We start from the raw sequence: 271,019 nt of genomic DNA, 5'->3' as shown, positions 1-271,019 counted from the left end.
TAAGAAATATTTTAATAAAATGGAGAATGATCATGAGATACTATAAAGTGAAAAAAGGAGATGCAAAATTGTAAATATGTACTGGAAAACCCCAAATGTCCATCAAGAAATGAATGGATAAATAAAATGTGAAATACACACACACACAATGGAATAGTAGTCAGCCTTTAAAAGAAATGAAATTCTGATACATGCTACAACATGGATGAACATTGAAAATATTATGCTAAGTGAAACAAGTCAGGCACAGAGGGACAAATAGTGTATGATTCCGTTTATAGGGGGTACGTAGAATATGTAAATTCATAGGGACAGAAAGTAGAGCAGAGGTTATCAGGGGCTGGAGGAGGAATGAATGCGGAGAACTATTTAATGAATATAGAGTTTCAGTTTGGGATGATGAGAAGTTCTGAAATGGATAGTGGTGGTGGTTGTACAATCTTATGAATATATTTAATGCCACTGAATTGTATACTTTAAAACTGTTAAAATGATAAATTTTATGTTAGGTGTATTTTACCACAATAAAAACATGCCCAGGAAAAAAATACACAAGTTTACAAAAAATGCATGCTTTGAAATATGGGATGATGTGCAACTGATATTAAGATGTAATCTCTGGATACCGATTGATTCATTTTTAAAGTATGGATTGATTCGTACAGAAAAGATGTGGAATTAAACGCCTACTATGTGCCAGTTACTCTTCTAGGATCTGGGGGTAGAGCTTGGTAAACAAGACAGGTGGCCCCTTAGGGCAGGAGATAACAGATATTGAGATTATAAGAAATTCTTTCTTTTTTATCTCTTTCTATATTTTCTAAATCCTTCTCATTGAGTATGCTATTTTTATATTTGGGGAGAAAACATAAGTGAAAGAAGAGAAGCAATTGAGATGGACTTTCTCCCTTGGTGTAAACTCATACCCCATCCATATAGAGAGGAACAGGCCTGATGATGGGTGAGGGGCTGAGGGGGGATCAGAATTTACGGAACCAGAGAGACCTGTGGTTCCTGCTCAGTCTGCCATCCTGCTCTTCTCCCTGTTAGTTTTGGGTTTTCCAGCTTCCCGAAGCACCTGGACTACAGTTACTCTGTTAATCCTGCCCACTCCATCCCATTCCGATGGTTTACATCCGTGTCCAAAAGATTAAGAGCTTCGCTTTTCTAGCGCCAGGATTTTATTTCTTTGAAAATAGTCCACCACAACTTTTGAATCATTGTGTTGGCCCTCTCTCTACTTACAAAAGGCCATGAAGTGTCTTCTAGAGACTCACAAAGCCGATCTGCAAATATCAGGCAGAGGTCAGTAGACTTAGGGGTTCAACACCTCTCCACCGAGGAATGGTTGCTAATTTTTGGCTCCTCTTACGACAGAGCAAAACTGAGATAATTTCAAGGCTTTGCAATGTAAGAAGTCCCCAGTGGCCTCATTTCTACATCCTCTCTCTGCCCCCAAATAATTGACCCTAAGTTTGTTCTTTCTTGTCTGATATGGCTGGGATTAGGGGAGGGAGCTTGACCTGACTGAGTGGAATCTATTTGACTTTCTTCATGATAATGCAAGAACCTCCCCCCTCCCTCCCCCGACAGCTCTTGCAATTCTTCTGTAACTTTTGGCCTAGGTATCTATTTTAGGCAGCCATTTCCACACTCTGTTAGAAATCTCTCTTGTTGTTGAACTAGATTTTGGAGGTGTATGAACATCTGGTTTTTAGACTGTGAGTCCCCTAAAAGCTGATATCATGTTTAATTCTAGCTCTTCAGTGAATGTCTAATTTATAAGTCTATGATGCATGAATGAAACCGGCTTTGATGGCTTCATTTTCATCTTATTCTCAAGACAAATGTTATTCTCTGTATTTTCCCCACAAAAAACTAATGTTTTTTTCTTCTCCATTTCAATTCTTTTCATTTCTCTTTCCCCAAATCTACAGTTATCAGTTCTTAGCACTGAAAATTCCTTCTCTACTCTCTGTTCCTACTTGTTCGTGATCTAGCAGCTTTGCCTAGGAAAGACGCTATGGTTTGGTGGTTATAAAGCACAGGCTGCCTGAGTTCAAGTTCTGATTCCACCACTGGTTTGTAAGTTCTGCGTGCCTCAGTGACTTCATCTATAAATTGGGGCTAATTGACAAACTATGTGATAGGGTTGTTGGGGGAAGGGTCAGGAATGCAAGGCGTCTAGTGTGGAATCTGGCAACTGAAGAAGGATTCAATGACTGTTCACTGGTAGTGGTGTTGCCTGAATGGGTATAGGGAATAATGTTATTTAGGTAGGCAGTCCTTCCTTCATGGACTTTGTCCAACTCTAGACTTGATCCTATGAGGAGAAAATGGATCATTGACCAGTGAGGGAAAATCTGGAAGAATGGGTTTTGGCCCCAGGGGAGAGGTGACTGAGAAGGGTGACAGCTGCCACTTGTCCAGCGCCTTCCAGCTCTGGGAGCACTTCTGTGTGCCTCAGACCCCTTGATGCTCCAGCATCCCCGCCATCTTCACAAGCTCTCTAAGATTCGGTGCCCCTCCTCATCAGCTGTATTGTTCCTCCCTTAAAAGGAGGAAGCCACAACCTAGAGATACAAACCGTTTGCCTGGGGCACACAACCAATGAGTGGCAAAGCTGAGCTGAAGCTCCAGGTCTTCAGAGGACCAACCTAGGGCCTTTTGGAGACAGCAGAGCTGCTGGGTCTGTTCTTCATGTCCACTTGATCCACCACATTTCCATGTAATCGACCCTGCTTCTAGGGGCCTTGCCTTCCTAATCAACCCGCAGTTATATCCTCTCACCACCCCCAGCCCTGGAGTCAGTACTGGACGCCACAGATGCAAAACATGAGTGTCTCCACCCCTCCTCACATACCTAGGGGGCTTGAGGATAAGCCACCAGCCCAGACTGGGTCCTGTGGCCTGGCCACAATTGCTGGGCTTTAGGTGACTCTTGGAGGGACCTTGTGTGAGACCTGGCAGCTTCCAGAAGCATCCAGGGGGCTCACCTAGTCCCCAGCCTTCTCTCTCCCGGCGCCCATCTCTAGCTAAGCACTGCTTCCTTAAGTCTGATCTGTTGCCCTAGCTAGTCTCTAGGCCATGGGGAGGCCAGCCTTATTCTGAATCCCGGTTCAGCTGTCAGTGGACTTGGCACCCAGCCCGGCCCCGTCTCTGGGATTTGAATTGACCCATAGTGTCATTTCCTGCCATAAACAGATGTCAGTGAACAGTGCTTCATCCTCTTGGCTCCTGAGCACTTGAAGGCTGCCTGTGTCCCCCAGTCCCAGGCCTTGCCCACCTGATTATAGACACTTTCTTTACCTACAGCTTCAGAAACTAGGGCCTCCCATCCCTCTGTTCTTCCTTCCTACCACCCATTTTGTCAAAGGACCCATGATATTTTGCATACAAGTAGCCTCAATTTCAACACAACCATAGGATTGCTAATACCTCTTTATGGAGTAGAATTAGACTATTCACTCCAACTGTGACATTGGGCAAATTATTTTACTGCTTCAAGACTTTACTTCCTTTTAGTTTTATAGTGGGCATTAAATTAGGTGACATCTTTCTGCTATAAAACTCTGTATTTAGAGCTGAAACATCTTTTCTGTTACCCGAGAACTCTAAGAGAGAAAACACGGTTATTGGTCTAATGACTTTAAGTAAGTCTGTCTGTCTCCCGGGGGAAGATTCTGCACATTTTCTCTGCCATAGACAAAGAACTCTAGCCTTTATTCCCAACTCATATCCCTCATGCTATTGTTTGAGAATAATCTTTTCTGTCTGTATAACCTCTATCATACTGGTCATTTTTTTAAACTTTCAAATCTACCTTTGACACTTCTATAAAATACCCTCAACTTGCTACATTAAGGTACTTGCATGAAAAGCATGATAATTTCCTTCAATATGAAAGAGGTTTGGAGACCTAAAATAACCTTGGAAATGAAATATCACCCTGATGCAGAACTGAAACATTGAAGTTACTAGATTTCAGCTATTTCAAAGCTCCATACTTTTGTCTCTTGATAAATGCTGTAATTGTTGGCTGAATGATTAATTTTCATAATTCTCATTTCTGTTTCTTAGATATTTTTTTATTTCTTTGTTTCTTGGTGGGGAAGAATTAGCTCCCACTACATCCCTATAGAAGCTTCATTAATTTAGTAACTCATTGATTCAACAAATAATCTTCTACAATCTCCATTTACTCACATTCTTTTACCAAAAAGCACATGAGACCCATAGGCTTTTTGGGTCTTCACAACCCAAAACATCTGTTTGAAATGAAAAATTAAATAATTCCATGCTTATAGGCATGTTGATTGGCTGAAAAATTTGAAGCATTATTTGGATTTTTAAAAATCCAACCCAATAGCTGATTCACTGTTATAAAGCAGAAAGTAACACACCATTGTAAAGCAATTATACTCCAATAAAGATGTTTAAAAAAAAAAAATCCAACCCAATATTTTCCTCCACAGGGACTAACTCACCCCTCCTATTTCATACTCCTAGGAAGACAGTCAAATTAATTTCCCAGTTACCACTGCATCTAGGTGAGGCCTTACAACTGGTTCTCATCAATGGAATGTAGAGGAAGTGATCCTGCCACTTAGGGACTAAGGAAGTTCTCTTCCCGCTTCCCCCATTTGCTGATAGATGATTCCAGGATGATCTTGACATCTTGGGTTGAAGACAGCAGAACTTCACTGAAGGAGCTGCTTCCCTGAATTACTATGTGGAAGGCCACCTGCCTAACACCTGATAGGACATTAGAGTTCTGGGATTGTCTGATGTAGCAGTTTGCACACCTGGTGAATACATCCCTCTTATCCTTTAAGTCGAACAAGCTAGTGACTGCAGAGTCTTCGGAGTAAGTAGCCTTGCCTACTTGCCTTGGCCTGAGGCCAAAGAGGCTGCTCTGCAAGTGATTTACACCAAGCTGACTACTTACTCTGCCTTCACGTCATATAATATAACTTACATCCCCTCTGCAGAATAATACAGGGGTTCAAAGCATGAATACATGCTCTCCTTTCAATTCTCCTTGACTGCTCATCCATGGTGGCCAGTCCCACCGGCCAGAGTTCATCAGCTTGTCAAGATCTCTCCCTATTCTGGCATTTTATGAATACAGCAAATGGGCTCCCTGGTGTGACTCAGTCTCAGAAACCAAAACAAAGCACCTGTATCTAGCCTTTTTCACTTCTTCCGGGTCACTCAATAAACATAATCTGGTTTCTTTCAAAATAATATGGTTATCTGATTTCCTTCCTTAGTGGCTAGTAAAGCAATGAATCTGGCTTTCCACGAATTTACTGGGTCCTTGAGTTCATTTAAGGCTTTTCCTCTTACTCTTGCATCAGTCACAATATCACTTCTTTAATGTTGCCTGGGTTTTTCTGTTTAAATGTGCTTCCTGGTTTTTTCTGTGTGGTTTACAAACGTGAATGTCTTGGACCCTCTCTTCAGTATTTCCAGCTCAGGGCACCTTCACACCATTCTGTCTCTTTCACTGCCTGAAGATGTGTCTCACAGCATTTCCTCTTGGGTTTATCTCTTCTTTAAGAGAAAGAATTTAAAAGTAAAAGATGAATAATACAGAGATCTACCATTTCTCTGTCCCTATACAGCAGTTGGTACCAACTCTTTTTCCGTATCTCCCCTTCTGGTTCAGGCTTCTTACAGGATAATCTAAACACCAGTCATTGATTGCTAAATCAAATCAAACAAGAGAATATCCAATTTGCTCCTTTTTCCTCTCACATTTCTCCTAATGTTTAAATTTCCCCATCAATTAACAAATCACTTTGGTACACTTTGCCAAGAGCTTTGAGATGGGAACAGAAGAAATACAAACAAGTTCACAAGTAACTTATGAGGCTGATTTATGCAAAACCATTCAAGAATAAGATAGTATATGATACTAGTTGTCTAGTTATATAAAAAGTGCATTCAGAATTGTAGACGGGAGAGACTAATGTATGCTGGAGTAAAGGAAAACTTTAATAAAGATGGGATTTGGGATTAAGACATACAAACTACCAGTTATAAAATAAATAATCCACAGGGATGTAATGTACAGCACAGAGAATATAGTCAATATTTTATAATAACATTGTAATCTATAAAAATATCAAATCTAACCTAATATCTACTGTCTAATATAATATCTACTATTAATATCATAAGTCAACTATACTCAATTTTAAAAATAAATAAATAATAAAAAATAAAAATGGGATTTGGCCTTTAGGAACTGTTAGGCTAGAGCAATATGAAGGACAAGTATTTCCTATGTGGGGAATATCATGAACATAGGCACAGAGGCAGGAATAATAGTAACAGCCACAGTGGGTCCTGTTTATTATGCACCTATTATGTTCCTTGCACCATGCCAGGCCCTTTACATTCATTGTATCGAGTCCTCACAGCTATCCTGGGATTATGAGGTAGGTATTTTACAAATAAGAGAACTCAGATGTAGGGAAGCAGTAGATGTCAGATTCATGATTCAATGTCTGTGCTCCACCCATTACATAGGAAGGTGGGGCCATTAAGAAAGGTACCACTCTGGAGAGTAGAAGGCAGTAAACTAGACAGATTGGTGAGGCTAGATTATGGAGACACTGAATGCTGGATTTGACCTGAAAAGTAACAGGAGACTGTTGTAGATCTTTTAGTACATATGTAGCATGACAAGACAGAAGTTCAAGGCCATATTCCATGTTAGCTGTATGACTCTGGGAAACATGGTTAAACTTGCTGAGATTCAGTAAATGTAAAATGTGTTTAACAGTAGTATCAATTCATAGAGTTGAAAGGCTTAAATGAAGTAATGTATTTAAAGCTTCTACTAAAGTACTTGACATACAGTAAGTGTTTAGTTATGATACTACTATGATACTACTACCACTGCTACCAAAGCAGTGTTTAAGGAAGATAATTTAGAGAAAAACAACAAACATTCTATTCCCTGGAGAGATGTAACGAGATGGCTTGGGCTTCTTGGGATAAGAAGAGACAGGTATGAATTTACCAACATGGCAAAGATGAGTCCACAGGACTTGGTGACTGATGTAAGGGACAAAGGAACACAAAAGCCTAAAGACACAAATTTAGAAGAATTTGAGTGTGAAGTGTGATAACCTGGCCAGAAATTAGGAAGTGAGGGGAGGAGTTAGTTTTGGGAGATAGATGAGGAGGTAAGTTTTGGATGTTTTGAGCTTGAAATGATGATAATACATCAAGGAGTATGTACTACAAGCTTTGGCAAAAAGGATGACTGTGGAAATGCAGTTTTGGAGATTATTATAAATGTATTTATTTGCAAAGTGAAAATGAACAAGAGTCCAGTATAAAGAGAGCAGACCAGAGGACTAGGATTGACACCTGGGGGTGCCCACAGTTGAGGAGCATGATATGGGAAAGGAGTCACTGAACGATGAAAGGAAGGAGCAGAGAGAGAGAGATAAGACATTAATGTAGGTCACGGAAGTCACAAATCAGGGAAGAGAGTTTCCAAAAGGAGAGAGCCCTACTGTGCCCAGGGCTCCTGTGGGGAGAAAAGACTGAGGGGATTAGGAAAAGACTTCTACCATGACAGCATGGAACCCAGATGGGGAGGAACCCAGTTAGCAGGCACTGCCCATTGATTTAAGACATAAATATACAAAGAGAACTAGGCTGTAGCTAGAGGTAGTAGCAAGACAAACAGAGGAGGTTATTTCTTGTTCTTGGAGAGGCCAACACTGCCAATAATCCTCAGAGTGAGCTTCCGTTCATCTCCACCCCTTGCCACGGTCATCTCTTCACGGACATGCCGCCTTTTCCCATGGCTACTACAACCATCCTAGTCTGACCTCTATTAACTCTCATCTTCTCCTTTAGATCTCACTATTGCTACTGCACTCATCAACCTCATCCATTGGACCCCAAACCCACCATTTCTGATGATGTTGTGGACTCTATGATCTTTAACAAGCACAACTAAGATTGTTTCTCTTTCAAAGTCATCATCAGGAATGAAGATTATTTTACCTAATTTATTTTCTTCTGCTTAGACACAGGTATCTAAAAAACGATAGCAATTGTTATTCAGATCACTCCTCTCAAGCACACTCAAAGTTCCTTTACCTCTTACACTGTAATTGCATCATGAGATGTACCCAACTGTTATTTGGAGCATGCACTGGGAATAACCTCCCTGCCCAGCCAACTTTGTGATTCTTAGAATCCTATTTCCTCCACAAACCCTCTGCAGTTGGATTTCTCTGATTCCTGCCCTGTTTAAGCATAGGACTTCAATGATTATTTCCCATTTTTCTTCTTCCAAAACATGCTACCTGCATTCCATTTCAAGTAACAAATATTGTGTGCCAATGAACAACGTAGATACAGTTATTGCATCGTGTAAGTAATGTCTTATTTTCCTTCTGTTGTTGGTTTTACCCAATAAGCTAGCCTGAGTTAGCTTCATTTTACATTACCTTCCATCATACAGGTCAGAAACCATGTCTAATCCAGCATGTGTAACTAAAGGCCATCCTCTACACTCCAGTATCCCTGCACAGTGTAATGTGTGAAATGGTACTTTATTGGTGCTTTTTGTTGATGAGTTGATAATGATTGCGACCCCATTCCTATTCTCTACAAGTTCATCTTTCATGGTAACAACCAGAGAGCCTCATTTTTCTTCCACTTCCTGCAAACCCACTGCAGGCATCGTTAACTTTCTTGGTTGCCAGCAGCTTTGAGTTCCAGTTCTTCCTTTCAGAGAGTTTCTCTCTTAATACTCGTATCATAATGTTTACCTGCTTTCCTTGCATTGTATTCTGACTTTGGGCAGGTACAACAATTATTTTCTGATTGGAAGAATTCTCCACAGACTAGCTTCCGGTTATATACATTTCACACTTTGTTTCTCCTCCACCGCGCATATGTTTTCACTCTAAATCCAGATACCATAGGACACAGTCAGATCACAATACGAGCTCTGGGCTTGGACTTTAGTATCACATTCCTGGATGAGTTCCAGTAAGCCATAGGAGTATTTCTGGAAGTCATTTCTGCTTTGGGAAGCCCAGTAATAACAACTATATGTTGAAGTTACTGAAATCCACATCTATAAATCCCACTCCACCAAAACTAAATGTATCCGTAATTCACTTTCCCCTTAACAGGATCTCCAAAATGCTCATAATCATTCCAGTGACACCTGACGCAAGGAGAAATGTGATGGAGAGGAGGTCAAAGTGGAAAAGTACAATGGATTTAACCAATTGCAGTTAAGATATCTTACCTCTGAAAATTTACAAAACATATGACCCTGTGAACACAATTCTGGGACCCTCTTAGGGCCTTGGAAGAAGGTGTCAGTGCTAGTGAGGGGCTCTGAAACTAAAGCTTCATTAAATTCATGGCAAATCCACCTTTCTACTCTTGTCTCTCTCAGTTTTGTTTCCTCATCTGCAAAATAAGAATAATAATAGCTTTGCCTATTTGAAAGGTTGCCATGATATATATAATAAAATTATCTGTGTTTTTAAAAAGTGCTTTATATTACCATTTAATGCATCATTAGAGATGGTTCTCACATAAATTTTCTAAAATTGGCTATCACTTCTCCCTTCCCACCTTCTCTTCTTACAAAGAACTTTGCTGCTCCTCGCATTGGGAGGCGGAGTCTCTGTTCCCTCTCTTTGCATCTGGGCTCGTGCTCACAGCCAAAGTGATACTCTGACTCCCTGTACTAGGTCGTAAAGGTGACACGTCTTCCACCTGGCTCTCTGGGAATGCTTACTCATGCAACCCAACAGCTGTGGGGAAGCCCAAACTATAGAGGAGCCCACATAAAGAAGAAGAGACAGCCGTCTCCAACCCTCCAGCCATGGGAGGGGGTCCTCATGAAAGTGGATCCCCCAGCCCCAATTAAGCTGATGTTGAGTAGAACAAAGACAAGCTATAGATTCATGAGCAAAATAAATGGTTGTTGTTTTAAGCCTTTAGGTTTTGGAGTGGTTTGACTTGACAGGAACCATCCATCTTTCCAATGAAATCCCTCTCCACTCACTCCAGACTGAACTTCTCGGCATTCCCTGACCACACCTCACAATTCCCTACCCCTATGCCTTTCTCATACCATTTCCTCTATTGGAATGTCCTCCTCCCATTGAAATCTTATGTATCCTTGATGGGCTCACTCAGTTGCCACATGTTCTATGAAGCTCCCCTCGCTGCCTCAGTTGGTTGTGATATCTTCCTCCTCTCAAACCTTGAAGAACTTTGTTTCCACCAGTCATATAGTACTTATTGCCACGATTGATATTCAGCATATTTCACTACTGGCAAGGCCAAGTACCGACCAGTCAGAAGGGGGCCTCTTGCGTTATCTATCCTGTAATTTGGTGACCCTCCGCCTTGCAGCACAGTTGGTTCCACATAGTCTTAGCTCCTCCTGTGGCCTGTATGCACTTTCAAGGCAGAGCGCCTCATATATTTTTGTCAGTATTCCCATCCCCCATGCAAAACATAGGGTCTTGCATGTAATATACTATATACATTATGAATACTTTGTTGAGACTTAGAAAATAGATCCCTGACTAATAAAAGAGAAAGTCCAGAGAGTATATACAGGGAAAAAGAGCTTAAAACTTTAAAACTGTAAATAACTGAAAAATAAGATAAATTTTCTCAAATCAGGATCATGAAGGTTCTTGATCTGAGAGCTTAGTGATCATCTAATTGCGTCTCACACTCTTGTGTGCAAAAGAATGGCTTGGGGAAAACTAGTGTGTGTTGGTGGGGAGAGAATGCAGATTCTGGATTCCACTCCCAGACATTCTGAATAAGTAGGTCTGGGTGGGGCTGATGAAATCTCCTCCTTGGTGAGATCTGCAGGGGACTCTGATGCAGGTGGTCCATGGACCACACTTGCAGAAACCCTGGTTTAGTCAGACCCCCTCCATCGGTGTCTGGTTTATGCGCTCACGCTGTGTCCTGTGCCCTTTGAACTGGCTGTGGCTGCTGGCTGCCATGGACCGGAAGAGGTAGCGTGGCCAGAAGGAAAGAGAAGTTGGGAAAGCTATAACTTCAGGGCTGTCTTTGAAGGAGAAATCACTGCCTTTAATCTTTGGGCGGTGGCTAAATGAAACAAAACACTTCAGGAGATCAGCAGGGAAGCAAGTAGCCTGGTTGGGGAGTCTTCCGTCTGGGGGTGTCCTCGGGTGGGTTGACCTGTTTCCTCATAGTTGAGTAAATTGTTGATGGTGTGAATCACCTCGTGCAGTTCAGTCTCCACCCCTGGCTACCCGGTTGCTACCGGTCCAATGCCTAATTTCATTTATTCACAACCTCAGAGCTAACATTAGAAGCCTGGATTCTAACATCATATTATCTACTTCAATGCCTTTTTTCCGGAATAAAATCTATGCGGTTCTGAGTCCTTCAGCTATTTAGAAATAAACTCACAGGGTCTTTCCAGCTTTGTTCTTCCAGTTTCACTCGCACCATCTCCTAGAATCCTTTGCCCAGTGAGCGAGTCTGCCCTGGAATCTGAGTCTCTGGAAGAGGCCTCTGAGTCACTGCTTATTCCTGTGCTGTCACCCTGGGGTCTCTAAGAGGCAGGGCCCCAGCCTTTCAAATCTCAATATTGCCCTGGAATAGAAACTGCCAGACGACCTGTAACTCAAACAGCTTTTTGTTCCCAGCATCTTCCTCATCTTAGAAGGCAGAAGAGGAAAGCAGGGAAGCAGTAGGCAGCTACCACTGACTCACCACAAATTATCTTCCACCGTAAATTATTCAGGAGCTGCAGAATAGCCATCTTCTATAAAATTTTAGGCCTTTCTGAAAACACTCTTCATCTTCCCCAATCTTTGTGCATTTTAAAATTTTCATAAATATCTGCCTGGAGCATAGTCTAGAAACTGGCATCCACTAAGTGATAGAGACCCTGTGGAACTTGCACACTGGGCTAGCGTGCAGTGTTCCACAAATGTAACCACGAAGATGGGGAAAGTCCCTCTCGTTGCCACAGACTTTCCCTAGAGCAACATTCCAGACTTCCTGTTGTTGGTCTTTAATAACTGTGCTTTGTTGATTTTGTTCAACTCGGGCATTCAGCGTTTGTATCAACACTGTGCAATGCACTCTCTCCCACGTGAGCTCATTTCATTTTCCACAACACTGTGAGATGGGTATTGGTTTCAAATCAAGAAACCGAGGCTCTGAGAGGCTCGGTGACTCGTCTAAGGTCACAGAGCTAATAAGTGATGATCAGGAACTTGACCTAGGACCTCAGTGTCAATTCCAGGGCACAGCCCCCCCATGTCATGTGGCCCTTGCTCTGTGTATGAACCATGCAGGGCCCACACAGCTTGTTCGTGAGAGAAACTGGACATGGGCCTGAAAGCAGCCATGGCGGCGCACCTCCCAGACCTCCAGCTACCAGGGGCATCGCTGGTCCAGGGCACCAGCTGCTGCTCTGAAATCCATCTCTGCCTTGGCCAAGGTCTCGCTCCCCACAGGCAGCTCCCCACCGATGACTGAAGGTGGCAGGGGCGCTAGGAACGGCCCCTTCCTGGGGGACATGGAGCTCTTCTGGCTGGCTGGTGACTTTGTCTCAGGCTCCCTTTGGCTCTGCCCAACTTTCCTACGACTGCAAGGAAGAGTCCATCCCAGCTTCCTTCCTCTCCTTCCCTGAAGTCTGCTGGCAGGCTCGCCTTCCTGCAGCTCCCTGATCAGTCCTTGGCTGCTGCTTCTCGAAGGCCCCGGTTATCACAGCCTGTCTCATTCCTTCATTGCCAACGCCCCTGCAAGGCACATCTCTAGGCTCAGGAAGCCAGGGGAGGACCTAGTGTTCAGACTCTCGTGAAATAGCAGATGAACCAAAAAGGCAAAAGGTAGAAAGACTGGGCAATTTTCAACATGCATGCCCATGCTGAGCTGAATCTGTCCTTAGACATGGCATCTTCAGGGAAGAAGTTAAGCAGGGAAACTGCCACGGGCATGTCTGCACAGTCAGCCTTCTTGAAATGGTCGGGAAGAAGTACTTCTCCTAAGCAGCTTGCTCCTAATGAAGCCCCATCTCACTGTTGGAGCTTCTGCACCTCTCTTAGGTTTCAGAAGCCGCTGTCCTCAAGACCTCTTTTTACTGACCTTTGAACTTCACGTGATGGGGAAGAGGCAACCAGCTATGACGCATACTTGTTAAAGAAAGAAATACCCATGTTGATTCTTCCTGAGAGGAAGATGTCAGAGAAGGCATTAGTCTTTGTCTATATCTGTCATTTGAAGAAGGAACCAATTTCAGAAACATAATCGCACACACTTTCCTCCCCTGAGTCATGGAACAAGCATACCATTCCCGTGTTCACTTGCTGAACACATAGTGAGCCCTACCATGGCCAGGTGCTGGGGTTCAGAGGAGAAATACCACCAAATGGAGTCACCACCACATGTCAGGGACACATGACAAGGGAGGTTGTCCACAGAGACTGCAGGATTGAGACAGCTTGATTTACAGAAAGCCAACTTTTTCTTTTAACCTTGCCAGTAAACATGTTTACCATGGTGGCAACGCTGCCATTTTAAAAGCACACAGCAGTTATCCTTCAGTGGGTCACTAATTAATCTAGGCGTGGCTGGGGACAGCCGGATACTGATCTGTGGAAGGATAACACCGGTGTCATCAGGTTGCCACTGCTGGCCCTTCAGGCAGCATGAACTGATGGTTTTGCCCTGGGGCCGCGATCCTCAGAGGTTCCACCTCGCTATTGTACAGCATCCTGGAGCTCCAGATGGTCCCCGATGTCCTGAGATAATCAGTGGGCAGAGGGAGGGGTTTGCACATCAAGGAGCAAAGTTGTACAACACACTCTAGATCTGAGCTGTCCAATAGCCACGTATGACTGCTGAATGCTTGAAACGTGGTTAATCTGAACTGAGGTGTGCTGTATGTGTAAAATACACAATGGATTTTGAACACCTAATTTAAAAAAAGGTAAAAGATCTCATTAATAATTTTGATATTGATTACATGTTGAAATGATATTATTTGGGGACATATTGGGTTAAATAACATATATTATTAAAATTAATTTCATCTAATTCTTTTTAGCTTTTTAATGTGGCTACTAGAAAATTTAAATTTACATATGAAGCTCAGATTGTGTTGCACAGTGCTGCTCTAGGTGTCAAGGTCGATGAGGGCAGTGATTGTATCTATTTTTACTCATCTTATTACCATTGTAACCACAGAATTCAACACACCATCTAGCACTAAAAGCACTCAGTAAATATTTGAGGAACAAATGAAAATATAAATTGACAAATAGACATCAGTTCCTCATTTCTCTGAAGCCCAGAAGGATTTCTTCCCCCTCCTTACCTTAACCTAACACCTGAGAAGGAGGTTGGAGATTTGCAGCTCTGTCTCCCAGATCTGAATCTCCACGCCGGAACTCCCCTGAATGTACATCTGACAGCCTGCTCAGAAACTCTGCTTAGATGGGTAGTAGACCTCTCAAACTTAACATCTCCAAAGCAGAATTCTTTATTTTTTTCTCTCAAACTTGTTTCTGCCAAAGTCCTTCTAATCTCAATAAACGGAACCACGATCCACCAGTTTTTCAGGGCAAAAACCTAATCATTTTAAGTACTCTATTTCCCCCATTAATAACACCACCCAACCCCATCCAATCAAGAAACAAGTCTTGTTGGTGCTACTGTAAAATATATTCCAGATATATCCACTTTCTCCACCACTGCTACCACTTTGGTACAAGCCGCCTTGGTCTTTCACCGGCACTACTGTTCCTAATTGGCCCACATGTTGCTGCCACTGCCCCCAGAAACTCTGTGAACCATTATTATCCTTCTGACAAAGACAAAGAAATGGATGCCCAATAAACTTGACCATAAGAACATTTTTATCTGTATTTAACAAACGTGCTTCAATCAGGCACACAAACTGCGGGATGGAAACAGCTGGGGCAGTCATCTAAATATACGCTTGCCTTCACGCAAGTATTCAGTTAGGCTGGTCCAGACAGAAATTAACTCTATTTATAAAGCTCTCTGCAGATGTAGGCTCCAGAGGCAGGCGGGTCGAGGCTTTGACTCTCTGTTTATTAACCGTTTGACCCTGGCCTTCCCCCGGTGGTGGGTACAGTAGCCACAGCAACATCACTCTCCATCCCGGCGCTTTTGGGCGCGTCACCAACGAGGCTCCCTAGCTCAGAAGCAAGCAAAGCAGAGCCCTCGCCCCTCCACTTAGAACATACAGAACATACGAATAGCTTTCAACTGCTGGATCACAGATAAAATGAATGATCACAGATAAAAGAAATCAAACACTCATGGAACTAAATCACAGGCACATTTTGCTGACCGGGTTATTTAATGAGCTTGTACTGCTGCAGAATTGTAGGGAAAATTAGCTTAAGGGAAGAGGGACATGCTGAGCAGGAACCTTTCACAGGGACCTCAGCCTGTTCCCTTCCACGACAGGAGAGCAGGCATCTTCCCTGCTCATCTCTGCGATTAGACTAAGGCTCTACATCTCCATGGCCTCCCTCCCCCAGCCCCTAAATTTCACCCTCTCCTGGGACGACCCTCCTTAAACATCCTCTTCCCTTACAAACCACTGCCATCCTTCTAAGTCCCGCGTGTCACCCTTGGACTCTTCCTTCCATCCGGTCCCTCATAGCCATCGCCAGCTCTTGTGTAGTGCTTCAGATGTTTCTTAGACCTGTTGCCACTATCCAGAGCATCACGTTCTTCCCCGTGACTACACGTTTCCCTGGGGGTGGGCCTCTCTCCACTTTCCTCCCTACTCAGTCCTACTCATCACGTTCATTTATGCCAGGTGAATCTTCCAGAAGCACCATTTTTTCTAAGTCATTTTCCTGAATATGAATCTACGTAGCCCCCTATGGCTTATTCATTCATTTAAAAAAATCCATTCATCCCACAGATATTTATGTCAGGCCGTATGCTAGGTGCTGGGGATGATGATGAGTGAAAGAGTCTAGTGCTAAGTCCCCGAGTCTGAATGAACCCCACACTCTTCTGTATGATCTGTAATACTTCACCATTTCTCAGACAGGCCTTTGCTGTCTTTATTTCCCCAAATTGGAGTTCCACCTTTGCTCATTTTCATCCTGTGAATTTTGCTCATCATGAAAGGACCGATTCAAAGCCTCCCCACCCCCAATACTTCTCTGAATTTATATCGTTTACTGATTTGCTTCCTATCCTTCACTGTCTCATTTCTTAAATGCAGTTATCTTTTCGTATGTGTAGGTCTTATCCCCACAGTTAAATATAAATATAAACACCCTGAGGGGGATTCTCCCACAGTGTCTAGTTGGTAGAGTGTTTTGCAATATTTTTGGATTAATTGATTGACTTCTATAGAAATTTATTATTTGAGAGATCTACTCCATTATCAGTGAAAGTCATATATAGATATTTTCATCATCATACTCAATTATCCAATTGAATTTCTATTGTTTGAACTTTATATTAAATCTTCAATAAGCAGATATTTAATATCTACTCTCTACACTGAAAAATTGTTTAAAAATTCTATTCGTAAAGCAGGACACATGCTTAAAGTCAGGATTTCCTATTTTACTTTTTGTTACTTCTCATGTTTAATATGGCATTGAGCATACAGCAAGTGCCTGATTAAAAAAACGATTGATGGTAATATTTCCCCGTATTTCAATGATTGATTTCTTGTTGAACTTTGCCATTACATTCTGATGTTGTTAAAAGTAAGATTGTGTTTTGCCCACTGCTGCATCAGCAGTGCCCAGGACAGGCCTGCTACCTGTTAGAAAGAAAAAGAATCAATGAATGTGATGGATGGATGGATGGAGCAGCAGAGATTTCTTCAAGCCTAGGGTATTAGAAATTTCCTGAAGGAACTGGTATTTGAGCTGTGCCATAAAGGCTAAGGAAGCTTTACATGTGTGAGATGGTAATAAGGGCAAACCTGGACAAAGCAAACATCTTAAGCAAAAGCTTGATGGACCAGAAGAGTTCGACTGAAGTTGGCAAGATAGGAAGTGATGGAAAATAAGGTTGATGACTGAAAATGTGTTTGACATACTTGGGAGTCCATTGAAGGGACTTAAGCTCCTTGAGGGCAGGGCCAGTTCAGGGCTGTGTGCCCAGAGCTTAGCACAGTGCCTGCCACCCTGATATAATGGAATAATAAAAAACTTGTGGACGAAGGTTGACCCTTGGCCACTTCTCTGAAGTCATCCCTGTCTGTTTTCCTGGCTCACTCTTATACTCTGTTGGTAGCCTTGCCCTCTCTTCTTTTAAACTTTTTTTAAAAAATAAATTTATTTATTTATTTATTTATTTATTTATTTATTTTGGTTGCGTTGGGTCTTCGTTGCTGCATGTGGGCTTTCTTTAGTTGCGTCGAGCAGGAGCTACTCTTCGTTGAGGTGCGGTGGCTTCTCTTGTCGCGGAGCACAGGCTCTAGGTAGTTGTGGCACGTGGGCTCAGTAGTTGTGGCTCGTGGGCTCTAGAACACAGGCTCAGTAGTTGTGGCTCACAGGCTCAGTAGTTGTGGCTCGTGGGCTCTAGAGCACAGGCTCTGTAGTTGTGGCGCATGGACTTAGTTGCTCCGTGGCATGTGGGATCTTCCCTGACCAGGGCTCGAACCCGTGTCCCCTGCATTGGCAGGCGGATTCTTATCACTGCACCACCAGGGAAGCCCAGCCTTGTCCTTCTTAAACTTGACTCAGAGCTTTTGCATTTGCTTGTCCCATTTCCTGAAACATCTCTTATTCGGCTCTGTCCTCTCTGACCTTCCTGCTCTTCCTTAAACATACCACCCTGAGACCTTTGCACTCACCCTTTATTTGATCACTCTTCTTGGAAAATTCTCCCCACCTGTTTTCATGGGACTCAATCTCTTCCTTCATTTAAACCTCTGCTCAAAAAGCTCTTTCACTTCCTCTAGAAGCCTTCCCTACCAGCCTATGTAGGGAGTGCCTCTCTCCTTCTGTCACTCTCAATCCCAACTTTTATTTTTCAATTGTTTTAATTTTCTTAATAGCATGTATCGCCACCTTACATTGTTAGAGTTGTTTCTTTACTATTGGCCCCCTCCCTGTTAGAATATAAGCTCTCATACCGTGGTGAGGACTTTTCTTGTTCACTGCTATTTCCCTGAAGCCTACCTTGAGCAGTGCCTGACACATAGAAAACACTCAATAAATATCTGTTGAATAAATAAATAAGTAGTTTAAATACCTTTTTCCTAAAACAGAAGGCTTTTTTTTTTTTTAACTTTATTTTACAGTACTATACTCATTTGGCAGATAAGAAAGCTAGGGTCCAGAGGGTTTTTTGCCCTAGGTCTGCAACCGGTAAATTGTGGAATTTGAATTCAAGTGGTCTGACTCCAAAACTTTAGCTCTTAACCTGCAAGTAGTTCCATGCAGCTGGAGAGGGGAGTGGTCAGAGAGCTGGCTGGTGAGAAAAGCAACCAGCATCTTATGAAGGGCGTCTTAGAAATTCTGATAAAGAGTTTGAATTTTATTGGTTGACAATGAGAACCCAGTTGAATTGGAAGATTGGGGTACTTACAATTTCTATTTGATGGACTAAAAAAAATCGTCATCCCACCTCAAAAAACGAAAGTCTAGTGTTGTGGGAGTGCAGGATAGAGTCTGGAAGCCCTGTCCTCATCCAACAACTCTGTGTTGGGGCAGCCCTGAAAAGCCAGGAGAGGGCCTGGAGAGCGCCTCTAGGAGAGCTGGTGGACCCTCACCCAGGAGGAAGAGGGGCAAGCCCAGAGAAGTCACTGCCTGCGCAGCTGTGGACTAGCTCTCCCTCATAAAGTTAACAGAGTCGGTGGTTCAAGTGCATTTAAAAAATAAAAGGGATGTGGGAGATGGGAGGACTATGGCTTCATTAGGGCAACTAAAGACCATGTGATAATCATCAGTAGTTCCAGAACAGTGTCAGTTTGGAGAAATATCCTCCCTCCCTATTGCTGGAAGCACAAGAGAGCTGCAATAGCAAATCTGACCAGTAGCACAGTAGCTCTGCAAAAAGTCCTGCCAACTGTGAAGCTAACGTAGCTTAATTTTCAGGTCCCCTCCTTACAGGAGCCCCTTGTAAGACCTGGGAAGGGCTCTAGCAACATGTTCACATAGTTCAATGTTTCTGCAAAATTTGCAAAAGTAAGATAATTTAACTGCAATCAGTTAACACTGTTGCCACTCTCTACTCCAAGTCCCCTCTGTCACCACCCCTCCCTTGGCAGTGCTGAAGTGGTCAGGTCGTTTTTGGCACCCAGCTAAGGGGAACTGGAGTTGGGCATATATTACTGTGGGTTTGGGGAGATATATATGGGATGTTCAGTCACTTGCATGCATATTTATAATCTCAAACTGTAAGAAAGCCTTCAGGACTATTCTCTCTGCCAACTCACGCAGTATCCTGGCAGAAAAGCTCAGGGCCAGTGCTCATATTTCCTTATCAACCTGTCCTAAGGCATCTGGAATTATATGGGCAATGAAAGAGAAACATGGGGTGAAAGGTACATAGCCAGAAGCCATACTACTGAAAATTCTTCTGATCAGTGCTCGTTTAAAATGGAAAGCACTGGATCTGATTCTCATCAACAGCTAATCAAAGCTATCATTAAAAAATATTCCATCAACCATGTTGAAGGAAAAGAATGAACTTTCCTTCTACTCTCTCTATAGAAAATTATATAATAAAAATGTCATATGTGGTCTTCCTCCCCAAAATCCATACTTATTGTGAGAAAAACCCCAGACAAATCCCAATAGAAGGACATTTAACAAAATAAAATAACCAGTATTTCTCAAAACTGTCAAGGTCAAAAACAAGGATCGTCTGAGAAACTGTCACAGCCAAGAGGAGTCTAAGGAGATACAACCACAAAATGTAATATAGTGTCTGGTCAGGAACAGGAAAAGGACATTAGGTAAAAAATAAGGGAATCTGAATGACGTATAAACTTTAGTTATAAAAAAGTATCAATGGTGGCTCATTAATGTTAACAAATGTACCATACTGGGGACTTCCCTGGTGGTCCAGTGGTTAAGACTCCATGCTCGCAATGCAGGGGGCCCAGGTCCAATCCTTGGTTGGGGAGCTAGATCCCACATGCTGCAACTAAAAGATCCCGTGCGCCACAACTAAAGATCCTGCACCCCGCAACAAGGATCCTACGTGCTACAACTAAGACCTGGCATGGCCAAAAAAAAATTCATTAAAACAAATGTACCAGAGATTGGATCAAGATGGCAGAGTAGAAGGACATGCACTCACTCCCACTTGCGAGAGCACCGGAATCACAAGTAACTGCTGAACGATCATCAACAGGAAGACACTGGAACTCACCAAAAAAAGATACCCCATATCCAAAGACAAAGGAGAAGCCCCAATGAGAGGGTACGAGGGGCACAATCACAATAAAATCAAATCCCATAACCGCTGGGTGGGTCACTCACAAACTGGAGAACAGTTATACCACAGAAGTCCACCCGCTGGAGTGAAGGCTCTGAGTTCCACGTCAGGCTTCCCAACCTGGGGGTCCAGCAACGGGAGGAGGAATTCCCAGAGAATCAGACTTTGAAGGCAAGTGGGATTTGATTGCAGGACTTCGACAGGACTGGGGGAAACAGAGACTCTACTCTTGGAGGGCACACACAAAGTAGTGTGCGCATCAGGACCCAGGGGGAAGGAGCAGTGACCCCACAGGAGACTGAAACAAACCTACCTGCTAGTGTTGGAGGATCTCCTGGAGAGGCAGGGGCCAGCTGTGGCTTACCATGGGGACAAGGACACTGGCAGCAGAAGTTCTGGGAAGTACTCCTTGGCATGAGCCCTCCCAGAGTCCGCCTTGAGCCCCACCAAAGTGCCTGCAGGCTCCAGTGCTGGGTCACCTCAGGCCAAACAACGAACAGGGAGGGAACTCAGCCCTACCCATCAGCAGACAAGCGAATTAAAGTTTTACTAAGCTCTGCCCACCAGAGCTCTACCCACCAACAGTCCCTCCCATCAGGAAACTTACACAAGCCTCTTAGATAGCCTAATCCACCAGAGGGCAGACAGCAGAAGCAAGAAGAACTATAATCGGGCAGCCTGTGGAACAAAAACCACATTCACAGAAAGACAAAATGAAAAGGCAGAGGACTATGTACCAAATGAAGGAACAAGATAAAACCCCAGAAAAACAACTAAATGAAGTGGAGATAGGCAACCTTCCGGAAAAAGGATTCAGAATAATGATAGTGAAGATGATCCAGGACCTCGGGAAAAGAATGGAGGCAAAGATCGAGAAGATGCAAGAAGTGTTTAACAAAGACATAGAAGAATTAAAGAACAAACACCTAGAAGAATTAAAGAACAAACAAACAGAGATGAACCATGCAATAACTGAAATGAAAAATACACTAGAAGGAATCAATAGCAGAATAACTGAGGCAGAAGAACAGATAAGTGACCCGAAAGACAGAATGGTGGAAATCACTGCCAAGAAATAGAATAAAAAAAGAGAATGAAAACAAATGAAGACAGCCTAAGAGACCTCTGGGACAACATTAAATGCACTAACATTCACATTATAGGGGTCCCAGAAGGAGAAGAAAAAGAGAAAGAACCTGAGAAAATATTTGAAGAGATTATGGTCAAAAAATTCCCTAACATGGGAAAGGAAATAGCCACCCAAGTCCAGGAAGCACAGAGGGTCCCAACAGGATAAACCCAAGGAGAAACATGCCAAGACACATAGTAATCAAACTGACAAAAATTAAAGACAAAGAAAAATTATTAAAAGCAACAAGGGAATAATGACAAATAACATACAAGGGAACTCCCATAAGGTTAACAGCTGCTTTCGCAGCAGAAACTCTACAAGCCAGAAGGGAGTGGCACAATATATTTAAAGTGATGAAAGGGAAGAACCTATAACCAAGATTACCTGGCAAGGGTCTCATTCAGATTTGATGGAGAAATCAAAAGCTTTACAGACAAGCAAAAGCTAAGAGAATTCAGCACCACCAAACCAGCTCTACAACAAATGCTAAAGGAACTTCTCTAAGTGGGAAACACAAGAGGAGAAAAGGACCTACAAAAACAAACCCAAAACAATTCAGAAAATGGTAATTCAGAACACACATATGAATAATTACCTTAAATATCAATGGATTAACTGCTCCAACCAAAAGACACAGGCTCTCTGAATGGATACAAAAACAAGACCCAGCTATATGCTCTCTACAAGAGACCCACTTCAGACCTAGGGACACATACAGACTGAAAGTGAGGGGATGCAAAAAGATATTCCACGCAAATGGAAATCAAAAGAAAGCTGGAGTAGCAATACTCGTATCAGATAGAATAGACTTTAAAATAAAGGGTGTTACAAGAGACAAGGAAGGACACTACATAATGATCAAGGGATCAATCCAAGAAGAAGATATAACAATTATAAATATATATGCACCCAATAGAGGAGCACCTCAACACATAAGGCAAATGCTAACAGCTATAAAAGAGGAAATCGACAGTATCACAATAATAGTGGGGGATTTTAACACCTCATTTACACCAATGGACAGATCATCCAGACAGAAAATTAATAAGGAAACAAAAGCTTTAAATGACACAATAGACCAGATAGATTTAATTGATATTTATAGGACATTCCATCCCCAAACAGCAGATTACACTTTCTTCCCAAGTGCACATGGAACGTTCTCCAGGATAGATCACATCTTGCGGCACAAATCAAGCCTCAGTAAATTTAAGAAAATTGAAATCATTTCAAGCATCTTTTCCAACCACAACACTATGAGATTAGAAATAAATTACAGGGAAAAAAATGTAAAAAACACAAACACATGGAGGCTAAACAGTACATTACTAAATAACCAAGAGATCACTGAAGAAATCAAAGAGGAAATCAAAAACTACCTAGAGGCAAATGACAATGAAAACAGGACCATCCAAAACCTATGGGATGCAGCAAAAGCAGTTCTAAGAGAGAAGTTTATAGCAATACAATCCTACCTCAAGAAACAAGAAAAACCTCAAATAAACTATCTAACCTTACACCTAAAGGAACTAGAGAAAGAAAAACAAACAAAACCCAAAGTTAGTAGAAGGAAAGAAATCATAAAGATCAGAGCAGAAATAAATGAAATAGAAACAAATAAAACAATAGCAAAGATCAATAAAACTAAACGCTGGTTCTTTGAGAAGAGAAACAAAATTGATAAACCATTAGCCAGACTCATCAAGAAAAAGAGGGAGAGGACTCAAATCAATAAAATTAGAAATGAAAAAGGAGAAGTTGCAACAGACACAGCAGAAATACAAAGCATCCTAAGAGACTACTATAAGCAACACTATGCCAATAAAATTGACAACCTGCAAGAAATGAACAAATTCTTAGAAAAGTAAAACCTTCCAAGACTGAACCAGGAAGAAATAGAAAATATGAACAGACCAATCACAAGTGATAAAATTGAAACTGTAATTAAAAATCTTCCAACAAATTAAAATCCAGGACCAGATGGCTTCACAGGTGAATTCTGTCAAACATTTAGAGAAGAGCTAACACCCATCCTTCTCAAACTCTTCCAAAAAATTGCAGAGGAAGGAACACTCCCAAACTCATTCTATGAGGCCACCATCACCCTGATACCAAAACCAGACAAAGATACTACAAAAAAAGAAAATTACAGACCAATATCACTGATGAATATAGATGCAAAAATCCTCAACAAAATACTAGCAAACAGAATCCAACAACACATTAAAAGGATCACACACCGTGATCAAGTGGGACTTATCCAAGGGATGCAAGCGTTCTTCAATATACGCACCTATGGTCAACTAATCTATGACAAAGGAGCCAAGGATATACAATGGAGAAAAGACAGTCTCTTCAATAAGTGGTGCCGGGAAAACTGAACAGGTATATATAAAAGAATGAAATTAGAACACTCCCTAACACCGTACACAAAAATAAACTCAAAATGGATTCAAGACCGAAATGTAAGACTGGACACTATAAAACTCTTAGAGGAAAACAGGAAGAACACTCTTTGACATAAATCACAGCAAGATCTTTTTTGACCCACCTCCTAGAGTAATGGAAGTAAAAACAAAAATAAACAGATGGGACCTAATGATACTTAAAAGCTTTTGCAAAGCAAAGGAAACTATAAATAAGTCAAAAAGACAACCCTTAGAATGGGTGAAAATATTTGCAAATGAATCAACAGACAAAGGATTAATCTCCAAAATATGTAAACAGCTCACACAGCTCAATATTTAAAAAAACAAAAAATGGGCAGAAGACCTAAATAGACGTTTCTCCGAAGACATACAGATGGCCAAGAGGCACATGAAAAGCTGCTCAACATCACTAATTATTAGAGAAATGCAAATCAAAACTACAATGAGGTATCACCTCCTGCCAGTTAGAATGGGCATCATCAGAAAATCTACAAACAACAAATGCTGGAGAGGGTGTGGAGAAAAGGGAAGCCTCTTGCACTGTTGGTGGGAATGTAAATGGATACAGCCACTATTGAGAACAGCATGGAGGTTCCTTATAAAACTAAAAATAGAATTACCATATGACCCAGCAATCCCACTACTGGGCATATACCCAGAGAAAACCATACTTCAAAAAGACACCTGCACCCCAATGTTCATTGCAGCACTATTTACAATAGCCAGGTCATGGCAGCAACCTAAATGCCCATCAACAGATGAATGGATAAAGAAGATGTGGTACATATATACAATGGAATATTACTCAGCTATAAAAAGGAATGAAATTGGGTCATTTGTAGAGACGTGGATGGACCTAGAGACTGTCATACAGAGTGAAGTAAGTCAGAAAGAGAATAACAAATATCGTATATTAACGCATATATGTGGAATCTAGAAAAATGGTACAGATGAACCGGTTTGCAGGGCAGAAACAGAGACACATGTAGAGAACAAACATATGGACACCAAGGGGGGAAAGTGGCGGGGGGTGTGTGTGTGATGAATTGGGAGATTGGGATTGACATATATACACTAATATGTATAAAATGGATAACTAATAAGAACCTGCTGCATAAAAAGATAAATAAAATTCTAAAATTCAAAAAATAAATTAATAAATAATTTTTTTTTAAAAATGAAGAAAAAAGATAAAAACAGTAAAAAAAAAAAGAGATAACTAAGAAGAACTTGCTGTATAAAAAAATAAATTAAATTAAATTAAAAAAAAAAAAGACACATGCACCCCAATGTTCATTGCAGCAGTATTTACAATAGCCAGGTCATGGAAGCAACCTAAATGCCCATCAACAGATGAATGGATAAAGAAGATGTAGTACATATATACAATGGAATATTATGCAGCCATAAAAAGAACGAAATTGGGTCATTTGTAGAGAAGTGGATGGACCTAAAGACTGTCATACAGAGTAAAGTAAGTCAGAAGGAGAAAAACAAATATCGTATATTAACACATATATGTGGAATCTAGAAAAATGGTACAGATGAACTGATTTGCAAGGCAGAAACAGAGACACAGATGTAGAGAACAAACGTATGGACACCAAGGAGGAGAGCGGGGGGGGAGGGTGGGATGAATTGGGAGATTGGGATGGACATATATACACTAATATGTATGAAATAAATAACTAATAAGAACCTGCTGCATAAAAAAATAAAATTCATGAATAAAAAAATTTTTTTAAAAAAGCAAAAACTAAAAATATACTATACTAATGTTAGATATTAATAATAGCAGAAATTGGATATGGAGTTTATGGAAATTCTGCAATTTTTCTGTAAATCTAAAACTGTTCTAAAAAATAATTTTAGGACTTCCCCAGTGGCGCAGTGGTTAAGAATCCGCCTGCCAATGCAGGGGACACGGGTTCGAGCCCTGGTCCGCGGAGATCCCACATGCCACGGAGCAACTAAGCCCATGCGCCACAACTATTGAGCCTGTGCTCTAGAGCCCGCAAGCCACAACTACTGAGCCCATGTGCCACAACTACTGAAGTCCGTGTGCCTAGAGCCCGTGCTCTGCAACAAGGGAAGCCACCGCAACGAGAAGCCTGCGCGCCGCAACTAAGAGTAGCCCCCGCTCACCGCAACTAGAGAAAGCCCACGCACAGCAATGAAGACCAAATGGAGCTAAAAATAAATAAATAAATAATTTATTAATAAATAAGTATTTTTAAAAATAGAGATTATTTTAAATAAATAAACTTTTTTAAAATCTCATATAAAGAAGCAATTAATGAGTATGCAGCCAAAATGGTAGGGGTAAAAACTTATTATAGAGGTCGGAGAAAATTAATAAAATGTTTAGATTTCTCCTAGTTTTTGTGAAATGTATGGTGTTATAAAGTTTTAAGATTTGAAATTTATTGTTATTTCTTGTTTCAATCTATAGAAACGTTCTCTTTTGTATTCAACTTTGTAATTTTCTTAAGGAGGCCCTCTAAATTATATAAACTTCCAGTTCCACAAAACCTGGATCCACGCTTGTTTGATCATGTGTGAATAGTTAGAAAAGTATGTCCAGTTCAGCAACTGAGTACGTACTGTGTGTAAATAGTATGCTAGGACTTGCATAGGCGTGCAGGGTGGTGGTGGTTTATGAAGATTAATAGGATACGGTGCCTGCTCTCCAGACACTTACAGTTTCATGGGGGAGATGGTTATATGTCTAACATAGATGTAGCCTCCAAACAGACTGACTGACCAATGCCCAGCCACTGATGCCAACCCTTTCTTTAACCATCCACCTCCCAAGGTCTGGAAGTAAAAGCACATTGGCCATTATTAGTTAATTAATTTATTTATTTTAGCTGTGCCAGGTCTTAGTTGCATCACGCAGGATCTTCGTTGTGGCATGCGGGATCTTTTAGTTGCGGCATGCAAACTCTTAGTTGTGGTATGCATGCGAGATGTAGTTCCCTGACCAGGGATCAAACCTGGGCCCCCTGCATTGGGAGCGCATAGTCTTACCCACTGGACCACCAGGGAAGTCCCAGCCATTTTTTTTTTAATTGTTCATACATTAAAAAAAATTTTTTTATTGGAATATAGTTGCTTTACAATCCAGCCATTATTAACTGATGTGGCTTAGTTCAGAGGACCATGCTCAAAAGCAACAGATATAGACGATTAATAATCATCACAACTTCGCAGGGGGCAACTGCAAGTGAGGGCTTTGGAGACAAGGCCATTGTCAACCTGCCCCTCAGCTTGTCTCCAAAGGAGGACTTTGACTCACTTTAGCTTCTCTAGAAGATTGATGTAGATTTAGATCTAGCTGGAATTAGCCACAAAATTCTAATCAAGCCAAAATGTAATGGGGGTGAGAACAACTGAGAAGACTCAAGCTTCTGTTAGGAAATTCGTTGCACTGAAACCTCCAGTTGGCTCTTCGTCGCTCAGGTAGAGAGGCGTTTGGAAGAAATAAAGTAGAAAAGAGGTTTGAGATTGGATTCCTACTTGTACGCAAGTCACAAAATGGAACCCCCAACTGTGGAGTCTGGAACTTTCATTTTATGAGAAGACTGAGGCCAGAGGATGGCAATCCTTGTGACACCCTTCTAAGGTACGTACTCTTAATCTCGTGTTACAGAGGATGGAATGGGGCTTTATGCAGGTTGGCCCAACCCCAAAGCCTGTGTTCTCAACTTCTGTGCAATACTGCCACCCATCAAGTCTGTATCTGATGGTCACAGGACAACCCCATAAACTGTGAAAGTTTTTGAAATGATTACGGAGCAAAGGTTTTTTAAAAAGTCTTTGTGACCACCAGAAGGGTAGGATAGGGAGGGTGGGAGGGAGGCGCAAAAGGGAGGGGATATGGGGATATATGTATATGTATAGCTGATTCACTTTGTTATACAGCAGAAACTAATACAACATTGTAAAGCAATTATACTCCAATAAAGATGTTAAAAGAAAAAAAAGTGTTAGTGCCGAAAAGGACCTGAGAAATGATTTCATCTAGCCCCCTTAATTCCTGACGGGAAACCTGAACTTCTGGGGAGTGAAGTTGCTTCCCAGCGTCACACAGTAGTTTCTGCCAGCAGGCTAGGAATTGAGATGCAATCCCCAGTTGTGTGCCGGTCCCAGTCTAGAGCCTGAATTAAGGGCTAGAACCCAGGGACAGGCATGCTCATTAGGAGAAAAGTGTCCTTGGAGAGGGAAGGGATAAGAGGAGGCAGCCAATAACAACTGTGACATGTTATGGGTGGAATTGAGGGCCCCCCCCATTTATATGTTGAAGTATTAATCCCTAGGACCTCAGAATGTGACCTTATCTGGAGATAGAGTCTTTACAGAGGTAAGCATGTTAAAGTGAGGTCATTATTGTGGACCCTAATCCAGTTGGACTGGTGTCCTTATAAGGAGAAATCTGGACACAGGCACATATGGAGGGAAAGTCACACAAGGAGACATAGGGAGAGGACGGCTCTAGAGAGAGGCCCGGAACAGAGTCTCCCCACACAGCCCTCAGAGGGAAGCAACTCTGCTCTCACCTTGATTTTGAACATCTAGCCTCCAGAACTGTAAGACGATACTTTCCTGTTGCTTAAGCCACCCAGTTTGTGGCACTTAGTTATGGTTGCCCCAGCACACTAATGCACCACAGACCTTGGGAAGCATCTGAGGCGGCACCGGGGCTGAAGGACCGGCAGGAGAAGCCAGGGGGCAAAGGAGGAGCTGAAATGATGAAATCACGGGTGGGGAGAAGGAGACACAGGCAGAGATCTAAATCCAGGGTTAGCAAGTGGAAACCCATACAAACGAAAGTGGAGTCCATTTTTTTCTTTTAAATGGAGAGTCAAGATCTAGCAGATCTAGATGGAGAAGGGGGCCTAGGAGAAGTGAGCTGTTACAGAGGCTGCCGGGGTGTGGGCTGCCTCACCGTCAGTGGACCACCGTGCAGGAAGCAAGTACTGCTGCCACGTTCAGATGTTCTGGAGCAGTGAGAGAAGCCCAGGGGAAGTCCTTACGAGGTTATCATGGAGTCAGCTGCAGTCTGCTTTGAGGTCTCCGTGAGCACAAGTTCACCAGAATGTAGGCACAAGTACACTTGTACTGTACTGTACAGTGTACAAGTACACTTGCGCAGCCTATTATGGACGTACTTTGGAGGCCGACTGCCTGATTTCCCAGTGACTTGCCCTCACTAGCATTCAACCTCTCTGGGCCTCAGTTTCTGCATCTGTGAAAAGGGAATAATGACTGCACCCACCTCATAGGGTTATGATGAAGATTCAATAAGATAATGTGTGTGAAATGTTTCAGTAAAATTCATCTGTCATTATTAGAGGTGTTTATTATAACAATAATTCTTCTCCTGCCTCCAATTCCAAGCAGTACTAGACAAGAGCCCTCCACGCACCGCGGGGCACAAGCGCCACTGTAACTGGGACCACCGGTATTAGAGGTTAAGGATACCGGCAGGCCACAGGTGCTAAGAGGAAAAAGTAACATTTGGGCTACGAGCCTGAAAAATATTGTGTTGGCTTCTGAAAGCCCCAAATCGGCATCGCATACTCGCAGACAGAAGCCCTCAAAATCGCACAGCCAGGACTGAGCAGTGGACAGGCCACAAGAATTGTCAGGTGAATACTGCCCTTGAGCGATGTCGAGCCTGCGCTCTGCTCCACCTATACCCGGGCTCACCCGTCCGGGTTGCTTCATGTCCAGGGCTCTGCAGAAATCCAGACCCGAGCCTTCCCAGCCAGGGAGTGTGGCGAAACTCTATGTGGGGGCCGTAGTGAAACCAGGTTAAAAGGGGTTGCGCACGTCGCTGCCGAAGAAAATAGGAAAGGAAAATCCTCGGGCCCCCAGGGCCCCTCCCTGCAAAAGCCCCCGCCCCCCAAGGAGTCAGCGGGGCACGCGGTTGCGGGTGGAAGTCGCAAAAGGGCGTTTCCCGGCCGCCGCGGCACCACAGCCTTCCGGGCTGAGCGACCACAATTTACCCCTTGCCCTTCCTCGGACTCGTTATGAAATCCACGGCAGTTCGGACGACTAGAGATACGTGTGCCCCGGACCTCTCCGCGCCCTCCCGGCATGCGCGCGACCAGACGGGAAGGCGAGCGCTCGGCGGGCGGGGCGGGGCCTGCTGTGGGGGCGGGGCCTGAGGGCGGGGTGGGCGCGGTACGAGCACCCGCCGCAGCCTGGCTCCAAGGCGGCGGGGCCTGGGGCGTAGCCAGCGCACGCAGCGGCGGCGGCGCCCTTAAATAGGATCCGGAGGCGGCTAGGGGTCAGCAGTGGGCTGCGGTGACAGCCGGCGGTGGACGGGAGAGCCTTTGGAGGAGGTGAGTGCTCCTGCCGCGGGGAGCCGCATCCGTGCCCGCTGCGGCGCCGGCGTCTCGGCGGGGCGCGGGGCTGAGGCTGCCCTGCCGGCCGGAGCCCAGGAGGTAGCGGCCGCAGCGGAGGCACGCGAACAGGGCCTCGGCTCGCAGGGACGTTCCGCTTTTCCGGCCTCTGCCCCGAGGTTCCTCGGGTTCCCGCCGCAGCGGAGGCCTCCGGGCCGCCCTAGCCGCCGCCGCCGCTTCCTGTGCCGGAGCCGGGATGCCGGCACGCAGCTCCCCGCGGGCGCCGCGGGCTTGGGGCTGGTGCACGGCGTGGTGCGTGTGACGCGCGCCGCCGGACCGGGTCCTTGTTTGTGTGGCGGCGGGGATCGGCCCGGCGGGAAGCCGGACCCGGAGCTGCAGATACCAGGCGATGATCCCGCGGGGCCGTGACGGTGCTCTCTGGGCCGCGGCCTCCCTCCTGCCCCCGTGGCGGGGTTTCAGGCGCGCTCGGACCAAGCGTGGAAGCATCGGAGCAGGCGGTCTCCCAGCCTCGGCGTGACGGTGGCCCCTGCGCGCAGCGCCCGCGGGAGGGTCAAAGGCAGCATCAAAAGCCGGTTGCCACCGTGTGGAAATTCTCGCGGTGCCTGCAGAGGAGTGCCCATATCCGCTGCACATGGCCGTGATGGAGTCATTTAAAGAGCCTGGCATGTTTTGAAATTAGGAAGCAAAAATCATGTTATCTATTACCTTGTAGCCTAGGCGGTGACTTGAATGAACACGTGCACGAGAACCTAGAGACAGATGCTCCTGCTAATCAGTGTGTACGTTAGAATTGCAAACTCCTTCCCCACCCCACTCGCTTTCAAGGTTATGGAGCTTAACTAAGACCATTATAAAAGTGCCTTTGCCTTTGAAAGTTCAGACTTCTAAGCTTCTTGTTGGTGCAGGAATATACAGAGTGCCCTAACTGTTAATATCCTTACTTTTATTTTTGACCTTTGCTTAGCGTAAGAGAAACTGGTTAAATTTCACAGTTTCTGACACAAATTTCACCTGTGTTTATCTCAATTAAACAATTATTTGCTTAACACTTACAAACAAAAAGCCAGTCAGAACCTCTGGTTTGATTCAGCATTTTCAGATGGAGGTGGCAGGTTAGATTGGCTTAAAACTTAAGGTCTGAGTTGACAGTCTGGTTGGGTGGGCTTGAGAAGGTGGGACTTTCAAAGGAACCTTCGCTTGCCATCAGGGTAGAGCCAGTCCTGGGAGACTTTCTTATTCTGACTCAACTGGGAGAATCCCTTCCCAGTATGAAACTTGACTCCTCATTTGGAAAAGACTGCATTAGACCAAAGTCTTTCACAGCTAAAATTCTGTGACTAGAAAAAGCAAACCCTGAAGAGCAGCACACTTCTTACCTCCCTCCCTCACTTAAAATAAGATAGATGCATCATAGACCATGTGTTACAGATTTCTGTTTTCTGCATTTGCTGTAAAATGAAAAGACTTTTATTAAATCACCCTTCTCTCACAATTACAAGCATGTTGACCTATTTCCTTCCCGTCTCTGTTATGCATAGTTTGGCAGTATTTTTATTATTGTTGTGGGCAGCCTGACTAAAAAGAATCTCTGGGCTTTTAAATTTGGGGCATTTAAGAGATAGATACTTGTGACAAAGGCAGGTAGAGACAGGTGTCTATTTATATCACAAAGGTCAAGTGTTCATAACTGTCTCTGCTTCTGGTTGAGAATAGCTGACAGTGTACCGCATGCCACAGTGTCCTGCTTGATATCCAGGGCTGGCTACATCTTTGGTTTTTGATGTAGCTGTCCTTTGGAAGTTTGGAAGAGGGGCTGGGGAAAGATCATGTTGTTTTGTCATTACAGCTGGGGATTTCTCCTCTCTCTCTTGAAGTTTCACTTTTCTGGAAAGAGCGAGACTGTAGGAATAGTAGTAATTTCTAGATGTGATACTCAGTAACCTTGGGGGAATAGATAATTTTTTAAGGTCGGTTGCTGAATTTATTGTGCAAATTTGCCACCTATGTCCATTATTCTTTTGCATTTACTATCTGTTATAACCAAATTCTGTCAGTGTTGACAGAATTAATCACGTTTTGTGAACAGTATTGTTTGGATGATGCAATGCGTTAGACTCCTGTCTTAGAAAATACAAAAGAACATCCTTTAAGGCAGCTCAGAGCTGTAGTTATCCTAAGTCCTCTTCAAGCTCTGCCCTCTGACAGGCCGTGGCCAGTCAGGAGGGAGATCCAAGATGCCAGAGTTTCTATTGAAGGTTATCGGTCCAACTTGATGTCCAGACAAACACATTAGAGTCACTTTGCTTTGACGCTCAGGGAACAGAGAAGGTGCCAGGGGTTGAGTTTGAGTTTCAACGTTCTAGTACTTAAAGGAGCTTTGGAGAGCTTTTAAACAAGCACAGGCCCTGAAGTCATAGCTGGACGTGATGAACTAGAAGGTAGAGGCAAACTTACCAGTGCCTGTGTCCACAACTCCATGCCATTTCCTCGCCCGTTCCTCATCTAAAATGCTGAATGCCAGCTCTTAAGAAATCCTAGTTTGTGTAAGCTCGAGGTGATACATAATTTGTACCACAGTGACAAGAGAAAAGGGTCACATAATTTGAGTTCGGTTCATTTTTCTGCTTTCTCACATCCTAACATTTAGAATTTCTTAACTGTGTTGGAGGCGACACAGGTATTAGTCATAACTTTTGTGGAATCAAGAGGGAAGGGTGAAATATGACAGAGCCTGCCCTGAAATTTGGCCGGCTTGGAGGGATGGCACTTTCTTTGGCCAAAAACTTAGCTGGAGGTGAGGACTGTTTCGCTGCTGCAGAAGAATACATTTGGCTGGAGGCCAGCGTCGTGTCTCTAGAATCTAAGATTTCAGGACTGGTGGCTCCATGTAGTTTTCAAGTTTTAAATAAAAATTTGAAAGCTGTCTAATATCTAAGTCAAAACCATTTGCCTCAGAAATCTGTATGTATAAATAAAATTATATATTTATATAAATACAGTATACAATGACATCATTTTTATAATATATACATTTAATGTTGTAATAAAAATCTATGCTTGTTATAGAAAATTTGTGAACTATAAAAAATAAATCTGGGAGTTCCCTGGTGGCCTACTGGTTAGGATTCTGGGCTTTCACTGCTGTGGCCCGGGTTCAGTCCGTGGTCGGGGAACGGAGATCCTGCAAGCTACATGGTATGGCCAAAAAAAACCCCAAAAAACAAAGACCTCTCTTCAAGAGATTGAATATTATTAACATTTTCATGTATTTCCTTTTTGTGTTTTTCCAGATTTTTTTTTTTTAAGCTTAGGTGTATATTTTTAATCGAAGATAAAATTTTTGATAATTTAATTTTAATCACCTAAGTTATATCATGAACAGTTTTTTTCATGTTGTTACATACTTTTGAAAAAAATGAGTTTTGAAGGTGACTGCCTTATATGGTTTATGGGAGATGCCGTAATTTATTTACCTTTCCCCTATTGTTGGATATTTAGGAACAACTGTCTATTTCAGAACAGTTCACCAAGCTTCTTATATATTTCAATATATATATTTTTAAGTTTGGGCATGTTCTGCTTTAAAATTGTTGAAATTGACAATGATTTGGAAATTATTTTTATTAGTGTATGGTTTTAATGGACTTCTGGGTTCATGTGTTCTAGTCAAAAGCTGTTGAAATAAGGATTTCATGCTTTGGAAAGATAAGTGAAAAGAAGTTAGGGCATCACAGGAGGAAATGTGGCTGCCTTTTGCACCATTTCCTCATTCTGGAGGGACTTCTGTTAAATGTATTATCTGTCCATTTGCACACTTATTTGGCCGCTATAGAAGTTGGCACTTTTCCCACAGGTTTGTAGTGGGCAAAATGTCCATATACGGAAGGCCAAAATGCCCTGAGTACCATATATTCTTTTGTTAACCGGAGTAAAGAGAAAGTTCCTGCAGGAGCTCGTCTCTCCCTCCAGGCTCAGCTGTCAGCTGCAGAGCAGGGCAGTGTCAGCTGAGGGACAGGATAGGGGGTAACGACAGCTAACAGCGCCAGGCACTGTTCTTGGTGCTTCAGATCTGTTAACGCAGTTAATCCTCCCAACTACCCTGTAAGGTAGGTCCTCCTTTTATCCATATTTTACGAAAGGTAAAGGAACAGGTGCAGGGATTAAGTCTCCCAAACCAGGGTTTGAACCTAGGCAGTTTGGCTTCAGGGCCAGAGAGCCTAATGGCTTGGCTCTGCTTCTCTTTTTTTTTATAAATTTATTTTATTTATTTATTTATTTATTTTTGGCTGTGTTGGGTCTTCGTTTCTGTGCGAGGGCTTTCTCTAGTTGCGCCGAGTGGGGGCCACTCTTCATCGCGGTGCGCAGGCCTCTCACTGTCGCGGCCTCTCGTTGCGGAGCACAGGCTCCAGACGCGCAGGCTCAGTAGTTGTGGCTCACGGGCCTAGTTGCTCCGCGGCATGTGTGATCTTCCCGGACCAGGGCTCGAACCCGTGTCCCCTGCATCGGCAGGCAGACTCTCAACCACTGCGCCACCAGGGAAGCCCATTGGCTCTGCTTCTTGAACTTGAAGCGTTCTTAGTCCAGGGGGGCCTGGAAAGTTCTAGATTATCCAGCAAGACTGAGGACAGAGCTGGTTCTTCTTCCATATCATTGCTCCTTGGTCATCCCCTATCTCATTCACACGCTGTCTTTACTACCAGCGGGCTGAAACGATAACAGATTTTGATTCAGCTCCATTCGGCGAGTGATAAGATCACTTGCTACACAGCTGTGACTTTCTAGAAAATTAAAGAGTAAAAGGCTTTGCCTGCCCTGGAAGTTAGTCTTGTTCTAGACCGTGCTGGAAACGTTTAATAGACAAGAGAGTAGAATTGTGGATTTGCAGGGTTTGAAGGCACAGAGGTGTAGTCCAGTGGTTATGGCCTCCTTTCCTCAGGACAGTTTTAGGCAGAACCCCAATATATGAAATAAATAAAAGCAGGGCTGCCATGGTTTAAGGAGGGAGGGGTGGGAATCCCAGATCACAGAGGCTCGAGACGCAGTTGCTTCCTCACCTCTGAGACACTCCAGCGCACCCCAGGTTCCCCAGGTCCCTGAGCCTAACTCACTCATCGCCCGATGCAGTACCTGGTGCAGGAGAGGAGGTGACTTACCGAGGTTACACAAACTGTGTTCCCCTCGGGCCGTGGCACACAATGGAGTCTGTTCCCGGGCCCTATGCCTGTTCGAGGAACGGCTGGACCTCGGTGTCATGCTTGACTTGAGCCCCACCATCCTGCCGGTCAGCAGGTTCTGCGTATTCTGTCCATGCATTTCTTCCTTTCATTGTCCATGTCACTGCCCGAATCCAGAGTCTGCCGCCTCTCGTGTAGACAGCAAAAGTCCCTAGTTACAAAAAGAGGGGGGATGATGACTCTTCCTAACACAGAGTTCGGGTCGAATCCCTCCTCCTCCCAGAAGCCTTCCAGGGTCCCTCTGGAAGGCCCCAAGTCTTCACATAGCTTGGCTCTCGGGGGTTTCTGGGGTCTGGTTCCAACCTGCTGTTTCCCATGAGTCTCCCAAACCACTGTGAGCTGGGACTTTCGGAAAGAGACTCTGGTGGCACAGGGTTGAACCCAGGCCTCTGCACCCATGACTCTGTCTTCCACCCGACTTGCCGTCCCGTGCCCCAGCCGAGCCTCCCGGGCCTGTGTGCCGCCGTCCCCTGTCCGCAGTGACGTTCCTCGTCCCACCCTCGTTGCTCACCGCTCCGCTCTTCAGAGGCACTTTCCCCAGAGGGACCCTCGCCGTCCTCAGACTCCACGTCGCTCCCTGAAACCCTCGGCTGACAGCAACTGGTGGTTAAAATGATGAAACACTCCCATTCCGGTTAGCAGACAGCTGCTACCCCAAGAGCCCTCACCCCTAATTCAGAAACTGAAGGGTTAGCGCCTGTCCGGGGAGGCTCTCCTGAACCCTGTTCTGGGGGTTGGGCTCTTCTTTTCCAGTTGGTTGGTGCCTGGCTGTGCTGGTTACTCCGCGTTTTGAGTGACACCCCCCTGCCCTTCCTTTGCCTCTTCATACGCGCATAGCTCACTTCCCCACTAGGTCCCCCAGCCACGCACTGAGCTCTGTGCACTTAGGAGACCTAGTCACTGCCGTTTCTGTGTTTTCAGCAGCGTTTAACACAGGGCCTCGCTGCTAGTAAGTCCTTAGTATTATCTGATGATTGATTGAGACCAGGAGACATTCAGATGGACAGATGTCTCATAGACGGTGTCACTGACAAGAACGTACATTTCATCGTTCCAGGGTTGTATGTTATGATCCTCTGCAAGGCTTAGATCTTGTAGCTGAGATCAAGGTGTTGAAAATCTCCGGAGGCGCCCCAGACCGAGCAGCTGGCAGGGACCTTGCTGTCACACTGTCCAACCAACCCGCTCAGCGGGGAGGGACCCGCGATGCAGAGGGTACGTCCAGCAGCCCGAGCAGGCTAGATGCCGGCGGCGGTGCGGGGCTGTGTTTCCCCTCCTGGCATGAGTCAGAGGGCAGCACGTCAGACTCCAGGCCTCTCTGGAGGGCACGCAGGGACTCTAGCTGAGGTCCCGGGACAGACCGCCTCCGATGAGCCAGGCCCTTAGCCTGCCGGGCGCCCTTGCCTAGAGTCTCCTTCCTCCAGAGCAGCGCCCCCAGTCCGCTTGGCCTCGGCACTAGCCCGGGTGCCTGTGACCTGTGCTGTACTGTCCTCCCCGGCACGCTTCTTTCCATCACAGGGCGACGCGGAGTATTTTTGTCTCCCCCTGGATGGAAAGTCCGTGTGCAGCTTGGGCCGGCACTGTCACCCTGCGTCCTGGGCGCTGCGGGCTTCTGCAGGCGCTCCGGTTAGCAGCTGTATTTACTGCTGCCCGTAGTCGGGAACTGACAGAGACTCTAGCCAGGTAGGTGACAGAGAGGAGGTGGAGCGCTGGTCTCCAAGATGGGGTGCATGTGCCCCGGGTGGGGAGAGACCATCTATTAGGGTGCAGGTGGATGTATTAGAACTTCTGTAGATATTTATTTTTTAGCTTTCTTTTTAAATTCATAATTGTATGTTTCATAATGTTCAGAAAATATTTGCACATGTATACAGTTTATAAATAAGTACATCTACATATTAGGGATACATTTACTTACGATTTTTGATGCATCATCAAAAGTTTAGAGAGCCAGAAAATTAACTCCTTCTCTGCCACCAGTGTGGCAAGACCCCTCCAAATGCCATTTTTAAAAGAAAGGAATTTGTTAGTTAAGGGAGGATAGACACTGCTTTGTGACACTGGGTTGTGATTCATGTCAGATTGGCCTCTCACTTTAGGAGAGCCAGGTTAAATCTGGAAGATGTTTTGCCTTTGGCCAAAACTTGACAATGTAGAAAGAAGCATCCTTAGGACAAGGATTTCATTTTTTTCTGTTTTATTCACTCCTGTGCCTCAGGCAGTGCTGGATGTAGAGTGGGTGCTCCCTAAATAGTCTCAGTGTGTATATATGTACCTTCTTCTTGCATGACAATTAAATATCATGCTGGGTTGGACACTTCAAGTCAATATTTGAGTTGGCTTTCTTTGTTTAAACCTTTGGTCAGTGGCAGTTTACAGCATCTGTGCCCGTTTTACTCCTCTTAACTGAGTTCTCAAAGCTGTAGGATCGTAGAGCTAAAACGGGCCTCAGAAGTGTCACCTGAATGATGAGATGTTTGGGATTTTCTTTTAAGTTGTTTTTTAAGAATGAAACAATGCTGACAAGATGTTGATCATTATTGAAACTGAAGCTGGGGTTATTATGGGTACATGGTGGCTTCTTATACTACCCTGTATACTTTTGAATAGATTTGGAAATTTTCATAATAAAAATTTAAACAAAACATAAAGGAAAAATAAAGACCCAAAACTAGCGTCACCTGTTCCGAGGAGGTACGGCCAGATGGGACAATCTCTTTTTTTTCCCCTTCCTTCTTTTAAACGCTGGGTCATTATTCTATAATCCTCTGCAACTGGTTAGATTCGTTTTGTCTTTAGCTTCCCCAGGGCTAATCACCTCTTACAGTTACCTGAACTCTGGGTGTAACCCTCGCTCACCGAGGCCTCCCTCATCCCTTCTCATACAATGAGCCAAATCCTGCTTAAACCTTTTCTCTGTTTCTCCTGTCGCTTCCTGCTGCACCACTGAGGGTGTCCCCTGAGCTGAAATCCGTCAACGCTCAAAAGTGGATTTCTCCCAAGTTTGGCAGTAGCTGGCCTTGTTCTCTCTCTGGGTAGAAATCTGCCTTTTATTCTGTGTTCCCTCACCCCCGCCTTGTTAGCCATTTCTCTGGTTTATCTGTCCCTTTGGAACCTTGGTCTGTTTTCAGAAGTGTAAGTATCTCTACCCAACCTTGTGTCCCCTCAGCCTCCTTATCCAGGTCATTGACATTTGATCACTGCAACCTCTGGGAGCTGCAAGGGCTGGTCCTGCTTCCTCTCTGGCTCCTGCACCAGCTTTGCCCAGACTGCCGCCAGGCTGCTCTCCTGGGAGAGAGGAGTGTCGGGGCCTCTGGTTTATGTCACTGTTGTCCTTAACCTACCCGCCACCCCGAGTGCTGCCAGCACAGGCTGGGCCTTGGCGTTTCCCCACCCCCAGCTGCCTCTGCCTGTTCCTGTCTAGCTCTCGGCTCACTGGACCGCCCTTCCTCTGTGCTCCAGCCCATACACAGTGCTTTCTCCCCTCTGGCTCCTGGAGCCCAGGGCCCTGCATAGTTTGGTTAACTCCTGCAGGTGTGTTAACTCCTGCAGGTGCATTAACTACTGCAGGTGAGTTAACTCCTGCAGGTGTGTTAACTCTTACAGGTTAGGGCAGACGGTGAGAGCTTAGATATGTATTTTCTGGGAGGGGCTTTCACCCCATCTGTCACTTTGCTGGAAGGACAGGTTACCACCCGGGGCCCTTTCTGGAGCAGGTGGGAAATACATAAATACAGGAGGAAATGAACTGACCTGACCTAGTTATAGCTTGTTTATCTTGAGAAACTAAAAAAAAAAAAAAAAATACAGCAAAGTACAAACAGTAATAAAATCATAAAACAAATACCATTAGAATTGATGGTTTTTTTTAACAATGGGCTGTTTTCTTTTTATGTCCTGCCATCACCCGGAGTTTCTGGGTGGGTGGGATCCTGTTATTTAGTCCCAAATGCCAGGACTGCGTGGCCAGCTTTTGCCTCTTTGAGCATCACCTTGGAGATGCTCTGTGGTGCTGGTGACAGAAGGGGCGAAGCTTCCCTCTGTCCCCCTCCCTTCCTTGTCCCCCGGGGGCCTACGCAGGCAGCAGGGGGGCTGACTCATGTTTTGCAGCTCACGGGGCACAGCCAGTACCTGGACGGAGAGCTCCGTGCGTGTGGGCCTAACATTCTTTCATGATTCTGTTCTGCCTCCTCCCATGGCCACTACCGGAAGTTGCTAGCTTTGGACAGAGCATCTGAAGGGGCCCCAGGACTTCGGTGCCTTCTCTGTGTGCAGCTCCTCAAACAAATGGACCTCCTCCCGGTCCTGAGGCCCTTAGAGGAGGGCCCCTGCCAGCTGGGTCCAGCCCTGGTCGTTGTGAAAGACATGGGTCCTGTTTCCTGTTCGATTGTTGTCCCCTTCTCTCGGGGTGCCTTCTGCTTCAGGGTTTACTTTGTGGTTCATTGCATGCCCGGAAGGTAGAGAATCTTTTCTTCTGGATTGTTTAGTGGCCACAAGAATTTTATTTCTTCTCCAGCTATCACCATAACAGGCTCTCCTTGCGTTGCCTGAGTGCCCCATACCACGGTGTCATCCTCTGTGACATGCAGGCCCCCAGACGTAATCAGGACCCTCCCTGTGCCCAGATCAGCTGAAACAACATGCCTGTCAGACCCGCTGATGAGCGGGAAGCCTCGCCTGCAGGAGCCTCTTCTGTCTTGGTTCTCGCAGAAGCCTGGGGTCAGCCTAACAAACAGCCGCCTGGTCTCCAGCCGCTGAAGCAGAGCCGGCTGACTGTGGGTCTGCTCTGTCCAGGGCTGTTCCCTTCTCTGGCTCTTCCTGGGAAACGTCCCTGCCCCGTCATGACTCATATCTAGATACCACTTAACAGTAGTGTATCGCTGTTTGAAGACCAGTGGAAAACATCTTCCTTCTCTTAGGAATTTTTTTTTTGAATGGAAACATTTCCTCTTAAATCCATGGCACTAAAATTTCACCCTGACGGAGAGGCTTTTAGGTGACCTGCATATCTTCACCAGGCAGGGCGTGACTATAATTATCGTTTTCCCAAGTGGATGTACCTGGCAGGCCTCTGTATCTGCGTTGAAGAGAGAAGGGAGGAGAGCTGGGTGCTTGGTGGTTTTTTTCTCTCTGGGGAATGCTGGGCAGGTCCTGCTTCAAGCATTCCTTGCATCCCAGATGGCCACCCACCCATCCACGCTCTGGGCCTTTCTAAGGGCTCCTCACGCCAGCCCGCCATTGTGTTCCAGCCCCTGGGCAGTTTCTCTGGTTGGGAGGATTTGCTTTCCTTTCAGAGATAAAACTCACTTACAGAAGTTGGTGGCCAGCCCTGGGGTCAGGCTCTGGACTCAGCCCTTCCTCTGGCATTGGCTGTTCTATTTAAGAAAGGGGTTTGCTCTCTTGTCTTCCTCATGGGCAGCCTTGATTTGTTGTAAACTAACCCGCAATCACATGTCTGAATGGATTTCTACAAAGGAGAAGTGAGGACCCTTGCCCTTAGATGACCTTGGGGGTGACATCATACCTAAGTGAGACAGTTTGAGAAATAGGCAATGGGAAGAGGGGAAAGTGGATGTTCTGAGGTAGCCTCTCAGTCAGTGGCTTGCCATCCTGTCTGCTGGTTTGTTTCTTTCCCCTTCAGTTCCCCTGGAAGGTGCTGCTTCCTCCCAGCTCACTGTCTCATAGCAGCAGCGAGGGTGCCAAGGGAAGATGCTGAAGTTTGGAAATGGCCTGAATACCCCCTTTCTCTTTGGAGAATCACAGCTCTGTGTACGCATCTTGTGGAGGCTTGCAGTAGAGAACTGGGCAGAATCACAGGGGGTCGTTCATGACTCAGGAAATGTTTAGGAAGCACCTGTTCTGGGCAGGGCACCATGCTAAGCACTGAGGGCATCTTGAGACAGTTGGGCCAGGGCTCCGGCCCATGAGGAGGGGAGCATCTCCCCAGGGGAAGCGTACACTCACCATAAGCACAAAACAGGAGGCGCTAAGGACCACACGAGGGCTACAACTAAAGCATTCCTGGAGTTCAGAGGAAGGACTCCCCGCTTCTGACTGAGTGGGTCCTGTAAGAATTTATTCGGGAAAGCAGCCTCTGGCCTATTTGGGTAGGATTTGGACATCTTTTTTTTTTGGCTGCGTTGGGTCTTCGCTGCTGTGCGCCGGCTCTGTCTAGCTGCAGCGAGCGGGGGACACTCTCCGCTGCAGTGCGCAGGCCTCTCATTGTGGTGGCCTCTCCTGCTGCAGAGTGCAGGCTCTAGGCGCGCGGGTCCCAGTGGTTGTGGCTCGCAGGCTCAGTAGTTGTGGCTCGCGGGCTCTAGAGCGCAGGCTCAATAGTTGTGGCGCACAGGCCCAGCTGCTCCACGGCATGTGGGATCTTCCCGGACCAGGGCTCGAACCCGCGTCCCCTGCGCTGGCAGGTGGACCCTCAGCCACTGCGCCACCAGGGAAGCCCTGGACATCTTAAAGCAGGACCAGGGAGGAGAGCTGTAGGTGAGGGGGACTGCGGAGCGGGTTTGGAGGCACGGGGACCTTCTGCTGGGCTTTGGGGGGTTCGTGAGGTGCAGCAAGGGCAGGGGTGCTGAGGAGGAACGGAGGTGGCGTGCGCTGTGACACCTGCCTCCGTGGCGGCCCCAAGGCTGGGGTCGGCAGGGGAGCCCAGAGGAGCACGGGGAGAGGAGGGATCGCCCTTCCACTCGCCCCGGGACGAGGGCCTACAGATGCCTCAGAGCCGCCTCCGCACTTCACGGCCCCACCACCATTCTCCAGACTCAAAAACTCACCCTCCAATTCCTTCTCTTTTTTCCATTTGTACCCACTTAGTTACCGAATCCTGGTACGTATTTTTTTTAAGTGATTAAATTTTTTAAAATTCTGGTAAAATATGAGTAACATAAAATTTACCATTTTAACCATCGTTAAGTGTGCAATTCCGTGGCATTAAGTGTGAAATTCCGTGGCATTAAGTACATTCCCAGTGTTGTATAACCATAACCACACTCTAGTCCAGAATTTCTCATCATCCGAAGCAGGAACTGTACTGTGAAGCAGTAACCCCCACCGTGTGTCTTTTTCTGTCTCTATGAATTCGCCTATTTTAGGCCCCTGGTATAAGCAGAATTGTATGGTATGTGTCCTTTTGTGTCTGGCTTCTCTCACTTGGCATGACGTTTTCAAGGTTCACCCATGTCATGGCGTGTATCAGAATTTCCGTCTTTTGTAAAGGCTGAAGAATATTCCATCGTGTGCATGCACCGCATTCTGTTTTTCACCTGTGGGTGGACATTGGGGGTCACATCCCAGCTTTTTAAAGCCCCATGTGTCCTCGCTTTTTGTCATCCTCTGCGTTGTGTCCCACCTTTGTGTAGATTTGAATCACCGTGTGCCTGGGTCCCAGCACTTGCCTCTTAAGGTCCAGTGGCCTTGCCCTCAGCCCAGGCTCTAGTCCTGTTCTTGTGCGGAGCTGGGCAGGGACTTGAACTTCCCCGCACGGTTTCCTGGTCTTTGCATTGACGGTAGCAGCTCCGTGCAGTGAGGACTGTTACTACACGTGCTCTCACGGTGACTGCTCAGCGCCGGCCTGACGCGTGCTGCGTGCTTAGCTCACAGCGGCCTCACAGACATCGTAACCGCACGCTGATTTCCCCGCACGTCTTCCTTCCCACCTCCTGTGCAGCTTACCCTGTCCTGCGTTCCGGATTAACTTGCTCCAAATCCTTGAGCTGAGGTGGGGAGCTGCTTCTCATGCCCGGAGCCTGAAGTTACGCTCATTTGCTTAGGCCACGCTCACCTCCTGCGTCCACACACAGCTCCCCCGAGACGGTGTGATGGCGTCCTCAGTTTCTTTTGCACTTACTGGCACCTCGTTATTCTCTATTTTGTGTCTGTATTGTTGTTATGCAGTTTACTTCCAAGCCTCATGAATGGCGTCTGCAAGTTTTCGAAGTTTGTACCCCCAAGTGGATATTAAATCATGTACATGCCCAATAGAAGGTGAGGTTTTCCCAAACCCTCTTTCAGTCCTCACGTTAGAGTCTTACCAAGCCTTTCACCCTACGGAGTGCGCTCTCTCGGGCATTTTATTTTGAACAACATCAGTAGAGGGGGCACCCTGTCTTTTTTTTTCGTTTATTCATTTTATTTATTTATTTTTGGCTGCATTGGGTTTTCGTTGCTGCGCGCAGGCTTTCTCTAGTTGTGGCGAGCGGGGGCCACTCTTCATTGTGGTGCGCGGGCTTCTCACTGCGTTGGCTTCTCTTGTTGCGGAGCACGGGCTCTAGGCGCGTGGCTTTCAGTAGTTGTGGCTCACAGACTCTAGAGCGCAGGCTCAGTAGTTGTGGCTCATGGGCTTAGTTGCTCCACAGCATGTGGGATCTTCCCGGACCAGGGCTCGAATCCGTGTCCCCTGCATTGGCAGGCGGATTCTTAACCACTGCGCCACCAGGGAAGCCCGGGCACCCTGTCTTGAAGCCACCCCTGCTAATCCGAATCTTGGGTTCTTGTAAAAGTCTAAGGCAAAGAAATTGAATGCTGGCTGGGTAATTACTTCTGGGTAATTACTTTTGGACTTTACAAAGGCAAGCGTTGGATATTATTATAAAAACCTTTTAAACATCAGTTTAGAAAGCAGCGAAGTATGGGTTTAGTTATATGAATATGGACCCATAGGACAGATTTTTTTTAAACTGTCTTGACGTTATACAGATGTGTTCCTGTGACTTGGGAGAATTTTTGCAGTGGTAGCTGCAGATGGGAGTTCAAAAAATGCTTCCACTTAACCAGCTTAAATGGAAGAGAAAAATGTGAAGATATGCCACAGAAAACTGTTAATCCTCAAAATGTGGCTTTGGAGATTCTGAAGACCCTGTTGGAAGAAGCATGTTCAGAGACTTTGAATAAAATATTAATGAAATGTGAATAGAAAAGCAGTAAATATTTCTAAAGTAATGTATATTGTTGTGTGACTTAAATATATGTATAGCTTGGTGAATACAGAGACTGTAATAAGCAGGCATTTGACCAGTTTCATCTGATCCCTAAAAGTTTATCTGTTCCAGTTGGGCACATTATATTTGGAATGTCTTTATTTTGGGATGTATGTGGTAGTGGTGGCTGGTGGCCAGTGTGAACGGGTGAGGCCTGGCCCTAATCTTACTGGTAAAAATCAGTCTAGCCCTATACTTGCCTGTGAAAGCTTTGTGTCCCACTCTTGGACAGCTTTAAGGAGATGGGCAGGGAGTGGTTGAGTATAGAATTACTCAGCTTGCCTTGACTGTTTCAATAAAACAGTTTTCTAAAAACAAAGCATCTCCGCTCCCTTTCTCCTTTTAAAATCTTCTTGGAAATTGAATTGGGGATCCACACACAGAATCACTTTAATGAAAATTAAGCGGGCTTAAGGTTTACTATGCTTCCTTGGGGAGGAAAGCCCCAAAGCAGCGGGTGGGGATAATTCCCTGTGGAACTACTTGCTCCTTGTGCCTGGGATCCCTGAGTGACCCAAGTGGCCCTTCTCCTTCTCGTGCTCAGGATGAGGAGATGGTCCAGGGGCAGCGACCACGGTCAGGAATTCCCCCGTGGGATGAGGTTGGAACAGCAGACCTGGGCACCTCTGTGGAGCTTCTATGGCTCCCACTGTCTACAGAGAGCCTGACTGCCCTTTCGGTTCCAGAGGGGATGGTTTAAGCAAATCTAGCTTTAGGTACTTTGCCAGCCAGGGTTAAGGAGCAAGAATCCACCGGATTTGGAGAGGCCTGTTGAAAGAACAGCACACGGTCTGGCTGCTGCCCTCTTGTTGCTCTCGAGGCCGAGCTCTGCCCAGCTAGTGCCGGACAAAGAGGGCGCTTTCAGGCCTCTGTAAACAGCCTATTGTGCAGGGGAGGAGGTGTACAAGGAATGGCAGCATCTTGCCAGCTTGGCTTGCTGCTTTAAGGCGAGATGTCAGGACTTACTTCTTCATTTGCTGCTGCTGCTGGGGCAAGGGTGCTATTTATGTGGGTTTGTTTGAGGGCTGCATTCCTGGAGAAATAGTCCATCAAACCGCTGTTATTCAGCTGGATGAAAGCTTGAGGAACTTTAGAAGGAGAGAAACATCCAGCTCACCCATTTGGGGGATTTATAAATGACATGAAGACAATAAAATGCTAATGTAAGTATCCGTTTGCAGAATCGCAGGAGCTGTGCGTGCGTGTGTGTGTGTGTGTCCATAGAGAATGATGCCCTTGTGAGCCACCTCTGGCCCTGAGCCACTTTTTTCCTGGTGCAAACAGAATGGTAAGAGGTGACCCTTTGTGTACAGTGGGCCTTGAACCCACATGCTCCCAGGCCGAGGTAAAGGGGTGAATGCTAGCGGTTCTGTAGGACATGGAGAGTGAGATGGATTTCAGATGCCGAGCTCTCCTAATACTGTGGCGTGTGAGTACTGGAGGGACCTGTAGAGGCCGCCTGCTGTCGTGGTTCCTAACCTGGGGTGTGGGCTGCTGGGGGCTTGTGAGCCCCAGGTGCAGACAAGTACGTGCATGTTCTTAGTGGAGAGATTCAGCGGCCCAGCAGAGGGTAAGAATTGTTCCTGTAGAGGAAAAAGCATGTGTTTAGTTAGGTTGGTGTCCCGGTCTTGGGAGATACCTTCTGGAAGCCTTGTTAAGTGTCCAGCCTCCGTTTCCTCATCAGATTTTATATTTTGATGTTTAAATAAGACACACGATGTGAAAGCCTTCCCAAAACACAAAATTGATGCTAATTGTATCATTTAGCTCTTCTTTCCGAAGTTTGGGCAGTTGGGTGCCAGGATTTCTGTTTTCTGACGGTCATGCAGTCCAGTTTCTATTCCCCTGCCCGTACATCTATTTCTACCCAGGTCTATTTAAAGGCGTCCTCTGCTCTGGTTCTTTGCAGTGAGCTTGTGCCAGGTTTACCCCACCATTGGTACGCTCCCTGTCACCCTGTGGTTTTAGACTCCAGCTTTATAGGAATTACGAAAGACTCAACTGAGCGAGCTCACTTTCTGTAGGTGTGAGAGTAGCTATAGGGAAGGAGGAGCTGGCTGCCAGTAGCCTTGTGTGTGCAACAAATACTGGCCGCTTAAGCCGGCTTAAAAGCCGACTGAATCATGTTCTTAGCAAACAGCACCATGATTATATGCCTGGGCTATAAAAAACTTCCTGAGATGATGTGGAGATTAAGAATTAGGAAAAAGATTCCAACTAGAGCACTATTGGAACAAGAATAAAATCTGGGTTTTTAACCGCTTGTTGGCAAGTACATGAGTCTTGATACTTCTTAGAGACCTGCTGGGACTGTCTTAAGACGTGGCGTTTGTGTTCACCTGGAGCATTTAAAGGCTATTTATTGTGGCTAATTTTCTTTGAATGTAGATCTGCCTCCATTTCTAAATAGCCCAAGTGCCGTTTCCTTAACAGCAGTTAAATAGAAGGGAAAGGATTTATAATACTCCCCATTCACGTTTAAGAGTTCTCCCTTACGTGGATCTACATGAGGTATTGCCTTCGTTCTTCATTGTGTGGACTATAGTTTTCCCATGTATAGCATTAACCGATTTGTTCAGCAAAGTTGATTTGCAGCTTGTTACCTGGCTGCCAGCTAAAAGGCGTGAATTAAACTGCTATAGCTTGTCATCATAACCCACTAAAGATAAGAATTTAGCTGGATTTAAATCCTTAGTGTTACAGATTAGTACCTAATAAAATGTTCTTGCATGGGTGCTACTGAATCAGCACTTTTCTGTGTTTTTTTTTTTTAAAGTTTTCTTTCCTAAACTTATTTCTAGAAATAGACTTATTTTTTTCTTAGTATAATGCCACTGAATCAGCAATTTTCTGGGTTTTTTTTTTTTTTTTAAAGTTTTCTTTCCTAGACTTCTTTCTAGAAATAGACATTTCTTTCTTAGTATAATGCCATCTACTTGTAGCTTGGCTATTGCTGATGCTTAATATAATCTAAAAAAATTAATCACTTGTTTATGACTGTGTTTGTTTATGGGGGGATGATTTAATATTCTCACACAGGGATGTGAGTCTGTTGAACAACTCCTGTAAATTTGCACCATCTAGGTTTTACGGAAATGACTTCAGGGACTTTGGGGAGAGAGGAGGGAAGGGCAGGCATGTGTGTAATAAATCGGGTGGGTACCTCCCATTCAGACTCGAAGTGCTGTGAGGTGATGAAGACAGCCAGAGTGGTTGGAGGGAAAGGCAGGTGCGCACATTATATGCATAAGGTTTCTATGCGTCCGTGGAGTTGCAATACCGTGTATGAAATCTGACCAGTCGGGACCAGTAAGAGCTGGACTTGATTTGTCTGCTTATGCTCGAGGTCTCGGTGTAAACGTCCCCTCCTCAGAGGGGTCTTAACGGTGCTAAGACTTACTCCACCTTGCAGACAGATACTGCTTGTTTTATCTCCCCCACTAGCTGGTTAGCCCGTTGAGAGCCCAGACCAGGTCATCTGGCGCTGTCTTCCCAGCTCCTAGCCCACACAAGATGCTCAGAATTGTTGAATGGCTGGGATAGTTCAGTTCGAGTTATGAATTCATCTAGAAGAAACCTGCTGTCAGTGTACTGATAATCAGTTACTTTCTTGAGCTGTCTTATGTCCATTTGACATGACCACCCAACGTCTGATCGTTCATTTCAGTGGTTTTAAAAAAAAATATGCCCATTGTCTCTCCTTATTGGGCTGCTGAGCAGAAAGAAAACAGTGTCTGTCTTCAGAACTGGCACCGGCATTGACACTCACTGATCCTGTCCCTGCCCAGTGGGGTGACTGCTCCCAGCTTCTCATTGGCCTATCCTCAACTGTCTGTTCTCTTGGGAAGTCAAGTATGGATTTTGTCTGCTAGTTACCTTTAGCCCAGTGGGCAGCAGCACAGGACCAGGCATGTGACGGATGCCCTGAGAGAACTTGGCAGGCTGGGTAAGCGCCAGGTGAGCACGTCCATCCCCTCCTCCGCCCCTACCCCGCTGCCTAGTCTGTTTCTGCAGTGGTGTGTCACCCAGCAGCCAGCTGTTAGTGGCACAGATGGTGAGTGGTTTTGTAACTGCTGGTGCTTTCTCTGCACAGTTATGACCTGAAGAAAGGCACTTACCTGCTCCTTCTCTGTTGTCATGTTAAAGCTCGAAATTTTCTGTGTGTCTGTGTGTGTGTATGTATGCCTACACAGGACTATTGTAGCACAAGATTGCATAACATTGCCTCCTAGAGTATTGATGGCCAGTGAAAGCTCCTGATAGTCTGCAGCTCTGTAAAAATATATATACGATGATGTAGATTTAAATTTGAAGAGGATTTCTATATTTGGGGAAAAAAAAACGATTTTCAGTCTTGGGACCTAGCTATTTAAAAAACATATAATGAGCTCAAAAATACCATGTGAATTAATGATAAAGGTTAACACTTGTCGCATTGCCGGGCAGTTTTTGAGAAAAGTCTTTCAGATCGTTTACTAGGATTTCCTTCCCTGTACTGCCAAACATACTTTAGAGCAGTTATTCATCAATAATTTTCTAATTAGAATTATTCTTATTTGTTCTCTGTACTGCACATTTATTTTTACATTGAGATATATATATATTAATTGTTTATAATATTCAATTTGAGGCTTTACTATATATATGGGGTTGTTCATCTGATTTTCTTTGGTGTGTTTTGGCTTCTTAATTTTGTATGTAAGCTCCCTGTAGTTGTGTCGTCTTTTATTACCTCCGTCTCTTACTGTTCTCCATGCAGGACTAATCACAGAATGTCGGTAGAGGAAATAATAATAATGCCCAACATGGATTGAACACATTGTGGTGCCTCACACCATTCTGAACTCTTTATGTGACCCATTTAGTCCTTATAAAAGCCCTATGAGATAGGTGCTGTTTTTGTGGATGAGGAAACTGAGGCACAGAAAGGGCAGTGATTTGTCCCCAGTCATACAGCTGATGAGCTGGGGAGGTGGGATTTGACTCTAGAATCTGGGATCTTAAATACTATTTTATACTTTCTCTCAAATAGTATGCTATAATCTCTCTAGATATTTGCTAGATAAATATCTCTAGATATTTATGCACACCCTTTTATTATTTATTTTAGCTATAATAGCTTGAGGAATATAAATGACACTGTTTTGTCAGAATAGCCAACTCCAGTTTTCCGTGTGCTTATATGGCTGCTTTTGTGGTACAAAGAGCGTGGGGAAGGTGAGGGGCCCACTCAAAACCCAGCTTGGTCTCTTTCACCAGCTGGTGAGCTTGTGCTGAGCTTTGTCAGAAGAAATGGAAACTGATGGCCTTTGGGTGGTTGGAGCTAGTTTCTGCCTCTCTGTTCTTCTCCCCATCAGCTGTGATAATGAGAGTTGAGTGTATTTGATTAGGTGGAAGAGAACAAGAGAGAGAATATAAGGCAAGAAAATGGTAACTTATGCCCCTTGTGGGAACATTTTATGGCAGGAATTCTTGAGTGACTAAATCTTTTTAATGTGGTCAACAAAAACTTTACACACGATGATAGAAGTAAAACGAATTCCTAAACTGTTTTTAGAAAAGTGAGATTTGACAGCCAAGAAAAGACCTGGACCGTCAGCCTGTGGCTTTCGTGCCCCCGATTGGTCAGCCAGCGTCGAGCTGATGGTCGGCCCCGGGGAGCCTGGAGCAGCATCGCACCGCCCTGGAATGAACGTGACGTTTTTCTCTCTGGCAGATATCGGCGTAGTGTGCCACCAACCCAGGACGATGCAAGCCCACGAGCTGTCCCAGTACTTTCGGATGCCAGAGATGGTTGACTTCCGGCAGTACGTGCGCACACTTCCAACCAACACACTCATGGGCTTCGGTGCGTTCGCGGCGCTCACCACCTTCTGGTACGCCACGCGGCCGCGGGCCCTGAAGCCACCGTGCGACCTGGCCATGCAGTCGGTGCAGGTGGCGGTAAGTGGAGCCTGGCCGCCCCCGGGCCTCTGCATCTCTCTCCACAGGTTCCAGGCCCCATCGAAGGCGGCATCGAGCAAGATCATAATCACAAGCAAATATTGGTGGGGCACTTTGTGAACTGAAATGTGCTCCCCAAACAGAATTTCAGCAGTGATGAGAAGAGGAGGGCAAAAAATAGGACAGAGGGACACAGGCAGTGACGCTGCTTGGGTGTCTGGCCACGTCACACAGAGCAGAGGCTCGTCCCATAATCTCCTGGGGCTTCTGCCCTGCGCTGGGCTCTGAGCTGTGCCCGGAGGATCCTGAGAGGGGAAAGGACAGGCACAGGGTCCCTGCCCTCAGCGGAGAAGAGGGTTGTCAATTGTTAGAGGAAGAAGGATTTCACCTGTGGTTGTCTGATACCTGGAACACATTGCACAGGGGTTAAAAAGGACTCAGGGATTTCTTTTTTTTTATACAACAGCTTCTTATTAGTTATCTATTTTATACATATTAGTGTATACATGTCAATCCCAACCTCCCAATTCATCCCACCAACACACCCCCGCCGCTTTCCCCCCTTGGTGTCCATACGTTTGTTCTCTACATCTGTGTCTCTGTTTCTGCCTTGCAAACAGGTCCATCTGTACTATTTTTCTAGATTCCACATATATGCATTAATATATGATACTTGTTTTTCTCTTTCTGACTTACTTCACTCTATATGACAGTCTCTAGATCCATCCATGTCTCTACAAATGACCCAATTTCATTCCTTTTTATAGCTGAGTAATATTCCATTGTATATATGTACCACATCTTCTTTATCCATTCGTCTGTTGATGGGCATTTAGGTTGCTTCCATGACCTGGCTATTGTAAATAGTGCTGCAGTGAACATTGGGGTGCATGTGTCTTTTTGAATTATGGTTTTCTCTGGGTATATGCCCAGTAGTGGGGTTGCTGGGTCATATGATAATTCTATTTTTAGTTTTATAAGGAACCTCCATAGCGGCTGTATAAATTTACATTCCCACAAACAGTGCAAGAGGGTTCCCTTTTCTCCACACCCTCTCCAGCATTTGTTGTCTGTAGATTTTCTGATGATGCCCATTCAAACTGGTGTGAGGTGATACCTCATTGTAGTTTTGATTTGCATTCCTCTAATAATTAGTGATGTTGAGCAGCTTTTCATGTGCCTCTTGGCCATCTGTATGTCTTCTTTGGAGAAATGTCTATTTAGGTCTTCTGCCCGTTTTTGGATTGGGTTGTTTGTTTTTTAATATTGAGCTGGGTGAGCTGTTTATATATTTTGGAGATTAATCCTTTGTCCGTTGATTCATTTGCAAATATTTCTCCCATTCTGAGGGTTGTCTTTTCGACTTGTTTATGGTTTCCTTTGCTGTGCAAAAGCTTTTAAATTTCATTAGGTCCCATTTGTTTATATTTGTTTTTACTTCCATTACTCTAGGAGGTGGGTCAAAAAAGATCTTGCTGTGATTTATGTAAAAGAGTGTTCTTCCTGTTTTCACCTAAGAGTTTTATACTGTCCAGTCTTACATTTAGGTCTGGAATCCATTTTGAGTTTATTTTTGTGTATGGTGTTAGGGAGTGTTCTAATTTCATTCTTTTACATGTACCTGTCCAGTTTTCCTGGCCCCACTTATTGAAGAAGCTGTCTTTTCTTCATTGTATATCCTTGGCTCCTTTGTCATAGATTAGTTGACCATAGGTGCTTGGGTTTAACTCTGGGTTTTCTATCCTGCTCCATTGATCTATATTTCTGTTTTTGTGCCAGTACCATATTGTCTTGATTACTGTAGCTTTGTAATATAGTCTGAAGTCAGGGAGTCTGATTCCTCTAGCTCTGTTTTTTTCCCTCAAGATTGCTTTGGCTATGCAGGGTCTTTTTGTCTCCATACAAATTTTAAGATTTTTTGTTCTAATTCTGTAAAAAGTGCCGTTGTTAATTTGATAGGGATTGTGTTGAATCTGTAGATTGCTTTGGGTAGTATAGTCATTTTCACAATATTGATTCTTCCAGTCCAGGAACATGGTATATCTCTCCATCTGTTTTTGTCATCTTTGATTTCTTTCATCAGTGTCTTATAGTTTTCTGAGTACAGGACTTTTACCTCCTTAGGTAAACCTTAGGTAGGTTTATTCCTAGGTATTTTATTCTTTTTGTTGCAATGGTGAATGGGATTGTTTCCTTAACTTCTCTTTCTGGTCTTTTGTTGTTAGTGTATAGGAATGCAAGAGGTTTCTGTGCATTAATTTTGTATCCTGCAACTTTACCAAATTCATTGATTAGCTCTAGTAGTTTTCTGGTGGCGTCTTAAGGATTCTCTATGCATAGTATCATGTCATCCGCAAACAGTGTCAGTTTTACTTCTTCTTTTCCAATTTGTACACCTTTTATTTCTTTTTCTTCTCTGATTGCTGTGGCTAGGACTTACAAAACTATATTGAATAGGGGCTTCCCTGGTGGCGCAGTGGTTGAGAATCTGCCTGCCAATGCAGGGCACACGGGTTCGAGCCCTGGTCTGGGAAGATCCCACATGCCGCAGAGCGACTAAGCCCATGAGCCACAATTGCTGAGCCTGCGCGTCTGGAGCCTGTGCTCCGCAACGGGAGAGGCCACGATAGTGAGAGGCCCGCGCACCGCGATGAAGAGTGGTCCCCACTTGCCGCAACTAGAGAAAGCCCTCACACAGAAACAAAGACCCAACACAGCCATAAATAAATAAATAAAAAAATAAATAAAAATTAAAAAAAAAAAACTATGTTGAATAATAGTTGTGAGAGTGGACATCCTTGTCTTGTTCCTGATCTTAGAGGAAATGCTTTCAGTTTTTCACCATTGAGAATGATATTTGCCGTGGGTTTGTCATATATGGCCTTTATTATGTTGAGGTAGGTTCCCTCTATGCCCACTTTCTGGAGAGTTTTTATCATAAATGGGTGTTGAGTTTTGTCAAAAGCCTTTTCTGCATCTATTGAGATGATCATATGGTTTTTATTCTTCAATTTGTTAACATCACATTGATTGACTTGCATATATTGAAGAATCCTTGTATCCCTGGGATAAATCCCACTTGATCATGGTGTATGATCTTTTTAATGTGTTGTTGGATTCTGTTTACTAGTATTTTGTTTAGCATTTTTGCATCTATATTCATCAGTGATATTGGTCTGTAATTTTCTTTTTTTGTAGTATCTTCCTCTGGTTTTGGTATCAGGGTGATGGTGGCATCATAGAATGAGTTTGGGAGTGTTCCTTCCTCTGCAATTTTTCGGAAGAGTTTGAGAAGGATAGATGTTAACTCTTCTTTAAATGTTTGATAGAATTCGCCTGTGAGGCCATCTGGTCCTGGGCTTTTGTTTGTTGGACAACTTTTCATCACAGTTTCAATTTCAGTGCTTGTGATTGGTCTGTTTTTATTTTCTATTTCTTCCTGGTTCAGTCTCGGAAGGTTGTGCTTTTCTAAGAATTTGTCCATTTCTTCCAGGTTGTCCATTTTATTGGCATAGAGTTGCTTGTAGTAGTCTCTTAGGATGCTTTCTATTTCTGCGGTGTCTGTTGCAACTTCTCCTTTTTCATTTCTAATTTTATTGATTTGAGTCCTCTCCCTCTTTTTCTTGATGAGTCTGGCTAATGGTTTATCAATTTTGTTTATCTTCTCAAAGAACCAGCGTTTAGTTTTATTGATCTTTGCTATTGTTTTCTTTGTTTCTATTTCATTTATTTCTGCTCTGATATTTATGATTTCTTTCCATCTACTAACTTTGGGTTTGTTTGTTCTTCTTTCTCTAGTTCCTTTAGGTGTAAGGTTAGATAGTTTATTTGAGGTTTTTCTTGTTTCTTGAGGTAGGATTGTATTGCTATAAACTTGCCTCTTAGAACTGCTTTTGTTGCATCCCACATGTTTTGGATGGTCGTGTTTTCATTGTCATTTGCCTCTAGGTATTTTTTGATTTCCTCTTTGATTTCTTCAGTGATCTCTTGGTTATTTAGTAACGTAGTGTTTAGCCTCCATGTGTTTGTGTATTTTATGTTTTTTCCCCTGTAATTCATTTCTAATCTCATAGCGTTGTGGTCTGAAAAGATGCTTGATATGATTTCAATTTTCTTAAATTTACTGAGGCTTGATTTGTGACCCAAGATGTGATCTATCCTGGAGAATGTTCTGTGCGCACTTGAGAAGAAAGTGTAATCTGCTGTTTTTGGATGGAATGTCCTATAAATATCAATTAAATCTATCTGGTCTATTGTGTCATTTAAAGCTTCTGTTTCCTTATTTATTTTCATTTTGGATGATCTGTCCATTGGTGTAAGTGAGGTGTTAAAATCCCCCACTGTTGTTGTGTTACTGTCGATTTCCTCTTTTATAGCTGTTAGCATTTGCCTTATGTGTTGAGGTGCTCCTGTGTTGAGGTGCTCCTATGTTGGGTGCATATATATTTATAATTGTTATTATATCTTCTTCTTGGATTGATCCCTTGATCATTATGTAGTGTCCTTCCTTGTCTCTTGCAACATCCTTTATTTTAGAGTCTATTGTATCTGATATGAGTATTGCTACTCCAGCTTTCTTTTGATTTCCATTTGCATGGAATATCTTTTTCCATCCCCTCACTTTCAGTCTGTATGTGTCCCTAGGTCTGAAGTGGGTCTCTTGTAGACAGCATATATATGGGTCTTGTTTTTGTATCCATTCAGCGAGCCTGTGTCTTTTGGTTGGAGCATTTAATCCATTCACGTTTAAGGTAATTATCGATATGTATGTTCCTATGACCATTTTCTGAATTGTTTTGGGTTTGTTTTTGTAGGTCCTTTTCTTCTCTTGTGTTTCCCACTTAGAGAAGTTCCTTTAGCATTTGTTGTAGAGCTGGTTTGGTGGTGCTGAATTCTCTTAGTTTTTGCTTGTCTGTAAAGCTTTTGATTTCTCCATCGAATCTGAATGAGACCCTTGCCAGGTAATCTTGGTTATAGGTTCTTCCCTTTCATCACTTTAAATATATTGTGCCACTCCCTTCTGGCTTGTAGAATTTCTGCTGAGAAAGCAGCTGTTAACCTTATGGGGGTTCCTTTGTATGTTATTTGTCATTTTTCCCTTGTTGCTTTTAGTAATTTTTCTTTGTCTTTAATTTTTGTCAGTTTGATTACTATGTGTCTTGGCGTGTTTCTCCTTGGGTTTATCCTGTATGGGACTTGCTGTGCTTCCTGGACTTGGGTGGCTATTTTCTTTCCCATGTTAGGGAAGTTTTCGACTATAATCTCTGCAAATATTTTCTCTGGTCCTTTCTCTCTCTCTCTCTTCTCCTTCTGGGACCCCTATAATTCAAATGTTGTTGCATTTAATGTTGTCCCAGAGGTCTCTTAGGCTGTCTTCATTTCTTTTCATTCTTTTTTCTTTATTCTGTTCCGCAGCAGTGAATTCCACCATTCTGTCTTCCAGGTGACTTATCTGTTCTTCTGCCTCAGTTATTCTGCTATTGATTCCTTCTAGTGTAGTTTTCATTTCAGTTATTGTATTGTTCATCTCTGTTTGTTTGTTCTTTAATTCTTCTGGGTCTTTGTTAAACATTTCTTGCATCTTCTCGATCTTTGCCTCCATTCTTTTTCCGAGGTCCTGGATCATCTTCACTATCATTATTCTGAATTTTTTTTCTGGAAGGTTGTCTATCTCCACTTCATTTAGTTGTTTTTCTGGGGTTTTATCTTGTTCCTTCATCTGGTACATAGCCCTCTGCCTTTTCATCTTGTCTATCTTTCTGTGAATGTGGTTTTTGTCCACAGGCTGCAGGATTGTAGTTCTTCTTGCTTCTGCTGTCTGCCCTCTGGTGGATGAGGCTATCTAAGGGGCTTGTGCAAGCTTCCTGATGGGAGGGACTGGTGGTGGGTAGAGGTGGGTGCTGCTCTGGTGGGCAGAGCTCAGTAAAACTTTAATCTCCTTGCCTAGTGATGGGTGGGGCTGAGTTCCCTCCCTGTTAGTTGTTTGGCCTGAGGCAACCCAGCACTGGAGCCTGCAGTGTCCTTGTCCCCATGGTGAGCCACAGCCACCCCCTGCCTCTGCAGGAGACTCTCCAACACTAGCAGGTAGGTCTGGTTCAGTCTCCTATGGGGTCACTGCCCCTTCCCCCTGGGTCCTGATGTGCACACTACTTTGTGTGTGCCCTCCAAGAGTAGAGTCTCTGTTTCCCCCAGTCCTGTCGAAGTCCTGCAATCAAATCCCGCTAGCCTTCCACGTCTGATTCTCTGGGAATTCCTCCTCCTGTTGCCGGACCCGCAGGTTGGGAAGCCTGACGTGGGGCTCAGAACCTTCACTCCAGTGGGTGGACTTCTGTGGTATAATTGTTCTCCAGTTTGTGAGTCACCCACCCAGTGGTTATGGGATTTGATTTTATTGTGATTGCACCCCTCCTACCGTCTCACTGGGGCTTCTCGTTTGTCTTTGGATGTGGGGTTATCTTTTTTGGTGAGTTCCAGTGTCTTCCTGTTGATGATTGTTCAGCAGTTAGTTGTGATTCTGGTGCCTCTCACAAGAGGGAGTTGGGATTTGGGGACTTATAATAGGATGAGGCCAGACTGGGAGCCTGCAGGGTTAATGTGGCCACAGAATTTAGGATGGGCGTGAAGAATCAAGGACATTCAAGAGGTGTGTAAGGTAGAGTTGGGTGCCGAGGTTGTGTTTAACTTGGGCAAACAAAAGGTCAGGCTCTCATCGCTCTAAAAACCAAGCAGAGAGTGATGTTCCGTAATTAGGGCTTGCTGGGTGGGATGATAGGGACGTCCAAAGAGAGATCCTCAGTGCTCCTGCTCTGCCTTCCTTCCCTCGCACATCTCTTTTTAAGGTTAATAGAAAAGATGAAGCAGCCAGGTGTTCACTGGTGCTTTGACTCTTCACCTCCTCTCTGTAGTTTCCTGCTTTCCCCTACCCAGGTCAGAATTCATTTTCAGGATTTATGACTCGCAAAAGAAAAGCAATGGGAAACAGAGAATCGCCTCATTTACTTTTAGATGTAGCAGTGAATGGTCGCCCCCCACCCCCTCCCTGCCCTCCTCTGACCCGGACTGCTGGTCTCGAGCAGGAGAGTGTGTCCTTCCAAATGAAGCCCTGGCCTAATTAATACCTTTTTGGTATTTATAGGGTTTCAGTTCTTTGTTTCATTTCAGACAATTTCTTGGCTTCATTAATGTGGAACTCTTAAAATATATAAAAAGATATGTCAGTGTAATTCATGCCAAAATGTAAAAATAGAATGAACTACTGCTGAGGAAAGCTGGCTTTGTATTTTATTTCTAGTTAGAAGGTAAACTTAGTATTTCACAACAGCTAGTCATATACCAAGTATAAATAGAATTTAATTTTTTCTAATATGTGTGAAGTTTTTGGCATCCCTTCTCTTCTGGCAGAGGACTTGGTGTCTCACCGTAGCATTGCCATCACTCTGAAAAGAGTACTTGGCCAGTATAGATTTAAGATATTTTTAATTAAGCAGTAACTGTAAAAAATAAAAAATAAAAAAGTCAAATTCTTATTCTATGAGAAATTGGAGAGGCACTTACAATGTGGTTTTTAAGTTTCAGTTTAGCATAAAGTCATTGAGCCTTATTAAAATAATCATACATGTTCTCTGTAGAACAATTTAAAACTACAGATAAGCAGAAAGAAAATTAAAATCTCTAATTCCATTACCTGGTGTATGGGCTTCCTGATTTTTCTCCTTGTTTATAGGAATAGATTTAGCTCTGATTTTCAGAATTTGTAGGTCTTAGGAAGAGATACAAAATTTGCTTTGCATATCTAAAAAAGAACTTAAAATATTGAATTTGGGATTACGATACTTAGTAATATAGATGCTTTTATATAGCTAGCATCGTCATATGGACTTCCATGGCAGAAAGAGTAACTTAATTCATTAAGTATTAATCAGGAGCCTGTCTGGCTGGCACTGTTGAAGGGGCTGATCAGCCGAATAAAGTATTGTTGCTTTGTTCCTACTTTGAAGCCAAGTAAGCACCGTTTGCCCATCGCCACCTTCACACCCCCCTCCCATTTTGCATAGGCAGTTTTTTCACCCTCCTCTTCCCGTAAACTTTACATGCCTATGAGAATGAGAGGAATCTGCCCTTTGCGTTTGGCTGCATCTCATCACTACCCACACGGGCTGCTTCCCAGTCACACTTTTCTTTTAAAGCAGCAGCACAGAGGGGACTTCCCTGGCAGTCCAGTGGTTAGGACTCCACAATTCCACTGCAGGGAGCGTGGGTTCCATCCCTGGTCACGGCACTAAGATCCTGCATGCCGCACAGTGTGGCCAAAAAAAAAAAAAAGGAAGTAAATAAATAAAGCAGCAGCACAGAGGTTCTGGATAAGTTAAAGCTTCTGAAATTTCCTTTTACAAATCAGGGTAATAAAGAGGCCGTTAGCACCCGTGCAGGAAAGGTGATGCAGACACATGCTATAGAATAGGGCAGAGAAACTGGAGTTGGCAACAGAATCCCAAAAGTGTCTCATAAATTTTTGAGCCTGGTTTGATCAGGACCCTATTTAGAGAGCCGTTTCCCTCTGTCTGCAGGTACAGCCCCCAACCTGCAGCAGTGCGTGTCCGGGAAGAATTCTGTCTTCCACAGCGTTTCTCTACTGTTGCTCCATAACTTTGAGCAGGGGATGAAAGCACGTTTTTGTGTGTATATCTGGGTGTTTTTGTTTTTTGTTTTTTAAATCACATTCACAAGTGATGTGCAAGTTTTCCAGTTTTAGCTGGTCTCAACCTGTTCTCTGGAATTGAGATCTCATGTCCCACTCGTGAAGCTGATCTTTGCTGGAGTGACCAGAAACCCTTTGGGACTGATCAGGGCCCAGGCCGTGGTAGTTGCAGTTACGGGGTGTAGGGGAGCATTTTGGAGCCGGAAGGGACCAGAGGGACAGGGGCAGCTGTGGCCAAGGCTGGACCTGTCTGCTCTGCTTGGACCAGGCGGCCTTGGGCAGGCTCACCCAGCCTGACCTTCAGATGCCTCACCTGGAGAACGGAAGTGACGGGACCTTCCCTCCCGCAGTGTTAAGAGGCTGCATAGATGCAAGCAGCATCCACTCGGCCCAAGAGAAGCGTTCAGTAAATGTTAGTTTCTTCTTCCGTGAAGGTCTTCTCTTTGAACCCTCACATTTCATACACAAGAAAATAACTGAGCCCACAGAGGTGAAATTATACCATACAGTTAGAGGAAGTTCTGGAACTCTCTTATGCTGCCTCATTACGGTGGTTGAAAGTTATGTACTATAACTAGGACTCTGGTCGGGGGAAACGGATAAAGCAGGATAATAAGGAAACTTTGGATCCGTGTGGGTAAATTTGACAAGTCAGTGGCTAGAGTTTCTAAACCCATGAGCAGACTCTTCTGAAAACGGATTTGCAGGCAAATGAGTCCAAAGGTAGTAATGGAAATGGAAGGAGGAGAAGGTACAGGTAGGGTAAGAAGCAGAGTCTGGGGTCCCCCACACAGGTTGGATGTATTGATAGGATCAGAAACTGTCAAGGATGAGGTGGAGGTGGGGACCGGGGGAGGGGCAGAGCGCTGTCAGAACCTGGGCAGCAGCCCACGCGAGTTGTGGTGAGCTTCTGCCTTCCCTGAACCGGGTCGGACATAGGTGGGGCTAGAGCAGAACTCGGTGCTGATGGGGTCGTGGGCCTGGATTTAAGGGGTTTAGGCAACAAACCATTACAAAGTATAGATGAGAACCATTGCCATTGCGGAAAGAGGTGGCAGGACGAGTATGTGAATTCCTCCAATTGACGAAAGATGTCTTACAGGCATTGAGATGGCTATCTTTTCAAATTACGTTGGAAAGATTTTTGAGACCTACCACGAGATTATAACGCACTGAAACGAAAACTCAAGTTAACTGTTTTGTTCTGTTCTTAAAAATTAGAGAAGGGAAAAAAAAAAAATTAGAGAAGGGAATACATCGTAGCGAGTAAAAAATTTTTATACCTTCCAGTCCTTAGCGTTTTAAAGGCTTCATTTGAAGACTATCAGAACTTAGTTTAAAATGTACCTCTGGTAACTCAACCAGTTAGTCTATAACAGAGTCACTGTTTAGACTTGTTACCAGGCCTTGGCTTAGCGTGGGTTCATACCTTTTAATATGTAGAACCAGTTCTGTGGGTATAACTCATCCTGTCTCCGTGTTGGATGACTTACTTCCACCCCAGATAACCTCATGACATCCAGGTCACATGCTGGCTGGGTGACCCTTTTGCATGAAAGGTTGAGATTTAAACATTCATATGTTGGGATATATATATGGTGAGGAACTTGCCTTAGCATTTTAATCCCGTGCTGCTGAAAGTCAAATATAGAGGCTGGGACACTCTGGATTCGATCCTCCCTGAGTCACAGAGTAGGTATGAGGTGGGCATTCATTCAGCAAATACATGGTGTGCCCAGACCAGGCAGGAAGAGGTTGCCGCCCTTGTGGAGTGTATAGCCCGGCAGGAAGGACCACCAAGGACTCCCTGCAGCCCTGGCAGAGGACAAGGCCATCCTCAAACTACGAGTCACATGAGTGACTTGTTTTCATGCCACAAAACTAGAACCACGGTTCTTTATCAGGAAGAACTTGAAAGAAGCAAACTAAAGGTAGCACATCCAGCCTGTGGAAGACATGCTCAGTAAATAACAAGGCTTTCGAATTCAAAAGTCCCCTCCTCCAGGGAGGCCTTCTTGATGCCATTGCTTATCCGGACAAACCTTTGGCCTCCCAGCTCACGTGCCCGCTGTGACAGGGACTGGCATTCTTAGTCCATGTGTACAGGTGCCTATGGAGACTGCCACTGAGTAGGATTTCCCCCGTGGCTGGCAGAATCACGTTTGACACAGGGTATGGGTGTAAAGACCTACTTGCAAACTGGCAAAGCAATTTCCACACGAGAAGAGAGCAGGTCGTTGTTTTGAAAGCTTTTATGAAGTTCTCACCCTGGACTTGTGGAGACAAAGGGGTGATGATGGTGCCCCCCCCAAAAAAAGAGTTGAACTCCTAGAAACAGTGAGTAGAATGGTGGTTGCCAGGGGCTGGGTGGGTGGAGGAAACAGGGAGAGGTTGGTAAAGCGTCCAAACTTTCAGCTGTCAGAGGAATAAGGTCTGAGGATCTGATGTCTGACATGGTGACTGTAGTTGATAATGTTGTATCGTATAATTGAAATTTGCTGAGAGAGTAGAACTTAAGTGTCCAAAAAAGATTTAAAAGGGTAAATATGTGAGGTGATGGATGTGTTAATTAATTCGATGGGGGGATCCTTTCACAACGCATGTGTGTATCACGTAGATATGTTACAGTGTTGTCAATTACACATCAGCAAAGCTGGAAAAACACAGCAAGGGTGGCGATGCCCTTCGGGACCTGAGTGGAGGGGCTTAAGCGGCTGTTGAACTGGGCAGGATGAGAGGCAGCCGCGTGGGGACGAGCCCGAGGGGAAGCTGCAGGGGCAGAGCAAGAGGGAGGCTGTCCAGGAAGGGCAGGTGCGGCCAGACGGTGGGCTCACTCACTCCTCTGACGCAGCCCTGTGGGCGCGCGGAGGACTGACAGGGCAATCTGCGAGGGGCATTAGCCTCGGCAGGCGTTAGTCTGAGCCAGGTCCACACGAGGAGGAAGGGAGGGGCGGCCTCGTTCCTGCAGTCACGTGTAAATGTGAACTTAAACGTGAGCATCATTCTCATCTCTGGGAAGCCCGGGAACAGTCGACTAGGAGAGCGTGTGAGACTTTGGAAGAATCCCTTGGTTTGAGGCTCTGGCTTCATATCTGTCTGGAATCCTTGTGTAAATCTGTGATTAGGCATTAGCGCTCACTTACTTACCTTTTGTAATTGCAAGCTCCTGTCACTGTTCCCCACGGCCTGTTCTTCCCTGTGATATGATTATACATGTGGTCAGGTAAAGAGGTGGGCAGAGATGTGCCCTTGCAGCCCCACCACTGGCGACTTTGCTGCTGTGATATTCAGAGAATTTTCACACAAGTTTTCCAGAAACATCACAACTTCAGAGGGCATTTTCAGCCAGTTGTCCTAGCAGTTGGGGCACAGAGGGTGGGATGGAGGGGACACGGGTTCAAGCCCTGGTCCGGGAAGATGCCACATGCTGTGGAGCAGCTAAGCCCGTGCGCCACAACTACTGAGCCTGAGCTGTAGAGCCCATGAGCCACAACTACTGAGCCCACGTGCTGCAACTACTGAAGCCCACGTGCCTAGAGCCCGTGCTCCGCAACAAGAGAAGCCACCGCAGTGAGAAGGCCACGCACCACAACGAAGAGTAGCCCCCGCTCCCTGCAACTAGAGAAAGCCCACACGCAGCAACGAAGACCCAACGAAGCCCAATAAATAAATAAATAAGTAAATTAATTAATTAGCCTCGCCCCAAGCAAGGTCCACTCCTGTCGAATGAAACACGGCAGATGTAGGCCTTCTGAGCCTCTGGGCAAAAACCCCGCCTTCACAGCAGCCTCTAAAAGGCCGAACAAGGGTAAGGAACAGACGCGTTTCCTTCAGACTATGAGCTAGTGCCTCGCACGTTCTAAGTGGCCAGCACTCGGAGATGCTACAGGCAGGCTTGTTTTGCTGGACCAGTGTGTGTTTGTGGGAATTTGGATTTTGTGACTTTGAACTCTCTCCCCTTCCACGGAGTTGGGAGGGAGCTATTTTCCCTTGTGCAGTTGGCTAGTTTTCTCTGGTGACGAGATTGACCTGTGTTTGGCGGCACAGAACTGGTTTGCTAAGTACTGAGTCGGCCTCCCCCACCCCTTAGGCAGGTCCTCCCGTCGGTACAGGGGGCGCTCAGGAAGCTGAAAACTGGAGAGGAAGCTGGGGTGGGGGGACAGGAAAGCCTCCTGAGGATTAGAGGAGAGTGATAGAGAACCAGACCCCCCCAGCTGGCCACCAGGATCTGGGCTCGTCTCCTGCAAGGTGGAGATGAACCGTGTGTGGGCGCGTTTGAACCCGGATGTCCTACAGGCTGGTCTGAAGCTCGCTCTGCCGCATTTTAGACGTGGGACTGAGACAGGAAGGTCTCCCCACCGTCTGTTTGTCCGTTTTCTCATCTTCGAAGTGAATACTCACTTCCTTCCAAACCTCCTGTGCTCAGATGACAACACCCGGCACCGGTTGTGACAGATGCGCCTGCCCCTTCTTCACTCACTGGGGGAAAGGGTCTCAGGAGGCTGGCTGGTTAAGTGGTGAGCGCCAGTAGCGAACCTGAGGGTTCATGGCTGCGTGGTCACATTTATGTCAGCACAATGGAGGAGTCTAGGTATTTTTAAAATACCCTGTTCATTATCCTAAAAAATCTGGTTGGGAACACCACCTATTGGCTGGTCTTGAATAAAGGCCCTAGTTTGCTCTGTCAAAGATCTCGTGTTGCTGGATAGAACTGATGGCCAGAGAGCCTCTAGGTCCCCGGATGGAAAAGTCTCTTTGTGCCTGTTTATAAAAGGCTGTAGGTGATGGTGGCCTGAGCAGGTAAGATGCATGTGAAATCTACGTGCTGGGAGGAGTGTATTTTACATGGACGATATTGGAAAGAGCAAAAAAAAAGTCATTTTTACCCCCGAGAACTGTGGTTTCCACCTGCTGCTTTTCTCCCTAGAGATGGAGTAGATGAAATCCAGCCCAGTCTTCAGCAGCCTCTTTAGATGTTTCTGGGTTCTCCCCACTCCCTCTCTGCTGTCCCTTCCTTCCCCTCCTCCCTCCCTCCCTCCCTCCTACTTCCTGCCCTCCCCCAGTCCATCTCCTTAGAGGAAATAAACGGTAGTAACATAATAGGTGGTTGACTGTTGGGGCCATTTTCAAGATGGAGATAAATGGGACCACAATTTATAAAGCTCAGGCCTTTCTATCCCTGAGAAATCCTCAAGGATGTAATAATTTGCTTTTGCATTTATTCATTCATTCATTCATTCATTCATTTATTTATATTTAGTTTTGGCTGCGTTGGGTCTTCATTGCTGTGTGCGGGCTTTCTCTAGTTGCAGCCAGCAGGGGCTACTCTTCGTTGCGGTGCGCGGGCTTCTCACTGCGGTGGCTTCTCTTGTTGCGGAGCACGGGCTCTAGGCGCGCGGGCTTCAGTAGTTGTGGCTCATGGGTTCTAAAGCACAGGCTCAGTAGTTCCTTGACATGTGGAATCTTCCCGGACCAGGGCTCGAACCCTTGTCCCCTGCATTGGCAGGCAGATTCTTAACCACTGCGCCACCAGGGAAGTCCCTGCTTTTGCATTTAAATATGGGAGTGATGCAAAATGAGTCTCACCATCAGACGTTCCTTTTTCTCAAATATTGGCAAGAGCTCTAGTCCTGGGAACCATCAATTCACAGATGTTCACTGTCTTCCTGTCCTTACTGCCCCTGAGGGGAACTTGAACTTTTATTTCCTAACTCAGCCCACGTGGGGAGACTGACCTCTAGAGGAACCTTTGCTTGTATAGCCATTGCCGAATATCCTCGTGACCGCGATTTGACGGTAGTGTGGTCACTACCCACTGACTCACAATCTTTTTTTTTTTTTTAAACTGGGAAAACTGCATAAACCACATTAAAGAGGAAAGAAAAAACCCTTAATCCTCCCTGACTCAATCTTTATCGACCAATTTCCTGCACATTCCACTGGGGTTGTCTGCTTAGCTCTCCCTGTTTTTTGAGCACAACTGAAACCCGCACCTCCACCCCCGATCTGTAGGTTTTGTCAGAAGTCCAGAAAGGCCAGATTTAAAATATTTCTTCATTTAAGTAGGTGTTCCTAGAAATAGCTGCATGTACTTGAATTACCCGATAGTTAAATGCCCTGCCTTTGAAATGGCTCAATTCTGTAGCACATGTGGACATTTGAGCTTCCATTGCACCCAGCATGCAAGCCCTCACCTTGCAGGTGTAACTGAGGTTGCTAACACCCAGGGTTTATGGATAGCACTTTCGTTCAAGATGGATGGTAGCTCACATGCACATCAAAAATGATGAGCCCTTACGGGCATATTGTGATCATCATGGAGCAACAAAACACAGACCTTGTTGCTTGGTCTTCCCCACCCTCATTTCACTCAGCTCCTCTCCTGAAATTACAGAGTACGCCTTACAGTTAAGTGACAATGTGACCTGTCACCCAGTGTTTCACCTATACCTTAAATCGTACAGTTTTGGCATAGAATTCATTTACTGCTTCATCATCAAACTTTTGCTACTTATTCTAATTGCTAATTAGAGTAATAATAAATGTCTTGTCCTCGGGTTCCTTTGTCAAGATGATGGCTTTATTTGGGATGTGATTAACTTCTTTAACTTTGATTTGGCTGTTTTACCACCATGCTTCTCAAAGTCCTGAGGATCATATACCACCAAAACGGTAGCATAACCAAAGAATTATTTAGGCAAAAGTTTGTTATAAAACGATACTCCAGAGCAGTGATTCTCAAAGTAGGAACTGGGGAGTTGACCTGTTGTCTTGAAGAGGTAGGGTCTCCATATATCCAGAGCTAAACTTAATCTCTTTTTTCAAACCTACCCCCAATCCCTAGTTTCCTATTTTGGATAAATCGGAACTGCTGTTCTCTCAGGCCTCCGACTCTCCCCTCCCGCTTTCCTGCATCCCGTTACCTACCGATCCCATTCGTTCGTGCTTAGCGCCTCCAGCGTCACGGCCCTGCCCTAGTCCAGGCCCACGTCAGGTGGTCTCTGTCCATCTTGTTCTGTACACTGCTCAACCTCCTAGTAGATTTCCTTTTACAGCATTACCCGGATCTTCACCACTTCCCTGCTGGGGACCTTAATGCCTCCAGGCTGGCGCACCAGAGTCCCCCGAAGGGCCGGCTGAAACGCGGCTGCTGGATCACACCCCCAGAGTTTCTGACTTGGTAGATCTGGCAAAGGGCTCGCTAAATGCTTTCCCTACAAGGGCCAGGAGTTCCCCTGACCATCCTCTGAGGACCTCAGCTCTGGGGTGAGCCTGTGCTCTGTAGATTCTAGGCTTCTCCTCTCTATTCGTTCCAGCTCCCTCCACGCTCCTCTGCTCAGCCAGTACTCCTTGGAGTCCCTCTGGTCATGTAGGGATAAGATTTAGCCGCCTTCAGAACAAGCCCTGTATCTTACTTGCCTGGTTCCCGTCAGCTCTGTTGGCAGCCGTGGGCGCCGCTCAGCAGAACGCCCTGGGAAGGCAGTATTGCTTTTGCAGAGAAACAACTGAGTAGTGCCATGGATGAGCGGCTGTCCTGATGAGAGGTGTAGGTGGCACCGTGCTCGGCTGAGGTCATGAGGACCTCTCCGCGGGCCCCCAGGCTGCCTGCGCCTCCAGGCCATGTGGTGACACGCAGAGCAGGTTGGGCAGGTGGCCAGGAGACAGCTGTTTAATGGCGGTTGGCTCCTCCTTACCAGGCACACCTCTTACTTTTCTCAGCTTTTTTTCTCCTTCCCATTTTCGGTCTTTCAGTCTCCTGTCTCTCTCTTTCTATCTTAGCCTCGATGCCCTGGGTCTTTGGGGTAGCTTCCTGGGTTGAAGAGGCTTCTGATGTTTACTATAAAGCCACGAATTGCTCCTGAATTTTAATCTGAATATTTGTTGGTGAAATGGTATAGGCTAAGAAGGACTGGCTTTGTAGTTAGGACACGTTATCAGGTGTCTGAGTAATATTCTGCACATTAGTGTTTTACAGGAAAGTTCTTGTTTAACTAAAACTAACCCTGGACATGGGCACGTGATATCCCCACTTTACAGAAAAGAAAACAGACTCCGAGATTAAGTAATAATAATGCAGGATTCTCAAGTGAAGAGGTGTTTCCATCTTTATGTGCACGAAGAATAACTTCTTTGCTTTTATAAAGTAGCATGTTGTAGTTAATAATTGTATTTGGAATCATGGCTACAGGTCTTAGAAAGTTTCTGCCAAGATAAGACTGTGTGACGATTAGAAAATATGATTGGGTGATATTTACCCCAGAAGACTATTAACAGTTGTAGATCAAGAGTTAAACACACATATGTAGCACATAGTAGATATTAAAAGAACGTATGTAAATGTATAAGCAAAAAAAAAAAAGTCTGGAAGGAGCTCACCAAACTGATAACAGGGGCTAGTCATTTTTTTCCTCGGTATACTTCTATACTATTAAAAATTTTAATAAGTATATAAATGATAACTTTTTAAAAAATATTTATTTATTTATTTATTTGGTTGTGTCGAGTCTTAGTTGCGGCACGCGGGCTTCTCTCTAGTTGCGGAGAGCAGGCTCCAGAGCTCACGGGCTTAGCTGCCCCACAGCGTGGGGGATCTTAGTTCCCCGAGCAGGGATCGAACCCATGTCCCCTGCACTGGAAGGCAGATTCTTAACCACAGGACCACGAGGGAAGTCCCCTATAAATGATAACTTAATAGGGGAAGGAAAGAGCTAATGGGAGGAGGAGTGAAGAATCCTAACTTTTAAAAAACAACAACGATAAGGAAAAGAATCCACCAGCACCTGTCTGGCCATCTCTTTGCCTTATAAAGGGTCTCCACATTGGTCTGTCCCCTGGAGGGCATCCTGTTTTCCCATCAGCTCTGCCTCTTCAGACTGTTTCCTCTTTGAGACCTCACCTTTTGCCCCTTCCTGAAGCCTTTCCTAGTTTCTTCCTTCAAACCTCATGCTAGAAACAATGTCTCCCACTTTTGAACCGTGCTTTCTTGTGATACCAGAAGTCCTTGTATCGTAATCTAATTTCCCCAAAGAAATTTTTTTTGGTTTGTTTGTTTTTTTTCACACACACACACTGTATTTTATTTTTACAAGAGATAAATAGACTGACACCAAGCATTGTACATGGATGACCACAACAAAAGCAATAATGATTGCAATTACCAAACATGAAACACACTTATACTATGTCATAATATTGACATTCAGTCCAGTAATCCTCCACTGTAACAGCTCCTTTACTTTGCAGTGAAAATTGATTTGTATATTCTTTGCCTCTGAGTCCTTGTGGGATTTTTTTTTTTTTTTTAATTCAGACAGAAAGTCACAAAAATTATACTCATCCTCATCAGTTCACTCAGTCCCATGTAATTAATTTTTTTTTTCATCTTGATCTTTTGTTAGCACTTTTATGAGTTCATCAGTTTTTCATTAGAGTTCTGAAAATGCTTATTCATTCAGTTCAGCAGTACAGTCAGTTACCAGAAACCTGTACTTGTCAGAGTCTTTTCCATGAATTTCTTGAAGATGAAACCCTTTTATAGGAACATATTTGCAAAATCATCAGAGTACACCCAGAACTGTCTGTAAATGACAAAAGACTTAAAAATGACCACGGTTAAAGATTTGATGAAAGTTCATAATAATGCAGTTGACAAGAAAATTAGTTATTTCTGAGATATACATTTTAAAGTAATAACTAGGATTATTACTTATAACATTATACCAGAACATATAAGATTTTTAGAAATTTCATGTAATGTCTGAAACATTTATATTAACATATTTCCATACATATTTCCATACCAATACAAATACAAGATTTTTAGAAATTTCATGTAATGTCTGAAACATTTATATTAACATATTTCCATACAAATAACCCAATGAAAGTTTAGTATTAGTTGTTTTGTTTGGTTTTTTTTATACTGCAGGTTCTTATTAGGCATCAATTTTATACACATCAGTGTATACATGTCAATCCCAATCGCCCAATTCAGCACACCACCATCCCCACCTCACCGCAGTTTTCCCCCCTTGGTGTACATATGTCCATTCTCTACATCTGTGTCTCAACTTCTGCCCTGCAAACTGGCTCATCTGTACCATTTTTCTAGGTTCCACATACATGCATTAATATACGATATTTGTTTTTCTCTTTCTGACTTACTTCACTCTGTATGACAGTCTCTAGATCCATCCACGTCTCAACAAATGACTCGATTTCGTTCCTTTTTATGGCTGAGTAATATTCCATTGTATATATGTACCACATCTTCTTTATCCATTCGTCTGTTGATGGGCATTTAGGTTGCTTCCATGACCTGGCTATTGTAAATAGTGCTGCAATGAACATTCGGGTGCATGTGTCTTTTTGAATTACGGTTTTCTCTGGGTATATGCCCAGTAGTGGGATTGCTGGGTCATATGGTAATTCTATTTTTAGTTTTTTAAGGAACCTCCATATTGTTCTCCATAGTGGCTGTATCAATTTACATTCCCACCAACCGTGCAAGAGGGTTCCCTTTTCTCCACACCCTCTCCAGCATTTGTTGTTTGTAGATTTTCTGATGATGCCCATTCTAACAGGAGTGAGGTGATACCTCATTGTAGTTTTGATTTGCATTTCTCTAATAATTAGTGATGTTGAGCATCTTTTCATGTGCTTCGTGGCCGTCTGTATGTCTTCTTTGGAGAAATGTCTGTTTAGGTCTTCTGCCCATTTTTGGATTGGGGTGTTTGTTTCTTTGATATTGAGCTGAATGAGCTGTTTATATATTTTGGAGATTAATCCTTTGTCCGTTGATTCATTTGCAAATATTTTCTCCCATTCTGAGGGTTGTCTTTTCGTCTTGTTTATGGTTTCCTTTGCTGTGCAAAAGCTTTGAAGTTTCATTAGGTCCCACTTGTTTATTTTTGTTTTTATTTCCATTACTCTAGGAGGTGGATCAAAAAAGATCTTGCTGTGATTTATGTCAAAGAGTGTTCTTCCTATGTTTTCCTCTAAGAGTTTTATAGTGTCCAGTCTTATATTTAGGTCTCTAATCCATTTTGAGTTTATTTTTGTGTATGGTGTTAGGGAGTATTCTAATTTCATTCTTTTACATGTAGCTGTCCAGTTTTCCCAGCACCACTTATTGAAGAGACTGTCTTTTCTCCATTGTATATCTTTGCCTCCTTTGTCATAGATTAGTTGACCATAGGTGCGTGGGTTAATCTCTGGGCTTTCTATCTTGTTCCATTGATCTATGTTTCTGTTTTTGTGCCAGTACCGTATTGTCTTGATTACTGTAGCTTTGTAGTATAGTTTGAAGTCAGGGAGTCTGATTCCTCCAGCTCCATTTTTTTGCCTCAAGACTGCTTTGGCTATTCGGGGTCTTTTGTGTCTCCATACAAATTTTAAGATGATTTGTTCTAGCTCCGTAAAAAATGTCATTGGTAATTTGATAGGGATTGCATTGAATCTGTAGATTGCTTTGGGTAGTATAGTCATTTTCACAATGTTAATTCTTCCAATCCAAGAACATGGCATATCTCTCCATCTGTTGGTATCATCTTTAATTTCTTTCATCAGTGTCTTATAGTTTTCTGCATACAGGTCTTTTGTCTCCCTAGGTAGGTTTATTCCTAGGTATTTTATTCTTTTTGTTGCAATGGTAAATGGGAGTGTTTCCATAATTTCTCTTTCAGATTTTTCATCATTAGTGTATAGGAATGCAAGAGATTTCTGTGCATTAATTTTGTATCCTGCAACTTTACCATATTCATTAATTAGCTCTAGCAGTTTTCTGGTGGCAGTTTTAGGATTCTCTATGTATAGTATCATGTCATCCGCAAACAGTGACAGTTTTACTTCTTCTTTTCCAATTTGTATTCCTTTTATTTCTTTTTCTTCTCTGATTGCCGTGGCTAGGACTTCCAGAACTATGTTGAATAATAGTGGTGAGAGTGGACATCCTTGTCTCGTTCCTGATCTTAGAGGAAATGCTTTCAGTTTTTCACCATTGAGAATGATGTTTGCTGTGGGTTTGTCATATATGGCCTTTATTATGTTGAGGTAGGTTCCCTCTATGCCCACTTTCTGGAGAGTTTTTATCATAAATGGGTGTTGAATTTTGTCAAAAGCTTTTTCTGCATCTATTGAGATGATCATATGGTTTTTATTCTTCAATTTGTTAATATGGTGTATCACATTGATTGATTTGCGTATATTGAAGAATCCTTGCATCCCTGGGATAAATCCCACTTGATCGTGGTGTATGATCCTTTTAATGTGTTGTTGGATTCTGTTTGCTAGTATTTTGTTGAGGATTTTTGCATCTATATTCATCAGTGATATTGGTCTGTAATTTTCTTTTTTTGTAGTGTCTTTGTCTGGTTTTGGTATCAGGGTGATGGTGGCCTCATAGAATGAGTTTGGGAGTGTTCCTTCCTCTGCAATTTTTTGGAAGTGTTTGAGAAGGATGGGTGTTAGCTCTTCTCTAAATGTTTGATAGAATTCACCTGTGAAGCCATCTGGTCCTGGACTTTTGTTTGTTGGAAGATTTTTAATCACAGTTTCAATTTCATTACTTGTGATTGGTTTGTTCATATTTTGTGTTTCTTCCTGATTCAGTCTTGGAAGGTTATACCTTTCTAAGAATTTGTCCATTTCTTCCAGGTTGTCCATTTTATTGGCATAAAGTTGCTTGTAGTAGTCTCTTAGGATGCTTTGTATTTCTGCGGTGTCTGTTGTAACTTCTCCTTTTTCATTTCTGATTTTATTGATTTGAGTCCTCTCCCTCTTTTTCTTGATGAGTCTGGCTAATGGCTTATCAATTTTGTTTATCTTCTCAAAGAACCAACTTTTAGTTTTATTGATCTTTGCTATTGTTTTCTTTGTTTCTATTTCATTTATTTCTGCTCTGATCTTTATGATTTCTTTCCTTCTGCTAACTTTGGGTTTTGTTTGTTCTTCTTTCTCTAGTTTCTTTAGGTGTAAGGTTAGATTGTTTACTTGAGATTTTTCTTGTTTCTTTAGGTAGGCTTGTATAGCTATAAACTTCCCTCTTAGAACCGCTTTTTCTGCATCCCATAGGTTTTGGGTCGTCGTGTTTTCATTGTCATTTGTCTCTAGGTATTTTTTGATTTCCTCTTTGATTTCTTCAGTGATCTCTTGGTTATTTAGTAACGTATTGTTTAGCCTCCATGTGTTTGTCTTTTTTACGTTTTTTTCCCTGTAATTCATTTCTAATCTCATAGTGTTGTGGTCTGAAAAGATGCTTGATATGATTTCAATTTTCTTAAATTTACTGAGGCTTGATTTGTGACCCAAGATGTGATCTATCCTGGAGAATGTTCCGTGCGCACTTGAGAAGAACGTGTAATCTGCTGTTTTTGGATGGAATGTCCTATATATATCAATTAAATCTATCTGGTCTATTGTGTCATTTAAAGCTTCTGTTTCCTTATTTATTTTCATTTTGGATGATCTGTCCATTGGTGTAAGTGAGGTGTTAAAGTCCCCCACTATTATTGTGTTACTGTCGATTTCCTCTTTTATAGCTGTTAGCAGTTGCCTTATGTATTGAGGTGCTCCTATGTTGGGTGCATATATATTTATAATTGTTATATCTTCTTCTTGGATTGATCCCTGGATCATTATGTAGTGTCCTTCCTTGTCTCTTGTAACATTCTTTATTTTAAAGTCTATTTTATCTGATATGAGTATAGCTACTCCAGCTTTCTTTTGATTTCCATTTGCATGGAATATCTTTTTCCATCCCCTCACTTCAGTCTGTATGTGTCCCTAGGTCTAAAGTGGGTCTCTTGTAGACAGCATATATATGGGTCTTGTTTTTGTATCCATTCAGCCAGTCTATGCCTTTTGGTTGGGGCATTTAATCCATTCACGTTTAAGGTAATTATCGATATGTATGTTCCTATGACCATTTTCTTAATTGTTTTGGGTTTGTTTTTGTAGGTCCTTTTCTTTTCTTGTGTTTCCCACTTAGAGAAGTTCCTTTAGCATTTGTTGTAGAGCTGGTTTGGTGGTGCTGAATTCTCTGAGCTTTTGCTTGTCTGTAAAGCTATTGATTTCTCCATCAAATCTAAATGAGATCCTTGCTGGGTAGAGTAATCTTGGTTGTAGGTTCTTCCCTTTCATCACTTTAAGTATATCATGCCACTCCCTTCTGGCTTGCAGAGTTTCTGCTGAGAAATCAGCTGTTAACCTTATGGGAGTTCCCTTGTATGTTATTTGTCGTTTTTCCCTTGCTGCTTTCAATAATTTTTCTTTGTCTTTAATTTTTGCCACTTTGATTACTATGTGTCTCGGCGTGTTTCTCCTTGGGTTTATTCTGTATGGGACTCTCTGCGCTTCCTGGACTTGGGTGGCTATTTCCTTTCCCATGTTAGGGAAGTTTTCAACTATAATCTCTTCAAATATTTTCTCTGGTCCTTTCTCTCTCTCTTCTCCTTCTGGGACCCCTATAATGCGAATGTTGTTGCGTTTAATGTTGTCCCAGAGGTCTCTTAGGCTGTCTTCATTTCTTTTCATTCTTTTTTCTTTAGTCTGTTCCGCAGCAGTGAATTCCACCATTCTGTCTTCCAGGTCACTTATCCGTTCTTCTGCCTCAGTTATTCTGCTATTGATTCCTTCTAGTGTAGTTTTCATTTCAGTTATTGTATTGGTCATCTCTGTTTGTTTGTTCTTTAATTCTTCTAGGTCTTTGTTAATCATTTCTTGCATCTTCTCAATCTTTGCCTCCATTCTTATTCCAAGGTCCTGGATCATCTTCACTATCATTATTCTGAATTCTTTTTCTGGAAGATTGCCTATCTCCACTTCATTTAGTTGTTTTTCTGGGGTTTTTTCTTGTTCCTTCATCTGGTACATAGCCCTCTGCCTTTTCATCTTCTCTATCTTTCTGTAACTGTGGTTTTTGGTCCACAGGCTGCAGGATTGTAGTTTTTCTTGCTTCTGTTGTCTGCCCTCTGGTGGTTAAGGCTATCTAAGAGGCTTGATGGGAGGCTCTGTGGTGGGTAGAGCTGACTGTTGCTGTGGCGGTCAGAGCTCAGTAAAACCTTAATCCACTTGACTGTTGATGGGTGGGGCTGGGTTCCCTCCCTGTTGGTTGTTTTGCCTGAGGCAACCCAACACTGGAGCCTACCCGTGCTCTTTGGTGGGGTTAATGGCAGACTCTGGGAGGGCTCACGCCAAGGAGAACTTCCCAGAACCTCTGCTGCCAGTGTCCTTATCCCCACGGTGAAACAGAGCCACCACTCGCCTCTGCAGGAGACCCCCCAACACCAGCAGGTAGGTCTGGTTCAGTCTCCCCCAGGGTCACTGCTCCTTCCCCTGGGTCCCGATGCACACATTACTTTGTGTGTGCCCTCCAAGAGTGGGGTCTCTGTTTCCCCCAGTCCTGTCAAAGTCCTGCAATCAATTCCCACTAGGCTTCAAAGTCTGATTCTCTAGGAATTCCTCCTCCCGTTGCCGGACCCCCAGGTTGGGAAGCCTGACGTGGGGCTCAGAACCTTCACTCCAGTGGGTGGACTTCTGTGGTATAAGTGTTCGCCAGTCTGTGAGTCACCCACCCAGCAGTTATGGGATTTGATTTTACTCTGATTGCGCCCCTCCTACCGTCTCACTGTGGCTTCTCCTCTGTCCTTGGACGTGGGGTATCCTCCTTGGTGAAGTCCAGGGTCTTCCTGTCAATGATTGTCCAGCAGCCAGTTGTGATTCTGGTGCTCTCGCAAGAGGGAGTGAGAGCACGTCCTTCTACTCCGCCATCTTGGTTAATCCCCTCCCCAAAGAAATTTTAAACAGAAATACATCTGTACCCCTTGCAGTATCTCCGGGGCCCCAGCACGCTGAGCTGCTCGCTGGTTGAGAACTCCTGCCTCTTGAGATGACTTGCCCGTTAGGAGTTCTTGTCCATAACGGGTGTACTTTCTGAGCCGACAGATGGCAACTTAGAGGAGGGGGCACAGTGGTAGCAACTCTGCCTCCTTACAAGTGCTGCAGGTCAGTGTGTCCATGCACATCCTACATTTTATAGCTGATGATGGTAACGAGTAGATGCTGCCTGAGAAACTGAAGTTGGCAAAGAGAAAAAGCAGTAGACATAATCTCCAAAAGAACATAGATAACATGATGGAAGTAAAACTGAACGGTGTGTTCTTTCCACAAGACCTGACAAAAATCGGTCCTCTGTGCTGCCGGCCACGGTTTGAGAATCATCGCAGTGCATTTAGGGGGCTGGTGTCCAGTCCTCAGACTCTTCAGCCTTGTCTGTCAGGACCAGTGCTTATAGGTCTGTGAGCCTCTTTCCTTTTTCCCTCATTTGCTTCCTTTTCCCAGGGGTCCTGGATGGACATGGTCCCGGCCTTGCTTCTCTGAAGCCTGCACTTGTCTCCAGGTGGATGATTTATATCAGACGCCAGCACATCCCGCCCTGGAGTTCATCCAGCAAATGCTCACCGAGCAGCTGCTCCCAGGCCCTGGAGAGGATTGAAGGTGCACACGGTAGACTTTTTATTTTTGATGCTTTCTGCTGACGTGCTGTCTGTCTGTCTGTCTTTTCCCAGGGCAGCGATGGTGCCCGGAGATCTGTGCTCCTAGACAGTGACGAGCCCTTGGTGTATTTCTATGACGACGTCAGAACGTTATATGAAGGTTTCCAGAGGGGCATACAGCTGTCAAGTAAGCATTTGACTGAATCCGTGTGACTCATGCTTCATGTTTTTCCTTCAGAAAGAGGGGTCTTTCGTCAGAAAGCCATATTTGCTCCCAGCTTTCTCCCGCCCAGTCTGGCTCCCGGCTCCCTGTCTCCTCCCGTAACTTCCGCAGAGTGAGTCCCACTGCACACGGGTCCCACTGGGGGTGCCCCACAGCCAAGGGGCTTCCGTGGTCACATATGTGTTTCATGGGGGGTCACACGTCTCTTAGCTCAGAATAGGCTCTGACGTTTCTTGCAGTAAAGAGACCTGTTTAATTGCGCCTGATCCAACATTTCTCAAACTTGCTTGACCAGGAGACCCATACTTTGAGAAATAAACACTGACATCCAAGGAAGCGGGGTTCCATCGGAGACACTTGGGGGGTGTCGGCTCATGGGACTGCCCTTCATCCCTGAGGATGGCACGAAAGACCCCGGGTACCCAGAAGCTGCCCGGCCTTCCAGCCCCTCTCCCTCCTGCCCCATGTAAGGAACAAAACAGAAATAAAGAAACAAACAAAGTCTCAGACCAAAACCCAGGGAGAAAACATTTCCAATCTGAATTCATTGTTCCACATCTGAGGACCACAGTAGAGTCTACCTGATACTTTGTGGAATGAAAGATACAAACGAGAATCTAGGAATATTTATGTGTGTTAAAACGAGAACCTAGGAATATTTATGCATGTTAAGTCCATCCTTTTTTTAAAAATTTTTTTTCTCCTTTCAGATAACGGCCCATGTTTAGGCTCTCGGAAACCAGACCAACCCTATGAATGGCTTTCATACAAACAGGTGAGTTGTCTGGCTGTGTGGCCGCCTCACGCAAGCCACAGTGCTGCAACATGGCAGTTCTTGGAGCTGTTGAACATTGGGCAGGAAGGAGTAATGAGCTGTAGGTCCGGTGGGCAGAGGGATTTCTCAGTGCTTATTTTGCCTTACCAGAGCCAAATAATAGTTTTCAGATCCCTCATTTTCACAAGTGGTGTAAAAACAGTTCATGTGTGTTGGAATTTTCACATTGCACGATGGTCTTCAGGCCTCACAGAATCTTCAGGTGCTTCTGGGTTACATCATCTTCTTGTCATGTTACTGTTTTGTGCAGGTCTCAGCCTATCAATAATCAATATTGTGGCCAGGCCAGCTCTCGTGGTTCATATTATGATTGCAAGGCGCCTTTCAGCAATAACCATAAGGAAACGTGGAAAAAATAAAGCTTTCTTACTACAGGACATGGAAATGACACAACACACCTGGGCCACACAAGCGAGGTCTCGGGGAGGGGGAGAGAGAGCGTAGAGCACCTGGGGTTCTGCTTTATTGGGGTCAAAGATGGGGGCCTAGGGTTTCGAGGGCTCACCCTTATTGATGAATTTGAAGCAGAAGAGCAGGAACAAAGCACAGGAAGAGAGAAAACAAGTGGCTCAAATGGTCGGTTAACAACATCAACCAAGATCTGTAAAACAAAGGAGCCTCATGCGGGGAGGGGGCCTGGCTGCTTATCTAGCCTCTGGCTGGTGATGCGGCAGCCTTGGAAGTGGATGGTCCGCAATCAGAGCTTAAGGCAGGCACGTGCATTACAAAAAAAGAGAAAGCCCAGCCCTTGGCGTTTACACTACAGTTACCTATAGTGATCTGTTCCTCTATTGCTTCTGTTATATATTGGCTGGAGGAGAGAAAACAGGTCCATTGCAGGTGGGATGTTTGAAGGCAGATTGAAAATCACTGGGGTTTCAGAAGGTGTTTTGCACATTTCAGACAGAGGCTGGTGAAGATAAAAAAGTAGACTTAAGCTAACTTTGAATTTGTATATTTAAATCACTTTTTCCCCCTAGCCCAGTGATTCTTAGCTTTGGGGGCTAGGAACCCCTGTAAGGTTTTTTGAAGAAAAGTCTGGACCCTCTTTCTAGAGATACAAGTGCGTGCGTAGAATCCCAGTGAGCTCTGAAAACCATCTAGGTACTCGCAGGTTCCCAGCGCTTACACACAAGCGGGAGTTGTGAAACATTCCATGGGGTACGGAAGTAATAAGCATGTTAATGTCATTCTTGCTGTCGCCTGGCCATTGGTGTGGGGGGAGGGGCACTACGTGCCAGAACCTACAGGCTTCTGGGGCAGGAGTAGGTGTGGTTCTATTTTCTGTGGATTTAAAGTGCTCTTGAGAATTTACCAACTGAGAATAAAGAAAAGAGTTCCAAATTAAGATTTAAAAAAAATTTTTTTAGTTCATTTGGGGTAGGAACGAGGAGAGGATGAGGGATGGGGGCAGGGGTATAGCCCTGCCTAATTTTTGTGAATCTACCTATTTTTACATAGTTGTAATTAATAGTATGCGTTTTTGTATTCATTTATCTTACTTAAAATTGTTACAAATACTCTGTTTGAAATGGTTTTCATAACTGTGGTATTTACTAGCTGTAGAACATTTTCTTAGAGATTTACCATCATTTACTTAACCATCCAGCCATTGGTCGTTTTTCCCCTAGACTTTTGTGACTTTAGATAATTTTGAAATACGTATCTTTGTACCTAAAGTTTTTTCAGACCTCTGGTTAGGATTGGGTTATTTCCAAAGAATAAATTCTCAAGAATAGAATTGTGGAGCCTAATGATAAGAGCTTGTTCTTATTTTTTTTTTTTTTAAAGATCTCCCCCAAACTTGTTGTTTGTGTGTTTACATCAAAGGACAAGTTTTGGCTGCTTGGACACAAAATTCTGTGTCCCTGGATTGCTTTTATAATTTTATAAAACTGAAGTATAAAAGTATCGAAACTAAACAAGTATAGGAACTCTGACATGTATCACCTGTGACCTGCAGCTGCTGGGGTGAAGTTCATTTGCTCTGCAGAAGGAAATGTCATCAATCATCAGTTTTCTTACAGTGGGTTCTGGTGATTCAAACCTTGAACTTTACAAAAACGTGTAACTAAAGGAATACCTGTTTGCCCCTGTTCTTCCCCCACCCAGGCAGTGCTGCTTCTTGGCTAAGATATTAGGCTTGGCCATCACAGGAAGCTGTGTTCCCTGAGCTGGGCCTGATGCTCTTCCTGATTTTTTCTCCCCCGTTTTAGGTCGCAGAAATGTCAGAGTGTGTGGGCTCGGCGCTGCTCCACAAGGGCTTCAAGGCAGCCCCAGACCAGTTCATCGGCATCTTTTCTCAGAACAGACCTGAGGTATTAACCATTAGGCGCTGACCGTACATGGTTTGGAGAGGTCTCAGATGGAAGAACCAGTTAGGGTTCGCACCTACCTCTGCTTCAGACCAGACTCTTCGGTCTGATTACCTCTGAGAACATGACGTTGTGTTATGCCTTAGAGAGTTACATGTATGAAAACCCAAACCAGGCCCTTCTTAGCCTGTAGGTAGAAAAAAAAAATCACTTTTAAAGAAAATTACGGTTTTTTTTTTTTTTTTTTAAATCAGGTCCCCAAACAAAAACTAGTGAAGAAAGTCTTAGAGCAAATAACTAACAAAGAAGTCTTCCCGCTTTAAGGGCTTCCTCTGTGATTAGAAAAATGGCATTAATAAATGACAGAGAAACTTGGATACATTTTTGTCAGTAGCAAACTCTCATCTTTTCTCTCGAAAAGGTCTGGGCTCTCTCTGCCCAGGTTATCAAGTTTAAAATCCCAGGGGCCATGGGGAAGGGGCCTCATTGGGAGCTGGCCTTAATTTGGACAAGCAGACTGTTGTTTAGCCATCCGGGCCCATGCGTGGTGCTTCTGTAAACCACTGTATTAAATTACATTTAAATGAGAAGCCCCCTGGAGCTATTGCCTGTAGTGTGAGTAAACAAATAGTGGCATAGCTGGTGCAGAAAAATTCAAGCACTGGGCTTGAAGAAATTGAATTGATTCTTAGACCTACTTGGGTCCAAAAGGCATGTTGGTTCAATCCCTGTGCTACTATTTTATAAATTAGAGTGGTTTCTCAGCGGTTTTTTAAAAATAAATTTATTTATTTATTATTTTTGGCTGCGTTGGGTCTTCGTTGCTGTGCGCGGGCTTTCTCTAGTTGCAGCGACCTGGGGCTACTCTTCGTTGCAGTGCACGAGCTTCTCATTGCCGTGGCTTCTCTTGTTGCGGAGCACAGGCTCTAGGCACGTGGGCTTCAGTAGTTGCAGCACACGGGCTCAGTAGTTGTGGCACACAGGCTCTAGAGCGCAGGCTCAGTAGTTGTGGCGCACGGGCTTAGTTGCTCCGCGGCATGTGGGATCTTAGTTCCCCGACCAGAGATCGAACCTGCGACCCCTGCATTGGAAGGCAGATTCTTACCCACTGGACCACCCTCCCTGCTTTGATCTCACAGTCCCCGCTCCCAGAGTCCCCTTACCTTTCTCTCCACCTGTCCAAATCATGCTGCTCTCGCAAAGGGCAAGCTCTGTTACCTCCCCCACCAAGGAGGCCCACTGCCGGCTGTCTTGCCTCTGAGCCCATCACTCTCATGCTGTTCATTCTCTTTTCACATATTTGCCTCAAATTTTCAGGCAAATTGTAATTTCCTCTTTAGAAGTGGGCAAGTGTTTTGCTCTCATTAGGAATCCCTTTGGTGCCTGGCACATAGTAGTAGATACACAGATGTTAGTTTTGCTACATCTGGTGTTTCCACGTTGAATCTCTATAGAGTATTGTTCTCCCTGGAATGGTTCCACAATATCTCATTTTCTCACCCTGATCTTTACTTTTTTCTTTAGTGGGTGATCATTGAACAGGGATGCTTTGCTTATTCGATGGTGATCGTTCCCCTCTACGATACCCTCGGAACAGAAGCAATCACCTACATCATCAACAAAGGTACGTTTGCGGCCTTTGGGGGCACGTTGGCATAGTTATTGGTTAAATACAGAGACTACATTTGCTGATACATGATATGATAGGGATTTTTCCATTTAAATGTACATCTACCCTCCTATTCAAAAAATGTAGTACTTAACCTGGTGTCAGATGTTACAGTCAAGCTTTTAATATCCCAGAGCTGGTTCCTCACTGTGTCTCTTCACTTCCAGCTGAACTCTCTCTGGTTTTTGTGGACAAGCCAGGGAAGGCCAACCTCTTATTAGAAGGTATAGAAAATAAATTAACACCATCCCTTAAAACTATCGTTCTCATGGACTCCTATGGCAGTAATCTGTCGGAACGAGGCAAGAAGTGCGGGGTGGAGATCATCAGCATGAAGGCGATGGAGGTGAGTCACCCTGCCCTGCCCCCTCGCTGCAGGGTTTCCCTGAGGTCATTTTGGCTCAAATGTGGCATCCAGTGCGACCACAAAGTCCCAACTCTGGCTGGTCCTGTAAAAGATGGAGAGCAGAAATCTGCGTCTCATTACTGGAAAGAAGAATTCTACCCGCATGCCCAGTGTTAATCCATCACATTTTACAGAAAGTGCTCCCATCAGGCGCGTTGCAGTGCTCACGTGCTCATTCTAGAGCACTGACGAGCCACGCCAATAAATGCTGGGAATGGGAATTTCAGATTCAGGCAGAGATTTAAGTTTGTATGTCCTCTTTAGGCTTTAACACCTTTTACTTACTGATTTATCTCTAAAACGGAGCCAGACATAGAAATCTGCCTCATTATTCTTTTCCCCAGGTTGCTTTCATAGGGTCCTGGTGAATTTCTAGCATAGAGGCTTGATTTGGTTTATTTTCGTATTATATTTAAGTTTCACATTAATCACAACTTTAAAGGTAACCATTCTAGGGAAATGAGTGTGGTCCATATTTAAATTGATTGTTTGACATCGGATCGTATAAGAAGCTAGTCTCCCCAGTTGTTTTTGGATTAAACTTCAATCCAAAACAGTGGGCAAGAGGAGGCCCTTGTTATTATGTGCACGTCACGGGAAGCAATAGGTTCAATAGAATAAGTCATTCTCTTTCTGAAAATGTTATAAATATTTTCCTGGAACTGTTATAAATAGGGTTTTGAATTTTATTGACAGTTCTCCTTCTATCAAGAATTTGAGCTACGAGGAAGGATCTATAAAACCTTTCCTGGGGAACTTAGTCGTCACAGAGAATCTGTCATTTGTTCTGTCAGAGCTTCTGCCTCTCTCTCACTCACACACACACACACACACACACACACACACACACACACACACACGACAGCATACAACAGGAGTCCGTAAGAGCTAATGGGTGTGCTGAATTGCTAAATTGGGTTTTTAACTAGCTTTTCACCGAGCATTTCCCTATTTTTGTATTTTTTACTTGTAACCCCATTTCATAATAATATCTTTTCCCCCATTTTTCCTCTTCCTGCTGCCCCCACCACACACAGACACATACACAAACTTTTTTTTGTCTTTTTTGACTGCTCTGTATGATAAAGAAGTAATTTTAAGATTATAATTTAGATAAGTAAGTGACCAAAGATTATAATATAAAGTTTATATGAAAATATTTATAAAAGACATTGTTTTACACTTACCTGTATAATATGATTCATATTTGGTTTTTAAAATTTTTATAAGCAAAAGATTAAATTTTTAAGCAATGAATTTAAAACTTCTTGGTTGATCATGTGATCTAATTTTTATTAATGTATATTTTTATAGCATCAAAAATAGAAACATTGGTATTTTTGCATTTTTTCCAATATTTTGTTATGAAAATTTTCAAATATGCAAACAAGTTGAAAGAATTGTACAGTAGACCACTATATCCCACCAAGAGTCTACAATTACCATTTTAATATATCTGCTTTATCACAGATTAATCATTCTATCTCTTTATTCACTGATTTGTCTTTTTTTCATGCATTTTCAGTAGGGTACAAATTTTATCACCCCCAAATACTTCATTAAGTAGAATTCAGTTTTCCTTCTGTTTATGGTTCTTTTTTATTTTGGCATTTGGAACCTAAAGGTGACAACTTTAATCTTTATAATAGCTGTATTTTATCCTAAATAATGACATAAGTCAAGCTTCAGGCTATGAAACTTTCTTGGCAAATAATGGACTAATTTGGATAATTTTTTTCTAATAAATTAAAAGTCTAATTGCATATAACTTGCTTTATTTTACTTAACATCAATTTTTGAAGAATTAGAGATCTTAAGAAGTTAATGTAAAAATTTTTTAAAAATGAGTGGAAATTTGGATCTGACAAAGATTATTTTAGGAAAAAGATTGGTGGAATTATCGTTACTTTAACTCTTAGTTGACTTCTATTTGGATGTCAGTGTTCCTATTTTTAATCAGTGGTCTGTTATATATATATAATTTAAAGTGTGATTAGGATTAAAAACTGTTTAAGGGCTTCCCTGGTGGCGCAGTGGTTGAGAATCTGCCTGCTTATGCAGGGGACATGGGTTCGAGCCCTGGTCTGGGAAGATCCCACATGCCGCGGAGCAACTGGGCCTGTGAGCCACAACTACTGAGCCTGCGCGTCTGGAGCCTGTGCTCCGCAACAAGAGAGGCCACGATAGCGAGAGGCCCACGCACCGCGATGAAGAGTGGCCCCCGCTTGCCGCAACTAGAGGGCCCTCGCACAGAGGAGAAGACCCAACACAGCCAAAAATAAATTAATTAAAAAAAAAAAAAAAAACTGTTTAAAACTGTATGCTGGGTAGAAACTCACTGAGCCCTGAGCCCACCCATCTAATTTCCATTTAATTCTAGGCATGCTCATTCCATATGCTCACTCAAGCTGTTCAATTTTAATAGGAAAAGAATATAAATAGTTCATTAAAAAAAATTAATAGATATTAAAGTGGTCATGGAGACACCTTCATGAAATAACAATATCAGAATTAGCCCTTGGTAGTAACTGGGAGTCCGCCTTTGGGAAATGCCGTACCTCAGAAATGAATCTGTCGTTCTTAACCTTCATAGCCATTCGAGAGTGGTCTTAGAGCGTCTGTCGTGGCCTGTTTTGTAATCAGAGGTGCCCAGATCCTTCCTCTGCTCCACGTGGGGAGTACAGATAGTTGAGCCTCTCCAGAATGGCCACCAGTTAAATCTGGCAGAGACTGATTTTCTCTCTCCAGATTGAAGATGTCAGTTTTGCAGAATTGGGTGCTCACGTATCTGTGCTGAGCTCTGGTTTTGGAAGGGTACAGAGCAGCTGTGGTTCTCTGATTACGGTGAAGAGCCGGGCTTTGTTAAAGGCTGTGATAGGAAGGGGAGTGGAAACCAGAAGAACGTGTAAAAGACTTTGATTCCTGTCTTTTGAATAAATCCTATTTCAAAGGCCAGTCCTAATGCCATCGATATAGTTTTATATAAGAGAGAAAACAACCAGAAAATGGCTTCTTAGAACAATGGGTAAGTATTTGGGTTCAGGTTAATTAAAATTGCTGTAGTTTATTTAATTTGAAATCTGTGCTGTCTTTGAGTCAGCTGTGAGTGAATCCCACAGAAAAGTCAGCTTGAACTGACTTGATGTGACTTTTGTTCTTTACATTTAGAAAATGTTTCCATTTAAGATTTTTTTTCTCTCTTCTCTTTAAGGACCTGGGAAGAGCCAACAAACGGAAGCCCAAGGTGAGTGCACCATGTGCGACCCTGCCCCAGCCTCTGTGTAGCTTCCGTGTCTAGTCAGCTCAGAGCCTAGTAGAAATCTTGAGTGATATCTTATGACTTAAAGTTTTCTATTCTATTCTGATTTATACTGGCTTTTTTTTTTTTTTTTTTAACGTGCTATAGCCTCCAGCGCCTGAAGATATTGCAATAATTTGCTTCACAAGTGGCACTACAGGTCAGTTTTGAAAAGGAATTGTTTCTGAGTGGTACCTGGAAGTGTATATTCCCTGCCTTTTCTTGTGGATGACTTATTCGAGCTATAGATGGCCTAGAAGCAGAAGAGACCGAAGTGTTCAAGCCTGTCTTACGGTAGCTCTATAAGACGTTCCCAGAATCTGAGCATGTCCTCAAACATTTATGAAAGGTCACAGTAGGATCACCCATCTTCCTGGGACAAACTGTATCCATGGTTTCCAGAAATAAAATTCCTGGATTTTCTTTTCTTAACTGCTACACACACCCTCTAAAACTTGCCCATATTAGTAAAGATGGTTTAAGATAATAAGTTTCATTTTAAAGGATTGCAGATTGCTCAGGAATTTAATGTGACTAACTTTAGTCTTTCATGGGTGTACCTCACACTACAGGCATCAGAGGCTTTAATGATATGGGGTTTCTGGGCTTCTGTCATGTCCGTCATTCTTGGATGGAGTTTCTGTCCTCTAACTTTGTTCTGTTCCTGTGTGTTCACAGGCAACCCCAAAGGAGCACTGATCACCCATCGAAATGTAGTGAGCGATTGTTCAGCGTTTATAAAAATGACAGAGGTAAACTTCGGGGATATTGTCATCTTTCTTCATATCCATTGGTTGGCATCAGGCCTCAAGAATGAAGGTGGTAAAAGCCCCACTATTATGTTAGGCATGGACTGTATTTGAAACACTGTCTGAAATATAGATAAGGTCTGAGCTTTCGTACATTCACCTTCTCCCAAATAGTTTTCACTGTGGACCTAATCCCCAACTCCTGCTGTGACCGTTAAGCTGAATTGACAGATAGAATTTATTACGTCTTTTATGTAGTAAAACTTTATTTGGATACTGCTCTATAAATGTTTCCAGGAAAGGACAGAGAACTGACTCTCTTGTTTTTATCTCCTATTTTAGTATGGAAAAGAATAATTTCTTTAAGTTGACAAAGAAATGTTAAATGCTGCTGAAGGTTTTTTTGGATTATTATTGTTTTTATTATTTATTATGCTTGATTTGATTTGGCTTCCACTTTATAAGAAGGATTAAAGCCTCGAACTTTAGTTATTTCCTATAATCTTAAAGTTTGCTTTGTAAGTATCTTAGTCTGTGTGGGCTGCCGCAACAAAATAACACAGACTGGATAGCTTAAACAACAGACTTGTATTTTTCTCGCAGTTTTGGAGGGTAGAAGTCCGTGATCGAGGTGCCAGCAGGTTTGGTTCTGGTGAAGGCTCCCTTCTTGGCTTGTAGACCGCAGGCTCCTCACCACGCCTCCCCCGACCTCTCCTCTGTTTGCATATGGAGAACAAGAGAGAGGTTTCTGGTGTTTCTTTCTGTTCTTACAAGGACACCAGCCTTATTGGATCAGGGCCCCACCCTCATGACCTCATTTAACCTTAATGACCTTCCCTGTCTCCAAATACAGTCACTTTGGTGGCTAGGGCTTTAACATATGACTTTGAGGGGGGTGGTCACATTACAATCTGTAACACCAAAGGTCTATTTCAAACTTGCCTTTTAAAAAAGTACTTATTGAATAATATAATGTATGCCTTTCCCTCATATCCTTTGCACGCTTTTACATAATTTGCTTTTGCAAATTACATGTCTCTGGGAGGGCTCCATACGGTCTCCTTTTTTGTGGTAGGAGCCTGTGCTTAATGGTTTTGGGGAATGGGCACCTTTGGCGACTGCAGAAGCTCGATCTCACGTTCACTTATACTTACACTTTCTTAATCCTTTTGGTATATACTTTCTAAACAGAGTTCAACATTTAGTACCTTACCAAGTGAAATTTTAATTTCCTTATTGACCTTCAAAGAAAACTTAAAATTCATGAATCATTGAAGTAAATGTTTACAGTTAATGTTAATATTAAGATTAATAATTTGTAAGTTATAATAATAAAATGGAAAATTCCTGGAAATTCTAATGCTTTTCTGCCTGCCTGGTGTCTTTGCTTTCCAGGGTGCATTCATTGCTTCCTCAGATGATACTTTGATCTCTTTCTTGCCTCTCGCCCACATGTTTGAGAAAGTTGTAGAGGTAGGCACTGAGTTTTATTTTGTTTGTGCACATGTGTTTGGCTGTGTTCTGCTAAGTTGTTGTGTCTTACAGAAAGCACTTGTCTTGAATGCCAGTGACACAGACATTTCATTTTTACCATTGCACACATGCATGAGTGGTTCACGCAGATAAGTTTGAATGTGCAGACTGTCCTCTATGTAGAGAGTTCTTTGCTCAGCCCTATTTTAGAAATTGAGCTGATTATTTAAGAGTATAATTATTTTTCTGGGTCCAGATACTTGAACTTTAATACTCATTTTAAAATTGGAAGCTCAGACTTTTGAAGGACACGAATATGGACATGAATTCAGAAAGGTGAGCTGTGAATGTAGAATTTTTATGAATACCATCCCACAAAGGCTGGTGAGGCTTCAGTTCTGTAAGAAGTCTATTTTTTTTTTTTTTTGGCCACACCATGCGGCTTGTGGGATCTTAGTACCCCAACCAGGGATCGAACCCGTGCTCTCTGCAGTGGAAGGTGTGGAGTCCTAACCACTGGACCTCCAGGGAAGTCCCAGAAGTCTCTATTTTTGACTGTGCTTGTTTATAAGGCACAAGTTGACTTCAGATTCATTTTTTCAGCAATATTCCAAGTGCCTTTGGCAAAGCGGGATGATATTCAGCTGACCTCTGCCTGAGCTCCTCATACACGACTGTGTGACTAATTTAAAAACTGACCAAGAACCATCTTTTTTCCTTCTTGGACAGTTTTGGATTGTATGCTTATAGGAGAAACAGTGAGCACTGCTCACTCATTTTAATGAATGTTCACGGAGCACCAGCTGTGTTGCAGGTACTGGGCAGGTATTGGAGAGAGAGGGGTGGCTGATAAAGTCCCGGCCCTTTGACTAGCTGCCGCCCTGTAGGATTCACTTCCCCCAAAGGATCAAGGATCTTCCATCTGATACTTGTGTCTCCTGCACGCCTCAGGAGACCTTGTGAGTTTACAGAGTGATTGCAGACATGTTGACAGTGGACCGTAGGTGCCTAACTAGTTTTCAAAGTGTGCCCAGGAGGCAGGCCACACTGAACAGAAGCCTCCAAGCTGTATTTTTAAACAATGAACCTTTCTAGTTGTTTCTGCTTTCAAGCCTGAGACCGTTTGTACTTCCGTTGCATCATCTCTTGAATCTCTCTTTCTTTTTAAAATTTAAAACAGGCAGACTCTTTGTCAAGTGCCTGTGGCTTGCCAGTGCAGCTTTCATCAGACAGGAAAAAATTCAGGCACTAGGTTATAGCCGAATGCAAACCGCTGTGGTACAGATGGCCTAGTGCCTCAGCCGCAGCGTATTCTGACTACTCAGAATTTTTTAGTTAGATTCAAATAGAAGAAATGAGACTTTAAAAAGCTAAGGCAAGTAGCTAAGTTTTTTTGATGAGAATAAGTTAGACCTAAAGTCTCTGGAAGGCTAAAAATATTTGGATTATCGAATACCATGTCATTCATTCAGCAGATATTTATTATTGAAGCTAAAATAGCAGAACCTCTCTGATCATCCCTGAAAACCACATTCCCTGGTTTCTTACTCTAGTCCCTTTATCTTCAGGATAGTCAAGAGCAATGCCACATTCCCATGTTGTACAAGGACCCCAGAACACAAGAACGTTGCTTTAAAAGCTCCCTACATTTAGGAACTTTATGATTTCTGGAAGCTGGTCTGAAATGCTAAAACTGGAGCCTTGTGTGTCTGTGTGTGTTGTGTAATCCCTGCTGCAATGATGACATGTTGGATATTTCTCTTCACCTCTCTAGTGTATGATGCTGTGTCACGGAGCTAAGATAGGATTTTTCCAAGGAGATATCAGGCTCCTTATGGATGATCTCAAGACCCTTCAACCCACCATCTTCCCTGTGGTCCCCAGACTGCTGAACCGGATGTTTGACCGAGTAAGTGCCAAGCGAAGAGCTGGGGCAGAGCTCCGGACCTTGAATCCAAGACCGTGTGTGACCACGGCCGCTGCCCTTACTCTCTCGAGGGGCTGCAGTTTACCCCTCTGCTAATAAACCTGAGTGCGTTGACCTCCGAGAGCTGTGAGTGAGGGTTATAAGAGAAAGGCCTGTGGACGCACCTTATAAACTGGAAGGCACAATACAGGTGTGAGGTGGAGGTTGTTTTATTTTCACGATAAACTCTTTGAGCCTCTGTTTTCTCATCTTTACAGTGGGCTGTTACCTCCTCCATCTCATAAAGATGCTAATTACATCATAGGAAAATAATAACTATGAAATGGCTTTATAAATTGTAAAGCTCCACTGCATGGAAAATATTACCTACTTAGCCACCCTGAGAGACGTGACTCTCAAACCAAGCCAGGGACCGAGAGGAGGTGTGAGCCTTTGGAGCACGGACCCCACAGCTGGGGCAGGACCCCGTGTGGTGTGAGCAGTCTCCAGAATGAGTGTGGACTGGGCAGTTCTAATACTCTTTATTTTGAGACATGGCTTTCGTCATCTATGAGAACCTTCTCATTTTTTTTTTTAAATTTATTTATTTTTGGCTGCGTTGGGTCTTCGTTGCTGCGCGCAGGCTTTCTCTAGTTGCGACGAGCGGGGGCTACTCTTCGTTGCAGTGCGCGGGCTTCTCTTGTTGTGGAGCATGGGCTCTAGGCACGCGGGCTTCAGTAGCTGTGGCGTGCAGGCTCAGTAGTTGTGGCACGCGAGCTCTAGAGCGCAGGCTCAGTAGTTGTGGCGCATGGGCTTAGTTGCTCTGCGGCATGTGGAATCTTCCGGACCAGGGATCGAACCTGTGTCCCCTGCATTGTCAGGCAGATTCTTAACCACTGCGCCACCAGGGAAGTGCCAACCTTCTCATTTTTTTAATGGTTGTTTTTTAAAAAACTGTAAAACAGCTTTATTGAGATATAATTCACATTACATGCAATTCACCCATTAAGTGTACAATCAATTGTACAATTGTACAATTGATTGTACATTAATTGTACAATTCAAAGGTTTTTAGTACATTCACAGAGTTCTGCAACCATCATTACAGTCCATTTTAGAACATTTTTATCACCTCAGCAAGAATGTGGTATCATCCTCCACCCTGCTACCTCCCTCCACCCCCCAAAAAACTCATCTACTTTCTGAATCTATAGATTTCCCTATTCTGGATTTTCATGTGAATGGAATCATGCAATACTCTTTTGTTGCTGGCTTCTTTTGCTTAGTATGCTTTCAGGGTCCATCCATGTCATAGCATGCATCCGTACTTCATTCCTTTTAATGGCCAAATAATATTCCACCGCATGGATACAGCACGTTTTATTTATCCATCCATCCATTGATGGGCATTTGGGTTGTTTCCGCTTTTTGGCTATTATGAATAATGCTGCTGTGAACATTCACGGGCAAGAGGCTGTGTGGACATGTGTTTTCATTCTCTCGGGTATGTGCCTAGGAGCGGAATTGCTAATCATATGGTAGGTAACTCTGTGTTTAACTGAGGAACCGCTGGTCTGTTTTCTAAAGCAGCTGCACCATTTTACATGCCCACCAGCAGTGTATGAGGGTTCCAATTTCTCTACCTTTTCACCAACACTTGTTATTATCTGACTTCTTATTATCTCGCCATCCTACTTATTGTGAAACCTTCTTGCTTCTTGACTTATTAGATTTTTGCTCAGGCAAACACCACGCTGAAGCGATGGCTGTTGGACTTTGCCTCCAAGAGGAAAGAAGCCGAGCTTCGCAGTGGCATCATTAGAAACAACAGCCTGTGGGATAAGTTGATCTTCCACAAAATACAGGTAGCACATTGACTCACAACGGTTATTTGTCATGTAAACTCATTTGCATTTCAGACTTTCTGTGAGGGCTCTTTTTTTTTTTCAATTGAAGTATAGTTGATGTACAATATTATATAAGTTATAGGTGTACAATATAGCAATTCACAATTTTTAAAGATTATACTCCATTTATAGTTATTATAAAATATTGGCTATATTCCCCATGTTGTGCAATATATCCTTGCAGCTTATTTTATACCTAATAGTTTGTACCTCTTAACCCCCTACCCCTATATTGTGTGAGGGCTGTTTTTAAAAGAGAAGGTGAGAGAGAGAGAATTTCTGGCACATTTCTAAAAACTAAGGACAAAGCCATTAGCAAAACCTCAGTGTCCAAGATAAATCTGAACAGTGTTTAGCTATCCAGGGCAGAAAAGGAATCAGGTAGCACAGCCTTTCTGATTCTCCATTTTGTTTTACTGTTCTGGAACTCTTGAGGGATTTTTTTAGGCATGAGTGATAAAGAACATGGAATAATATTATGTCCCCCAGAAGGTGGTGGTTGCCATAAACCCACGACACTCTTGTTCTAATTCCTTAAAACACCTGCAGGTATAGAGGTGTTGCTTTATTTTCCACACCTGTTGAGAGCGAATGGAGTGGTTTCGGGTGGAACCAAACTCCAGTCAGGGGTCCCCCTTGGGGTGCCTGTGCGTCCTCGGGCACAGTGAGTTCTCTGCAGCCTGCAGACAAGAAGCTGGTGGGTTAGAGTACTGGGGTTCCAAGAAGGAATCTTTGAGAAGCCCGCCACCCTCCAGCCACTTGCCCCTCACCCTCTCCCCTCTCCCCTCTCCCCTCTCCCCTCTCCCTGCCTTGCAAGTCGAGCCTGGGAGGAAAAGTACGGCTGATGATCACAGGAGCAGCGCCCGTGTCCGCCACCGTGCTGACCTTCCTGAGAGCCGCGCTGGGCTGCCAGGTGAGGCGCCTCCCTCCACACCTCCCTCTGGTCTCGGACCGAGTCACGCCCAGGTGTCTGCTTTCCAAAAGGCACTCTTCTTCTCCTCTGTGTGTCGTATTTTTGTTTGGAAGATCATGTTATTCCCAGGTTGCTTGGAGAAAGGGGTATAGGCACACCTCGGAGATACCGCAGGTTCAGTTCCAGACCACTGCAATAAAGCCAATATTGCAACAAAGCCAATATCGCAGTAAAGCCAGTCACGTGAACTTTTTGGTTTCCTGGTGCATATAAAAGTAATGTTTACACTAGTCTGTAGTCTATTAAGTGTGCAATAGTATTATGTCTAAAAGGCAATGTGTATATCTTAATTTAAAAATACTTTACTGCTAACCGTCATCTGACAACGCAGCGTTGCCACAAACCTTCAATTTGTAAGAAAAGTAGTATCTGCAAAGCGAATAAAACGAGGTGTGGCTGTATATATCTTTTACCCCAGGCAGAATATGCGTTTGTGTCTACCACTGGGTAATTTTCTCTAGGGTAAGGCACAAAAGATGCCTTTAGATCAGGTGTGAGGGCATGGGGATTGGTAGTAAGTGATAAGCCGACCTGCAAACCATGCAGAGACCCTTCCTTAAAGGGGAGGGGGAGCCAGCTGAGACTGGGTGATAAGTAGCCGTGAGCCGACGGAGCGAGTGTGTCCCTGGGCAGGTTGTGCGCAGCGCGACCTGTTAATGACGTTGTCTCCTACGCGGGTGAATACGTTGGGTGCTGTAATAAAGCGTGTTGTAGTGTATGGGCTGAGGTTACCAAACGAGCTAGAGGAACTTAATTGCTGAGCACTTCCAGCAGAGGTGTGACTGTCCCCCTCTCTTCCTGTCCCATCTCTTGGTGACCCAGTTCTACGAAGGCTATGGACAGACCGAGTGCACTGCCGGGTGCTGCCTGACCGTGCCCGGGGACTGGACCGCAGGTATGATGGCAGGACCTTCCTTATTGGGATCTTCCTTTTGGCATCGGAATTATTGGAATTGGGTTAATAAACCAGCTTAAACAAGTGCTGTGTCTCTGATGATTAGGCCTCGGGGCCAACAATCTTGGAAACCAGGGGGCCCTGTGGCAGAGTGGGATGTGACTTTGAGGCTCTGACTGTCAACGTGGGTGGGTGGCAACAGAGACTTACGTAGATCCTGAAGGTCATATCTAAAGATGGTGTTCTTTATACCAGGTTCAGAATGTTTGGCCCAACAGAGCTTTCCAGGAATTTATTGGGGCCTAATTACTTGCTGGTAAATTTTAATTAAATTTCCAGAGACTCCAGACAGAAATAAACACAAGTCCTTTGTTCCAAAAGGAAAAAACAGGGGAGGACAAACTGTCCTGCATGAGGTTCTGCGTCAGGAGTTTATGATGCATATTATATGCATTTCATCCCAACATCCCTGTGAGAGAAGCCCTGTTACCTCTGAGAGGACATGATTGATTGTTGGCTAAAAAGCATGTCAGTAATGTATAAGAATTTACACAGCTTTATGTTTTAGAGCCAGGATTCCAACCCAGGTCTGACCACAAAACTTCTATGCTTTCCCCTGTCCCACACCGGCAGTGTATTCTTCACTGTGATAAATAAATTATGTGATTTGTTCACTGTTTTACACATATGAGCATCTAATGACATAGATTCTAGTATGAAGCACTTTCTAGTAGCATAATTCCGCTGCGATTGGCACTAACAGTCTGTGAACCTTTTTCATGGTGTTTGTTTAATTTTTTTTTTAATAAATTTATTTATTTATTTATTTTTGGCTGTGTTGGGTCTTCGTTGCTGCCTGTGGGCTTTCTCTAGTTGTGGCGAGCAGGGGCTACTCTTTGTTGCTGTGCGTGGGCTTCTCATTGCGGTGGCTTCTCTTGTTGTGGAGCACGGGCTCTAGGCACATGGGCTTCAGTAGTTGTGGCACATGGGCTCAGTAGTTGTGGCTCACGGGCTCTAGATCACAAGCTCAGTAGTTGTGGCTCACAGGCTTAGTTGCTCCGCGGCATGTGGAATCTTCCCAGACCAGGGATCGAACCCGTGTCCTCTGCATTGGCAGGTGGATTCTTAACCACTGCACCACCAGGGAAGTCCCTGTTTGTTTAATTTTTAACTCCTGGTGCCTTACCGGCTAGAGAATTTGAATAGTGACTTCTTTAAGCTAAAATTATCAAAACATAGGAAGAATGATTTGTGATACTCTTAAAACTTAATCTAATTTCTGTTATAAAGAACCCAGTCCTAGCACCCTTTGGCAAGAGAGTTAAGTGAGCTGTGAAAAGAATCCCTGTCCTGTCTTAATAAACTTACATGTAAAACATGTTCGTTTATAATCAAGGGAATAAGGCCGTATTGGTCGGAACCATCTGACCCGTCAAGGTTTGTTCTTATAGAGAACGGGGACATTACGTCTGTATGAGGGAGAGCAGGGCCGTCAGATCATAGGAACCAGGTAAAAGTTTCAGGAAACCTGCTTCCAGGTGTTCAAAGAAACCCTGAAAATGAGCAGCCAAATCATTTATACTTTGAAAAATAATTTGGAGCATCAGACTTGGGAAAGCTCCCTAAGAGACTTTTGAATGTTTTTGTCTCTTTTCTAGGAATAAACTCTGTAATTTACCAGGGGGAGACAGGCTGTGATTGCCGAAACCAGAGGTTTATACCCTCTGTTCTCATCATGAGTGGGCTTGTTTGTGATAAAAGTGATCTGTCCTAAGGCTATCGGTTGTCACATTAGGAGTGATCATCTTTTATTTGATATACAGGCCATGTTGGTGCCCCGATGCCTTGCAACATTATAAAGCTCGTCGATGTGGAAGAAATGAATTACGTGGCTGCCAAGGGCGAGGGCGAGGTGAGTGAAATCCCGCAGTCACCCCCTCACTGCGGGCTCCTCCAGTAACCAACCACCTCTCAGCACCACAGCACGTAAAGCCACTGAGCTTGGTGTTGCTGGTGACCCTGAGTCACACAGGCTTCTTTTTGACGGTACATTTATGCCTAACTCGCAGGGCGGGTAGGGAGGTGGGGGGCACTAATGCCTGCCTTCTGCCGCCAGCCACGATGGGGCCATGGGCCCAGGAGGGTACAGAGGCTCCAGGGCCTGAAGTCCTGGGCCATGGCTTCCTGTCCGCTAACTGCCCTCCATGCCTGTTAGTGAGCTACTGGCTAGAGGAAGGAAGGCCAGATTGCTTTGGGATTTCACCCCCTTTGGGGTTTTCCAGCAGCTCTGATCCAGAGCCTAGGGTGAGCGTGAGCCCTGGAACTTGACTGCAGCCAAGGCCATTATGGAAGGGAAGTGGGGGATTGGAGGTGCCGCCACGATGCCAGCAGGGCTCTGGTAGCTCCCTGTGCATCATGGCATTCAGGGTCTGGCTAAAGGCTGGGAGACACAGAGACACACGAGTTTTCTCTGGAGAAGGCCCAGTCAGTGCTCTTAACAGATCATCTTTCTCCCCCTCCAGTTTTGTTGAGATACAATTGACATCCAGCATGGTGTGAGCGTAAGGTGTACAGCATCATGATTTGACTCACATATATTGTGAAGTGATCACCGCAGCGAGTTTAGGAAACATCCATCATCTCATACAGATACAAAAAAAAGAAGAAATGTGGTTTTTTTCCTTGTGATGAGAACTCTTTAAGATCTGCTCTCTTAACAACTCTAAAACCTTCCATATGGCTGTGCTGACTGTAGTCGCCATGCTGTACATGACACCCCTGGTCCTTATGTATCTTACAACTGGATGTTTGTACCTTTCATCCACCTTCTTCCAACTCCCACGCCCACGCCTCCCTCCCGCTCTTTTTCCCTCAGGTGTGTGTGAAGGGGGCTAATGTATTTCAAGGCTACTTAAAGGACCCAGCAAACACAGCAGAAGCTCTGGATAAAGACGGCTGGTTGCACACAGGGGACATTGGAAAGTGGTTACCAGTAAGTGGTCCCCCTCCCCTGTTCACAGACACTTTTGTTCCACCGTAGGGAAGAAAAAAACCCCACATCGCAGTGGCACCCTAACCTTCCCTCCTCTTTCTCCTTACCGAGCGGTGGAGCGTAGACCCTTCCGTCTTCTGCAGGAAACAGGCTTATCCGTAGCATCCTCGTGTAGCATTTTCACTTCAACGGCAGCAAATGTGTTTTGTTTTGATGCTTGACGTCCTTTCCGGTTGCTGCTTCCGGCTTGAAATCCAGAGACACTGTGTCTGGCTTTTCACATTTCACTGCTGTGCCTTGACGTTGAGGCCTTAGTCAAGGTCTGGAGGGCGCTGCATAGGCCGTCAGGAATGTATGCCAGGCGAGACTTTGCAAACACACATGTTTCTTAGCATGGTCATCCCAGTAAACACAGGATAAGTGCTTAGAGGGTCAGGCCGTCCCCTTTGAACTTAGCCCCAGAACTGTTTACTATAGAGAGATACAGAGTCCGTCTTGGGAGTGAGATGCTTGTGCAAAAAGCTGACCTGTAGGTTTCATCACTTGTGCTTGTTGTGGTGACACCACTGCTTTTTAAAGTTGTTACTATGTTTAACTGCAGGCACTCAAATGGCTAGTGTAATTTTTATTATTGTGTATTGTTCTAGTCTTACAGATTTATGGTGCTTTATTTATTTATTTATTTGTTTGTTTATTTAATCACCTATGAGGAATGATTACATAGAATTTCCCCTTTATTTCTGCTGTTCTTGGACAATTTGAAAAAGGAGAAAAACATGATGTCCATTGGTTAAGGGAACATTAGTTTTAGAACTTTTTTTTTTTAATTTTTTAATTTTATTTATTTTTTTATACAGCAGGTTCTTATTAGTCATCAATTTTATACACATCAGTGTATACATGTCAATCCCAATCTCCCAATTCATCACACCACCATCCCCCCACCGTCACTTTCCCCCCTTGGTGTCCATACGTTTGTTCTCTACATCTGTCTCTCAATTTTTGCCCTGCAATCCGGTTCATCTGTACCATTTTTCTAGGTTCCACATATATGCGTTAATATGCGATATTTGTTTTTCTCTTTCTGACTTACTTCACTCTGTATGAGAGTCTCTAGATCCATCCACGTCTCCACAAATGACCCAATTTCGTTCCTTTCTATGGCTGAGTAATATTCCATTATATATATGTACCACATCTTCTTTATCCATTCATCTGTCGATGGGCATTTAGGTTGCTTCCATGACCTGGCTATTGTAAGTAGTGCTGCAATGAACATTGGGGTGCATGTGTCTTTTTGAATTATGGTTTTCTCTGGGTATATGCCCAGTAGTGGGATTGCTGGATCATATGGTAATTCTATTTTTAGTTTTTTAAGGAACCTCCATACTGTTCTCCATAGTGGCTGTGCCAGTTTACATTCCCACCAACAGTGCAAGAGGCTTCCCTTTTCTCCACACCCTCTCCAGCATTTGTTGTTTGTAGATTTTCTGATGATGCCCATTCTAACCAGCATGAAGTGATACCTCATTGTAGTTGTGATTTGCATTTCTCTAATAATTAGTGATGTTGCGCAGCTTTTCATGTGCTTCTTGGCCATCTGTATGTCTTCTTTGGAGAAATGTCTATTTAGGTCTTCTGCCCGTTTTTGGATTGGGTTGTTTGTTTTTTTAATATTGAGCTGCATGAGCTGTTTATATATTTGGAGATTAATCCTTTGTCCGTTGATTCGTTTGCAAATATTTTCTCCCATTCTGAGGGTTGTCTTTTCGTCTTGTTTATGGTTTCCTTTGCTGTGCAAAAGCTTTGAAGTTTCATTAGGTCCCACTTGTTTATTTTTGTTTTTATTTCCATTACTCTAGGAGGTGTTTCAAAAAAGATCTTGCTGTGGTTTATGTCAAAGAGTGTTCTTCCTATGTTTTCCTCTAAGAGTTTTATAGTGTCCGATCTTACATTTAGGTCTCTAATCCATTTTGAGTTTATTTTTGTGTATGGTGTTAGGGAGTGTTCTAATTTCATTCTTTTACATGTAGCTGTCCAGTTTTCCTGGCACCACTTATTGACAAGACTGTCTTTTCTCCATTGTATATCCTTGCCTCCTTTGTCATAGATTAGTTGACCATAGGTGCGTGGGTTAATCTCTGGGCTTTCTATCTTTTTCCATTGATCTATGTTTCTGTTTTTGTGCCAGTACCATATTGTCTTGATTACTGTAGCATTGTAGTGTAGTCTGAAGTCAGGGAGTCTGATTCCCAGCTCTGTTTTTTTCCCTCAAGACTGCTTTGGCTATTCGGGGTCTTTTGTGTCTCCATACAAATTTTAAGATTTTTTGTTTTAGTTCTGTAAAAAATGCCATTGGTAATTTGATAGGGATTGCATTGAATCTGTAGATTGCTTTGGGTAGTATAGTCATTTTCAAAATATTGATTCTTCCAATCCAAGAACATGGTATATCTCTCCATCTGTTGGTACCATCTTTAATTCCTTTCATCAGCGTCTTATAGTTTTCTGCATACAGGTCTTTTGTCTCCCTAAGTAGGTTTATTCTTAGGTATTTTATTCTTTTTGTTGCAGTGGTAAATGGGAGTGTTTCCTTAATTTCTCTTTCAGATTTTTCATCATTAGTGTATAGGAATGCAAGAGATTTCTGTGCATTAATTTTGTATCCTGCAACTTTACCAAATTCATTGATTAGCTCTAGTAGTTTTCTGGTGGCATCTTTAGGATTATCTATGTATAGTATCATGTCATCTGCAAACAGTGACAGTTTTACTGCTCCTTTTCCAATTTGTATTCCTTTTATTTCTTTTTCTTCTCTGATTGCCATGGCTAGGACTTCCAAAACTATGTTGAATAGTAGCGGTGAGAGTGGACATCCTTGTCTTATTCCTGATCTTAGAGGAAATGCTTTCAGTTTTTCACCATTGAGAATGATGTTTGCTGTGGGTTGGTCGTATATGGCCTTTATTATGTTGAGGTAGGTTCCCTCTATGCCCACTTTCTGGAGAGTTTTTATCATAAATGGGTGTTGAATTTCGTCAAAAGCTTTTTCTGCATCTATTGAGATGATCATATGGTTTTTCTTCTTCAATTTGTTAACATCACATTGATTGACTTGCATATATTGAAGAATCCTTGCATCCCTGGGATAAATCCCACTTGATCATGGTGTATGATCTTTTTAATGTGTTGTTGGATTCTGTTTACTAGTATTTTGTTTAGCATTTTTGCATCTATATTCATCAGTGATATTGGTCTGTACTTTTCTTTTTTTGTAGTATCTTCCTCTGGTTTTGGTATCAGGGTGATGGTGGCGTCGTAGAATGAGTTTGGGAGTATTCCTTCCTCTGCAATTTTTCGGAAGAGTTTGAGAAGGATAGATGTTAACTCTTCTTTAAATGTTTGATAGAATTCGCCTGTGAGGCCATCTGGTCCTGGGCTTTTGTTTGTTGGACAACTTTTCATCACAGTTTCAATTTCAGTGCTTGTGATTGGTCTGTTTTTATTTTCTATTTCTTCCTGGTTCAGTCTCGGAAGATTGTGCTTTTCTAAGAATTTGTCCATTTCTTCCAGGTTGTCCATTTTAATGGCATAGAGTTGCTTGTAGTAGTCTCTTAGGATGCTTTGTATTTCTGCGGTGTCTGTTGCAACTTCTCCTTTTTCATTTCTAATTTTATTGATTTGAGTCCTCTCCCTCTTTTTCTTGATGAGTCTGGCTAATGGTTTATCAATTTTGTTTATCTTCTCAAAGAACCAGCTTTTAGTTTTATTGATCTTTGCTATTGTTTTCTTTGTTCCTATTTCATTTATTTCTGCTCTGATCTTTATGATTTCTTTCCTTCTGCTAACTTTGGGTTTTGTTTGTTCTTCTTTCTCTAGTTCCTTTAGGTGTAAGGTTAGATTGTTTATTTGAGATTTTTCTTATTTCTTGAGGTAGGCTTGTATAGCTGTAAACTTCCCTCTTAGAACTGCTTTTGCTGCATCCCATAGGTTTTGGATGGTCGTATTTTCATTGTCATTTGTCTCTAGGTATTTTTTGATTTCCTCTTTGATTTCTTCAGTGATCTCTTGGTTATTTAGTAACGTAGTGTTTAGCCTCCATGTGTTTGTGTATTTTATGTTTTTTCCCCTGTAATTCATTTCTAATCTCATAGCGTTGTGGTCTGAAAAGATGCTTGATATGATTTCAATTTTCTTAAATTTACTGAGGCTTGATTTGTGACCCAAGATGTGATCTATCCTGGAGAATGTTCTGTGCGCACTTGAGAAGAAAGTGTAATCTGCTGTTTTTGGATGGAATGTCCTATAAATATCAATTAAATCTATCTGGTCTATTGTGTCATTTAAAGCTTCTGTTTCCTTATTTATTTTCATTTTGGATGATCTGTCCATTGGTGTAAGTGAGGTGTTAAAATCCCCCACTGTTGTTGTGTTACTGTCGATTTCCTCTTTTACAGCTGTTAGCAGTTGCCTTATGTATTGAGGTGCTCCTCTGTTGGGTGCATATATATTTATAATTGTTATATCTTCTTCTTGGATTGATCCCTTGATCATTATGTAGTGTCCTTCCTTGTCTCTTGTAGCATTCTTTATTTTAAAGTCTATTTTATCTGATAATGGGTATTGCTACTCCAGCTTTCTTTTGATTTCCATTTGCATGGAATATCTTTTTCCATCCCCTCACTTTCAGTCTGTATGTGTCCCTAGGTCGGAAGTGGGTCTCTTGTAGACAGCATATAGATGGGTCTTGTTTTTGTATCCATTCAGCGAGCCTGTGTCTTTTGGTTGGAGCAGTTAATCCATTGACATTTAAGGTAATTATCGATATGTGTGTTCTGAATTACCATTTTCTGAATTGTTTCGGGTTTGTTTTTGTAGGTCCTTTTCTTCTCTTGTGTTTCCCACTTAGAGAAGTTCCTTTAGCATTTGTTGTAGAGCTGGTTTGGTGGTGCTGAATTCTCTTAGCTTTTGCTTGTCTGTAAAGCTTTTGATTTCTCCATCGAATCTGAATGAGATCCTTGCCGGGTAGAGTAATCTTGGTTGTAGGTTCTTCCCTTTCATCACTTTAAATATATTGTGCCACTCCCTTCTGGCTTGTAGAATTTCTGCTGCGAAAGCAGCTGTTAACCTTATGGGAGTTCCCTTGTATGTTATTTGTCATTTTTCCCATGCTGCTTTCAAAAATTTTTGTCTTTAATTTTTGCCACTTTGATTACTATGTGTCTCGGCGTGTTTCTCCTTGAGTTTATCCTGTATGGGACTCGCTGCGCTTCCTGGACTTGTGTGGCTATTTTCTTTCCCATGTTAGGGAAGTTTTCGACTATAATCTCTGCAAATATTTTCTCTGGTCCTTTCTCTCTCTCTCTCTTCTCCTTCTGGGACCCCTATAATTCAAATGTTGTTGCATTTAATGTTGTCCCAGAGGTCCCTTAGGCTGTCTTCATTTCTTTTCATTCTTTTTTCTTTATTCTGTTCTGCAGCAGTGAATTCCACCATTCTGTCTTCCAGGTGACTTACCTGTTCTTCTGCCTCAGTTTTTCTGCTATTGATTCCTTCTAGTGTAGTTTTCATTTCAGTTATTGTATTGTTCATCTCTGTTTGTTTGTTCTTTAATTCTTCTAGGTCTTTGTTAAACATTTCTTGCATCTTCTCGATCTTTGCCTCCATTCTTTTTCCGAGGTCCTGGATCATCTTCACTATCATTATTCTGAATTCTTTTTCTGGAAGGTTGCCTATCTTCACTTCATTTAGTTGTTTTTGTGGGGTTTTATCTTGTTCCTTCATCTGATACATAGCCCTCTGCCTTTTCATCTTGTCTGTCTTTCTGTGAATGTGGTTTTTGTTCCACAGGTTGCAGGATTGTAGTTCTTCTTGCTTCTGCTGTCTGCCCTCTTTTATGGTGCTTTATACTCCGAAATTTTTATTGTTTTGAAAAATATCCCCCCCAATTAATTTAGATTTCAGAGTACCCAAGCTATTTATTTTTTTCATAGACATTATGGTACTTCACCGTGGTTCTTTTTTTTTCTTTTTCTTAATATTTATTGATTGACTGATTGATTGATTTTGGCTACGCTGGGTCTTAGTTGCAGCATGTGGGATCTTTAGTTGCAGCATGTGGACTCTCAGTTGCGGCATGCATGCAGGATTTAGTTCCCCAACCAGTGATTGAACCTGGACCGCCTACATAGGGAGCTTGGAATCTTACCCACTGGACCACCAGGGAAGTCCACCCAGGCTATTTAGAAATAAATTAAGTCCCTCTTTCCAGACTCAGGAGGGATGACGTATCCGTTCTGATTATGACTATGGCTCTAAGGAGCACATCTCATAATCTCCCTGGACCTCAGTTGGCTCCTTTTGGAAACGGAGGAAAACTGATGTGGGCCGAGAGAACTTTCCAGTGGGTGACTCTCCGAAGCGAGAGAGTGGCCTGGGGTGGGGATGGGGGTTTTGTTTACGGGAGTTGGGGAGGTGGGAGCTACTGGCATTTGGCGAGTCTGGTCTGGAGATTCTCGCATCCCCACAGTCATCATGGGGGGCAGCTGACAGCCCCCTCCTGCCCCCACCCTGGAACAGGGACAGAGGGAAGTGAGCTGCTGCCTCTGCAGCCCCTGCTCTGCGCAGAGCCCTGTGGGAGGATGAGCGCGTCTCTGCTCTCAAGGACCTTTACCCCATCGAGCGGCCGATTCAGATATGAGACAAAGTGAAGCTCGCTGAGCTGAAGAGAGCAAGCGGAGTGCTCTGGTTGGCTGGGAGTGAGGGGGGCTCCCAAGTCCCTTCTCTGTCTCTCTACTCTGCTCAGTGGCCTGGGGGAGGTTACATAATCTCTCTAAGCCTCAGTTTGCCTGTCTGCAAAATGGGTTAACAGCTGACCCTCGCCAGAGGTTATTAGGATTAAATGATAGTGTACAGGAAATGCCCGCTGCTGGGCGGAAAGCAGCTGCTGGACCTGCTCACAGGCCGCTCCCCGCCCTCCAAACAGAATGGCACCTTGAAGATCATCGACAGGAAAAAGCACATCTTTAAACTGGCACAGGGAGAGTACATAGCTCCGGAGAAGATTGAAAACATCTACCAGCGAAGTGAACCTATCGCTCAGGTGTTTGTCCATGGAGAGAGCTTGCAGGTACGCACTGCCCCAGCCATGAATTCTGTGGCCGGCGTGGCCCGGGCCTAGAAGTCCAGGGCCTTTCAGTGTGATGGGAAGTTTGCGATGGGTGTGAGTTGACTTTCATGTCTGATGTGCTGGAATATTATCAACACGTTACTGGTTTTTACTGCTTGGCATTTCTTTTTTTTTTTCATCTATTTTGTAAATGGAAATTTGTACCTCTTATTCTTGGCAATTCTTATCCAGAAAAGTTTTTTTCTCTTTAATTTCGTATTACCAAGGGAAGTTGGATAAGGATAACAAGGGAGTGGGTAAAATAAGCTTCTAATTTAATTATGAGGGGAAATATTGATATACAGGTTATAAGAAAGTTTAGAATTTTCAAACATACTAAACGCAACTTATTTATGATATGTCTCCTACGTCATTTTTGAGCAAATGGTGGTTGTGAGCCAACATATCTTAAAGTCGAAAACCAACATCAGTATTGCAATGAAACATCATTTGCTAAAATTTTGGACAGATGGTGGGAAGGAAGAGAAGGGTGTCTGGTTTCCTGAGGGTTAATATTTCTACAAATCTTGAAATTTTCAAATAATTTTGGAAGAATATTTTCTTATAAGAAAGTGCACCTATTTTTCTTTGACCTGGAATCATACCCATGCCTCTAATTTTTATTTAGTTTCGTTGTCACTAAATTGTAAAGAATGAGGTATTAGAGTTTTTTCTAAATGAATCTGCATACATTTTCTCTTTTTCTAAAGCAGTTATCTGATATCTATCCCCTTGTTTGCTTATTTGACCCTGTTTTATTTTTAAAAATATATATAAGAGTAAGTAAAAATTAGGGTTTTATTAGGTTTTGATTTCCAATGGTTCTTTTAAAACACTTATTGCAAAATCCCCAATGCTGTCTATATTTCAGAGGCAGGAGTTAACCTGGGCCCCGCGGACTCTGGGGCTGGTAACATGCTCTGAAAAGAGGATCTGTAACTCCCATCAGATTCTCCCAGGGGCCCAGGCTGCAGATAATAAAGAACCACAATTTTAGAGCATCTGGATCAAGCCCTTTAACAACTTACTTGTCTCTGTTAAAGGCATTTCTCATAGCAATTGTGATACCAGACGTTGAGACGCTAGGTCCCTGGGCCCGGAAGAGAGGCTTTGAAGGCTCCTTTGAAGAACTGTGCAGAAACAAGGTCGGTTCCGAAGCGTGCAGCCTACTCCTGACCCTCCCTTTGCATTAGGTGCAAAGTTCAGGGACTCCCGCCATGGGAGTAAGGATCTTACTTTTCTTGCCTTATTAGGGTGTCCAAAAAGCTATTCTGGAAGACATGGTGAGACTGGGGAAGGATTCTGGCCTAAAAGCATTTGAACAGGTAAGACTTGCATCCAAGTGTATGAATTCCTGCAAAACGGGTTTTTGACTGGAGGATGTTTTTTGTGAATATATTATAGAAGAGGATGAGGTGACGTAAAGACATCTGTGCGGAAGGGATAGTGGAGTGGTTTGGCAGGGGAGGGGATTTTTGTAACCAAGGGTATGAATTCTCTTCCTGGAGGTCAGGCTACAATCCTGATTCTGTACTGACAGCAGGCCACTGCCCTTTGTTGAGACAGTGCAGTGGGGCCTGGCCTGAGAGGCTGGCTTGAATCGCGCAGAAGGGTCTTTATCCCTTGGGAAGCTTAAGTGCTTTTTAGACTCAGGTGGCCTCCGTCCTCCTTTCCTCCTTTGACTGCCTGGTTTCTTTGCAGGTCAAAGGTATTAGTCTCCACTCTGAATTATTCTCTGTCGACAACGGCCTTCTGACCCCAACGATGAAGGCTAAAAGGCCAGAGCTTCGGAATTATTTCAGGTCACAGATCGATGAACTTTATTCCACCATCAAAATCTAATGCGAGGAAGGAAGCTGGGAAGAGGCCGCATGCCTCTGCGGTCTTCTCCCGCCCATGGCCTCAGTGGGTAGTTTTGACAACAGCAAGTAGGGAAGGAGCGTCTTTGTCTGCCTCGTGCGTTCAGATTCTCGTCATAGGAAGCTTAGAGGGAATGGAACACTGCCTTATGGTCACCTCGCATTGCAGACCATGTTCACGGTGATATACAATTTCCAAAATGAGCCTTAAAAAAATTGTAAAGGGGAAACTATAAATGTGCTAAGTTATTTACGACTTCCTCAGTTTAAAAAGAGGGTGAAAACTTGTCTCCCTGTTTTGCTAACCAAGTGGTTAGGACTTTGCTATTTCTGAGATGTCTGCTACTTGCTGCAAATTCTGCAGGTGTCTGCTGCTCTGAAGAGTACCGTGCACTGGAGGCAACCGTCCCTTATAAACAAGAACTGTCCCAGCTGCAGGAGGTCGCAAGTGGACCAGAGGTTTTCTTTTAATCCCTGCCACCGTCCCCTCCCCATCTCACGTGACCCTTCTGATTAACCCCTGTCACTCCTGTTGGAGCAGAGGATGGACCTAGCTCAGAACAGCGCAGGTATGGATGGATGGCCGCTCACCAGAGCGGGCGGATTCTGGCGCCCACAGAGCAGAATATTCGCTGACCCTCTTCTCCAGACCCGATTCCCTTCCTCCATCCCTTCCCAGGGGTTATTAAAAAATCTGCCTTAGACTCTGCAGTGAAGACAAGCATTTCAACAAGGAAACAATTACCTGGATCAGCCATGTTCAACTGTGACGCCTGAAGAACTGTCCACTTTATCTTCACTGAACCCGTCGCTCTGTCTGTGATGGTTTTTAATGTGGTTTTCATATCAAAAGAGTACGTTGTGATTAAGTGGCTTTTTTTCCCCAGAATAAGCTCTCAGGCAAGGCATGTCTTTAAAAATATTAAGGGAGTAGATACACTTGGGTACTTATTGAAATGGACGGTAATTAATAAATGCTCTTCTATCATAATGCTACCTGATTTCTATGAAATGTATTTGACAAGCCAAAATTCTAAGACATAGGAATCTGAAAAACTCATTTCCTGGGATTAACTTCTCAAGGGATTTTTTTTTTTAAGTTAATTTGGGAAATTAGCAGCATTTCACTTTACTGCAAGTCTTTGCCACATGTGACTGAATTTAGTTGTCATTTATATGTTGAAAGCAGTTGTTTGTGGATATGTGAGTACCTGTATTATACAAGCACAACAGGGTTTGCCCTAAAGAGTTGTCGTTGTAATAACGCTATTTGGTAGCCTAGCTTCATACGTGCATTCTTAATTGCACAAGAAGTCAATAATTTGTCACATTGGGGTTTTGAATGTTTGCTTTAAGTGTTGGCTATTTCTATGTTTTATAAACCAAAACAGAATTTCCAAAAACAATGAAGGAAACCAAAATAAATATTTCTGCATTTCAAGTGAGTGAAGCCTCCCTTTTTGCGTCAGGTGTCGCGTTCGGGGTGGCCTCTGGTGTGCACAAGCGGAGAGCAAGAATGACCTCAGCCTCCCAGTTCTTTCCTCCCTCCCAGGTCTGCTTCCTAGGACGCAGTCATCCCGGCACTTCCAGTTGCTGACCCCGGGCCCTGGCCAGCTCCCAGCAACGGCCCTGCTGTGTTGCAGAGAAGAAAGTCTTGGTGTGAATAACATGGATATTCTTGAAAGTGCAAATTCCCGGGGGGAAGGCGACAGTGCAGGAGGCATCGCTGCAGTTGGTGGTTCTGGCGTGGATTTCATTCGGCCTCATTGTAGTCATTGTCTTCTGTAGAACTGTCGGAGAAGACGTCCCATTGACAGCAGCCGACTGTTTCTTCTATCGCTGCCCTACGCTGTCATTTTAAAGATTTTCTTTTCCAGAGGTCTAGTTAATCACGCCCTAAGTTTTTCTGTAGCCTGTTTTCAGTCCTCTTTCCCTTCAGTCTTGGGTTTGGGGTGCTGATGTCTGCTTTCTTCCTCTAAAGCTCAAGCCCTGTGCACGCCTCTCTGGTGAGACTCCTCATCCAAGGGACTTCCCTGGCGGTCCCCCTTCCCGTGCAGGGGGTTTGGGTTCAAGCCCTGGTCGGGGAGCTGAGATCCTACATGCCTCAGGGCCAAAAAACCAAAACATAGAACAGAAGCAGGGCTTCCCTGGTGGCACAGTGGTTAAGAATCCGCCTGCCAACGCAGGGGACATGGGTTCGAGCCCTGGTCCGGGAAGATCCCACATGCCGCAGAGCAGCTAAGCCCGTGCGCCACAACTACTGAGCCTGTGCTCTAGAGCCCGCAAGCCACAATTACTGAGCCCGTGTGCCACAACTACTGAAGCCCGCACACCTAGAGCCCATGCTCCACAATGAGAAGCCACCGCAATGAGAAGCCTGCGCACCACAATGAAGAGCAGCCCCCACTCGCCGCAACTAGAGGAAGCCCGCGCGCAGCAACGAAGACCCAACACAGCCAAAAATAAATAAATTTTTTTTAAAAACTGGAAGCAATATTGTAACAAATTCAATAAAGACTTTTAAAAAAAATGGTCCACATCAAAAAAATCTTTAAAAAAAAAAAAAAAGCCTCCTCGTCCAGTCTGCCTTGTTAGTTAGGTTATTAAGTTCCTCGTGTCATCTTTTTCTGCCCTGCGCCCTCTTGCTCTCGTTCCCTCACGGGAACTGTGACCTTTCTGTCTCCTCCCTGGGCTCCCAGCACAGGATGTAGGAACTGGTGGGTGTTTGTTAAATTACTCTCATTTGAACAAATATTTGAAATTTTGAACCAAGCTTCTGTAATGAGGTTGATAGAAACACTGTTTTGTTTTCTTTTCTTTTTAAAAACAATTCTGGTAAAATACACATAAGATTTATCATCATCATTTTTAAGCATACAGTTCAGCGGCATTAAGTGCATTCACACTGTTGTGCAACCGTCACCGCCATCCATCTCCAGAACTTTTCACGTTGCAAAACTGAAACTCTGCCCATTAAGTAATAACTCCCGTTCCCTCCTCGCCCCAGCCCCTGGCCACCACCATTCTGCTGTCTCTGAATTTGACTACTTTAGGTGCCTCGTATGAGTGAATCATACAGTGTTTGTCCTTCTGTGTCTGGCTTATTTCACTTAGCATAATGCCCTCAAGGTCCATTTGCGTTGTCTCTCACTTTTTATAGCTGAATAATATTTGTACAATTACACCACATTTTGTTTATTCATTTGTTTTGCTTTTTGGGTTTTTTAATAAATTTATTTATCTTTTTATTTTTGGCTGTGTTGGGTCTTTGTTGCTGCACATGGGCTTTCTCTAGTTGCGGCGAGCAGGTGCTACTCTTCGTTGCGGTGCGCGGGCTTCTCATGGCGGTGGATTCTCTTGCTGCGGAGCATGGGCTCTAGGCACGCAGGCTTCAGTAGTTATGGCTCGTGGGCTCAGTAGTTGTGGCACATGGACTTAGTTGCTCCATGGCATGTGGGATCTTCCCAGACTAGGGCTGGAACCCGTGTCCCCTGCATTGGCAGGCGGATTCTTAACCACTGCGTCACCAGGGAAGACCCTGTTTTGTTTTTTTTAGATTTTTTTTTTTTTGATGCGGACCATTTTTAAAGTCTTTATTGAATTTGTTACAATAGTGCTTCTGTTTTTATGTTTTGGTTTTGGCCACAAGGCATGTGGGATCTTAGCTCCCCGACCAGGGATCGAACCCGCACCCCCTGCGTTGGAAAGTGAAGTCTTTTTTTTTTTTTTTTAATTAATTTGTTTATTTATTATTTATTTTTGGCTGCATTGGGTCTTTGTTGCTCCACATCCTCACTTTACTTTCTGTTTTCTTTTCTTTTTGATAACGCCCATCCTAATGGGGGTGAAGTGGTATCCCACTGTGGTTTTGATTTGCATTTCCCTAATGATGATAAGATCAAGCATCCTTTCGTGTGCTTATTGGTCACTTGTGTATCTTCCTTGGAGAAATGTCCTTTGCCCATTTTAAAAAATTGGTTTTTGTTATCGAGCAGTAGGAGTTCTTTATATATTCTGGATATTAACCTCTAAACACTGTTTCCAATTCTTAACTTTCATGGTGCACTATATACAATGGCGCTCCATCCCCCAAATCAAAACCACACCTCAAGCCCAGGGGTGTCTGTCTCAATCGGGCAGCAGTGACCCTGCTGCCCTGAGAGTTCACCTTGCCCCTCCCCGCAGGTCCAGCTCTGACACACCCTCACTCTGGGTCTAAACTCAGGAAAACAGTTTGTTTTTAAGTATATTTGGCGTTTGGTAGTTAAAGTATTTTTGCCTCGCTTCTGCTTTTTAGATTACTTGGAAGAAGAAGAAGAAGAAGAAGAAGAAGAAGAACTGGAATGTGTTGAGCGTTGCCACGTGCCAGGCACTCTTCTGAGCATCTTACACAGGTGACCTTTTCACGTTTGCAACCCTCTGAGCCAAATGCTCCTGGTGTCCCCATCATACAGTGAGGAAACTGAAGCACACGACTTGGGTCAGCATCATACACTGAACAGAGTTGGAGCTGGGCAGTCTGCCTCTGGACACTGAGCTTTCAACTTCACGCCGTGGAGGTTTCTTGTCTGCCTGCGTCAGTAACCTCCTGACAAAACGTGTCATGCCAGCAGTTATGCCTCTAAGCTTTGGTCCAAATGGTTTTGATTCCTACCTAATGATTGTTCTTTGTCATAGCAGAGGCCAGTACCACTTCCCAGTTTTATTCTGGTTCATGGGTCATCAAAAGTTAAATATGGTTGCTCTCTGTGATGTTGGAAACCCCAAATCCATCAAGGACGAAAAGTTAGGTAGAACCTGCCGCTCTGTTTCATGAGGAAAGTAGGTGTAGAGCTGGGTCACAGACCTGTGGCATGTTCATGAGGTCCCTCGGACGTCCTAGGAATCATCAGCTACGGAGGTAGTAACAGCTATAGGGGGCTGTGGGCTCGCTCTGGGTGGTGAGCTGTGCTGCGCTCTTAAATTCTCAGAGGGGTTACGTGGTGTGATGGTTAGCATTCTGGACTCTGACTTATGTTCTCATTTAATCCTCGCAAAACCCCTGTTAGGCGGGTGACCAACCCATAGTTCTGTGTCTAACATCAGCTAAGTGCCAGACACAGTTCTGTGCTATGGGGACGCAGCAATGAGCGCAGCAGACAAGATCCTTGCCCTGGGGCAGCTAACTTTCTAGCCGAGAGAGATGGACAGTAAACAGGAAAGCAAATGAACAACTTCGGATTGCAATGGGTGCCTTGAAAACAACGCATAGAGTCTTAGCGAGGGGCCACGAGGGCCTATTTTAAGTGTTGGGGTCAGAGAAGGTCTCTTTGAGGAGGTGACACTTGAGGTGATAACCTGAAGAATAAGGAGGAACCAGCCTTGCAGAGGTTTGGAGAAAGAGGTTTCAAATAGCAGAAGCAGTGAGTGCAAAGGCCCTGAGGTGAGAAAGAGCTCGCTCTAGTCCAGGCCCTGAAAGGAAGCCGGTGCGGCTGCGGCGTCATAAGCACGGGAAGGAGTGGAACAGAAAGCAGTTAGAGGAGAAGGAGGGCCGGTTACCAGGCCTTGCAGCCCAGAACGGAACCTGGATTTTTCTCGGGAGGAAACCAGTGAAGGGTTTTGAGACAAGGAGTTCATTCCCTGAATGAACCCCTCCTGGTGGCTGCAGAGCGATCAGAGGAGAAGCACGAAACCCGGTCAGGACAGGCTTACCTGCGTAAGGCAGCCTGAACCGGGTTGGCGGCAGTGGAGATAGAAGACAGGCGAAAGCAGCTGGAGGTGGGACCCGTCACGTGGGGAATCAGGAAAAGGGAGGGTTCGGGGGTGAGCACCGTTGGGTGGACGGTGGAGCCCTACTTACCGAGACAAGAAGACCCCGGGGCGTTGGTTTTGGGAAGGGAATCAAGAGGTTGGATTTGGGCAATTTCCATCTGAGGTTCCTGCTGGACAACCACGTAAAGATAGATATGAGTCTGCGCCTCGGAATAGGGGTCCCCAAGCCCCGGCACCAGTCCGCAGCCTGTCAGGAGCGGGGCCGCACAGCAGGAGGCGAGCGGCGGGCGGATGGCCGAGGAGTGGAGCTCCATCGGCCGCTCCCCGTTGCTCACGTTACCGCCTGAACCATCCCCCTCCCCTCCCCGGTCCGTGGAAGAATTGGCTTCCAGGACACCGGTCCCTGGTGCCAAAAAGGTTGGGAGCCACTGCCTCAGAAGACGAGTCAGGAGACAACAGATTGCAAAGTCCGCAGCACAGGAAAGGTATTTCAGGCTGAGGGGCTTTATCAGGCAACCTGGGGACCGGGAAACCTGGATAGGAAATCGAGGCGGCCCCAAACGGAGCCCTGGGGAGCTCCATAGTGGGGCGTTGATGAAAGAGCCAGCAACAGGGGTTGAAAGTCACCTGCCATGAGGAAGGTGGGCACCAAGCGTGTGGCATCCCTGAAGCCCAGAGGGAGAAGTGTTTCAGAAAGGGAGGGACGGGGTGGGCCGGTTATGTCGTGTGCTGCTGCAGCAGGGAATAAGGTGGGGAGGAGGAGCGTCTGCTGGATTGGCAATGGCGTCCACCTTGGCAATGAGAGTCCAGCAGAGTGGGGAGGGCAGCAGCCTGCTGGAGTGGGTTGAGGCCTGAACTCCTAGGGAGCCAGGAAGAAGGATGGACAGTTCCGTCTTGAAGTTTTGCCGTGAAGGAAGTCAGATGAGTGGATGGATGGTAACTGGAGAAGAAGGGGAGGTGGAGAGGTTTGCTTTTCTTTGCTGGTGGTGGTGGTTTTGAAGATGAGAGATACAGAGCGTCATGATGTGATGTGATGATGATGACCTATCCTCACAGAAAATGATGACGCAGCAACTAGGGGAGAACAAGGCTGTCCTGACAGCGGGAGGGGTTAGAGCCCACAGTCAAGCGCAGAGATCGGCCATCGATGGGATATTTCAATAGGCTGATTCTTGCATTGCAACAGGAAGGGGGCTAGGGAATGCGGGGGTAGATACAGGTAGATCCAAGGTGATTGATGCAGAACAACTAGGGAGCTCCTATCTGAGTATTTCCTCTTCTTTCTTTTTTTTTTTTTTGTTGTTGAAGTATCACCTCCTTGTTATGGGTGAGAAAACTGAGGCTTGGAGAGATCGGCTAACTTGTCCTAGTAAGCGGCTGAGCTGGATTTTCTGACTTCAGGGCCTCTCTGTGTCTGGGCCACCCCCCTCCTGCCCCCCCCCGCCAACTGCATGGCGTGGTGCCCGCTGCCCTGAACGTCTCAGGGGCCCAGTCGTCACGTTGGATGAGTTTTCTTAATTAGCGCATCGGGTGCAGTTGCAGTCTCCAGTGCACTTTGAGGCAGGCTATGAGGAGGCGCAGGGTAAATGCCAGGGACACTGGACTTGCCTTTTTGTGTTTCATCCATATTCCCAGCGATTGTTGCTTTTCACGGCAGCAGAAGAGAAGCTGCCCGTCTGTCCCCAACTGCTGGGCAGAGCAGGTGGACAGAGGGCAGAGGCTGTGGCAGCACCGTGAGAGGTGAGGCCGTGGGTCTGTTAGCCGATCAGGCCCCGAGCACCCCTGCCGGCCTCCAGCCTCCACCCCCTCCACGGTCATTACGGACGGCAGCCACGGCTGTGCGTGCGACTGAAGGGGACTCTCCTGTGGCTCACAGCACTGAGGGTGACCTTCTGTGTCTTCTCTGAGCAGAGCGAACCCCCTCACCCAGCCGCCTTTCACTCCTGTATCCTCCAGTGGGTGCTCAGACCTGTGCTCATCTTGATCTCACCCCTTCACCCAGCAAGAGGAATTGGAAGACTGACCCACCTTACTTATTATCCATACATTTGGCATAAAAAGAAATCTAGAATTTTCCTTTTGACTTTTAACTCCTTTGCTGTTGATTTGGTCAAATGGTGGAAGTCTTGCTGGGTGAATTCTGCTTCTGGGCACCGTTCTTCAGGTACAGAGAGATTCTGCTCTTGCCTGGAAGCAGGGGTTTTTTCCGCAAATACATTTTGCATGTAAGTTCTTAGCCACTTTCTTTTGTTGAGATTTTTAGGGAGGGGACGGTTTGGGCTGTCACATCTCTCTAACAGAAATCGTCCTTGCTAAATACGAAGGCTGCTGGATTTTCCCCCAAGAACCCTGAGCAGGCTTCCTGCTTTGCAGGGGGCTTGCTGAACTGGAGCGTGAATCACGGGGCGACAGCGGTGCTGCTCAGGGGCGCTGGAGCCCCCGCTCGGCTGCGACACTCCTGGCGCCGGTGCGGAACCAGCTGGCTCACGTGCTGCGTCGGGCCACGTGCGCAGACACAGAGGGACTCTTGTTTTCGAGTCTCTTGCTTCCCTGCACCCACGATACTGCTGCCCTTACCCTGTGGGCTCCTGCCGGCTGCCCGGCCCTGCCCGGGCGGAGCGGTCACCAGGCGCTGCGTTTGGGAGAAACTCCAGGGCTGCCCCAGGCAGCTCGGCCACCGCCCCTGCTGCTGCGTCCCCTGCTGTGCATCAAATTCACCCAGTTCCCTGCATCCCTTAGTCCTCCCACCCAAGCAGGGCGCCGCCGTCTCTTGCCAGGACAACCGCACCAGCCTCTTACTCCGCCTCCTTGCCTTCGATTTTGGTCTCTACTAACTCACCCACTTTCCCTCCACTTTGCAGCAAGAATGATTTCTCTGAGTCATGTGTCTTAATCACGTGATTCGCCTGCTTAATCATGCCGATGTTGCCTATGGCTCTCAAGCCTGAACCGCTGAATGTACTTAGAGGAAGGCTTGGCAAATGTGATTGCGCATCAGACCCCCTGGGGGAGAGTAAATCTGGAATCAGGCCTGAAATTCTGCATTTCTAATAAGCTCCCGGCTGAAGCCAGTGCTGCTGGCCTGTGCATTACACTTTGAGGGGCAAGGAACTGAGGGCCCCTGCCTGTCTCCCCAGCCTCATCTCTGGCCACCTCCCCGACTCGTCCAGCCATACGGGGCTTATTCTAGCTCCCAGAATGCATGATGCTCTCACTCGCCCCTGGGCCTTTGCACATGCACCCTGCCTCGAGCACTCTCTTACTCCCCCCATGGCTGGCTCCTGTCCTTTATTTCAGTGAGATTGTAGATGTCACTTCTTCTAGGAAGCCTACTCCGATTTTCCAAGCCCAGAAAACAAATTGTAGAGCATGTTTGTGGCCTGGCAGTGGTGTGAGGTGGAGGGGTAGGGTGATAAAGATCTTTTTATGCTAGGGCACAAGGTCAACGGGGTGAGTGAGCTGGATCATGAGGTACAGGGTGGCAGCCAGAGGGCGGGGAGAGCCATTTCCTCCTACAGAAATTTCTAGGAAGAAGATTTTTGTGTCACCTGGGGTTGGAGGGAAGCCTGTCTGACCTGAGCTTGTCTGAAGTGTCCCTGGCTCTTCCACTGCCCCCTCCTCCCTGCTCGCTGAGCAGAAAGGATCCCTGAGGAAAGGACCCTGCTTGCCCCGAACGTTCTGAACAAGGTCAGCCTCACAACTGTGTGTGTCCTCAGGCCACCCGAAAGTCACGTCCGAGTGAGCAAGGTCATCACAAGGATAAAAACTTTTTCCAGAAAGTTCTTTTTTGACCAGAGCTTGAAAGTGAATCATGGAGACAAGTTTCTACTGTAGAAATGTTATGTCCCTTTTTTCCTTAAGAAAATCTTTTTCTTTGACGTGTTCTTTCATTTTCTTTTCTCTTTCTCCGCTTATGTGCTCCTTTGATCCTTGTACAAGTTATAAAGTTACTCCCTTCACAGGTTGGAAGTCGGGTTTTTTTTGGCTAGTGAAATCCTGGATTTTGCTAGAATGTTCCTGCCAGGGTTGCTGCACCAGACTCTCTGAGTCCTGCAGGGAGCTGGGAACGGAATCTGAAACATGAGACACAGCACCGTCAGGACGTAGTGATCAGACCTACTTAGCCATGTGATCTCAACTTGGGTAGGAGAAGTGCCAATTAGGTCTGGAAAAAGTAGATCATTAGTTACAGAGCAAACAAGTTTAGTAACCGGGTATCAGAGCCAGGGCAGTGTTGGAAAGCACATGACCTGGGGAGGGAGCTAATGTCATTGCAGTTTGCCCCGATGGAAAAATCTTTCTGCCCTCCAACTTAAACGACACCGAATAGTACTTCCTTTCTGAATTTTTATTTCCTCTTTTCCTTAAAGGGGGGCATCCAAGGGAAGGTCTCTTTCCTCCTGGGCCCCCCCGGCTCGCCCTCCTGGGATGTTTCGAGTTTGTTTTGCAGTGTCGTAGTTGTAGATGTCGAGCCGTTGGTCTGTTTGAAACAGATAACGACTTTAGTTTCTTCCCAATGAGAACTGCCAAGTTTAGTGGGTTATAACTGTGTACCCAATAATTCGCAGGTGCTGTAAGAAGTTAAAAAAGAAAGTCAGAAAATTGAAGAAATAAATGATTTTCTTTCCCACAATAGAAAATTACACCCTTTGCCTTAAGGGAAACTTACAGGAATGGATTTGATAAATTATGGAAGAGGATCACGCACATGAAGGAGAAAATGAGTTGAGCAAAGGCAGTTAAGATGTCTAGTCTGATTAATCTTGAACCCACTTTGAACTGACGGTAAACATTATTGACAATGTCTGAACATGGGTAAGTAGCTCTGGTCTCTGGTTAAGTTTTCCAATCTCCAGCCCATTCTTCCTCTGCCCCCTAGTGGACACAGCGCTGAACAGAACATGTAACAGAAGGAGCTCGCTAGAAAAAAAAGCAAAGAGGCACAGAAAGAAATGATAAGCCCTTCTATCTGTCTAGGGACCTCCAGATTCTTTATCTCTTATCTTCACGGTAATCCTATAAGATAAATAATAATATTCTCATTTATATTTTCATTAAACATCAAGCTAATAATTCCAAAATATAGAACTAATATATAGATCAACCTACTCCACAGGGAAGATATATTTCTGCAGGGAAGTGTCCATACCCAACCACTCAGTTTACCCCAAGGATCCAGGATGTCTTGTAGCTCTTTATTTTCTGTATTTGTATGATAAAAGCAGTAGCTTTGTTTGTTTGTTTTTCATTTCCCAAACATGAAAGTACATTACATAACTTAACGACCCACCTCGTAGGTCCTGCAGTCCCTCTGAGCTTCCCCGCGCTGCTCCGGGTTCCCCAGGGGCTCCAGACCCTCTGGCTCCACTCCTGTGTTTTCTGCCCCCATCCACCCCGTCCTGAGCACCGTCCCTACTTCTTCACAACCCCAGTGGCACGTCCTATTAGTTCTAGCCCTCTGAGACCCTGACTAATACAGGTAGGCAGGTCACGAAAGCTGGTCCAGTTAGAGTAAGTCCCAGGCCTTTTGCTGGAGAAGGAGTGCTGGGGCATAGCTGCTCTCTTTCTCTGAAGGGTGGAATTCCGACGGGAGACTTGGAAGAGCCGCCAGGTGCAGGCTCTGGGCCGGAATCCTTAGATCCCGTGCAGCCACGGTCACTTACTTCCTGTGGGGCTGCTCCTTAGTTTCCCCATATGCGAAGTGGGATTCTGGCGCCTACCACAGAGGGTTATTGAGAGGGTTAAATGGTTTCATTATACTAAACACTTGGAACGATGCCTGGATCATAGTAAATGCTCAGTAAGTCCAGGCAATGATGATGATGATGGTGATGATGGCAGGACCCAGGCTGAGGAAAAAGCTGAGGTACAAGAAGAGCAAGGAAATGGATTCAGAGCCCTGATGTCTTCTCCAACCTCTAGATCCAATTGAGCTTGACAGCCATCCTACCGCTGGACTTTTCAGTGACACGAGCTCATAAATTCCATTATCATTTAAACCTACTTGGGTTGAGATTTTATTTCCATCCAGAGTGCTGAACCTCTTCTTGTCTTAACAGAAAGACAAGAAGCACAAGCACAAAAGGCTTGACTGTAACCCCTTTCCTGGGAAATGGAGCTATATTTCCACACTCTTACGGGTGACAAGTTTCAGTGATTCCAGGAACCCTATTTCTGTGCATCAGTGGGGAACTACCTTCAAATCCTCACAGGTGATTTACTCTTCTGTGGCAATTGCCCAAATGATTCCTGGATGGGGTGAACAGGTATTTCACTGAAGAGGAATCAGGAAGTACCTATAAACAAGGAAAAGATGATCAACTTAAGGGAAATGCAAATCAAAAACACAGTAGGATACCATTTTAACTTGCTACTCAGGGAACAATATTTAAGTCTTGAAAATTCTAAGTATTGACAAGTATGTGGAGCCAAGAGGACTTTTATATACTGCTGATGGGGCTATAAATTGTACAGTCTATAAAACGATGTGTAAACTTGGCATTGTCATATAAAGCTGAAAATGTCTTTATCCCATGAGGCAATAATAGCACTACTGAGTCTATCCTTGTCTCTTAGATATGTGCCCTGCAAGACACTTACAGGAATGTTTAGCATGGCATTGTTGGTAACAGCAAAATGACTGAAAGCAACTGATGTTTCCATACACGGGAGAATGGATTAATAAAATGTGGTGTATTTACTTAATGCATTCCAAAGACAGTGAAAATGAATGAATGACAGCTACATGCATCAATGTGGATAAAACCTAAAAATCATGGCTTTGAGTAAGAAATAGCACTTCCAAAATGCATACCAAATATCATTTATATAAAGTTTAAAAACATACAATAATTAATACATCATTTAGGGATATATCAAGGTAGAAAAACATGGGAATGAGAAACACAAAATCAGAAGAGTGGTTATCCGTGGAAGGAATGACCGTTATTACTTTCCTAACCCAGCGGTGAGCACACAGGTGCTTTTTATCTTTACGTTATATATGTTATATTCTTTAGTATGCATGAAGTATAATAATTTTTATTGTGGTAAACTGTACATGACAAAGTTCAGCATTTTAACCATTTTTAACTGTACAACTTAGTGTACAGTTACTTAGTAATTCACACTGCTGTGTAACCATCCACCATTAACCACCTAGAACTTTTTCATCATCCCAAACTGTGCTTTTGGCTGTCACATCCAAGAAATCATTGCCAAGTCCAGTGTCGTGAAGCTTTTGCCCTATGTTTTCTTCTAAGAGTTTTAGCTCTTGCAATTAGGTCTTTGATCCATTTTAAGTTCATTTTTATTTATGGTGTGATAAAGGTCCAACATCATTCTTTTGCAGGATAGTACATTTTTAAACACAAAGCAAAGAATCAGAGAATATTAAAAGGGGCCCTCTCCATTTACGAATGAAGAAACTGGGGTAGAAATAAAATAATAAGCCAAGCTCACACCACTGCTTCAGGGCAGCAGCGGGGTAAAAGTCAAGGCCTATTTCCAATGCATTACACTAGACAACTGCGCAGGCGCCTAAGCACCCAGCGCGCCCCGCCCCGGGTTTGGATCCGCCCCTCGCGGGAGAGCGCCCTCCGACTTTCCGGCACTGGCTCCTCCCCTTCCTGGCCCCCTGGGGCGGGCCCTGGCGGCTCAGGAGTGCGGAAAACGTGCGCGGCGGACGTGGGGTGAGGGAAAACCCGGGAAATCTTTGGCGTCTCGTGGACCCGTCAGGAACTGCTTGTAAGGCGTAAGCTCCAGCTCCGCTTTCGCGCTGTGCCAGGCCGGGTTTTCTCTCGCGCTCTAGGACGGGGAGGAGCCCTGGCCCTGTAGGAGGCAAGCTCGGGGGGGGGGCGTGCCCGCGTGCTCGGCCCGGATTGGCCTCTGGGGGCAGCGCGGGATTTGGCGGGAGCTTCGGGAGCTGCGTCGGCGCAGTGAGCGGTGGGCTGAGATGGCCCCGCCGCGGCGAGTGCGGCGCTCGGGGTAAGTGTTGCGGACTCTCGGAGCGCCGGGCCGGGGGTGCCGCTTTATCTTCCTTCTCCGCCGGGCTTCGGCCTCTCGGAGCTGTTCGTGCTCCCTGGCTCTGCAACTGTGCAACTTGTCCTAGTGACTAACCTCTCAGGGCCTTGGTTTCCCCGTCGGTAAAATGGGAATAATAATATTCCCACCTTGGAAGGATTACGGTGACGTTTAAAGGAGTCAGTTTAAAACCGTGGCCGGCGGGGAGGGGAGAACGTTGGCTAGTGTCAGCATTACTTTGTGTGGGTGAGTGTAGCCTAAAGTAGACTCCAAATATTTTGAAACAAACTATCCAACAAATAATGAGTGCCTACTGCTTGCCAGACATTACGTTCTAGTGACGCTTACACTCTGGCTGGTAGTCAGTATTCTTATTTTCAAGACCCTGCTTGTTTTTGTAACACAAACCACAGACTGTAAAGCTGAACTAAATCTCCCGCCGCGGGGGCCCAAGCTGCCGCTTGTTATTCTTAAAGAGGGCCTCCAGCCGGGATGGGTCAAGCATTTTTTTTTTTTTTTTAATCAAAAAGGGCATGCATTTTAAAATAGGTTTCAAAACTGCTCTCTGAAATGTTATTCTTCATGGACTCATGGGCACATGTCTCGCTGGCGGTGTCTGGAGTGCATCCAAGGCCCTGCGTGGTCCTGGCTGGAGGGGCCTCGGCGTGCTTCGCGCTCCGGCTGGTACTCAAGGCCGTAGGAGTTACACCTGGGCCGTGGGAAGGCGGTCTGGAGAAGGTGCATTTGTAGGTGCGGGTGAGGGTGCAGGCAGCCAAACAGCGTAGGGGACAGGCTGGAACAGGACGAAGCAGGGCGGTTGGGTAAAGCGAGACTAGGCTCCCGTGGCCAGTGGGGAGGAGGATTGGGAAAGAATAAGGGGCCTGAAACTCAGCCGACAAGAGTGAACTTTATCTGATAGGCCACTGGGGTTTTTTCTCTCTCCCTCCCTCCTCCCCCCACACACGTATATACGTACATATAACATTTTTGCCTTTGAGACTCCTGAAATCTGTTTATCCCTTCCCCTAAAACGCACTCATGCGCATACACCAAAATTTTTACGTATGTTATCACCGAGGTCTCCATCTTTTGGGAGCCTCACCTTGCTCCTAGCCTAAGGTGAGGAGGAAACTTGACCACTTTTTTGAGCACAGACAAGGCAAGAAAGGGTGGAAAGAGTGGGTTAAGAAGTTATGTGATCTGGTTTCTCGTCCTATCACTTGGCTGTGTGACCACTGATGTCACTTAACTTTTCTGGACCCCAGAATCATAAAGGCCGTAAAACTAGTATCTGCTCTACCTTCTTTTTTTGGGTCTGAGAATCAAATAGAGCAGTGGTTTTCAAATGCGGTTCCACCGGGAACTTGTTGGACATGCAGACTCTTAGCGGCCACCCCAGGTTTCCTGAATTACCAGCTCTGGAGTTGGGGCCAAGCAGTCTTGTTTTAACCAGCCCTCCAGGTGATTCTGATACCTGAGGATTGGGAACCACTGCTCTAACAGTTTTCCAACTTTTTTTTTTTTTTTTTTTTGCTGTAATTCACAGTAATGATGTTTTACATCACAGTGGGTACACGAACGTGCACGTACACACACACATAATAAAACCGAAGGTTTAAGAAATCTTATGTTTTATATTCTCATGTATTTATTTTTTTTAAATGCTGGGGGAAAACCTTAAAGGACATGATGGGGCAGTTGATGAAACCTGGATATGGACTGTAGATTAGATAATGGTGTCAGTGTTAAATTTCCTGATTCGGAAGTTGTCCTGTGACTACACAAGGTAACGCCCTCTTAGGAAAGACACACTGCAGTGTCCCCAGTTTACCATACACAGACACACAGGAAGCAGGTGAGACAAAATGTAAACAGTTGGTGAAGCAGGTAAAGGGTATACAGAAGGCTCTTAGAGTATTCTCAACTTTTCTCTAAGTTTGAAATTATATCAAATAAAGAAATACTTGTTCCACAAAGAAATACTCGTTCAGACACTAAACGGACTTTGCTGCCCGCTAACGGGTGTCTGCAGGGCACTTTTGAAAGTCAGGGCCTGTGCGTGGTGGTGTCGGGCATCCCCCCAGCCCTGGCACCATGCCTGGACCACAGAGGATACTCAAAGCATAGTCTTTGGCGGGATTATTTCCTGCCTCTCATATTTCCACTTTTTCTTCTGGTCACTGTTGTCATATCTTGTTTACTTTAAGCTCCGTTGAAGGTACGCAACTTTATCCTTTTATCCTAATGCCCACTGCGGGGAGCCTGAAGGGCGGAAAGAGGGCAGCTCTGGGTTTGAACTGATGCAGATGTTAACGCAGGCTTCCCTCCTTCCTGGCCGCGTGTGGCTTTGGGCAAATACACATCTGGAACATGGGATTCACTTCTACCTTGAGGACTGTTTCAGAGCTAAATGAGAAAATGTGTGTAAGAGAGCCAGGCACGGATGGAACGGGGGTCCAGCGCTTGAGAAAGAGACGTCTTGCTCTCTCTTGCTCATTTCTGCAGAACGCCAGCCGTTGCTGTTGATTGCGACTTCAGGGACAAGGATGACAGCAGGGTTAGGAGTTTTCTGTGTCCCTGAGGGCAGAGCTATGCTATTTATACGTAGGTGTTATGAGTTGACCTATAAAAAATTTAATTCAATGTGTGAGATATGGGTTCTGCTTTCTAAAAGGATTTTGCCATTACCTGAATTTCATCATGTGCACATTGTTAGTGCAACTAACAAGGAATGTAATTTGGAAAGAAAATGCTTGGATGAGGTGTAATTCTGGTGTTTCCCCCAGTTATTTTTAAGTATTTCCTTACTGTTGTGTGTGTTTTTGCTGTTTCCTAGTCCGAGATATTCAAAGAACACTGTAGGAAGAACACAGTCCACGAAAGATGTAAGTTATCTTTTTTATATTTTAATATAATTCTCTCGTAATTGACAATACAAAATAACGTTTTATAGGAGACTCAGTTTCGTAGACTTGGTGAGCTCAGTGTTTTCTTGTGAAAAAGCGCATTCCTTTTCCTCCTGCTCTTCCCAGTATGATGGAGAAAATGGCCATTGTTAACGTTTTGAATCTTTTTTTCTGGGCCTAGTCTGGTTTCATTTTCATTTGGATAATCGACATCGTTGAACAATTGTACAACGTTCTGTATTTTGCTTTTGTCACTTAGAGCCATTTCTCCATGTTGTTATAGTTTTCCACAGTTTATGATTTCATAATATTCCATTTAGTTTCACATTCACACGGTATTTTTACTTCAGGGTGGAGTCTTAGAAGTAAATGTCTGTGAAAGGCAGGTGCGTTTGTTTAACCCTCTGGCTAGCTCCCTTCAGAGTATTTTCCAGCGGCTTGTCCAATTGGCCTTGGAAATTCACATGAACCACCTCTGATAGTGCCTGCTTGGGGGTGCCCGGGCGTCGGGAGTTCCCCTGCTCTGTGCCCTGCCGCCGGTTCTCTCTTTTGCGGGGTCTCTCCCCTCTGCCCCCCTAACCCCCTCCCCGTTTGGAGGGGGCCCTTTTCCTCTCTGGAAGGCCTTCTTCAGCTTTCCGGCCCTCTTCCCTCCTCGGGAAGGCAGCTGCCTTACCCAGGCCCATTTGCTTGGGGAGGATGGAGGGTGTCAGCTCCTCTTGGGCGTTCGTTCTACCCACACACACTCCATGAATAATTCTTCCCTGAGGGTCTGTGAGTGGTAGTTTTTGTTTTGTGTCTCAGTTTTATTCCATCTCCTGTGTATCTTCCAGAATTTCTTCATATTTTCCTGTCTGTTAATGGCAGCCCTCCACATTTTCCAGAGCTACTGTGGACGTTTTTCTCGTTTTCTGTATGTTGTCTTTCATTGGGATTTGAGGAGCAGTCTTCCTGGGGCTTATTAGTATATTGCACTGCAAACCCTCGTCTCTGTCCTGCAATCAGGAGTTTTTAACCTCTGTGTTTAGGAACTTTCATGGGCATGTTTCTGGGGAGAGGGCCCACTCTGGCTCAGGAGTTGGCAGGCTGTGGCCTTTGGGCCGGATCTAGCCTGCCTGCTGGTTTTGTAAAGCCCTGCGAGCTAAGGGTGGTTTTTATATTTTTAAATGACTGAAGTAAAATCAAAAGAAGACTGTCTCATGCCGGGTGAAAATATGAAAGTCAAATTTCAGTATCCATACACAAAGCTTGATTGCAGCCCAGCCGTGCTTTTTCTTTCTGCGTTGCCACCGTCTGCTTTCACACTGCGACAGCTGCGCTGCCTAGTGGCACCAGAGTCCCCACGGCCCGCAAAGTCTAATATACAGGTGACCCTTGAAATGGGAGAGTCCACTTCTACCCGGATTATTTTCAGTAGTAGGTTCTACACTGTCTGCAGTTGAAACCGCAGACGTGGAACCCCGGATCGGGAGGGCCGACCGCGAAGTCACACGGGGGTTTTCGGCTGCGCGGAGGGTGGGCGCCGCTGAGCCCTGCGTTGTCCAGTGGTCAGCTGTGTTTACCCCCTGGTCCTTCATAGAAAAGCTTCCCAACCCCTGCCTTAGATGATCAGAAGAGCCTCTGCCCCCCAGGAGTGTGAAGGCTCACTTCTTAGGCAGTGGTGATGGGATCCTTGCCACGTAAATCAGCTTTGTGATGTTCTTTTTGGGAGGGCCAGTTCAATGACTTTGAACTTTATTCACTTTTAGGAAGCTGGCCAAAAGCACAAGCCTACCGATATATTTGATTTTCCTGATAATTCTGGGATCTCAAGCATCGGCAGGCTGGGTGAAAATGAGAAAGATGAAGAACCCTATGAAACCTTTGGTTAGTATTTTAAATCTTTATCCTAAAATCTTTAAAGTGGTTCAAGCAACAGCGTTTAGGCTAGTTACTAATAAAAATATAGAAATGCCTTCAAATACAAAAGTGAGGTTGTCTGCACATGAATACAATGTTCTGGGGAGTATTTGATAAGTTGAATTAATTTTTCTCACTTCTAGGTACGTTGGAACTAAGAACTCTGTTAAGTGTTGTCCAAGTGGAGCTCTCCTAGTAGCATTTGTCAACAAGCCAGCCACATTAGGACAGCTGCTGTAGACCTTTGTAACAAGAGGAATATAAAATGTATTTCTCACTTCACACCTCCAGTAGTCGTTCGGTAAGGGGCTTTAATTTAGGAAGGAGCGGAGGGATAATGCTTCCTTTTCTTAAACACACTGAGGCAGAGGATGCTTCAGGAGAGCTTCACCTGTGTTCCTGGGAGTGTTAGGAAGACAGGACTGGTACCTGGCTGACCAGGGGGATGTGAGTTGTCCAGATGGGACAGCTTCTGTCAGTGTGTCACTGGCCACTCTAGAGGCCAGAAATGATACAGAATGTGCCATGTGCGCCCACATCTAGAACAGCAGTAATCAGACATTTTTTGCCAGAATAAGTTTTAAGGGAATTTTGAAAACATATAACTTCTCACATATTTTTAATTTGGCATCTAATATTTCTAGTCTAATTTTTGTTAATAAAAGAAAATATTGTACATTTTATAAGGTGAAAAGTAATCCTTACCAGAATACCCCCTTTATTATGACTTGATAAAAATGTTTTAACTACTCATCTAAAAATCATAATTAAAAAAATTGAGATGTAACTCACTTGCCATAAAATTCACCCTTCTAAAGTGTACAATTCAATTCACTTTTAGTATAGTCACAAAATTGTACAACCATCACCATTTTCTATTCCAGAACGTTTTAATCACCCCAGAAAGAAACTGCGTGCCCAGGAGTAATCACTCCCTATTCTTCTTCTCAGCCCTTGGCAACCGTAAATCTACTTCCTGTCTCTGTGGATCTGCCTATCCTGGACATTTCATTTAAATAGAATCATACACTATGTATGTGGTCATTTGTGACTTCTTTCATTTAGTGTAGTATATGCAAGGTTCATCTATGTGGTAGTATCAGTACTTCATTCCTAAAAATTTTTATAGTTCCATAATCCATTGTGTGGATAGACCTCATTTTTTTATCCATTCATCAGTTGATGTACACTTGCATTGTTTCCACTTTGTGGCCATTATGAGTTATCCTGCTGTGAACATTCATGCACCAGTTTTTTGTATGGACATGTGTTTTCATTTCTCTTGGGAATATAGTTGTCCCTCAGTATCCATGTGGGGTTGGTTCCAGGACCCCCCTTGGATACCATAGTCCGAGGATGCTAAAGTTCCTTATATAAAATGGCATAGTGGGGACTTCCCTGGTGGTCCAGTGGTTAAGACTCCACACTTCCGAGGCAGGAGGTGTGGGTTTAATCCCTGGTCAGGGAACTAAGATCCCACATGGTGCGTGGTGTGGCCAGGAAAAAAACAAAAAACAAACAAACAATGGCATAGTGTTTGCATATAACCTATACACATCCTCCTGTTCGCTATCAATCATATCTGGGTTACTTGTAATACCTAATACAATAGAAATGCTATGTAAGTAGTTGCCTGTGTGCAGCAAATTCAAGTTTTGCTTTTTGGAACTCTGGAATTTTTTTTTCCCCAAATATTTTCAATCCATGGTTGGTTGAATCTGTGGATGCAGAACCCATGGATATGGAGGGCCAACTGTACACCTCAGTCACGTGGTGATTCTGCTTCAGCGTTTTGAGGAAATGTTTACATGGCAGCTGTACCACTTTGCATTCCCACCAGCTATGTATGAGGGTTCCAGTTTCTCCACATCTTCATCAACTCTTGTTATGATCTGACTTTTTGATTCTAGCCACCCTACTGGGTATAAAATGGTATCTCATTGTGTTTGTGTGGTAAAATATACATAACATAAAATGAACCATTTTAGTCATTTTGAAGTGTCTGCTTCTGTGGCGTTAAGTGTGCACATCGTTGTGCAGAGATCACCCCATCCATCCCCAGGGCTTTGTCCTGTCCCCTGAATGAAGCTCTCTGCCCATTAGCCGACGGCACCTCGCTCCCCTCTCCCTCTTCTAGCTTCCTGTTTCTATGAATTTGACCACTCATGTGAGAGGAATCGTACAGTATTTGTACTATTGTATCCTTTTTCTCATGTAGCATTATGTCTTTAAAGTTCATCCATGTTGTAGCATGTGTCAGAACTTCCTTTTTAACGGTGTGGTGTATACATTTTACATATAGACCACATTTTGTTTATCCAGTCACCTGTCAATGGACACTTGGGTTGCTTCTACCTTTTGACTATTTTGAATAATGCAGCTATGAACATAGGTGTACAGGTATCTGTCCCAGTCCTGCTTTCCCTTCTTTTGTGTATATGCCCAGAAGTGGAATTGCTGGATCATATGATAATTGTGGGTTTAATTTTTTTGAGGAACTGCAGTTGCACCATTAGCAATGCACAAGGATTCCAGTTTCTCCACATCCTCACCATTACTTGTTCTTTGTTTTTTTTGATAATAGCTATTCACATGGATGTGCGGTAGTATCTCAGTGTGGTTTTGAGTTGGATTCCCCTAATGACTAATGTTGAGCATCTTTTCAGTGCGTTTATCGGCCATTTGTATGCAGGCACACCTTGGAGATATTGCAGGTTCAGTTCCAGACCACTGCCATAAAGCAAATATTGCAATAGAGTGAGTCACGAATTCTTTGGTTTCCAGTGCGTATAAAGTTATGTTTACACTACACTGTAATCTATTAAGTGTGCAATAGCATTATGTGTAGCAAAACAATATACATTCCTTAATTAAAAAGTACTTTATTGCTAATCATCATCTGACAATGCAGGGTTGCCACAAGCCTTCAATTTGTAAAAAATGCAGTGTCTGCAAAGCGCAATAAAGCAAAGTGAGGAAAACGAGGTACGCCTGTATCTTCTTCGAAGAAGTGTCTGTTCACATCCTTTACTTGGGTTGAAATCAGGTTATTTATCTTTTTATTGTTGACTAGTAAGAGTACAGCTTGTGTGACTGGTTCCATATGGAGATTCAAAATTGGTCTAGTTTTCTTTTCTTTCCTTGTTATTCCCAGTAGTGAAGTAAATAAACCCCTTTGCCTCGTTGAGGCCAATACAAAGTATATTACTAACTTTAAAATTGTGCAGTTGCTATGTTCATTATATAAGCAGCTGAAACGTTTAAATCTGAGAACATTTAAATGTGTGCAGCGCGCTAAAGCCTGAGCGTGAAGAGGTGGGTGCTTGGTCTCACCAGGCGCGCCTGCAGCCGTTCGCCCCGCGCTGCTGGCCTCCTCCCTGCCCCGCCACAAGCCCAGGCCGGGGCGCCGAGGCCTCGCCTGTGACCCCCTTCCCTCCCCGCCACAAGCCCAGGCCGGGGCGCCGAGGCCTCGCCTGTGACCCCCTTCCTCAGCAGGTGGGAGCATCCTCCCACCAAGGCCACGTGGTCTCCCCTCCTTTATCTCCGTGTCTCCAGTATCTTCATTATCTCATTATCTCCTTTATCTTCATTCCAGTTAACCTTTTTTAGTTTTGGCTGTGTTGGGTCTTGTGCGCAGGCTTTCTCTAGTTGGGGCTACTCCTTATCGCGGAGCGCGGGCTTCTCATTGCAGTGGCTTCTCTTCTTGCGGAGCACGGGCTCTAGGCGCGCGGGCTTCAGTAGCTGTGGCTCGCGGGCTCTAGAGCGCAGGCTCAGTAGTTGTGGCGCACGGGCTTAGTTGCTCCGCAGCATGTGGGATCTCCCCGGACCAGGGCTCAAACCCGTGTCCCCTGTATTGGCAGGCGGATTCTTAACCACTGCGCCACCAGGGAAGTCCCCATTCCAGTTAACTTTTTATGCTTAGCTCAAGGCTCTAGAGTAAAGGAGAGAGGAGGGGAAGTGCGGAAGGACTGGGGTCCCTCCGCAAAGGGCTAGTCGTCCACAGATGTCGAGCGCCCACCCTGCGCCAGGCACTCCGTGGGGTAATGGAGCTGCAGGAGTGGGGCCGGCGCTCCAGACCTCTGAGTTTATTGTTCATGCTGTGTCTCCCGGGTAGATGTGTGATGTTCCATCAGGTGAGGAAGGAATGTCAGACCTCCTGTTTATCTTTTAGCTCATTTAAACGTTTCCATATAACATACAAGGACAGTAAGGTTATAGCTTAACTCTCCATGTATTTATTGGTGAAATGGTTTACGTTTTTTCTTGTTGAGGTGTGAGATCATAAGTAGCATATGTAATTGGCTTTGATTTTGTTAGCCATTTAAACACAGGTTGCTTTATACTCCAATGTAAAGGAACAAACTTGAATACTGCTCAGACAGCCAGATTTCTGAATGCCCTTTTTAAAAACATCTTTTGTAGACCCTCCTTTACACAGCACTGCTATATATGCTGACGAGGAAGAATTCTCCAAGCACTGCGGGTCATCTCTCCCCTCAACTCCTCAAGGAAAAGAAGCAAAAAGAAGGTATGGGTGGATCTCAAGCAACTGTTTACTCATGGTTAATGGGATTTCTGAGATGTTCTTTAAGATATAAGCGTATAAAACCAAAACTTTTTAAAGATCTTTTGAGCCAACTTACATTTTCCGTCAAGAAGACTGGGACTTGAAAAGGCAGTTTTTCAGTAATTGACATTACTTATAATAACTATAACTGACACCTGATTATCCTAGAAAACATACCAGTGAAGGTGGTTTAGCTCTGAGGTAAAACAAAGAAGGAGGGGAAAGGTTTTAGGAGCATAGAATTTTAGATGATTTTGAGAGGTCCCTTTAATTTACAGATATGCTTAATTGTCACAAAAGATATGTTTTCTAGTTCAGGGTGGGAATAGGGAAGAGAAGCTGATAATCCCAAAGGAAACGCAGTCTGTTGTAAATTTCAGCTGCATGGTCCCTAAGCTGCATTGGTTTGAGTTTTCAGATTTATGTGGAGGCCTGAGTCAGGAAAATCTGTAAAAATGACACCACAGAGGCAACTCGAGAGCACATATAATGAAGAACTCTTCAGTAGCTGTAGTACTAACTAAAAATTATTAGCTAGAGCAAATCCTTGACTTAAGGACCTCTGTTAGGTAATAGGTCAGTTCTAGTTACTGACTATATTTTGAAAGTAACAAAACTGTATTTTTAAAACAAATATCCCACTTGGGCAGAAATCTAGATGAGGACATCTTTCTGAGGTTCTCTGCACTGGGGAAACCTTATGGTACTTGGTTATTTGGGAGACTCCAGTTTTTCTATGAGATGTTATTGGAAATTGGTAACAAAAGCCAAATATTTGGAAAACCGCACAGTTCGTTTTAAATGGTGGTGAATGTAATTTTTCAAGAAGAATTTTTGAATAGGTGACATGTTCACATGGTTTAAAAATATAAAAAGGTTAATAATAGTCTTTATGTCCTCTCCACCATCACCCAGCTCCTGCATCCACTTCTTCCTTCTCCCCCACTATTAATTTCCTATATGTCTTTTCACAGTTTCTTTGTGCACATCAAAGTAAGAATACAGAGTTTTAACCTTTTCGAAAAGGCAGGATACCTTGCTGCCTGGCTTCTTCCGCTCTCTGTAGCTTGGAGATCTTTCCGTATCAGAGCGTATGGAGCTTCCTCGAGCTTCCGTTCACAGTCGCAGGCTTTCCATAGTTCGGATCTTCCATAGTTTATTTCCCCAGTCCTGGATCGACAGGCAGTTGGGTTGTTTCCAGTCTTCTGCTGTCACCAGCAGTGCTGTAGTCAGTCAGTAACCTGGCACATATGCCGTTTCACACACGTGCCTGGATTTTTCACATATGTGCCTATATTTCTGTGGGATGTATGCATAAGGGAAATCCTCAGTCAAGTGAAATATGTTAGCAATTTGCATAGTTACTGCCACGTTCCCACCAGCGTGGTATCAGACTTGGAGTTTTGCCAGTGTGATATGCTGTCTCAGTCTAGTTCTAGTTTGTATTTTTCTCATGACTGAGTTAAATAGCATCTCTTATATGTTTTATAAGTCCTTGAATTTCTTTTTGCACACTCTTTATATCCTTTTTCCAGTTTTCTAGTGTTGGTCATTTTCTTCTTGACGTCTGTGACTTCATTTAAACATGAGTGAAATTAATCCTATTTGTCATGGACAGCTCCTGGCTTTCTGTCGTGTAAGTGGATTGAGATTGTGCCATTGAGTAGGATAGGGCTACCTAGGAGATTGAGTACTCCTGTCATCGTGAGGCGATCATGAACTTGGTGTGGAGATGTCAGGGAGACTGCTGTGTACTTGGGTCTGGCGCTCCCAGGAGGGGCTGAGCTGGAGTTCAGACTGCAGTGGTTTGGTACAGGAGGTGTAGGCACAGGTGAGCACTCCCAGGGAGAGACGGTGGGCTGAGAGGAGGCGGGGACCTGGGACCACCCTGCAAGAAAACCTGGCATCTGTCCACGTGGAGGAGAAGGAGCTTGCAAAGCAGAGAGAAGACCAGTGGCCAGAGGGGGAAGAAGGAAGCCAGGAGAGGGTTTGTTCTCGGGAGAGGCGGGGGGAGTGAGTAAGTGTGTGTCCTCGGGAGGATCAAACGCCAGTCAGGGAAAGGCTGAACACATGGGTTGGTTTAACAGGGTGGGTGTCCTTGGTAATCTTGGTTTTGGTGGTGTGATACATCCAGACAAAAAACTTTATTTGGGTAAGTTAGACCGGGCTTATATATGGATACAGAAGGAAGTCTGGGCAGAAGGGATGCACGGGGAGGGGCGCGCGTGGGGAGAGAGGGAGCGAGAGGGAGCGCGCATCAGCAGTTCCCAGGACTCACGGTGGCATCAGCAGCCAGGCCCCGGGCCTGTCCAGGGCGGTCAAGTTGTTTGTTCCCAGATCTCCTCTCCTCTTTCTGTGTCGGCGAGTCTGCTTTCACCCTCTCCTCTCCACCCTCCCCCGTATTTGTCTCGTGGCTTTAACGGCCCATAAGCGCTGACCCCAGCTCTCCCTCTTGCCCAGCCTCTCCCGAGGCCCGGCTGTCCTGCACCTCGGCCACGTTTCCCTAGATGCCCATCGGCACCTCGGGCTCAGCAAAGCCAAAACCAAGCTCCATCATTCCTCCCTCGTCTGGTGTCAACGAGCTCCTTTGGTGTTTTCTAGCTTGATGGTCCTGCTGTCACCCAGTCACCCCACAAAGCTGTCTGGGAACTGTTCCTGGTACCTTCTGTTCTCTGACTGGTCTCCTTTGTTCTGGCCTGTGACTCCCTTGAGAATCTGCTTTTCTTCTCTCCATACACCCTCCGCCTCCCTGTGGGCACGGCTCAGGCACCTGCCGCTGGTCCCTTTGTCTGTGCGATCACCACCACCCACCCCACTTCCAGTGCGTGTGTCTAGCATGGAGGCCTTGGCCCCCTCACCCCCAACCTGTAGGCGTGGTATGGGGGCCCCTGTGTCTGTCTGGCTCCTCGGGTAAGTAGACCCTGAGGCAGAGTGAGAACTGAAGAGATTTATTAGCCACATCAGGGAAAGTTACAGGTGGAAGAATCCGGATTGAGCAGAGATGGCCTCAGGCCGCAGCGCAGCTCTCACAGCTCTGGCCGCCCCGAGGTGGTGGGCAGCTCTGAGGGGGAGGCCGGGCAGCAGTGGCCGCCACGCGAGGGTCGCCCTGGCGCGGCGGCCAAGCACAGGCTGGTCTGAGCAGGACGCCTCTGGCCGCCTCGGTGCCTCCCCTGTCCTAGCCTCTGGCTTCTTCCGTAGTGTTAGCTTCTCTTTAGCAAGACACTCGCTCTGTACTCTGATTCCCGTACGAACGGGCCAGGCTGTTTTACACCCCTGTGCTTTTATGTTTACTTTTCCCTCTTCCTTAAATCCCCTTCCCTTTGTTTCTTTGCCTGAAAAAGTGTTTTCAGAAGTCATCTCAAGTCTCATAAGCATGATGTGTTTCCTGATTCCCCAGCCATTCATCCACATCCTCTGCACTCACTGTCTTCGGCCTTCCTGCTAGTCAGTGAACCCATTAAAGGAAGGCTCCTCATTTTTCAAGTAATTTTATTCCTTGTACTTGCATTTTGAGGTTGGTGTTAAATAAATGTTTGTTGTATTGAATTGAATGAAAAAAATGAAAGAACTCTCATCAGAAATTGAGGGTTATTTTTTCCTTTTCAAAGGATGAAAGAAGGTATTCCCTTTTCTATCCCCTGAGCATGGGCCTAGTGTCTGTGGATTAGTACAGATGATGGCCCGTACACCTGGGAGTGGTGACGGGGAGGAAAGAGTGGTTCTCAGACAGGACCATGAGGTACTGCAGTTATGGGACACTTAACTTGCCTGCCAGCACTAAACTGATGTGGCCTGGGTGTGGGAAGGTGTGGAGATGATCAGTAAATCTGGGAAGGTGGCAGGCCCACCCGTGACAGGTGGGAAATCTCCTTATAAATCAAGCTTGTTTTTGTGTTGGAGGAGCAGCTTTTAGAAGACATATGTCAATAAAAATGAAATGTGTGCAAGATATTGATGGTTTGTTCTTTGGTACAGTTCGGACACTTCTGACGTTGAAGCAAGTGAAAATGAGTCTGTAAAAATTAGTGCAAAAAAGGTATGTAGGCGTGTTCTCCTATCTTAAATTGTAAGATATTTCATATCCATTTAGGTTGGATGCAAATAGAGAAAATGTTCTGTAGCAACATTTTTCATAAAGAGTATATAATGTTTTAGAAGATTTTTTAATAAAAAAATGAAATATTTTTATATCTGAAGTGTTTTTCATTACAGAGATCTCAAATCTCTGTGTACCTTGTCAGTTTTCATGGTGTTCATGTAATGTGTTTAGATGGTGGTTTACAAAGGCAGAGCGATTTGTTGGGAGTGTCTGCTTGGAGCCCTTTAGTCAAGGTCCTATCTGCTAATCGTGTTGCCATCTTCTATTATGTTCAGTCTTGAAGTTTAGAGATAAGAAATGTGGACTTTATGGTTATCTAATACAGCAGGAATGATAAGCATCTGTACTTTCAAAACAGTAATGCTGTTTTCTTGACATAGCCAGGAAGAAAACTCAAGCCCATTAGTGATGAATCTGAAAGCACTGAAGAAAGTGATGTAAGAAGAAAAGTTAAACCAGCAGACAACATAAGTACACAACGTGAAGCTGTTTCAGCTACAGCATCTTCAGAACTTTCAGAGAAACCAGCTGAATCAGTCATGCTTAAAAAGGTGGGACCCCTTGGTGCCAAGCCCTCTGTTGAAAAAGAGACCCTGGAAACAGAAAGTCAACTGGTAGGAGAGTGTCTGCTATCCCCTTGGAGAGAAAAAAAGTTGATAGAAAATGTCTAGGAGGAAAACAAAGCATTTTCGTTTTTTCCTTCACTTCTTTTAAAAGATAAGTTTTATACTTTTCTTATTATAAAAATAAGTTTGTTTTAGAACATTTGGAAGGTATGGAAAGGCAGATAAAATCACCTATAATTCCATCACCCCAAAAATAAAATAACCACCACATCTTTTGGTCTATACTCTTCAATTCTTTATTGAGCTTTTCTCACCCTAAGTGGAACCATATCCTTGTCATTAAGTATTCTACATACCATTTTAATAAATGCATGATATTTCATTCATGAACGTGCCATAGTTTAATCTCTTACTAATGAGCAATTGTAATTTTTAAAATGTAAGTGCTTTGATGATTTTCTTTTCTAGCTAAATCTTTGTGCACATCCTTGATCATTTCCTTAGAAGAAATTGCTATGATAAGATTTCTGGGTCATATGTATTCTATTTTAAGATTCTTGACATATCAATATATAATATCTTTTAATCAAGCTTTTAATATGTCATAATATGCCGGCACCTTCATTTTGGCCCATTGAAATGGATTTCAGGCTTCTGAACTCCAGAACTGTGGGAGAAGAAATTTCTGTTGTTTAAAGCCACGAAGCTGTGGTCGTTTATTACACCAGCCACAGGAAATAAAACATCACCCAGTGACTTTTCCTTTTTAGTAGCATGCTTTTGGGTTCTAGAATTTCTAGAATTTCTTTTTTTTTCCCATAGTTTCTATTTCTTGGCTGAGATTCCCGATCTGCATAATCATTAAGACCATCATTTCCTTCTTTGGACATATTTATGACAGCTGCTTTAAGGTCTTTGTTTTCTAAGTCAGGTAGAGTCAGCCCTCTGTATCTGCAGGTTCCACATCCATAGATTCAACCAACCGCTGATAGGAAATATTTCACAAAAAATTCCATAAAGTTCCAAAAAAGCAAAAGTTGAATTTGCCAGGCACCAGCAACTATTTTCATAGTATTTACATCATGTTAGATATTATAAGTAATCTAGAGATGATTTAAAGTTTATAGGAGGATGTATGTAGGTTGCATGCAGATACTACACCATTTTATAAAAGGGACTTTGAACATCAGCGGATTTGGGTATCCATGGGGGATCCTGGAACCATCTTCCTTGGATATTGAGGGATGACTGTATCTGGGCTGTCTCAGGGTCAGCTTCTTTTGAGTACTTTTTCTGTCTTGACTATAGGTTACATTTTTTGTATAACATTTTTAATCTAATACTTTTTAATTGTATATTCCACATTGTTGATAAGTTGTTGAGATTTTGAGTTGTGTTTTCTTCTGAATGCTGACTTTCATTCTAATAGGTATCTTAATTATTGGCTGATCATCTTGAACTTCTGTAGTGTGGTTTATCCTTCGTTAGGGTCAATCTGTGGAAAGCGTAAGGTGTCTTCCAAGCCTCTCTAACTCAGTGGGACTCAACCTCTGTAATAGTTTTCAGTAGCTGCGTAACAAAATACCACAAATTTTGTGACTTCAAACAACATGTATTTATACCTCATAGTTTCTATAGGTCAGAAGTCCAGGCTCACCTTAGCTGGATTCCCTGCTCGGGGTCTCACAGGCTGGAGTCAAGGTGCCAGCCAGGACTGAAATCTCATCTGAGGCCCGGGGTCCCCGTCTAAGATCATGCAAGCTATTGGTAGAATTCTGATCCTTGCCGTTGTAGGCCTGAGGTTCTTGTTTTCTCTCTGGTTAAAGCGGGGTCACTCTCTGCCCTTAGGTCCTGGTCACATGGCCCTCTCACAACATGGCAGCTGACATCTTCAGAGCTAGCCAGAGAATCTCTCCAGTCTGCTGCAGTGACCTCTTATGAAACGTAACCTAATCAAGGGAGTGACCATCCCATCATATTCACAGGAGCCACCCACCCACACTCAAGGGGAGGGAATTGTCCAAGTCATTGGGGATCTTGCTTACCACACCCTCCCGTCTCTGTCTCCCTGGTGCATCTGGCCAGAGATTGGTTTTAGGCTTTGTTAGGGTGAGTCTAGGGTAAGCCTTACTCTAGAGCAGTGCTTCTCAACCCTCTTCCATTGTTGTCCTCCCTAAGAAGCCTTTTTAGACATTTTTCCTCCTAACCATCCCCCTGCAGTTAAATTTTAATATCATAAATACACTGTGTATCTGTGTATATACGAGGTACTTCGGAGGGTCACAAACCATTGTACTATCTGAGAGTTTCTGGCCTGCCCCCTTGGGAACAGTTTCACCCTGTTTGAGATTGCACGCTCTAGGGTACCGTTCTTACCCCTAAGTTGTGGTCTCTCCCCTAGCTCAGCTGGATAGACAGCTGTTAACTAGTTGTTAATGAGGTCTCTGCATTTTCTCCATCTGATCTCCCCCAGAATTTCTTGTCCATTATTACCTGTTACGTTCTTAATGCCACGATAGCCACGTTCCAGTATGCTCTCTGTAGCCTCACGCGCATGTGGAGTAGGCGGTCGGGGGCTGTCAGGGACCCGCACCCAGACCTCTGCTCTTCTCCCTGAGCAGCTTACCGCAGGTCTCTGCCTCCCGCGGACGAGGGTTACCGCTCTCTGCTGGGACTGGGCCTGCTCCGCTGCCGTCTCAGCTGTCCCCGGCGTGCGGGACGGCAGGCAGCCAGGGCCCACCTTCTGAGTCTCTCAGGCTTGTTTCGCCTGTTGTCCGGTGCCTGAGTGAGGGTGCCACCCCTCTCCCCGCTTTATGGCTGTTTATGGCAAGAGAGCTAGTTCAGAAGCTGTTCCTTCCTCTTAGCTTGGGGCAGAAATTGAGCTGATTCCACACATTATTATCTTAAATAATAAAAGTTCAGTTTCCTCCAAGGCACCCACTGTTACAAGCCAACTGAAAGTTTTAATTACTTTTTATCCTGAGACGGTTTTATTTTTTTCAGCATTTTCTTATATTAATTTAGATAATTTATATAATTATTAACTTAGAACGAAATGAGAATTGTAGCTAAAATATTGACAGTGTCTGATAATACTGTCTTAATTCTTGTTTGAAGAGAGACTCCTCTTAAATAAAAATCTTTGCTGTGGTTTTTTTGTTTTTTTAAGAAAACTCAGAAAAAGAAGATGTTTCGTGGCAAAAGGAAGAAACCAAGAAGTGAAGCCACAGACTTGGGTATACAATAGTGTTTTATACATCAATCATTCAAGAATTTCTTTTTTAAAAATATATTTCTTAATTTGATAAAGTATTAAATTTAAGTATATAAAATTGTTACTTTAAAAAGTTAAAAATATGTGACTTTGGAGTAAGTGATTTTCCCAACATCTATCATGAAAAATTTCGACATACAACAAAGGAGAAAGAATTGTACAATATCTATTCATATACCCACTACCCAGATTTTACTGTCAAAATTTATTATACTTGCTTTAGCGCCTATTCATTAATCTATTTTAATTTTTCATAACAGTATATACTCTTTTCATACAACATAGTATGTACTCTTTTATAGAAGGCTTCTTTCACTCAGCATAACTTTGAGATTCATCCATGTTTTTTGCATCATTTTTTTTTTAACATCTTTACATCATTTTTTATTGACACAGTTTATTGAAAAATGGGAGGAAAATAAAGCATTTTCTCTCTTTCCTTCAGTTCTTTTAAAAGATAAGTTTTACATTTTCCTTATTATAAAAATGCGTATTTTAGAAAATTTCAAAGGTAGGGAAAGGAAGATAAAATCACCTACAATTCCATCACCCCAAAATAACTACCAGGTTTTTTGGTCTTTACTCTTCAATTCTTTTACTGAGCTTTTCTCACACTAAGTGGGCTCAAGTCCTTGTCATTAAATATTCTACAATAACATTTTAATGAACGTATAATATTTCGTTCACAAATGTACCATAGTTTAGTTAATCTCTTATTATATTCCTACAGCTATCTGAATCAATACACTCAGTAACCTTATGTGTCCTAGAAGTGGCCTATCAGGTAGATTAAAACTATGAAAATACAGTTAACAAAGAAGATCTCAATCACCAGTAGTGTTAGATAAGAGCAGACTGTTAAAGACACAGCAAGGTAATTAAAAGGCAGCAGTGCTTTAGGCTGCTTCAGCAGAAATGGGAGAACCAAGCAGACGGCAGTTAGAGGGTGAGGTACAGACAGGGGTTTGTGAGACTGACTGGGAGAGGAAGAAGTGAGCATGTCTTCTCCCGTGTGCTTCTTCAAAAGTTCTCGCTATTTTTAGCAATTTGGTGGAACTACTTTCGTTGTAGGCTTTCAGAACCATGGACCTAGAGCTAAACTGTTGATAATCGGTAGATTAAATTGACTTATCCTAATGTTGTAGATACTTCCGACTGTTTACCTATTTGGTGTTTAAAAGAAAAGAAAACCAGTGACATCATGGAGTTAGATGTCATTTTGTCTGCATTTGAGAACATCCTCCTAGAGTATAAGTAAGTCTTTTGATATTGTGATATATGTGCCTAATAAATTTCCCTTGAAATAGCACTTCTACTCACTCCACAGCTTCTGATATGTAGAATTTTCATTATCACTGTTTTACATATTTTTAAACTTCCATTATGATTTTTTTCTTTAAGCCTGTGAATTATTAAGTAGTATGTTTTTGTATGTCCAAATATGTGACGTTTTAATTTATATTTTTGTATTAACCTTCCATCTTAAATAGTTACGGTCAAATTTCATGGACTGGTGATACCTATTTTTGAAATATTGAGGCTTCCTTTATGGCCTGGCACATAATCTGTGGGAAAGCTCTAATTAGTGGTTCTATGTAGAATCTCTAATTATTGGATCTATGTAGAATCAGTATTACTCAGTTTTTCCTGGTACTTCTATCAATTTATGCTATTTATATAGAGAGATTATTTTATTAAGATATCATGTTTAAAATTGCTCTTTTATTTATTTTATTTTTGGCTGTGTTGGGTCTTCGTTGCTGCGCGCGGGCTTTCTCTGGTTGCGGCGAGCGGGGGCTACTCTTCATTGCGGTGCATGGGCTCTAGGCACGCGGGCTTCAGTAATTGTGGCTCGCGGGCTCTAGAGCACAGGCTCAGTAGTTGTGGCACACGGGCTTAGTTGCTCCACAGCATGTGGGATCTTCCTGGACCAGGGCTCGAACCTGTGTCCCCTGCATTGGCAGGCGGATTCTTAACCACTGCACCACCAGGGAAGCCCTAAAATTGCTCTTTTAGATTGAACATTTTATCCTTATGTAGTGACCCCTTCCATTCCTAAAAATGCTTTTTGTCTTAAAATCTATTTTATCTGATACTAATATGTCACTAGATTTCTTTTGCTAGTATTTGCCAGATTTTATATTCTTTTAACTTTTATTTCCAACCTTTGTCTCACCTTAAACTTTATTATTTCTTATAAAATCTTTTTTAAATCCAAAGTGTCCATCTTTGAATTCCACCTGTTGACTTTAGTCCATTTACATTTATTTTAATTATCCATATATTTAGAAGAATGTACTGATCCACTGTTTTTACTTTAAAAAAAAATTTTTTTTTTTTTTTTTTACTTTTTGATGTTTTTAATCCTATATAACTTTTTTTTAAAAAAAGTAGAATTTACAACTCCCCACCAGGAAGGTTAGAATTTTGGCAAGCTCTCATGTCTTAGTCTTCTCACCCTTCCCCCACCCCAAAACCCATCATATTTATAATACCTAGAGACTTTAATTCTGGGAGAAGGGCTATCACAGTTGATGTGAAATGGCTTCTCTTACCTGTTTCAACGTGGGTTCTTGACTTTGAACTTGCCAGGGTACTGCAACTTCTCAACTGGTTTCTGGAGTTCTCATAAAGGCTTTTCGGGCTGTAGGTAGTTGTTAAGTTGGTGTCCCTGTGGGGGGATGAGGTCTGGGGTTTCCTATTCCACCGTCTTCTGATGTCACTAGAAATACTCCATTTTTTTTGATGAAAACTTCTACAAAAATCTGTATTCAAATGTGTAGGCCTTCTCTTATGTTATGCTTAGCTTCTGAAGAATTAGGCCGTGGGCTTAGTCCCCTTATGCTGGGTGACTTTTCCTCATGGACTTGCCCCAAGAAAAAAGTAACTATAAGATAAACTGTCACACGAGAGATTTATTTTCGATTAGAAGCACACTTTATAGTGTCGTACTGCGCCGAGGCAGAGCAAGGCTAGCTGCCACCCTGGCAGTGTGTGCTGCTCCTGCACGGTCGCTGTGGGTCTGTGTCCAGCCAGAGTGAGCCAGACGGGAGACTGGGCTCTTTTGTCCCTGATGACAGGGACCTGAGCCAGTTTCAGCTTTATAGTTTTTGCAGAACTGAATGGCTGGCTTCTAGCTACTTACTCATTGGTTAGTCCAGATGCGTTATACAATTATTTCTCCAGTTATAGCAGGGAGGGAGGAAGGAAGGGGCTAAAGTCTGCTGCTCACTGGATCAGGCAGCAGAAAAAGACGGGGATTGGCTGTAAACATTGCTTTCTACATGGCTTAGTGTCACCTGTGGATGTGGCCAGTGTCAGGGAGTGCGGACCACATACATGAGGGTTTGGGCGAAATATTTCCTGTTCTTTTTCTTTTGTTTGTTGAGATGTTTCCAGTATTTTTTTAAATCTGAGAAAGGGCTGCAAGCTGACCATGCCATCTTAGATATTCAAAAGGTCACATACCAAACTGTGTGTGTGTCTATGGGTGTGCTAAACAAATGCAACACACCTTTCAAAATCCTTTATGTAACACCTAAGTTTAACTTTCTTTATTCTGCTACAGACAAAAAACAGACTCTAAAATTTGTAAGGAAGCAATCAACAAATTTCATTCTAATTTGAAAGAAGAACTCATCAACATGGTAAGTTCATTGACATAAATTTGTTGGTCTAGATATTTTTTACTAATCCTGAGCAGCATACTGTTATCTTAGAAAAGCTTGCATTTGCTGGCAATGTGGTAAAGAACTCATTAGAACTACACATATTTCACATGTTGTTTTTAAACTAGATGTGGTTATATTGTAAACTGATAAACAGTTAACTGTGGAAAATGCAGGCGAATATTTATTTTTTGTTTTGTGTAGCTGAAAGAAGTCCAGGTGTTGAAAACTCTGAAAAGGAAGAACACTAAGGTAACTCACTTATGTGATTAGAAGCACAGTCCTTTAGAACATGCACATATGTACAGTTAAGTAAAGACCTGACTCTGGGTTTTATGACCTTGAGAGTTTGTATAAGATCTTTTTATCTTTTTAGTCAGGCTTTTCTTTGGTTGATCTGGTGATTGATCAGATGAGTATCCTGCAAGCTGAGGAACTGGGGATCCTAGTTAGCCTAAAAATGGCTCTCAAGCCCAAAATGACCACTTACATGGATAAGTGTTAAGTAATGTATATTTATCACTGTTGTGTATGTCAAAAACCTTTTAGACTAAAGCACTGTCTTATGTCTCCGGTAAAAAGGCAGCCTGGGAAGAATCCGGGGTTAAGGGTCAGGAGACCTCCTTTCTTGTCCTGGTTCTGTTCCTTCAGTGTGCTGTATGCCGCTAGTTTGCAAGGAAACATGAGGCCCTCCTTGCCCATGTGTTTATAGTTGGACCACTTGACATCCGATGTTCTAGCTTCAAACTTGCATGAACCTACGTGTGGAAGCACAGCTCCCCCCTGTACATTTATAACAGAAATGGATTTGAAATGAATACATTTTTCCTTCTGGTGATTATAAGCCTTCGTTGTTTTTCAGTTTTAATCTCCCGTTGGTCAATTCTGCATTTCTTATAAGCAAGCAGGAGTAGTCTGAATGTCCAGCAGTGGAATATGAGGTAGTCACTAAAAGTGATAGTTGAGATAATACAGTGTATTATGTTGAAACGTCCTTTTTAAAATACAAATTGTGTCATAACACTCCCCTGCTTCAATATTTTTCTAGTGTACCTAGATAAAATGGAAACTCCTTACTTTATAGCTCACAGGGTAGTAAAGATCTGACCCCACTTCCTCTTTAAAGTTGTCCTCAAGTTGATACCCCTGTTCTTTTTCAGAGTTCCCTGTTCTTTCCCTTCATAGCATGTATCACAAGTTGTAATTACATCCTGTTTGTATGTAATGTCTATCTTCCCTATTAGACCAAAGTTCCATGATGCTAAGAATGGGGTTTGTTTCCCACTATATTTCCAATACAGTGCACAAGGCAGTGCTCAAATATTTACAAAATTAATTTAACTAACTGTTGTATTACCTAGATGATCTCAGATATCGAAAAGAAAAGGCAACGTTTGATTGAAGTCCAGGATGAACTGCTTCGGTAAGATAATATCAAAATCCTCTTTGAGAACTTACGAGAAGGATTTAATCACGATATGCCATGCGAGGCTTTGTTGTAAAACTTGCTGCTGTGCTGCGTTTAAACCCCAGGTTTCTCTGAGCTTGGAAGCTCAGTGAAGGCAGGCTTTGCTGCCAAGTGGAGAAGCTGTGAGCGGAGGGGAATTCAGCAGTGGCCTGTCCCCCCATGAGAGCTCTCAGTTCTGGCCCGAGAGGCAGCCGAATTAGAGACTTAGTGCGTGCACAGACTCTATCTAGAACCAGACTGCCTGGCTTTGAATCTAGGCTCTGCCACTTACTGGCTGTGCTACCTTGGGCAGGTTACTTTTAACCTCTCAATGCCTCAGTTCCCTCATTTGTAGATGAGCACAGTGATAGCTATACCTCACAGGGTGTTGTGAGATTTAAATGAATAAATATACAGAAAGTGCCTCACGGAGACTGGGATACAGTAGGTTTTGTATTAAGTGTTAACAGTTCTTGTGAATGTTGTTGACAGGTATAGTTTGGCATGGCACTCGTGTGGGTCCATTCCCAAGTGTCGGGCCAGGACAGTTTCCACCAGGGCTGTCTCCATGCTCTGGTTAGGAAGACTGGAGCACAATCCATCAGCTGGTCAACCAACTAGTATTTTTTGGTGGTCTTCCATTCAGACAGGGCTGCTGTGTGAGCTGGAGGGTTGGTAGTAAAGCAGCAGCAGAATAAGCAGTATCAGATACGCTCTCTGCTCTTAAGGAGTTTAAAATAGCTTGAAAAAGTGGTCTTATCAGAAAAGACAACCTATAATTAAGTACTAAGTTTTAAAGATGAGACGGCCACAGAAGTTTAGAAGCGGGAAGAATGGGTTGTCTAGGACTTCGGTTTCCAAAGCTAGTGTATGGACAGGTGCTGCTGGCCCATGCTAAAGCTTTCACTGGCCCAGGCCAAGATAAGAAGGGTAATGAGAGGAAGCTCTTTAAGGTGTTAGCTGTGTGTGTGCTGGGTACTGTCCTATAAATGCTTTACATACTGACTCGTCGCTGTGACCCTGTGAGGTAGGTTATTTGGCATATAAGACAACTACAGAAGACTCATCTGTCTTTGAGATCTATTGTTCCTTTTCTAGATAGAATTTTAGAAGTTGAGAAGTACAGTATTTTGAAAAGGTACAGAAAGAGAAAAATGTAGTATGTCATTATTGTAACTTTACATGTGAAAGACCTAAGGCCCAGGGCAGTAACTGACCCTCAGCCACCTGCCTAGGAAGTGAGGGAGCCGCGGTCTGGTGTCTGCTGACTGGCTCCAAATTGAGCACTCCTGCCCACAACCCAGATGGCACAGTGAGTTTTCCAGAATGCAGCACTTGTTCAGTGTACGGAACTGTTACGAGGACTTTTCTTTTGTAAAATGATATTAGAGCATGGTTGTTTTTTTATATCTTTATTTGTGAGAATAAAAGATGGTAGCCTCTCCCCATTCTTTTATAAATTGGTCCACAAAACCCAAGTTATCCCTTTTTATTTTATAGGTTAAGAAACTAATGAGCTACTGAGAGAGAGAAAGCAGGTTGCCCAAGGTCACACATTTCATCCAGGCACTGAGTTTTTCCACTGGTTTTATTAGATCTTGGAAATGGACAAAATTTCAACAAGAGGAAGGGGCAGAGGAAAGGCTTTTTGTCCATACTTTTACTGTTAAACTGCAATACCTGTCTGCTTCCACCTGGGGCGCTAAAATCTTTACCCAAGTATGTTTTAATTCAATAGTTCCCAAGACTTTTAAAATGACTTGATGAATTTTAGGACATGTAAGGCATATTCGTCTCTGGGCTTCATTGCTGAGCACTCATTGTGCATCATGTCTCAGAGTTTTTTCTGTATGTTAAATTCAGTCCAGAGTCGTTCACGTTTATAATTTCAGAGCTAAAGACACCTCAGACCGTCTAGGCCACCTCCCCTGTTCTTTTAAAACTTCACTCAGTATCCTGACATACTCCATCTCATATAACTTATTAGGCTGTTGTAATACTTTGTCATTTATTTTCGGGAAAAATTTTTTTGTTGTTTTAGGTTAGAACCAGAGCTGAAACAACTACAAATAAAGTATGATGAACTTAAGGAGAGAAAAGCTTCCCTTAGGAATGCAGCATATTTCTTGTCTAATTTAAAACAGCTTCATCAAGATTATTCAGATATTCAAGAGAAAGAACCAAATGTAAAGGAAACGGTAACTTCAGTTTTCACTTTTCACTATGCTTCAGAAGACGCAGGGCATTTGCGTGCTAGAGTACAAGAGCTATGGGGAGGCAGCGTTGGTGTCTACCCAAAAAGCGTCACTATAAATTGGTGAAAATTTGTTATCACCACTTCTTTAGCTAATTAAGGCCAGAGGAGTAAAGAAAAATCCAGAAACACTGATTTTACTAAGGTATTATACTTAAGCTTCAGAGAACTGAATTTCTTTAAGGGAAGTGTATCCTCTGTGTACAAATCTCAAGTGAACAACTATGCTTTATTACTATAATTGTCATCAACGTTAAGACCACTCATACATGTTATAAAGACCAACCTCTTGTTCTTTGTTCAGCCCATACTTTTAGTATCTTTTGTATCTGAAACACTAGCCATTATCCCATATAAATGGTAGGTGTAATTTTAGAAGTTGAGAAATATTAAAAAGGCATGTAGTAGGGAAAAATGTGGTAAATTTTTTTTTAATTCAAGTATAGTTGATTTACAATGATTCAGGTGTACAGCAGAGTGATTCAGTTATACATATATATGTATATAAGAATCTTTTTCAGATTCTTTTCTATTATATATTATTACAAAATATTGAATATAGTTCCCTGTGCTATACAGTAGGTCCTTGTTGTTATTAGTATGTATATGTTAATCCCAAACTCCTAATTTATCCCTTCCCACTGCATCTTTCCCCTTTGGTAACCGTAAGTTTGTTTTTGAAGTCTGTGAGTCTGTTTTGTTAATTAGTTCATTTGTATAATTTTTCTAGATTCCACATGTAAGTGATATCATACGACATTTGTCTTTCTCTGTCTGACTTACTTCGCTTAGTATGATAATCTCTGGGTCCATCCATGTTGCTGCAAATGGCATTATTTCATTCTTTTTTATGGCTGAGTAATATTCCTTTGTATATATATTACCACATCTTTATCCATTCCTCTGTGGATGGACATTTAGGTTGCTTCCATGTCTTGGCTATTGTAAATAGTGCTGCAGTGAACACTGGAGTATCTTTTCAAATTATGGTGTTTTTTTAAAATTAATTAATTTTAGGCTGCGTTGAGTCTTCATTGCTGCACGCGGGCTTTCTCTAGTTGCGGTGAGCAGGCGTCTCATTTCTATGGCCTCTCGTTGCGGAGCACGGGCTCTAGGCATGTGGGCTTCAGTAGTTGTGGCACGCGGGCCCTAGAGCACAGGCTCAGTAGTTGTGGCGCATGGGCTTAGTTGCTCTGCAGCATGTGGGATCTTCCCAGACCAGGGCTCAAACCCGTGTCCCCTGCATTGGTAGGCGGATTCTTAACCACTGTGCCACCAGGGAAGCCCTATGGTTTTCTTCAGATATATGCCCAGGAGTGAAATTGCTGGATAACTTGGTAGTTCTATTTTTAGTTTTTGAAGGAACCTCCATACTGTTCTCCATAGTGGCTGTACCAATTTACATTCCCACCAACCATGTAGGAAGGTTCCCTTTTCTCCACACCCTCTCCAGCATTTGTTGTTTGTAGACTGTTTGATGATGCATTCTGACCAGTGTGAGGGGACACCCCATTGTAGTTTTAATTTGCATTTCTATAGTAATTAGCAATGTTGAGCATCTTTTTCATGTGCTTTTTGACCATCTGTATGTCTTCTTTGGAGAAATGTCTATTTAGATCTTCTGCCCATTTTTTGATTGGGTTGTTTTTTTGATATTGAGCTGCATGAGCTGTTTGTATATTTTGGAAATTAATCCCTTGTTGGTCGCTTTGTTTGCAAATATTTTCTCCCATTCTGTGGGTTGTCCTTTCGTTTTGTTCATTATTTCCTTTGTTGTGCACAACCTTTTCCGTTTAATTACATCCCATTTGTTTATTTTTTAAATTTTCATTACTCTAGGAGGTGGATTCAAAAAGATGTCACTGCAATTTATGTCAAAGAGTGTTCTGCCTACGTTTTCCTCTATAAATACTATACTATAAAGAGTTTTATAGTATCTGGTATAGAACCAGGTATATCTTTCCATCTGTGTCCTCTTCAGTTTCTTTTATCAGCATATTACAGTTTTCAGAGTACAGGTCTTTTGCCTCCTTAGGTAGGTTTATTCCTAGGTATTTTATTCTTCTTGATGTGATGATAAATGGGATTGTTTCCTTAATTTCTCTTTATATTTCATAGTGTATAGAAATGCAACAGATTTCTGTATATTAATTTTGTATCCTGCAACTTTACCAAATTCATTGATGAGCTCTAGTAGTTTTCTGGTGGCATCTTTAGGATTCTCTATGTATAGTATCATGTCATTTGCAAACAGTGACAGCTTTACTTCTGTTCCAGTTTGGATTCCTTTTCTTTTTTCTTCTCTGATTGCTGTAACTAGGACTTCCAAAACTACATTGAATAAAAGTGGCAAGAGTGGGCATCCTTGTCTTGTTCTTGATCTTAGAGGGAATGCTTTCAGCTTTTCACCATTGAGTATGGCGTTAGATGTGGGTTTGTCATACATGGCCTCTATTATGTTGAGCCAAGTTCCCTCTATGGAACTTTTTACCGTAAATGGATGTTGAATTTTATCAAAAGCTCTTTTGCATCTACTGAGATGATATTATTTTTATTTTTCAGTTTGTTAGTGAGGTATATCACATTAATTTGTAGATATTGAAAAATCCTTATATCCCTGAAATGAGTCCCACTTGATCATGGTGTGTGATTATCTTTTAATGTATTGTTGGATTTGGTTTGCTAGATTTTATTGAGGATTTTTGCATCTGTGTTCATCAGTGATACTGGCGTGTGCTTTTCTTTTTTTGAGATATCTTTGGTTTTGGTATCAGGGTGATGGTGGCCTCACAGAATGAGTTCGGAAGTATTCCTTCCTCTGCAAATAGTTTCAGAAGGACAGGTATGAACTCATCTCTAAATGTTTGGTAAAATTCACCTGTGAAGCCATCTGGTCCTGGACTTTTGGTTGTTGGGGGATTTTAAATTACTGATTCAATTTTGGTAACTAGTAAATTGGTCTGTTCATATTTCCTGTTTCTTGCTTGGTTCAGTTTTAGTAAACTTTGTAGTTGGTTCTGATTTTTGCTGCAGACTTCGCTACTGTTATGATAACCAACTCAGACTAATAGAAATATTTAAATTATAGGAAAAATTTGTATATTTTATATAAAATTATGATATACAAATATATAATGTATACATACATCTTATTCTTCACTTCCAAATTCAACTTCAAAGTGTTGATACTGATCTAAAAGTTAGGCTCAGGAGAATAAAGATTTGTTTATATTCAGTATATTAGAGATCTGGAAATAGAATGTTTTTAATTTTTTTTGACAGTAACCCAACTGGTCTAAAGCTTATTTGGAGTTGGGGATTTTGGTTAGTAGGAGAAATTAACAGTAGCACTGGTTGAATTTGAACATTATAACTTTGGTGAGAACTGAGACTTAGTGACTGCCTTGTTTGGAATACATGACTCTTACTAACATCTTGTTCTGTGCAAGCCTTCAGGTGTTCTGGACTTCCGTTGTAGCAGCTGTGCGTTATGCTTTCAGAGTGTAGATACTGGGGTATATGTCTTACCTCTTCTCCTAAACTAAGAATCTAGCACCAAATGTTAGTTCTTCCCCTTGCCCACCCTCCCTGAGAGCAGGTGCCCCATGGTAGCTTGAACACATTAGGCTCTCAAATACTTGTTAAACTGAATTGCCTAGTAATATGGTGATATTCTAGAAAAAAATTCCATTATTATTGGGTGGTAGTCAGTCTGACAGCTTTTCTGCTTAATTTCACTTCCAAGAAAATCACCTTGAAAACATAAGCAACAAACTATCATAAGTATGATACAGCTGTCAGGCGATTTTAGTCACTCACCCTTAGATACAAATTGCACCGTGATATTTGGCTTTGTTAATTATTTCAAAATCATGAGTTGAGCTTTGTTTTCTATTTTACATTGGGTTTGTATTTAATTTTGTCTTAATCATTAAGGACAGTTTGGATTGGCAACTTTCAAGACACTTTATTGATCTTCCCAGTAATTTTTCCAGATGATGAATTTTAGGGACCTGCTGTTCTCGTTCCATCAGTTCTTACAGTAAAAGTAAATCTTCCATACGGTTTCCTGTGTTTAAAATAGCATGAGATCAAGCCGACCCCACAGAGCTCTAGCTGACTTGCCCAAACCAGGTCTTACCCTGTCTCAGGGATGATTTTGTTTTAAATAATTCAGATGCCACAGTTCTTAGAGCCAACTTATCTCCCGGGATGAATTAGCTCAAGCTTTGCAGAGCAGTTCCCTTGCAACCTTATTTATCAGTTGTCCTAAGGCAATTTATCAAAAAAAAATGAGAGGAAGAGTGATCCAGGGAAACCTCTATTAATATTGGCATTTGGTCATAACATTGAGCTACGTAAAATGGATAGGGTTCTAGAAGTTTTTGATATTTGTTATTCTAAATATTTTCCCTCAACAGTATGATTCATCCAGCCTTCCAGCTCTGCTATTCAAAGCAAGACCCCTTTTGGGAGCTGAAAACCATCTTCAAAATATCAACTATCAATTAGAGAAGCTCCTTGACCAGAAATGAGACCAGTCTACTAAAGTGTGCACATATAAAGATTAGTCTCATGCTACTGCCTGTTGCCTTCTGAAACTGTATGTATTTTTCCACAAAGGAGATGGGGGAAAAAAACCCCAAACTTTATTACTCTTAATTTGAATTGATTATTTCTTTTAATTGTTATAGCAACATTCTCAGGTACATTTAAAAAAAGTAAACTTGTCTAATTGTTCAGGCTGGTTGTATGGTCTTGTCACCAGAATTTAATCTTACTTTGTCATTAAAATTAAATGGCTAGGTATAGTAGTTTTAGAGGCCATAGTTAATTTTTCTGCTTAATGTCAAGTAATGAGTTTCAAAATGTTTTAAAATGTTGACACCTAATCAGCCCTAGACGTACAAAAGTTTTACCGTAAAAATAAACATGCAAAATTAAGCCGATATGAACAAAGACTAATAACTTTGGTTAATCAAATAAGGAGACTTACACTGAATTTAAGCACACTGGAGCTAATTTTCAATAAAAGTGGTTTACTTCAATAAATAAGATTTGGAAGCAAAGTAATAAAACTTAGCTGATGCAACAGGCTTTATAAGTTACTACAGTTTGTTATTAAATCTGTTTTCAAGCAAATTACAGCCTACTTATGTAAGTGTCCATAATTAGCTATTCTTGTAATACTTCTATAATTAGTTCATCAGGAATTTCATCAATTCCATTATAACCCAGAAGACTGTTCTCTGCAGCTTCTGCCAATTCAGCATCTTCTGTAGCCTCCAAAATATACGCATCATCAATGCCATTATCCCAGTCAGCATCAGAAAATGTACCTTTTGACGATGCACTAGATGATGGTTCACGAGGATTCTTGGTTTCACTGTTCCTTGTTTTATCTGCTGTAAACTCCTCTTCCTTTAGTTCCAAAGGGGAGGGAGAGTAGAGTAGGAAGAAAATACTGCTTATTCAGACAGAATGTATGATAATTTCACCATATAGTCGATCTCTACTGAATTAAAGTATTCAGTTCAACAGATATTAAAATGAAAACACTGGATGATATTCTCTCCAGTACAGTCACCATGGGAATGGGCTCACTGCTGCTGCCTTTGTGGCACACTCTTGAAACTCCAAATTTAGAAATGCCTGCAGTTCCTGTGGTACATTCTTTTCAATGTACACACATGGGGCTACAGCAAAGGTAAGACTGATTTTTTTAAAAAGTGGATAGTCTAGCTGAAGGCAAACTGGTTTTTAAAATGTATCTGCTATCTTAACATATTTCTCTATCTTTAAAGTATTTTAAAAATTAACATGGATTGAAAAAAGTTATGAAGAACAGTTTTGAGACATCTGTCAAAGTATGAGCGTGGATTTGTATATTAAATAATATCGTATCAACATGAAATTTCCTGAATTTAATAATTTCACTATAGGTAAGAATGTTCTTCATCTCTTAAGTATGTAGCTGGAGAATAAGAAGGATTTTGATGTCTGCAACTTATTCTGAAGAGATTTGTTACGAACTGAATGTTTATGTACCCCCATCCCCAAATTCATTAGGATGAAATCCTAACCCTCAATGTGATGGTATTAGGAGGGTGAGGTCTTTGGCAGGTGATTAGATCATGAGGGCAGAACCCTCATGCATGGGATTAGTGCCCCCTTATAAAAGACCACAGAGTGCTCTGTGATCCCTTCTACCAGGGAAGGACACAGTGAGAAGACAGCTCTCAATGACCCAGGAAGCTGACTTGAGTCGGCCAGCACCTTGATCTTGGACTGTCCAGCCTCCAGAACTGAGAAATTTGTTGTTTAAGTCACTCAGTCTAAGTAAGGTATTCTGTTATAGCAGCCTGAAATGCCTAGACAAGATTCATCAAAAACGATGATGTGTAATGTGTACAGTAGAGGGAGAAAACAAGTGTGGCCAAATGTTTAACAAATCTAGAGGAAGGGCGTACAGGAGGGTTCCTTGTTCTGCTGCAACATTTTTGTAGGTTGAAACTTCTTTTAAAACCAGATGAAGTAGAAATGACAAAATATTAACTGTTAAAACTAAGTGATAGGTTTATTATACTGTTCTTATTTTAAATAAAAAGACAAATCCAAGCAGTGGTAATACTGTACACCAAAAGTACTTTCAACTTGGCATTTCTGAGGTATTACTGGATAGGCAGGAAAAAAAAATCAGTTTTAGAAACCCACTGAAACCATAAACATGCATCAAAATAACACTCCAAATGAACAAGGATAAAATATTATTCTTAGAGGCACAATTTAAAAAATCTCTTTTCTTGGTTATCTCTTAACCTAGCAGTTCACCAGAGAATCTGGCTATCAGCTATTTTATATCCAGCTCCTACAGATCAAGAATGAGATTTCTACGATTTCAGTATGAATTTTTTCAGGAGACTTTTTAAAATCAAATTTAATAGGTACCAGTCAATTACCTAGATTGTAAACTCAAGCACTAATTCAGCTTGTAGCAGGTAATTTCTTTCTAACCGTAACACTATAAACAAAAAGGCTGACAGATGTGGGGGAAAAAAAATTTAAAAGTCTAGAAAATAACATGACAAAAGAGTACTTAATGAAAAGTTCTTGTAAGATATTAATAAGACCCCATATAGCAGAGGGCAGTTACAGGCAATCCATAATAGAAACACATAGTAAATCTGATGAAAGTTAAACTGCATTAATAGGTGTAAATTAAAACACCTGAAATACCACTTTATGCCTACCAGGTTGGTAGAGATTAAAAGGCAAAAACAAGCAATGTTGGCAAGTGCAGGGTAATAGGTACTCCCCTAAACTGAAATCTAATTTCCTATCATTTTTTGGAGAGCAATTGGTAATAAATATCTGTGATAGTTTAAGTAGGAAAAAAAGCCTACAATACAGTACGTATACTATGACTAAAAAAACATGAGGGTACACAGATACAAATTCTGGAAGATATAGACCACAACATTTACATCGGTTATCTGCGTGGTCAAATTATAAGTGACGATGCTTTTTTCCTTTTGTGCTTTATGTATTTTCTAATGTTTGTCTACAATGAATGTGAATTACTTGGGTAAATAAAATTGGTTTGGCAATCTAGTAATATCTACCAAAATTTTAAATGCACATACCCTTTGACACAATTCTACTTCTAGAAATTCTTCTTATAGTTTAAAAAATATATATTTTGGTATACTTTGTAAAGCAAAAAATGAGAAACTTATTAAATGTCTGAAACTGGTTAAATAGCTAGCTACATTAATTTCTTATGCAGCAGTGGGAAACAATGAGGTTCATATTATCAGATTTGTGCTGAGATGAGACAATCACTACAACATATTCCTAAGTGAAAACAAGGTACAGAACAGGGTGTTTAAACAATATCTGGAAACACCTGGACACCATTAGCTCATTTACCATTGTACCAAGAACTAGTTAGTAATGAGAAGGAAACTAAAAACTGCACTTACCTCTTTGAGAAGAAATAGGAGACGCACTTCAGCAGGTAATGGGAAACCTGAATCAGAAAAACAGTAGAACTATTATATAAATATCTAATTTTTACTTTGTGTTCAAATGTAAAAATTAGTAACTCACAGTCAGATTTGAAGTTTTCTGCTTTACATATAGGGTCATGACATTTTTGATACCAAACTTCATTTTTCAGGTCAACCAAAATCCTTTACATTAAAAAAAGAAAAGAAAATATTATTTACTATCTAGACTTGATAGAAAACAAAATTCAGCTACATGCCATTTACAAGAGATATGCCTAAGACTTAGAGATGGAGAAAAGTAAAAGGATGAAAATAGACACTTGGCAAACCACGGTTGCCAAAAGTATCACACAAAATGAACTTCAGGGCAAAAATTACATACTGACAAAAGTTCCTCCCAGGAATATACAATTCCCAACTTCTATCCACCAAATAAGAAAGCCTCGAAATATGTGAGCAAAACTGACAACTTCAAGGGTAAACAAATCTTCAACCATAAATCAAGATTTTAAAAAAACCATTCTTTTGATAATTGATACCAAACAACTCCCCAAAACTCAGGATATCAAAAATTTGAGAATTTTAAACAATTATAAAAATTGACTATGCTAGGTACAACATGAATCATCAAATTTAAAAGTATTCATTCACACAACACATTCTCTGACCACAAAGCAAATTTAGAAATAAGCAACAAAAAGATAGCTAACTAAAACTCATAACTTAGAAATTTAAAACATTTTTCTTAATAACCAAATGACTCGAGGAAAAACCATGATGGAAATTAGAATATGCGTGGAACTGAAATTACATATTAAAATATGTGAGGGGAATTCCCTGGCAGTCCGGTGGTTAGGATTCCACACCATCACTGCCGAGGGCCCAGGTTCAATCCCTGGTCAGGGAACTACGATCCCACAAGCCGCATGGTGGGCACCCCCCCAAAATAAATAAAAAATAAAATATGTGAAACAGAGCCAAAGTGATCTTTAGAAAGAAATTTAGAATCCTAAAAGCTTATTTACAAAAAAAATGGCTAAACCCAACTTACTCAGAGAATTAACAGAATAAACCTTAATAAATTAAAAGGCAGTAAGTAATAAAGCAAAAATTTAGAAAAATCATCAAGGACAAAATGTGAAGACTAATAAAATTCTTTCAAGATTAAACAAAAAAAGGTAAAGACATAAATGTTATTAGAAATTGAGATATAACTACAAATGCAAAATATACTAAAAATATACTATTATCAACTTTTTCCAGTAATGTTGAAAATTTTGGTAGAAGAGACAAAGTACTAGATAAGAATATACCAAACTAAGCAAACTTAAAGTTACAGAAAACCCAAACAATCCTATAACCACTAAAAAAATTTTTTTAATTTGATTAAGTAGTTTAAAATCGTCCCACATTTTGCAGAAAAGGAAACATAAAATGGTTAACAGTCTATGTGGTATTGGGACATTTACCAAGGAGAGAAAAATGCTGGAAACCCAGTCTAATGGCCCCATAAACATTCCAATAATAGACTTCCTAATAAACAGACTAATGCTACAGTTCCCAAACTGTACACCAAAGTGCCCCAGAGTGACGTAGGATATTTATATCTTTCTGGGGAAACGGTGATAACACATCTGTCAAGCACCCCGCAAACTACTTGCTTGTAATTCATAGCTTCAATTTATCACCTTTCTTCATTCCTTTCAGTGATGTCCTATCTTTGTAGAGCTGGGTTTTTTGGTGGTGGCTGTGATGAAAAGTACCATAAATGTGGAATGAGACGTGACGGTGAGGGTGGCAGTGTCCAGCCTAATTCCAAGGTTTAAGAGTTTATGTATGCAATGTTCAAAAGGACACACATCCCATTAATAATTATATTTAAGAAGGTTCAAAAGGTCCAAACTTCCAGGTATAAGTCAGTCAGTCATTAGGATATAATGCACACATGGTGACTATAGTTAATACTAGTGTATTACATATTTGGAAATTGGTAAGAGTAAATCTTAAAAGTTCTCATCACAGAAAAACAAAATTGTAACTGCATCTATGCATGGCGATGGATGTTAACTAGACTTATTGTGGAGATCATTTTGCAATCATGTTGTACACCTGAAGCTAATGTAATGTTATGTCACTTATACCTCAATTTAAAAAAATGAAATACAAATATTTTCTTTCAATTGATGAACATTTTTTTTCAAAGAGCTACTAAATTATTAGGACAAATACTAAGTTGCTTGAAACTGATTAATAAACAAACTGTTAGGTATTTCTTTTGTCCTTGGAGCAATGTGAAAAAATTATTACGATACTAAGGGCAACATAACAGAGTCTGGGACCAATGGCAATTTGCTAAGTTGAGAGTCCTTATCTACGTAGAATGTTCTTCGCAGGATGTTTCTGCATATGGTAAACAAACCTAGAGTCTATGGATTTATGAGGCATGGTTCCCTGGACATGTCACACATGCTATGTAACTATGAATATAAAAGATGTTTCATAACCTCAATGCTCCCTGCTGTGTACAGTGACTGCTCACTTCTGCCTCAGCTTTCAGCCTGAGTTAGAGAAAGCATCCAGTGCAGGAAGGACCCGGGTCGCCGTGCCAGACGTCCCAGGCCCCACTCTTGCTTCACCTGTGCCTTTGGTTCCTTATGTCTTTAAAGCTACTAGTAAAGCTTATCATTGGGTAAGATCTCTGATTCGTATGAGTGAGGTTTGACAATCCAATCCTCAAATTTGTTAGTAATCAGGGAAATTCAGATGAAAACCATAATACCATTTTAAACTCACCAGATTAGCAAAACAAATTTTTAAAATCTAACAATAATAAAGTTTTGGTAAGAATATGGAGCAGTACAAAATCTGAAAACACTGCTGGTGGGAGTGTAAAGTAGTGTGACCATTTGGGAAAATAATTTATTTTCTAATAAAATTAAATATGTGCATATTCTATGACACAGCAGTTCTAGTTTTAGAAATATTTTGAAAAACTTGCATATGTGCACTAAGTGATATATACAAGACTATTTGTAGCTTCACTGTTTATAGCAGCAAGCCAAATGTCCATAGTAGGACAACAGATGAACTGGTGTATTTATATTTGTATAATGACATCATATACAATGATGAAAACAAGAATAAGCAACAGCTACATGCTGCAGTATAGTATGGATGAACCTCACAAATACAATGCTGACAAAAAAAGCAAGTCAAAGGATGCAATTTACCTAAGATTCAAAAAAATGTAAAATGAAATACACTGTTTGGAGATACAAATATATATGGAAAAACAATAAAGAGAAGCAAGGGAAAGATTAACACAAAATCCGGGATAATAGCTATAATCTCTAAAGAAACTGGGGCTGGGCCCACAAGGTACTTCTGAGGTTTGGATAAATTTTGTTTCTTATAGTGAGTGGCAGATATGGCAAGTTATCGTTTTAGTATTAGTTCTTAAAATGTACATATATCAATACATTATATACACACTTTTATATATATGATGTATCTCACAGTTAAGAGAAAGAATACATTGTGGATACATAATACAACCTGGTAATTCTTCAGAAGGAAATATATAGCAACCTGAGTATCTCAAGAAGTTAAAAGATGATCATTGTATGATAATGATTTTCTGGCAAACTTTCATGCATAGAAAAAAGACTAGAAAGATACACCAAAATCTTAACCATAGTTATTACTGGTTCTGGGACTATGGGTGGTCTTTTCTTTTGTGTTTTTCTGTTATAGCTTTGTGCATTGAGCATATAGTTTTTAAAGTTTTTTTTCTTTACTGAATTAATCTACATATATAGTATAGCACTGAATAATAATATCTAAGATGTTTTCCAGCTAACAAAAGCTTCATGATCATTTTCTCACATCTGCCTCATGTGCTATAAAAGCTTGATATATCGAAGTCTGAGCTTTGACATTATGTATTAAAACATAGCAAAATTTCTCACATCATAAATGATAACTACTGGGTTTCTATTTTATCCTATTCTAAATATTTCCTTATACGATTTAAAATTCTTCTGATTTTACTTCTTCCTTTACTTCCTCTCCTTTTGCCAGGGGCATTTAAAAGAAAACTCTAAAAACAGGGCCTGGCATATACAGCAAGCACCCAATAAATACTGGTTCCCTTCTATACCATTCTTTGTCTTGAACATGTTAACATAACCTTAACTCCAATTCTTAAACACTGACGGAGTAGTTTCCTTCTTGTCCAAATTTGCTCACTTTTGATCTAGACTCCATAGGTGTCAAGGGCCAATGGCTACTACCTCTCATTTCTTTCTAGCCCCACTTAATTCTACTTTAGTTTCCTCAAGATTTTAATATTTATTTAAGGGATTATTTTACCAAATAAAGTACAGATAAAGATATGTGCTAGAGGCAAGGTAATAAGATACTCAAATTAAATATTAAAAAACACAAACCAAATAAAATATAAATTGAATTACAACTAAATCTGTTATAACAAAATCATTTTTATAGTCTCATCTTTAAAAATTATAAACATTTAAAATATAATACTGGTTAAACACACAGAACTCATTAACAAACAATATTACTTACATGATATTATTACTCTTGTGGGCTCTTCCAATGTTTTCACACCAGCGGTATTTACAAATATCATAAACCAATAATTCTTCCAGGAAAAAGTAGTTCCAACGCCGAATTCCTGAACCACAAATAATGTTTCTAAAGATACTATTATTGTATCATATAACAGTTAATTAAGAATAAGATTATGTTTACCTCCTTTAATGCCATTTTTATTCACCAACAAGAGAACAAATTGATCAATTTCGGGGTAAGGTGAACACTGAAAACCTTCAATGGTTTCTACTGCAACAAAAAGAAAAATTAATTATAAATCATAACGGCTAAAAGATGAGGAGTTAAATTTTAAGTTGTTTAGTACAACTATGGGTTTTGCAACCTGCCCCTGCCAGTTTGTTTTGGGTTTTTTTGGCCTTCTCTGCAATTTGTCTTTTAGTCAGTCATGGATTCTTACAAGGAAGCAGGTAAAATTCAGAGCTCTCAATTAAATCAAATTTTAGCTAATTTGCATAAAAAGCATTTAGTATCACTTCAGTTGCTTGCTTCATTCTGATAAAGAGAAAAGCAGCCCCTTGCATCCAGGAGCTGTCCTAGTATTATCACTGAGGCCTTGGTGTTGCTACAAGCTGGCTGGGGACTCACAGCTCAGCCGTGGTGTTCTCCTATTAATCATAAACTATTTCATAGAACTTCATCAGATAAGGTCACTCTGTGGCCATGATGATTCAAGACAAAAATGAACACCACTCTGTAATCATGTGTAAACACAGACAAAACATGAACATTTTCCAAACCACAAAAATGACCAAACGCCCACCTATCTTGTCTAATGTTAAGTAGCTGCTCCTTCTTTACCAATTGTAGCTTTAGTCTCCCTGTAGTCGGCCTTCCTTCTAGATAAGATTTATCAAGATATCTAATCATAAAATTGTCACTGACAGCACCCAATTCAAAACAAACACACTTCCTTGGAGACTTCAAAAGCATCTAACTGAGGCCTGACTCCTGTAAGTCCTTTCTAACACCCTTTCACTGAGATGCCCCCAGTTTCCTATGGTGTGCAGGATTCTCCACCGTGGTGACCAGTAATAAACTCAGCTTACCACAGGTGTGTTCTCCAGTGCTCTTTAGCTGTAGAGCACTGACATTCATTATATTTTCTGTCTAAGACTCTAATGGAATAATTAAAAATAATTTATTTAAAATCTTACTTAAATTTAAAGACAGAATACACTTCTTAAAATAAAGCCTGATTTCACTTACAAAAATAGTACACAGGGGCTTCCCTGGTGGCGCAGTGGTTGAGAGTCTGCCTGCTAATGCAGGGGACAAGGGTTCAAGCCCTGGTCTGGGACGATCCCACATGCCGCGGAGCAACTAGGCCAGTGAGCCACAATTACTGAGCCTGCGCGTCTGGAGCCTGTGCTCCACAACAAGAGAGGCTGTGATAATGAGAAAAGCCTGCGCACCACGATGAAGAGTGGCCCCCACTTGCCGCAACTAGAGAAAGCCCTCGCACAGAAACAAAGACCCAACACAGCCATAAAATAAATAAATAAATAAAAATAAAAAAAAATAATAGTACACATAATTTAAGAAATTTTGGGAAATATATTACAGCAGAAATGAGAGGAATAAACTCTAAATGTCTAGAAATAACTGTTAAACAACCAGAGGAAAATAAACATAAAATGTTATCCATATTTTTAAAATAAACCTGTGATCATACCTCACATATAATTTTGAGTCTTAACGTCATAAATGGGCATTTTTCATATTATATAGGCTTTATAAATTTAAATCAAATGGCTACAGAGTATTTTACAGTATGTAACCAATCCCATTTTGTTATACATTTAAATTTTCAGTTTCACTATTATAAATAATGATAGCCCAAGATATGTGTATAAAAATATTTACTGGAGAGTTTATATGTATCTTAGAAAAAGATCTATATTTTCTTCAGCATAGGAATGAAGAACAGATAGATTTTGTGAAAAATTATATGGCCATTAAAAGAATGCAGAAGCTCTCCATATACTGGAAATATAGGAAAAGTTCTGCTGGGTTAAATAGGCAGTTATTAACAGTGGTTACCCATCTTTGATTGTGGACAGAGGGGTGAAGAGAACTTTTTTCATTTTAATATGTGTTTATTTTATATAAACAATCTACATTTTCATATTTTTCCCCAAAACACCATAAAATGAAAATTAGTAAAGAAGCTTTAAAATACATCAATATTTACACTTTTCCATTTTGGACAGAAACCCAGTTGTTCTGAAGGATCAGTACATATGAATACTTAAGATTTAAGATTTATAAGCAAAATAAATTTTGCATCCTTAAATTTCCATAAGAAATTGTTTTCTTAAAATTACCTGAAGTACTGGTATGGTTAAAATACTCAACTCGTTTTTGTTTATTTTGAGATATGTCACATGTCAGAATTCGTAAAGTATCTGAGAATCTGAAGAAGAAAATATGTACAACAAAAAGTAACATATTAGAATTAAAGAGACGTGACTACAGAAAGGACACAATTTCAAATAGTTTCATAATAAAATCCTTTGTTCAACAGATAACTGTTCTAGGATATTTATGCCACATTTGCCTATAAAAGCACCAATCCAACCCGTACAAAAAAAGAGTAGTTTGGTGATCATTTGAAACTGATGCTTTCCTCTACTACAGAATGAATCAGAAGACTCTAGGACTGCTGAAGCTGCAGAATGAACTATTCCCCAAACATACAGAGCCTTTGAAATTTATGTTAACAATAATTTTAAAAGTCTGGATAATAAGAAGAAAAAATGAGGGATGAAAGCAAAGGGAAAATAGATTAAAATTAACTGAAAGCAAAAATACATTCATAACCATAAAGAATTTAGCCTTTATGTCAGAAAGAAAAATACCTGATATTTAGTTGGATACACAAATGACAATTAAGATAACTCTACTCAGTAGAAGAACTCTCCACTTCTGTAAAATTAATATTGAAACTACAAAAGAAATGAGATTTGGTAATCAAGAGATTACCTGTACTTCAGGCTGTCATTAGAGACCAACTGTGTTACTTTTCCCATACCTGACAGAATGTGACCTTATTCTGGTGCCAACAACAGTGGGGAGCAAGAATCATGTAATTTTTAGGACCATACTACCTCTAGAATCTCAGATATGACGAATAATTAACATTTATTGAGCAGAGACGATGTGTCAGGCGCTGTTGTAAGCACACACATACAGCTCTTATTTAATCCTTACAACTCCATGAAATAAATGTTAATATTATTTCCATTTTAAAGGTAAGGAAACTGAGACTTTGATGTTACTTCTAAGATTTGTTATGAAAACTCAAATAGTCCATAAATATATAGAGAAAAACAACACATGTTCCCACCCTCCTGAGTAACCGCTATCAAGTCGACATTTGGACACAACTTTCCCTATGGCAGTGTATTTTAAGTATTTTTATTAAGATTTATCTCTATGGAATTTCTCTTTAAAATTATATGTAGGAAAGGCAAAAAGGAGAAGAATCAGAACAAGTTAATTCAGCAAGGCAATTCAGTCTAATCTTTAACCACATGTCCTACACTAACAAAAATTGCCAGCTCAGAGTGAAGGGGAATAAAGGCATATATTTCTGTTGAAAGATGTCTTTCACACTTTTTAAAAATGACCGAAACATGGGAATTTAAATGTTCATTAACAGAACTGACAATAGAGTATATCAGTATAATGGAAAATTATATAGACATCAACAATTTTATTTACAATTTACTGTTAGTAATTAACTTGACAAATATTCATGACATAATGCTGAGTGGATAAAACAGGTGACATAACCATATAAATAATGATCTCAAGAGATATGTTTTAAATGAAGGAGCTATGTAAATTATATTTCTGTATGTGCATATATAAAAAGAAAATTAAATGTTAACAGTAATTACATTTCCAAATGCAATACAAGTCATTTTTCATTCTTATAGAATAATCATTTTAGAAAAACTGGAAAATATATCAAATATAATCATAAAAGGATATAAAGAGAAAAATAAGTGGTTAAAAAATAACTTTTAATATATTATTTAGTTAGCGGACAAAAAAGAAGTTAACCTAGAATTTTTAAGAAATGACTCTCTTTTACTCAAGATATAAAAAATTTATACAATTCACATTTTAGTAACATACAATGCCATTCACTGCTTAATAAATATTCATGAACACACAATGATTTAATTCTGGTCCTGTATACCTGACATTGCTGACCAAAGCAGAGAGGAAATATTGATTTTCTATGGAAATATTCTTCGATTGTATAGGATAAAATTTGTTATCTTCAGCAACCTCCAAAGGCACATACTTTCCTATTTTTGATGATTTATACAGTCGAAAGTTTCTATTTCTTGTATAAACTCCTGTATCAAAAATTAATAAAACAATATGAATGCATGTTTTCAGTGATTTGTTTTTATAGTCAGCAAATATTAAGTTAATTCTGTATAGTATTATTAGAAAAAACACCTGGTTGTGGTTCAAGATGGTGACATAGGAAGATCCTGAACACTCACCTTCTCCCAGGGACACACTGAATCTACAGCTGTACATGAACAATTTCCTGTGGAAAAAAATCTGAAAACCAGAGGAACGGCCCCTTCACATCAGGCAAACGAGAGGGAAGTCACACAGAAGCAGATAGGAAAGGCTGAGAGGCACTCTCACCATAAACCCCACCCCAGGCACGGCAGCACGCAGTCAGAAGGGAACGCAAACCCGGAACTTCTCCCCAAGGCGTACAGGGTTCACACCCCACATCAGGCACCCCAACTTTTAAGACCAGCACCTGACAGATGAGCCCTCCAAACACCTGGATTTGAAGACCAACTGGGCTCACACCCACGAGACCCACAGGGCCATGAAAACTGAAAACGGCTCTTAAAGGGCTCACATGCAGACTCACCTGCCCCAGGGTCAAGTGTGGAAGCAGCCCGTTGAAAAGCGCCCACTCATTATGTGAAAGAGACTCATTTACTAATTTTAAAGCACTGGTCTGAGGGGCAAGGTCCTGTTGGGATATTCTCTAAGGATGGAGGCTGGTGGGCACCACCTTCCTTGATAAGGATGGAGCTTGGTGGGCTCTCCTTCTGCCTTGCTAAAGCTGGAGGGAGCCATCTTTCTTTCATCTTTCTTTTTTATCAGCAGGTACCGTCTTCATACCACCCCTCAGCCTTGCCCCAGCAGTGGGTGCCATCTTTGTGCTCTCCCTCTGCCATGATCCAGAGTGCCAGTAGCTCCCAGAGGGGAGCTTCTACACACATCTGCTGCCCTGGTTTTCACATCTGGTGACACGGTTTCTGTGGCTACCACCCAGATACCCCTTGATCTCCTGGCTCTAGAGGTTAGGGAAGCTTGTGATCCTGGGTCCCACGGAGCTATAACAATCAGAGAGACAGCTCTTGGTAGACTACCACTCCCAGAGTACTGCACAGACAGCAGACTTAAACACACCCCCCAGTCTTTCTAACAAAGAGGCCTATTTGCTTGTCCTGGAGCTTAGGGGCTCTTAGGGAATGGAGACCAGTGGACACCATCTTTGCACTCTCCCTCCACCTCACTACAGCTCACCAGTATCTCAGAAAGGAGCTTATACACTCATCTGGAGCCCCAATTTTTGTGACTCCTGCCCAGCCAGACGGCCTGGCTCTGGTGACTAGCAGGGCTTAAGCTTGTGGTCCCACAGGAGTGTATATATTTGCATTCTTTAAAAGCTGCTGCCTGAAGGTCTGGCTTCCAATCAGCTTGAATCTAGGTGCTGACTGAGATCCTCCCCTTTGGGGCACTGACTGGTCTTGGCACACACTCAGTTACTAGGAGCTATTAAAAATATAATAGGCTGCTTGGACAAGCACAGAGATTTGTGACAACATGAGCTAGGACAGGACTGAAAAAGTTCATCTTCTACACAAGGCCAACCCTTCAAGACTGGGAGAAGTGGCTGTTTCATCTAATGGATAGAAACCAACACAGAGAGTCAAGCAAAATGAAGAAACACAGGAATATATTCCAAATGAAAGAACAAGATAAAACCTCAGGGAAAAAAATCTTAATGAAATGGAGAAAAGTAACTCACCTGATAAAGAGTTCAAAATAATGGTCATGAAGATGCTTGCTGAACTCAGGAAAGAATGGAGGAACACGATGAGAACGTCAACAAAGAGAAAATATAGAAAAGTACCAAACAGAAATCAAAGAACTGAAGAATACCATAAGTGAACTGAAAAATACACTACAGGGGTTCTACGGCAGACTAGATGAAGGAAAAGAGAGGATCAGTGAACTCGAACACAGGGCAGAGGAACTCACCCAATCAGAGCGGCAAAAAAAGAAAAGAATGGAAAAAAAGTGAGACTGCTTAAGGGATTTATGGGACAACATCAAGCAGACTAACATTCACATTAAAGGAGTCCTAGGGGAAAAAAAGAGAGAGACAGAAAGGAACAGAAAACTTATTTGAAGAAATAATGGCTGAAAACATCCCTAACCTGGGGAAGGAAATGGACATACAGATACAGGAAGCCCAGAGAGTTCCAAATAAGATCAATCCAAAGAGACCCATACCAAGGCACATCATAATTAAAATGCCAAAAGTTAAAGGGAAAGAATCTTTTTTTTTTTTTTAATTTTATTTATTTATTTATGGCTGTGTTGGGTCTTCGTTTCTGTGTGAGGGCTTTCTCTAGTTGTGGCAAGTGGGGGCCACTCTTCATCGCGGTGCACAGGCCTCTCACTATCGTGGCCTCTCCTGTTGCGGAGCACAGGCTCCAGACGTGCAGGCTCAGCAATTGTGGCTCACGGGCTTAGTCGCTCCACGGCATGTGGGATCTTCCCAGACCAGGGCTCGAACCCATGTCCCCTGCATTGGCAGGCAGATTCTCAACCACTGCGCCACCAGGGAAGCCCAAGGGAAAGAATCTTAAAGTACCAAGAGAAAAAAAACTTGTTACATACAAGGGAACCCCCATAAGACTATTACCCCAGAAGGGTGTGGTATGATATATTCAATCTGGCTGACATAAAAAAAAAATTTCCAACCAAGAATACTCTACCTGGCAAAGTTATCATTTATAATTGAAGGAGAGAGAAAGAGTAAAATAAAGGCTAAAGGAGTTCATCACCACTAAACCAGCCTTGTAAAAATATTAAAGGGACTTTCTTAAACTGAAAAAATAAAAGGGGTGTTAATTAGTAACAAGAAAACATATGGGGACTTCCCTGGTGGTCCAGTGGTAAAGAATCCACCTTCCAATGCAGGGGACGCAGGTTCAATCTCTGGTCAGGGAACTAAGATGCCCCATGCCGCAGGGCAACTAAGCCCACGTGCGCCACAACTGCTGAGCTCACGCACCTCAACTAGAGAGCCCGTGTGCCACAAACTATAGAGCCTACGTGCTCTGGAACCCAAACGCCACAACTACAGAGCCCACGTGCCCTGGAGCCTGTACGCCACAACTAGAGAGATAAAACCCACACGCCACAACTAGAGAGAAACCCATGCACCACAATCAAAGATCCCACATGCCTCAACAAAGATCCCGCGTGCCACAACTAAGATCTGACACGCCAAAAATAAATAAATAAATAAGTCTTTTTAAAAAAAATGAAAGTATAAATCTCACTGGTAAAGGTAAATATATAGTAAAGGTAGTGGATTAAGACTTACAAAACTAGGGACTTCCCTGGTGGCACAGTGGTTAAGAATCCGCCTGCCAATGCAGGGGACACGGGTTCGAGCCCTGGTCTGGGAAGATCCCACATGCCGCAGAGCAACTAAGCCCATGTGCCACTACTACTGAGCCTGTGCTCTAGAGCCCATCAGCCACAACTACTGAGCCCACATGCCACAACTACTGAAGCCCACGTGCCTAGAGCCCGTTCTCCACAACAAGAGAAGCCACCGCAATGAGAAGCCCGCGCACCGCAACGAAGAGTAGCCCCCGCTCGCCACAACTAGAGAAAGCCCGCGCGCAGCAACGAAGACCCAACGCAGCCAAAAAAATTAAATAAATTTATAAAAAAAGAAAAGAGACATATAAAACTAGTATGAAGGTTAAAAGACAAAAGTAGTAAAAATAACTACAATAATTAAGGGATAAACAAGATATAAAATGTGACATCAGGGCTTCCCTGGTGGCGCAGTGGTTGAGAATCTGCCTGCCAATGCAGGGGACACGGGTTCGAGCCCTGGTCTGGGAAGATCCCACATGCCACGGAGCAACTGGGCCCGTGAGCCACAATTACTGAACCTGCGCATCTGGAGCCTGTGCTCCGCAACAAGAGAGGCCGCGACGGTGAGAGGCCCGCGCACCGCGATGAAGAGTGGTCCCCACTTGCCGCAACTAGAGAAAGCCCTCGCGCAGAAACGAAGACTCAACACAGTCAGAAAGAAAGAAAGAAAGAAAGAAAGAAAGAAAGAAAGAAAGAAAGAAAAGAACGTGAATTTCTTAAAAAAAAAAAAAAAAGTGACATCAAAAGCATGGAGTGGGAGTAAATATTAGAGATTTAGAATGTGCTCAAACCTAAATTGTTATCAACTTAAAACAGACTGTTATAAGTTGTTATATGCAAGCCTCATGGTAACCACAAAGTAAAAACCTATAGTAGATAATACTCAAAATGACAAAAGGAAACTAAGCATACCACTAGAAAAGGCATCAAACCACAAAGGGAGAGAGCAAGAAAAGTAGAAGGGAACAGAGGAACTACAAAACAGCAGAAAACTATTAACAATATGGCAATAAGTACATACCTATCAATAATTAAGTGTAAATGGACTAAATTCTCCAATCAAAAGATACAGAGTGGCTAAATGAATAAAAAAACAAGACCTATCTATATGCTGCCTACAAGAGATGCACTTCAGACATAAGGATAAACACAGGCTGAAAGTGAAGAGGTAGAAAAAGGTATTCCGAACAAATGGAAGCAAAAAGAAAGCTGGAATAGCTATATTTGTATCAGACAAAATAGACTTAAAACCAAGACTGTAATAAGAGACAAGGGCATTATGTAATGATAACTGATAAAGGGATCAATACAAGAAAAGGACATTTGTAAATGCTTATATACACCCAACATAGGAGCATCAAATATTAACAAACCTAAAGGGAGAAATAGACAGCAATACAATAATAGCAGAAAAATTTAATACCCCACTTACATCAATGGATTGAGCATCCAGAAAGAAAATCAGTAAGGAAATATTAGCCTTAAAGGACACATTAGATCAGATGGACTTTACAGAACATTCCATTCAAAAGCAACAGAATACACATTCTTCTGAAATGCACATGGAACCGTCTCCAGAACAGATTATATGTTAGGCCACAAAGCAAGTCTTAACAAATTTAAGAAGACTGAAATCACATCAAGCATCTTTTCTGACCACAATGGTGTGAAACTAAAAATTAATTACAAGAAGAAAACTGGAAAATTCACTTGTATGTGGAGATTAAATAACATGCTAATGAGTAAACAATGGGTCAACAAAGAAATTAAAGGAGAAATAAAAAAATACCTTGAGATAAAAGAAAATGGAGGGCTTCCCTGGTGGTGCAGTGGTTGAGAATACGCCTGCCAATGCAGGGGACAGGGGTTCGATCCCTGGTCCGGGAAGATCCCACATGCCGCGGAGCAACTAAGACCGTGCACCACAACTACTGAGCCTGTGCTGTAGAGCCTGTGAGCCACAACTACTGAGCCCACGCGCTGCAACTACTGAAGTCCGCGTGCCTAGAGCCCGTGCTCCACAGTGAGAGAAGCCACCACAATGAGAAGCCCGCGCACCACAAGGAAGAGTAGCCCCCGCTCACCGGAACTAGAGAAAGCCCCGTGCACGGCAACAAAGACCCAACACAGCCAAAAATAAATAAATAAAATAAATAAATGTATTAAAAAAAAAAAGAAAATGGAAACACAACATACCAAAATGTACAGGATGCAACAAAAGCAGTTCTAAGAGGGAAGGTTCACAGTGATATAGGCCTACCTCAAGAAACAAGAAAAATCTCAAATAAACAATCTAAAATTATACATCAAGGAACTAGAAAAATAAAACCAAATGAAGCCCAAAGTTAGTAGACAGAAGGAAATAAAAGATCAGAGCAGAAACAAATGAAATAGAGACTAAAAAAAAAGATCAATGAAACCAAGAGCTGGTTCTTTGAAAAGATAAACAAAATTGATAAACCTTAGGTAGATTCACCAAGAAAAAGAGAGGACTCATATAAAAAAAATCAGAAATGAAAGAGTAGACATTACAACTGACACAAAGGATCATAAGAGACTACCATGAATAATTATATGCCAACAAATAGGACAACCTAGAGTAAATGAATAAATTCCTAGAAGCATACAACCTGCCAAAACTGAATCATGAAGAAATCGAAAATCTGAATGGACCAAGTACTAGTAAGGACACTGAATCAGTAAACAAAAACCTCCCAACAAAGCAAAGTCTAGGACCAGATGGCTTCAAATGTGAATTCTATCAAAGATTCAAAGAATTAGTATCAATCCTTCTCAAACTCTTTCAAAAAATAGAAGAGGGAACACGTCCAAACTTACTTTACAAGACCAACATTCCCCGATAGCAAAACTAGACAAAGATACTATAAGAAAAGAAAATTACAGGCCAATATCACTGATGAACATAGATCTAAAAATCCTCAACAAAGTATTATCAAACCAACTTGAACACTACATTAAAAGGATCATACACCATGATCAAGTGGAATTTATTCCAGGGATGCAAGGACAGTCCAACATCCACAAATCAATCAATGTGATGGATGTAACAACACATTAACAAATGAAGGATAAAAATCATATGATCATCTCAACAGATGCAGAAAAAGCATTTGACAAAATTCAACATCCGCTTATGATAAAAACTTTCAATAAAGTGGATACAGAGGAAACATACCTCAACATAAAGGCCACATATGACAAGTCCACAATTAGAAATACTCAACAGTGAAAAACTGAAAGCTTTTCCTCTAAGATCAGGAACAAGACAAGGACGCACACTCTCGTCATTTTTATTCAATGTAGTATTTGAAGTCCTAGCCACAGCACTTAGGCAAGAAAAGGAAAAAGGCATCCAAATTGTAAAGGAAGAAGTAAAACCGTCATTGTTTGCAGATATATTGTATACTTGTATACTTGGTATTATACAGGTCTGCCTCAACTAACAACTGGTTACATCCCAACAAATAAGTTGAAAACGCATTTAATACACCTAACCTACTGAATATCATAGCTTAGCCTAGCCTACGTTAAATGTGCTCAGAACACTTACATTAGCCTACAGTTGGGCAAAATCATCTAACACAAAGCCTATTCTGTAATAAAGCACTGAATACCTCATGTAATTTATTGAATAGTATACTGAAAGTAAAAAAACAGAATGGCTGTCTGGATACAAAATGATTGTGACTGATCTATCTTCATGACTGCATGGCTGGCTGTGAGCTGCAGCTCACTGTCACTGCCCAGCATCACGAGAGTATTATACCACATATCACTAGACCACGAAAAGATCAAAACTGAAAAATTCGAAGTATGGTTTCCACTGAATATATTACTTTTACACCACTGTAAAGTCAAAAAATTGTAAGTGGGAAAAAAAAAATGGTAGGTCAAACCATCATTAAGTCAGGAATCATATGTAGAAAACCCTAAAGACTCTACCAAAAAAATGTTAGAATAAATGAATTCAGTAAAGCCGCAGGATACAAAATCAATATACAGAAATCTGTGGTGTTTCTATACACTAATAAACTACTGAAAGAGAAAATAAGAAAACAATCCCACTTACAACTGCATCAAAAAGAACAAAGTATCTAGGAATAAATTTAACCAAAGAGGTGAAAGACCTGTACACTGAAAGCTACAGGCATACTTCAGAGCTACTGTGGGTTCAGTTCCAGAACACCACAATAAAAGCAAATATCAGAATAAAGTCACACGAATTTTTTCACTTCCCAGTGCTTATAAAAGTTATGTTTATATTATATTATAGTCATTAAGGGTGTAATAGCAGTCTTTAAAAATATACCTACCTTAAGAAATACTTTATAACTAAAAAAATGCTAACCACCATCTGAGCCTTCAGCGAGTCATAGTAGTAACATCAAAGATCACTAATCATAGATCATCAAAACAAGTAATAATGAAAAAGTATAAAATATTGCAAGAATTACCAAATGTGAAACAGACACAAAGTGAGCAAATGCTGTTGGAAAAATTGCGATATCAGTGGTTGACTCAGGGCTGTCACAAACCTTTAATTTGTAAAAAACACAATACCTGTGAAGTGTCACAAAACAAGGTATGCCTGTTTTATTTCCAAATTCTTATACTTGGTTGTCAACGGTGCTAGAAAGATATGCAATACAGCAGGGACACTTCCTATTCTCAGCCTGACTGGCCTGGTAATCTTGCTTATAGCTTAAACCTACTTTTCTTCAACTTGTAGACACTGAAGCTCTCTGAGTTGCTCTAACCATCAATGGCAAAAATGCTGCTCTTACGGCTTTCCAAATCACAAGCTAGAACTCAACATAAAAATGAGGTTCATTTCACCAAATTGGAGCTCAGCTGAATTAGGGGTCCTGACTGGCCTGTGTGTTACCTAAACAGGCTGAGGTCTTGTGCCAGTGCTTCATATATCCTCAGATTCAGAGACCAGAAGCCAGCAGGGCAGAAGAGAGCACAGCTGAAGCAGCCACCAGTTTTATCACAGTAGGAAGCTGATGAAACAACCCCTGCAAAGCTCTTCAGTGCAGAAAACGCCAGGCTTACTTTGCCACCTAATAGCTCCATTTTTACATTGTACCTATTTTTACAATTTGTTTCATCTAATTAAACCTGTCAGCAGCATTGGAGACTGCTATCCAACTGTCCCATCACGAATCCTGTGACCATTTCAGAGCAGGAGCCAGCCACAACCATTCTCTTCTGGAGCTCAGGCCAGCCTGCTGCTTATGTCCCACAGGACCCCTTTAAGATCTCCTAACAGAAACCTACTAGATTTCCCGCACCTGAGCTCACTGATCACATTCTGTTAGTGACCCCAGTCGCTGTGGAGCAGTGGTGGTAGTAAGAATCCTAAGCAAAGTGACAAGTGGGCACTGACTGGTCTCTCACAGAAGTACACAAGGACAGTCCAACAGAGAGCTGTCAATTCTACTTACCTAGATCCACAAAAAGATGCTTTTCTCCTATGTTATTCTTCACAATTAAAAATGAAAGATCAGGACTGCTTTGCTTAGCTGACCCCAGCCTCTCCAGTTTCTCTGAATTCGTTGTCCAGCTCTCTCCTATATCCTCATCTGTGGACTTTTTGCTAAAGGAAATTCCTTGTTTAATTGGTGTTTCAGAAAAATGGGAAAATTCATGGCCCGTTGTCTCTGGAGTCATATCATCATCTTCACTAGCAATTAAGTGAAAAGCAGGCTCTAAAATTTTTCTCACAAAATTACCTAAAGAAAAAATAAAAAGGTTAATCTAATCCTTTTCTGAAAACTATAACAAGATCTAGGCACAAGTCTACACAGGACAATTTTACACAGTAAGGCTTCTATTTCTGGTTTTAAAACTGAGTTGTTATTATAAACTGTTAAGACCCCTCTCCTATACTTCCTTCCTCTTGTGTAATCTTTTACTTTTTAAATTCCCTTTGACAGGGGAGTTTGGTGTAACTTGTAAACTAATCATCTTAGAAGGGAAGGTTAATGTGAGAAGATTTGTCAGTGTTGCTAGTATGGGTCTGGGCCGAATGCTCTGTCACCAAAAAGCACCATTTTAATGAATACAAATTGAGTAGAATTTACATTCACAATCAATGATTAAAGAATGCAAGGTTTACACAAGTAAACAGTGCTGCCAAGCTCTGCCACACTCTCCCTATGTCAGGATGTCAGCAAATTTCTCAGGACTTATTTTCTCTCCTTTACTCGCATGACATACCCCAAGAACCTCGACATTCACAGCCATCAGTTTAAGGTTCTTGCTCCTCCTACCTCTCCCGATAATTGGTCATGAGCTGGGTTGTGGCCCAATAACTAAAGTCCAGAACTAAAGCAAGTAAAGACATCTGTTGTATTTCAACATTTATTCTAAGAGCTCTAAATATGAGTGGCGCTATCTTTACATAGAAAAGATAGTATGACAATCCAGAGCTTCTTTAAGCTCTCATAATTTATATGATAAAATCAAGTAACAATCTGGTTAAGCTGCTTCATGTATAACAATACTGGAGAAATGCACTACTATAAGAAAAACTTAATTTTAGTCTTTAAAATTGGTATAGTCTGGGTTTGTCACTTTATTTACCAGACAGCTTGAACCCTTAAATCATACGATACACATGCTCTAAGTTCAAAATTCTCTTTCTCCAAATTAGACTTAATTACTTCCCTCCTCAAAGAAACAAATCCACTATCTTGTAAAACACTAAAAATCAAAATGAAAGCAAAAGCATTTGATCCTTGCAATCATATATAGACATGATTATCTCTGGAATGAGGGAAATAAGGTAAATACTGAGTAAAAAGAAATCATGATATATCAAAGGACAATAAAGCAGTCCAAACATAAATTGATAAAGTAAATTTTCCTGGAAATGTAAAATTACACCTACTTGACACCAAGAAGGCATGGCTGCAGAACCAGTTGCCAAGACTGTGCTTAGGAGGCCAGGCTAGGACGATGGATGGTGTAACCACCTTAATACTAACACCGGCTCCAGCAAACTACTCTGCTTTCTGCTGCCCTTCCCCAATAGTATCACCCTCACCTCATCATTAATACAGGGACAATTTTATTGGCTGGGAATAACTCAAAAGAACGTATCAATCATAGAAATTTCAGGTTCTATGGCAGGCTGGTAGGAAAGTATTTCAAGGAGATCAAATTTGTACATCTTGCTAACATTCTATGATCTTACACTTCCTAATTCCTCTTTCTGAAAGGTTGACAATAGGAAGTAGAAATGTCACCAAGAGATACATTGAGGGAGAGGAACCAAAGTGGTGAATTTGGACTATTCCATAATCTCTGCATCTCTGGTTCTGACAGTTCATAATTTTAGAGGATCGAAGCCGCAGATGGCATCCCATTTATCAGGTCTGACTGTGTCTCTCACTCTAGCCACACTGGACTCCCACTGCTCCCCAAATTAGTCACGAACTCTTAACCTCTATACTTTTGCTTATGCTGTTCTGACAGTAAAACCTTTCTTATCTTTGTCGGATGGAATTTCATTTAAAGCCCAGCTTGAATGTCAGCTGCCCTCAGAAGCTATCTGTAGCAGACACTGCTAATTACCGGTCAAATTTCCATTCTCCTCTTCCTCCTAGCAACAAATCTCCACGTTTAGCCTCGTGGCTAGGACTCAGAGCAGACTATGAGGAGTAAATAGGAATCAAAGAAATACCCTGCTTAGGACTCTACCCCTCCGCACAGACAGCAGAGCGACCTAACATTGTCATTCATTCGGCAAATATTAAATGACTTCTTGTATTTATGGTAGCTGCTGCTGCTACTGTTATATTATTATTACTGATAAAGACATTACTATCTGATAAGCTCTGGAAATACAATGGTGAATAAGAAACAATCCATGCCCTAAAGAAACATTAAGTAGAAGAGAGAAGACAAAACAAAAACAAAAACAAGAAATTACCCCAGGAAGTGGTGAACGCTTTGACGTGATAGGCACTGGGCACGCTCTGCAACCCAGAGGGAACACGAACCTAAGTCTTAGGGTTTGGGATGTGACAGAAAAGGCTTCTCAGATGACAATACCTACACTGAGTCTTAACAGACCAGGTGAACTGGTCAGACAGCAGCGTCAAAAAGTGCAGAGGCCTAAGGACTAGAGAAAATGTGGCCCCCGTGGGAGCTAAGTGAAGGACAGAGTTAGAAGTGCCAAGTGGTGAGAGATGAGGCCAGTGCACAACGGGCCTCATCATGCAAACTAAGACACCTGGACCTTTCCCTGAAGGCAAGGAATAATCCTGGAAGGGTTTGAGGCACACAGTGGTATAATCAAATCACTCTAGCTAGCTGACTAAAGAAGTAAGCAAGACACAGCATTTCCACTTGGGTAACTGGGTGAATGGGCATACCACTCGGATATACACCTCACAGGAGAAAGAGCAAGTCTGGGAGAAAAGATGAGGAGTCTGGTCTAGGACACGCTGAGTTTCAAGTGTCTGTGTGGGAATGTTTAATGGGAGAACAGTCTCGGCTGCAGATAAAGACTTGAGAGTCACCAACACACAGATGGAAATTGAAGCCATGACAGTGGATGATCATTAAGGTTACAGACGGAGTGAACAAAGGGACAAGGACAGATTCAACAAATGTTCCTGCCTTTTGACCCTGGTAACCTGGAAACTGTCAGACACTTGTTCTGAAATGGATTACCTGTTACCTGAACTTCAGGCAATCATCTGCTTGCCCTACCCCTGCTTTGATATACACTCAGGATTTTGGCTTTTATTCAGACCTTGGTTTTCAGTGTTCCCTTTCTGCCTATTTGTTCCCCTTTGGACTGACTTCATTTTATACCTTGGCCTATATCTCTAAATGTCCAGTACTAGAATTAATCCTCTGGTTACACTTTCAGGCTTACACATCTACACTTCTCTCCAACCCTAAGGTTTGGCCTGGAACAATAAACAAGGCTTCGTGAGTGTGGCCTGGAACCCAAGCCCAGTTCTCATGTACTAAAAGCTAAGGCAAGGCTAAAGCGAAGGTCAGAAATCCAGATCTCAGGCATCACAGATAAGACTTGAATTAGGCCTCTCCTGCATTACCCAGAAAACTTCTGAAATGACTCCTGTTGGAACAGAAACCAGGACCAGGGCATGCATGGCCATCCCAATATCTACAGCAAGAGGCACTAATGCCAAGGATATCCTGAGCACATTAATGTGTCTAAAATGTATCTAGAATAGGAAGATAGGTCTAGAACTAAAGGCAAATCCTGAAAACATGAAAAATCATGATTCATTTTTTAGGACAGGTTAATGACCATAAAACCTGACAAATACAAAACTTTAAGAGGAAAGGAAAACATAAGTTTTTAATATAATTGTGATTTTTTTAAAAAAACAGTACACTTACCAACATGAATATTATCTTTAAATGCCACATCACGGAGTTGAAATATTAAATGGCGGCTAAATTTTTCACTGGTGCTAGAATCCAAGTTGAGAACATCTTCAGCTGAACAACTAACCCTGTAAAACTGTTGAAGTGCTTTACAAACATGCTGAAAACACAAGTAAAACATAAATAATTAGTATTTTTTAATTTGTTTTAAAATTTTTCCATGAGCAAAATTCAAATATCTTGGTACAAGTAAGTCTAATCTGTTTTTTTATTTTGATATCAGATTATTACACAATTTTACTGAATTACTTATGTACTGAAATATACATATTTAAATTATTATACATGTTTATGTTCAAAAATGCATAGGCTCTCAGGGTTAAAGGCCTCTCAGAATTCAATTTATCTTATACATTAATCTCTAAAATCACAATAAAAATATTTCTTTTTAAGCACCTCTTTTCATAAATTTTATTTATGTATTTATTTATTTGTTTATTTGTTTGTTGTTTGGTTGCACCAGGTCTTAGTTGCGGCAGGTGGGCTCCTTAGTTGCGGCATGCATGTGGGATCTAGTTCCCTGACCAGGGATCGAACCCAGGCCCCCTGCATTGGGAGCAACAGTCTTATCCACTGTGCCACCAGGGAAGTCCTAAGCATCTCTTTAAATATTATCTATGAGTTAAAAAGTCACAATTCCATTGTTTACAGTTTTAGTCTTCAAAAAGTTCCTCAGGCACACTGAGCCCAAATCTACGTCCAAGAATATGGCCTCCAGGGCTAGATGATGCTAGTAATGAAAGCAGTTACGCATTATAGGAAGGTAGTGAGCGCAGGGTTAGGAGCACATGATTAGGAGTCAGAAAGGTTTGAGTTCTGGCTTTGCCACTTACCAGCTCTGTCGCTTTAGTCAAGTCCAAACCTAACATTCCTCAACTGCAAAATGGGATAATAATAGAACCTAACATTTCAGGTTGTTGTAAGGAGCAAAGAGAAAATGAGAGTAAAGAGTTGGCCCAATGCTTGGCACATGTAACTGCTTAAAAGCATTAGCTGTGCAGCCACAGGACAAGTCACTTCTCCTGAAGCCTGTCTTCTCTTTTGCAAAACGAAGGTACTAAGAAACACCTAACAGGTATGGTACTGGCACAAAAGCAGAAATATAGATCAATGGAACAGGATAGAAAGCCCAGAGATAAACCCACACACATATGGTCACCTTATCTTTGATAAAGGAGGCAAGAATATACAGTGGAGAAAAGACAGCCTCTTCAATAAGTGGTGCTGGGAAAACTGGACAGCTACATGTAAAAGAATGAAATTAGAACACTCCCTAACACCATACACAAAAATAAACTCAAAATGGATTAAAGACCTAAATGTAAGGCCAGCCACTATCAAACTCTTAGAAGAAAACATAGGCAGAACACTCTATGACATAAATCACAGCAAGATCCCTTTTGACCCACCTCTTAGAGAAATGGAAATAAAAACAAAAATAAACAAATGGGACCTAATGAAACTTAACAGCTTTTGCACAGCAAAGGAAACCATAAATAAGACAAAAAGACAACCCTCAGAATGGGAGAAAATATTTGCAAATGAAGCAACTGACAAAGGATTAATCTCCAAAATTTACAAGCAGCTCATGAAGCTCAATATCAAAAAAACAAACAACCCAATCCAAAAATGGGCAGAAGACCTAAACAGACATTTCTCCAAAGAAGATTTACAGATTGCCAACAAACACATGAAAGAATGCTCCACATCATTAATCATGCTCAACATCATTAATCATTAGAGAAATGCAAATCAAAACTATGAGATATCATCTCACACCGATCAGAATGGCCATCATCAAAAAATCTACAAACAATAAATGCTGGAGAGGGTATGGAGAAAAGGGAACCCTCTTGCACTGTTGGTGGGAATCTAAATTGATCCAGCCACTATGGAGAACAGTATGGAGGTTCCTTAAAAAACTAAAAATGGAACTACCATATGACCCAGCAATCCCACTACTGGGCATATACACTGAGAAAACCATAATGCAAGATGAGTCATGTACCAAAATGTTCACTGCAGCTCTATTTACAATAGCCAGGACATGGAAGCAACCTAAGTGTCCATCAACAGATGAATGGATAAAGAACATGTGGCACATACATACAATGGAATATTACTCAGCCGTAAAAAGAAACGAAATTGAGTTATCTGTAGTGAGGTGGATGGACCTAGAGTCTGTCCTACAGAGTGAAGTAAGTCAGAAAGAGAAAAACAAATACCGTATGCTAACACATATATATGGAATCTTAAAAAAAAAAAAAAAAAAGGTCATGAAGAACCTAGGGGCAAGACGGGAATAAAGACACAGACCTACTAGAGAACGGACTTGAGGATACGGGGACGGAAAAGGGTAAGCTGGGACAAAGTGAGAGAGTGGCATGGACATATATACACTACCAAACACAAAACAGATAGCTAGTGGGAAGCAGCCGCATAGCACAGGGAAATCAGCTCGGTGCTTTGTGACCACCTAGAGGGGTGGGATAGGGAGGGTGGGAGGGAGAGAGACACAAGAGGGAAGACATATGGGGACATATGTATAACTGATTCACTTTGTTATAAAGCAGAAACTAACACACCATTGTAAAGCAATTATACTCCAATAAAGATGTTTAAAAAAAAAAAGAAACACCACACAGGGTTATCTTGGGATTACCAAAAATGTCTGTACACTGCCAAACACTTAGATACCTAATAGTTATGCAATAAATTGTGTTTATTAATGTTATTTTGGTATTATAATAGCATACCACCTCCCATCACACTCTCTGATCCTACTCTTCTTCAGTAAATTCTTTCTCAGAGAAGGCTTCCTCAGTTTCCTTATCTACATCAAATTGCCCCATATATATTCTACCTCTATTTGTAGTACTTACACAGCTGCAATTGTTGTGTGATTATTTTGATAGGTTTCCTCTATATCATAGAGAATATCCCTCATGATCTGTTCTCTCCTGCTTCTGTAGAAATAGAACCCCGATTATTCGCTAGATATGAGGTCATCAAGAATAAAGACCATGTTCCCCAGACTCCCTTGCAGTAAGGTGTGGCCATGTGATTAAGTTCTGGCCAACAGGATGTGAGCAGAAGGAAAATATCCACTTCTACATTATAATCTTAAAGGAAAGGGGCATGCTCGCCCCTTCCCCATTTTCCACTGTCTAAAATGTAGACACAGCGGTGCTGAGCCATCTTGGACAATGTAAATAATGGCATCTTAGGAACAGCAAAGCAACAAGCCTAGTCCCCTAACACAACGGAGCCACATCCAGGTGTTACATGAGAGAGAAATAACTTTCTATCTTGTTTATGCCCCTTTAATTTTAGGTCTTTATTATGGCAGCTAAATCTTATCCTAACTTATTATCCTCCATTACATGATAAATTCTGTGAAGGCAGAAATCATGTCTCTTTGGGCTAACCACTGTATTCTTAATGCCTAGGCACACTGACACTAAGAGGCTGAAAAAATATTGATAAATGAATAAAGTCTAGTTATGTATTTTGGAGCTATACAGAATAAATGTAGTAACTGTAGATAATAAAAGTAATCATAGTCCCCTTAAGTTCTTTTTCCCAAGTTAAATTTTAAATAAAATTTTAAGTTACAGGGAATATAGCCAATATTTTATAATAACCATAAATGGAGTATAGTCTGTAAAAATTTTGAATCACTGTGTTGTACACCTGAAACTAATATAATATCATAAATCAATTATACCTCAACTTTAAAAGTTTTTTATTTATTTAAATATTTCAGTTGTAAAATCCAGAAGTTAAAAATATATGATTATTTGAGCAATGTTACCTGTCAACATAGTTTTATAAAATGCTTTAGCACCAGAAGTCATTCCATCTGGCAGAAGTGGCTTACTGGAATTGTCAGTTAAAAATTGTATCAAAGGGCATTACATATTATCACTAGTTATTATTAGCCAGTTATTTATTAACCATCTGTTATGATAACAGCTAACCTAACTTATGCCTCCTCACGCAGAGACGCTAAAGGAAAAGAACTTATTGTATTATACACTTGTTACATACAAAGTAACCAGTAAATGAAATTAATTTCAATATAATCATTTGTAAAGGTTATATTAAGTAAAATAATCCTAATAACTTTTCTACCAACATGAGCATGTTAAATAAAAATGCTGTATAATTTTAAACTCAGATTTCTACAACTTTTTCCAACTTCTGTTGATGTTAAAGATTAGTTGCTCAAGACTAACTTGGATAAGATTGTATAAAGAATTAGCAGGAAAATAATTTAAACACCTACATGATCTTTGCCATACCAGTGTTTATTAATCCTTGTTACAAATGGGATTTGCACTAGTGTTGATTCCATTCGGGATAAGTTTCTAGTTTCTAATACAATGAAGTACTAATACTTCTTTTTTAACAGTATCACCATATTAAAGTGCTAGTGAAAATCTCTGAATCTTAATTCCTTCTTGGCCACACAGAACCCACATAACAAATCCTACCTTAGACCATAGAAGTGTATCATACACTAGTAAAGAGTCAATATCTATGGATTATTAAAAACGTAATTAAGGTTAAAAATTAAATACAACTTACCAACTGTAATGAAATAAAACATTTAAATTTATTTTTAAGGGTCCAATGGCTATCTTAAGAAAAACATAACTTTTCTGTTGTTTTTTGGGAGGGCTGGGGGGAACTTATGTACATTTCTTTTGCTTCAAAGTCAGGAGAAAGCTAACATGTTTTTTTAAAAAACAGTATTTGCATACATTTTTCAAATAAATTTAAAATAAAACATGTACAGATCTGACAAAATCAGCAGATACTTTTAATCAAAAACATTTTAATTTGGATGTATTTTTAACATTATAAAATGAGTCATCTACAGTTAACATCTAGAACAAAAAATAGTTAATGTTAATACCTACTCTGAGGCCAAATAATAGTCAATATAATTTTAGTACACCTTAATACACTACAATCTTAAAAGATTTTATAAACGAACCTAATAGAGCTTAGTTGCACAAGCCCATATTCCTTTTATTACTAACTTCCTGGTTGACACTGCTAAATCAAAAATATATACTAGAACTACACTTTTTCTCTTTGCTAAAAACAAGGAGAAATGATAATTGTAGTTCTAGACCAGGTTTTGCCAGTAACTAGTTGTTGGACCTGGAGTTGGAAATAAGTCTCTCTAGGCTTTAGCTTCCTCATTTATGATGATGTAAGACAGAATAGTTTCCAAAATTTCTGCCAGCTCGAAACTTCTGATACTATTTTTATCAAAATTTTCTTGAAGTTTATCTTAGTACTCAATTTTTCAGTAAAAATTACTTCACCTAATCTTCACCAGAGTCAACTATTTGTAATGTAAAAGAATATATAATTAAGAAATGGAAAATTCCCAAACTGCCACCTTTCTCAGTTTTTTTTTTAATGTATTTGTTTTTGGCTACATTGAGTCTACATTGCTGTGCGCGGGCTTTCTCTAGTTGTGGCTAGCGGGGCTACTTTTTGTTGCGGTGCACAGGCTTCTCATTGCAGTGGCTTCTCTTGCTGCGGAGCACGGGCTCTAGGTGCATGGGCTCAGTAGTTGTGGCTCGCTGGCTCTAGAGCGCAGGCTCAGTACCTGTGGCGTACGGGCTTAGCTGCTCCGCGGCATGTGGGATCTTCCCGGACCAGGGATTGAACCCGTGTCCCCTGCATTAGCAGGCGGATTCTTAACCACTTCGCCACCAGGGAAGTCCTCTCAGTTTTTTTTGATACAGCAATATTACGAAATATATGGGCATAAACTGAACCTTCCTCCTTTCCAGAAGTTTACTCAGAGAAGTGACATTAAGAAACGAAGTCAAAAGGAAGAGTAACAAGAAAAAGGAGGAGAAACACAGAACCTATATGTTACATAGGTTGGATTCCTTTAATGACTGAATGAGTGAATGAAAAAATATACAGGTAGATATAAGGAGAAAAACCTGAGTCTGTAATTTACCTCAATGAGTAATGCAACCATCTTTTTCCCATCAGCTCCTGGATTGGCAAGTCTGTTAAATTCCAAATCAAAATAAAGCTTGCACACAGCATTTTCAGGAATGACTTCATAACAGTGTAAGAGAGTTCTTCTGAATTGAATAATTCAAGATTGTTAGGTTTATATCTCACACCTTTTAAATCACAGAAGTTGCTCTTGTATCTCAAGATAGTATATTAACTGTGATTTAATGACAAATAACTATGACATAATGAAGACAAGATAAAGTGAACAACTGCTTACCACAGGTTTACGGAACACAGTATCAAGAGTTTCCATCAAACAAGATGTAACAATCATTTTCTGTAACATTATTTAACTGGAAAATATAGTCAACTTCATACTGCTACTTATTCACAGATAATTTTGATATCAGGTAACACTTCTACATTTGTTTTCTGTATCACCATGAAGCAAATTTTAAGAACTTTATCAAACTGCGATCCCACAATCACATATTCTTGGGATTCCATGAGTTTTTTAATGAGAATTTTTAAGTTCCATATTTTCATTAGGAATATTTTAAACACTGGTTATATACATTCTGAATCACCTGACTTCAATGAGCTTTCAATGCTCACATGTGCAGTTTCATTCTCACTGGTATATAGAGGTATGACTTTAAGATGGGTTATTAAGAAGAGCTGCTGACCTGATTAGTAAATGATAAACTGCTTAGTGGCATCATATACAAATAAAAGGTTTACAGTAATTTGAACAAAGAAAAGTGATGGTGGGAATTGTGTCATCACGTGGTACAGGAATTCAAAACACACGCAATTTCTCTCTCCTAGCACCTGGTGAGATAATTCAGTGTTGCTATCACAAGGAAACTCCAGAATTCAATTCTAATAGTAAAGTAGTAACTAACTGCGTGACTGAGAACTATGAAAGCCAAGGCAGCCTGATTTAACTTCACAAGCATTTCCAGATGAAGGAAATATAATTTAATGTGTTGTCCTTTAAAAGCTACTTACCGGGATTTATAGTAAAACCAAAGTTGAGCATACGTTGTTACGAGGTAAATACGTTGTCCATCGCCCACTTTGCATTCCAAAGCAAATACATGAACGTCCTTTATAAAACCAAAATTAATATTCAAAAAATTAGTAAAATGCAAGTTTAAAATCAACTGTAGCTATTAAATGTTCATAAAGATTTTATCATTCAAATTTTCAAAACCTGGAACATTTGTATTATTGAAAACAAGAAAATTAATCACTAAATCTATGCCAATCAAAATCTAGTTATTTGTATTTATTTATATTTAGTCACTCAAGTAATACATGTTCAAGGCAGGAACAATTAGAACATCCAGACTAAAAAGAAAAAAAAAAAGAAATCATTTTTCAGTCACTCGTTTGACTTCCTATTATAGTTTTATCTGCCAGTTTATGAAAAAGAACTTATTTTTTAAAACTACCTGAACATTATTGTAAATAATTTGGACTAAAGTTAATAAATTTCCTAGAGTATATAAAAATACATGAGAACCGTTTTAAAAAATATATTTGTACGTAAATCTTAAAAGTTTAAGGAAAGTTTTAAAATGCAGAACAAGTAACTATAAATTATTGTTTCTCATGGAAAAGGAATACACAAGTTCTTTTGTTTCCACTTAGCTAAAGGTAGCTGTTGAGCCTACAAAGGAACTAAACTTCCATTTTCATGAGAGAAATCATAAAAAGACTAAGTTACCCGACCCTATTAAAAATCTTCTCGAGATAAATTTTATAAACTGATGATTGGTAAATCCAGCAATCATACAGCTATATTTTTTTTGAAGTCAAGATTAAACGAATCTGTATTTTAATTTCTGATACCTGAATTAGGGTTACACAAAATGCACACAAAAGGCTTTTCTTCTATTTCCTAAACTATTCTGATGTGAACAAGCTTCTCTTTACCAGGGAAAGAAGGTCCTCCTCCTTAAATACTTTTAGCATTTTGAGTTTTTATATATCATCAATTTTCAGAATCACAATTTATTTATGCTGGATTTATGTTGGATAGATGCATCTTTTCATTATATTTCTTTATATTCCCCACAGTGCCCAACAAAAAAAGATGTGCAATACACACCTGTTTATTTCTGAGAACCATTCCCTTTGTGAGGCTAGGATGTAGCAAGCACTTCTTCCTCCCACTTTCCTAATGTGTTGGAAATTATGATAAATCTACTCTACTACTCCAAAGCACAAAAGGGACAGTAGAAAGATAAAAAACATGTGTGCTTTGGTGCTATGATTTAAGTTTCAGGGCTTATTAACTCTAAGCTATGACATTTGAGACATTTTCATTTGCTATTGTTTAAATTCAAATCTCCAATCCCTAATTTCATCCTTAAAATCTCACACTCCGGGCTTCCCTGGTGGCACAGTGGTTAGCAATCTGCCTGCCAATGCAGGCGACAGGGGTTCAAGCCCTGGTCCGGGAAGATCCCACATGCCGCGGAGCAACTAAGTCCGTGTACCACAACTACTGAGCCTGCGCTCTAGAACCCGTGAGCCACAACTACTGAAGCCCACACACCTAGAGCCTGTGCTCCACAATGAGAAGCCACCACAATGAGAAGCCCGCACACGGCAACGAAGAGTAGCCCCCGCTTGCTGCAACTAGAGAAAGCCCGCACGCAGCAACGAAGACCCAATGCAGACCAAAAAAAAAAAAAAAAACCTCACACTCTACTTACTCATTCCCTGATATTTCTGTGGGTATTATTTTAGTTTAACTCTTACACTCATTCTATTATTTTTCAGTCCATGAATACAGTCACTTCTCCTCTAAGCATAGCTTCATTTCTATGTCATTACAGATTTTTCAAACTATTTGGCACTAGACATGTCATTTTTTTCATTATTAATATAAAGTAAATGGTTAATGATTCATGGATATCTTTCCTAAATAGTACAAAGAGACTGCAATTAAATTCTTCTGGTAAAATATGTGGACTGAAATGAAAACAAACAAAAGATTTTTTTCTGGAAATCTTAAGTTATAGTAGCCCTAAAAAAAGATGAGAAAAATTACCTCTTTACAGCTTTTAACAAAATTAAAAGCTTGAGTTTGCCGATGAAATAGTTTCCAAATGGATGGTGGTTCTTCTGGCTTAGACAATCTTGGTCTGTACACCAAGGACAATGGTTCCCTCTCATAATGGGATGCTCGTTCTTCAATTTGCTTCAGTTTCGCTTCCCATTTTCTCTTCATTGGTTCAGAAGTATGGGGAGACTAAATCCTATCCCACATAGGATGTCTGTCAATTACTACTAAAACAAACAAACATGGACGTCAGTTTCTTTGTTTAAGATGTATTTTGTTTGGTAAAACTTCAAAGCTCATTTCTGCTTATTTCTTTGCTTTACAGTTTATGTTTTGCGTGAAGTTTTATTGTGAAACAAGGACAGGGCTGGTTATCAGAAATCTTTAGATCCTGGCTCGTCCATCTAACAGGGCTACAGTTTTGAACAGGTTAATGAAGCTCCCTAAATTGTAATCAGCTGCAAAATGGGGATCAACATGATCTTTATGTAGTTATCTTGAGGATACATGTCATAACACATGAAAATGTTTTGCAAATTCCAATGCCTCATGTAAATATGAGTGTTTTTTGCATCACTATGGTTTTTATTATAACCATTTTGTTGCATCAAGTGCCACGTACCTCACCCAGATGGTGGGCATCATTCCAGTACTATTATTTCTTAGTGTAGAATTCATTTCTAGGCACCACTGTCTAGCTCTTAGCTCCCTTTTCCTCTTTTTCCTGCCCATTGCTCTTCTTTTCTACTCAAACAACTATTAGCTGGGAGGATAACCAGTGTATGAATGGGAATTACAATATCAGCTAGTTTTGGTTTGGGATGTATGGTAATCATAAGCATGACTTTAAAAAAAAGAATAAATGTTAGTCTGTTAATTTAATGACTATTTTTGCGATGAGTCAATTGAAATGATTACATTTTAACCCTCGTTTCCTAATGATATATGTTTTGTTTGCATACAATGCTTCCATGTTAGCCATGCCAAAGTAAGGGGACCAGGCAACACTTTTCCAATTTGGGATTACGGTTTACTTACAAAGGAAAAAGGATAGGTTTTTAGAAGAGGAGGGAAAAGCTTCCAGTATAGAGAAAAAATGGGGACAATTCTCTGGCATTCGTCCCATCAAGAGATGCCATCTAAGCCCACTCCCATACAGACTCTCGGCCATGTGACTTGCTTTGGCCAATGTCACATCGACAAATGTGAAGCAAGCAGAGGTTTAATAAGTGCTTTTGCATTAGACTTGGCTATCGTGGAGTCCTGCTCTGAAATCATCATGCTATAACTCTAGCCTCACAGAGGATAAAAGGCTCTCTGGAGAAGAACCAAGGTACCCCAGCTGATAGCAAGCACCAACTATCAGACACGTGAGTTAAGCCATTTTGGATCATCCAGCCATCATCTGAATTCAATGTTTGAGTAAGCCTGAGTGAGTTCAGGTGAGAGATCCAGCAAACTGCCCAGGCAACCCACAGAACTCTAAGAAAAAATTAATTTGTTGTTTTTAAAGCCAGCAAGTTTTGGCCTGGGTTTTACACAGAAATAGAAATAACTAATAGTTTCCTTCTTCACTAACATCAACTATGTTGTAATTTATGTATGCAGAAAACAGATATATTAGGTTTTAAGTGACATAATATCATACGCTAAAGCATTTGAAGGTAAAATCCCTATTTACCTTTGTCAATGCCTATCTAGCTAGTACTTGCATTGATAAATATGCTCTTGAATTTTAGCAGAAAACTTTGCAACATAAACTCATTGGCAAATGAAATATTCCCTGGAAAGAAAAACAGAATCACCCAAAAAGATTAAGAGAGGGTAGGAATATCCTCATGCATTGTTAGAAAAAAAGGCATATTATCCATAGATTTCAAATTTGACTTCAACCATAACAGACTTAAGATTATACTCTCAGAATTACACTTAATCCACATGGATATTATAAATTATAAACCAAGAAACAGAAATAAAATTCTAAAGCTATCAACATAAATTTCGTAACAGATATGCCTAGGAAAGGAATACAATTTCTTTGGATTGAAGAGATGGGGCAATTTTTAATACAACTGTGTTAATTTTTCAATATATGTGACAGGGCTCCTTATTGCTAGATAGATTCTGAGTATTAGTTTATTTAATCTGCTTCACGCACAGATAAAAATCCCCTCCATTTAGATAACCTAATTGAGAAACTTTCTTCTAAGAAACTGACTAACTTTAATAAAGCCCACCAATTACTTAACGAAGACAATAAACACATAATGCGATCAGAGGTGAATTAATGACTCTAGTATCTAGCAAATAACTGACTAGAAATAACCATGTGGATATTCACACTTAGTTACAACGACATCGGGAAAATTTTTTCTGGTTTTGTAAAAATATTGGTATGACCATGGGAGTATATCATATATGAAAGTCACAGTCACAATGGAAAACCAGTTTAACACTTACTGGACGGAGGAAACCACGCACGTCAACAGAAAAAAAGAGAGAAGCTCAAAATATGTTATGCCCCCTTGTTCTTTGCACAGTTTTAAAATTTTAACAGCTGGGCTGAAAGACAACTGGGGCTTAGACTATTCAAGCAGCAGGGTTGAATATTAAAAGCAAAGGAAATGGAGAACAGGAAGGCATCTGGTATTCTGGTTTTGGACTATCATATTCCTCATCCCTACCCCCTGGGAGAACATATCACCATTCCAGAAATGCTGGTGGGGAAATAGTGCTGTCTTTTTCTATATACATATAATTACACATGAAAACCCCTTTTCACACAGGGACCATAACTACTTTTGTAAGTTTCCAAGACCCAAAGAAAAATGTTTGTTGTATTTTAAAATAGCAGGCTTAAGAGCTCTATTATTTATTTCTTAGCATTGCATGGGAATGATTGTTTAACCATTTTTGATACCAGTTTTACAACTAAAGGTGGTCAGGCTAGAAAAAAGGTTGGCTTAGTCTTTTTAGAGTAACTATAGTGGGAGAAGGGACAGCGAGAGGGAGGGTGAGGAGATGACTCAGACAGCTGACCTAAGCAGCCCTGGTTTCCAGACGTTTATGCCTAGACTTGTTCGTCGGTGACACTGACGGCCTGGTCCCCAGGAGCAGCTGGGCCATGAGGCCCATGGTTCACGACTACTGCTTTCTAGGGACAGCTGAAGCCTGCCTCGCATGGCTCTCTCTAGCCCAGTTCTCCTAGTTTCTTCTCTTGTCTAATCACAAGTCAATTCCTATTCCCCAACTCGAACTTCTCCCTCTGCCCTGAGAACAGACTGACTCAACAGTATCTTGTGTTTTCTGCATATATGTTCCAGTTCTACCATTTAGTAATGTTCTGGTATTTGGCAATGTTTTCTTAATATAATTCCCTTTACGGCCTCTTGTAATACATTTACACTATTTCTCCCACTGCTAAAGTATTCATAATAAAGTATGTGATTAAACTTCATTTACAGTAATAATAGTTTACTTCCCGGATGAATAACACCTTACAAAATTATTAAATATACTAACTGACTTTTTTTTTTTCCTACTTTAGTCACCTTGCCTGTCTATGCTTGAACAGAGTAACTCATATTTAAACTTCCCAGAAGTCTCCTATAAGGAAGAAAACATCCAGCGGTACAGTTTTTTCCAGTTCCACCTTTCTACCATCCCCACAGGATCTCCCATCCAAACAGCCTAATTCTGCCAGACTAATCACCTTAAGACCATGCTCAACAGCCAAGACGTGGAAGCAACCTAAATGTCCATCGACAGAAGAATGGATGAAGACATGTGGTACACATATACAATGGAATATTACTCAGCCATAAAAAAGAACGAAATAATGCCATTTGCAGCAACATGGGTGGACCTAGAGATTATCATACTACGTGAAGTCAGACAAAGAAAGACATATCACATCACTCATATGTGGAATCTAATTTTTTTTAAAAATGATACAAATGAACTTATTTACAAAACAGAAACAGATTTCCAGATATTGAAAACAAACTCACAGTTACCAACGAGGAAACGGGGGGCGGGGGGGGATTGTAAATCAGGAGCTTGGGATGAACACACACACACTATCTACGAGACGGATAACCAACAAGGGCCTACTGTACAGCATAGGACCTCTACTCAACACTCTGTGATGACCTATATGAGAATCTGAAAAAGAATGAATACAGGCGTAACTGAATCACTCTGCTCTACACCTGAAACGAACTCATTAACATTGTAAATCAACTATACGCCAATAAAATTTTTTTTAAAAAGACCATTTTCATAGCTTTTCCTAGGGACACTGATTAATGATTCAGAGCATCACTTAATGCACGTTAAAGTTTACCTCAAGAAGTCCAAACTCTCCAGAATCTGGGCCTCAACCACTTACCGTTCGATTTCTTCTTGTTCAGCCTTCTCACCAAATGAATGATGATGACCACTGCCTGCACCTGGCCCACTCCAGCAGCCCTCCTGCACGTTTCCCTCCCCCGGAAGGCCCCACTCATCTGTCCTGAAGTCTTCCCCTCCCAGGCCCAGATCAGGTTCTGCCACCTCCGAGACGCCTCTGTAAAAAGAAACTTCCAACATTGCTTCTAGCCAGCTATTTTACTATAATTAAAGTTTCTCCAGACTAATAAGTGTAACCTACACAAAAACAGAAAACCGCTGCTGCTGCTGCTGCTTTAACTAGAGCGTAATTTTGGCAAGAAAGTTTAGCACAGGAAGGGGTTTGAGCATCAATACGGGGTAATAGTACTGGTTAAAAAAACCTAGTACAGGGCTTCCCTGGTGGCGCAGTGGTTGAGAATCTGCCTGCCAATGCAGGGGACACGGGTTCGAGCCCTGGTCTGGGTGGATCCCACATGCCGCGGAGCAAGTAGGCCCGTGAGCCACAACTACTGAGCCTGCGCGTCTGGAGCCTGTGCTCCGCAACAAGAGAGGCCCGCGCACCACGATGAAGAGTGACCTCCGCTTGCCGCAACTAGAGAAAGCCCTCACACAGAAACGAAGACCCAACACAGCCAAAAATAAATAAATAAAGCCAGAAAACATCTTTAAAAAAAAAACAAAAAAAACTAGTACACTAGTGCCTGCCTTACAAATAACTGCATGCCAACCGCTGCGCAGGTTGGAAGCGGGTCCTATTCTTCAGTTTTCCTGCAGCAGAAAAAGGACTGCCAAATACTGGTCCTCTCTCAACTTGGGAGGGATAAAGGCCTGGGTTTTATTCCTGGGATCTGAGTTTAACTCGTGTAGCCCTTAACAAGAGCAAACCACTTAGCCTTTTTAATTAAGCCCAGGTGGAAACTGGAATTTCTACCTGCAGGGGTTGCTGAAAGAAAAAGAAAATGCATTGCCACAATGTAAGAGCACAGATAAGCACTCAAGGAACGGTAGCCATACTCATCTCTGTGAACAAAACAGCGCCCTGATTTATACCCAAGTAAACAAATGTGCTGGAAGTGGGTGAGTTCTTCACCTGGGGCCCCTGACTTGTCAGAATGTCCTGAACCTCTTGAAATTTGATGGAGAATTTCGTGCTCAATTGGGTTGGTACATTCTTCTGCGAAAATGACTCAGAGTCTGAAAAGAGTTCGTGACCCAAGACAGGCGGAGGCCCAGCAGGGCGGTTAAAGCTTTTGGTTTCGGGACAGGGAATTCGGGGTGACCTAAGGGAAGGCCTCCGGTCGCCCGAGGGGAAGCGGGGATTACCGGCAGGCCGCGACCCGCTCTCCGTCCTCCCGCAGGGCCCGCCCGTGACTCCCTTCTCCCTGCCCCCAGGACCCGGCGAGGCCTTCGGGTTTCCCTCCGTTTACCTCCAGAGACGCTCGCCGTGGGCGGGAAGCCATGGGTCCTCTGCGGCTGGCAGGACACACGACCCGCCCACCGTGGCGGGACCGAGTCTTCAAACCTGGCGCGGGGGCGGGGCCGGGGCGGGAAGTGGGGAGAGCGCGTGCCTGTGAGACGACAGCGTTCTGGGGCAGGACGCGGACTGCAAGGGAGCGGAGGCCGGGAAGGGCCTAGAATGGCCCGGAAGCGGACCTGGAAGCCAGGAGCTCGCGGGACCCGTGAGGGGGCGGTGTTCTCGGGCGGAGCGGCGTCCTCAGGCGGGGCGGGACCGTGAGGGGGCGGTGTTCTCGGGAGGAGCGGTGTTCTCGGGCGGGACGGGGCCTGTGAGGGGGCGGTGTTCTCGGGCGGGGGGAGCCGGGGCCTGATGGACGTGTCGGCGCGTCGCGGAGCTCGCAGAGCTGAGGGGCGGGGCCGGGGTGGGGCCAGAGCGGGGCGGGGCCTGCTCGGGTGCCTACCTCTGAGCGCGGCTGCGGCGGAAGCAGAGGAGTAATCGAGCCCGGCAGAGCGAGCCGGTGCCTGCGGCGTGTGGGCTGAGAGGTGAGATATGCCCTCGACGCTTCTCGCTTTGGTGCCATAGGCCCTGGGCTGGTTCCCTCCTCTCTCCCAAGCTCAGCGCCTGCCCCGGGGGCCTGCACCGGCCTGCAGCTGCCCCGGGGAGACGGAGGAGACGGGCCTGGTCCGGACGGCGGATCCTTTGTTTTGGCGCGACAACGGGGGCGGGGACGAGCCCTGAAGCCCGCAGATCGAGAGACCCGGCCCGGGGACGGGAGGCCGGGCCGCGGAGCGGAGATCCGGCTGGAGACGCCGAGCCTGGGGGACGGGGGAGCCGGACCGAGGATCGAGAGGCTGGGACGGGGGTGGTGGGAGACCCGCGTGGGAGGTGGAGGGCGGACAGCGGGAGGCTGGGGAGCGGAGACCCAGCCGGAGACGCCGAGCCCGGGGGACAGGTGGCTGGGCCGAGAATGGGGGGTGTCGGGAGACCCGGGTCGGCTCGCTGAAGCCTGGTAGCAGGAGGCTTGACACGGGTCGCTGAGCCGGGGGAGGAGAGGCGCGGGAGGCCCAGGCGGGGGCGCTGAGGCCGGGGATTAGGAGGTCGGACCCGGGAGCTGGAGGCAGCGGGGATCGAAGGCTGAAATTTTAATCGGGAAGGAGGTGAGGAGGCTGGGCGCGGAGAAAAGATGACCTGAGGGCAGGAGGCGGGCTGGTTCTGTCCTAAGGGCTCTGGCCCTCAGGGCTTATCCTCCCATTGCTGGTGAGGATTTGGTCTCTGCTGCCTTCTTTGTCTAGATTTTATCAGGTTGACGGGTGACTCCGCTTTCCAAAGAGGTAGTTTCAAGTATTAAACTCCTGTTCACTTTCAGACCTGAAGGCCTCCATGCATCCTTCTGGCTCCTGCGGGTGACTATGTATCCGTGGCCCAAATCCCTTAGGCTTTGAAATCCCCTCAGCGCATGTTGAATAAGAGTGCCTTAGTCACTCTTGTTTTCAGTGGCTGTGCTCTCAAGCCTTACTTCCCAAGGCAGCTGCCTGTTTCCCAGTTCTCAATAAGTGGCTCCCAAGCCAAGAAACTGGGAACCAACCTTATCAGCTTCCTCTCCTGGCTCCTCCAGTTAGCCACGAAGCCTCCTGGCCCTCCTAAATATCCACTGGATCTGGCCCCTTCTCTCCATCTCAGATTTAAGCCACCCTAAGCTCTTACCTGCCTACAGGAGGCCCCTCTGGCCCCTCTCCAGTCCATTCTTTATAGCACAGGCTGAGGGATCTTTACAGAATAAAAATCCAGAAAGCTGTTCCTTTGGTCATAGGATAACCCAGTCCCTTAACACGGTTAACAAAGCCAAGCATAGGTTGGCTCCTTGGTCCCCTTCCCCTGCCTTATCTTTCATTATGGCACCGTTTCACTTTTTGCACAGCCATGCTGATCTTAACACTAACTGTTCTCTGCCTGGAACACTCTTGCGTTACCTCTCTCTTCCCGTCACCACACACTTGCTTGAGGAACTCCTATTTATGTTTCTGTTCTCATTAAACATTTCAAGGTTAAGTCTATCTATTATGTGTTCCTTTGACATCCGTCTCATCCTAAGAGGAAAGTGTCATATCCTTTACAGTTGCTTATTTTTACACTCTCCCCTATTAGCTCCTAAGCAAATTCCACAAGGAACTGTGTTTTTCTCGTTATCTTGTTCCGTATTGTCTTTCCCCATATTTGGGGCCTGGCACAAATGAATGCCAATACTACAGTATTATGCTTTTTAATAATTATGCCCTATGTAGAAAAAAAAACTATTTTAAGGTTGCTTAGCAAATTATAATTAAATGATGCGGACTAGAAAGGAATGGTAGAGGTGAAACGCAGAGTTGCTGTAACAATGTGTGTATGCAGGATCGTATTAGGAGGTGCTAAGCCAGCTGCATAGACCAGCCTGTGTCAAAATGCGCTCAGCCACTTTGAATGCATTGTGGTTATGTGATCTCTAAGAATGAAATACAAAAGCTTAAATCACCCCTATCCCAACCTGATGGTTTTGCTTTGCGCTTTTGCAGTGGAGGCTTTTGAAAGTTAGAATGTGTTTTAATGAATGAAGGAATGAACAGTTTATTGGAGTGTAGCAATAAAACCTGTTCCTAGTAAGAAAGAAGTGAAACATTGTATCCAATTACATCAGATTTGCTTTTGCTTTCCTGAAAAAAAAGTCTTACCTCCTGTGATTTTAAGAGACTGACATCTGATAGAGGCAATTAAAATGCTTTTTTTCAGTTTTGCTTTCAAATCCAGTTTAACACAATCTCCTATTGCTTCATCCCCCTTCTGATGCTGGAAAGCAGTCTTCAGTTTCATGAATGGCATTAGGTCAGTTCTGGTGCCTAGTATCAGATAGTTCCTTAGGCTCTGTCTCAAAGATGGGAAGCAGTGGTGTTGGATCTAAAAAAAAGATGTGGAATTCTTAGACTGTTAGATACTGTTGTGAACACATTTAACAAATACAAATGTAATGGAGGGGGATAGGTACGCTGCTGTCATAGGACCCGAGGCCACATCCCAAGGGCAACACTTTCTATTTCATCCATAAATTAGGCAGGAGTAATATACATACCTCGCAGGGTTATTATAGGGATAAAATGAGATAATGTCTGTGACAGTGCCTTGTAAATCTCTAAGTAACGTTGTTAATTCTCTGCCTGTTTTGATCTTCAAGTTGCTTATGGAGTTTCTGCATTAGGGTAGAATAAAATAAAGTTATCTATTTTGTACTGAACACTGGCATCTGTCTTGTTGAGCCACTTTTGAATACAGTGAGCTCTGGTGCAAGTCACACATAGGGGTAGAATCTTGGTCTCCACTACTTCAAACACTCAGGGTTTACGACTGCACACAGTTGGTGTTTAGTCAATTGTTATGGCACAAATGACAAATAAATAAATACTACTGACCCTGGCTTTTCGCAGTTTCAGACCTTCTCTGGCAGGTGGTTGTAAAACTGAATCACTTCTACAGAGGAGTGACTCTCAGTGGGAGGGAGGAGGCCTTACAGGTTATCTATAGTTTTTATAAAAGGCATCCAAGATCCTTCATTCTACATTTATTTCATAACACAATATTTAGGTCTGCAAGGACTTTCCCATTTCTCCTTCTGCCCCTCCAGAGATACCATCTTAGGACAAGACTTCAGGTGAGGGGAAACGGGCCCCTTGCACTTAGTAAGCATTGTGTCCTTTCTGGCTTGTGGCTTTGAGTAGTGGGGAAGCCCTCCTGTCTGTGTCTTCCTGGTGGTGTGGTCCTTGCCAGAGAAAAAGAAAGAATGGTTTTGTTTGTGTGGCACAACTGAACTTATTTAAGTTTCTTCTGTATTTAATTTTACTTGCCATGTGTGAGATTCCGCCTTTATTACAAAATAAATATTAAAAGTCTGACTTTTACCAGGCCCAATGACAATATCCAGTTTGGTGACTCTTCCCAAAGAAATGCAGGGACCAGATGGGAAATGATTTCAATAAAACCTCTAGTACGTCACAGCAGAAATCTCCTCTTATCCAAACTGTTGTGAAAAAAGTATTTTCTTCTTTCTGTTTCACTTACCAAATCTGGAAACACGACTGCTTTTGAGACTTTGTCCTCTCTAATTGGTAATAAATATAATCCTGATGTTTTTCAAGTTCTTTGGCCAAAGTATGGGCCACCCTCCTTGTCTGTAGGTTCTTAACCAGATATGGAGGGCCAATTCTCCTACACCATTGTACATAAAGGACTTGAGCATCTGCAGATTTTGGTATCCCTGGAAGGAGGAGCAAGGGGGGTGTCCTAGAACCAATCTTCCATGGATACTGAGGGAGGACTGAATAATCTCCCCACAAGTCATAGTGAAAAGGCTTCACCTCTCCTTTAGAGGCAAATAGAGACATAGAAAAAAGTGTCTTAATGACATCCTAAATGCTTAATATGAAAGTTATTAATATTTTGTGAGTAATTTTACTTTTAGAAGTAAATTACCCAGTGGCACCCCAAACACCATAAACATCATTCCTGGTTTCTTCGTGAGTTGGAGTGAGTGCACTTTATACTATTTCACTGTCCTTGCAGTCAGTTTCTATCATGTTTTTGTATGCTTCCTCTCTCATCTTAGTGTTTCTAGGTTATGGATTTTTGTTTCCTTTCTTGAAATTATTGATAGCATTACCCCTCCTATGTAGAACTAAGCCATGTAGAAGTGTGGGAAGCTGACAGATCTGAGTTTGAATCCAGGCTCTGCCATTTAAAAGTTACTTAACTGCTTTCAGCCTCAGTCAACTGAACTATAAAATGGAAATCTCATTATGCCTCAAAACATCGTTGGAAGGACTAACTAGAAATACGTAAATAATGAATACATGCATAGATAAATGTACCTTTTAGCTCAGAGTCTAGCCCCTATTAGCCAACAGTAAGAGGACCTGTTAGTACACAACACTCAAGTCGCATATTGTGTTATGATTCTTTGGGCTTTTCTTTGGCTACCTGTTTTGGTAAATTTTTACTTATAATTTTTTTGAAGATACTTGTATTTGTGGAGATGATTCAGAAGTGAGTGATGTTGGTTCTTATGTCTCATTTTAAGATTTAAAACCCGTTTGGTAGGGCAAAGACCAGGTTTTAGACCTTACCTCAGTTTCCTTATAGGACAGGCACCAAGAACAACCCACTGATGGGTGACAGGTTAACTAAGTAGGAATAACTTAAACTGGTTATCCTAATTTAATATCTCATTTTGAAATCTCTACTATAGGCACAACTTTCAAGCCATTTTTAGAAAAATAATAAATTTATTTATTTATTTATTTGTGGCTGCGTTAGGTCTTTGTTGCTGAGCATGGGCTTTCTCTAGTTGTGGCGAGCAGGGCTACTCTTCGTTGTGGTGCGCGGGCTTCTCATTGCGGTGGCTTCTCTTGTTGTGGAGCACGGGCTCTAGGCGCATGGGCTTCAGTAGTTGTGGCACGCAGGCTCAGTAGTTGTGGTTTGTGGGCTCTAGACGCAGTCTCAGTAGTTGTGGCGCATGGGGTTAGTTGCTCCGCGGCATGTGGGATCTTCCCAGACCAGGGCTCGAACCTCTGTCCCCTGCATTGGCAGGCAGATTCTTAACCACTGCACCACCAGGGAAGTCCTCAAGCCATTTTTTTTTTTTTTTTTTTTTTTTTTTTTAGCCGCTGCAAAAAGCTTTATTATTTCCATTTGGTCCAAGGCTTGGGAGAGGGCTCCAGGATGGTTAAAAAGCTGCCTAGTGGCTGCAGAGAGGGGCTTCAGGTAGAAGCCCTAACACCAGAGGGGCTCCTCAAAGGCCACTGGGCTCCGGAGGCTCCTAGTCGTGCTTGAGGGTGAGCCTTTCGAAGAGATACTCGCCCAGCCCAGCCTGGGGACCAGCCAGCCTGTGGAGGTTGGTCAGGTGGTCACCCATCTTCTTGATGAGTTTCACCTCCTCATCTAGGAAGTGGCTCTCCAAGAAGTCGCAGAGGTGGGGGTCTGCGCGGGCACAACCCAGGGCATGCAGATCCAGAAGGGCCTGGTTCAGGTTCTTCTCCATGTTAATGGCGGCTTCCATAGCGTCCTGAGTTTTACCCCACTCATCTTGAGATGGCTTCTGCACGTCCTGGAAGAGGGCGCGGCCGCCGCGTTGGTTTTGCATTTTCAAGAGACGCTCGGCGCTCTCGTGCTTCTCTTCGGCCAATTCGCGGAAAAAGTGGCCCACGCCCTCCAGAGCCACATCGTCGCGGTCGAAATAGAAGCCCAGAGAGAGGTAGGTGTAGGAGGCCCGCAGATGCATGTTGACCAGGCGGTTGACGGCGGCCTCCACCTCGGTGGAATAATTCTGACGAATCTGGGAGCTCATGGTTGATCGGTAATAAGGAGTTCGGCTCAAAAAATGGTGTTGGCTGGTCCCGGTGACCGAGGACAGCTGAGTGCCTCACTCCGAAGGTTGGAGGGTGGATAGATGAGTGGCTGGCTCCGAAGGCTGGAGGGTGGTCGGAGGCTGGAGGAAAGGGCGACCCTGGGTCTGTTCCGTCCAAACACTGTTGAAGCAAGAGACAGATCCGGGGAACCGCCGAGCGCAATGGACCTCAAGCCATTTTTAATAACAGGTTGTTGTTGGGTGTTTTTTCCTAAAATGTTGATACTTTGTAACTTCATACAGAAATTTCAATTTTAGAAATTAATTTTTATTCCTCTCTTTGAACTCTGTAGATAATTTATTCTGCTTAACTTCATTATTGCATTATGCAACGGTCCCTTTAGTTGGCAAACCACAATAAAAACTGGGAAATCATTGCAACTTTTCACTTTAGGAGAACACAGCCTGAAATGCTTATGTATTTTAGAGTGACAGTAAATTTGTACTGACAACATTTTTTAACTTTTGAAAAATCTGACTGTTGTAGCTTCAGTGGCAAGTATTAAAGGGATCTAGGAACTCAGAGACCTGATTCTAAGACCCAGGTTCCAGGTTGCCATCTAATGTCAATTTATCTACTTAGAACTTCTCTGGGATCCGATATATGTTTAGAAATTTATTATCATCAGCATCCTGAATTGATGGAAAGAATTACATACTCAGTACAGTAAGAAACAATTAGTGTTAAGTCCATTGCGGGGCTACTATATATTTGTTATTTTTATTATTATTTTTTTTTACGTTTTAAATAGCTTTATTGAGACATAATTCACATACTACACAGTTTATCAATTTAAACTATAGAATTCAATGGTTTTTAGTATATTCACAGGGTAATGTATCCATCACCACAACCAATTTTAGAACATTTTTATCACCCCAAAAGAAACCTCATAACCATTAGCAGTCATCCCCAATCTCTATCCAAACCCCTAAACTTAGGCAGCCACTAATTTACTTTCTGTTTCTATGGATTTATTGAAAATTTCATTCTTTTTTCTGGCCGAGTAGTAATTCATCATATATATATATATATATATATAATGTATATACACACACACACACACAATATATTTTTTAAGCCCCTATTGTATATTTTCCCATTTGTGTTTTGTCAAACGAAAGTGTTCTAAGAACTTAAACTCTCGTCATCATATAGGGCACTTTTTCCCTTGGGGGACAATTTTTTTTATCCTTCTGAGATGAGATCACCATGTCCAGAATAACTTATATTCAGCCAGGCATTAGCTAATGGAGGTGAGGTAATGCTGAGTGTAACTCTTAAGTAAGCTCTGCAGGAACCAAAGCTCTGCTCCCAAGTGTGTGGATTTGGTGCTTTCATGTGGGAAAAGCAGGTGGTGACAAGCAGAAAGCAAATGTGTGCAAGTCTGATGCTGTGAGGATTTTATTTCTCATTACATAAATTTTCAGTAGTATATGAAGGTCAGCTGACAGGACTGGGGGAAACAGAGACTCCACTCTTGGAGGGCACACACAAAGTAGTGTTCGCATGGGGACCCAGGGGAAGGAGCAGTGACCCCAGAGGAGACTGAGCCAGACCTACCTGCTAGTGGTGGAGGGTCTCCTGCAGAGGCGGGGGGGTGGCTGTGTCTCACCGTGAGGACAAGGACACTGGCAGCAGACAACCTTTTCTTTCAACTAAAGTCAAATATGTTTGGCTTTCAAACCATTGTCTCAGTCTTGGAATTTAAATCTCTTTTGAAACCCAAAACTGAGCAATGACTTTTTTGTTCTAGTCATTATCTGCCTTCTCGCTGATTTCCAGTGTTTCTAGTTTTTAAATTACACACAGTAGCCTCAGAAAAACTCATAATTACTTCTTTTTCTGTTTGTTTTAATATTTTTGTTGAGTTTGGTGTCTCTTTCATGGTGTCAGTTTTTCTTGAACAGTCAATGATTCTTGGTTATTCTCTTTTTCTGTCTGCCTGTGTTGCTTGTGATGGGGCACTGGAATGGCTGGACTTATCTTCAGAGTTTAGGTGCCAAATCAGTTGAGTTTGGCAAACAAGTTGGATGCCAAACTCCAGTTTGTGTTATTTGCTAATGTGGGTACTCTGTTTACCAGGTTTCAATGTACACTTTTTTTCCTTAAAACCTGTGGAGAAATACTCTGACTACTTACTATTCAGCCAACCATAAGAAAAGAAAGGGACAATCCCTCAACTGCTCCAAATGCAGCTCACCAAGAGATGACCCTAAAATTCCCCTTCCTTCCACTTCTACCTATGTTCTCTCAGCTCAGTTTCCCAAAATCATTCCCATCACCTCAGGAATCTTTCCCTGATATTTCCTACTTTCTGTCTCAGCAATTCCTCAAGATTTCGGCTCCAGGATCCTTGTTGACTGCATATCAGCAGAGTAAAGAAAGTGAAATAGGATGAGGGAAGACATATGGGAGAGGTGACCTTTCAATAGAGACCTGAGCGAAATAAGTCATATTATATAATATTATATAACATAATACATCAGTGAGACTAGTATTCCGGGTAGTGGGAATAGCAAATGTGAAGACCCTGAGAGAAAATTATTTTTAAACCGTTCAAAGAATCCAGTGGGACGGAATATAGCATGCTAGTTGCTGATTGGTGGAACTGAGAGAGGAAAAACCATCACTGTGTCATAGTGTTATGAGAGTAACAAATACACACACATAAAAAGCAATCCAGGACTTCCCTGGTGGCACAGTGGTTAAGAATCCGCCTGCCAATGCAAGGGACACGGGTTCGAGCCCTGGTCTGGGAAGATCCCACATGTCACGGAGCACCTAGGCCCGTGCACCACAACTACTGAAGTCCAAGGGCCTAGAGCCCGTGCTCCACAAGAAGAGAAGCCACCGCAATGAGAAGCCCATGCACTGCAATGAAGAGTAGCCCCCGCTCACCGCAACTAGAGAAAGCCCGTGTGCAGCAACGAAGACCCAGTGCAGCCAAAAATAAATAAATAAATAAATCTTTAAAAAAAAAAAATCCAAAACAGGATAAAATGAAAATACAAGAAGGGTTCTAATTACATGCTAAGTAAATATATAGGTGGAAGAGATTAATTCTGGCATGGTGGATCAGGTATGATTCTGTGAAAGACTTTAAAGGAAGGGGTTTATTTCTTGTTTATGTAAAAGTGTGAGTTTGTTGACCCTGACACATGACTTCATAAAGTCGTCATTGGTAAAAAAAAAAAAAAAACACACACACAAAGGGAACAAAATACATCATAGTATTTGTTCCTGAGAAATCCTTATCAGAGAAACTGTTTTAAATACTAGTCTTTAAAAATTCAGATTTTTTTTTCTTTCAGCCATCAAGTACCTTCTGAAACAAAATTGTCTGTTTGATGTCTAATATTGGAAATTATTAATTACAAGTACTTGTATTAAGGCTAATCAGGCTGAAACGTTTTTAACTTTTAAAAATGATTTGGTTAAAGAAAGTTGATTAAATGTATGAAAAGGAAATGACTACTTGAAAGTCACCTTATATTTAGGTTACATCTTAACCTTGGTATGAACCAAGAAGCCAAATGCAATTGACTCTTGAACAACGAGGGGTTAGGGGACCCTCCCTATAGTCGAAAATCTGAGTGTATAATTTTTAGTTGGCACTCCACAGCCATGGTTCTGTATCCATGGATTCAGCTAACCTCAGATGGTGTAGTGATGTAGTATTTGCTATTTTTAAAAAGCCACGTGTTTAAAAAAAAAAAATCCATGTGTAAGTGGACCTGCAGAGTTCAAACCTGAGTTGTTCAAGAGTCAACTGTATTTTAAAATTCTGGAAAGCTTGCCACTGTTTAAATCTAAACCTTCTATTACCGGTCTTAAGGATAGAATCGCCTTGTCCCACAGCTTTATTGTTGGCAAGAAATAAAAGATTGTTAGAAGTTAGTATTTCAGTCCAAGAATCACTGCGCTGTTGCAGAAGTGTTTGGTAAGACGTCTTATGCCCTTGATCATTGGTGGGAACATAGCAGCCTTTAGGGGTTCCTGAACAGCTACTGTGCACCCTACATTTGGCAAACTCATTCGAAGCGCCAATTTGAGGCAAAACCCTGGGGCCAGAAAGACACTGGCAGGGGCTCTGGGTTCACCTTCAGAAATTTTATTAAGTCTTTTTTCCCATCCCACTGTGTTTTCACTCCAGATTTTCCACAGGCTGGCCAGAAAGTCTTGAAACATAAATAACACTATTTTCTCATGGATTATAATATAATATCAATAAGCCATTTATTATGTATCTGCCTGCATTTCCAGAATTGTTAGCCAACCTGTACTGTTCTCTCAATTAGTCAAGTTAACAACTTTGTTTTTCAACCATGGATGGATAATTATTTTGACTTGCGTTGGGGCAAGTTGGCCTCTGTATTTATGGTTGAAGGAAGTTTGAGATTTCCATGTGCCTATTAATGTGTTTATTATACATACGAAAGAAGAAGAGAAAGACAGATAGACTGGGACGTGGTACACAGCAGTCAAGGAAGGGTTGCTGCTTTCATAGTAGTAAAGTACCACTATTTTTATCGCTCTCGAAACAGGGCTGAGAGTTGAAACTGGCTAACACAATACTGGTTGGTATAGTCTACCATTGTTGGAAGATATTATTTTATAAAATAATGTTTACTACAGTTTCCTAACTTAAAAAAAGTAGACATTATAGAAAATATAGAAAAATATTAAGGAGTAATTAAGTTGCCAGTGATGCCATCACCCAGAGATAGCCACTGTTAATAAACAGGTTACAAGGTAAAGATACTATAGAACCAGTGTATTGGATACACCATGACTTCACTATTTCTCTGCACAGATTTTCAATATTTTGATGAGTAATACATATCCTTCCCCTTCCCTCCTCTCCCTTATCCCTAGAGTTTTTTCCTGAGGCTGCATTCTTAGAAGTGTAAGTTTCCTAGAGCAGATGTCAAGCCTTTTATTGAGGGGTGTGGGAGGGACATGTTTCGGGAGGTGATACCAATTTATGTCCCTTCTACTCATGTCTGGGAATGCCTGTCTCACACAGCTTTGCTAGACGTATGCATGATTAGTTTTTGTATTACTTGGTAAAATGCATGCATAAGTACTCATGAAGGTATAGATAGGACATTTGGGGATTTTTGTCTCAAAGTTCTCTCTTCTAAACAGAGAGAAAATGGGTGCCATCACGTGAGAAGTGCCTCGTCCTCCTTGCGTCCAGTTCGCCAGCCTTCATACGTTGTGCCCAAACAATTTGTCTTCCTTGCGTTATTATAGTGGATGAGCCCTCACTTGTTCTTATCTGAGACTAATACCTCCCCATATGTGAGCTAGATTCACAGACCCCCCTCATGCCTCCAAGAACTTCGCTCTTTTTCTCCTCTTGCCTTATTAATATCTCACTTTCTATGGATCATTCTCATCAGCATAAAATCATGCTTTAAGTGGCTCATCTTTAAAACCAAGCCAAATAAGGAATGTCCTCTACCCCTGGTCCCCTTTCAGCTACCATCCCCTTTCCTTGCCCCTTCACGGTAAAACTATGTTGACTCACTTTTGTTGTCTTTACTCATTTTTCTTTTCCCATTTTCTCCTCAACCCATTGCAGCAACATTGATCCTTTTAAAGTGTACTTTTCAAAAAGTATGAAACTTGACTGTTGTGTAAATATAAAATATGTCAAACATTTTATTCAATTAATTGATAATAGAACCAGTCCGTTGTTAGGACCAGTTCAAAGGAGACTTTGAACAATAAACATAGATGTAAATGGTTGGGTATAATGAAATGAATTTGCTAATAGAAGCAAAACTGGTTAATACCCTATAGGGCAATAAAGTGTAATTTGGGAGGGTCATCTTTTCTACAAGTTGCAAATCCATTACGTCATTACACGACAAAACTTGTTTTCATTGCTATCAATAAGAATCATCTGCACGGCTTCCATTTTTTGTGGCTTAACTTCCTACAAAGTTGTAAAATAGCCTAGTCAGGAAAAGGTCAGTCAAAAGAGGACACACTATACAAATGAACTTATCTACAAATCAGAAATAGAGTCACAGGTATAGAAAACAAACTTATGGTTACGGGTTAGGGGAGGGATAAATGGGAGATTGGGATTGACATATATACACTACTATATATAGACAACTAATAAGGACCTACTGTATAGCACAGGGAACTCTACTCAATACTCTGTAATGGCCTATATGGGAAAAGAATCTAAAAAAGAATGGATATATGTATACGTATAACTGATTCACTTTGCTGCGCACCTGAAACTAACACAACATTGTAAATCAACTATACTCCAAAAAAATTTTTTTTTAAATAATAAAGTCTTAAAATGAAAACAAAAGACACCCTGTAAAATCAGATAATCCCCAAGCTTTCTCTAGCCAATGCCTAGTACCACCCTGAAATAACATCCAGTAATTTCTTTCGCCCATTTCCAAGTCTGGGACAATTTTTCCTGACAATCCCCACTATGCCCATAACTTTCTTGCCAAAGCTAATGGTCTTCTGTCCTCAGCTGAAACGACCTCTTAGCAACATCTGAAATGATCAAACACTCTTTGGAAGACTTCTGCATATTTTGGTACACCCCAGCTACCTGATTTCCCCTGGTTTCACTCACTTCTCTTTAGTCTCCTGCTGGCTCCACTTCCTCCAGTAACCCTCTAATCATCAGGGTGCCCCAGTATATCTCCAGCCCTGCTCTCTCGCCGAGTTCCAGACTCTTAATTACCTATATCCACTATTTAACTGTAGTCCAAACTTTATCATCTCTTTCCGGGACTATTCCAGAGGGCTTCTCATTGGCCTCTGTGCTTCCGCAGTGGATTCTCCACTCAGCAGCTAGAGTGATCTTTTTAAAGCATGCTGTCCCTCCTGTGCTTCAAGCACTCCAGTGGTTTCTCCTTCTTGCAGTAAGGATAGAATCAAAGCTCCTCTTGGCTCCTAAGGCCCTATATGATCTTGCCTTTCCCACTTCAATTCCCTTCACTCCTTCCCTTCCTTTTCCACGCACTAGTCAAACTGGTTTTCTTTCCTGCACCATGAATACACGAAACTCTTTCAGGGCCTTTGTACTTGCCGGACCTTTCCCCAGCAAGGCAGCGTCTCTGGGTGGCCTCTATGTCATTTAGCTCTTTCTGTCAATGTCACCTCAGAGCTGGCTTTCCCAGCCTCCTCAGCTAAAGTAGCTCACACTACCAGTCTCTCTATTACTCTACCCTATTTTATTTCCTTCATAGCCCCTATCAGTATCTGAAATCTTATCAGTCTGTAATTCTTCTTCCTCTCTAGAATGAAAGTTTCTTGAAGGTAGGAATTTTGTCTTCCACTCTGTCCTAGAGCCTAGAATGGCGCCTGGCACAAAGCATGTGCTCACGAAGTATTTGCTCATCGACTGCAAGATGCTTCATCCCAGTTGTACACAGCGTCCTCCCTTAGATTTCTAGAAAAACCGCAGGAAGTAAGATGATAGAAAAGCAAAGAGCTTTTGTAGAAATGCACAGCAAAGACTGACTTTGAGAGAAGGTGAAACGCTACCCCCTTCGGTGGTTCCAAAATGGTGACAGTTCCTCTCCATATTTGTTTCTCCACCTTCCCCCACGATAGGTGCACACAGTGCTTAGGGACAGAGGAGGAAGGAACTGAGCTTTGGAGAAGAGAAGAGATGTCTCCTTAATTTTCAAGAGACCTCGAAAGGGGGGACTTTGGTAACGGGGAAGTGTGGGAAGATAAAAAAGTTCTGGAAATGGATGGTGGTGATGTTTATACAACACTGTGACTGTCCTTAATGTCACTGAACTGTACACTTAAAAATGGTTAAAATGATAGATTTTATGTATATTTTATCACAATTTTAAAAATTTAAATTTAAAAAGGGGGAGGGAGCCTAGGACTTTCTGTAAAGGCTTTTGTGGTTGAGTGAGTCCTGTTGATGGGGTGTGTATTCTTTTTAAGATGTCTGATTTTAGCATGGGAGTTAGGTTAAAAGTTCTATTTTGATTGGAATTTTTGAGATAGGCAGGACTTCTAGAGGCTGGAGAAAAATTTTCTGTCCTTGTTTTTCTGTATTCTTTATTTAGGGAGGCCACATGAAGTACCTTTGCTTTGGGGAAGCTAGAGAAGACATGGTAGAACTCCAGACAGGTAGTAAGGAACTGGCTTCTTCAGAGGCAGTAGGGAAGAGTGGGAAGAAGAGGGCCTCCATCACTAAGCTTTGCGTCTGTGGACAAAGTCACTTAATCACTAGGAGTTGGGTTTCCTGACTTTTCAGATTGTTGGGAAAATAAAAGATAAGATGCCTAGCACAGTACCTGCTGTATAATAAATGCTCCGTAAGTGAGAGCTGCTTTGATTAGGACTCACTCACTGTGGGAGGTAAACAGAATTGTCTGACAGAAGAATGAAAGCAGGAACTTTAGTTTTTACTTCCAGGTTTCCTAAAGCCAGTCCACCACCTTAAATGAGAAAGTGGGATTTTCATGTCTAGTTTAAGAGTAAAGATTATGTGGAGGTTTGGAACTTCCTGGTGCTGAATCTCTTGGGAATCTAAGCATCGTAGAATAGTGTTATGTGAGGTATACCATTTTTGGTTTTTGTTTTAACTGTGTTGAGTTGGAAGGCAGAGTTCTTACCAATGACCAGATCTGTTGTAATAGAAACAAGTTGCAGTGTGTATCTTGATCTGGTGGGGTATCCAAATGTAAAACTGTATCAGGCTGCACACTTCCTATCTGTGCACTATATGTACTTCATAGCTCAACAAAAAACAAAAAGAGATTGAGAAATGGGCGACCTTATACATACCTTTACAAAGGATTGTTCTCAGGTTTGACTCACAGAAGCCTTGAACAGTAGAGGTGAAGCTGGGAGAGTGATGGTACTGCTAATATGAAAATATCCATATAGTGTGTTTATTTAGAGAAATAATCATTGGAATAATTAATGCAGTGATCTTATAATGACTGATTTTGATTAACATAGAGAAATAATCATTGGAATAATTAATGCAGTGATCTTATAATGACTGATTTTGATTAACATCTATTTTCTTTATATTCTAGTTAATAGGAGTATCCATGGAGAACAATGAAAATTCAGTGGATTCAAAATCCATTAAAACTTCAGAGACGTGAGTACTTAAATGGAATCTCATACAAGCAGAGAAAGATGGGTGTATGTAATACAGCAAACTTTGAGGAAGCAGAAAGAATATGGGCTTTCAAGCCAGAGAGGCCCAGATGACTTCCTACCTCATGTGACAGCTGCATGTCTATACACATGTTAAATTATCCTCTCTGAATCTCCTCCTTAAAAATAAAACTTTCACGGAACTGCGGGGAGGTTGGAGGGTGCCTGACGTGTAGTCAGAAACCCTGCCCTCGTAGAAGGATGACCCAGGAGAGGCAGATGCACCTTCCGAACCTCTGTGCAGGATGAGAGGTTTTGTGTTTGGGGGAGTCTTTTGGCCTCCTGTTTATTTGTGAGTTTTAAGGCTAAAATAAAATGCCAGTTCTCAGTCTGGGGAAGAATTGCCTGGTTATAGATTATCTTTTACCCTTTGTCTCAGTCTTCCTTTTTGGAATATTCTGCTCATTAATGCTTCCAATAACCAGCAGATGGAGAAAGGGAAAAGATAGAACTCAAACACTCTTTTTTTTTTTTTTTTTTTTTTTTATTTATTTATTTTTGGCTGTGTTGGGTCTTCGTTTCTGTGCGAGGGCTTTCTCTAGTTGCGGCGAGCGGGGGCCACTCTTCATCGCGGAGCGCGGGCCTCTCACTATCGCGGCCTCTCTTGTTACAGAGCACAGGCTCCAGACACGCAGGCTCAGTAGTTGTGGCTCACGAGCCCAGTTGCTCCGCGGCATGTGGGATCTTCCCAGACCAGGGCTCGAACCCGTGTCCCCTGCATTGGCAGGCAGATTCTCAACCACTGCGCCGCCAGGGAAGCCCCCAAACACTCTTAATTCATGTCTGTTATTATCCATTTAGGATCTCTTGTGGTACATTTAATTCTAAAAGTTTATTTCTGGGGTCCAGTATTATTATTCTGGACCACCCAGGGAATTATAAACTAATTTTAGTAGTAAACAATACTGTTACAGCAGAACTATTAACAGGTTACCAATAAAAATTTTTGCAATATTTGTTTAGCAAAGGAGTTTGCCTAGAAATTAACCTTTTGAAAGGCAGTCTCATTTTAGAGGTTTCTTGCCTTTTTTAAAACCCTTTTAAACTGATTTACACATTTTCCTACCTTTTCCTATCATACAGAACATAATTTGCTATTTTAAAAGATAGTAATTTACTATCCTTTTCCAACAGTATTTTTAGAATTGCATATAACGTGAAATATTCGCAGGTTGAGTGTGTGGGTACATGGACATTAGGCATCAGTGTTTGGCTGTTGTTTCCTGATTCCTGGTCCAGGTCAAGGGTCAGGTTTGCAGCCTGTTTTGGTCAAGCTTTATTGAAGCATAGCCACACCCATTCGTTTACATATTGTCCTGGGTGACTTCCACCAGCTGGATGGAGTGGGCTGCAACAGAGTCTGTACAGCCAGCCAGCCTAAAATACTTAATGTTTGGCGCTTTGAGAAAAAGTTTATTGACCCTGGTCTAGATAACAGAGGTTTTTGGATAAGTGACCTTTAGACAAGTATTTTCAATTATTTACAACAGTGATTCTATGTAGCAATAAATTATTAGTTTGTTCAGTGCACAGGGTTTAAGGAACAATTTAGGAATTGTGATAAATATTGTGTTTTGAGTCATAGTTGCCTTTTGTTGATTTCCTTATCATTTCAGGGTAATTTTTATGATTTCACTCTTACCTTGAAGGATAAAATATTTTAGAAAGTTTTTAAAAATTTACGTATAAAATGTATTTGATGAAATTTTAATAAAATTTAGAGGAAAGCATAATATAGAGATTAAAAGTCTGAACTCTGAAGTTCAACAGATGCTTTCTGCCTTGGGTCTGACACTGTATCTGCATAACCATCAGCCTCATAGTGGTCACTTCCTCATCTGTGAAATGGGTTTTTATGAAATTTTAGTGAGGGAAAGCCTGTTGCACACAACCTGGCATATTATATTCAACAAATGTTAACTATTCTTATGTGTTAGAGAAGTTGTGTTAATGTGAACAGCAGCATTAGTCATTTCTCTCTTTGTAAACTGTTGTTTGATTTCCAAACAGAAAGATCTTACATGGAAGCAAATCAATGGACTCTGGAATATCCTTGGATGATAGTTACAAAATGGATTATCCTGAAATGGGTTTATGTATAATAATTAATAATAAGAACTTTCATGAAAGTACTGGTATGTATCATAAGATAGTTTTTAATCCTTTACAAGTATTTGTACCATTTATATTTGGTGTAGTATAAAAAACAGAATTGATGTTATTAGTTAGTAAACTAATGACACAGAATAGCCATGAAGTAGAGATAGAGCAGGACCCTACGGGTCCTACAATTCAACATGAACTCTTAATCTTCTACCCATCATCAAAATCTCTCCCTCTTCTATCTGTATGTTTATCTCTTCTGCCCTGACTTCTGTGTAACCCTTGCTTCTTTATCTTCCTGCTCCCTCTTTCATGTTAATGGAAGGATCTCAACAAATAGTAAGTAGAAGTATTTTTCCATTCCAGGAACTGTGCAAGGCACCTCACAGAAATTGTCTTATTTAATTCTTAGAGCAACCCTGAAAACTAACCACCATTAGATGCCAAAAGGTTAAAAATCCTTCCACAGAGTCCCACAGATGATTTAGTAGCAGAACTGGGACTCAGCATTGGTGCTCTGAATCCACTTTCTGTGCCACTTCACCTGTGCCTTCATTCATTGTTGACTTTCTCTTCTTCCCCTGAAAAGCAGACTCCCCACCCTTAAAGAGACCTTTCTTTTACCCTGCTGCCTCTTAAGCTTTGATCTGATTTTTGTCTCCTTCCCTAAATCTTAAAGACACGTACTTTAAACTTGCCATCTTCACTTCTTTCCATCCCTTTGATCCTGTTTTCTCTGTTTCTACCTCAACTGCTCTGTAGAAGTTGCTGTTAGGTTCACCATAGCCTGATCACCAGATCCCCTTCTCAGTCTCTATACTATGTATGGCTTGAATCTAATAATACTTTCAGAGGTTTTTTTTTAAGAGAATGTAAAAAATAAAATCCCTCACGATCCTAAAAAGCTATTTAACATCTTACTGTATTACTTGATATTTTTTCCTTGACAGTTTCTTTCAAAGCTTAATTTTATCCATAATAGTAAGCAATATTGTATTTTGCTTGTTCCATTTAATGTAATATAAGCATTTTTTGTGTTGCTGTATAATTTTCATATGTTATTTTAATGATTATATAATATTTCATTCCCTAAATATAGCGTTCACTTGACTTGCATAATTTACCATATGAATGAATACTTTGGCTGTTTCTTCATTTTTCATTTTTAAATTGGTGCTGTGATAATTCTTTGAATTTGCATATTAATCGTATTAGAATTAATTTTAGTTGAAGAAACTAGAATCTGCTGATTCAGTTTAGGAGGCTATCTACCAGAGTGCTGGTGAAAAGGGAAAGAAGCCAGATTACACTGGAAAGATAAGCCGGATTTGATGTTAGATTCATTATAAGGAGTGAGGAAAAAGTAGTTGAAAATGAGTGTCTAAACCTGAATGGCACCATTTGTATTGCTTTCGGCTCTAAGTTGAGATACCACCTTCAACTGTTAGGTATTCTGCCTCACGTTGCTAGTTATAATGCCCGCGTCCCATAGAATTTTTCATTGTTGAACTTCTTGGAGTTTTTTTTTCTTCCAGTTTTATTGAGATATAATTTACAGACAGCACTTATAAGTTTAAGGTGTACAGCATAATGATTCGACTTCCATAGATCATGAAATGATTATCACAATAAGTTTAGTGAACGTCCATCAACTCCAACAGATACAACATTAAAGAGCTAGAAAAATGCTTTTTTCCTTGTGATGAGAACTCTTAGGATTTCCTCTCTTAACAACTTTCATATATAACATACAACAGTGTTAATTATGTTTATCACGTTTTACGTTGTCTCTCTAGTACATCCCGAGTACTTACTTATCTTTAAAGGGGGGGGCGGAAATTGTTCTACTCTCCCCCCAAAAATACTTATGCCTGTAGTCTGGCTTTAGCCTTAGAGTGAGCCCCTTTTCTGCTTTGAAATTTGAAGGTCAGTTTCTCACAACTGTCTCTGACAGCCTGGTATTTTCTGTTCAACTACTAAGTGGCTCACAAACCAGGACCAGAATTCAGTCACCTTGTCACACATCTGCATGGCGTCCTCAGCCTTTCCAATGTCAAAACCTTGATGAGCTTACTTTAATTTTATAAAAATAATATATGGCCATAATATACATTTCAGAAATTACAGAGTAGCAAAAGAAAAATTGAAATCACTCCTAATGACACTACTCAGATAAACAACAATAATTTGGAGCTGGAAACATCTAGTCTTTTTTCTGTGCATATGTGTTAAGTTTACTCAATGTGTGCCCTCCCCCGGCAGCACTTTAGGATTTTTAAATCTGAATTCACTGTTCAGTCAATCCGCACGTGTATGTGGAAGGCGCTGTAAAGGCATGAGGAAAGCCCAGGACTCCTGGGTACAGTCCGCACACCAGCTTCAGTACTTTGTCCAAGTTCCTGGACTCCTCTGTGCTCCCACATCTGTGCAAATGAAGCCAGTCATGATAACGGTCTCATGGTGGTTAGAAGGCTTAATGGAGACCACACAGAGCAGAATGCCTGATGAACAGTGCTAAAGTGCCTAGTGGTTTATGGGGTTTTTCCTGAAAAGGTGTTATGAAAGTACTAATGTATCTTAGAATTGTTGGGAACTTGAAATCAAAGAAATAGTTCCTCTGAGTTTGTGAGGTGTGTATTGATACATATGTGTGTGTGGTGGTATGTGTGTGTTTGTGTATGTACAATATGTATGTGGGTGTGGGTGTGGGTGTGTATATATATATACACTTCTAATTTTTTCTTTAAAGTAGGATCCTATTCTTTTTTTTTTAAGTGACCATTTTCCCATACCAAAATTTTGTCTACAAAATTTCAGTGGCAATATAGTATCCCATTATATAAATGACTTTTAATTTATTTAACCAAACCTCTCTTGTTAGGCATTTAAGTTTGTTTTTCACTATCTAAGCAGCAGTGAAAGACGTCTTTGTGACTGTAGCACTATAACAGTTTATGTTATGAAGTGTCTTATATGCTAAGAAATGAAAGAGACTTTGTGTCACCACGATCAGAGTATTGAATTTTCTTAGCATTTGCAAGGAAGAGTTTACTGTGGATTGTGTGAATCACTGAATAGTTCATTTCAAAGCAGTTTTTTTTTTTTTTTTTTTTTTTTTATATTTTTTATTTTTGGCTGCGTTGGGTCTTCGTTGCTGCACACGAGCTTACTCTAGTTGTGGTGCGCGGGCTTCTCGTGGCGGTGGCTTCTTTTGTTGCGGAGCACGGGCTTGAGGCGCACGGGCTTCAGTAGTTGCAGCATGTGGGCTCAGTAGTTGTGGCTCACGGGCTCTAGAGCGCAGGCTCAGTAGTTGTGGTGCACGGGCTTAGTTGCTCCGTGGCATGTGGGAATCTTCCCGGACCAGGGCTCGAACCCGTATCCCCTGCATTGGCAGGCAGATTCTTAACCACTGCGCCACCAGGTTAAGTCAAATGTTTTTTTTTTAATGCAACTAAAAGTAACTTTTTCTGTTCAAGGGATGGCATGTCGGTCTGGTACAGACGTCGATGCAGCCAACCTCTGGGAAACCTTCACGAACTTGAAATATGAAGTTAGGAATAAAAATGATCTTACATGTGAAGAAATTTTGGAATTAATGTACAGTGGTAAGAAATAATGAACAGGATGACCTTCGTTGTCCAGTTTATGTTACAGTCTAGCTGTAATTATACACATATAAAAGTAAAGCATGAGAATTGTGGAACTAAACTGTACACAATCCTACCCTATATATTTTATGTAAGTAAAACAAGTTATTCATACCAGCTCCCTAGAGTGGTTTGAGGTGTGTTGCTCTGCCCCAAGTTGGGTTTACACGATCTCTTAGTTCTGTTCTCAGATTTCTTCATTTTATTCCCATACAGTGCATATGAGATGGTTGCATAAAATTGCATTGGTTTTCTGTTTGTTTTTCTTGTTTGTAAACGTTTTCCCAGTTTCTAAAGAAGATCATAGCAAAAGGAGCAGTTTTATTTGTGTGCTTCTAAGCCATGGCGAGGAAGGAAAAATTTTTGGAACAAATGGACCTGTCGATCTGAAAAAATTAGCAGGCTTCTTCAGAGGGGATTGTTGTATAAGTCTAACTGGAAAACCTAAACTTTTCATTATTCAGGTAATATATAACTGAGCATCTTGGTTATTGAGGATTCATTAGGGATTAATTTACTCAACTGTGGATTATCAAAAAAATTTATTTTTTTCCCTGAAGCTACTGAACTATTGTTAGTTTTTTGTTTATTTAAACTACCACTTAGGAGATAGAGAATAAGTTTTAATTTTAGACTTCTAGCAAAAGGATTCTGCATAATTAACATCAATTTTTACAGAGCCTTTGCATTTCTTAGAAATAACAGTGATGCATGTACACACATATTTTTTAAAATAAATGTTTAGTTTCTTTTTCTTCTTTTTTTTTTTAACTTTTTAAATAAATGTTTATTTTCTAACCTCTAGGCTTGCCGAGGCACAGAACTGGACTGTGGTATTGAGACAGACAGTGGTGTTGAGGATGATATGGCCTGTCAGAAAATACCGGTTGAGGCAGACTTCTTGTATGCATATTCTACAGCACCTGGTAAGAAACTTACACATACTGAACATTATATGTAGATTTTAAACAACGGAGAGTGTGTTCCAAAGGCTGCCATGATTCTGATATCCATAAAAAGCCAACTTGTCTGTATTTTAGGGTGCCTTAACCACAGGCAAGTCTCAAAAAGTAGTCTTTAGCAAAGTTAGGCTAGAAAATATGCATCTATAAGAAAGCATACTTACATAGTGTCATTCATGAACTTGATACCACATGGAAACTGTATTAAAACATAGGACAAGTCAGAGCTTTGCCCACTTCCTGGAATAGGAGAGAACTGCGTTTTCCAGGAATTCTTTGGAAGATAGGAAATTGAAAGGATAAGCATGAATAGCATATGCGCAGGTAGAAATGGAATGAGGGAAAATAGAGTTAAAAATGATTTATGAAGAGGTTATCAACCTCCACTTTTTTGTGGTTGTATTATACGCGTCATCATATAAATAAATATTTATTGATCATACAGTTGTTTACTTATACAACTAACTCAGGGTGTCGCAAAGTTTGGAAATATAGGGCAAATGTATTTTTAAACAGTATTACATTTTAAAATATAGTCAACGTGATTTCTTTTAACCTCCAGGCATCTTTCCAGATAAAGTAATTTCAAATTAAAAGCAACGGATCCAGGGAATTCCCCGGTGGTCCAGTGGTTAGGACTCAGTGCTTTCACTGCCACGGGCCCGGGTTCGATCCCTGGTCGGGGAACTAAGGTCCCACAAGCCGCGCGGCACAGCTGAAAAAAAGGAATGGATCCAATAGTTAATCTGGGAAAAGAACAATAAATACACTGTTTCCCCTTTTTGGACTTTTGAATATACTATAATGTGTTTATTATACTCTATTCAGATGCCCTGTAGACAAATTTAGGACACTCAAATGTGTGTGCATATGTAAGCAGGTTATTTCTTGGATAAGCCAATAATCTGATTGCAACACGATGCTACTTATAATGATCCTTTTTATTTCTTCGCTTTTGCATCTTCTGCACGTTACCCTGTTGTTCCCTATTGGAAGGGAAGCCCAGGAAGTAAAATTCTCAGTAACTCAGTGGTGAAGTTAGTCCACAACTCTTTTCCTTGTCAAAGCAGAGGTATACATAAAGCACCCATTTGGTTTTTGTTTTGTTTTCCCCTGGAATCAAAGGTGTCATTTATTTATTATTTCCTTTTTATGGCTGATAACACCTATGGATGTTTGTGCTTGTTTTTACCTTCATGATTATGTCGTAATTTACTACATCAGCTGACACTGGATAGGCATGATATTTTGGTTACATTTTGCCTTGTAGGTTACTATTCCTGGCGAAACTCCAAGGACGGATCCTGGTTCATCCAGGCACTTTGTGCGGTGCTGAAGCAGTGCGCTCACAAGCTTGAGCTCATGCATATCCTCACTCGTGTTAACCGCAAGGTAGCAATAGAATTCGAGTCCTTTTCCACTGATTCTACTTTTCATGCAAAGAAACAGATTCCTTGTATTGTGTCTATGCTCACAAAAGAACTGTATTTTTAATCACTGAAGAAATGGATGATTTTTTTTTTTTTAATCTGTATGCCAAGTGAGGAAATGGTGTGACTGATAAACCATATTTTCCTCTCTCATTTAAATCTAATCTAATCCCCCAGCTGATACATGGAAACATGTCACTTTCATAGCAATAAAACTACTGTGAAGCTACCTCAAACACAATCAGGTAGTTGAAATTGAATTTAATTAAGAATAAATAAAAATGGATAATGGTACAGTCATTATGAGAGGAAATGATTGTAAATTAACAGCTCTCATAATTAGCAAGTTTTAAGTGATTATGCTGTGCTACAAATTTTCAAGGAATTATGGAAGAATTTAAACATTGCTGTAATGTGTTTCAGTGATATTGACAATGCTCTTGTTTCAGAGAACATGTTCTGGTTTTTGTCAAACTGTAGACATGACGATGTGGAATAATGTATCCTCGAACTTGGTGGTCCATGTGCACGGTCAAATGCTTGAAGACCTTGATCTTAGAATTAGTATTTGGAGACAAGACAATGGTATTTTTACATCACTCATCTGAGCACATGGTGTTGTGATGTCTGTCCCGAGCATGTCTTTGTTGTTTAAAAAAAAAAGAAAAAATCATCTTTAGTATTGAAAAAGGAACTAAATGTTTTACTTGAGAATATGCAAGAAAACTAAGTTGACTCTCTCAGGTTAAATGCAACATTAATAGAGGGAGACAGAGTTAGGACTATAAGGTGCTGAAATGCAACTCTTCCCACCAGCTGCTGGGCCTCGCATACCCACAGAATAGCTGAAGGGCCCTTATGCAAAACCTCAAACTTTGATCACACTGATAGCAGCGTGAATTGAAGAAATTCTATAGGAACATACTAAAATACAACTTACAGAATACACAGCGAGGTGTGAGGAAGAAACAGTAAGTCAATCAGCTGGGCACTCGTAAGTAGAAGATGACTTGAGCCTGAACAGGGACACAGCGCAGCCTATGTGATGAAGGCAGAGCCCTAGACTACGGCTTCAGGAAAAGGAATGCTGGCTAATTATCTTCATAGGTACTGGTGTGCGTGGACGATGCTCCCCAGGCAAGAAGCTCCAAGAAACTGAACCAAATCAAACTTCTGAAATGGAAATTTTCAAAAGATGGTGAGAGTCATAATAAAAATTGTAGCACTTTTTTTTTTCAATGACAGCTTTTTTTTTTTTTTTTGACAGCTTTTAATTGGATGTTAAATCAAATTCTTATCTGCCTGTCTGCAGATAGCACATTATATAAAATACAGCTAGCACCATTACCACTGTACCGGATACACTGAATAACAGTTCACTTCTCACTTTATACCGAGGGGGAGAAGGGCTGCAGCAGTTGTCAGCCTGTCAGAAATTAAGTATGTAAATTAATGCTTAAGTGTATGAATATGAGTATGATTTACAAGAGGCTCAGAGTGTTGTTGGGGGAAAATCCTGAGGTCTCTCATTCCCCTTCAGCGTTAACAAGTGCTCAGTGACCTTGACAGACTGCACGCAGACATGGGTGTGGCCGTGGCCACCAAGCTTTGGGAGCTGAAGTACTCCCGAAGAGCAAATCCGGGACTCCTTCTGGAATGTCCCTTTCTGCCATTCATGAGTGTCAGCCCATAAAAGCAATTTCATTAGCATTTCCTCATTTTCCAATATAAGCGGTGAGTGTGGCCTAATAATATGGGCCCTCAATCATCCTTTGCCAAGGATGGGAAAAATCATAGCACTCTTTGTGGTAAAATTTTTGAGCATGTTAAGTGGTATTTTGTTGACATTTATAATCAAAGGAGAATGATACTGTTATGATCATATACGGTTCTCTGGAATGAAAGGACCATGGCACCCAGGATGTTAGCAGTCATCCAGTCTTCCCCCCTTTGGTGCCCAGGGAAACTGAAGGCCAGAGGGGAGCAGCAGCGCGGTCCCGAGCCGGGGAGAGCAGGCAAGGAGCCCCCTAGCTCAGGAGGTGCTGGGCTGGCCCTGCATCGCTGTGTCCCGCTGGTTTTCAGTCTCCCATTTCCCGTGAGCTTTCTTTTGCTACAAGAAAGGAACTCACATTTATAAATGAGAGCTATTTGTTTTGGCTATGTCTATAACTTTTTCTAAGTCAATGAAGTATCTTAAAGTGTGTTCCTGCGTGACAATTTTATAAAAAATTTGTTATTATGAATTTTTATTTCCAAATATAAATTCTAACTTAAAATTACCATCACATTCAAGTTTTTCTTGTTGTTGTTTCTGATGTGCTACTCACTGAAATTAAAATATTTTTAACCAAGCGTTTGATTTGGAAGGGCCAGAGAAGATGCAACAGGACCCTTTAATCAAATACTTTGAGATGGTAGCAAGTTACCGAATAGGATAAGCAGCTTTCCTTTTCTCCCAGGTCCCTCTCAGAAGACCATTTCTAAAGTTACCATGGTGCCAGGAAGGATACTAAGTTTGCAGAGATCACAGCCCCTAAATATGACCATACTTTTGTTTGTTTCCTTGCTTTGAGGAATGGGGAGTAGCACAGTATAAAGGATATTGCTGAAATGAATCATTTTCAACCCATAAATTTTTAGTAGGGCGAATAGAGGGTGGGGGGAAGAACTGGGGCGGGGGGGGGGGGGGATGGAAAAAACCTATGATGTTCCCAGATGGTCAGCTCTGGGAGAGGAGCTGTGACAGGGGAAGAAGTCCCCTTTGTGTTTTACGTACTTAGAAAAGAAATATGAGAAAGTGCAAACATGAGTGGTTTACATTTCTTCCAGTATTTCTATAGTGAATGTACATTACTTTTAAGTCAGAAAACTAATAAAATTCTCCTAATTGGGACTAGGGGATTCCTGTTTCCAAGGAGTAGAGGGTGACATGAATAACTCCTTTAAGACCTTTTTAAAGCTATAGTTCTGTAGTACGTTGACAGTAGAGCCCATTCTAATCTCTGCTAAATAAAGAAGTCTTCAATATTAAAAAGAAAAATACCAAGGCCAAGAACCCAATAGAAAAATGGACTAAGGGCCATGAACAGTTCACAGAAAAAGACCAAATGCCCCTTACACCTCAGATGAAAATCTTAATCATCACAAGAGAAATGCAGATTAAACTAAGGTATCATCTGTCATCTAGCAGACAGACAAAAGACCTCATTTGACAACATTCTGTTGGCTGAGCTGTGGGGAAATGTATCCCCCGTTGGTGGGAGCGCACAACGGCGTGTGGAGGAGAATCCGGCAATATGTATCCAATTATTTACTCTTGAAGTGTCAATCTCAGGTCTTGGAGCTCAAACTACCCATACACCCGTACATGTACAAAAGTATATACACAATTATTCACCTCAGCATTGTTTTTTGGTTTTTTTGGGTTTTTTTATTTTATTTTATTTATTTATTTTTGGCTGTGTTGGGTCTTCGTTGCTGTGTGCGGGCTTTGTCTAGTTGCGGCCAGCGGGGGCTACTCTTCCTTGCGGTGCACAGGCTTCTTACTGCGGTGGCTTCTCTTGTTGCAGAGCACAGGCTCTAGGTGCCCGGGCTTCAGTAGTTGTGGCACACAGGCTCAGTAGTTGCGGCTCGTGAGCTCTAGAGCGTAGACTCAGTAGTTGTGGCGCACGGGCTTAGTTGCTCCGTGGCATGTGGGATCTTCCTGGACCAGGGCTTGAACCCATGTCCTCTGCATTGGCAGGCAGATTCTTAACCACTGCACCAACAGGGAAGCCCCTCAGCATTGTTTTAATACAGCAACCCAGCTGTAAAAAAGATAGGTTAGATACGCTGATACATCCACACAGTGGAACACGACTTGCTATAAAACAGAATGAGGAGGACCCTCTTGAACTGATAAAGATCTCCAGCATGTATGATCAGGTGTGAAAGGATGAAACACAGAACGCTATAGACAGTATGCTGTAATTTGTGTAAAAAAGGACTAGGGGGTGGGGAGAGTATAAGAATATGCATAAAGTAACACCAGGAGGATAAAGGAAACTAATACAAATGTAAATGGTGGATGGGGACAGGGATGGAAGTGAAATTTCTTTTGTGTTGACTTTTCTATATCATTTTGACTTTTTGGAACCATGTCAATGTATTACCTGGCTTCAAAAATGGAATCAAACCAAGGGGGGATGGGGATGGCACAAAACTTTCAGGAATGAGGACGTGGATCCTTACGGGGGTAGGGCTGGAAGGGATGCCACAGCCGTCCATAGCCATGTTGCAGGATTTTGTTTAGCTTGTTTATTTTCTTCTTTGCTTCAACCTCTGTAGGTATTAGTTGAGAAATCGTAACATACTTGATATTAGAACTTGAGCCTAAAGTAATACTCAGCATCAGCTTTTTATAGCTCAAGGAGCAAACTAGACTATTCACATTCGTTTCTTAATTCACTCTCTAGGTGTTCCATCCTTATCCTTTGCAATACGATTGTAATACATTATCACATGATGAGGCAGACCAAGAAATATCCATCAAAGAATTTTTGTGCACAGAATCTCTACCGTCTGCTACATTGATAATTGAAAGAACTGAGGAACTGACATGCTTAGGGATGTTCAGACAAAGAAAGCATCTCCCTTTCAAGAAAATGTTCTTCCAGATTTAAAGTTGGTGCAAAAGCTATTAAGTAGCGTGTTTGAGCTAAGAGGCCAATGTCTGATCTACACCTTATGCTTTGGTTTTAGGTGACTTAAATGTCAGCTCAGGGACCTAACAGCCTCATATACAGTTTCCCAAGTGGGAAGCATGTTTGGCCAATTCACTGATTTTACTGAAATATTTCCAAAGACTCATTTCTGCCTGGCAGGTTTAAGGAGCATTGAGGAGGCCACTGTGGGTGGAGGGGAGTCGGCAGGAGAGCAGGTGAGGCTGACGGGGAGGTGGAGCAGAGCGGGGCCTTGAGGGTGCTGTACCTACAGGTCCCGCCTAGGGACAGAGTACTGGTGCAACGGGAAGAGGCTCCAGCATCTAGGGACCCAGGAAAGGAGACCGAAAAGGACTGCCAGGGCTGAAGGTGGGAAAACAGGAGAGTATAGGGTGAGAAAGCCAAGGGAAGAAACTGCTTCCCAAGGAAGTGGCCTGCTGGGACGAACTACTGAAAATTCAGAGAAAATGAACATTTGAAATATGCATTGGATTTGTGACAGGAGGTTACAGGTGATCTTGACAAAGGGGATTCTGTGCAAATATTGAGGCAGAAGCCAGCTTAGAGAGGATTGATATATGAGTGCCAAGTGAGGAAACGGAAATTAAAAGTATAGAAAACTTGAGAAATTGGCTTCGAAGGAAGGGCAGGATTGGGGGGAAGAAGTAGCTAGAGGGGGAAGTGAGTTGAAATGTTGTGTTGTGTGAGAGATTTGAGCATGTTAAATGCTGATGGCAAGAATCCAGTCAGGAAAAAGACTGAAAATACTGGAGGGAAAAGTAATTGACAGTGTAGGGTTCCTAAGAAATGAGAGAGGGTTAAATCTGAGCTAATTGTGGGGATGCAGAGAGGAGGTGTGCTTTTTGTTTGTTTTTAACAGGAGGAAATATGAGAAGCTGGGTGTGAATAAAGCTAGGCTTGTAAGTTTTGTAGCAGGAGGTTATAATACTCTCTAATTTTTAAGAAGTAGAAGACAATGACTCTGCTCAAAGTTAACTGTTCAAAGGGTTAGAAGGATAAGGAAGCTTTGAAACCATCATCGTCAAGAGCTGGAGAGTGAGTTGACTGGAGAAGTTTAGTGAGATCGCTGGGCAGTGTTTAGGACCCAGTTGAAACCAGCAATGGTGAATCACAGTGGTACCAGCCTGCCCTGTTGTGGGGTTTTATCTAGGAACATTCAGCTGCTTGGTATGTGTTGGCTTCATCCAACTTTGGGTATTTGCCCACATTTATAAAAAAAAAAAAGAGGAGCCATGGATTTCAGGAGACTGCAAAATGAGTTACTACTCAACTGATGGACCATGGAAGCTAAGCTGGAGAGACAGGGCAATGAACACAGAAGGGGGGTAATTTTAGGGAATAAGAAGAGTGGTCCGTGGCCTGATGGTCCTGATGAATTTGAAGAACCCTCATCGTACAAGTAGTGGAACAATAAGCAGATTGTAGTCAGAGAATGGATGGGACGTGGGGCAAATTCAATCATGAAAAAGATGTGACTGATTAAGTTGAAGAATGAAGTAGTACGAAAGACCATTTTGGAACTGAGGTCATGGAACTAAGGGGTGAGAATGCTGGATGTGTCCTCCTCCCTATGGGCACTGTTTTGCTGAAATGAGATTCCATGTGCAGGAGTATAGTATAAGATAATGTGATAAAATGTGGTTTTGTTTATAAACCTTTGCTTTTAGGGAACTTTTAAAAATCCACCTTCTGTTTTTGCCAAATAACACTGTTTAAAACTACCACCTGTTATCACCATTCATAAAAGAAAGGGCATTTTAACTCCCACCTCCTTCATTTCCTCCTCAACTCCCAAAATAAGGAGGGACATAATCTCACATTTTCCAAGGTCCCTGCTCATTTTTAAAGCTTAGAAAAAATAACCGGTAATTCTGCTCAAAACCTTAAAAAATATATTTTTTTGTTTCCAATTTGTAACTGGAACATAAAATAGACAAAAGCACCAGGTAGAAATTGTAGTTGCCTGTTTCCAGCCAATGCTGCTGGGTCTCTGTTCTGAACATTTGCTTCCAGAGCTACTGTTGCTGATGCAAATTCAGACGGAAGAGACTGAGCAATAAAATTTGCAAGTGGTGCCTGTTGAGAGTTTCAATTATTTGTAAATCTGTGAGAATGAGTTGAACGCCAGCGGGGGTAAGTGATGGAGGCAGTCTGGGTACCAAAATCTTGTTCTGCATCCACACCTCACCCTGCTCTCCCCATCTCCTGCTCCCCCTCCTCGTGGCTCTCCGTCCCCAGCTATGAGCTTGGGACCTTGCACTGACAAATCAGATTTGTCTGGCTTGTGTGTATCAACTCTGGTCTGATTTATCATCACACCCTTGACCCAACCCAGGCTGATACAGAATTAAATGATCTAAATATTAAAAGTCTGTCCATTAAGGACAGATTCCATCTGCCTATTTTCGTTTCAGTTTATCCCTGTTGAAGGTACCCTTGGTACCTTCTAAACAAATTCTTTTCAAAAAACCTTTAATGTGAGAAATTTAATATGAACTCTGGGTATATCTCTCTGATATTAAAAGTAATCAAATATCCTTTATATTTCATTTGAATTTCTCATGTAAGTACAAAATGGGACAAAATTAGAACCTGATTTACCCCCTGGGTTCTCTCCTCATCTCCTCACATGCCCTCAAGCATAGAGCAGAATTAATAGGTTGAAATAGTTGAACCAGAACAGTGGTTTGGTTTACCCAAGGAAAACAAAAAAGATAGGCTAGACTCAGAGCCACTATAACACAGTCACATCCTTAAAGTTAACCACTAAAAGTGTTAGAGATTCTCTTTACGGTTTTCTCCTTGAAAGTCATCAAGTCACCGATGGAAGCTTGTTGTGAAAGTTTATCTATGAGCCTTGCGGGCATCTACTCTGTGTTCAAGCCCTGAAGTAAAAGTCCCTTCAAACCACTGCACTGATATCAACTTGCTTAGTTGGACAGGAGCATAATTTTGAATCGCATCAAGTAAATTCTGGGAAATTCCTAGTTGACATCTGCACTATCTTTGAAGGTCTTATGTTGGGCAGCCCATTTTTTTCAGCATGTGAACCTTACAGGTAAACTATGACTAAGAAATGTTTTTCACTAAATACAGCCACAGTTCATTTCAGCTCAGAGTTCCCTCCCGCCACCGCCCGGCCCCGCTTCACCGCCCACGTGCCCACTTCCTCCGCTGGGTTGGTTTCGCGTAGTTTGGGTAGTACCACCTCTGGAATCCGCTCACTAGCTGCCTCTTCCCCACTCTGAACTCGTTTCTCTTTCTCTAAAATGGGGGCAATAATATCTTCCTTCCAGTAGTAGTGACATGAGAATTTTTTAAAAGATAACGTTGGAAAAGTTGTCTTGACAGATTAAAGCTCTAGAGAACCATGGCAGGTTATTCTACGTAACCATGAGTTTGCTGTTGTTGGAAATGCCAGTAGAACTAGGGAAACTACTTTCTTGACTTATCTGTACTTATAGCTCTCAACTTTGTGCCCCTTCTACTCTAAGTGAGGCTTACATAACCATCCTGAGCCAAGAAGAAGGGGGTAGGGGTCTGGGCTTCAAAGGGGAGGAAGACAAATCACAGGAAGAGGAGAAGAAAAAAATGTCTGGTGAACAAATGTCTGCCTTGCCTTGCAGAGAAGTCTTTCCGATATAAAAGTTCTCTCTAGTAATAGCGCTTTTCCTGCAACAAGCCCTTTATCTAAACTCCTTTAGGCAGTTAAGGGAGAGGCAAAAAGCTTTTCCAGAGACTGCTGGGTCTTCATGGCCTCAGGCCAAAACAGCCACGTGTCAAAGTGGCTATCTGGGGGTGGCATATTCTGGTTCCCCTCACAACTTTCTCATTTAATGGCAAAACGAAAATGAGTTAGTAATGAGTTTGATGTCCCTTATTCAAGGATTTGGGGTGCACAGCGTCTCACAAGCAGTGGAACCCGCTCCCGGAGGGATTTTGGGCAAGAAGGAGGCTTACAGAGAGAAGAGGCCACGTGGAAACAGCACGCCTGGGTAGGAGGGTGGGGATTTCCTTACAAAACTAGCAGGTCCTGTTCTCCAGGGTAAGGTAAACTAGCTAAAGCTGAGTTGGAGGATTGTGAGTGGTGTATGTCAGGTTTCCTTGGCAGGAGTTTCTGGTAAAAGCAGGCTGATTTAGGCTTAGATCTGTGACGTGGGTCACAGACATGGGGTCACTGGGGCGGCCTCCATTTTGAGGCTCCCCATACGCGAACTGTCTTTATCACTCTGTTACTATGTCAAGTTACTTGAACCTCAATTCTGCTTGGTAGTGGAGAACTCATCGGTTTAGGGCAAACCCAATCCACTCAGAGTTAAACCATCCAACTTGGGGCTCACTCCCTGCCTGCAAGTTTGTGAAGCATCATGACACGGAAGGAGGAGGAGGTTGGAGGTATCTGGTCTTCCAGTGTCACAGGTGCCCCGTGGGTCCTGCTGAGATGAATGTCATTCTGTTTGGCTGTCCTCCTCCCCTCCTCTCTCTGGCATCCCTCAGGACACTTGCGTTCCCGTGGGGTTTCTGCTCTCACGGTGTACTCTGCGGCCACTCTGCGTCCTCTCATTCCCAGTCACGAGGCCCTTGTTGGGGAGGAAAAATAATTTTCCCTCTACCCTTCTGAGTTCTTGGCTGAGGTCCCTGTAATAAAAGACAGATTCACAAGACAATAAACGAACAGAAGTTTATGAACCTGTGTGTACATGGGAGACACCCAGCAAAACTGAGTAACTCCCCAACATGACCTAAACCTCTGGCTTGAATAACCTCTTCACTAAAGACAAAAGAAAGAAAAGAGAGGGAAGCTCAGTTATGGGGACGGTTACCAGCAAGAGCAAGGTAAACAAGGGTAAGTTTGTTACACAGATTTCAGTCTGTACCTCCTCCGTGGATAGGTCCCTTGTGATTAAGGGTTTTCTTTCCCTTCCTGGTACGGAGAGGGAGATAACCCTACAAGTGGAAATTTCCTTTGTAAATGTACATTTCTCTTGCAAAAGAGTAATTTCTCCTTTGTTTTCAGAGCTTCTCCTGTGTCTGTAGTTTCTCAAACGAATCCTATGCCAAAGAGGTATTTTTTAGGGCGGCATATTCTGCTGCTGCCCTTCACCCGTCAAAGTCAGCTGCATCTCAGACCACAGAGGAAGGTTATTGAGCTGTTTCTTGAGCCCTGGCGGGACAAGCAGGGTGTCTGGGAGGCTGCCCTCAGCCCACCTACTTAAGCCCTTTCTACAGCTTATGCCTTTTCTACAGCTACCATGATGGGGAGGGCACGGCGGGAGCTTCTCCTTCAGGGATCCAAGCAGGAAATGGGGTGCCAGTCCGTTCTAAGTTGCAGAACCCCAAATCTAAGGGGCTGCACAGCAGGGCTCCTTCTGTGAGGCCCTCAGCACTGACTCACCCCGGCTCTTTCCTTACCAGGTCTCCTCCCTTCCCCAGCTCAGAGGATTTCGACCTGGTGGCGGGGAGGACAGAGAGGGAAGAGGCAGATCAGCCTTCTCTGTCTGTGTCACACCTGGCCTTCAGCTGTTAAACATCAAAACACCAGAACTTAATGCGACAAGTCTCCTTGGGGCCAGGAAGGCCTTGTGCCTCACAGCCAAATCGACAGTGCGGGAACAGGAGGTTGTGACAGGGTGAAAGGAAGTGAGGATGCAGATTTTGCCACATGTGCTTATGACAGTAGTTACCCTTATGCAATTTCTCTATGCCAAGCTCTTCACAAACAGTATCTCCCTTAATTCTCACAAGAATCTTAGGAAGTAGCATTATCATCTCAATTTGCTAACTGAAGTTGAAATTTTGTAATTGAAAGCTCAGAGGTTAAACAACTGGCCTAAGGTCACACAGCCCGTGGTTGGTAGTGCCTGAACATGAATCCAGGTATTTCTGCTTCCCAGGTCGTTGCTCTTTCTACAATCCCCCGACTATTCACTTCTTTAAAGGACACCAAATGAAAAACACAAGCCGAAGCATGCACCTGGAATCTAGCAGAGAGCATGTGTCTGTAAAACAGATGGGGAAAACACCTTACACCTGATCCTTAGAGCTTTGTCCTTGTGAGATACTGAAGCAGCATGTGTATGGAGAGTTGGTCAAAGGGATAGACGATCAGAAAGGATCTTTTCTTGGTGGGGCGGGGAGGAGTAGCTGGAGGAGAGAGCAGAAGAATACAAGATCTCAGATCCTTATGAACAATGTGAACAAATGGCAGAGACTCACTTTTCCAGAACCTGCCCTCAAGATGGCCCACAACTATACTTTAGTGCATCACTTAAAGAAGCCGCCTTAAAGGAGGGTAAACAAGCCTCAGGATAGAGCCGGAACACTACAGATTTGGAGTCAAATTTGGTTGAAAATGGGCAGACCCCTATCCTGTGATGTATACACTGGTTTTCTTAACTAAAAAATTCGAAGTCTCTTGGCAATGCATTTAAAACACCATAATTTTCTTTTTACTTTCCTTTTCGATTTTCTATCCAACTCCATTCTTCTTTCACCCATCTGTTGCCTTAGGATCCAGAAAGCAAAGCAGCAGCAGCTGCTATAGCTGACGGAATGAAGTCGGGAGCATCTGTCCATGGTGTTGTGTGTGGGTAGCAGCAAACATACATGAGCAAGAAGACCAACAAGGAGAGTTTGGGCTCCAAGCATCGCTCCAAGCAGGAGTAACTGCGTGAGCATGCCACAGAGTCGGGCAATTGGGAAGCCGAATGATGATGTGGTTTTTAGGAACTCAAAAACAAAGTGGAGGTGAGAAACAGGAAGGAGCATTGTGAAATTGAAAGTTCACTGGCTTTGGGGTCAGCAAGATCCAGTCACGAAGCCTGATGTCTCTGCTCGTTTACTACATGACCTTGGGCATTTTCGTTCACCTCCGTGAACCTCAGTTTTCTTATTCGTAAAATAATTATAACCATAACATCATCCTTGCAGTGTGGTTGGGAAGATTAGAGGATGCATATAAAGCACACAGCTTAGGACTTCACGAGCAATCAGTTCTGTCCTACATCAAGGCTCATGTATTTCCTAAGGGATCGTCCATGGCTCCCCTCAGATTCCTAGAGCTCATAATAGGTTGAATTCACTGCACGTATGTACGTGCAAGGCGGCTGTGCTAGTGCTGTGAATTCAAGGTGCAAGCAGCTTCTGCAGAAAGCTGCAGAAATGTGAATATGGATTGGTCCCTGCTGCTTTCATTTTCTACTGATGCAAAACCATTTACCACACACTCAGCATCTTAAAACAACATGTTTATTCTCGTACAGTTTCTGTGGTCTGGAGTCCAGGCACAGTGGAGCTAGGTCCTCAGGTCAGGGGCCAACCAAGCTGAAATCAAGGTGCCAGTGGGCTGTGTTCTCATCTGGAAGTTTGACTCAGGAAGAAACCATTTCCAGGCTCATTAAAGTTATCGGTAGAACTCAGTTCCTTATGGCTGTTTTCTTGCTGACTGTCAGCGGGACACCACCCTCAGCAACTACGAGCCACCCTTGGGTCCTCGCCTCGAGGGCCCCTTTACAGGAGGTTCATGACATGCTGTTTGCTTTTAGGCCAGCAGGAGGATCTCTCACTTAAAATATCTCCTCCCTCCAGAGAAGGCCCAGGCCCCCTTTTGAGGGGTTCACTTGCTCAGGTCAGGCTCAGCCAGGATCATCTCCCTTTTGATTATTCACAGGCAACCAGTTGGAGACCTTAGTTTACATCTGCAAAATCCCTTCACTTCTGCCATGTAACCTAACCTATGATAGGAGTGAAATCCCACCATATTCCCAGGTCTCGCCTGCGCTCAAGGGGCGAGAATCATACAGGGCATGGACACCAGAGGGCAGGAATTGGGGGGGCATCTGAGAATTCTACCCACTATGCCTGCCTGGTCATGCCCAGCTCCAAGTGAGGGCTGAGGGCTGAGCACGGAAGTAACACTTGGTAGACACCTCGTGAATCAGCTTTGATTCAGTTGGAAGTTCACCAGGTGATTTTTCTTCTTGCTAGATTAACGTAGTCTACAGAATTACAGCAAAAAAATTCCGGATACCACACCCTGAAAGAAAATTGTCCTTTTGGGAAATGCTTTGCCCTGGAGGAAGCATCTCTTACCATCTCAGACACTTTCCATTCTGTTCTGCAGACTTCTTGAGGCTGTAATGTACATTCATAAGAATTCAGGTCACGTGGCCTGAGATATACTTTTTAAAATACTCTCAATCTAAATATGGGGAAACTAAGGCCCATACAGGACTAAATTCCCCTGGCCCCCTGCTCTGGGCCTCTTGCAGTGATGTCCTGACCAAAATGTCCCTGCTGTTTAAGGAGAGACGTATCAATTGAGTAGGATTCCTAGTAGGTGGTCTAATGAGTAGGTGACCACCAGAAAATGGAAAAAATACTAGCCAGTGTTGGGTGGGTTGAGGGATTTTCCAAATAAAATTTAATGTCCTGATGACTACCACTATAAAGAGAAAGAGATGGTAAAAGTTATTTTCAAATTAATTGAAACTGAATTATTGGAATTAATTGAGGAATATTTCTTTTGCATAAAGTCTTTTTTCCTCATTTGCAATGAAAAAAATTTTGTATTAATATTAATAGGCTCCAGGAGACAAACCACATTTTGAAAGTAAGTAGCTTGCAAATCTTTCCAGGTCTACTGGGATTAAAACAGCTACAAAGTTATCTTGTTCATTACCTCTCCTATCCAGATCACTGAAACCTGATTGGTTTACCAGTCTCTAGTACCCCTCCAAATGATTTTTACATCTCTTTCAGGCTGAGCTTCTTAACAACACCTGACAGTATTAGTTTTCCCTTAAAGAAGGATTCCCCGGGTGGGATAAGGAGGGTGGGAGGGAGACACAAGAGGGAGGAGATATGGGGATGTATGTATATGTATAGCTGATTCACTTTGTTATAAAGCAGAAACTAACACACCACTGTAAAGCAATTATACTCCAATAAAGATGTTTAAAAAAAAAAAAAAAAAGGATTCCCCTGTGCTGAAAAAAATGTGGGGTTAGATTTGAGAAAGACCTCTCGGAGTCAAAAGTCAAATGGGAAGAGTGGTTCTGGGTTGTGCAAGAGAAGATCCCAGAGTCTGTCCTAACCCAGCACTCCAGTGAAGGGAATTTAAAGAGCCAAGATGGGGGGCCGTGGGGAGCGGGCATGGACTAGCTTTACGGAGAAGCGCCATCGGCTGAGCGTCGCACCGAAACCATACTGGCTTTGGAGGGATCCTCATCAATGTTGGCGGCAGGGACCCGCGCCAGAGCCCAAGGATGTGATGTGAAGTAATCAGATTCTCATGCCCCGCTGTTGGTAATGCAAACTTGGACAGCCACTTGTGAAATCAGTTTGGCACTTTCTTAAAAGTTAAATATACACTTATTATATGAGCCGGTCGTTCCACTTCTAGGTGTTTACTCAAGAGAAATAGAGATACATGTCCACCAAAAGACTTGTACGTACGTGAATGTTCATAGCACCTTTATTCATAAGGGCCCCAAATGGAAACAACACAGATGTCCATCAGGAGGTGAATGGATACACAAACTGAGGTATAGTTGTACCATGGAATAGTCATCACCAGTAAAAAGTAACAAACTACCAATACACACAACATGGTTGAATCTTAGACGCATCTTGCTGAGTGAAAGAAGCCAGACAGGAGTACATACTATAAGGTTCCATTTACATAAGGGATGAGAACAGGCAAAAAACCAAGCTCTCAGTGAGAAAAATCATATTAGTACTTGCCTGGGGAAGAGATTAGGACTCTAGAAACTGCAGAGGGTCAGAAGGAAGATTTTAGGAGGTAATGGGAATATTCGGTATCTTGATGGTGGTGATGGCTACATGGGTGTACGTATTTGTCGAAACACATCGAAGTGCAGAGTCTTAAGTGCATTCAATTGTGTATAAGATATTCACTGTTATACAAATATTAGGCCAACCAAAAGTTGATTTTTTGTTTTTTGGCTGCACCATGCAGCTTGTGGGATCTTAGTTCCCTGACCAGGGATCAAACCTGCTCCTTCGGCAATGAAAGCGAGGAGTCCTAACCACTGGACCACCAGGGAATTCCCAAAAGTTGATTTTTAAAGAATGACCCAGGTGCAGGGTTTCTACTGGAGAAAACTCTGATGAAGATCACTCTGTGCATCCCTAGAGACCTCTGAAATTTATGCTGTGTGTCTCAATTCCAGTGGAATTCCTATTTAACTGATATAAAAGTACTATAGAGACCAAGGTGGAGTCAATTCACTCTTCCTATTCCTTCTGCTAGAAAGCCTGGATATTATAAAGCAAATATAGAAAACTCTGAAAGGGGAGAGGAGGAGGAAGACGGGGAAGTGACCTCAGAACACAGGGAGTGATGTGGCAGTGAGTTCCCTGAGTTTTCTTATTGTCTCATGCATCCTGGATTGAATAACAGAGAAGCTGGCAATACAGAAAGGGCAGTGGGTGCAAACCAAAAAAAAAAAAAGCTTCCAAAGAAAGGGGCAGCCTAGGAAGACAGAAAACTTTTAGACAATAACCAGCCCGCTCAAGCCAACACGACAGGAAAAAACCTCGCTCCACACCCACCTGATCACCAAGGGCACCCAGGCAGCAGAACCTCTTCTTCCTCAAGTGAGTACTGTTTCCTCTTTTAAAAAAACCTGTTGGGCTTCCCTGGTGGCGCAGTGGTTGAGAATCTGCCTGCCAATGCAGGGGACATGGGTTCGAGCCCTGGTCTGGGAAGATCCCACATGCCACGGAGCAACTGGGCCCGTGAGCCACAATTACTGAGCCTGCGCATCTGGAGCCTGTGCTCCGCAACAAGAGAGGCCGCGATGGTGAGAGGCCCGCGCACCGCGATGAAGAGTGGTCCCCACTTGCCGCAACTAGAGAAAGCCCTCACACAGAAACGAAGACCCAACACAGCCAAAAATAAATAAATAAATAAATAAAAGAACGTGAATTTCTTTAAAAAAAAAAAAAAAAACCTGTTAACATTTTCAACGGCACTGGCTATGCTTTGAGGTAATTCATGGCTAATGATGGTTATAAAACCATAAGGGTGTCTCACTTGCGCAGGAGGTGAGGTCCAAATGGTCCTTCTGTGACCACCTCTGTGATGATTAAATTGCTAGGTCGCTAACACAAGTCATTGCTATTCCTTGTCCCCAGATTGGACCCTGGATTTTAAAAAAATGACCAGTCTTCTCGGACAACACTAAATTCAGTGGGGGAAAATACTTAGGAATCTGTTAGGGTGACTTTGTACCCAAATTATCTTTGGCACTCCCTCGATGGCCACTTGGTATTGCCAAAAAATTACTTCCATCTCCCACTAATTTAACTCACAGCTTGGCACACAGGAACAAAGAAGGGCTTCTGTGAATAATTAGCTGTGAGTAACATGCTCCACAGTTGTGCCAGTGGAGCTCACCAGGACTGTCAGAACTGCCCTATTTTTCAAGCTCACAAAAGAGAAAAACCTTAAAGACAAAGAAGGTAGCTCATCCTTCTCCTGGAAGGATATTTGTAATTATTCAGACAATCTATTCAAATAAAATGTTATCCTTATAGATATATGCTCTAGTAAATAAAATGTTATCCTTATAGATATATGCTCTAGTATCTTTTCAGGATGGGTAGAAGCAGCTCACATTCAAATACTTATCAGCAAGTTTTAAAAGACTTTATTCCAACATTTGAAACACCTTGTCCATAAAGAGCGAGTGGGCTTTTTATGGGATGGTGTAAACAGTTTGTAAAGCCCTATACATCAACAATGCCTCCACTACCTAACAGGAATAGTAAAGTATCAAAATTGCATTTTGAAAAATAAACTTGCCATGATCTGTGTTAAAACTGGCCCTGTACTTCCCTGGTGGCGCAGTGGTTAAGAATCTGCCTGCTAAGGCAGAGGACACGGGTTCGAGCCCTGGTCCGGGAAGATCCCACATGCCACGGAGCAACTAAGCCCGTGCACCGCAACTACTGAGCCTGCGCTCTAGAGCCCGCGAGCCACAACTACTGAGCCTGCGTGTCACAACTACTGAAGCCCGCGCACCTAGAGCCCGGGCTCCGAAACAAGAGAAGCCACCGCAATGAGAAGCCTGTGCACCGCAACGAAGAGTAGCCCCCGCTCGTCGCAACTAGAGAAAGCCCGCGTGCAACAATGAAGACCCAACGCAGCCAAAAATAAATAAATTTTAAAAACCCCAAAAAACTGGCCCTACCCGTAGCTCTTTTAACATGAAATCTATAGCTTAAAAAAGACAGGCACTCTCGCCATATGAAATATTAATTTGTAGGATTTTGGGTATTTCAGGCACTTCTGGAAGAATAGACATGAGCTGAATGGTGCTGTGTTGGATTATAACAATACCTCTGAGGTGTGATATTTCATTTACAAGTAAGAGAGCTCTACCAATTGATCTGGATGATCATGAAATAACATTGGTTTCACATTTGGGTTCATCAGTTTTCACACTGCCTAAAGGTCACTGGACAGGGTTTTTTCAAGCCCCACGAACAAATATAGCTGTCAAGTCCTAAGTTCTTATATCTTAAACCCCTACCTCCCATAATAAGCAGATGTCAGTCCCACTCATTTCATAACTCTTGACATTAATGTCTCCTTTTCTCCCTAGACACAGGGGTTAGCAACCTACTCTCCATCAAGTTCAAAATCAGTAGTGGCATCATGATGTTTTCCCAAGGGTGACCTGAGGCTACAAGGACAAAGGACAGGCCCGTAACTCTAACCTACATCTGCCAGAGACTAAAATTCAACCTGTGTTCCAAGCTTCCTGAACTCTAAGTTCATTCTGATACAATTTAAAGACTCAAGAAAATCCCCAAGGAGACATTTTTTTTCAACCTACCTGTTGTCACAACAGGAAGACAGGTCTAGTGACCATCACGTGTATCAGCAGCACACGATAGTGATTACACACCAGGATGTTTGTTATTTGCTGCATTGCTCCATCTAAACTTTCTGGTCAATGAGTCATGGCAGAGAGGTAGAGGGAATTCACTCTTAAAGACCAAGTCTCACCCTCTCTGGATACCATGTCCTGACCTCATTACTGTCACTGTGGTCTTATCTTCAGGAACTAAACATACAATAACAACTTGTTCCTTTAATTGTCACACTGATATACAAAATACTTAAATGCTTCTAAATGCAGGGTCTGCGCTCATGCATCACAAGGCACTATGGGAAAATCCCCATACAAGAGGACCTTTTCACCTAAGATGCTGCGTGTGACAGTTGAACAGCAAAAGGCTGAAAGAACAAAGCCCTCCAGATGTTATGGGTAACACAAATAGTCTAACTTCACAGAGTTTGTACTTTCCCTTTCCAACTCAGTGGAAAAAAACAGAGATAACTAGCAACTGAAGACGAGTGTGCTAGGCCACTGATTAATCTGTATTGTTAGAAACTAGCATTTAATCCTACCTTAGGCTACTTTAAAAATCCACCCAAACACTTGTAGAGTAAGTGTAGTGCCACTGTGTTCCAGACGACAGTTACAACTGGAAAGGAAATAATAGTTTACAAGAAACATGAATACTTAGAACATGTTGCAGGAACTGAACCTTTAAAAGTACATATTCTGGGGACTTCCCTGGTGGTCCAGTGGCTAAGACTCTGCACTCCCAATGCAGCGGGTTTGATCCCTGGTCAGGGAACTAGATCCCACAAGCTGCAGCTTAGAGTTCACATGCTGCAGCTAAAGATCCCGCATGCCGCAACTAAAAGATCCCACATGCCACAACTAAGACCCGGCACAGACAAATAAATAAATAAATATTTTAAAAAATAAATAAAAGCACATATTCTGAATTTTCTCACCTGGATACTAACAAATAGTGAACGCTATATATTTAAGAATAGACTTGTAAAAGAAATCTGAAGAACCAAATGTAAGAAATCTTACGAGGAATCAAATTTAAAATAAAACCTTGCTAAAGAGGCAATGAAGAATTGTAGAATAAGAAAATGACAAGAAGTCCAATATTCCATTTGTTAAAAATTCTTTTCTGTTGGTTTACTCTTCTCTGTTTTTAAAATGACTTAAAGTACACCAAATGGATTAATCATAATCCTTGGTTCATGGCACATCTTGGTTCATAGGTCATCCTTGACTGTTCCTGGGCCTCTATGTAAATATATTTGAGTGTATTTGAATAAACCAGTGATCACCTGTGAACCCACCACACAACCCAAGAACAAGAACTCTGGCCTAACATCTACTAACATCTGTTCTACCCCTGTTCTTCTCCTTGCTTCATACCCTCCAGCCCAGGGGTAACCACTGCCCTGAATTTATGCTTATGATTCCTGGGCTTTCAAAAAAATGTTTTATCGTATATATATGATTGCTTAAGCAACATATTGCTTGGTTGTTTCTCTTTTTTAAATGTATAACTTATATCCATTCTCCTGTTAATTTACCCATTCTCTTATGAATGAACATTTGGTTTATTTCCAGATTTTTGCTATTATGAATGGCACTATGTGAGGGTTTTGTTTTGTTTTTTTTTTTGTCTTCTGGTACACATGGGCAAGTTTCCCTACAGCTTATACTTAGAGGAATTTTTCTGTCGTAAAGTATAAGAATGCTCAACTTCATGAGATAATCCAAATTGTTTTCCAAAGTGGTGGTTCTAATTTAAACTCTGACCAAATAATAAATAGTTTTCTCTTCATATTTGATCCACAATCTCTCCATATTTGGTATTGTCAAACTTCTTAATATTTGCCAATAGAATAGACACAAAACGTCTCATTGTTCATTTTCCTAATTACTGAGATTGAGCAATTTTTATGTGTTTATTGGCCAGATGTTTCCTCTTCTGTGAAATTCCTATTAATGTCTTTTGCCAATTTTCTATTGTTGTTTTTCATTAATTTGTAAGAGCTCCTTAAACTGTGCTGATATGTTAACGCTTTGAAGGTTTTATGTGCTGCAAATATCTTTTTCCATTTTATAGTTTCTCTTTTCACCGTTTGATGAAAGAATTTCTTAATTTTGCTATAGTCCAAAATTTTAATCTCCTTTAATGGTTAAATGCATTTTTGCATCCCACTTGCTTCTACTTTCTACTAAACATTTTAACATTTTGCTTCTGACATTTAAGAATGATCCTCTGTGGATGGACCTAGAGACTGTCACACAGAGTGAAGTAAGTCAAAAAGAGAAAAACAAACACCATATGCTAACACATAATGTGGAATCTATAAAAAAAAAAAAAAAGGTTCTGAAGAACCTAGGGGCAGGACAGGAATAAAGACGAGGGCATAGAGAATGGACTTGAGGACACGGGGAGGGGGAAGGGTAAGCTGGGACGAAGTGAGAGAGTGGCATGGACATATATACACTACCAAACATAAAATAGCTAGCTAGTGGGAAGCAGCCGCATAGCACAGGGAGATCAGCTCGGTGCTTTGTGTCCACATAAAGGGGTAGGATTGGGAGGGAGACGCAAGAGGGAGGAGATATGGGAATATATGTATACATATGGCTGATTCACTTTGTTATACAGCAGCAACTAACAAAACACTGTAAGCAATTATACTCCAATAAAGATGTTAAAAAAAAAAAAGAATGATCCTCTGGAATTAATTTTTGTATATAGAGGGAGTTAGGACTATAATTTTATTTTTTCCCTATACCAATAACCATTTTTTTCTAGTTGTGCTTGTTGAAAAATCCCTCCTTTCCTTGCTGATCTGCCATGCCATCTGTATCATATATCAAAGATTAAATATGTGAGGACTGTTTGGGAGTTCTGTATTCTCCTTCATGGGCCAGTTTCATTGGTCAGTTTGTTTATCTTTGTAGCAATACCACGCTGTCTTAATTGCTGTAGCTTCATAAAAGTTCGGATGTTTGGCAGGGTAAATTTCTTCTCTTTCCTCTTTAATAATGTCTTGGATGTTCTTGGCTCTTGTCTTAATGATAGATTATTGCTATGATCTATGAAATGTAACCTATGACCTTACAATTCTGCAATTCAAATGGGTTGTTTTACTTAATAATCAATTGCTCTGTTTAATTATATTTAAATTGGCATAAATATTAGTGAGGTTTCTTGTTAATTCAGAAGAAGCTTCACCTTCATTGACCAACATGACTTATGCATTAGGGTGTAATAAATCTCCCAGCTCCTTTTTTTTTTAATCATAGCACGCACAGAAAATAACATTTCTATAGCAGATGGGGGTTAATGGACAACAATGCTTGTGGCCTAAGATAAATGCCCAGGGCCCCAGGCCCCACTGAGCCCTCCTGATGGCTGAGAGCGTCAGTAATCTCCACACACATATAACACACGGTCCCCCAGAACACAGATCAAGATGCTCTGCGTTATTCAAATGAGTAGTTGACACTATTTCATTTTAATTAAATAAATAAGCATTTACATATATTTAAAATAGGTTGGATCTGTGTCCCTTTACAAAAGCAAATTACTTAAATTAAACCACAGGCAAATGCAGCGTTAACATAAGTTGAGCACATCTGTCTTCTGTGAGATACTATTCCAAAATCTAATTTGAATCTAACAGAATGTCAATAAAAAGTTTAAACACTGAACAAATTAATTTACATATTATTTTACTTTAATTTAGTTACTTATTTCTATGACTTTACTGTTCTAAAAAGTGCCCATCTAATAAAAAATCAACGATCATAGCAAGGACAAAGAAGATGGTAAAGAACCATTCCCAACCCCACAGCCTACAAACAACCATCGTTAATACTGGAAAATACATGCCGTTCACCCTCTGGGCTCATAGACGGATCAATAGGAAGACTGAAAGATAGATGACGGAAGGGTGGATAGACTAAAGTAATTCTGAATAAATGGTATCACTATAATGCTAATTTTGATTAAAAGTTTTACATTTAATTGAATTTTAAAGCTCTGTTGTTTAGTACATACACATTTAGTGTCTATATGTCTCCTTGGTGGATTTTTTAAAATCATTATATAATAACCCTCTTTATCCTTTAAAATTTTTTTTTAAATAAATTTATTTATTTTATTTATTTATTTTTGGCTGCGTTGGGTCCTTGTTGCTGTGCGCGGGCTTTTCTCTAGCTGCAGCGAGCGGGGGCTAGTCTTCGTTGGCGGTGCGCAGGCTTCTCATTGCGGTGGCTTCTCTTATTGCGGAGCACAGGCTCTAGGCACGCAGGCTTCAGTAGTTGTGGCACGTGGGCTCAGCAGTTGTGGTGCACAGGCTTAGTTGCTCCGTGGCATGTGGGATCTTCCCGGACCAGGGCTCCAACCCGTGTCCCCTGCATTGGCAGGTGGATTCTCAACCACTGCACCACCAGGGAAGTCCCTTTAATTTTTTTCTGTTATCAATATAGCACCACTCTTGCTTTTACTATTATTCATGTTAGCTTGACAAATCTTTTTTTATCCTTTTACTTTCAAATTACCTATGTCATTGTGTTTGAAGTGAGTTTCTTGTAGACAGCAAGTAGCTGGATTACACTTTTTCTTTTTAAAAATCTATTCTACTAATCTCTGCCCTTTAATTAGTATGTGTAGACCCTTTCCCTTTAAAGCAATTCTTGAAATGTCAGAGCTGAAGTCTGCTACTTTATTATTTGTTTTCTGTTTGTTGCCTATTTCTCTTTTCTTGCTTTTTTGTGGGGTGCCTGGCCTCTTTTTTTAGGATTCCATCTTGTTTAATTTTCACTTTTTTTGAGCATATTGCTTTGTATACCTTTCTTTGTGGTTGCTCTAGGTATTACAATATACATACATGACATCACAATCTATTGATTTTGATGTTTAACTACAAGTGAAGTATTGAAAACTTACTTCCATTTAGGTCCTTTTTACCCCCTACTTTTAAAACATAATTCTTTCAAGTGTTTCTTTTACATATATTGAGCACCAAACAGGTGCTATTTTAATTTTTGCTTCAACCATCAAATATGACTTCAGAAACTCATGAGAAAGATAGCTTACTACATTTACCCATATTTTTACCCATTCCCTTGCTGTTGTTTTTTTCTTTCTGAAATCCCAGGCCTTCTTCTGTTATCATTTTCTATCTGGAGAACTTCCTTTCACCATTCTTTAAGGGTAGGTCTGGTGATGACACATTGTCTTAGTTTTCTTTCATCTGAGGATGTCTATTTCTTTTTCCTTCCTGAGGACAGTTTCTCTGGACACAGAATTCACATCACCTATTCCTTTCTTTTATTACTTGAAAAATGTTGTGCCACTTCCTGCCAACCTCCATGGTTCATGGTTTCAGATGAGTAATCTGCTGTTATTTGAATTGCCGTTCCCCTATAGTCAATGTGTCATTTTTCTCTGATTGAATTTAGATTTTTTTCTTTGTCTTTAGTTTTCAAATGTTTGATTACAATGTGTCTTGGCATGGATTTCTTTGATTTGGATTTCATTCAGTTCTGTGAATCAGTATGTTTACATCTTTCAGTCATTATTTCTTCAAATGTTTTTTTCAGTTCCCGATTCTTTCTCTCTCCTTCTGGGACTCCAATGACACAAGTAGTATAACTTTTATTATTGTTCCACAGGTCCCTGAGGCTCTGTTCATTTTTTTTTTCCCCAATATATTTTCTGTTTTTCAGATTGAGTAATTTCTAGTCACTGTTCTTAAGTTTTTAATCTTCTGTCATTTCCACTCTCCTGTTGAGCCTATCCAGCAAGATTAAAAAAAAATTTTTTTTGAGTTGTCATATTTTGTTTGAATTTAACAGAAAAAAATAACTGAAGCAAAAGTGAAGTCAATGCTGACCTTTAGAACAATTTTTTTTCACTCCATGACAAGATAAAGCTATTCCCTCAGCTCCCTTCTTCTCAATACAGAAAATAGCAGCAGGGCCTCTTAGAAATTATGGCAGGTCTTCGATTTTGGAGACACTCTTGTTCTTTACTATATCAAACATGTTAAAAGGATCACATATTTCACATTACATATAATTTCCCTATAAAAATATTTGAAGGGATTTTAATAATACAGCAATGAAATTTTTATTAATTTTCATTTTTTTTTTTTTCATTTTGAGACAACAGTGAACATTCTTGGAAGTCCTTATGGTTTTGCGGTCCTAGACTCTGCACCTGTGCTGTCCAATGGCTCTGGACTCATTTTGTTGATGAGAGTAGGTTTGATACCTGGCAGAGCCTTGTCAAAAATTTTTTTCTCTATCATTAACCAACATCTCCTTCTGAAGTTTATAGCATGGCATTATACCCTTTTCCATGTTGGTTACTCCCAGGAAATTATGCTGTTTCTTTTGGGGTGATTTATATCATTAGGTATTGAGGGAGGTAGATTCTGTGATCCAACTTCATTCAACCTTCTTTAAAAGTGAAAACTATCATTTTTAGTCCTTTCTCAGAGACACCGACATGAAGACATTGTTAGCTTTTGATATTTTAGAATGTGCCTGTCATTCGTTGGTTATCACTTGTTTAGGTAACATTTCCCCCTAAATTACTAATTAAATCCCAATTAAATTAATCCTAAATTTTGGCCTGATTCTTTCTTTTTAATTGGTTCAAAATTGCTTCCATATTTTTAACCAAATTTGCCCAAATCTAAAGCATTATTCCTTTTGTTTACCTACTGAGGATGAATATATTTCAATGAACTTTTTTCTTTTTTTTTAACTTTTAAAAAATTATTTATTTATTTATTTTTGGCTGCACTGGGTCTTCACTGCTGCGCGCGGGCTTTCTCTAGTTGCGGCGAGCGGGGCTACTTTTCATTGAGGTGCGCGGGCTTCTCATTGCGGTGGCTTCTCTTGTTGTGGAGCACGGGCTCTAGGCACGCAGGCTTCAGTAGTTATGGCACGTAGGCTCTAGACGCAGGCTCAGTAGCTGTGGCACACGGGCTTAGTTGTTCCTGGGCATGTGGAATCCTCCCGGACCAGGGCTCGAACCCGTGTCCCCTGAATTGGCTGGTGGTTTCTTAACAACTGTGCCACCAGGGAAGTCCCTCAACTTGCTTTTTACTGAAATTTGTTAACACAGTTGGATCAATGCATATTGCCTCTTTTCCATCTTCCATTTTGATGACAAAGACACCCAAAGCTCTGGACACTATTTTCTTTTCCCAATACTGCTTGCCAAGTTTTTTCTGTTTGCTTCATTACCACACTTCCAACTATTTTCTATTTAATTTGTAATTTGGCCTATTTTAAAAGTTTTGCCTTTCCATTGTTTTGTTCTGGCAATCCTATATCTAACAAGTTAGTTTTTCTTCCCTGATATCTCTCATGTTTGATGCTGTTAATAATATTACTGTAAAAAGACAATTTGTTGCTTCTACACTGATACTGGAAAAATAATAAAGTGATAAAGTTAATAGGTGTTTTTTTAAAATGTGACTAGTAGGCAAGTGGGGTTTTTTGGGTTTTTTTTTTTTGGTTGTTGTTTTTTGTTTTGTTTTGTCTTCAAAGACTACATTTAAAAGTTTATGGAAGATGGGGAAAATTATCTGCTGAAAGTTGCATCTTGTGACTTCAGGCTGACTTCAGGCTTTGACAAGGACATCAGCCTTCTTGGGTGTTTGCATCTTAAAAGAGGAGCCTGGAGTGGCAGATATGGAAGGTTTGTTTCAGATATTAGGAGAGGGAAGAGAGTATCCCTGTACTCCTCCATTTACATTTTGTTGAATTGCTGTTGTTTAGAGGGAAAATATGAAAAATATTATACCATTATCGTGCACATCACACTGTGTAATGATTTGTTGATTGTTCATTCTGGGGCAAGAACTGTGAGTTCTTTTAGTCAAAAACTCTGTATTATTCACCTTTCTATCCCAAGAGCCTAGAACAGTGCCTGGCTCATTGCTCATTTCAATAAATGTTTGCTGAATAATACTTGGAATATTTAAAACATCTTTCCATGGTCTTGTGTTGAAGGTTGAAATGTGATTTTCCAGTGCTTGTACATAAAAGGTGTTTATTCATAATCATATGGATGCTATTCTAATTTCTGAAGAGGAGGACAAAACCTAGGTTATTGTAGCATTGTTTCTAATGATGGGTAATTGTCTATTCTCATGTCTGTTTCCTGGAGGCCCTAATGCCTGTGCCCTGTCCTGGGTGTGCCTTTTTACCTCCACCACTAGGGGGCAGCACAGGTAATGAAATCAATTCCCTCCGTTTACACCTTGCAGGATCCCTCCACACCAGTCTGTACAAAATAGCCCCTTGCTTGTAGAAAACGTTATTAAATAGCAATGTGCAACCATTTCAGGTTTTAGGATTCTTTTCTCCAAATCTATAGAAAACTCCAATACAATACCTTAGACTATAATCCTATGACAGAATCTCATGTTTTAAGTGAGGGATTAGTCTAAGGTTGCTTCCAGCTCTAAGACGATTGGTTTCCCAGGCTGATCTTCTCTCTGCCACCCACCCCAGTTTTGGTTTTGAAATGTGGAGGGAAATAGGAGGTGATCAGGTTCACCTTCAGGTCAGGAGTGGCTGAAGGCCTCAGGGCAGAATCAGGCTGTGAGGAAGAAGAGCCCCATGACCCGAACTAGGCCTCCCATTGCATGGTGACCCTATTTTCTTTTTCTTTTTCTTTTTTTTTAATTTGCTTTTCTCTTTTAATCCTCTGCCTGCTCCAACTCAAAAAATTGCCGGAAATTAAACAGAAGAAAGCTGTCAAAGAGTCAAGGCAAGCCAGCCCCAGGTAGCAGGCTCCCTCCCACGGGGGCCAAAGTCTGGGCAAAGGGGTCTCCACTCAGAGCCATTAGTAAAAGCTGGTGCAGAATAAGGTGGTTCTAGAGGCTGGTAATAACCCGGCCCAGAGGGGCTTTCTGCAGTGGCGCACCCCTAACAGGGCCAGGCTGTGCAAGAAGAGGTGTTGATTGGCCTTGTCAAAGAGCCCCTTCTCATGGGCACCCAGGACCTGGGTGCTATGTGCCCCATAGGAGGCCCCGGATTCACACAAGGTGCCCAGGCGACACAAGTAGCCCCTGGCCTGGCCATAGCCGTGGATGGTCTGGGACCCTATTTTCTGAAGCTTAAATCTGGACAATGGTCTGACCAGAAGGATGTGTTCCCAAATCTCATGTCAAAAACGTGAAATGGGACTGTCCAGGAAAATCTGGAGTCCCCAGTCTTCAGCATGATGGTCAGCTGTAAAAAGGGCTGTTTGCACTTTGTCATGTTCATTGTCATCTTTGATGTCAAAATTAGTCGCAGCTTTTCGCCTCTGGTCTGCTCCCGCTTCTTGTTCATTTTCCATAAGCAGCTCCCTCCATCCTGTCTCCCAACAGGCCACAGTCAATTCGGGGAAATTTTAACCAGGAAAGTGAGGCGTCACAGGAGGAATTTAGACACTGAAGTAGAGGAAAGAGCAAAGGGACCGCCCCCTCCAAGAAAAATAAAACCAAACCAAAGACCTCTTTAATAAGAGTTTAGGTTGTAATTTAAATGTCGAGGACACTTTCCCCTTAGGAAACGTGCTTACATGATCGTTGATACAGGTCACCAGTGAGACTGTGTTGACGATGCGGCTGTTCTTGGAAGGGGCTGGTCCTCCTGTTTCCTGGATTTGTCCCTTCATTCCTTTGAGTACCCCCCAAAGCAGAGCCTGAGGGGTGTGGGTGGTTTATTTGGGTGGTGATTCCAGGAAGCAAGAGAGTGAGACAGGGAAGGAGGAAAAGCTGAGACCAGGGTGGGCTGCTGAGGTTGCTGCTGTGAGCGGTGGGCTTGTTTCCACCGGGGTCTCAAAAGAAGCCCAGGGAAAGCTGTTCAGAATTGTCCACCTGAAAAAAATGGACAGCTTGAGATTTGCCCACCTGCTTCTGACCTGGACTAGCTGAGGTTTCCTCCTAGGCTGTGAACTTCCTGGTATTTCCGGGCTGCATTTGTGTGTGTTGGAGATGACCTTGGGGCAGAAAGTCTGGCTTGAGCTTGAGCTTGAGGTAAGATGCTGACAGCACAAGGAAAGTCTGTGCTTCCACGGAACGGTTCACTGTGGCTGAGACTGAAATGAAAGGGCTGAGGGCACATGATGTACCACTGTTGGTTGAGCAGTTGATTTGGGTAAGAAGGCCCCTGCCTAGACCTTGTGCTTTAGAACGTGCCTCTCTGGCCTTCCCCCCACTGCACCCCTTCCCACCCAGAGCTTGTTCCCTCTCTTCTGGAACAGACTACGTACTGAGGACCCTCCTCAAATGGCTGTGAGACTGCATGGCCTCTTCTATCTTCAAAGGCAGGCTGCTTAGCCAAACGGTACCCAAAGTGCTGCTGTCTGAAGGGGGTGAGGATGTGTGGATGGAGCTTGAATGGGGCTTAGGGAGTCCACACAGGGGATGCAAGGGCCCTCATGTGAGAACAGGGCTGGGGTGAAGGGGAAGGCGATTGGCCCAGGGTTGGGGCCAGCTTTCCCTCTGCTACCACATTCCTGTACAGACCACCAAGGAGTCTGAGAATTCTAACTTTACCCTTGGCCTTTATAGGTCATTACTGTGGTATATTTGTCAAGGTAGGAGAACAGAGCATGTTTTATTTAACACTTTGCTGGCTTCATTTATACCTCATAATTATTTAGACATATGGCAAATGTAGGAGTCAAGTTCTATCACGTTCCAATTTTTGTGGCCTTGAGCTGAGAAAAAGGAACCTTGGAAAATAGGCTTTATATGCTTGGATGATTTTATATAGAATTCCCAAGTTCATTAGCTTCTGTAATGACTCACGGTTGTTACTAAAATAAACTTTATATTATCTTCAAAAATCTAGGGATATTATTTAGGTCAGCCATTCGAAGGCACTAGACTCAACGTCTCTGTGAACCAAAGGATATGACTGACTAAAAGCAGAAGAATTATTACCGGAGGGTTGAATCTCAGAATATTACATGTGAGATTTTGCTTGTTGACTCAGTGCTGGCTGCAGGCGGGGCAAGAGGGCACCAGGAGCGGTGCAGATCTGGGTCAGTAAGCAATGCGGGAAGCAAAGCAGAGAGAACTGGGCCCTGTCCAGGCAAAGATGAACCTTACAAGAAGGGAAGAAATTTTAGAAGACAAAAAAAAAAGGTGGCCTGTGAGGTTGAAGTGGGGGCTGCAGAAACTGAATGGCAAAATAAAGAACCGATTTATCAATGTAAAAATACATATCAGAAACCGGACCCACGTGTTACACGATATTCAAAAATCAACTCAAAGTGGATAAAAGACTTAAATGAAAGACCTGAAACTGTAAAACTCCTAGAAGAAAACATAGAGGACAATCTTCAGAGCATTGGTCTTGGCAATGATTTCTTGGATATCACACCAAAAGCAAAGGCAACAAAAGCAAAAATAAATAAATGGGACTATGTCAGATTAAAAGGTTCTGCCAAGCACAGAAAATAAAAACTGAGTGAGAAGGCACCCTACAACATAGAGAAAATATCTGCAATCCATATATCAGAGAGTGGTTAATTTCCAAAATATATAAGGAACACATACAACACAATAGCAAAAAAACAAATAATCTGGTCAAAAATGGGCAAAGACCAGAATAGACATTTCTCCAAAAAGGACATACACATGGCCAGCAGGTATAGGAAAAGATGTTTAACACACTAATCATCAGGGAAATGCAAGTCAAAACCACAATGAGACATCACCTCACGCCTATTAAGATGGCTACTATTAAAAAAGGAAAAGATAGCAAGTGTTGGTGAGGATGTGGAGAAACTGGAACCCTTGTACAAAGTTGGAGGGAATGCAAAATGGTGCAGCCACTATGGAAAACAGTATGGAAGTTCCTCAAAATATTAAAAATAGAGCTCCCATGTGATTCAGCAATCCCACTTCTGAGTATTTATCCAAAATAATTGAAATCGGGATCTTGACAACATATTGACACTCCCATGTTCCTTACAGCGCTATTCACAAAGGTCAAGATGTGGAAACAACCTAAATACCTATTATACCTATCAACAGATGAATGGATAAAGAAAAATATGCTATATCCATATAATGGATATACCTCTAGCCTTTAAAAACAGGGAAAGCCTGTAATATGTGACAACATGGATGAACCTTGAAGACATTATGCTAAGGGAAATAAGCCAGTTACAGAAGGACAAATACTACATGATCCACTTATTTGAGGTATTTTAAACAGTCAGACTCACACAAGCAGAGAGCAGAATGGTAGTTGCCAGGGGCTGCAGGGAGGGGGAAATGAGCAACAGCTAATCAACAGGCACAGTTTCAATTATGCAAAATGATGCAAGTTCTAGAAATCTGCTGTATATCATTGTGCTATAGATGACAATACTGTACTGTGAACTTAAAAATCTGTTAAGAGGGTACATCTCATGTTAAGTGTTCTTACCACAATAGAATTTTTAAAAATCATATCAATGTCATTTCCTTTCACATCACCAATGTCTGGTATTCTTTCAAGAAGCTGAATACAGAGTAGGAATCTTTCTCTGAGTCGATGATGGTGATGATGATGATGGTGATGATTAAATAGTAGATGACAATGACTGAGCGCTCACTATGTGACAAGCTCTCCTCAAAGACCTCTGCCTATACTGTCTCCAACCATAAGTGTTAGGTATTATTATCATCCCCATTTTACAGATGAAGGAACTGAGGCACAGAGAGGCTACGTAACTTGACCATGATCCAGCAGCAAATAAATGATGGAGCCCAGATGCAAATCCAGGTAGTATCCTTCTATTATATGAAGTTCAGTATTTTCCTATATTCATGTTGTTATGAATATACGTATTTCCAAAAGGGTTCTGAAGCTACTTTAAAACTTTGTTTTTTAACTTTAGGATTTCAGAGGTTAGCTGTTGAATAAGGGGTGGATTCGACATGCATTTGGTGAGGACTGAGACATTTGAGGATGATGCAATAATGGATAGGCAGGAGTTAATAATAACTTATACCTAAGTCATTGAACAGATTATAACACGAGGCAGAAAGTGCCAGGTGTTCAAAAAGAAGAGGTATAAACAGCTATGAGAAGGCAAAAGTGAGGAATATTACCTCTCAGGGTTGTGGAAGGATTAGGGAAGAGTCTGGGAAGAAGTTCCTTTGCTTCTGGGTTGGGCCTTGAAAGATGGGGAAGATTCTGACAGCTGGAAATTGAATTTTGTGGGCCTGGCCATGTCAATAGATTTGTAATCATGTATTTTTATGTCTACCAAGATTTATTCTTAGTACATTTTTAAAAGTGTTTATTGAGCACCTACTGTGTACTCTGTGCTTAGCAAGGCACCAAGAGTGCAGGAAACTTAAGACACAGTCTCTGCCCTCAAGGAACTTACACACTAAAATAGGAAACAGGGGACTTCCCTGGTGGTCCCGTGGCTAAGACTCCGCACTCCCAATGTAGGGGGTCCGGGTTCAATCCCTGGTCAGGGAACTAGATCCCACATACTACAGCTGAGAACCTGCATGCGGCAACTAAAAGATCCCATGTGCCGCAACGAAGATGCTGCAATGAAGATTCTGCACAAGGCAACGAAGATCCCGCATGCCACAACTAAGACCCAGTGCAGCCAAATAAATAAATAAATATTTTAAAATAAATAAAATAGGAAACAAATATGTATATAAATATAATATAGTGTGATAGATATATGCAACAAGTAATCATCATTTTTTATTTATTTTATAAAATTTTAAACTTAAAGTATTTCCTCCCTTTTCCCCCCAAAATTCATTGCATAATCTTAGAGGAAGTTTCAGTTTGTAACCTTTATATAAACTGTAGTAGCCTCTGCTGGTGAAATACTGTTTTGTAACTATTAGAATAGTCCAGGGCTTCCCTGGTGGCGCAGTGGTTGAGAATCTGCCTGCCAATGCAGGGGACATGGGTTCGTGCCCCGGTCTGGGAAGATCCCACGTGCTGCGGAGCAGCTAGGCCCGTGAGCCACAATTACTGAGCCTGCGCGTCTGGAGCCTGTGCTCAGCAACAAGAGAGGCCGCGATAGTGAGAGGCCCGCGCACCGCGATGAAGAGTGGCCCCCACTTGCCGCAACTAGAGAAAGCCCTCGCACAGAAACGAGGACCCAACACAGCCAAAAATAAATTAATTAATTAGAATAGTCCAGACAATAGGGAAAGAATTGCATTATTTTAGAGCTGTACAAGGTACTGTCCACAAATCTCAGAAAAGGAAAGGAAGTTCTGTGGTAGAGGACAAAGATGGCATCCAGACTGTTCTCTTAAATATAAAAGCTCTACAAATATCTTGCAGGCATAAAGCTCCAAGTGTATGCTCACAAATCCTCATGCCTCAAAACTGACACCCTTACAATCCTGTTTTTCATAACAAAAGTTTCCAATTCAGTCTCTTCCAAGACAACATTTTATAGCTGTATATTTCCAACTTTGTAGTGCAAGCAAAGAAAAGGTGGGAAGGGGACTAATCTTTGTTGAATGCCACCTGCTTTAAGGACCAGGCACTGCCCATGGCATTTGTGTTAGTTTTCCTTTACGCCACATCAATCATAATGTGTAGATGTTAATCTCCATTTTGCAGGTGAGGAAATTCAAATTCTGGGGTAGTTCATAATCTACCCAAAGTCATGCAGTTTCTATGTGTAAGGGCTGGAATTATAATCCAGTCTGTGTGGTTCCCAAGTCCCTCTCCACCATATAGTTTCCATTTTACTCTGCAATCAGCGTAACTGGGATATTTCTGCCCTAAAATAATAAGTAGGAATACTGGTCCCTCTACCTCAACCTAATATCCATAGGTCTGCTTTTAGCATTTGGAGGTGTCATTATATTACAATAACTTGCTTTTATTTGAATAGTGGGCATTATACTACTCAGTCTAGAGATTTGTGATATTCTGGTCTAAATTGAATGAAAGCTATTAGGGGTCTTTAAGATTAGCCTAGTATGATATAATAAAACAGAAACAAGTTGAATTGCAATGAAATTGCTGCTCCTGAATTTAAAACTAGTCAAGATAAAACAGATGTTCAAAAAGATCGCTATAATCTTCACCTGAATACTAATACATTTTTTGATCAAACGATATATATATTTACATATGGAGAAATAAAACCCACCTTAAAATGCTAATGTCATTTTCTCTGCTATTTCTTGAAGCAAAAAAAAAAAAAAATGATGAACTGTTGACTATCAGGCAGCAACACGATGTTTCAGAGAAACTAATTGACTTGAAAAAGTAAATAAGATTTTCAAAGATGAATGAATCATACACCTGCATACAGCATGGTACAGCAATTAGTGTGTGCAAACTCCAGGTGCATCAAGATTGTGACATGAAGATGAGGCATATATAAAAGTAAGAGTATTTTTAGCTGAATCTGATCTGGAAGTCAGGAGACTTAATTTCCATGAACAATTTCTTTCTTTGCTGGTTTGTTCATTCTCCACGTTCTTCCAAAAAATATCTAATATCAAACTGCTTAATTTGTTTTTGACAGTGTGACTTTGGCAAAAATCACTTAAATATCTGAGGTTTTCTAGCACCATATTTATTTCTTTTTTCCTCCTAAAAATACTGTAAATAGCAGCAAAAGTTCCTGGTGAACTCCCTTGCATGTAATGTTATTATTTTTTATCTTTTGTTGTTTGTTTGCTTTTCATTACAACAACAGGCTAACCTCATACTATTCCCCACTTCTAATAGCTGCCTTCCCTCCAGAGGGTTTGACTCTGATTAAAATAGAAATGGACACGAATTGAGTTTTTCTGGGCAAACTATCAGAGAGACACAGGCAGGAGAGACATGGTATCAGGGCATGGGGGTCAGGAGAAGACAGAAGGTCAGAGATTTTGCTTTTAACACTTTCTAAAAGATGTGCATGGATAATTTATGGAAATTTGGTGGCAACTTCCAACCAGAAATCCAGATGTTTCACTAGGCTGGCACCAAGTCCTCCAAGAGAAATCATAGTCACAGATGCTCTACAATAGATTGATTTCAGTAGTTTCCCATTATAAGTTTTCCCTGATATCACTTTAACACCCTGATAAATGCTTTTCATACCAAGGCCCTCCCCCCCTCCCCAAAGTGTCCCCATTGCCACTACTTCAGCCCATGTGGCAGGATCACTGCTACCTGCTGATCACACGGAGTGTGGCGTCCTCTGCTCGTGAAGTCACCTTTCTCCTGGTTCCAGGCTTTCTCGAGTGGACACAGGTCTGTGCTCTAACTAACGAGCAGGAGGTGTCTGAGCAAAAGGCCCTTTTGATCAGGTTGGAGACTTAACTAGTAAGTAGGTCACATCGGGCTGATTACCCTGTCCTCAGGGGAAATATTTCTCATTGGCCCAGGAGACTGCAAGGTAATAAAGTCCTGGGAGGCAATGACCAAACTGTCTAGAGACCCTAAGAGGCAAGCAATGACCACCGTTAACTTTCCTGCAGCATCCTGTCCCAGGTGAGGCTGTGTGTTTGTGAAGTAGCAAGAAGTCTATGTACCATGGGCATACCATGCCTTGAACCTGACCCAGAGCAACTTCTTCTAGACAGCAGAGGGTAAACCAAGTTGAATGTAAGTTTGAATTTCTTAGGAGAGCAGGTTGCAATGAGTAATGGCAATCCATTGCCCTATAGTCTAAAATGAGCCTACAATATCACTGAGGGTTCACACCTTAATACAACTGAATTTCGGGAAGAGGTCAAACCCTTCTCTCTGTGTTAGAATAAGCAGCGGTCTTCCACCAGAGTGTGATTAACACCTTGTATCCCTCAGCAAAGTGAAGCTGCCCCCTTCCCAATCTTCTAAACAAAGGGCTTCTTCCTATTCTTATCTCATTCTGTCTTATCTCCATCTCATCTCCACGCCTTGTTTGCTTGGTCCCCAAAGGCCTTGTGTCCTAAACTCCACCCCTGCATTATTTAGGCAATTCTGACAAAAGACTTCCAGGATGGATTGGTGAACCCTCTGTGCTTGCATCTGGAACATTCATAATTAGTTTTCCATTCCAAGCATGCAATTATCCATGTTCTCTACTTCAAAATGCATTTACCTCTGACAGAATCCTAGCAAACAAAGACCTGGTCCAGTGGTACCTATGAGGCAGGAGACATGATGTTTTTAAACTAAAAACTAAAAATTTTCCGACACCAAAAGCACAGGCAACAAAACAAAAATAGGTAAACTGGATTTCATCAAAATCAAAAACTTCTGTGCATCAAAGAACACTATCAACAGAGTGAAAAGAGAACCCATGGAATGGGAGAAATTATTTGTGAATCATATATCTGATAAGAGATTAATATCCAGAATACTTAAAGAACTCCTACAACTCAATGACTGTAACAACAACAAAAACAATTTAAAAATGGGTAAAGGGGCGTCCCTGGTGGCGCAGTGGTTGGGAATCCGACTGCCAATGCAGGGGACACAGGTTCCAGCCCTGGTCCGGGAAGATCCCACATGCTGCAGAGCAACTAAGCCCATGAGCCACAGCTACTGAGCCTGCGTGCCACAACTACTGAAGCCCACGCGCCTACAGCCCATGCTCCACAGTGGGAGAGGCCACCACAATGAGAAGCCTGCGCACCAAAATGAAGAGTAGCCCCTGCTTGCCGCAACTAGAGAAGGCCCATACGCAGCAACGAAGACTCAATGCAGCCAAACATAAACAAATAAATAAATAAAATAAAATAAAATAAAAATGGGTAAAGAACTTGAATAGCTATTTCTCCAAAGAAGATATGCAATTGGCCAAGAAGCACATGAAAAGATGCTTAGCATCAGTAGCTCTTAGGGAAATGCAAATCAAAATCATAATGAGACGACACTTTATACCCATTGGGATAGCTATTATTAAAACAAACAAAACCCAGAAAATAACAAGTGTTGGCAAGGATGTGGTGAAATTAGAACACATGCATTGCTGTTAGGGATGTAAAATGGTGCAGCTATTGTGGAAAACGGTATAGCAGTTCCTGAAAAAAAAAAAGAAAAAAGAAAGGACAAAGAAAAAAGAAACATAGAATTACCGTATGAGCCAACAATTCCACTTCTGGATATTTACCCAAAGGAACTGAAAGCAGGGACTTAAACAGATATTTCTAAATCCATGTTCATAGTGGCGTTATTCCCAATAACCTAAAGGTGGAAGCACCCAAGTGTCCAGTGACAGATGAATGGACAAATAAAATGTGATATATGCATGCAGTGGAATATTATTTAGCCTTAGAAAGTAAGGAAATTCTGACATGTCTATAATATGGATGAACCTCGACGTTATGCTAAATGAAGAAGTCTGACACAAAAGGACAAATATTGTACAATTACACTTACATGAGGTACTTAACAACAGTCAAATTCACAGAGGCAGACAGTACAATGGTGGTTGCAAGGGGCTGGGGTGGGAGTGGAGAGGGTAACAGAGGGTTGTTTAATGGGTGCAGAGTTTCAGTTTGGGAAGATGAAAACACTCTGGAGATGGATGATGGTAATGAGTGTACAACAATGTGAATGTACTTAATGCCACTGAATTCTACACTTAGGAATGGTTAAAATGGTATATTTTGTTATATATATACATATATATCTCCACAATAAGAAACTAAAAGCTTTTTTAAAATTAAAGCTTTTAAAAATTAATTAAAGTAAAATAAAAATTAATTAAAACTATTTAAAAATTAAAGCTAAAATTAATTCTCCCTCAGTCCCCACATCTATGTGCCAAATGTGCTGTTTCTGCTTTGATCGTTTTACTGTGAGTATCCATCTGTGGGCTTCTGGCTAGTTAATCAAAATAACCTTGGATGAGCATCATTTCTTCTAATTCTCTTCCTCTAGCCCACCAGCCACATCCTACATCCTGCAAACCACACCTGACAGCTATTAATTATTGTTCTGCCCCTCCCCCAGTTTCCTGGAGTACCTGTGTTTTTATGTACCACCTCCTGCTGCTCTAGGCTCCATCTCTGTGCAGTTGGGTACCTTGTATTGGTGGTAACTGTTGACCTGGATAAGCAAGAATTACAATTAAATTGCTGTTTTCTCCTTGCAGATGATGCAGGAATAGGAGAATCTTTGGGTGGCCCATCTCTGTCCACTCCTCCTTATTAGCAATGTAACAACACATGTTTTGTGGCTTAGGATTTCAAAGAAGGGGGATTTTCTTAATTTATCAGCTAAACCAGTATTACAACAGCTTATGAAGAGTTTGCAATTGTTTGGGTTTAAAGCAGGGACAACATGAAACACTTAATGAAAAACTTTCACAAAACTTGGACTCTTTCCAGCAACTTAGCTATGTGAGAATAACTTTTACACCATGACAACTCTAAAAATAAAACATTTTTAACTTAAAGCTGTTCTTCCAGTTGCTGTTTAAAACTTTATTCCAAGAACTGAGATGCTATTCAACAAAATGCAACTACAGGCTTCTCAACAATAAGGTTCAATAATCGTTATATGTTTCCTGGTGATGGATTTATCTTTTATCTTTGAAGTTTACAATGATAGCTGTAAAAGTGAATGTCAATAGTATTACTATCATTTAATTTCTAATAGAATGATTTTTATTTTTATGTGTTAGAGCTATAATAATTCTAATAATATTACCAGAATTTATTTTGTGCTTTATGAGGATGATATCAGTAAACCATATTCCCAGCAACATTTTGCTATGTTTCAGCTTATTAACAGAATTATCTGTGTTTTAAAACTTTGGCATTAAAATATACCTTCAATAATGCCATTATAATGATCATGTGTTTAAAACTTGTGTAAATAACTATGATATAAGCATTTTTCTCTAAAAAAGAGACTTCTTATTTCTATCAGAGTAGAGCTGAGTTTCTCTGATTAAAACTGTGATTCTTAAGTTGTGTGCTGAACCACCCTAGTGTGACAAGCAAACTTACAGAGGCACTGTGGGTTCTTTTAAGTTTTTGAGGGGCACAGACAACTGTTGGATACCACGCCAACTACTACTACTAAGTTGTTTAGACCTCACTACTTAATAAAGAGAATTGTTCAGGTATTTCTTTTGGCCCGGGGGCACCAGGAACCAGGAAAGTTTGGGAATCTCTAGATTAGAAAGATTAGTGGACATGAAATGTAAGAGAATTGAGAATTACTTATATAGTGCAATCCTGTCATCTTATAGAGGAGAACACTGAGGTCCAGCGTGGTTAAAATCTTAAAACTAGTGAGTCTTAAATACCCAGCCTCCTAGCTCCCTTGTCAGACTGTTCAGTAAAAAGACCTGATGAACTTGATAGTCTGCTGAGGTTTCTATTCTTCCTGTTCCTGTCTCTCTGCCTTCTGGTCAGTAGATCCAAGCTTTGTAGCCCAGCCTGACCATATACCAGCTGAATATCTTAAGCCAAGTTCCTTACCCTCTGTGAACCTTAGCGTTCTCATTTGCAAAATAATTGCGCTGATGATAATGGCTAATAATTGGTAAAAATGGAGTCACTTCTAGAATAGTAATAGAAATAATGCACTTGAAAAACATTTTGTAAATAGCTAAGCACTTTATAAATTACTGGTTTTCATTCAATAGTATTTAAACATCCACTAAGTGTGCCAAGCCCTGGGGAGACAAAGAGAAAAACAAAATTGTCTCTGTGTTTAAGAGGCTTATCTCTCCTGGAAGGGAGGAATATAAATGATTATAATCAAAATTGATAAATAGTATAGTAGAGGTAATGACCAAGTATAATGTGGTAGAGAAGGACTGAGGGGCAGGGGAAGTCCTGGAAGAAAAGGCAAGTGTTCAGGCCTGACTTGGAGGGTGGGTAGGTAATGAGTGGGGTGGGGAGAGTGGTCCAGGGAGGGGGAGTGCTCTGGACCAAGGAGACAGGTGCAGGAACAGAGCACCTTCAAGAAGCAGCATAGTGGGACTTCCCTGGTGATCCAGTGGTTAAGAACCCGCCTTCCAATGCAGGGGACACGGGTTTGATCCTTGGTCGGGAACTAAGATCCCACATGCCGCGGGGAAACTAAGCCCGTGCGCTCTAGAGCCCGCATGCCACAACGAGAGAGCCCGCGCACTGCAACAAGAAGCCTGCACGCCGCAATGAGGAGCCCATGTGCCGCAGCGAAGATCCCATGTGCTGCAACTAAGACTCGACACAGCCAAATAAACAAATAAATATTAAAAAAAAAAAAAAAAGAAAGAAAGAAACAGCATAGCATTCCATATGGCTGGAGGGAGGAGGATGGGAAACAGGAAGTGGAAGATTACAGATGGGAGAGTAAATGTGTGTGCTGGACGCTGGTCCCAAAGGGTCTGGTATTCCTCTTGAAGGAGTGGACATTACCCTGGAAAACTGTTTAAGGATTTAAAGCGAGAAGGGAGGCAGCCCAATGTGTAAATGTGACGAGCTCTCCTTATCCTTTCCTAAGAAGGAAACTTGAGTTTGTTAGCTTCAAGAACTGTGGCGCTATGTCTGTATAATTCCTTTAGTCTGGCAACTTATTCTGAAGAGAAACACAGCACTTAATAAAGGTTTTAATGATTATGTGTATGGCAAGGTGGTAGTGAGATTCTTTTTTTTTTTTCTTTTGCCAAAATAAGATTTTATTTTGAAAGTTATTTGAAAGACACTGGTAAGGAAGGAGAACTAACACTCAACGGATGTAGATTCCAAAGTTATATTCTTTCCAACTGCCACCAACGGTCTTTGTCATGCCAAAAAGTTGCTTTTTTTGGTAATTCCTATTTTAAGCTCTCTGGAGGAGAGATCTTATTCCATAAGCCAAGCCATTTTTTTTTTTCCTTCCTCCCTCCCTTGTTTCTTCCCTTCCTTCTTTCCTTTTTTTCTTTCTTCCTTTCTTTCTTTTTCTCTTTCTTTTCTTCTCTTTTTTCTTCATTTCTTTCCAGGAAACAGTTAGTTGGGGATGGATATTTTTTTAAAAACATCAAGGTAGATCTAATATGTTCCACAAAGAGGAGGGGCTTAGCCAAATGTGACGTGGAAGGGTTCTCTACTATTTGCTTATCATCTTGCTGGAACCAGGAATCTACGTGAGGAAATGGCATCCAGGAATGCGGTCTATACGAAGTCGGTCTGTCTTTGCATCATAAGTGCTCATCATTGGTCCTCCTGTTCCAGCTCCCACAGCCCGCAGCGCCTCCTCTGGACCTTGACCTTGGAAGGAGGTTCTGTAAATCTCAGCAGTTTTAATCTTGACAGCAAAGCCAGAAATGATTGTAAAGTGATTCTTATTTTCTTCTCAGTCTTTTAATTCTGTCACACATAGTATCACTGAGTGAACGTCATCTCCTCTGTCAAATTCACTGAGAAGTTGATGAGTACATTTTGGTGACAACTGCCTGACACTCCTGTATGTGTCCATTATCAATCACTCTGTGTGTGTGTGTGTGTGTGTGTGTGTGTGTGTGTGTGTGTCTTGATCCGGGATATATCAGCGCTAAGCAGTTTTAAAACTCCCAACTGAAACAGTCAGAATAACATAGGAAAGAAACAAAAATTAAAAACAACCTCCCCAAAAAAAAACCCAAAAAGAAAAAAAAAAAAGAATTACACAGGAATTAGTCTCAGCTGGGTAACTTGACCTATATATCCTCATGTTGTCATTGCTACTTGAATGGTTATCAGGTAGTTTCACATTCATGTTCTTACTTGCTTCTCCAGAATTGAAATAGGTTAATGTACATCTTGAACCCAACATGGAGATTTTAAAAGTAAAGTGCATACCACATAAGACAATGTCCACTGATGATACTTCTATACTGAAAGTTCTTGGTTAAACCTATGTCAAACTCTTCTCTGAACACACTTGGAACTCTCTATGGCTTAGATGAGCCCGAAATCAGCTGTTCAGTGGTACAGCTTATACTGGCTCATGAGAATTGGTTGTGGACGGCCCTTTCAACTCTGCATTCAGTGAAGTCATGTCAGTTGGCCGCGACAGAAGTATTTACAGCAGGTGTATTCGTTTCCTAGGGCTGCCTTAAAAATTAACACAAAGTACCATAATTGAGAGTTAACTATTATTATGTGTTTATTAATTATTTAGTATGCAGTATAAATTATTTTCTTAACCAATATAATAATGCAACTAATTGATATTATAAAGGATAATATAGTGATTTATTTGTTTATTTATTTATTTTTGGCTGTGTTGGGTCTTCGTTTCCGTGCGAGGGCTTTCTCTAGTTGTGGCAAGCGGGGGCCACTCTTCATCGCGGTGCACGGGCCTCTCACTATCGCGGCCTCTCTTGTTGTGGAGCACAGGCTCCAGACGCGCAGGCTCAGTAGTTGTTGCTCACAGGCCTAGTTGCTCCGCGGCATGTGGGATCTTCCCAGACCAGGGCTCGAACCCATGTCCCCTGCATTGGCAGGCAGATTCTCAACCACTGCACCACCAGGGAAGCCCCTAGTGATTTAAATGTACTGTATTCCCTTATAGTTCTGGAGGCCAGAAGTCTGAAATCAAGGTGTCACCCAGGCTCTGTGCCCTCTGAGATGCTGGGTGGAATTCTTCTCTGCTTCTTCACAGCTTCCAGTGGTGGCTGTCAACCTTTGGTGTTCTTTGGCTTGTAGATGCATCTCTCCAATCTGCACCTCTGTGGTCGCTGGCATTCTCCCTGTGTGTCTTTGTCTCTGTGCCTCTTCTTATAAGGATACCAGTAATATTGGATTAAGTGCCCTCCCAGTATGACCTCATCTTAACTAATTACATCTACAATGACCCTATTTCCAAACAAGGTCACATTCTGAAGTACTGTACTGAGGGTTAGGACTTCAACATATATTTTGGGGGTGTCACAATTCAACGCATAAATAACACTGCGGAAATCAGCAAATGCCACGAGTCAGGGCTTTTTTGGAGGGGGGAGTTGGTTTCCAGCATATCAGTGTGTTGGTCTGTCACATGACACCAGGAGAGGGCCACTCACCTCAAATATCACTTTTCCATGGGAGTTCTTCATCAGAAACTTCCTCATACTCCAAATGGCACCTGGCAGAGTGAGAATTAAAGGTGGATGCATGTAGTTAGGATTTTCCAGCCATTTCTTAGCCCTTTAAAAATATCTATGTATTTCCATTATTTAAAAAGATTGAAAAATACAGCTGGGTAGAAAGAGTAGAAAGCCAAAAACGAATTATTCATAGCTTCATCACCCAAACAGAGCTATCATTAATTCTTGATAAATTTTCTTCAAAATATTTTTGGAACTTTTTTTTTTTTACATTTCTCCTTTTGTGCCAAACCTGTCTGAATGCTTTGCCCTCTTTTCTTCATGCTTTTTATTTTATAAATTAAAAAAAAAAAAAAGTGAGTAATAATACATGAAGACAACACGCCAGTTAGAAAAATCACACAAGACTAAGCAAAATCTGTCTTGATCACTACCCCAATCCCAATCCTCTCTCTGGCGGTAAATACTGTCATTGGTCTTAAATGATTCTTCTAGACCTTTTAAAATGCCATAAACCATATCATACCATGTATTTTATCCCACAGCTTACTTCTCTTCTCCCTCCCACTAAATTGTATACCCTTAAGAGCTTTTTATGTCAGATTTAACATGTTATCTTTAATTACTGCAACATATTTCATTCTATAGATGCACCGTAGTTTAATTATTCTCCTATTGCCAATTTTTAGGTTGTTTTCAATCTTCCACAATTACAACTAAGAAGCAATGAAAATCCTTGTACATGCCTCTTTACGCATAGGTTCAAGTGTTTCTCTAGGATAAATAACAAGACGCTGAATATCTGAGTTGAAGACTATAATTTTAATATGACAATTTTCCTTGAAGATAGCCCCAATACACCCTTCCAATGAGAGTGCAGAAGAGTATCCATATATTAAATAATTAAAGAAATAAAAATCAAAAGCCAGAGGCTCTAACTAGACTCATTTGTTTGTTTATATTTAAATTTCAAAAATTTCCAAATTTCTATTCTCTGAATTTACTAGGTTTCATCCAAATTCTCTGATTTATACTTATCCCTTAGCCAGCATGTACAATGACATGGAATATGTCATATGATGAACAACATAATTTTTCCAAAGAACTTCTAATAGTTTAGTGCAACTGGGACATAGGGAATGAGGTAGGGATGAGTGGAAGAGGTAGCTGGAGATGCAGGCAGGTTAGAGACACACTTGGGCAAGGATTTGTTTAGAATGTGAGGTTGTATAAAGCAGAGAAGTCAGTAAATGGGCTAGTGCAGTAATACAGGCAAGGTTCTGAGCTGAGGCAATAATGGTGGGAAAATGAAAAGGAAGGGAGAGTATCAAGATCTATTTTAGCAGTGGAATTTATAGAACTTAATGAATGTGAATTGTGAAAGAGAGAAGCTTGGAACATTTCCTGGATTATTGGCTTCGATGACTGGTTTTCATGACTGAGGTCAGTCACAGAGGAGAACACAGCGGTGATGGTCATAGTGTTAGCCAGGTCATTTGGACAAACTGGGCAAGGCTGTAGAAATGTGGAGATAGGTATTCTGAAGGCAGGTGGATATACAAGCAAGAAAATCAGGGTTGGAGCTATTGAATAAGGTTCATCGGTGGTTAGCAAAATCCAAGGGAATGGTTGAGACTGTCCAAGGGGAGAGCAAAGAGCAGCAAGAGAAGAAATCCAAGGAGGAAATACTAGGAAGCACAAACATTTACAGGACAGGCAAAAGAAGGAAAAATCTGACTGATCCATCATAATAGTTTGGCAATTTCTTATAAAGTTAAACATACACTTTATGACATGGCTTTATTAAGCAAAAATAAGCAAATATGAATATACGTTCTTACTTTTCTTACTTTCTATTATGGAAAAGGTAGCATACACAATTGGACATTGCCTTTTCTTTTTAAATCTCAAATGGTATACTGAAGAGCTTTCCAATATAGGTATACAGAGAGCTCCCTCATTGAATTGCTGAAGAGTACTCCATTGTATGATTGTACCACAGTTTATTTAGTTATTCCCTATGGATGAACACTTGGATTGTTTCTTATTTTCCGCATTGTGAATAATGCAGCAGTGAATAAATTTACACTTTTCTGAAAATAAAATAAAATACGACATGACAAACCCACTCTTGTGTAACTACCCAAGAGAAATAAAAGCTAATCTTCACCCAAAAACCTCTATGCAAATGGTTATAGCAGCTTGATGTGTATTTGTCCCAAACTGTAAACAACCCCAAATTTCCTTCAACTGATGAGTATACGAACAAATTACAGAACATCGGGCTTCCCTGGTGGTGCAGTGGTTGAGAATCTGCCTGCCAATGCAGGGGACATGGGTTCAAGCCCTGGTCTGGGAAGATCCCACATGCCGCGGAGCAACTGGGCCCGTGAGCCACAACTACTGAGCCTGCGCGTCTGGAGCCTGTGCTCCGCAACAAGAGAGGCCGCGATAGTGAGAGGCCCGCGCACCGCGATGAAGAGGGGCCCCCGCTTGCCTCAACTAGAGAAAGCCCTCGCACAGAAACGAAGACCCAACACAGCCAAAAAAAAAAAAATTACAGAACATCTATGTATTGGGGATGCTACTTGGCAATAAAAAATCTACTGACACAACAACATCATTTAATCTGAAATGCATTTTGCCGACACCCAAAAGGCTATGTAATGTATAATTCCGCTCGTATCACTGTTGTGAGCTGAAGGTTCATATCCCCCATCCCCAAATTGATTATGTTGAAACCTGAACCCCAAATTCGATGGTATTTGGAGGTGGGGCCTTTGAGAGGAAATTAGGTTTAGATGAGGTCATGAAGGTGGAACCTCCACGATGGGATTAGTGTCCTTATAAGAAGAGGAAGAGAGACCAGCACTCTCATAGTGAGAAGGCAGATGTCTGTAAGTGAGGAAGCAGGTTCGTACCAGGAACCGGATATGCTGGCACCTTGATCCTGGACTTCCCAGGCTCCAGAATGGTGAGAAATGAATGTCTGTTGGGGCTCCCCTGGTGGCGCAGTGGTTGAGAATCCGCCTGCCAGTGCAGGGGACACGGGTTCCATCCCTGGCCCGGGAAGATCCCACACGCCACGGAGCAACTAAGCCCGTGCGCCACAACTACTGAGCCTGCGCTCTAGAGCCCACGAGCCACAACTACTGAGCCCACATGCTGCAACTACTGAAGCCCGCGCGCACCTAGAGCCCATGCTCCGCAACAAGAGAAGCCACTGCAATGAGAAGCCTGCGCACCGCAACAAAGAGTTGCCCCCGCTCGCCGCAACTAGAGAAAACCTGCGCGCACCAACAAAGATCCAACTCAGCCAAAAATAAATAAATTAATTAAATTTAAAAAATAATAATAATAATAAATGTCTGTTGTTTAAGCTACCAGGTCTGTGATATTTTGTTATAGCAAACAGAGCAGGCAAACACAATCACAGACTCAAAAAAAGGCAAAACTACAGGGACAGAAAACCTGTAAGTGGTTGCCAGGGCTTCAGGTTGGAGCAGTTGTCTAGAAAGAGGCACGAAGGAATATTTTGGGGGTGATGGATCTGTCTTCATTATGGTGGTGGATACATCACTATATGTGTTTGTCTAAACTTATAGAACTGTACGCTAAAAAGGGTGAATTTTACCATGTGTAAATTATATCTCAATAAACCTGACCCCTAAAAATGTTATGTATGACAGCAAGATACAAAGTCAATGCCTGGGGAAAAAATGAGTAGAACAGTGAACTGGCTTAGATGTAAATGGGCAAAGAAAAAGACAACAAAATAATAAATAATTAGGAATATTGAAAGTAACCAAAAATAGGAAAAGCTAGTTTCTGGTGAGAAGCCATTCAGGAGAAAAAGATCAGGAGCTTTCTGTGGCCTACAGGTTTAATACATACACATACTCTGAGTAAAGAGTACACAATATACAATACTCTGTGTTTGTTGCCATAACAGCTAAAAACTTAAGGCAGCCTTAAGCAGAACTCATTAGAAATATGGTGCTCTCTACACTATCAGGGAAATGTTGCTCAGTCCTTGGCATGCATAAAGAAAAATATTGAGAAGTATTGTAATAAAATTTAAAATAATTAAAATATAGAAATAATATAAAGTATTATGGAAAACTTAAAGAGAAAGACACCATTATCTAAACACAATGTAAATCTAAAATAGATTACTTTGCCACATAAATAATATGTGTTTCTTGTAGAAAATTACCATACCTAGATGAACCAAAGGAGAAAATGAATAAGAGCCCCATTTTTAAAATTTTAAAATTCTGACAAAATCAAGTAAATTTAAATTAAAATAATAACCAGATACTAGTGTAAGTCTATCAGGCTAACAAAGAAGACGTTATGACAACACTCAGTTATGGCAAGAATGTGGATCAGAGGAGATTCACAGTCTATTTTGGTGGAGTGAAAAGAGGTTCAAGTACTTTGTAGAGCATTTGGGCAGCATCTGGTGAAGCTAAAAGCAGGTATACTCCCAAGACCTGGCAATTTCACAGGTAAATGCCCTAGAGAAATTTTTGCACGTTTGCTTAAGAATCTGTATAACAGTATTGTTTATAAGAGCAAAATATTTGGGACAGAGTAAATATCCCTTATCAGATTAATTAAATTGTGTCATTGTCACACAATGCAATAGCCTATAGAAGTTAAAATAAATTAGAACTATATGTATTCTGTTTTTTGATAAACCTGAAAAAAAACAGAACAGGATGCAGCATAGTGAGAAAAGCAAATTACATAATGATTCGTACAGTATGTATGATACCATTATCTGAAAAACATACAATATACACACACTCGTATGTTGATATACACAAACATATACATAAAAACTCTTAAGAATGTGTGTGTTTGTGTGTGCGTGTGTGTGTGTGTATTTCTCCGCAGAGGAGAAAGGACTACATACGGGACATCTCTATTTGTAGCGTTCCTCCCCCCCACTCCCCGGTAATTTTTTTCTTTCAGAATGCAGGAAAGAAAGAGGGAGGGTAGGAGAAAAAGAGGAAGGAAGGAAGGAAGGAAGGGAGGGAGGGAGGAAGGGAGGGAGGGGAAGGAAGGAAGGAGGGAAGGGAGGGGGAAGGAAGAGAGGAAGGGAGGAAGGAAGGAGGGAAGTGAGGGAGGGAGGGAGGAGAAGGAAGGAAGGAAGGGAGGAAGGGAGGGGGAAGGAAGGGAGGAAGGGAGGGGGAAGGAAGGGAGGAAGGGAGGGGGAAGGAAGGAAGGGGGAAGGAAGGGGGGAAGGAAGGAAGGAAGAGAGGGAGGGAGGAAGGAAGCGGGAAGGAAGGAAGGGAGGGAGGGAGGACCTAAAGTAAGTAAGACAAAGCTTTGTGGTAGATTCCAGGGGGATTAAAAATTGCTCTATATACTTTTCTTCATATTTTAAGTATTTTACACCAAAAAACGAAGACTTAGTCCTTGTAAACAATTCTGAAAATATGTAGTGAAAAAAAAAAAAGTAATCCCTCATTTTAAAAAATGAATGTCGGGGCTTCCCTGGTGGCGCAGTGGTTGAGAATCCGCCTGCCAATGCAGGGAACAACATGCGTTCGAGCCCTGGTCTGGGAGGATCCCACATGCCGCGGAGCAACTAGGCCCGTGAGCCACAATTACTGAGCCTGCGCGTCTGGAGCCTGTGCTCCGCAACAAGAGAGGCCGCGATAGTGAGAGGCCCCCGCTTGCCACAACTAGAGAAAGCCCTCACACAGATACGAAGACCCAACACAGCCAAAAATAAATAAATAAATAAATTGATTAATTTTAAAAAGAATGTTAACATTTTGCTGCATATTTTTCCAGACTGGGCCATACTTTCATTAGCCTGCACGTTATATACATAATTTTTTTGGTATCCTTTTCGAAGAGGCAAACATTTCTCAAAAATGTTCTTCTGATTCATGAGGTGAATGATACTGAAGTCCGCTTTTTCTCTGAGTCTTTGGGACGGCTTCTTACCTTAATTCTACACTATTTTCTCACAGTTCCATAGTCCTGTTTGCAGATTTGGTGGCTTGTCTTTCGCCCCACTCAGTCCACTTGGGGGCTATCTCAACCCATCTGAGCTCTACTGTCGAACGGAAGACGACACGCACAGTTGCCAAACCAAGTCTCCCCGTCCGTCAGGCATTCGCTGAGAGCACCCTCGCTGTCTGAAATGAGAACTCTCAGAACGCCACCGTCTGACCTTCTGACACTCTTAGTCTACGTAATGCAGGAGAAACTACAGTTCCCGTGGGGCTCTGCTCCTGGGCGCCCGCTTCCACCCCTGCGCTTGCGCATTCTGAGCATGGACTACAACTCCCAGACTGCATCGTGCTGCCGCCCTCTCCCCTCTACTTCCTGCTGGGGCGGTTTCATGAGTGACAGCGTCTCTGCGAGTCCAAGAAAAGTTAAAGGTGGGCGGAGTTTGTGGGCAGCTTGGGAGGCTGTTAGGAGTTGCTTACTTGTTTTCTGTCACAAGAAAGCAGCAGGTTTGCAGCAGATTTCTGATGTGCAGCTGCCTAGATATCGGGTGTGCACGGGCTTGGCTTTTCTGAACCGGGAGAGGGGTCTTTCAGGTACTTGCACAGGTGGTTACGCCTTGAGCTGGTCCTTGCAGTCAGCTTGTCCTTGGAGTTGTCCAACATCCTTCCCAGGTTGTGGGAGAGGCTGACAGTCCTGGGTTTTATTGGAGTGGTGGATTTTTTTTCCCTTCTTTTCTTTATATCTTCGCAGGCATTTCATGGGAAATTAGTAGACTGTAGAGGAGGCTGCAAGTCAGATATTTTACCCTGGAAATCCACGCGCGTTTCTTGAAAGATTGCTCCTAGTTATGGTTTCGTACTTTGTTTCGGTTGGGCCTGGGATCCCTGTTTTCATGATCTTTCAACTCGTAATTGTTAATGTGCTCTGAAGACAGAATCCTGGAGGAATGCCTGTATTTAAGGGGAAATAAGAAGTCTCCTAACGCACCTCTTGACTAACACTCTTGGTATATGTAATTAATATATGTGATATGACATGATTAATAAATGTAATGTGTGGGAAACTACAATCCCCACCCCATCCCGCTGAAAGCAGAAACGCTCCAGTTCCAGAGTGGGGAATGTCAGAGAGAAATGGGTTGAAGAGTGAATGGTGGGTGGGAGGTGAACAATTACAGGTGACCACAAATTGCTTTTTCAAAAAATGTGTTCTTGTTGAGGAGAAAGCTGGATGGTGGGTTGAGACCCATCTTTGCCATTTATTAACTCTGTAGTTTCATACAGGTTAGTTTACCTCTTTGAATCTCAGTTTCCTCATCTGTGAAATAAGGATGATTTTACCTTTCCTCCCCACATGACAGTTTTTGTGAAGGCAAGTTAAAGTATAATATGTGAACATAGTTCTTAAACTCCATAATCACCGGAAAGTGAGTTGGTAATGATAGTAATGTGGCAAGTGTAATGAAAGGCCAGGGCAACTAGGAACACCAGTTAAAAGAAGGGTTGAAACTAATGACCATGGGGTCAAGGCTGAAGAGTAAAGCAAATGAAACTGGGAAGGGCCTGAGATTCTGGGAGAAGACAGATGGGTCAGCTGGCAGTATCTCTCTCTTTCTGTCTTGTTGCTAAGCTTGAGAAAGGTAGGAGCCACATCTGATGTTCACAGTTGTCTGCTTGATGTCTGACACAGTGTCCAGCATAAGGTGCCTTTGCTCTTACCTTCCCTTTGCCTGGAACACTGTTACCCCATGTTATCAGTCAGGATTCTCTAGAGAAACACAGCCAGTAGGAAATGTGTGTGTGTGTGTGTGTATGTATACACACATATATGTATATATTAATGAGTATACATACATATATGTATACTCACTATATGCATGTATACTATATGTATACAGTATACACATACATATATGCACATATGGTAGCACACACACACATATATAAGGTATACTAAGAGATTTGTTTCAAGGAATTGGCTTCTGTAATTGTGGCAAGTCTGAAATCTGTAGGCAGTTTGGAAACTTAAGTGGGAGCTAATGTTGCGGTCTTGGGGCAAAACTTCTATCTTGGGGAAACCTCAGTTTTGCTCTTAAGGCCTTTCAAGTGATTGGATGAGGCCCACCCACATTATGGAGGGTAGTCTCCCCCTTACAGCTTGTAGATGTTAACCACAGCTCCAAAATAGCTTCACAGCAACATCTAGGTGAGTGTTTGATTAAATAGCTGGGTACTATATCCCAGCCAAGTTGACACGTAAAACTGACCATCATATCCTGGAAAGTCTTTGCTCAACATTATGTTTTCATAACATTTAAAATTGCAATCCTCCACACACACAGCCTTACATTCCCTACCCTCCTCTTCTTTTTCTAATGTTTCCCTTAGCACCTATTATCTTTGATCCATTGCCCTATTTTTGATTTCTTATGTTTACTGTCTTTCTGCCCCTTGTAGAGTATAAGCTCCACAGGGCAGGGATTTTTGTGTGTGTTGTTTACTGATGTATCCTCAGCACGTTGAACGGTACCTAACACACAGTAGGCCCTCAATAAATCTTTGTGAATGACTGAAGGAATTTTGAAGGTGGGTACTCAGTAAATACTTGTGGAATACATGGAGGGTTTCATCCTGAAGTATTCCTGAACAGACTCTCTTGAAGGGTGGAAGGATAGTAGATTGTAGGAAAAAAAGGAAGAATTTCAGAGTTCATATCTAGGAGGTGGAAGAAGTAGTGAAGAAACAGCATAGACAGATCAGGGTGTGCATTCCCTTTGCCCTATTACTTAGCTGTGTGACTTTGGGCAGGTTATCTAATGTCTCTGGGCCTCAGTTTCTTCATTTGTAAACTGAGGATAATAATACTTAGTACACAGGGTTGTTCCAATAATGAAGAATTGATGTAATAATAGGTTTAGCCTAGGACCTGCCACATGGTGAGCAAGTAAGAGGTAGCTGTTGTCAATATCATCGCTATCATTCAATATCAAAGTGGAGACATTAATAAGAATCATTGAAGTAGACTAAAAGTAAAATTATTGGAATTTAAAAGACGAAGGGCCTGTGAGGTTGGATGCTAAAGTCTGAAGTGATGTTAATACACAAGTTTGGGTCCTGCAGAGGGTTAGGGGCATAGTTCACTTTAGGTCAGGGTCCTTTAATTTTGTTTCAAAACAGAATGAACATCTTTCAGTGTATGCAGCCCAGAAGACAGATTAATTGACACCAAACCCTTCAGTTTGCCCCAGGCTGCCATTTTAACTGCAGGGCTAATTGGTTCCAGGTCAGAGGTCCCATTCATTTGCTTCCTACCGACACTTAAGAGAAAAATGTACATTTTTGCTGCTGATGTTTTGCCCACCAGGATTCTTTTGTTTTCTCCTGAGGTTCTTGCTTTGGGCAACAAGAGAGATGGTAGATTCCAAAACAGCTTTCTATCTACCCTGACCCAACTCCACCATAATTATTACCATATACAGCTAACAGGCGTTTTTAAAAAGATCCAAAGGAATACATACTCACATTGAACCCAGTGCATGTCTTGTGGCTTACCTGTTGATACAAACAGAATTTCTAGTTTTGGTCCCCTCTGATAAAACATAATAGTTTTTCCGATATGTGGGTTGTGTGTTCGTCAGAAAAATACTAATTTTGAAAGACATAGTGTGGACCTGGTCATTCTGTGACATCATGTCTGATTTTAACTTCTTGGGAGGAAATATTTATAGTCACGAAGACAAGTAGATTTCATGTAGAAGAAAGATGAAGGCCGGATGTTTGAGGTTTTTCTTCTGGTCTTCCTGCTTCCCATAGTATCTGACTACAGCTAGTTACAACGTTTCATGTTTGTTTAAGGAGTGGGCAGATTGTGAAAAAATAGACAGTTGGCTGCAGCATTCTGAGCTATGTTTTTGCTTCTTGATTTCTGCTTTGCTCCGTTGTTATAAGAAATAAACGGGAGTGAGAGCCGCGTTTAAGAATGAGAGATTCTTTCAGCAGTTCTTTTTTTGACCCAAGGTCATTTCTTCACATAGAGGACTGTGGAATTTGGAGTAACATTTTTTTTGAGTGTCATCCAATTGTGGATGGCTGGACTTTGGTGGGGAACAGTGGTCACCTCGACCTTCCTTCAAGATTACAAGATAATTTCTTGTCTAAATGTTAGGTGTGGCTCAAAAAAGGATCACTGTTCTGTGCTGCTTCCCAAGTGAAAAAAAAAAAACCCCACTGATTTAAATGGAGTTCCTCCTTGCTTTCCTGTGTATTTTGTTTGAGACATGCTCATAATAAAGAATCAAAACAGTACTTTCACATTTATTATTTTCAAATTAAGGATAATCAAATGTCAGTTTAATTCAGTGTCAAATTAAGACTGATTGATGTCCTGTCCAAAGCATTAGAATATCTTGATAAACCCTTTTCTAATAGGAATAACCTTGGATGAAATTGGGTGGGACTTAACACTTTGTTTTGTTTTCAACACTTCGTTTTGTTTTCATGGTGGGTTGTCCATATCTGTATCCTTTCTGATAACTAAAGCACCTAGCAGAGATGGAATCGTTGCCTCCTGAGTTAACCTTGTTTCAGAGCGTCAGGCCTTTCACTGCACAATCCCAGGAGGTGTCATTCACATCAAAGTGTGAGTTTTTTTCAAGGAGGGGACCTTGATGACTTATTTCCGTCATCTTCCTAAAAGGTGGGTAATTGATGTTCTATTTTTACCTTGTTCTTTTCATTCCTGAGATATGACAGTTGTGGTCACTTTTTGAGTGAAATGGGGATTGAGCTCCCATGGTTCCCTCCACTTTCCAGGGACGCTCTGGCTCTGAGTTGTTTGTTCTCACCTGACTCACTATCTCAGCCTCCGTGGAAGGACCCTTTGTTCTATCTTGCCAGATTTTCACCAGACATCTTTTTTTCGAACTCTTGCTTCCTTTCATGTGTGTGGTTCCCCTCACCTTTCCAACTCACCTGAAGTCCCAGGTTTTACTTCTTGGGCCTCTTTTCATTTAGGCTCTCCAAGGAAATTAAAATTTTTGTCTTTAGCATACAGGGCAGTTTAGCCTTACACGCCCACCTCAGCTTTGGGCTTTATGTTTGCATATCCAAAAATCACATTAACGTGTCCTGCTCGCCAATGTTCATCTACCCCTCAGCATTGACAAGAGTTTCAAAATGTTGAGTCTTTTCTCCCTTCTCTATCATTTATTTTAAGTGGATACGAGTCTTACTTTTTAACTGATTATGTTATACTTCCTTAAAAAGAAGAGAAGCAATTTTTTTAATTTAAAGTATTTTTTACACAGCTAGATAGATTATCCTCTTCATTATTTAACTTGATAAATAAATACTGGACCCCTACTAGGTCCCAGGCAAAGATAATAGGTATGGGAATATAACAGTGAACAGGACACAAGAAAAGGCCCTTCCCTCATAAAGTTTACATTCTAGTGAGAGACATACAATAAACAAGTTTACAGATTATATAATGACAGGCAATGGTAAAGGATTAGAAAATGATGGTACTGTTATTTTTTTTTTAAGCTTTTTTTTTTTCTTAATTTTATTTATTTATTTATTTAGTTATTATTTTATGGCTGTGTTGGGTCTTCGTTTCTGTGAGAGGGCTTTCTCTAGTTGTGGCAAGCAGGGGCCACTCTTCATTGCGGTGCGCGGGCCTCTCACTATTGCGGCCTCTCCCGTTGCGGAGCACAAGCTCCAGACGCGCAGGCTCAGTAGTTGTGGCTCACGGGCCTAGTTGCTCCGCGGCATGTGGGATCTTCCCGGACCAGGGCTCGAACCCGTGTCCCCTGCATTGGCAGGCAGACTCTCAACCACTGTGCCACCAGGGGAGCCCCCGGTACTGTTATTTTTGATAGAATGCCTAAGGAAAGTCTTTTGGAGAAAGTGACGGGTTCCAGAATAAAGTGAGGAAATGAGCCACACAAAGATCTTGGAGAAGAACATTCCAAAGAAGGACATAGCAAATGCAAAGGCCTGAAGCTGGAGGGAGCCGTGGAACAGCAGGGAGGGCAGAGCGACTGGCACACGTGAGAGATGGCAAGAGTGATGGGTGAAGACACTGCAGAGGAAACCAAGGGCCAGATCATGTAGAGTCTTGTAGTCTAAGGAAGGACTTTGGATTTTATTTTAAGTGTGATGAGAAGCCATTGGAGAGTTTTGTGCAGGAGAGTAACAAGATGTGGCTTATATTCCATATTTTACTTTTGTTTAGATATATTTCATAAACTGTAAAACCTACCCTTTTAAAGTGTACAATTCAGTGGTTTTCATACAGTCACGAGATTGTGCGACCTCCACCACTATATTATTCCAGAACCTTTCGTCATCCCCCAAAGAAACCTCTTAGCAGTGCCGGTGAGCAGTCACTCCCCATTCTCCTCCCCCAGGCCCATGAAACCCCTAACCTACTTCCTGTCTCTATGGATTTACTGATTCTGGACATTTCACATAAAGGAATCATATAACATGTGGTGTTTTGTGTCTGGCTTCTTTCACTTAGCATAATGTTTTCAAGGTTCACTCATGTTGTAGCATGTATCAGTATTTCATTCCCTTTTATAGCTGAATAGTATTCTATTATATGGATATACCACATTTTATTTATCCGGTGATGGATATTTGGGTTGTTTCCGCTTTTTGGCAATTATGAATGAAGTTGCTATGAGCATTTGGGTATAAGTTTTTGTGTGGTTGTGTGTTTTCATTTCTCCTGGATAATATAACTAGGAGTGGAATTGTTGGATCATGTGGTAACTCCATACTTAACGTCTTAAGGAACTGCCAGACTGTTTTCCATAGCAGCTGTATGAGGGTTCTCATCCTCACCAACACTTATTATTTTCTTTCTTTTGATTATAGTCATCTAGTGTGTGTTAAATGGTATCCTATTATGGTTTGATTTGCATTTCCCTAATAAGTATGAAAAATGAAGTTGTGCTTCTTTTCATATGCTTATTGGTCATTTGTTTATCTTCTTTGGAGAAACGTCTATTCAAATGTTTTGCCCATTTTTAAATTGGATTATGTCTTTTTATTATTGAGTTTAGTCCTTTATATAATCTCAGTAATAGACCCTTATCAGACATGTGATCTGCAGATTTTTTCCCCCCCATTCTGTAGGTTGTCTTTTCACTGCCTTGGTAGTATATATTGAAGCAAGTTTTTAATTTTGTTAAGTCCAATTTATTGATTTTTTCTTTAATTGCTTGTGCTTTTGGTTTCCTACCCAAGAAACCATTGTCTAACCCAGGAACATGAAGATTTATATCTACATTTCTTTCTAAGAGTTTTATAGTTTTAGCTTTCATATTTAGATCTTTGATCCATTTTGAATTAATTTTTGTAAATAGTGTGAGGTAGGGCCCAAATACATTCTTTTGCACATAGATATCCAGTTGTCCCAGCATCATTTATTTAAAAAACTATTTCCGGGAATTCCCTGGCAGTCCAGTGGTTAGGACTCGGCACTTTCACTGCCGTGGGCCCAGGTTCAATCCCTGGTTGGGGAACTAAGACCCCACAAGCCACACGGCATAGCCAAAAAAAATAAAAATAAAAAGACTATTTCCCTAATTGAATTATCTTAGCACCCTTGTCAAAAGTCAATTGACCATTGATGTGTGGGTTTATTTCTGGATTCTTATTCTCTTCCATTGAGCTATATGTTATCCTTATGCCAGTGCCACACAGTCTTGAAAACTGTAGTTTTGTAATATGTTTTGAAATTGGGACGTATGAGTCTTCCAATTTTTTCTTCTTTTTCAGTATTTTTTTGGCTATTTTGAGTCCCTTGAAATTCCATATGAATTTTAGGATCACCTCATCAATTTCTGTAAAAAAGCCAACTAAGATGACTTATGCTTTAAAAGTAACACTACAGCTGTTTATATGGAGAACATACTGTAGAGAAACCAGTTAAGAGGTTACTTTTAGTAGTCCAGGTGAAGGATGGTATTGGCTTGGAACGGGGTGTTAGCTGTAGAACTGTTAAGTGGTTAGAGTTTGAAGATATGACTCTCTGGGTTTGTAGATGGATTTTGGTGTGAGAGAAAGAGAGGAACTGGGGGTGATTAAAGGTTTTGATGTAGGCAACTGAGTGAACACTGTTGCCATTTACTGACATGGGGAACCCTCATGAAAGAGAGCAGGTTAGAGGACAAAAAATCAAGACTTTGCTTTTTACATGCGAGTCTGAGATGCCTATTAGAAATCCTTATAGAACTGTCAAGTGAAAAATTATATGTGTATAATTCTGGAAGAGATCAGAGCAGTAATATAAGTGAGTGTGCAGATAGTATTCAATATCTTGGGACTGAATGAAGTGATTAAAGGAAGGAGTATGAATAGAGGAAAGAAGAGTTTCGAAGATAGATTGCGGGGTACCCCAACTTTGAGAGGTTGGAGAAAGGAAGAGGGTCCAATAAAAGAGATGCAGATAGCTGCAAAACCAGGAGAGTGTGTGTGTGGTATCTTGGATGTGAAGGGGAAAAAGATGGAGGAAGTGATTAACTGTGTCACAAGCTGTGAGCGTGAGTAAAATGAAGACTGAGAGTCGTGTATTGGGAGTTCACTGAAGAACTTGATTCAGCAGTGTTGGGGACAAGAGATTGGAGTGAGTTTGAGAAAGAACGGGAAGGAATGAAGTGGAAGTGGAAGACTCTTTCAAGGAGTCTCTCTTTTTTTCTCCCCCCCCCCCCGCCTTTTTTTTCTTAATATGTTTTACTTACAGACATTTTCATGAACATAAGTAGCAGGAAGGAAGACTTTCACTTCTAGCCAAGATGGAATAACAGGGACCATTTTTACTTTCTTGCATGAAACAATTTAAAAATGGACAAAATATATGAAAGAGTGGTTTGAAAGACTTTGGGCAACGGGCAACAAAAGACAATGATGCCTGAGAGGCAAGAAAAAAAATGAGTGAGACATATGACTGCTACAGCTTACTGCCTTGAGAGAGTTTTCAGGTCTCAGCACAGGGAGGGGGACAGAGCCTGGTGGACTCCATGAGTTGAGGAGATAGAGGTGAGAGTCTAGGGAGACCAAGGTGGCTGGAGGTCACAGGACAGAGTACTGGAGAGAAGAGAGCACTGAGAGAATTTCAAAGATCTGCAGAGGGTCCCTCTTGATTTTTTATCCGAATACTCATCTGAATATGGTCCCTCTAAAATGATTAGCAGAAACAGTGTCTGGTGCTCACACAGTATTGGTAACAGTGCCTTTTTCCTCTATCCACAGTGGAAAACAGCAAGATTCACATGGCATTTGGTACTGTACCCAGAAGTTTTTGCCTCAGTAATGAGACTAATTAGCCATAGTTGGAACGTTTCTGTGCTCTTGCCCGACAAGAACAAGACCTTAAAGGCAAGATCCAAAAAGATCAAATCATTTCCAAGTATCTTAACATCCCAGGACAAAGCTCAAGAATACTTACAGGAATGCTTTTTGTCACTTCTATTCAGCATTGTACTGAAGATTGTAGAAACAAAACTGTCTTTATTTGCATGTGACATGCTTAACTGTATTATCTCTGTTGCACTACTCACCTTTGCCATTGTAGTGCCAAAGCAGCCGTAGACAATATATAACCAAATGAGCATGTGTGTATTGCAGTAAAACTTCACTTAAAAAACAAGCATCAGACCACATCTGGCCCATGGGCCGTAGTTTGCAACCCTTGGTCTATGTAGAAAATCTCTTGGAATCTACAAAAAAGTTACTAGAACTAGTGAAGTTAGAAAGGTTGCAGGATACAAGACCAACACACAGAAACCAATTTTGTTTCCATATAAAAACAATGAACAATCAGAAATTGAAATTTAAAAATAACAATTCCATTTATAATAGCATCAAAAATATAAAATATTTTGGGATAAATCTGAAAAAGATGTGGAATATCTGTACACTGAAAACTGTAAGATGTTGCTGAGAGGAAGACCTAAGTGTGTGGAGGATCCTTATTCAATGGCATACATATATATGACTCATTATCGTTAAGATGTTAATCTCCTCAAATTGGTCTATAGATTTAACACAATCCAGATTACAATCTCAACAGGCTTTTTTGTAGAAATTGAAAAATTGATTCTAAAATTCATGTGGAAATGAAAGGACCTAAAACAATCAAAACAACTTTTATAAAGAAGAATGAAGTTGGAGGCCTAACGCTACTTGATTTCAAGGTTTATTATAAAGGTACAGTAATCAGGACAGTGTAATATTGTCATAGAGACAAATAGATCAGTGGAGCAGAAAGAAGATACCAGAAGTATTTCCACGGACATATGAACAATTGATTTTCAACAAAGCTGCAAAGGGAATTCTGTGAAGAAAGGATGGTTTTTCCGACCAGTGGTGCTGGAACAATTAGATACCAAAAAAAAAAAGAAAGAAAGAAAAGGAAAGAAAGAAAGAAAAGAAAAGAAAAAGACTTCAATTCATATACCGCACACAATATACAAAAATTAAATGGATTATAGACAAATATGAAACCTAAAACTATGAAACTTCTAGACAAAAACATAGGATAAAACATTTATGACATTGAATTTGGCACAGATTTCTTAGATATAACACCTAAAGTACTATGCATAAAAAAATTATAAATTGTACTTATCAAAATTTAAATTTCTGCTCTTTAAAAGACACTGTCAAGAGAATGAAAAGACTGGGATAAAATATTTGTAAATTATGTCCAAGAAAGGATATATATCCAGGATATTAAAAAAAAACTCTCAAAACTCAACAATAAGAAAACAACTCAGTAAAAAATGGGCAAAGATTTGAACAGACGCTTCACCAAAAAAAGTTTCTGGATGGCAAACAAGCACATGAAAAGATGCTCAACTTCATTCGTCAGTAGGAACATGTAAATTAAAACCACGATGAGAAACCACAACTATTGGAATCATAAAAAAATAAAATCTGATTACATCCCAAGTGTTGATTAGGATGTGGAGGATCTGGAACTCTCCTACACTGCTGGTGGGAATGTAAAATTGTACAAACACCCTGGAAACAATTTTGCATTTGTTTTGAAATGATCCAGACATTCCATCTAGGTATTTACCAGGATAAATGAGAGCATATCTCTATACGAAGATTTGTACATGAATGTTTATGGTAGCTTTATTTGTAATAGCCCTAAACTGGAAGTAACCCAAGCATCCATCAACAGGTAAATGGATAAACTGTGGTATAAATAAATAATACTCAGCAATAAAAAGGAATGAAACATTTGTACATGTTGCAACATGGATGAATCTCACAAGCATTAAGCTATGTGAAAGAAGACAGACCGAAAAAAAGGAGTACATATTGTATGATTTCATTTATAAGAATTCTGGAAAAACGCAAATGAATACATAGTGACAGAATGAAATCAGTGGTTGCCGGGAGTAAGGGGTGGGAGGGAAGGGATTTCCAAGGGGCATGAGGCAACTTTCAAGGGTGATATGTTCACTATCTTGAATGTGGTGAGGGTTTCATAGGTATATGCATATGCCCACTGTACATTATTAAATTGTACATATGAAATACATACAGTTTACTGTGTGCCAATTATAGCTTCAGTAATTTTCAGGATTCTACTATTCTCTTTCAGGGAGTTTGGGGGTAAAGGGGAGTCGAGAAATGCGGCGTACTTAGAAGGGGATATGGGATCAAGCGTGGATTTTGGTTTTTTGTTAAGTTGGGATATGCTATAGCATGTTTATATTCTGTTGAGGGGAGAGGACAAACAGATGCAAAAGTAAGAGGAACTGACAGAGTCCTTGAGTGGGCAGGAAAGTCTGGGCTGGTATCCTGTGTGCAAAGGAGGCATGGGCCTTGGGGAAGAGGACAGCTCGTCCACAACGGGAGTAAAGACAAAGGCAAGGGTGAGGCTTGCTTGATGTGCCACACCGGCTCTTTGTTAGTAATGATGATAATGTCAACAATTACAACAATGAGAACAGTTAGTAGGCACTGTCTTCATTAATAAAATGAGTCACACAAATACCGCAGTAATTGATTTTCTTTGATGATGTTTTCAACCAGGACACCAATGAGCATCT

At 41.9% G+C, this 271,019-nt stretch overlaps 5 protein-coding genes and 1 long non-coding RNA gene across 20 annotated transcripts; 3 read left to right on the top strand and 3 right to left on the bottom strand.

Annotated features, from left to right (window-relative positions):
- Positions 1–30,239: 30,239 nt before the first annotated feature.
- ACSL1 (acyl-CoA synthetase long chain family member 1) lies at positions 30,240–105,859 on the top strand. 3 transcript variants are annotated; one of them, XM_059909719.1, is made up of 21 exons: positions 30,240–30,377; positions 50,333–50,559; positions 75,823–75,937; positions 76,684–76,748; positions 79,025–79,126; positions 80,648–80,747; positions 80,960–81,138; positions 84,410–84,442; positions 84,605–84,656; positions 85,175–85,248; positions 86,641–86,718; positions 88,493–88,627; positions 90,355–90,489; positions 91,349–91,444; positions 92,327–92,399; positions 94,223–94,311; positions 95,275–95,391; positions 102,377–102,520; positions 103,603–103,704; positions 103,813–103,884; positions 104,261–105,859. In XM_059909719.1, exons 2-21 carry the CDS (start codon positions 50,365–50,367, stop codon positions 104,399–104,401), a joined length of 2,097 nt encoding a protein of 698 aa, XP_059765702.1. In that variant the 5' UTR covers positions 30,240–30,377; positions 50,333–50,364; the 3' UTR covers positions 104,402–105,859. The 3 variants fall into 3 exon arrangements, with proteins under 3 accessions (XP_059765702.1, XP_059765704.1, XP_059765703.1); XM_059909720.1 differs by lacking the exon at positions 30,240–30,377 and adding an exon at positions 37,208–37,315; XM_059909721.1 differs by lacking the exon at positions 50,333–50,559 and having other exon boundaries at positions 30,341–30,377.
- A 10,537-nt stretch (positions 105,860–116,396) lies between these two features.
- Positions 116,397–187,843, bottom strand: PRIMPOL (primase and DNA directed polymerase). Of its 10 annotated transcripts, none has more exons than XM_059909779.1 (14): positions 187,598–187,843; positions 181,767–182,005; positions 179,714–179,811; positions 178,698–178,827; positions 172,658–172,805; positions 168,718–169,005; positions 159,720–159,882; positions 157,837–157,925; positions 155,651–155,740; positions 155,465–155,573; positions 150,978–151,060; positions 150,851–150,897; positions 148,208–148,289; positions 116,397–116,465 (listed from the first exon to the last, which is right to left on the bottom strand). In XM_059909779.1, the coding sequence occupies exons 2-14, from the start codon at positions 181,944–181,946 to the stop codon at positions 116,455–116,457; spliced, it is 1,518 nt and encodes a 505-aa protein (XP_059765762.1). In that variant the 5' UTR covers positions 181,947–182,005; positions 187,598–187,843; the 3' UTR covers positions 116,397–116,454. The 10 variants fall into 10 exon arrangements, with proteins under 10 accessions (XP_059765762.1, XP_059765758.1, XP_059765760.1 ...); XM_059909775.1 differs by lacking the exon at positions 116,397–116,465 and adding an exon at positions 134,630–135,042; XM_059909777.1 differs by lacking the exon at positions 116,397–116,465 and adding an exon at positions 139,259–139,398.
- CENPU (centromere protein U) lies at positions 118,074–150,536 on the top strand. Of its 3 annotated transcripts, none has more exons than XM_059909781.1 (13): positions 118,074–118,155; positions 121,028–121,076; positions 122,843–122,960; positions 127,416–127,521; positions 131,536–131,596; positions 132,040–132,210; positions 135,395–135,461; positions 136,645–136,753; positions 139,068–139,146; positions 139,372–139,419; positions 140,529–140,590; positions 142,656–142,812; positions 147,290–150,535. In XM_059909781.1, the coding sequence occupies exons 1-13, from the start codon at positions 118,124–118,126 to the stop codon at positions 147,401–147,403; spliced, it is 1,173 nt and encodes a 390-aa protein (XP_059765764.1). In that variant the 5' UTR covers positions 118,074–118,123; the 3' UTR covers positions 147,404–150,535. The 3 variants fall into 3 exon arrangements, with proteins under 3 accessions (XP_059765764.1, XP_059765763.1, XP_059765765.1); XM_059909780.1 differs by having other exon boundaries at positions 132,040–132,273; XM_059909782.1 differs by lacking the exon at positions 142,656–142,812 and having other exon boundaries at positions 132,040–132,273; positions 147,290–150,536.
- A 247-nt stretch (positions 187,844–188,090) lies between the features above and the next one.
- Positions 188,091–213,662, top strand: CASP3 (caspase 3). Its single transcript, XM_059909281.1, has 7 exons — positions 188,091–188,168; positions 203,114–203,181; positions 205,251–205,375; positions 208,820–208,948; positions 209,279–209,454; positions 209,796–209,916; positions 211,223–213,662. Exons 2-7 carry the CDS (start codon positions 203,129–203,131, stop codon positions 211,444–211,446), a joined length of 828 nt encoding a protein of 275 aa, XP_059765264.1. The 5' UTR covers positions 188,091–188,168; positions 203,114–203,128; the 3' UTR covers positions 211,447–213,662.
- Positions 193,312–194,127, bottom strand: LOC132356456 (ferritin light chain). The gene has a single exon (XM_059909280.1). The coding sequence runs from the start codon at positions 193,991–193,993 to the stop codon at positions 193,466–193,468; it is 528 nt and encodes a 175-aa protein (XP_059765263.1). The 5' UTR covers positions 193,994–194,127; the 3' UTR covers positions 193,312–193,465.
- On the bottom strand, positions 206,910–259,169 carry LOC132356458 (uncharacterized). Of its 2 annotated transcripts, none has more exons than XR_009499864.1 (5): positions 258,935–259,169; positions 252,947–253,008; positions 247,949–248,031; positions 212,323–212,555; positions 206,910–210,667 (listed from the first exon to the last, which is right to left on the bottom strand). It is a non-coding gene; the product is annotated as an uncharacterized LOC132356458 (long non-coding RNA). The 2 variants fall into 2 exon arrangements; XR_009499865.1 differs by lacking the exon at positions 206,910–210,667 and adding an exon at positions 211,679–212,024.
- Positions 259,170–271,019: the final 11,850 nt, after the last annotated feature.

Source organism: Balaenoptera ricei, chromosome 21 (assembly GCF_028023285.1).
Source record: "Balaenoptera ricei isolate mBalRic1 chromosome 21, mBalRic1.hap2, whole genome shotgun sequence".
Classification (NCBI taxonomy): Eukaryota; Metazoa; Chordata; class Mammalia; order Artiodactyla; family Balaenopteridae; genus Balaenoptera; species Balaenoptera ricei.
Note: the sequence above shows the minus strand (reverse complement) of the source record. Positions and strands in the feature narration are given on the sequence as shown.

Bases quoted from the DNA above. Each gene is read 5' to 3' on its own strand.
- CENPU (XM_059909780.1), top strand. From the start codon at position 118,124: ATGGCCCCGCCGCGGCGAGTGCGGCGCTCGGG. The intron at 118,156-121,027 runs GTAAGTGTTGCG...GCTGTTTCCTAG, and splicing joins CGGCGAGTGCGGCGCTCGGG to TCCGAGATATTCAAAGAACA. The intron at 122,961-127,415 runs GTTAGTATTTTA...CATCTTTTGTAG, and splicing joins AGAACCCTATGAAACCTTTG to ACCCTCCTTTACACAGCACT.
- LOC132356456 (XM_059909280.1), bottom strand. From the start codon at position 193,993: ATGAGCTCCCAGATTCGTCAGAATTATTCCACCGAGGTGGAGGCCGCC.
- CASP3 (XM_059909281.1), top strand. From the start codon at position 203,129: ATGGAGAACAATGAAAATTCAGTGGATTCAAAATCCATTAAAACTTCA. The intron at 208,949-209,278 runs GTAAGAAATAAT...ACGTTTTCCCAG, and splicing joins TTTGGAATTAATGTACAGTG to TTTCTAAAGAAGATCATAGC. The intron at 209,455-209,795 runs GTAATATATAAC...TCTAACCTCTAG, and splicing joins CTAAACTTTTCATTATTCAG to GCTTGCCGAGGCACAGAACT.
- ACSL1 (XM_059909719.1), top strand. From the start codon at position 50,365: ATGCAAGCCCACGAGCTGTCCCAGTACTTTCGGATGCCAGAGATGGTT. The intron at 85,249-86,640 runs GTAAACTTCGGG...TTTGCTTTCCAG, and splicing joins CGTTTATAAAAATGACAGAG to GGTGCATTCATTGCTTCCTC. The intron at 86,719-88,492 runs GTAGGCACTGAG...TCACCTCTCTAG, and splicing joins TGTTTGAGAAAGTTGTAGAG to TGTATGATGCTGTGTCACGG.
- PRIMPOL (XM_059909769.1), bottom strand. From the start codon at position 181,946: ATGAAGAGAAAATGGGAAGCGAAACTGAAGCAAATTGAAGAACGAGCA. The intron at 172,806-178,697 runs GTAAATTACAGA...TTGTGTTTTCAG, and splicing joins TGGTTGCATTACTCATTGAG to CATGTTTGTAAAGCACTTCA. The intron at 148,290-150,850 runs GTAAGTGCAGTT...TTGGAACTAAAG, and splicing joins TCCTATTTCTTCTCAAAGAG to GAAGAGGAGTTTACAGCAGA.